Source organism: Apteryx mantelli, chromosome 26 (genome assembly GCF_036417845.1).
Source record: "Apteryx mantelli isolate bAptMan1 chromosome 26, bAptMan1.hap1, whole genome shotgun sequence".
Lineage (NCBI taxonomy): Eukaryota > Metazoa > Chordata > Aves > Apterygiformes > Apterygidae > Apteryx > Apteryx mantelli.
Window position 1 is genome coordinate 7183662 of NC_090003.1, and position 237012 is coordinate 7420673.

Genomic DNA, 237012 nt, shown 5'->3' on the forward strand with positions numbered 1-237012 from the left:
AGGGCCATGATAAGCTAGATACCAGGATGAGTTTTACTAAACAGGAAATAGATAAATTACGACAGATAGGAGCCATAGAAAAAGAAGGTAAATGGGTGCTGCCCGATGATAGAGAAATTGTATCCAAAGGCGTAGCTTGGAGAATCATGAAAGAATTCCACCGACAGACTCATTGGGGAGTGCAAGCATTAGTAGATCAGTTTGGGACCAAGTATATGTGCATTGGAATATATGACATAGCAAAAAAACTAGTAGAAGAATGTTTGACCTGTCAGAAGGTTAACAAGCAGCACCTCAGAGAAAAGGTCCCAGGGGGACGATCAATAGCCAGGAGGCCGTTTGAGAAAATACAGGTTGACTTTACAGAACTCCCGAAAGTGGGCAGGTATAAATACCTATTAGTTATAGTAGATCATTTAACTCACTTTGTAGAAGCCTTCCCCGTAGCCCGAGCAACTGCGAAATCGGTAGCCAAGATATTGTTAGAAAATATCATACCCCGGTATGGGAATGTGTTGGTCATAGACTCAGACAGGGGGCCACATTTTACATCCAAAGTCATTAAAGAAACATTAGATCCTTTAGGAATCAGGTGGGAGTATCACACTCCTTGGCATCCTCAAAGTTCGGGAAAGGTAGAAAGGATGAATGGGGAAATAAAAAAACAGTTAACGAAGCTAATGATGGAAACCCAGATGAATTGGATCAAGTGTTTACCCTTAGCTTTATTGAATATACGAACTCAGCCCAGAACTGACACAGGAGTCTCCCCTTTTGAAATGTTATATGGGATGCCATACGATTTAGAAATACCGAAAGAACATCCTAAAGTAGAAGAGAGATTATTACAGAAATATATTACAGAGCTTATGAAGAGAAGACAAGAATTGATAAAGAAAGGACTAATAGTACAGAGACCTCCACTAGATGTAGCTATTCACCGAGTTAACCCTGGAGACAAGGTTTTAATTAAAACCTGGAAAGACTCGTCCTTGACTCCCCGCTGGGAGGGACCTTTCCTTGTTTTGCTTACCACAGACACTGCTATTCGCACCGCAGAGCGAGGATGGACACACGCTAGCAGAATTAAAGGACCGATTTCGGAATCATCGTGGGAAGCCTTTGGAAACCCGGACAATTTAAAAGTAACCTTTAAGAAGAAACCTGGAATCCTCGATAAGTGAGACCACCTTTTGTAAAACCTAACATAGTATTTGTTATAACCCCACATTGTATTTGTTATCCATTTGTGTGTTATGCATGTAGGGTTTGTGAAGGGAAGTAGTGGACTCATTGTTAGTACGGGTATCTCCCTAGCGGCATCTGCCGCCTTTGTTACGACAAAATTGACTTATTGGACATTAAAAGATCATAAGAAAAGATTGGTAGAATGGTGGGAAGCCTTTGTTAAAAGGCCAATATTAAAAACACCAATTGTAGGTGGACCGTGCCGTATGTTGGGTGTCTCTCTTGAAAAAAACTGGGAAGCCTTTCAAATCAGAAAGGCACATAAAGGAGGTTCCCCTGAAGAATACGGCTGCTGTCGAGAAGACGGTACACCCTGCTGCTCTGAGCAAAAGAGTAGGCAGAGGAGACAGAGACGTACAGAAACTGTGGGGATCGAGGCCGACAAGCCACCTCCTAAGCAGGAATACCTAAAATTATAAGACCCAGACTTTTTAAAGTCCCAGAGACACCTGGCATCACGGATCGCCCCTCCAAGGCATTAAGAGTTTGTAAAGTATCCGTTAAACCAAGCCATGGGTCCACTACTCCTCTGGAAGATGATTGTGCTGGGCTTATTAGGAAGACGAATCAAAGGGGAACATAACGTACACCAACCCTTTAAATGGTCATTAATAAGGTGGGAAGATCAAAAAGTGATCCAAGTGCGAAGTGTACCCGGGAGCCCTACATTCACACCTACCTTGTGTGAATTGGTACCCACTGAGCCATGTTTGAGTCGAAGAGAGTTCGGGAAACCGTTTTACTTTTGTCCTAGTTCTAATCCTGGGCGAGGATACTGTAACTACCCAAACTCTTATTATTGTGCTTATTGGGGATGTGAAACTATAGCCTCTGATTGGGCCCCAGGAGCAGGGTCAGATAAGTTTTTATCAGTAAAATGGGGGCCTTCTGGGTGTACCCCCCCCAAAGAGGATTTCCAGCTGGGGTATCGGGGAAATCCCCACTATACCCCCCCGGGAACTTGTAAACATTTAGTGATAAATATCACCCGTCCAGAGGATCCGGGATGGTTTTTGGGAAAGACCTGGGGAGTCCGGTTCTGGGAGTCCGGGACCGATAGAGGTGGATTAATTTTCATAAAGAAAGAAAGTGTGCGACCCACTCCTCAAGCAATAGGGCCGAATCTAGTTGTTAAAGGGGTGGAATCAAGAATCAAACCCACGAGTATGATCATGAATTCGACAAGTATTCCTATGAACCACCCCACCCTGAAAGATACTGTTGTAATCTCGGAAAGTAAAGCCACAGAGAGGGTAGACAATCCTCTGTGGAAGGTTGTGCAAGCAACCTACAAAGTATTAAATGCTACAACCCCTAGTATAACTACCCATTGCTGGTTATGCTACGATATAAGACCCCCTTTTTATGAAGCAATAGGAGTAAATATGACATATACTTTAAGCAGGGATTCCGACTCACATTGTCAATGGGAAGATAAGAAGAAGGGGTTAACCATGGAACAGGTTACGGGAATGGGAATGTGTATTGGCAAGGTACCAAAATCAAAAAGAAAGTTGTGTGGATCTATAACATTGCAAACCTACACCTCCGAAATTGGATGGATTATTCCCACCAAAGGAACTAGATGGATATGCTCAAAAACGGGCCTAACTCCCTGTGTCTCCCTAAAGGTACTCAGTGGGTCCCCAGAATATTGTATACAAGTGGAAGTAGTTCCAAGGATCTTGTACCATCCAGAAAATGTGATGTACGATCATTGGGACGCCCCTCACCCAGTCCGAGTAAAGAGGGAACCATTCACCGCAATTACTATAGCCACCTTACTGGGTCTTGGGGCAGTGGGAGCGGGAACCGGAATTTCCTCCTTAGTGATGCAACAGCAGAGCCTTAGCACTCTACGGGCAGCTGTGGATGAGGACTTAGAACGAATAGAAAAATCCATTACAGCTTTAGAAAAGTCGTTGACATCGCTATCAGAAGTAGTGTTACAGAACAGAAGAGGGATGGACCTCTTATTTTTGCAACAGGGAGGATTGTGTGCAGCCTTAGGAGAAGAATGTTGTTTTTACGCGGATCATACAGGAGTTGTCAGGGATACTATGGCAAAATTGAGAGAAGGCCTTGAAAAACGTAAAAAGGAAAGAGAAGCCCAGCAAGGGTGGTATGAATCATGGTTCAGTCGTTCTCCTTGGCTAACAACCTTATTGTCTGCAATAGCGGGTCCATTAACTTTACTAGTACTCGTGTTGACCTTTGGGCCGTGTATAGTAAATAAAATAATTAACTTAGCAAAAAGCAGACTCGAAGCTGCCCACCTACTGTTGATAAAAAGTCAATATGAACAACTCAATGAAGATGAGAGTAAGCATAACCCTATGCTCTCCCTGGCACAGGAGGCTGTTGCTCGATTTGATGAACAAATTAGAGGGGACCAAAACAAAAAGGGGGGATTGTGATATGTGCTAATTTGTTGCATCAAAGTGAGAAACAGCCTTGGGAACATCTTGTATTGTGGTATGTACTAATTCGTTACATCAGTGAGAAACAGCCTTGGGAACATCTGTGGGAACATCCTACAGCCTGTGGTGGGGGGGCATGTACTCCGCCTGAGAAAATTGAGCTGAGCTAGCGAAGTAGCAATGTTAGTTTAGATAGCCTAATATGGCACACAATGCAGAGGAAGACTCCAGCCTTCATCCCCACGACCACCAGAGGGCTGAAGAAGACCCCCTAGCAACAGCCGGCGCAACCGCAGAAGTTACAGGAGGTACCCCGTATACCCGGAACTGGAATCGCATATAAGGAGACTGTGAGGGGGGGTTGTGCGCGCCGTTGCTGGTGGAGCAGGAGACTCCCCCCCGGCCGCCCAGCGCTGTTTTGCTTACTTGTGACTTGCTCAATTATTAAATTGGAATTTATGCAACCCGGCCCGAGTGGTTGTCAATTTGTCACGTTTACCTATAACAGTTACTACTTTAAATGAAACTCATGATCCTCAAGGGTAGGAGTTAAAACGTGTGCCTTCTCATTAGCCCAGGCATTTCCCAATGTCTTTTGCCAGGCAGAAATACCACCACCACCGTCACTGCTCATGATGCAGTGCTGAATCAGGTCTCCTGGGCCTTTCAGGTGGTGTGTAGGTCCCGGCGGGGAAGCCGGTGCTGTCCTGGGGGCCTCCCGGGGGGCTCTCTGTGCGCGCGCGGCACGCGGCGCCGCTGGCACCTGCCTCACGCTCGCGCGCGGCCGTTGGCGCCTGGCGCCGCTCGCGACCGGCCGTTGGCGCCTGCCCCGCGCACGCGACAGGCCGTTGGCGCCTGCCCCGCGTTCGCGCGCGGCCGTTGGCACCTGGCGCCGCTCGCGCGCGGCCGTTAGCGCCCCGCCAGCGTACCCATGGGACGCGCGTGTCCCATGACTTCGACACCGGCGTGGGGGCTCGGGGCAGCGCCTGACTCATGGGGCAGCGCTGCCTCATCGCGTACACGCCCTGCTGGCTTGTGTCACCGCTGCGGCTCAGGCCGCCCTGCCCCGCAGCCGCTGGAGAGCGGGGCGAGGACGGAGCGCCTCGCCGCCGGCCCGGCCCGGTCCGGCTCCACCTCAAAGAGGCGGGGGAAGAGCACATCGATAGCTCGGCGCTCCCTTGCCCAGGCCTCCGTGCCCGTTTCTTCCCCCCCCATCCGCTGGTTGGCGATCGGCTGGCGACCGGCCCGTCGAGCCCGTGCGCCGTTGAGGAGGCGGCCGCGGCCGGGCGCTAAGGTAGGCAGCGGGGGGCTGGGGATGGTGGCCAGGAACCGGCGTTGAGGCATGCCGTGACGGCGGCTTTAGGCCCCGGCTGTAGTTTCCTCCTGCGTCGTTTTCCGCTCCTGCCTCGGCTTTAGCAGCGTGGCGTGGGCCCGGCCCTGAGGGGCCCCTCCCTGCCTCACGCCCCTCTCAGGGCTCCGCCCCGCCGTCTTGGTCCTGAGGGGGCGAGGGGCAGCCGTACCCTCTCTTGTCTCTGTGTTTCGGGGCCGGAGCCTTGGAGGGGAGCGGGCCCGCCCTCGCTGGGGGCCTGCCTTTTTCCTTAGCCCCCGCGGCCGGGTCGTGGCGGCGCCTCTTCACGCACCGTCCCCGCATGGCGCACGCCGTTTGCCCCCTCGCCCCTCCGTTTCTCCCTCCAGCCTCTGCCTGCCTCCTCCGGGCAAGGTGACCTTTCCTTTCGCCTCTTATACATGTTATGTGCCAACAGGTCTCTCTTGCTAAACTCCTCCTCCCCGTGGTGTGTTTGTGTGTGTGGAAAAGAGGAGAGTGTCTTGAGTGAGGACTCCTCCACGCCACCTTCTTGTGTAGCCAGGAGCTGAGCAACGTTCCCCCTCCACACACACTTTCACCCCCGGTTGCACTTAGTAAGTAATCTCACTCAGCCTTCCTTTCCTCTTCGCTGCGCTGCCTTCACACTGTCCCTTGCCACTTGACCCTGGCCCCAGTCCTTCAGGGCCTGTGCTGTGAGAGCAGTTTCATCTTTCCCAATATAAAAGAATACGTCTTTCTCCAGAGGAAGTGAGCCAGCTTTAAGTGAACTCCTGGCTTTGGACTTAGTTTCTCATCCTGTTGTTTACTGTTTTTGTTTACCATGTATGTTAAGGAAATAAAAACATTGTAATAGAAAAAAAGTGTTTTGTTTTCTTTCCAGTAGCACAGCAGTGGACTAGAAAATTACAAAAGTACATGCCTTAGAACTGTTGAAGGGTTCCTAAATAGTTACCTTTGTTCCACAACAATTTTAAGTTAAGGAGATGATTTATTTTATTTACAGTTCTTATGATGACTTCAGGCATGGAATTATTCAGGGACCTGAGATTTTTCAGTCATTGTGATGTTAACCTGTTCTGTGTTTCTGAATATTTCTTCAAGATCTTTCTTCTGATTTGGCTCCTAACAACTTGTAGATTTCTTTTTTGAGGGGTAATAACATGACATGGATTATTGCATTCACTTTTGTTTAAACTAGCTTTCTTATCAATTTTACTTGAGAATAAGCTGTAGTACAAGGTGGGGACCTCATGTATGAATGCTAAGTCTTTATTATGTCAGTAATAGTCCTGTTTTTGGAAAACCATTGAGGCATTTTACCAAGATAAATTGTTAGTTAAGCATGTGTCTAATGTAAATATATTCCTTATTTTAATGTAATTTGCTTTATTTATGCCGTTTGTGTTCCACCCTGCATGATGAGAGTAGTTTCACTTTTCAGCTTTTAGAAAAAACCTTTCATTATCTGCTTAACTCTGGTTATTTTCTTTAATTGTATTAGTTACAAATTCTCAGTGGATGTTTTTTAAAGAAATCTAGGCATCTGCATTTGAGCCTTTAATCAAGCATACCTCACTATTTATGGGAAAACCCTGCATTTTAATATAAAATCTAAATTGCAACTCTTGAATTTGTCATTTTCTTCCTATTGTCAAGCTTACTTTAATGTAAATATGTCTGACATATCTTGGTTTTCTGCTATGTAGAACTCAACCTTGTATACGCTATTTTAGAGAGATGTGTGATGGGGAGACATTCCTAAACACAGAACTAATGCAAGTACATGTAGAGCATTCTAACCACAGGATAGGGCATGCATGCTTTTTCTTACTGTAATAATGTGTTTAATCCTGCCATTGCTGAAGCTAATAGTAATTTTGCAATTCATAGATTAAAAACTTTAAAAGGGACTTAGGAGTTTTTAACATTTCAATAAACACATGAGTTGAAAAAGAAATGGCTGGAGAAGAGTATGAAGGGAAATGTTCACAAATATCACTGATGTTGCTCTTCTAATGGAGCTTTTCTTTTCTTGATGCAGAAATCTACACTATCACTTTGAAAACCTATAGTTAGAGTAACTGTTGATGAGCTGTTTGTGTGACTTGTATCTGATTACTTCCCACACATACACTCTTCCCCAAAAAAGGGGGGTTGGGGAGGATAAATGCCTGTTTAACAGATGTCATGTAAGAATGCTACAAAAATACAGTTGATGGCTCTGGGCTGCAATGTAGTTTGGATGCCAAACTGACTTCTTGCTGCTCAGTTAGAAGTGCTTACTTTCATGGTTTGTAAAGATCCTTCATGTATAATTGTAGCACTGGTATGTAACTGTTTTTCTAAACTCACATTGTTGAAGATTAATGGTAACTGTTTTCTTTCCTGCTGTATTTGGCATAATCATCAAGTGGCGTGTCTATTTTAGGAACGTGGTTGTTCACTCTTGAAAAGAAGTAAAAACAATATAAATGTTTCATAAATATTCTGGGTACCTTTTATTAGAATCAGTAAAGACTTTCATTCAGTATAAACAAAACCTGTAATTCATACAAGTGTGGTGAAAAAGTATATGCCCTCACTTAGCCTTGTGCATGAAATACACAGCAACTCTAGTTATAATCTTCCTTCTGTGAAGTTAGAAAGTCCACCTCCAGAGCATTTACAGTGTATGAGGTGGGATGAGGCATATAGTTTTACTTAGGGAATTTTCAGTATGTTTTTCATTGAGCAAGCTTGTTATCTCTTCCTAGAGTGAAAATTGCAGATGCTTGGCCCCTCACGAAAAAAGCGGACCTGTGGAGTTTCTGAGGTCTGCAGAGCCCCTGTGCACATGGGTATTTGTTCCTTTTTTCCATATCCAGTCTTTTCACAGCAACAGGTCTGCTAGTGTAAGAAACCTAAGTGCTGCCTCCAGAAAATTTTGTAAGGGAGCATTAAATAGAACAGAGGAAGAACAAATAGTATTGGTTTGATCAGCGCTAACAGAAGGGGTGAGGGAAGCATTCTGTTTCTTTGCCTATTTTGAAAACTAATAGATGTGGTATAAAAACAAGCTGAGAAAGGAGCATCCAGATGGACACCTGTTACTTTAAGCTAGACTTTCCAAAACCAGAACGCTGGCAACTTGAAGAAAATATCAGAAGCAGCTTTTAAAAAGAGATTAAGGAAACCAGTGCAAAACTGCTTCAGATCAATTTGGAATTTTAGTCTTTCCTTTTTTGGAAGAAGAGGTGTTGTAGTGCCGTGTTCATTATTGCATCAAAACACTGTGCTTTGGTAAGAAAAAGGATGTGAAGGTGAGCTTTATTTGCCAATAGGAGTGGTCTGTAAACATCAAAGCTCTGTATGAAACTTGGTGTGAATTGGAATTTAAAGGGAATGCGCATAACAATTCTTACTTTATAAAGCCATTTTTGTAGGTAGATATCAAGCTAAATATTTCTACTGCTTTTTGGATGGATTACAGTGAATATTTTTGCATAGCAGGATCACATGGCTGCTGAGAGATTATATGTTTCAGACACTCATGTTCTTACTTTTTCTTCCAGAATAAAACTGTAACTATGGAACAGAGATCCAGAAAATGACAGAAAAACCTTAGTTGCCCTCTTCTAGGACACAGTCATGTTGGAAGGATTGGTAGCCTGGGTCCTCAACACCTATTTGGGCAAATATGTCAATAACCTGAACACAGACCAACTTTCAGTAGCCCTTCTAAAGGGTGAGGATTCTTGGTATTTTATGTAGCGTTTTTATGCTGCAATTTAAAAAAGGAAAAAGAAAAAACTTGCATTTCTGTAATAAGTGGAAGATGGAATAGAAACAATAAGTACTTAGTACTGTGTTTGACTTTTATATAAGTGCTTTTAATATACAATATGTACTAACACTTTACAATGAATAGTAGATTCTCTTATGTTCCTATTTTTGTTGCTTTTTATTAACACAAACCAATTCATATGAGACTGATAAATATATGCTTAGCATATCTTATCACCTTGTTCAACTTATACAATATTTGTGTGTCATTTTTCATTAAGCTTTTCAGTAAAGTTTCTTTTGGGGGACTGAGAAAGGAAAGACTCCATACTCTTTACCTCTTACGTTTTGGTGCTAGTAGTCACTCCTTTGTAATTGAGACTTCTGTTTATGTCATGTTTTTCATGAATCCTGTGTCTTCACAGGGAACTCAAAAATCAATACTTTCTAATTTGCCTTTTGTTTCTATTGTCTGCTGTTTTTGGAGGGAATATTTTATAACACTTCAAAGCTTTTCTGTGTGTGCTTTTTGTAGTATTCAGAAAATACTTGAAGTGTCTCTTTTTGAAAAGACTAGATTAGAAAAGACTAGAAGCTTTTTTTCTTGATAAAGGCAAAGTTCAGATCTAAATCCTTGCAGAAGATTGCTTCTTGCTGATCTTATCAAATAATATAAGCACATGGCACTGGAAAATTAATGAGTATATTAAATATCCCTTGCAATTGCCATATAACTCAGAGTGTTAGGTTGTCTGTTCTTATGAAATCTTACTTGATTCTTTTCTTTGAAATATGTTTCTAGTCATCTTATGCTTTAATGTTCAAATTGGCACTCTTTAACGTAATTTTGCTCAGCTGACTTGTGAATTGTTTCTCCCCTGCTGCTTTCTATAGGTGCTGTTGAATTGGAAAACTTGCCACTAAAGAAAGATGCCTTGAAGGAACTGGAATTACCGTTTGAAGTGAAAGCAGGTATGTATATTGCCTATGTGTGTGAGACAAATATTTATAAGTAGGAAATATTGCATATGTAAGATATGTAAGAAGAACTCTTACATGATTGAGAAGCTTGAACAAGTAAGGTAACCCGATTTTCTGGTAATAGAGTTCTATTGTAGTACTGTATGGGTGTTGCACTGCTTTTTTTTTTTTTTTTTTTTTCCCCCTTAAGTCTCCTAGAGGTAGTAAAAGTATGTTTGCACAGGAATCTGATAGCATCTCTGTTTCATGTTTCTAGGTTTCATTGGCAAAATAACGCTACAGATACCTTTTTATCGCCCACATGTGGATCCATGGGTGATATCTGTCTCAAAACTGCACTTAATTGGTGCACCAGAGAAAAAAGAAGATTTTGATGAGGAAACAGAGAAGTTGCAAGAAAGGGAACACAAGAAAGCTCTTCTTCTAGCACTTGAAGAAAAATGGAAAGTGAGTTGTGAGGGCTTGTCTTTCATATTGAAGAAACTGCCATGGTAGATGGATTGCATTTAAGTCTCCTAAGAAATATATGTCTTCTGAGAACAAATGTATAGGAAACAAAGTTAGAATTTGATCTGTAGATGCTAACACAGTGCAACTTTCAGGTTTGTTTGTTTGTTTGTTTGTTTTTTCTCCATGTATATTGGAGCTGCTGACATGTTCTCTCCCCCTTCCCCCCCCCCCGGTAATTTAAGTATAAGATAGTATATTGTTTCCTCACCAACTGTTACAGTGATGGTTAATGCTCATCCCTGTTTTCTCTTTTAGAAAGAACGACAACAGAAAGGGGAATCTTACTGGTACTCAGTTACTGCGTCTGTAGTCACAAGAATTGTAGAAAACATTGAAGTAAGCCTTTACATTTTAGAGCTTTTCAATAACCTAACCCATGCCCACTGTGCTTCATATTGTGTAGTCCTTAGAGAGGAAATACATAGTCAAAGGTAGATTTCTATGTCTGGTAGAGGACGGTTCCTCTTCAGATCAAATCTTCATAATATGGGGACTTCTGGGGAGGAAGAATACATCATCCTATCTACCAAGGGGAAAACAGCAACTTTTTTTTGTAGGAATCAGTGAATAATGGATCTACATGAAAACTGATGTTTTTCACTCACATTTTAATTCTTTGTTTTAAATGTGCCAATATATGATTTATTTTTATTTTTTTTAATTTTTTTTAATGAGGGAAAACAGCATGAATTCTTTGGAGAAAGAAAAGTTGTGAAGAAATGAATCTTGGGGTTTTTACTGATCTAGAACTTCTATTATTCTGCTATGTGCTCTCTCTCAAGTTCTTTAATTATTCTTTTTTTAATAATAAAAATCTAGTGAATTTCTCCTTAGTTTCAAAATGTCTTGGAAGTCTGGCTATTATGCTCTGTTGTTTTTTTTTCTCTTTCAGAGTCCTAATGTAACTGATGACAACTTAGCATTTTGGATTTTGTTTGTTTTTTACCCTATAATGTTTTCAAATACAAATTCTTAGCAACTACATTACTAGTCATTTGTATTAAAAATTAGTTGCTTTCTACATATTAGTTGTTACAGTGTGTTTGCTAGCTTCTGTGCAAGGATTTATCAGTTTCCTCTTTGTGCAGAGGAAATAGCCTGACTCTGTATTGCTTGATTGCTCTGTAACTTGCTAGAAAGAATTCAGGAATGAGATAGCGTGAAACGATTTGCCTTTCCTGATATGTTAGGAAGGGTGTATTTGGTGCAAGAACTCAAGGCCAAAGAGTCTATGCTTGTCTCAGTCCTGGACTGTGCATTTGCTGAGAAAGTACAGTAACTCAGAGCTCTCAGAGGATTTACCGCTGTAAAATTAGTTTGGGTCATCTTGTACCATCTTGGCTCATGCCAATGTTTCTAGTACATAAAACGCTGAGTCTTTGGCAATTGTACATTTGTGTTGAAAATGAGGATAATAGTAAGAGAGCAAATAAAGTACACTGTTTTGTGAAAGTGGCTAATTGATTAGGGTGAGAGGGATGGCAGTGGTATCTGAGGAGAGGAGAAAACCAGAAAGTACAAAAACAGAAGTGAGGAACAGGACTTTCATGGCATCTAAATAACTACCAAAAATTTGTTGGAGAATTGCAGAAATTAAATATTAAATGGCTTGAGTATTAATGAATAGCACTATTAATGAATAATAATGCAAATAGTTGTCTCTAGTAATGTGAGTTTGTTTTTTGTTCCCCCCTCTCTGTCTAGTTAAAAATTCAAGATGTCCATTTGAGGTTTGAGGATGGTGTCACAAATCCTTTGCAGCCATTTGCCTTTGGCATGTGCATCAAAAACGTATCAATGCAAAATGCAGTATTTGAGCCAGTAAGTATAACTTTGTACAAGAACTCATGGCAGCTGAGATATGATGCTGTATTTTCTTTCTAATTTTTAGTGTACACTACAATGGATACTAATAAACATTTAGTACAAATATGACTTTTTAATAAGCTTCACATTAGATAGGTGTTGCTATGGGTATTGGTATAAATTGATTATGGGTATTTCATAGTGTCTATTGAACATGTAGAACTAAAGATTGCGTGGCACGTGCTGTATGAGCTTGACTATTCCAATTTTTCTGCTTCAGGTGGAGAAGCTGATGAGGAAAAAACAGTTAGATGTTGCTGACTTCAGTGTTTATTGGGATACTGATTGCACTTTATTGGGTGATCTCCCTCCTGGTCAGCTACAGGTACAAGAGAGCGATTTTGCATGTGAAAGAGCAACATAAGTTTATGTTTTCATGCTATAATGGCAGGATTCATGTGGGACCTGCAAAGGTTGTAATATAAAATCTCTATTGTTTTACCTTTGAAGAGAGAATGTATTTAAGAGTTTTTTGCAAGCTGACTGATATGCTAATAAAGTGTATTCTAATATATTAATATGTCCTAATAAATATTTTAGACTCATTTCTTATAGAATAAACTTGTTTGTAATCCACAGGAAGCTATGGACAAAAGTATGGAAAGTCGTGATCATAATTATATCATGGAACCTGTATGTACCTCTGCTCTTCTGAAGAGAAATTGTTCTAAGGAGCCTTTAAGATCACGTCACACTCCACGGCTTGAGTGTGACATTCAGCTTGAGACTATACCCTTGAAGCTTTCACAGGTAAACTCTGTGAAGTTATATATTTCTTGAATTATATGTTTCTGTGAAAAGAGTCACTGATTCAGACAGCAAAATACTTGTAGGACTGTTATAATTTGTTCAGCTTACTGGCCACAAAACTGTGATAGCGTTTGCAACACCTCAAGTGCAGTTATTGTAGTATAAGATTAATAATTTCTTAAAGACTTAGTTTTAGAGGCAACTGAAAGGGTTATACTAAAGAAGCTTTTTGGTTTAAAATCAATCATTCCAAATTATATAGTTATTTTAGTGTACTTCATTACTGTGACAAAAACTACTTTTTTCTTTTTTTGCTTACTGTAGTACGAGGAACGATATGTACGGTTTTTGTCTGTAGGATGCAGCTGACATTATGTTGTTTTTCTGGCCTGAAAAGAGATTTCATTCTATATGTTTGTAAATAAGGAAACCTGTAAGTTGAATGTCGCACACAAACTACTAGCTACTGGGAGAAGATATGCAACGTTAGAAAACCAAGTTATGGTTAACATCAACCTTAATTCTGAAGGATTATGCAGGCCATTGATGCAAATAAAGAAAGCCTGTAGGGGGGTTTTATCCCCTTTTGATTTGGAAGGCACTCCTGCATTGCCTAACTAATCTCTGTACTCTTACTAAAAGATGCAGTATCAACAGATCATGGGATTTTTAAAGGAACTGGCTAGAAAGGAACGACAGCTTAAATTCAGGAAATGGAGACCAAAGGTTACAGTAACAGAGAAGTAAGTATATCCACAGATGTGTTGTTGAATTAATGTGATATTAAAAAACTAGGCGACTAGAATTAAGACAAAGAGCAAAAAAAAAAATTACATAGTAATCATATATTAAAGTTTCATTTTTTATGTTTTGTTCCCCTACCTCATAAATCAGTTTTAAATATTTAGACATAATTCATACTTAAAGTAAAATTATTCTTATCTAAGGCTTTAAGCCTTCCTGTCATAGCTTCCAGGAATCAAAATTAAATTGTAAGTTCTTCCCACATGCACACACTGAGATGTTCTGAAATTTTTATTGTGGAAAGAGCTCTAATTAAACTTTTCCTGTGGTTTTTTTTTTTTTTTTTTTTTTTTTTTTTAAATAAAGTGTATGAAAGATGGTATCATTTCAGACTGAACATCTGTCTAACTCAATATTTTGCCTTTGGTGACTACGTCCTATACATAACAGCTCTACTAAATCCTTCTAAAGTAATGGGGACTTCACAGAGCAATATTTAATGCTACACAACTTATAGAACTAGGCCATGTATGCTGTCACTAATACTGATACCTTTTCTGACCTGAGTCAGAAAACCAACCTTTTCCGAGTTGCCCTCAGTTTTCTTGCTGAACTTTTCCTGGACCTTTAACCAATTTTGCATATATTCATTTTTTGGAAATATTGGTAATACTGTAATTTTTAAATATTTCAGCTGCCGAGAGTGGTGGATCTTTGCTTTGAATGCTAATCTTTCGGAGATCAGGGAGCAGAGACAACGTTCTACCTGGGAGTTTGCGTTACATCGAGCCCAAGATGCAGTGTCTTACACTGACATGTATTATAGCAAGTTGAAGGGGGAACAACTGTCTATTACAGAGCAGGTATTTAGATCTGAGAGAGTTTTTGTCTGTTTGTTGTGGGTTGTTTTTTTTTCTTTTTCTTTTTTTTTTTTTTTTACAGTGTTGATTAATCATCTTCTATTTGATTTGTTTGATCTCTTCAAATTTGAAATCTCTTCCATTCTAGTTTAAACACATCTTCAATTTAACTGCAGGTTATTTTCACTGAAGAAACTGTGTTTTGACCAAAACTGAGTTCTTAAACGCTTGAAACCTGGGGTTGTGGGAGGTTTGTGTGTGGCAGGGTTCTTAACTTTTTCCATAGCAAAACAAAAATATGTCTTTTTTTTGAGCTGTAACTGGTTTTCACCAAATACAGCATTAACATTCATAGAATGTTCATGTCAGTCTGCCAGATACTTTCTTAACTCTTGTTCTCTATAGACTCAAAAAATATTTAAAAATCAGAATGTTCCAGGTCACCCATATGGTACTGCAGATAACGGGGAAAAATGTGTGGCTAGTTGACCATGTTTGAGGGTGCTTCAGTTTTTCAGTTGGTTTTACGATGAAGTTTTAAAGGAAAGGTGCCCCCAATAATAAATCTGTGTTCTACTTCAAAAGGAAAAAAAATCCTGTAATTAGCTGCTTTTTATTTCTAGGTGTATTGGGACTTTCCTTAAAACAGTTCAGGGCAGCATGTATCTCACCGGTCTCAGTTACAGGGGTGATTCCAGTGATACTTTAAGTTACATAATGCAAGTAAGGATTGTATATAAACATGAACTGTAGAAGTAGGCGAATGTACTGCAAATTTTATAGTTGCTGGCAAATGGGGAATCATAATAAAGAGTATGTATGAGGCTTTTACCTTCATATGCTATGTATTGTCTTCTGCAGAGCCATGAAATTCAGCAAGGACAACACCATTGGACTAGAAAAATGTCTTTTACTTTCTTTTTTTTTTTTTTAAGTAACTTGTTTGTGAAAACTTATGATTCAACTAGCTTCTTAATAGTACAGACCATGTTAAAATACTTTATTTTACAATCCAAATAACATTTGAAATAGGGGGAAGTGTCAATATTAAGTGGCCCACATGACTTCTGTTTATTTCCTTGTGCATAGGAACTTGGTTATGGTCGTTAATGCCATGTTAGTTTTTCCATGAATTTCAATCTCATTCATTGCACAGATGTTTGGCCTGTTTGTAAATGCAATACTACGTTATTTTAGTGTGGTTACTTTACCTTTTCTGTCTTTTCAGGCAGAAATGCTTCGTATTGAGGATGAACAAACTTATGAAGAGTTGAAGATACTGTATGAGATAGTTCATGATAAATTTCATGAACTAGCTGAGGTGAGAAACATTCTGTGAACAGGTTCATATTTAGAATCTTCAAGTGAATTATTCTGAGGTATTGTGTTTTGTTCTGCTAGCGAGTGTTAGTATGTGTTTATTTTGAATTAGGAGTGTGATATCAGTGCTAAAATTGCAAACAGTGCTCAGTTCCTCCAGTTCTACTGTTGTCACTTGCACAATGAACTCTTGTTTAGTCATATGAAGGCCTTCTTCAATAGTATCCTTGCCAGAATTTCTACGGCAAGTATTCTTCATCTTTAAAACAGAGAATGAAGATAAAAACCAGAACGAGTATGACAGAGCTGGGCCTTGTGTAAATGAGTTTCTGAGCACACTTCATAAAATACTTACTGATCTCTGTTGCAGTCAGTCTGGTGTCATCTTTTTTTCAAATACAGTTACTTACTTTAAACGGCTGTGTTTGATAGCGTGTGTCAAATGACTTCTTACTGGGCTTAGTGTTTCTAAACTAAGATTTAAATTCCATAAAAATTCCATATGACTTCATTTATGAATATGCAGCAGTTAACTGATGGTATGTTTGCTATTTCTTAGCCTATTAGGATAGCAACTGTTGGAGTACAGATTGGAAATATCACTGCAGATTAACTGAACTTGAGTGCTGAATAAGTAGTAGATGAAATCATATTGTTATGGTGATGTTTCTGTACAGTTGATATATTTGTTCATTTGTTAGCACTAACGTGTGCATCTTTGTTGTTCAAATCCAGAGTGTTAAAGAGCCTTTGCCTGATTCCCCTGGAGTTTGTCCTACAGCCGAATCTGCACCTGGCAGTAGCACTGGAATGCTACAGTATCTTCAGTCTTGGTTTCCTGGTTGGGGAGGTTGGTATGGATATGCTCAGCAAACATACGAAGGTGAACCTTTTGAAGGGCTGCTGCCTGACCCACAGGAACAGTGGAATCCAGAAGACATACTGGGTATGGAAATGCACGGTTTTCTGCTCTGTTTTTTTTTTTTTTTTAATGTTGCTAAAGGCATCTGGGTAAAGATGAACCAAAACAACTCTTTGTTTCTGTATTGTTTAAAAGATTGCACATGTGTCAACTGAAGTACCTAGGTGAAAGAGCTGTCTAAACCTTGCCTTAATTGCATGTTAAAAATCTCAGTACCTGTTGTACCTGCTTATTTTTAAAGGGATACGAGAAATACATTTGCTTCCCGTACTTTAGATCTTTATGGCAAAGAGCTTTGGGACTTTCTTTTTGTTCAGGTTTTGGATGGGGGCCATGTATTATGCTGTGACTGGGTATACCAGTTAAAGTACTGGGTTGGTGGAATCTCTTTAAATTTATGCTTACACTACCTTAATTGAAATAGAGGAGTCCTACTGAATATTCTGTTTTGTTAAGGAAGAAGGTATATCTGCTTTGTTTTTTCTTTCTCTTTTTTTCCCCCTCCATAGAGATGGGGAAATCTTTATTCTTGAATTTCTGAGAAACCTTTTTGTTCTTCAGTAGTCTTCCTGAAACTTCACTTATTTAACATCAGTTGCTTTTTTGTTTTTAATTAGGTGCAGATGAATTTTTTGATCCTGCTGCAGATGCTTCTAGCATGAATACCTTTACAAAGAGAGATCATGTTTTTGCTAAATTAAATCTCCAGTTGCAAGGTGGCTCTGTCACTCTGTTGCATAAGGAGAAGAAGGTGGTGCATGCTGGGGAGAGTGCTTTTATGCAGCTGGAGTTTTCAGGTATTATGTCAATTTCTGATCATTCTTTCTCAAAAAAGACAAAATCTTTGTCCATCTTGAGTCCACCCTCAGACCTTTTTTTTTTTTTTTTTTTTTTTAATCCTTTAAACTACTATGCTGAAATGAAGTTTGGGATGAGAGCATGAAATCAGTCTGTTGAAATTGATGTATCAAGTGAAAAGATGTTTTTCTCTTCAGATGTTTGAATGATTTTTAACACAGAAATCTAATTTTAGACCTTCTTATGTGTGAAGGAAGACAACAATAGAAATACATGCATCACAATCGTATTCCAAACTTCAGCATTTAATCTTTTTTTTTCCCTAGAAACAAATATATATAAACGCTTCTAACAGACTTGTTTATTAATATTTGTCATCCATAAAATTTAAATAAAAGCTGTGTTGTGTACTAAAAGGAATAAAAACATTTTATGTCTTTATCTTTTAGGTGTAAAGATTTTAGCAGAATCCCTTCCTCGCAGAAATTCTTCCCTTCTCAAAGTTCAGCTTGGTGGTCTCTTTCTGCGGGATTTGGCAACAGAAGGGACCATATTTCCTGTTCTTGTTTTTCCTAATCCTGTAGGTGAAAAAAATTCCTCTATTTTGATAAGTTACTGTATAGAATACATCATAGAACACTTCCTTGTTTGCTGTGTATGCTCATAACTTTAATGTTACAGTTATATGTGTTGGGAAGAATAATTTGTCGAACAGTCGGCATTGCTGCTTAATCAGTAATTGTTCTTTTTTCAGAAAGCTCTTTGGTCCAAGTAAGGTTTTATTTCACCTGCATACTGTTAGACTCTAAGCAAAAACTTAGAACCCCCCCACACACCCCCCAGTGATTTGCTGAAGGTATCTTAAATGTCTCTTCCAGAGCAAACAAAGTTTTAGTCTAAATTCCATGAGAATTTCCAGTGTGCTGTTATACTTTGTAATTTGTAGAGGTGCAAATTCTGATTGAAATTTACATTTCAAACTTCAGTCTGTTTGCTAAATGTATAGATAGCAATTCTTAAATAGTTGTATTTCTTTCTTTTGTTTGACTACATAATGAAAAAGGGCATATCATAAATTATGCATATAATTCTCTTAGGAAGTGACCAGAAGACTAGTACTTTTAATTTTGTTTATATCAAATGGCTTGTTTGATTTGTCTGATGATCTTTTTTTGTTATTGTTGTTTTTTTCCTGAATTCTTCTCAGCAAAAAGAGGTTGGCTGCGTGTCTTCCTTTGGTCTCCAGAATTTGTCCTCAGAAGTGACTAATCAAAACACTGGTAAAGATTTCATTTTATGTTTGACCAGAACAAGCATATGACAATTCCTGCAAACCAGAAATTTTGATTGAATCATTGACTCCAAGTTCAAATGCCTTTTGCAAATACTAAAAGAAAGTCTTTGAAGCTTTGTTGAGATGTATGGGTGCATGCAAGTTTCTTTTTTCTTTCTTTCTTTTTTTTTTTTTTGAGAAAGTGAGTTTAAAAAAAAAAAAGGCAAAGGGAGTTATAATTGCTGTTTTGTTTGCTAAAACAAAATTACTATTTTATGAGTTCAATTGTAGGACCCCAGTTCTGAAAGTGTTTTTATGTATACAAACATGTTAATTTATGTTGATTGTAGAAGTTGATTTACTTGTTTTTCCATGTTATTTCTGTTACTGAAGAATTTTCAGACAAGAACATTTCTTCCTATAGTACCAGTTAAAAATTAGATTTTAAATACATTGGGGTTTCTCTTTTTTTTGATAATTGCTTTTTGTAACTCAGTTTTTATTTAGTTACAGATCCTGATGCACCAGTATTTGAGATGCTTTATGAAAGAAATCCAGTCCACAGCAATTTTGAGAGGCGCCTGGAAGTCAGTACCAGACCTCTAAATATTATTTACAATCCACAAGCCATTAAGAAAGTAGCCGACTTCTTCTACAAGGGAAGGGTTCATACCTCAGGTTAACCTTTAAAGTTGTTTTTTTTGTATTATTTCTTTTTTCTTTTTTCTTTCTTTTCCCCTCATTCTTAGCACTGTAAAGTGCTAATGAAAAATTTTCACTGTAAATTCAAATTAAGGAAGACTCTGAGTCTTCTCTTGATGATTTTTTGGCTTAATTGAATAAGGGCTTTCCTTCAGATGAACTCCTGAAACTTCTACTTTAAAATTGCAAGTTGCTGCTGTACCACATGGTGGATGTTTGTGCTGCCTATATTGAAACACCTAAATAAGGAGACTTGTTTCATTAAGCTCTACTGGAAGTGGGTAGGGAACAAGAGGTTTTTGCAGAGGGCCGTTCAAGGGAGTGTAGTAAGTATGGGAAACTGTCCTAACTCCTGTTGTAACTCTTCTGTTTAGATTAGGTCTGACCTTTGTTACAGCTGCCTGAGGTACCTTGTTTTTTAAATGTTGAACATGCATCTTTCCCAAGCTTCCAAACAAAGCAAGGTTTAGGAGTCTGTGACATTATAAACTGACTGCTTTTGCAGTGCAATTGTTAAAGTTTGGTTTCTGAGGAGATAAGAGATGAGAATAAGCAACGCTTAACAGTTCTTAATGCACCGTTTTCTATCTGTTGATTTCTGAAAATACCAAAAGATTTAAGTTACTGAGCATAAAAGTATGGATAAGACTTACTATAGCAGTAATTATCTCTTCATACAAGATGAGATTATTCTGTAAATATTATGGGTACAATTTTAAGAATATGGACTGACTACACATTCCACAAACTTCTAAGAAAATTTAGTGTGAATTTCCCCCCCTTTTCCCCAATATATACCCACATTTTCTGGTCTGTCTCCCCACCACCCTACCCAGATCAGGAACTCAAGCTGAAGGTTTGACAAATACTAACAACCAGAAGAAGATTTGGAAACTGTTCTGCGTGCTTAGACGCTTCCTTTTTTTTTTTCTGGGAAGCAACTGGTATGTAGGTAGAGCCAGTGGCTTTCCACTGTTATATTCTCCTGCCCTACGTTTTACAGCTAAAATTGAAATGATTTTCTGTCAACTCAAAATAAATTTTGGTGGTTTGTTTGTTTGTTTGTTTGTTTGTTTTCCCTGATTCAATATCAGATGAACAAAGTTATACCTAGTAAGTTTTGTATCCCTTATGCAGGTTTCGGATATCAATCCGAGCTAGAGGCAAGAGTGGCTGAAGCTGCCAGAAGACAGTACAACAAACTGAAAATGCAGACAAAAGCTGAAATAAGGCAAACTATTGATCGTTTACTAGTGGGAGACTTCATTGTAAGCTTTTCTTCTTTCCCCCCCCTTCCCCCCCCCCCCCCAAAAAAATGTTTGTTTAGGCTTTCTTGACACATATTTTAGGAATTGAAACCCAGAAGAGTGTTGTGCTGTGGTTTGTTTTGTTTTTTTGTTTTGTTTTTTGTTTTTTTCAAAAGTGTGATGTTTACATGTGGTAGCGTTGTTGTGATAGCCATCTTGGCCTTAAGGTAGTGATGAAACATCTCCATAGGTAAACCTGAATAGGGGGTTAGGTGTCTGAAAGCCCATTTACCTTTGTGTCTATAGTAGTTGGTCAAATAAAATATATTGCCTCCACTTATGAAGTGTAAGTTTCTGTGGAAACTGAGGAAGACTGTTTAGGCTCTCTTGAAAAGTCTCATGTCTGAAACACTGTGGTGTTTTTTTTCTCTTTACTGTGAAGAAATGACTTTTTTTTAATGCAAACCAGTTGTATTTAATGGCAGAACAGTATTTTTCTGTTCATGACACTGTTACTGAGGTGATATTATGCCAACATATTGGCTCCAGTGTGCAATGGTGCTCTGTTACCTCAAACCCGAATTGAGTGTAACTTATTTAAAAATTATTTTCTCACTCTGACTTTCTTTAGCTTGTATAAGTAACTATGCTGATGCAATAGGAGTTTGTTGAGGTTTTATTTTCAGTAAAATGAAAAATATTTATGCTGTAAAAGTAGTAGTTTAATGGTAAAACACTGTCAATGCATGTTTTATTCATGGAGAGCCTTGACAAGGATTTTTATGGTCCAGTGCTAGTCACGTAAAAGGTAGATGTCTTCTCAAAGCAATGCAGGTAGGCTCACTTTCTTCTCAGCAGAGAGAGCTGGGACCTCTCCAAAGAGGGATTTATCTCAGCAATCTTAGCATGGGATGTATCATCTATTGGAAGCATCTCTTCATTGATTGTAGTGGGAGTCTGGACAACTAGCCTAAAGAGCTACCAAGCTCTTTAAGCTAGATTAGCTCTTAAGGTGACAAAATGGCTAACTAGATTGATTTATTTGGTGTGAGTTTTTTTGTATGTGAGGGGAAGCTATTTCTTGGGGGCTACTCTCTTCTTTCTTTTTAATTTTCAGGAAAACAGCAAAAGCTGGACGGTGCGCCTTGATATTTCTGCCCCTCAGGTGATCTTTCCGGATGATTTCAAATTTGCGGATCCAGTGCTAGTTGTTGTAGATCTGGGAAGAATATTACTTACCAATTCTCAAGGTATGTTCTCAAATTATTGCTGCTTTTTTTTTATGCCTTCTCCCAGAAATTTTTTGTGCTGTTGTAGAAAGTGGAGATGTCTTATGGGTTTTTTCCTACTCTTAATATTTTTGTATACGGATAGAGTGGCAGAATTTTTAGGATTAACTTTAAAATGAAAGGATCCCCTGTGATATTTGATACTTGTTCAAGGCGGTGAACAGATGTGAAGCTAGTGTGTCAGGCAGCTAGTGTGTCATACTACAGATAGGATTTTGACTTAGGTGCAAGATTTGGATGCAGAATGTTTTTCTAGGACTGTGCTGCCAGTGAAAGGATACTTTGAGTAGGCTCTCCAAGTCTGTAGCCATACGGATCTCTCTTCTTAGCACATGTGTCTCCAGCCAGGCTAATAAAAAAGGAAGGAAAATGAGTATACCTTGTTTGTATTAGAAGTTAGAATCATTGCTGCTTAAACAAGCTGTCCTGCTAGGAAAACAATGCATGAAAATTAAAAAGATAGCCCAGTGGAACTTCTAAATAAAATTAGACCTACTTAAAAATCTAGCTAAACAGTGCTGTGTGTGAGGAGACATTAAGAACATTTGAAAGAGGGATCTTTTTTAAAGTACTGCTGCAGGATGAACTGTTTTGTAGAGCAGCAAAATCAGTCTAGATGTCAAGACCAAACTTGTCTACAGTGGGATCTGATCTTACTCTGGATGTTTTTGAATCATTAAATCTTTTCTAGCACCAGCTCATCTCTAAAAAGCTTTAATATCTTTGTTTTTAGTAACTTCTGTCTTAGGGCAAACTAGAAAAAGAAAACAAATTGTTTACAGAAGATAGATTTGGCTTTTTCTGTAAAAGTGAGGCACTGGGCTCTTTTGAATAGTTTGAGCTTTTTTTTTTTTTTTTTTTTTTTTTTTCATTAAACGAAAAGGTAGAAGAAAAATAATTCTTCTTGGTTCCAGGTTTGTAGAGTAGGAAAAATCTTCCCATGTGGTAATTAAATGTAAATTTACTATTAGACAATCAAGTTAATTGGACACAGAGTTCTGATCAGAAATATATTGCAGTTAATTAGTTCTTACTTTTTAGCTGATTTTGGGGTAGTTTAGAATCAGGTCCAAAATGCCAAAATGCTGTCAAAAGGGTTACATAGGCAAAGTAACTTTTTTTTTTTTTTTTTTAACGTTGATTAAGAATAAATATTGTAGTAACAGTCAGTGAGTGCAAAAAAAGAGACAATAGTGTCTTTTAATAGATTCTTTACTACATTATCACTGAGCATTACATGAAAGAAGTGTAATAGATTTCCTGTCTAGAAAAGAAAAAGTGACAGTGCAAGGACCATATTGGATAGACTCTATGCTAAAAAATTAGAACTTCAGACAAAATGATCTGGTAATAGTGGGAAACATCCAAGGAGGGGGGAGAATACTTTTTTTTAACTTTTTTTTTATTTTTAAATCCACAGATGACTCTAAAAGGAATGCAGATACTTTTTCATCAGAAGTCAATGAATTAAGTGATGAGGAATATAAAACACCTCTTGCAACTCCTCCCAATACTCCACCGCCAGAATCTAGCACTAACAGTGGTACCAAATTATCTGAATTTACTGGAGTGGAAATAAGTGAAGAGCAGCTACAAGCACACTTAATGAGTAAAAAAATGTATGAGAGATACACACTTTCATTTATGGATCTTCAGATCATGGTTGGCAGAGTAAAAGACAACTGGAAACATGTTCAAGATAGTGATGTGGGTCCAACTCATGTGGTGGAAAAATTCAATGTTCACCTGCAGTTGGAGCGCAGATTGATATACACATCTGACCCAAAATACCCAGGAGCTGTTTTGTCTGGTAGTTTACCAGATTTGAAAATTCATATCAATGAAGATAAAATATCAGCTCTGAAGAACTGTTGTACACAGCTGAGTACATCTGAAACTAAGTCTTCAGATGCCCTACATTTAGGGAAAGACAAGATTTTTACAGAGGTAGACCAGCTTGGCAGCTTGCATGATTCTGTAATGAATCTAACGCAGAGTGTTGTAATGCTAGAGCAGCATACTAGGGAAGTTCTTGTTGAATCTCAGCTTCTTCTGGCTGAATTCAAAGTCAACTGTATGCAGTTGGGTGTTGAAAGTAATGGACGATATATCTCTGTACTCAAGGTTTTTGGCACCAATGCCCATTTTGTGAAAAGGCCATATGATGCAGAAGTGTCCCTTACTGTTCATGGCCTGTTACTAGTTGATACTATGCAAACATATGGCACAGATTTTGATCTTTTGATGGCTTCTCATAAGAATCTTAGTTTTGATGTACCCACAGGAAGTCTTCGAGACAGCAGGGCTCAGTCCCCTGTTTATGGACCCTATGACGCACATCCCTTTGATGTATCTAGTCTGACAGAAAGATGCACTGCAGCCTCAAATGTTTCATCTTGTAACAATGGAAAAGATCAGGAGTCCCTGATAAAATTAGAGTATCAGTTTGTGAGTGCAGAATGCCCATCAATGAATTTGGATAGCAGTTTGCAGGTGATCTCTGTGCAGGTGAACAATTTGGATATCATCCTTAATCCAGAGACTATTGTTGAGTTGATTGGGTTTCTCCAGAAATCTTTCCCAAAGGAGAAAGAAGATTCTAGTCCTCTGCCTTTAATGACTGACTTGGAAAGAGATTATAGGGAACAGGAAACCTTTCAGTCTACTTATGTACAGAATACAGAGGTAGCAGTGGATATTCACTGGTTAAATATACTCCTACTCAGGACAGTCGGCATGACAAATGGAGAAAAATATGGCAGAAAAATTGCAACAGCAAGTATTGGTGGCACTAAAGTTAATGTCTCTATGTGTAGTAAGTTTGATGTAAATGGCTCTCTTGGATGTCTTCACCTTATGGATCTAACTCAAGATAGTGTTAAGAACCAGTATGTTGTCAGTATAGGCAATACAGTAAGGTATGAAAATCTCATTAGTGATATAGGTTACTTTGAATCTTTATTCTTTAGGCTTGATGATGGAAGTGGCCTTCCAGATGCTTTAAGTTTCACTTTTGCAGAAAAGTCAAAAGAAGAATGTTCTCTTAACCTCAAAATGGCCTCCTTGCACTACAACCACTCAGCTAAATTTTTGAAAGAGCTGACTTTGTCAATGGATGAATTGGAAGAGAATTTCCGCAGCATGCTAAAAAGTGCAGCATCAAAAGTTACTACAGTCTTGGCAACTAAAACTGCTGAATACAGTGAAATGGTTTCCCTGTTTGATACAACACCACGATCAAGAGATATTGCCAACCTAGAAGATAATGAAGGTTATGCATTTGGATCCCCACCTCTCAAAACTGATACTATTAAGCTTATTTTAAATGTAAACATCGAATCGCCGATTGTCTCAATACCTCGAAAGCCAGGTAGCCCTGAATTGCTAGTAGGTCATCTAGGACAAATATCTATTCAGAATTTCATACCAGGAGAAGATGACTCTACAAGTGACAGACTGCAAGTTGAAATCAAAGATATTAAAATGTATTCTTTAAATAGCAGTCAGTTTATGAGCAAGAAAGAGTCTGCAAGTGAGATATCTCATGGGCTGCATTCTTCTTCAGGTCCTGCCAGTATTAACAGTCAGGAAGAATCCCATTTTACACGCCATGATTTCTTTGAATCATTACATAAAGGCCATGGTATGTTTATCGGGACTCTTAATTATGTTAGTATGACTAATAGTACTAAAAACATGTGTTTGACTGTGTGTCCAATTATATGCTCGCTCTCCTGTCCCCCCTAAAATACACTGCTCAATTTTAATTAGATTGAGCAAATTCTCTTTTTTTATATCCATTTTAACTCTCCTAATAAAAAATAATAAATGATGCCTTTCATGCAGAAATTTAATGAAACGTAACCAGATATACATATTTCAGCATTACTAAGAAATTCTGAGTAAGTTAAATAGCTAGTATGTTACCTCTGCTGTACAGTTCCTATACAATAATCAGTTCGCAGATTATACTGTGGTAATGTTGTTTTCATTCCACTTCCTCTTAACAGCTTTCCATATTCTGAATAACACCACCATCCAGTTTAAACTGGAAAAGATACCATTAGAGAGAGATTTGGATTTGACTTTCCCTTTGAGTAATGAAGACTTTGGAATATCAAGTGTTATGAAGATTGAGGGGAAATTTGTCAACCCTCTTCAGGTATTATAAACTAGTACGTTCAGTATCAATATAAATTGTTTCTCTGCACAGAAGATAAGTATTTTTCAGGCAAATCTCCCCAAATTTAAGATGTGGGTAGTTTAGGGGTCAGGGCCTTTTACATGTGATTAGAAGTCCCAGTCTAAGTCATAACAACAATGACCAAAACTTAATACTGTTTTGAGGCATTTTAGATGTTTTTGTATATTGGTCTAATTTTTAGGTACCCTGCACACATACCACAAAAGGGAAAAGATATAAGTGTAGCTGTCCAAATGGGTGTGTGTTTGCAGTTCTATCAGAAACTAAGAATTAAAATGCTGTTCTCTTGGAAAAAATACTTACAAGTAAAGGAGCAGGGGCAGAGCTTTTAAACAGAGGAAACTGAAACATCTGCAACTATGCAGACAAGCCATGATGACTAGAATGGTTTTTTCATATAGTGCTGTCTCATATGTGTCCATATAGTGCTCAGCATGCTAAGTTAAGGCTCACATGTATGGTAAGTTATTTTAAATTAGCTCCATGTGTGGATGCTTTTTACCTAGGGAAAAAAGCTATCCTATACTGGGATGCTTTGTATGCTTCCAGAAGTATGTCATCTTGCAAAGTTAATATAGAAGAGTGGTGATCTTCAGCTTTGCATTGTAGTTTGTTCTGGATTATTTTTTGCTTGTGGACAGACTTCATTTGTGTGGCTTGAAATGCCACTGTCTTTCCACTTAACTTGTGAGGTTTTAAAAAATATTTTATTAAAATATATTTTATTTATTTAGAGAACTAACGTTATGATTATTTTTTTTCTGCATTGTAGGTGGTGTTAGCAAAACATGTATATGAGCAAGTTCTGCAAACTCTGGATAATTTAATTTACAATGAAGACTTAAATAAATTTCCAACCACTTCTGTATCTTCAACTTGTCATAGTTCTCCTTCAGCATCACTTCATAGTATAGGCACAGAATTCTCAAGTGAACGGAAGGAAAATGGCTTATTCAGCCATTCTGGTTTCTCTTCTGTTCCAAATAAGTCATTGCCTATCAGGGAAACGAAATCTTTTACTCAGATTCAAGCCAACTTTCATATCTCGGAGCTCCAGGTTCAGTTAAGCGGTGATCTAACACTTGGTGCACAAGGCCTTGTCAGCCTTAAGTTTCAGGATTTTGATGTTGAGTTTGCTAAAGATCATCCTCAGACTTTATCTATTCAGATTGCCTTGCGCTCTCTGCTAATGGAAGATCTTCTGGAAAAAAACCCAGACTCTATGCATAAGAATCTCATGGTGTCCCGTGGAGCACCGAAGCCATCCAGTTTAGCGCACAAGGAATATCTTTCTCAGTCTTGCCCCTCGGTATCCAATGTAGAATATCCAGATATGCCACGTTCTTTACCTTCCCATATGGAAGAAGCACCTAATGTCTTTCAGCTATACCAAAGACCAATTTGTGCCTCCCGTAAGAAGCAAAAAGAAGATGCTGATTCTGAGTATCCTCTGACTCCACCTCCTTCTCCAACAACAGACAGATCCAAGTTGCCTTGTGGAAAGAGTAACTTTGATGATTCATTGGTTCATATTAATATATTTCTAGTGGACAGGAAACATCCTGAGTTTTCTTCACACTATAAAAAGATTAACCGTAGTGTTGATGTTGATTTTAACTGTCTAGATGTTTTAATAACTTTGCAGACTTGGGTAGTGATACTGGATTTCTTTGGAATTGGATCCACTGCTGATAACCATGCTATGAAGCTGCAACCAGAGGATACTCAGCAGACAGTCAAATCAGAAATAAATATCTTGTCAACTTCTCAAGCCCATGAACCTATAAACACTAAACTGGATCTGAAGGTATGTTTAAGATGCAAAATATTATTGGCAGTCATTAAATTTCTGGTTCATGAAAACTTAAGGTAGCTTTTAAATCAAGTTAACGTTTTATATTATAGTGGAGAAGGCAAGTAAACAATTCAGAAACAGTATATTTAAAATGTGTCCATGTATAGTAAAGTGCAGAAGTTACAGAAGAGAGAAAAAATATGCAAAATTATTAATGAATAATGAACTTCAGTGTTTCATGTTAAGTGATAAGGAAGGGGTTAAGAGAACAGCCTTTATGTTTTAGAAGGCAGTGACTTGCATGGTCTGTGTGGATTATACATACTTTAGACTCATGCTGCAGAATAAGTAAAGAGCCCTTTTCATGCAGCCATCCTGTCCAAGCTTTGGGTTACGTGTTGAGGCTGTTTCCATTTCAGGTTAAGAGTAATTTGTTTTTACTGTTCTTCCATGTATCATACAGCAGCCAAGTCCTAATGACTCCTTGCTTGTTTTTTTTGTTTTTTTTTTTTTACTTTTTTACACCCCTTCACTAGGGGCAGATGACCCATGAGAAGGCAACTTTCATCCCCAAAGTCTTGGCTCCTTTGCTCTGTGATCTTCCTTTGATACCTATATGCCACTTAAAGGGAGGCTGAAGTAGAATGCTCCATATTCATTCAAGTAGGGCCCATATGGGTAGAGTTTGAGACTCCCCTTGCAGAGTCTGCTGTGTACGTTAGAGATTAAGGAAAGTGCCCAAGTCTTCTGGACAGTGATGATTATTTCCCTGGGAAAAAACAGGGCACAGACTAAATGTCTGTGATTCCTGAAATGATGAGGATTCTGTGAAATGGAAGACCAGACATACTAAAACTGGAACTTTGCTGTCCTAGATACTATGGAGTTTTATTAAAAAAAATTTTTTTATACATATATATGTGTGTGTGTATCTCTCTCTCTCTCTGTCTCTCTCTGTCTCTTTCTCTCTCTCTCTCTCTCTCTCTCTCTCCTTTTCCCAGAGGTCCTGCAGTCTAAGTTACAAATGACAAATCTTGAAAGAGCAGAGGACAAAGATAACGGTGTTAGGTTTTTGTTGATGACCTGAGCATTCTGTATTATTGAGAGACCCTTCAATGTGCAAACAAGGATGTGAAAAGGTTGCTTTCCTCCTCTGTCTCCCAGTCAAATCATTCTCTTTTGCCATTTGTATGTTATAGTGGAATTGTCTTGAAAAAATCTAATACATGAGATGTTACAGCTACAGAATCATAATGTATAATACCAACCTGTTCCTTTTTGTTTGACCAGGTCCATTCTCTATCTTTAGTACTGAATAAGACAACTAGTGAGCTAGCTAAAGCCAATGTGTCAAAACTTGCAGCTCACTTGGAAATGATTGGTGAGTAGATGGGAGGGCTAAGATTGTATGCGGCTTAAAATAAAAGAAAGTATGCATTGGAGTAGTGATTTGAAATTGTTTTAGTGCTCTTTTTTGTCGTCGTTGTTATTGCTGCTGTTTTCTGGGGAAGATGCACTTTCTCTTCCCACTGCTTCTCCCCCTGACCTGCTCTTTCAGTGCTGATTTTAAAACTCATTTTAATTCTGCTTTAATCCCAAGATTTCAGAGGTGGGCTATGAAAAGAAGTTCCCCAAGGATGATGGTTATTTTCAGAAAAATTTGGATATAAATCCTTGATAAATCATAAGTGGTTATTTAATAAATGGTATGTCTTGAGTTAGCTTCCTTACAGATTATCAAATGACCTGATGCTTTGATGTTGTTTGTTATTGATACATTTTATCCAAGTGTGAAGAGTTAACTCCACTAACACAAACTTGTTGAGGAGTTACTTTTGGGTTTTAGTAACTTATTTGTGTTTAAGGATACTAATTGTCTTCTTTTTGCTTTGTAGATGGAGACTTAGCCCTGCAAGGAAGTATTGGTAGTCTGTCCTTAAGTGACCTTACAGCTCATGGAGAATTTTACAGAGAACGTTTCACTACAAGTGGTGAAGAAGCACTCATTTTCCAAGTCTATAAGTATGAATTTAAACCTTCTCTTGTTACTAAATATTAACAAGACCTCATAACCCTCAACCTTTCCCCCATTTCCCCCCTCGCCCCAAAAAAAGAAGTTTCCGCTCTTCAGGCTTCTGCTTTTGGAAGCTTGTGACTTAAATGATACTTTGAACATTATGATTCATAAACTCCTGAAATATTTTTACCTCTTTTGTTGTCCTGCAACATACTTGGTTCATTAGGGAAACAGCCTTTCTTTCCCCATAAAGCTGTTATTCAAACTATTTAGTTGATAATTTCTTCCTATATAAAATAATAAGTGTTTTAAAAATTGGAAAAAGTTTTCTACTGATAAAACAGGTTTTCCATTGTTTCTATTTAAAATTTGGAGTTACAGGTTTGTTTTTGACATACCATACTCTAAAGTTCTTCTGCTTAACGTTAAAGCAATAGTTCTGATGTTTTATGGTTTTCCTCTCCTTTTCCCCACTAGAATCAGTCAGACTAGAAATTGCCCATTTAATGTTATGGAATTAATTTCCAACATTGCAGTACACTGATTCAGAGTTGAAACTATTTTTATTATCATCAAGACCAGAATATTATTATTATGCAGTAGAGTACTTACCTTGTAAGTCACTGTTCTGATGTATAAAATCACTAAAGGTGTATCCATTGGATGTTGAGATTAGAGTTGCATTCTGTGTTTAGAATTTTTCTGTTGGCATTATTAAAACTCAGTAGTGTTTAAATACCTGTAACTTAGAAATATTCCCCCTTTTTTCAGATTTGTAATTGAAATTGTTTTAATTGTATCCTGTGAACAATCAGCTAAAACCTCTGTATCACTATTTTAAATGCAAAAAGTGAATAGCAGTATTTGTGAAATGTTGATAAGGTAGATAGCAAAACTTTACTTTTGATCTTTATCATAGATATGGGCGGCCAGATCCATTGCTACAGAGGGAGTGTGATACTCGTGTCACTCTGCGGATGGCATCTGTTCAATATGTGCATACCCAGCGTTTCCAGGCAGAAGTGGTGTCTTTCATCCAACATTTTACTCAGCTTCAGGATGTCTTGGGGCGCCAAAGAGCAGCAATTGAAGGACAAACAGTATGTCTTCCTCCCACCCTGTTCTTTTACCTTACTGCATCAGATGAGGGGTTTGAAATGAAAGGTAGTTTTACAATTCTGAGGTTAGTGAAGGAAGATGATATGTACCTTGTAGTTAAAAGACTTGATTTAAGGATATTCTGTTGCTATTCAAAAGTGTAGAATACCAAATTTTCCACATTACTGAAAATTTTGTCCCCTGGATCCTGTAGTATGTGCTGGTGCAGGTGTCTTCCTGTCCTCATGATGCTGGAAGAACAGGGCTCAATGTATTATGTTGCCTGTTTCTCCACTGTGCAGCAGCTAGTTTTAATAGTAAGTCTTCTACCTGAAGAAGGAGAACCAAGTGAGAAGTCCCTGTTACACACATGTTTGTATTTTTGATTAAATGGGGTGGCTGGTGGAATGAGAAAATACAACCAGAAATCAGATGCTGGACTTGCTTGCAATACAGTAGATAATTAATCATGACCGTCATCTTAGCCTATTTTTTGTCTTAAAACCTAATGTGGGAGTGATTAATATAGTTAATTGTGATAGTCTTGTTAATAAAGTCGCTTCTCTTAATTTGAAGAAAGCCCATATATAAAAATGCTTCATAGTGCACCAGTTAAGAAATTTGAAACTGATTTTGAAACATCTGGTCCAAAGGAAGTTCTCTTTTTGTACTGTTTTAAGTGGTTGTGACGCTAATACTTCAGACTTGGAAGTATGAACTGCTAACAGTGGTATATTCTACAGTGCTACTCTTTTCTGGGATGCATGATAACTTCTTACCATTTTTTTGTCGAGATTTTCTTTTATGGCTGGAAATCATCTAATTCCAAAAATGTAAGGCAAAAATGCTGGAAAAAAGGTAGAGTGTATGGTATGTCCTGCAGGGAATGCATAAGTTCTGCAAATAAGTACCAACAGCCTGCATGAAAAGCCATCAGGAATCTATGCTAGACGTGCTCTCATTTATCTGTCAGGCTGAACTTCTAAAATGAATCTGTAGAAGATTGATCAAGTTCTTTGCTGTCTGAATTTTGAACAGTATTTCTATTTGCTGCAAAGAGTGCTTCATTCTTTCAGTTACTCATAATTCTAACTGGGAAATTTGACTGTTTTGGAGAGGAAGACTGAGAAGTGTCAGTCTCTCTCACTTATCGATTAAGTAATTGTTTAGTTTTTAAATTTCAGACTCATCTGTTTCATTAATAAAAGCCTGTTGGAAAGTGCTGACAGCTATAGTGATTTATAGTTGTGATTTACAACTTTTCTGTCCCAGAGACCTATAATGAACTCTTAGTTGCTAATCTGAAGGTTGCATCATTTCAGTTTAACTTTAGTGTACCGTAGTAGCATCAATTATACCTCTTCTATTACAGTGGAGACAGTACATTGTGTGCTTCACCCCTGATTCCTGCACCTCACGGTGTTTGCCGTTGGCACTGTAACCCTCTTAACTAGCCTTTGTTCCTCTGCCCACGGCAAGAGTTCAGTATTTTTTGTATAAAATTTAATCACCTCTTAATTTTGTAAATCAAGGAATAGTGTTCCTGAGTTCACTACTAACCAGTGTGAAATAATCACTCACTTCTGGTAAATTAATAATTTTTTTATAATGATTGTTTCTGAATGTGTACAAAGTGTATCTTGAGTGTACAAAGATGCCAGAAAAACCCAAGAGGAAACTCTTCCCTGTGAAACATAAGATTCATTAAAATGAGATCTTTTTTTCTGAAAATGTTATTATAGAGAACCACTACATAAAAATACTAAAAGATTAGCAAAAACTGCAACATGCTTGTGAATTATTCTGGTGCAACGAACTAAGTTTTCAAACAAATGTTTGATCTTTCCAGGTAAGAGATAAAGCACAGCGAGCTTCTCGAGTTCTTCTTGACATTGAGGCTGGTGCTCCTGTCCTGCTTATACCTGAAAGCTCGAAGTCTAACAGTCTTATTGTAGCTAATCTTGGGAAACTGAAAGTCAAGAACAGATTTTTGTTTGCGGGTATGCCAGGTACCTTCTCATTAAAGAACAAGGTAAAAACAGAACCTTATTTTTGAATTAGCAGCTGACAATTTTTCTAGTTCTTGTGTATTTTATTTCTATATCAAAATGGTCAATGACTCTTGAATTTTACTCCTATATATTTAATGTTATTAGTAGTGAAACCATCCATGCCAGCCTCTATATGAAAATCTGGATCTCGTCTGCTGCTGATTGTACCCAGCTGTTCTTTGGCAGCTGCACCTGGGCTTGCTTTGAGGCATTCAGGGCAGAGGGGAGGCTGTTCTGGAGAGCTTGCTGGAATTTGCCCTTGTTGGGACCCAGAAAACAACGGGTGCACACCTGAAAGGGGCAGCTTAGAAGGGCTTTCATCTAACCCTGTTTAGCACTTCTTCAGCCTTCCACAAAACAAAATCTCTGCTGAGTGAGTAGCAGAAAATGGAGGTGTGTCTTGGCTGAGAGTTGCTGGAACACGCTGGAGAACAGAATGGTGGTTAATTTTGTTGTTGTTGTTTCATTTTTTTTTTTTTTCTTCCCCCCCCACTGTTTCTCCTTTCACTTAATGAAACCAAGTGTGTGTGCTTAGGCTAGGTGCAGGAGAGGGACTAGTCTGTGTTGCTGTTGAGAGGCAGTTACAAAATTTGGGGTGTTTGGGGTGAGGAAAATCCATCTTGGAAGGCTTTCTGTACCCAGCCTCAGCAATGAAATGGATTGTTTTGTTCTGGGAATCAGCTATTTCTTTTAAAAAAAGAGAAGTGGGAAAACTTAGGCAGACTGATTTACCACAGCAATTTTGTGGCATGTCTATGCTGTTGTCTTTACAGCTTGTATTGAAACTGTTTTAAATGTGTTGGCTACCACTTGTAGCAAACTGTAAAATGCCAACTGTGGAAATGTTTGCTATTCATCTTTCATGTCTATTAGTTTCCTCTGATTTTTATATTTTTATTTATTTTTTAATCTAACAGTGTCTTTATTGCAAGGCAGCGTTGGATTGTAATGTTGAGTTGTCTTACATGCTCTAGGGTGCTGATGTATTTAAAGATTCATAAGTGGTGGATTCCCAGACTGATGTTAGGAGATTAAAGGATGTGTGCATAATAATTTTCTTTCTGTAGAAATTTGGGACTTAAAAATGTGGGGTTTCTTTTAGTTTTCATTTTTTTTCTCTGTCCTATGTTTATTTTTGAGGATCTGATTTTACAAGGAAATGCGTACAAGGATCCCATTTTATTTGAGGTATTTCACATGTTTATAGGAGTGTTCAGGTGCTCCTCATTCATTTATAAATTATTTCTAATAAAAGAAGTTCCTTGAAATATTAAAGTATGGTTTTGTTGTAAAGACTTTGCAGAATTCCCTAAGAGTTGGATTTAATTTTATTGTGTTATGCTGTTTATGCATGTCTGAGGAGCTACTGGTTTGGATGTACTGTGTAAATTCATAGATTTATAAGTGATGTGATATGATTTTTCTTTGCATGTACTTTTCACTCCTGTCTTTATAAGTTTAAAGACTAATGTTTTCAAATTTCTAAATTTATAATTCTTAATCATGGCTGTAATGAAAATTTCCAAACAATAATTATTAAAATTCATAATTGGAAACTAAAAGGAAGGCTTATGGGAAAGGATTATACTGTGATATCAGAGGTTGAGTACGAAAATAAGACAGCAAATGATTGTAGCAATACTGCAGTTATGGGAAAGGCAGCATTCACAGAGTAAGGAGGCAAGTGGGTTAGTAAACACAGATGGTTATTTGCTTGGGCAAATCAACTTGTGTAAAACTGAAATATGAGGTTCACAGATTCAAATCAGGGTAAACTAAGTGCATGTTGAAATTGGCTTTGGGGTATAAAGGTAGTGTGTAAACCTATTCCACTGGTGCAACTTCTTTGGGAGAATAAATCCCTTAACATTGACGTGACACATTTGGTCAGTATGGAGCAGATCACACACTTTTCAGTTTTTTGGTGCTAGATAGCGTTCTCTGAATGTGAAAAAGCTTGTAAGAGTTCCACTGGATATGTGGGGGAGGAGGGATAAAATATTAAAAACTGCTGTAACGAGCCTTTCTTTTTTTCACCTGTGGGTATTTGAACAATAAGGGTAAAGATTTATTCCATCTTAGACTTAACTATTGCAGAAAAAGTTTGGGACACTTTTGATATTATGACTAAAGTATCTAGAGTGCGTAAAAAGCTAACTTCAGGTATATGAGATGTGTTCATTCACTTATTTTAATAAAAATGTTAAGTTACTGACATGATCTTGCAGAAATCACTGTGCGTGTTTTCATCATTTGAAGAAAGCCCATGTTATGCTGTGAAAAAATAGCTTCTAAATATTTAGCAATCATTATTCTACAGAAATACTTGATATCTTGGTAGTCTTAGCGCGCTACTTCGCATTAATTTCTTTTAGGGTTGGGTTTTTTCTTTGGTTTTGTGCTAAAACTACTCATTTGAAATTAATTTCTCATTGAAAATGTTTCACAGCTTTTTGAAAATATTACTGAAGTAAGCTTGTTTTTTTTTTTTAAAGAAAATGTTTTAATCTGCTGCTAAGATGAAAGGAAAAGAGCTTGACTATCTTTTGGTAGTGGTAAAAGATACTGGCATTCACATAGGATGCTTAGTTTTTTGACAGTGATTGTCGCAGCTTCAGTCTTGCTGTATTGATTCCTTAGTGTTTAAGGTAAATATCCATTGTTAATTACAGAATTGCTTTCATTAGCAGGATTCAGTTCAATTTTCATCTCCTTTGGGAACCCCAAAGCACAGCATGAAGAAAATGACAAGTGCAGATGAATCAAAAGTAGTGACAGAAGGGCTGTTCATGAAAAAATCATCAGGAACAAACATTTCTAGGCTGAAGAGTGAGCCTGTGCTGAATACCTTGAGTAAACAGCAAGGGCAACAATTGAAAATACCTGCTGTGCCAAATCCTGACAGCCCAGGTATGTGATAAATGGTAGAAACCCCATTTAGCTCTTCTTTTTCTGTATAAAATGACACAGTGCAGTTTTCACACTGCAGTGTTTCACATATATCTTATGTGACACTGAAAACAGACTGAAAAAGTAAGGCTCTGGGTCTAAAGAGTCTAAAGATATAAAGAACCTAAAGATATTTGTTTGTTTAGAGTTGGCTTCAGTTTAAGATGCTTGTCTCCCACTTGTTGTAAAGACCCTTCTAGAACTCTTTAGAATATATATCTGCTTAGTAAATTGTTTTCCTTGTTACGCTTGTCAGTAATCCAGTGTGTTTTACCTCAGAAACTTAGAGCAGTAGAAATTTGTTAGAGGCTTAATTTATAATCTTACTTTATAAACTACTTAAATACATTATCTGACATGATCATAACTATAGAAATTTATATATACTTACATATATAGTTATTCATATATAGTGTACTTTTAATATGGAATGTCATTAGAAGAAAAGTTGCAATATTAACTGGGAGGACAGTTAAATATTTTTGTCTTGTAGGAGAATAGTGGGTAGATTTTGGGTTATGTGATTTGTGTCTTTGCAATTTCCTAACCAGTAATTTATGTAACGAGTGCAGAAACCTTAATTTTCAGAATTCCATTTTCTTATACTGGTTGTAGGTTTAAAAGGAAATTTAGTTTCAAGGTGGCTTTTTGCAACTTAAAGGATTAGAGATGTGTAGTTCAGATTCTGGAGGAAAAAAATCTGCAATCTGGGTGCATTTCAAATGCGTTTTGCAGGCATATAAGGAGTACTGTGGGACTCTTATTTACAAGTTAACATTTACCTGAGAATGAGCTTGGTATTTGCTTGGTATTTGCTAGTTACAGGTATTGATGAGCGTGAACAAAAATTCTTTAATAAAAAAAAAAAATCAGAATAATTTCAGAATAATGAGTAAAAACTTCTTTTTGGAGTAAGTTACATTAATTTTGTACATACTCTTTACTCTTGCTTAATGTATTATCTCCTGTGCACTTGTAGAGGATCACATCTGCCTCTTAGACTGCATTATGGTTGATCTGCAAGACATGGACATATTTGCTGCAGAGAGATGTCAGAGGGAGTACTCTAAAGCTGTGGAAGATACGAGTGCAGATTTGACCTTTCCGTCCTACTTTGTCAGGCAGACAGGAGGAAGCCTGTTAACAGAACCTTTCAGACTGAAGTTACAAGTAGAGAGAAACTTAGACAAGTGAGTTGATGGAAACAGGATTGCTTTATGCTGTTTGCCTAAATGTTTTGCAGTGTTTTACCTACCTTCTGTTGTATCTTAAAGTACTACCTGCTCTGTTATAGCACCTTGAAATACTGTGTTTTTTCCTTTTTTGTTGTAGAGAGCTAAGTCATTCAGTTGCGGACATATCGATACATGGCAATCTGTCCTCAGTCCATTGTTCTCTAGATTTGATTAAATATAAACTTATTCGTGGACTTCTGGAGAACAATCTTGGGGAACCTATTGAAGAGTTCATGCGACCTTATGATTTGCAGGATCCAAGAATTCATGTAAGAGGAATTGTGGGTTTACACAGTTGAAATTGTGTGTTGAAATGTTTTGTTTTTGTTTTGTTTTCCTATTAGACTAAACATCTCTCAAAGTTGTTGTGTTGTTTGTGAGACTGACTGGTAAATAAAAAGATTTAGGCAGAAGAACGGTGATGGTTCTGTACCTTTTTCTCTGTAGATACTGCTGGAAATTCAGGTTTGTCTTAGTATAATGACAGGTCAGGTTGTCCTTTCAGCCACGACTTGCTCTTACCACTTCATGTTTCTGAGACTTTAGAGTTTTGAGAGATATGGAAGAAACAGCAGCCATTGCTTGTATTGGTTAGTTATTGTTAGGTATGTTGAAACGTACTGGTGGGGAAAAAAGTTAATAAATCAATGAAAACTTTATCAATTGTTTTCTTGAATGTTTAAGGTGAGTTGTTATTGCTATATATTATGGGCACGTTAACAAGCTTAAGCTTTTTCCATTTGTATGGAATTTTTTGGAGGGACTTAAAGACTATCTTGTCATCATGTGCAGGCTCATGATCCCTTTCCCATGGGGTCTGTGAAATTCTTGAAGACTGACTAAAAGATTAAATGGAACATGTACTATTTTCTGTTTGTGTCAAAAGCCCTCTTTTGTCTGGCAGATCTGAGAGAAGAATTTCAGTAATAAAGGCTTCACAGCACAGCCATCCATATTTTTGAGCCTGTTCCCAAGTATCACCTGTCTCTTAGGGCTGCTGTCAAATCCTATCCTTTCAGGAAGACTTTGGGCAGCATTTCATCTGGAGTAGATCAGCATTTGTCCTTATTACTGAGAATAAGTTGTTAAATAACATGTTTTCTCCCAGTCTTGTGGGGGTTCCAAGTACTGTTTATGTTGCACGATTGTACTCTTTGCTTGAGAAGCAAATGCATGCCCATGCCAGGGGAAAAATACTGGGAAGCGTCTAGGATCCTCTTAAGATCTGAGGAAAGGATGGGTAAAGTCCTCCTAATACTAGTATGTTCTTCATGTTAGGCATCTCTCCTAAAACTCTAAATGAGATTAATTTTTGTAATAGTTTCAGAAGCTACAAATCTGATTTAATAATAAAAGGTACTTGAAACAGTTTGAAGGAAATGTTGGCTGTTTTGTGGTGGGGTTTGTTTGTATGTTGTTTGTTTTGTAAGACATTGTTCAAGTTGGAGGCTACAGTGTTTTGAAATGTGATTTTTGTCCAGCAATGGTTAATGAAACTCTTTCAAGGAGAAAGTATATTATAACTGTTTGCATTTGTCCCAAGTAAAAATTCTTAATTCAGAAATGAAAAGTTAAACAGATGTTCTTAAAAGGAATGTTGGTGTTTTTCATTTTCAGACGGTTTTGAGTGGAGAAGTATATACTTCTATGTCTTTTCTCATTGACATGGTTAATGTGAGCCTGGAACTGATGGATCCAAAAGGAAAAGATGGTTGCAGCTCCTTAGCAAGGTATGAATTTTCTTTTGTTATTGAATACATTATTCTAAATGCTACGTTCCTCTAAGATGTTAGAGGACAAGAATTAACGTAATACATGAAAATATGAATTGAAACAGCATTCCTTATTTGGAGTCCAAACTGAGAGCTTGAATTGTCTGAAAAATGGGAGGGAATGTCACTAGTCAGAAGGTACCAGCTGCATCTTTCTAGCTGTTCTTGAAATCACAGTGCACTAATCAGTTGACTCAACCAAGACAAATAGTATTCTATTTAAGAAAGTGTTGAAGGGAAATCTTGAAAAACAGAGAGGGTGTCTGCCATGCATTTTTAATCCAGAAGGTTCTATATCAGTGAAAAATATTATTAAATAGAGTAGGAATCCAATTTGTGTCTTAATAACTTGATATATCGTGATTATAGATGTCACAGAAAATACATATATGAAAGGTATTAGCTGTATGTCATGTGTACTTTAAACTAAGTGACTTCTTGGAATAAATATGTTGTAAGACTCTTAAATGCAATGTTTTGCTTTTATTCTCCTAGGTTTGATTTTAAGAAATCCAAGTTGCTTTATGAAAGCTGTTCAAATGCAACAAAGTCTGTAAATTTGGTTTCTCATTCCATGATGGCATTTGACACACGTTATGCTGGACAGAAGACTGCTGCAGGCGTGCCCAATGTATTCAATTGCATCTTTCAGTCATCAAAGAATACGAGTAGTCCAGGAGCAATCCAGATTGAATTGCACTTCAGGTTGGTAATTCTGGGATTATTTTATTTTATTTTATTTTACATTTTTCAATGACATTTTTGGGTCAGGAGTGTCTTGTCCTTAATATAGCTGTTATTCATGCAGACAAATTTCTTGCTGGCTTTATATTTTAACTTGAAAGCATTTCTTGGGGTGACAAGTGGTACTTGATAGAACGCAATCTGCAGGTCTTGATTAACTGAAAGTTGTTGGGCTTTAGGTTTTTTTTTGTTTGTTTGTTTTGTTTTGTTTTTGTTTGTTTTTACTGCAACAATGAGAAAATAATGTTAGGTTTGAATGTGTAAATGCATTGGGTTAAGTTCTGGCCTATCAAAATCAGTCAAGTTAAAGCTGAGTTTCCTTAAAAGGTCTGTCCATACTTGGTCTGTCACTTCTATATTTGCATGTAGTTGTATTATAGAATTAATTTCATTATATTCTGGCACAGAAGCCATTTTCCAGTAGGTGTCACTCTTGCCTTTTTGAGAGAATCAAATAAATACAGAAATGGCACCTCTTTTTAAAAAACATAGTCCTTATGTTCTGTTTTGTATTCTCTTATGTTGTTTTTTATCATCTAAATCTCTTGGAATGCTTAAAAGCATCAGAGTGTGGGAATCCATTTTGTTCTCATTTTAATATTGAAGACAGTGGTATAAAGTATAATGTCAACATTTAACTTTATCAGCATGTTTTTTTGTTGAGGGATATTACCTAATGAAAAGTGAAGTGAGATGACTAGTGCTATGTTGTGCTCACTTCTGACCAGCCTCACTGATCAAACTCAGCTTTCTAACTTGTTCTTTTGAGAGTAAGTATGATACCTTCTGAAACAGTTGCAGGAGCAATGTAGGTTTAAAAAAAGATGTGACTGTATTTTAGTCCAATAGAAAATTTTGAAGGTGTCTGTTCTTAGAATTTTTAAGCAATCTGTTGTATGGATTTGGAGATCGTATGAAGCTTTTAAGTGCTGATAGAATAAGTTTGCATTCAGAAAGGCTCCAGGATTTCCATTTAAATAAACCTAAACTGTGATAGGATTTTTTTAAAAAAACTTCAAAGGTTGCATGTAATGGTTGATCCGGTGTCTGCCATGATTGGAGGTTAGTTTGCACAATAAAGCCTAATCTGGTTTGAGTGATGTGGTTCCTTCCCCTTTCTTCTCTCCACAACTGCTATGCCTTTGAATTGTAGCTACATAAGCATGTGTTACATTTTTACTGGTGAGAGTATCATTGGCACTAGATATAAGCTTGTGCAGAGCACGGTGATAGTGTTATACTGGCTCATGCCTTTTGGAAATGGTCTGGAGAGCTGGGCTGGATTAAAGGATTTTCCTGTTGGAAGTAATGCAGGCAGGCTGCTTCTCACAAAGGAATTAGTTTTTTAAGAGATTCTTCTAGTTCAGAATGTGTCGGATATAAAATTGTTTCATAGTATTTAAGCATGTGGCTTATTTTCTGATTAGCATGACCAGATGTAATTGATAGTCTAGATCATGAAGTCAAACACTTTTATCTCTCTTAAAATGCGATGCTTAAAAGTTCAGTCAGGCTAGCATTTTTTCTGAATGACAAAGAAGCTTCCTGTGCTACAAAACGCTATCAGGGTGTGAAAGGAAACACGCTGTATGTCTGATCTTTCAGAGGGGCATGAAGCCAGGTTCAAATTTCACATGCTGTACATTAGATTTGATACTGAACAGATGTTTAAAAAAAAAAAAAAAGTTCAGTTTTAAGAACTGACATTTTGTGAATTACTAATCCTCATATATGAAGATGCTTTTATAAGTTAATTTTTTGTTGCATAGTGTCTTTCAATTCACCTTTTATAACATTATAGCTTAGAAGCTATCGAAGTTTCTTGGAGTTGAGATTGGTTAGGTTGCTGTGCGTACAGCAAGTTGAATTTCAATCTGTTTAAAAAAAGAAAAAGAAAAGTTAAGGTCAGACACTCTGTAAACTAAGTGTATCTCTATAAAGTTCTATGTAGTTCTTACTTGTCAGCTACTAGAAGCTTTCTGTTGAAATTAATGTAGAAAATAGATTATGCAAAATGTAAAATTCATGTTAAGTATACTCTTCTCTTAATAGGTCTACTAAGGATTCCTCCAGTTTCACAGTTGTTTTGAACAACCTTCGCGTGTTTCTAATATTTGACTGGTTGTTACTTGTTCATGACTTTTTATATACTCCTGGGGATACCAAAAAACGGGAAAATCTCCTTCCTTCCCGGCAACGCAATTATAGCAGTGAAACAACCGTAGTTCCAAAAACGGTGAAAAGTGGAGTTGTTACAAAACGTTCATCTCTACAAGTGTCTACAGAAAAACAGCTGGAAGTTAAGGTCAATGTGACAGGTAAACGCATTGTTTTCTGATGGTGCCTCTTTAAGGTACTTCACTGTTTAAAAGCCATGTGCTAGTGAAAACAGGTTCTTTAATCCTGCCAGAGATGCTTAAAATGGCTTAATGGCATTTCAAATTTCCATGTTTTATTTATGATTTTGTTTTGTTCAGGCACTGAATTTGTGGTTGTTGAAGACATGTCTTGTTTTGATACCAGTGCAATTATTTTGAAGGGGACTACTGTTCTCACTTACAAGCCAAAGTTGTTAGATCGTCCTTTCTCTGGTAGTTTGTTTGGCATTGAGGTAAGAAAAAATAATTGTTCTTTTATAACAAGTCTAAAATTAGATTAACTAGTGAAGGTACTTTACTATTAATATTTGATTTGAAAGCCATGAGTACAACCTGTTCTACTACTGGAATAATCCACAGATTTATTTTTAAAGTGAGTCAGTTCCATATCAAGCGCGCTCATTCTGCAGCAGATTTAAGAATGTTTTTGTGTTGTCTCTGTTAAGACACTGAAACACCAACTGCCAAATCAGTTGCACATTGAAAGTTGGGGACTGACCGGGTAGACAGAAGCCTGTGTGTTCAGAAAAGGGCTCACAGGCTATAATCATAACTGACTTGAGATGAACAAACAGTATCATGCCATCGCAATAAAAGCAAATGGAATATATAAGCAGGAGTCTTTTGCGAGGTTAAGTATGGAAAGTGATCCTTGCATTCTAGCCAGCAGCGGTAAGACCTCAGCCGGAATGCTGTGGCCAGCCCTGGGTGAAATACCTGAAGAAACTCTGAGTATTTCAGAGGAGAGCAACAAGAAAGTTCAGTGATGAGGCATATGTAATATGTTGGGAAAGTTTAAAAGAACTTGCTCACTCTAGGAATTTCTGTTGATTAAAGGAACTTCTTCCTTGTTAAGATCCTTGCATTAAGTAAAAGTTCATAGTAGAGCAAACAATGAAGTGGAGGAACAAACAATGAAGTGGAACAAACCAAGTCCATCACACATGGAGGAGTGGTGGACGAAAGCTCTGCTGTAAAGGAGTTATTAGCTTGGATATCTGAATCTTTTTTCCTGAATTGGAAGAGCAGCTAGGCACTGGAATACATTATCTGGAAAGCCTTTGGGGTTCTTTGCTGTCTTAAAGTTTGTAAAGAAATTGTCCACAGAGAATGGTTTGGCTATAGTTTATGCTGTTTTGTGGTAGATATTCTTTGACTTCAGGGTTCTTGCAGGCTTATTTTCTCAGATCGTAACTTTTTTTTGCACTATTTCTAATCGTTTAGGTTTTCTCATGCCGGTTAGGAAATGAGCAAGAGACTGCACTGTCAATTATTGATCCAGTACAAATTCAGATGGAACTTGTTGGGAATGCTTCCTACCCAAGTGGTTCAGGACTGTTGGATGCTTTCAACAGTGAGGATTTTCCTCCTATTTTAGAGGTAATATAAATGACTGAGCGAGACTGTGTGCAATAGAGAATACTGGATTGTGATCTTGCAGGGATATTTTTTTTAAGCCCAAGAATTCAATGGAATACTTTCAAATGTATAAGAAAAGAATAAGCTCAATTCTGCCTGAAAGGAAAAGGCAAAGAAACAAGCATGCAAAAAATGCTTTTACTGGTGAGGAGAGAGTGATTTCTGGGATATAATACAGAAATTAATAGTGAAAAAAATGTAGACTTATAATACAGGCATGTCAGATAGTAACTGATTTCTGAAGGAAAGCAAAAGATTTTATTTTCTGTATCTCATTCTTACTGTTTATTAATGGGAAAATTAGGGGCAGCTTTTATACAAAAGCAGAACAGTAACTAAAAGCATATATAATGAAAAAAAAATCTTTCTCCAGGACTCCGTTAGTAAATAGTGATGGAAGTTTGGTAATTTTACTATTGGAGCTTTAAAACAGTGTTGTCATATTTCAATATTAAATTTTGGTCTTCCTTTGGGAAATGTTTTGTTATTATCTATGATATAAAAGAAGAATGTGTAGAAAAGGGCAACTCAATCTTATTTCTTCTAAACTTTCATTTAGATTCAGTTGCAAGCACTGGATATCAGACTGTCCTACAATGATGTTCAGCTGTTCTTGGCCATTGCGAAGTCCATTCCTCAACAGACTAGTGCAGCTGTGTCTGACTCCACTGTATTGGTTGCTGATAGTACTGCTAATCTTTCTAGTTTAGTATTGGTTAATGAGACCTCCTCCTTGACATATGAAAACAAAGAGACATCCAAACGTTCGTTGGATCCTGTTCTTGGTATGTTTTTAACTGTCACAGTGAAGCCATTTTTTATGGCTAGAGGAGGCTTCTGCAGTGTGAAGTTAGACTTCATTTTTAACAAAAAAAGGTGTTGGTAGCTTCAATGAAATGAAGATTATTGCATAATGATTTGAATTATCTGATGATAGCATTAGACTGACAATATCAAAAAAGTAGAGTAATTTATCTGTTTGTAATGTGACAGTGTATTACATTAAGTTTTAATCAGTATCACTTGTCATCATACATCATCATGATGGACTAAGAGTTAGGTAGCAAATGTGTAAAGCAGTGTGCTTCAAGTTGTTTAAACTGATAATGAAGTAGCTGGAGATTATGATGGTTTCTATTTCTTCATGAACAGCAACCTTTTATTTTGCTTTGGTGAAGTTGCTTTTTGAAAGCTAAAACTTGGCTGTAATTGGAACCGCTGCCTGACAAAAATGAGGAAATGAACAAAAGTGAAAAAGGCTTTCTTTTCGGGTACTACGCTTGAGAGTCGTGGGGGGCTGAAACTAGATGAGGAATTGTGTTCTGAGTGAAGAGGTGGTATTTAAAAAATATAGTTGAAACTGAAATCAGTGAAGGACATTAACGTACTGTAAGAGAATAAAACTAGCCCATATTCTAAAATGTAAACGTTGATTGTTTTTGGTAAAAGTAATGCTGACTCAAAGCCACTTTATTGACATATAATAAATTTTAGAAATTAAAACAAGTTAAGTAGATAACTCTAAAGGATTTATGGTTGCCTAATTGTTTAATTATAGAGGTACAGCTGGCTCGCCTTCAGGAGCTGGGATTCAGTATGGAAGACTGTCGTAAAGCTCTTTTGATCTGCCAAGGTAACCTCAAATATTTTTAGCTGATCTTTCAGATTACTCATGTTATCTAACTTGTGATTAAGTAAAAATACTCAGATGTTGAGGTAGCTGATGTACAGACAGTATTCCTTCTCTATTTTACTTTGGCTTGCAACTACCGAAATTGGCTCTATGTGTGCATCTTCTTAAGCATTCTCACTTTTCTGTTCTGCTGCTCTGTCTGTGTACTTTAGTCTCTTTTGGTCACCAAACACAGAGTTTTTCTATTCATAATGCATCTCACTCTAGATTGCTATGTTAGTATCCCTTATTTGTAATGCGGTGAGCTAAGTTCTCTGCAGGAATGCTACACGGCTTGATTCCCCACACATGCACACCCCTCACCACCAAAAGATTCTTCTTCCCTTTTAAGACTAAATTCTTTTTTTCAGTGATTTACCTATTTCTTTCATCTTCCTCTTTTGAATCATGTGTTTTATTTATTTCTGCGTGCAATACATGGAAAGAAGAGGAAGCTTTCAAGCAAGAGATTCTTTTTCTTTAGTGTTGTCACGTTTCCCATCTCATTTATAGGCATTCATAGTATTAATACAGATGTACGTTATGTTGCTACTCAGTTTACAGCTTTAAAGAACGTTCCTTATTTCTAGAGAACACTGTTGTATTTATAATTTCATCATATTTATTTTATTAAATAGAACACATTTAAGTACTGTTTCTGTGCTTTACTATACTTTTTAGGTGAAACAATTAATTTGGTTTTATGGTTTTTTTTACATTAAATACATTTCACTGAGAAAGTAAGAGATGATTGCTTTGTTTTTATCTTCTAAGGTGAGCTGAAAAAAGCAGCAAGTTGGTTGTTTAAGAATGCCGAACCTTTGAAATCGCTTTCCCTTACATCTTCTGGTCGAGATAGTGGGACTGCGCCTTTTCAGTTCATCTCTGGAGTGGAAATAAAAGCAGAAAATATATGTATTTGCTTTATTGATGACTGCATGGACTGTGATGTCCCCCTTGCTGAGTTGACCTTTTCACGTGAGTATCTGTTCTGTTGAATGAGTTGCATTAAATTACTGTCTGTCAGTATGCAGTGTCAATTGTTCTTTGATTAATCAGACTTCTGCTTCCCTAAAAATAGCTTACTTTTGGGGTGAAGAAGGAGGTCATTTGAAGCATTTATGAAAAGGGGGGCTGGGGGAAAGGGTTGAGGGTGTGGGTGTGGGTGTTTTGGGTGGATTGTTTTTTGTGTGTTTCATGGTCTTTTTTTCTTCTTATTAGTGGCCTCCTAGCATTTTAAATCTGGCTGAAAGGTTGTGGAGAAGGCTGTATTCCATTAACACGTGGACAGCTGAGCTACTTGAGTGTTTTATGTACAGATAATGCAAAAGAGAGAGGACAGCATTTTCTTTGCTAAGCAACCTATAATTATTTTCTCTGAAAATTATCATGCAGGCCTCCTATTTTCTGACTGCTGGTTCAGGAAGAAGCTTTCAAAGACTTAATTGGTTCTAATGATGATTGTGCTGGTTTTCTTAAGTGTCTCTGCTACTTGATACTTAGGTTTTATACCTTTCAGTGCTTGAGAAGAAAGAGCTATAATTTAGTTGCAGTCAGTTCCTTCACTATCTGATGCAGATTGCTAAAGGTTGATATAAATGCTACCTTAATACAAGTAGGAATGCCAAGGTTCAGAATGCATGATTTATTATTAATATTTATCTCTTAATTATGCTACTAGTTGGGAAGTCAAGATAAGATGAAATGATAAACCAAGTAAAATTCAGATAGGAAGAATATTTAGGAATTTTTTTAAAAGATTGTGAACACAGCAAAGAAACTTGTTCCCGTTTTGTTGTAGTGGTACTCTGATACTACAGTTTTCTAGGGTTGCTGCTTCTGAAATGTAACTAAGCATTTTTTTTTTTCCTAGTAGAAAATGTCTGATCACATTTTAGTAGGTTTGTTCAGAGCATGATCACCAAATGAGATAATGTGGCATGTTTTCTGCTTAGTCTGGTGGTAAATAATGGTGGTTAGGGAGAAGTCATCTATTTACTATGATAATTCTTGTCATTTCTCAGTCTACGTATTAGTGTAGATGAAATATAATCAGAACCTTTGACCACAGGTCTAATTTTACTGTGTGGAGGAGGATACCATAAGCAGACTACAATCCCTGGAGCGTTAAGTTTGTGCTTACTCCTTCTTACGTCCATAGCAGAAGGAATCTGTCCTGAACAGAACCCAAGGGAGGCTCAGTGTTATAAAGCATGGTTGTTCATAAATGTTGTCATTTAAAGAGTATTATGCAGGGCTTTTTGTGCTATTTGGATTTAAAAAACGAAGCAAAAACTTTCCATTTCTTATTAACATTTCTCTAAATAGGGAAACTTGATCATACTTGTTTTACATTAGTAAAATGCTCACTTTTGTGGTAGGTTTGAATTTTCTACAACATTTGAGAGCCAACCCTGAAGGCTATGCTCATTTTATACTCTCTGGAGATTATTATAACCGTGAGCTTTCAGGTAAGATACTGGGTTTGGGTTTTTTTTTCCTTCTTTTTAAGATTAGGAAAGCAGTCTTATACTACCCTGAAGTTTTTCCAACATGAAATGCATGTAAGGGAGTGTGAAATGTTTTTGGGTAAACACATGATCCTGAGGAGAAAAAGGAAAGAAGATTTCCCAACTTAATATGTGATGGAGGGGGAGGAAAAAATATATTGCTGATATAATAGTTATACTGAAATTATTTCATGCTGACTGGCATGTCCTTGGATGGTATAGTCCTTTTATGTAATTAGCTGTCTCTATGTTAACTCATCTTTTTTTGATGTTTCATTTCTTTGCATTCAGTTCATTTATTTATTTCAGGGGGGAAAAAAAGCACATGAGGGTGGGGGATTAGGTTGAAGACAATGGATATGCATAATGAGACCATCCTAATTCATATTTTAATTAAAAAAAAGAAGTTTGGGATTTGACCTATACTCATAGGTCAGCCACTGATAAACTAAATAACTTAGTTGTGTGTTTTCTCTGAATTGAGAAACAATTAAAATTTTTTGTTACAGAATTTATAGTAACAACCTCAAGAATTATCTGTGAATTATCTTTGTATTAGCTAGTAAATTAAATCTGTAGGTTTACAAGTTCATCTTGAATGCGGATTGAAAGTAAAAGATCTCATTATTGAAGGCGCATTCTTAAATGCTTAAGTATGTAAACAGCATTCCAGCATGGCCTTCAAACATGTAATACATGTGGTGTTTTCTGTTTGTTCTCAGGCTGGGAACCATTTATTGAGCCGTGGCCATGTTCAGTTTCTTGGCAACAACAAGCTTCGAGCCGTCTCCACCCTTCCCGCCTGAAGCTGGAAGTAAAGGCTAAACACCGTTTGGATATAAACATCACATCCGTCTTCATAGGTGTGTAAGAAGATTGCCAGAGAACATCATTACAGTGTCTCATTTTTAATATACTGAAATGATAGACATTTCTAACTGAGTCCTGCTCGTGTCCCATGGATGAAGAGAAGGGAGACTTGGCACAAGCCCCTAGATTCTTAAGATGATATTGTACACAGGTGTGCATTTAGGCAACCTATATTTTATCACGCACTATGAAAGTGTAAAAGCTTGAGCTACGTATTTTGGAGTTTAGTAGGAAATCTTTTTCTTGTCATATGAATTCTGTCAAATTCATATTACTTGACATTTATTTTTGATCAGAAACAAGCTTTCTATGCTTTACAGTACTTTAAAAATGTTTTGATAAGCTCATAAATTTTCAGTATATTGACAGGCATAGGGGGGAACTGCTCATTCAGTTCTGTAATCTGTGAAAACCTGAGCTGTCAGTTCCCACCTGGGGAAATCAAAATATTTTGTTCATCGTTAACTGAAACTTCAGATATAAGCTTCTGTGTTGTTAGCGGAGAGACTATAGTTACATACGTTGCCCGGAAATATAACTTATTCTGTGTGTAAGTCTAGATAGTTGGTGCTTAAAATCAAAGGTGTAAATGGCTGAGATGATAGGAGAGCCTTCCGTGTTCCTTGATTATTTATTCATTTCTCCAGCAAGGCCTATGGGGTTGGCAGAGACGGAGGGGGTTAAGGCAGAAGGAGAAGACACTGATCAGTGGTTGCTAAGAATTCCCACGATGCTTTTTACTACTAGTGGTGCCAGCAGACTAGCATATGATGAATATTGTGCCTTTGCCAGAGGACTTCATTGGTGTCAGATATTTATGCAGGAATGTGCATGTACCTCTTAAAATTATTAGAAACTGCTTCTGGCGTAAAAATAATTAAGGTTAATTGCCCTGGGAGGGAGCTCTCCTATTACCACAGGAGTATCTTGAGAATATGGAATCTTACTGAAAAAGAAATAAAATGCCTTACTCCTAGGAATAGAAAAAGAAAGTCTTCTCGAAGATGCTGCTGTGATTTCATGAGCTATTATTTGCTTTTAGGTTATGTTTAGCTCTTAGAAAAAGCAGTGAAGTAAAACTTGAAGTGAACTACCCTTGCCATGAAAATGGAGTAATTTCAGCTTCATGAATTTAACATACTTTTCAATTACTTTATTTACTGCCACCTTGGCAAACATTTACTGTCTATGCTTATATTTCTCTAGAACAGTACACAAGTACCAAACAATCATGGATGGAAGATTACTGTAAACAGGACAAAGAAGTCAATGTGATCAGTTCAGAAGACTGGATGGGCTCTTCTGTGGATCCACCATGTTTTGGGCAGAGTATGACATTCATTATCGCACTTCTTTATTTGAAACACTCCTGACATATGCAGTCATTTGTCTAAAGTATTACAAATATAAGTATTTGGTCTTCGCTGCATATAATACATGGTTAGAGACATTTGGCAAAAAAGAAAAAAATGATAGTTTCTGTTAAATTGCATTAAATCCTTGAAAAAGAACTTTCTGGCTACTTAGCTTTGAGCATGAACTTGGCACTGCTAGTTTTGCTTCCTTTTTCATCACCCTTTCTCAGTTAATGGGTGACTATCCTGTAAAAAGACCGAATAAGAGTATTGATTTTAGAGTATGTACAATTCTGCAGAGATAGCATCTGTCAAATTTTTTAGAGATAATCTTTTTCTTTTACATGACATTAATGACTTCACAGGAAAGATTTTCCCCATCCTTCCCAACTGGGAGGTTGGTAACTTCTGACATAACATGACTGAAAGCAGTATAGGTAAGAATGCACTTCAAAGCATATAGTAAAGATGAAGACAAGAGCCCTATTAACAGCTTTGCTATGTTTCAGTCATTCATATTTGTATGAAAATGTGTTCTTTTAAAAAGTGCTCAGCTAGATAAATCTTTACCAGTTGCTCACATGCTTTCTACTGTTGTGTGTTCAAATGTGATTCTCCCCCTCACCTCATCCTCCCCCTGCCCTGCCCCCAAGCCTCAAAGACTTAAATGACTTAGTTTCTGGAAAAAATGCTATTATATTGGTGAAACAATTCTCAAAAAGCTCATGATAGGTGGCAGTTCTTTTCAGCTTTTCTTCCAGTGCTACTTCTGGAAGAAGATTTAGCAACTCACATGCTAGCTTAGTATAAGCAAGTGGATAGGCGCTCATACACTGTTTGCATGATGCTGACTGTCTCTGTCTTTCCTGATGCATGATGGTGAATAATCTACCTATATATCTGCGTTTTTTCTTACCTGCTAACTTTGTCTTTCCTGTCTGCCAGGCCTTCCTCTTGTCTACCTTAGAACTAGGAGTACAGCCAGTTTGACTAACCTAGAACATCAGATCTATGCTAGAGGTACTGTAAAGCAGAGAGAGACAAAAAGGTTTTTTCTTCCTTGTCTTGGAAAGTTCTTACACAGTAAATAGTGTTGTATGTGTGACTTGCCAGTAAACTGGCCTCTGTGAAAGTTAAGAGCTCTGCTTTTAAGTTGCTTCACTTTAGCCTTTCATCCTATCTTTCATGCTCCTCTATGGGCCCTTCAAGAAAGAAGGGAGCAATATAACTAAGCCTGTGTGAGAAAATCAGCTGTCTTTTTGAGGCAGGGGATATGAACTGTTAAATACTCAATGTCTATTTTCTAGATAGATGATACAATGTGGTAAAAACATCTCAACAAGTATTTTAAGTTTTATATTCTAAAAAAGATCTAACAATATGTTCAATATACATATTTATGCTTGAATCAGCATTCATATTTAGCTATTTAAAACATTAGGATGCCTTCAGAAGCAACTTAATCTGTTTTCAATGAGCCTTAACAAATAAGGCCGCCTTCATAAATGACCTGTTAATTTGTTTGTTTTATATTTGACACTACTGTCTTTGGGCAAAACCATCCAGTTTAAAGTTTGATTTTAAAATTTGTGGCATTGTGGAAAAGAAATCGGCACACTTGCTAAGCATGTTTCCCATGTGGAAAAGCTGACAAATAAAAGGGGGAAAAGCTTTCTATAAATCTACATTTGTAGCTGGTTTATATTGCCCTTTACAAATGTTTACTCTGAGTGGTATGCAGACAGTTCATAGATATAAAGCGAAAAAACCCCCAAACATATACGTATACATATATATATATAATGGAAAATGATAAAGCATTTATTTTTCTGGGGAATGATTCAGGAGGATGTTTTTGTAGAAAAATTAAATATTTTTTGCCTGAGTTTTAATGATATTGCAGCTAAAGAAAATGACTAAATTAACTGTGGGGAAAAAGCCTTCTTGTAATGGTGAAGTATGTATTTTCAGTTGGTAGTTGCAAGATGCAACTTTTATAGGGTGCTTTCTTTTCAAAATCAGGCCACAGTCCCCAAAATTCATTTTTAAATGTCTCTCAGAAATAAATTGGAAACTGATTAAATGCCAGAGTGAATGTTAATCCGGCTTTTAGTTTGTAATTTTGTAGAACTAGAACTAGCCAGAAAGTTGGACTGAATCAAGCTCAATGCTAAAAAGATTGTTTTATTTGCAATTGGCAAAAGTTTTCCTTTTGAAGAACTTTAATCTTCTTGCCATTTAACTGCAAAGAATTTTCTCCATAAACTGTGAAGGGATCAGATTTAAGTCTCCACTGATAATGTAAGGAATATAGTCATCTGTTGTTATTGATTTGGAAGAAAGTTGAATGTGGTCAGCAGTAACTCCTTCAAAAACTTAACTGCCCACCTTTGCCTCTCCCTCCTTGCCCCTGTACATTTCTGCTTAAGTTATTGTTAATTAAATGCATGCTGCCGTGGGATGAGTAGGTCTCAGAACGTGACATGCCTGAACTTATCAGTCAACCTTTAGAGTGACAGCAAATAAATGCTGTGGAACACATTTAATTTCTATCTTGCCTTTCCATCAAGCAGATGATTTATTGAGCGTGTCGTCTTACTCTTTCTCAGAAAGATATGTGTATTTATGGAGCAGGCTTTTATCTTCCTTTATAAGTAATTACTGGGATTTTTTTTGTTTGTTTGTTTGACAAGTCCAAACACAGTATTTTCATTGACATAAAGTACTGCAGTAGGGAAGAGGAGAGTAACACTTGTCTGCTTATTAATAATGTGTACTTGAAAGCAGTCAAATGCAGTAGGTGCGGTTCCTTGTATCAGACTTTTGCAGTCCCAGCATTTTAACAAAACCAGATTAACTTTGGTTTCATTCAGATTGTTTTTCACACCTTTCTTTAGCAGGCTTTATTCTAAGTAGGAGTATTTTCTACTTTTCAGCCTTTAAGAATCAAAATTAATTGAAGTGGGGTAACCGATAAGTCTGAATTAATCCCATGTAAAATAGAACATAAATTTTACTCAAGTTAGCAGTAAATACATGTTTAATACTTTGTGAGCATTTGGATACAGAAGGAATGTCACTGATTATGATTTGAGTTCTTAGTTGGGTTTTCTGCGTGTTAGTTATAACTGGAGGCCTCATATATTATAACTTATTGTAACTTATATTGACATGAAGGAACAAATTAACATCTCAAACCCATTTACTTTCCTGTTGTTTTTTTGTTGTTGTTGGACTAAGGCAAACAGATGATGTAGGGGAAAGCTTTCTGTTCACTCTACCATTAACGTAATAAACTACTAGTAACGTAATAAAATTATTAATGTTTTTAGTAATTTATTATCCTGTTGCTTATACCTGTTTTTCTGAAGTCGGTGCAGGCTGTGGTTCGCCACCCATTGTGTCTTCATCCTACATCAGCATTTAAGGAATGCCTCTCACATAAATGTTTAGACATGTCTTCATTCTGTTTTTATAGCTGAAATGAAGACTCCAAAACGTAGGCAGCCATTTGTGCCATTTGCTCTAAGAAATCATACTGGATGCACTCTGTGGTTTGCTACTCTAACTACAACCCCTACTCGGTAAGAAGCTGTTTTGAGATCCCTTTGACAGAATTTGTCAGGGTTCTGTGGACCAAACTCCATTGTCTTCAGTTGTTTTGTTTTTTTGCAGAGGAACATAGGCAACTCACAGTCATTCTTACTTAAGAGTGTTTTCTTTGGCAGTGAGATAGTTTTACTAGTAAGAAAGAGATTTTTCAAGAGACCAGAGGGGATTCAAAAACCAGTCAGATATGCATTCATTATGTGATGTGTTAACTGTAGGATTTCTGTGGAGTGGGGTACGCTAAAAACCACCTGTAACTTTAAGTAGTCACTTTGTCAGTTCGTAAAAACGCTGTGATTCTCTTTACAGGGCTGCACTGTCTCACAGTGGGAGTCCAGGTGTTGTTCCTGAGGAAAATGGGACTTTCCTGGATGATGCCCATAATGTCAGTGAGTGGCAAGAAGTTATCACTGGGGAAGAGATTCCATTTGAATTTGAAGCCAGAGGGAAACTCAGGCACAGGTGAAGGAACCAAGCTGTGAGATGTATTTTGACACACTGACATGGAACTCAGGATCATAATTGTGAGGACACTGGCAGATATTAAAATAAAAAGTGGATATTTAATCATCCTTTAATATTTTGTCTTTAAATATTGAAAACTCATATAGAGTGGAATTGTCAATAGACTAGTAAAAAGCTTATATTATTATAAGTGGGAGCAGTTCATAGATGTGAGCTGAGATTTGATCATTTAAAGCTTTTAGAAAGATGTAGAGCTTTCAATTGCAAATCCTATGACATTTATAGGACTATGGTTTGTGGAAGATTTTGGTTGTTTGAGCTTATGTGTTAAGAACTGATTGATAAATATTTAACATGGTTTTTATGTTTGCTTATATCACTTAGTTATACTTTTGTATGTTCATTAGGGAGGTTGAAACAGTTGAATAAAAGTCAAATTATTTCTGCCTTTATCTATGAAATAGAAGAAGTGGAGTTGTTTCACATTTAATTAGTGAAATTCTTTTTCCTTAATGTGGAGGATGTACTTGGTTTGTACTGTTTGGTGTTTACATTGTAAGACAATGGTTGATAGTAATTTAACTTCATCTAAACTGGTAGGCACACACATGATCTAAGAATTCATCAGTTGCAAGTCAGAGTAAACGGCTGGGAAGAAGTCAGTCCAGTGTCTGTAGACAAAGTTGGAACCTTCTTCCGATATGCTGCACCAGACAAGAACACATCCTCTTCTACAGTAAGTTCTGATTTTGAGTGTTAGCTTTATTGCAGCATGTAATTTGAGAGTAATGGTCTTTCCAGGACTTTGATCTTAAAGCAGCTGCTGTTTGAGATTTGTCTCCTTTCCAGTTAGCTCGGAGTGAGAGACTTTGGAGATGCTGCATTACTAACTGGCGGTTTTATACATATCAAAAATGTGAACAGAGTAATCAGCAGAGTTAGTCTGCTCTTAGTCATAGCTTCTAATGACAGAACCAATATATTAGGGACAGTGGCAGGTGAGGGTGAGGGGGAGGTTGAACTAGTGAACTTCTGATATGTTTTCAAACTTGTGGAGAAGATCAGAAAGATCAGTGAAAGTATTTAGCTTATTCTTCTGCAGTGATGTTCTGTGTTGCAACTCACAATAACAATGTAAAATGAACACTGGTAACTTTTTTGTTTATTTTTCTCCCAGGTTGGAAGCCCAATAAGTAGAACAAATATAATACATCCACAAGTCTATGTAAGTACATATTTTCACTTTTTAGAGCTACGTAAACAAGACTGGCATAATTCTACAAGTGAACTGGCTTTTCTATCCTTGAAGGAATTTTTCAATAGAATTGAAACAGAAGTCAAGCAAATGAAAGAGTTTCCAAATCAGAATGAGTATTTACCATGACTTAATATTCCTCACCAATGTAAATGATTGTTTGGAGAATGGGTCTTAAATTTTTGTATGTGAATTCCAGCATGTCAGCCCATATGTGGTTTTAGTTTGTTTCCACGTTTGGAAATGTGGTTTTCAGGACTGAAGTGGCAATGACTTGAATGTAGGAGACAAACATCACAGTAGAAGGGCAGCTAAGAGAGAAGAAAACACAAATGTTTTAAGAAAGCTCTACCATAATTTTGAGTTTTGACAGGTATGAATGATGAGTGACTGGTAATTGTATAGGCTAATGTATTTTATTATAAAATTACTTTCTTGAGCACAAACTGAGAGATGCTTTAGTACCCAGATATGTTATATCTGCTCTTCAGTTGCGGCAAGATTCCTCAACTACAGGTGGATGGGGGTTTTTTGGGGGGTGGAGGGGGGAGAGGGGGTGTTGGTTGGTTTGTTTTTTTTTAAGTCTAAGGGAGCATGGGTTCTAGGTGTATAGCCACATAATAAGACTCTCATACTGAAGCAATGATCTTCTGTGTCTGCATCTAAGAAAAGAGAAATACTGAAACCAAAGGAAAATCAATGCAGTGAGTCACCTGCTTTCTTAAGTAATTTAGGGGTGACTTTTTTAAGTACTCTGAAATAAGTGGAAAGTTTTTTGTATGTAGAGGGCACAGACACTTTTTTTTTTTTTTTATTCTGAGTTCTTGTTTGTTGGGTTTCTGGATTTTTGGCGGTCTGTTTGTTTTTTCAGTCCATAAGCAGTGTGGCTTTGTATCTTGATAGTGTTTCCAGAGGAGGAAATAAGCTGCTTTAAAGATTGTGGTTGTTACAGGTTTTATGGTTATACACTGTATATGTGGAAAAAAGTGTGTGTTAATATTGGTATATATCATTGAGGATATTGATTTTTATTTTATTTTATTTTATTTTTTGCTCTGTGTGTAGAAAGGTAGTGATGTGAAATGAAGAAACTGGGCATTGCTGAATGCATCTTTTTTTAAAGTGGAAAAGGCATTCAATACAAAGAGGGCCCACTATATTGAGGAAGTGTCCAAAGTAAAATCTGCAGACACATTCTTATCTCCTAGAGAGTTGCACCTCATTCGGAATGATAAATGTAATAGGCCAAACTTTGAATCTCCAATCCATTCCTTGGACTTTTATTTTTCCAAACCATTAGTTTGGTGAGTCCAGATGAAATGCTTGTGATTATTAAATGAGATACGGGATTATAAACTATTATTATGAAATTGTATATACCTTAGCTCTTGCACTTGGTCAGTTGACAAGTTTTTACTTCAACAGTTACTGCTGCAGAATTGAGGCATCCCTCTTCTAGGTGAAATTGTTACATGTGTTTTTTAATTCTTTTAAATATCTTCCAGTTTTCTTCATTGCCACCAGTTCGCGTGGTATTTGAAGTTACCATGGAAGGTAGTGCTCGGAAAGTGATAACTGTGCGCTCAGCCTTGATTGTAAAGAACAAGCTGGAGACACCAATGGAACTAAGACTAGACAGTCCTTCTGCTCCTGACAGTAAGTGTTATAATGTGTTCATTCCATACTACATGAAATCTTTAGTTCCCTCCTGAAGAAGCTTCATCAACTGCCTCTAATGGTTAACAACTAAGTAGTCCTCCCTGGAGGAGGAATGGCTAACGTTTAGAAGAAAGTGGTCAACAAGGTAAGCTAAAGAACCCAAGAGAATTTTTCCTTACTATACAGGTAGGTGGGGAAAGCTGAGCCTCTGTAAAGAAGGGCCTGTATTTCTTCCATATGTAGCGTGCTGTATCTTTTAGCACTAGTCTCGTAGGTGTCAAGTGCATGCAAAGGTGCAGTCTAGAAATACAGCAGTATACTGGTAAGGTACCTGAAATGTAATGAGTGAGGTCTCTTCAGAATATGCATTTTTAACTAAAGCGACCTAGGAAATAAAATTTGAACTCCAGCAAATTTTTAGTTTGTTTTCAGTTTCAGATTTACACCCCTACCAGATCTTTAATAGGACTTGAAACAATGGGTTGGTGTTTGAAACATATATAAAGTAGCTAGTGTTTTACTATAAAATTAAATTTGTTGCTTTGAAGTTTTAGGACATGTATTATCTGAAAATTTTACGCTTCTTTTCAGCAAAGGACCTGGTTTGATGTGTGTATTTTGTCTTCTGTTTGGTTGCAGAACCTGTAGTTCTTCCAGCGGTTATGCCAGGAGATTCCTTTGCTGTTCCATTACATCTTACGTCTTGGCGTTTGCAAGCCAGGCCAAAAGGAATGGGAGTCTTTTTCTGTAAGGCTCCAATTCATTGGACTAATGTTCAGAAGACAGCAGAAGTATGTAGCAGTAAGCGAGAGTGTCATTCAATGGAGTCTGAAAATAGCCGATTTTTCAGGTAATTAAGACCTAATTATTTTTCTGTAAACTGTGCTTTCCATTTCTGATATGAAAATAAATAATAGAAAATAAAATATTTAGAGATAAAAGCTTCAAAACTTTAATGGGTGCTCTGCTTGGTCACTTAAGGATAATAAGAAATCATTGAAATGTAACTGCTATATTTCTGTGGTGCTCCTTGAAGCGCATTTGACAGTACCTAATAGCAAATGTACAAGAATACAGAGTAAACATACTGCTAATATTTCATATAAAAAAGAAAATTTTAGAAAGTAGAATGTGAACTTGTGTTATCTAGGCAGTCTAACTGAGAATAATGGGTGGTTCCTCACAGCCCATTCACAGTATTCATGCTACGTCCTGAATATTCTGTGCTCTATTCTAAGCCCAAAAGTGTTGTGGCGTAATGAGGACTTAATGCAATTTTAAAGTTGTCTGATATGATGGATTTAGGGATACTACCAACTTAGGAAATATTAGTTTGGACATTACAGCAGTTGTTTCAGATATTGCTGTGTGTCAATTTTATAGTTCTTTTCATAATATGCTATTTCTGAGGGTATCACTGGGGCATATTTAACAAGTTATTTGAAATGAAGGTTTATTTCTTGAATTTTTTGCTTTCAATTATGAAAAGCTGAATTGTCTGGTGGCCAAAACCAGGATATGTGTTGGGAAGTAGGACACATTCAGTAGTTACTTCAAAGAACATGACTATAATTTACTTTGATAGTTAAAAATCTACTTTTAGCGATAGTTGATAACATGTTACTGTGAATTTGTAAAAGTAAGTTTTACGGTTGGGAATCAATAAAAGCAATTTACTGACCCTGAACAGAGTGAGAGAGAGCTTTTGAGTGACTAAATGAATTCTTGAATTAAAATCAGGATAATGCTGAAGTTTTCTTATTGTTATGCTGTTATCAGAAAGGCATTACAAATACAAAATACCTTGTAATCAAGGTCTAAACCCATTGTGTGGAGAACAGTTATAAATGCTGTTCTTATCAGTCCTCTTGAAGCTGCAGCATGGTATGAGGCTTAGTACAATACACAGAGGCAAAGTTCAGTTATTCTGTTGAGTTCATTGACGTGGGATTTTTTCATTTTTTTTTTTTAATATATCTGTCTGTCTTCACAGGTTTTGTGTGGCCATAAAGAAAGAGAATTATCCAGATTACATGCCCTCCAACATATTTTCTGACAGTGCTAAACAGATTTTCAGACAGCCTGGGCATACTATTTATCTCTTGCCAACTGTGGTAATCTGTAACTTGCTACCTTGTGAACTTGAGTTTTATGTTAAAGGGATGCCAATTAATGGGACACTAAAACCTGGCAAGGAGGCAGCATTGCACACAGCTGATACATCTCAGAACCTTGAGCTTGGTAAGGTACTTTTATAGGTATCGCTCTCTGCTCCTGCTGGAGGAGCATCTCAAAATAACTATTTTCTTATAGAGGGAAATATGATACAAGAAAGAGAAAATAAAAAATTGAAAGTGTTATATGATGACTTCATTGGGTAGCAGTGCAACCGGTTCATTTGGTTGCATAGTTAATAATGAAATGCATACATTAAAAAAAAAAAAAAAAAAAAAAAAAGTCAATATTCTCACCCTTCCCCCAGATCTGTCATCTGCCTTGCTCTGTTTCTTATTGGGCTCTCTCCCACTCTCCTGAGAGTGGGAATAGTGGAGATTGGAAAGAATAGTGATAAAGAGGAAAAAAAGAAAAAAAAGAAAAAGAAAAAGTCTCAAATGTTTGGGTACTGCTATTATTTTTTTTTTTCTGACAGAAAATGCTGGTGTTGTAGCTACGAAATTTCTTTTTTTCAACCCTGGCTGGACTTCTGAGGCCAAAGGCAATAATTACTCCTAAGTAGAGTTCCTTTACAAACCTTTTTTGCTGCTTGTGGCTTAAATTGAGGTGTTTCTTAATGATGTCAGAGATTACTCTACTGAGTAGATTTAAAAGTTAAGCCAGGCAAGCTGTATGAAATACTTCAGAAAGACCAAGCTGTATACTGATCAGAAGCCAATGTTTCTGTGTGTTCTTTTTTTTAGGGGTATTGCTAGAGAACTTTCCAATCTGCAAAGAGTTGTTGATTCCTCCTGGGACACAAAATTATATGGTACGGATGCGATTGTATGATGTCAACAAACGACTGCTAAATTTGACCATAAGGATTGTATGTCGAGCTGAAGGGTCTCTAAAAATATTCATTTCAGCACCATATTGGTTAATCAACAAAACAGGTAAATTTACAGTATTTTCTTTTATAACTGTAAGGCTGAACTTGGAAATGAAGATTTCATTTAGTATTTTGATTTGTTTTCTAGCCAAATGGAGCTTTAAAACACCACTGAAGAGGAATGAAAGTTGCAAGAAACATTTTTACAATGCCAGTAGCTATTTTTTTAATGAATGTTATAACAGATAACTTAGATATTTCAATTGCTATATTGCAGACTTTTAAACTTAAGCTAATTAATAGCCTTTATCACTTTAAATAAATCAAAATAGATTAGATAACTTAAAAATGTGGTTTTCTTTAATTTGAAGTAGCTTTTACAGTTCCCATTTTAGATTTGTGTGAAGTTTAAGTGTAGTTTGACATTTTGTTTTCTTGTGTTTGCTTAAAGGCTTACCACTTATCTTCAGACAAGATAATGCAAAAACAGATGCTGCAGGTCAGTTTGAGGAGCACGAGCTTGCTAGAAGCCTCAGCGCACTTCTGTTCTGTTATGCTGATAAAGAACAGCCAAACTTGTAAGTAACATTGACAGAAGAGCAGAGGGGGGGAACCTTACAAAGTATGAAAGTAATTGGCAGAAGATCAGGTGCTGATATTTCAGTATGAATATCATGTAGGAAAAACCTTTCCCTCTTAAGATGACCTGCTAAGTAACTAAGTTTGTAAATATTGAAATGATTGTATTGGATATTTAGACATTTGCTGCTGAAAACTGTTGGTTGGCCAATATGTTGTGTCTGCAGGCTGCTTTGATTTTATTGTACATGTTTTGAACTCCTGCTTCTTTTTCCAAAAATCCAAAGCCTCTGTGAAGAAATTTACAACATTTCATAAATCCCTTTGATTCAACTGAGATTTAAAAAAAAAAAAAAAAAAGGCAACCCCCCCCCCCCCCAAAAAAAAAACAAAAAAGGCATCGCAATCCTGAACGTTACAGGAGAGGTAGTAGCAGTCACACAGTAGAAAGTCCATGTGCAGGAGAACTCTTGTGATTCTGATGTAAAAGGAAATGCCAGGATTTTGGAAAGCAAGGTTTCAGATATGTTAACTAGCATCAAGGAGGAAACTTACTTTTTCCAATTTACCCAGACAAAGTTTAAAAAAAAAAAAAATTTAATCAAAATACATGTGGCTAAAATCTTCTGAGATTGTTGCTAAAATGGAAAATGCACCTATTAAATTTATCACAGAACTTTATTCCAAATTTTATTAAAAAAAAAAAAAAAGTCTGCAAACCACAAGTATCCAATTTTTCACTTGACACAGTCACTGAATCACCAATATGTTAAAAGGGTTCAGGAACCCCTAAGAAAAATACAGCGTAAATGCCGAATGAATAACTGAAGAGGAGATTTGTCATGGCTTTTAGTATTTTTTTTTATATTAATACACAGGTGTTCTTTTTAGATCTATGCATGTTTTTTATTATTAGCATTATGTTGATAGCCGATCCTTCATTTAAATCAGTAAATTATTGCGTTTTCTTCTTGCCCTTAGTTGTACGATGCGGGTTGGAAAAGGAATTCATCCTGAAGGCATGCCTGGCTGGTGCCAGGGATTCTCCCTGGATGGCGGTAGTGGTGTAAGAGCCCTTAAAGTGATCCAACATGGAAACAGACCAGGCCTCATTTATAACATTGGTATGTGCTGATGGGAACGTTAAAGAAATACAGTAAAACTTGTCAGTGACACTAGAAACAGAAAAATTACAGAAAGGAAACATGTTGTTTAAAGTTTTTTGAGGATCCAGAGGAAAATGTTAAACAAAGTAGAATGCTAAGTCTACTAGGTAGTATTCTAACTTTTAAGTCTTTTTTTCAAATTTCAATAGCTTAAAAATAAGTATTGAATTACTTTTTTTGCATTTCATCATTGTTTAAAATAATATATTTCTAAGTATATGCAAGGGGTATGACAGAAAGTGCATTTTAGGAACCCATTAAAAAGAAAACTGTGAAATGTATTTTGACAGATATGTTTTGCTTTCTCTTGTAAATAACAGCTTTATTTTAAACTTTCTATCACTAGGTATTGATGTTAAAAAAGGCAGAGGCCGTTATATTGATACTTGCATGGTAACATTTGCACCCCGTTACCTATTAGATAACAAATCAACGTACAAGCTTGCCTTTGTTCAGCGGGAATTTGCCAGAGGTCAGGTAAGACGATTCCTTTCTGTCAAGGAATTGTGTGTGTGTGTGCGCGCACGCTTGTGTGCATGCGCACATTTTCTTTTCAGCATACTCTCCTTGTGCAAAAGAGTAATGACATGGGGGAAGTTGATTCTGAAGTCTTCTGAACAAATATTTTGCATTTGTATTTATTTATTTATTTATTTATTTATTTTCCTTTGGCCACCTCGATGAGGTTTTTTTTTGTTTGTTTGTTTTTTAAAGGAGACTAATATCTAAAAGACATGAATGTGGAAAACCTGCTATTCTTTTTCCTGTTTTGTGATGCTTGGTTCATGTTTTTATTTCTGTCCAAGACAAGGGAGCGTTAGTGTTACTACACCACATATGGTTAGTCACAGCATTTTTCTAACCAACAAGAATACAAAGATTATACTTTAAACTATTTTTGGTTGGTTATGAGAATCTTTCTCAGTATTCTAACTACCAGTATTCACCTAACAATAATTGCTATGTTCATGTTTAACAGGTATATAGGTTAATACTGCATCTTTAACATTTAAAAGGTGTATTTATTTACCAATTTCTGTTACTAGGGGACTTCCAATCCTGATGGCTATATCTCCACACTTCCTGGTTCCAGCGTTGTATTCCACTGGCCACGTAATGATTATGATCAACTACTATGTGTGCGACTAATGGATGTTCCAAACTGCATTTGGTCTGGGGGCTTTGAAGTCAACAAAAATAACTCATTCCATATTAATATGAGGTAGTTACTGCATGTAAATTTTCTGTAACATATTTCCATTCTCTAATATAAACAGCTGTTTAACACTTAAGACTGCAGCAATTCAAATCAGAAGCCTACCTCTCTTGTACTTGTTTTTCTTGTTCAGAGACACCTCGGGAAAATGTTACTTCTTACGAGTAGAAATTACTCTTCGAGGAGCTACCTATCGCATTGCATTTAGTGACACGGATCAGTTACCGCCACCTTTCCGCATAGACAATTTTTCCAAGGTAAAGACCAAAAAAAATGAAACTCTTTTGTCCTTTTTTAAAAAAGAAAAATAGCAGTTCTGTGTTTAAGATAGAGGAGAGGAGCTGACTAGTTTGCATAGTGAAATAAAGCAAAAATTTCTGTAGCAAAAAGTATTTGTATATAATAATTGTTTTATATAATTGTATATAATTTTTTTTTAGTTTTAGTACAAATTAGTGTTATTGAACTACTTCATCTTGTTCCAATAATAGTGCTTAAATTGTGGCTTTCATCAGCGAATCAAAAGTCTTACAAGGAAGAATATCATTAGTGATGAGAAAACTGTGATGGGATGGTAGTTTGTAATGTCTTCTATGTGATGTCCAGTGTATGAATAACCTGCAAAAAGAATTTTGGCTACTACTGCCGCTTCCTTTTTGTCTGTCTTCGGGCTTATTTTCTAAAACATACATATGCCTTGCTTTCTTCCTCTCGTTTCAGACACCTTGCTTCCTTGGTGTCTAAAACAGGAGGCATTAGTGAATCAGAAATAACAAACATGAGAAATGAGAAAGCAAGTTCCATGCTAGTGATTATGAAAGTCAGAGATCTTACTTTGCATGTTTTATAGTAACTTACAGACTGGCTTGTGGTCAGAACAGGAGACTGAGTTCTTAATACTGTTTTTTCTTATTCTGGATTTTGATACTGAGTTGTTAAATGAAACCAGGCAAGTCTCCTAATCTTGATTAGGAAGGTTGGAGATGCTACCATGGGCCTGAAGACATTTTGAACGCTGGATAATGGATAAAAACAAAAGTGGTACTCCTGGTCACTCTCAGACTATTTTTAATTGGGACCTGAATGAAAGAAAGTGCTCATGAAACTATCGGGGGGAAAAAGTGAGGTGGACGCACTTTAGTCATTACCTGCTGAAAAGTGAGCAAATGATAGCAAAAAATCTTACTGATTAAGAATTTCTATATGAAATTAAATCCTCTTTCATAACTATTACAGGTGCCAATTGTTTTTAATCAGCATGGTGTTGTTGAGCCAAGGCTATATACGGAAGTGAAGCCCCTGACCTCTCTGGATTATGCGTGGGATGAACCTATTCTACCACCTTTTATAATGCTGACAGTTAAAGGGGCAGGCTCCTCAGAAATCATCTGTAGCATGAATGACTTTCAAGATAGCAAACAGCTTTATTATGAAAACTTCATTTATATTGCTGCTACATATACCTTCTCGGGGTAATTCCTTATATATTGCATTAAAATATTTTGAATGTTCATGGTGTTCTCTAGGCTATAAGTTATTACTCTCTTAACATTTGCCATTTTGCACCTTTTGTAAGTATTTCAGATGCAGCTAAACTTTTGCCAACCTGTAGCTAGCAGAAGGAATGCCAAAATTCAGAAGAAGAATCTGGGAGTCACTAAGTTGTATATCTTGTCTTGTTTGGTGGTTGTACCTTTTTAGCTTTGTAGGAGCAGCCTATCATTGTTCATTTTCTCACACAGTGAAAAAGATTTAACACATGGTGTCTGCTGTGACCCCAGTGACCTTTAGAAGAGCAAGGATACTAAGGGGCTCGTTTTGGAACTTGATTTCATTTGGTGGCTTAAGAGCCCTATCCTACAGGACAACTATTGCTTATGTGATCTACCTGTGATTTTTCAGCTTGCACTAGTTTATATGCTAGTGAAAACCAGTTGCAAAAAAGATCAATTATATGCTTTATTCTTTTCCTCAATATAAGGTAGAAAACTTTCTTCTGAATTCATATGATTTGGCCATTAAGTTTCTGCTAGCAGTGAGAAATCAAGCTCTTTTTAAAAGTGTACTTAAATGGACAGCTTACACCAGTAATTCCAGAAATAACAAGGGAAAGCACTATACATGATTGTCTGATTTGACTATAATGCAAGGATAAGCTTCCTTGGTTGGTTTTTGATACAAGTCTAATTTGGTCTACAGAAGAAGCAGCTGCTCTGAATAAACATGATGTTTTCTTGATGTTCTAGTTTACAGGAAACAACCGTAAGACCAGTTGCTTCAAATAAGGATGCTGCGTATGCAGAGCTTGTCCTTGATGTTTCTCCAAAGACACAACGAGTTGTACTGAAAAAGAAGGTACCAATCTGAATGTGCTGGAAAAAGGAAAAAGAGGGGAAAAAATTTTTTTTCATGGTAACTTTTAAGGATAGAGATTGGAGATAAGAATGCATTGAAAGGGACAAGTTATTAGCAGTTCAGGTTTCTTGAATTACAGTGGTGATTCATATAAACTTGAGCGTTCTTGCACCATTATTACTCAAGAGATCGATTCAGGGAAAGGTTTGGTTGCCTTTGACCCAGTAAAGTAGAAGATGTTACAACAACAGAACAGTGTAAGAGAAAGAATGGAGCCAACAGTAAACAAATATTTGTGAATACTAGAATGTACAGTCTGTAATGAAGTGGAAAAAGGAAATTGAGGAAAGTCAGTGAAGAATTATGTTAGGCTATCTGTATGCAATGTAGGAATGATAGTTTGCGTAGGAAGCAATTGAATATCAATAGTAAGAAAATTACAGCATTTCCTCAATGGCGTAAGGGAAAGGATGATGGTGAAAGGTCAGATTGGAAAATGAAATAGATAGCCAGATGTTTAAATTCAGGTTTTCAGATGCCTATTTTTTACTTGAAAAAAGGCTGGAGGAAAAGAGTACACTGGAAAGTCAAATAAGGAAGGGTGGAGCAAAAGAAGTGGTAGAATATCAAGGGAATGTTTAAGGGACAAAAGTAGGATTCTTCTTGTGAAGAAAAGTTGAGTACTTTTCATAAATTGCGAAGAGAAGGAGACGTGAAAGTGGCTTCCAGGGTAAGGGTGAGAGAAATGAGAATTGTAATAAAAGCAGTGGGAAACATTGTAGATACCTCTAGGACAGATAACCAAGTGTGGTAATCCATGATGGAGGTTCTAATGAAGTTACAAGTTGCGGCACGCTTCCTTTTTGGTTTCATTGTACGCTAAGTCTTTATTTCCGGAGCTGTTAAGAAATGCAAACTGTATTTAAATACTGTTGAGATTAAAAAAAAATTTTAATTCAATTCCAATATCAAATGAATACACATCTTACATATTAGTACTGTTGAATGTAGAGCTATATTAACAAGCTATTTTTATGAGCAAGCTTCCAGTTCAGTGCTATGAAGTTAAATGTATATACAAGTCATTCCAAGGATTATAATTTAAAGCATCTGATGGCAAAACAGAACAGAAATATTTGCTCTGTACTGCTTTGTAATCATTTAAATATTGAATTTTTATGCAACAGGAGCCAGGAAAACGATCCCAACTTTGGAGAATGACTGGTACAGGAATGCTTTGCCATGAAGGTTCTTCAGTTCCTCATAATCCCCATAAACCTTCTTCTCCTCGGTCTGTGGACTCTTCTATGATTTTAGATATTGCAGGTCTGGCAGCTGTCACAGATAACAGGTATGGCACACGGGGTTTATGATTAAACTAATGTAGATCCCAATCATCTGAATAAGTTGTAATATCTGTACAGTGTTCCAGTAATTAAACAGCTGTGGATATTTAAAATCCCAGTATTAGGCGAATGGGTGACTTTAGCAATACAGCTATGAAATACGACTATATCTTTAGTGTACTGGTAAATCACCTAGCAAGTTCTGAGATAATTCCTTTGGTCTCAGAACAATGACTTGTGAGCAAGTGTCAACCATCAAAAGTGTTTTGAAGCAGTGTCAGCAAATATGCCAATTACTGTATGGGTTGATAGTCCAAATGATTCCCAAATAATTTTGAAGCATCTCTGAAAGCATACTTAACACAACGTTCTCTGAATAAAGAAAGAAATTACTCCAAAGGCATGTGAAAGAGCTAGATCTTATCTATCTTCATGAGCAGATCTTCTGATCACTTTTGTGACTCAGGAATATATTTTAAAGCGTAACTAATGTATTTATTTTCAGCAGCAGGTTTTTAAAACAGCACTTCAGAATTGAGATTATGGAAACAAGATTGAACAAAATTAGAGCAGGTGTTTTTAATTAACGCTTCAGAAGAGCAGAACTGAGGGGTTAGAAGCCTCTGGTTCATGGTGTGCTTTTGTTTCAGGTATGAGCCCCTGATGCTGAGAAAGCCTGATCGACGGCGCAGTACTACCCAGACATGGAGTTTTCGTGATGGGAAGTTGACCTGTGGTATTCATGGACTTGTTGTACAGGTTATATTTTGAATTTGTTTTGACCTGTTGTTGAGATAAATGGTTGAGTCATTTGGGCTTAGTATTACAGTGAGTAATAAGCTTTGAGGCCAAAGTTCAGGATACAGAAGAGACCAGACTTGCAGAAACAGCTTAATGTGTTTTAAATTGTTGTTCAAGTGTTCTTATCAATTACAAATAATTAAACATCTTGCACTATTAATTTGAAAGTAAAGCATTAGAAAATTAATGATATATCACTGCTGAAAATAAGCAGCATAATGATAAATAGGCACTCGATATTTGCACATATACCCAAATTTGAAAATGCTGCGGAGTGCCTGCTAGTATCACTGGTGAAAGGCAGACTTGCCTATACCTAGCACTTCTCAGAATCATGGCTCTAAGATTTTAATAATGAGATATTTAAAAGTAGTTTGAACTGTTTGCTCTTTCTTTGTGTTCCAGGAAACTCTGGCATGCAAACAGCTAACATTTGCATACTACTTGATAGTTCTGCCTGCTGATACTAGAATTTGTAGGCACAGAAACCTGGATTGCTCTTGGGAATCCTAGCATTAAATGTCAAAGAATGATGTTTTTATTTTTAACGTGTTTCCACCATATTGATCTATTGTTTGCAAACAAGAGTTGATTAAGTTATCCTACACAGGTGTATTGCTTGTTGAAAGAGCAAAATGTGTTTACTATTTTTCATAATAAAACATTACAAATAATATGCAAGCTATGCAATGAAAGTCAGCCCTAATTCAGTGAAAAGAGGTACTCCCATAGTAAATACGTTAGATCCGTGATGAAAGATTGTCTGTTATGTGAACTATGACTCTGGAATAGATTTCTAAGTTACAATATAGCAATATCACTTTGCAAATTCTGTCGATAGGACAGGATCTATCAGACCTCTTTTTTTTCTTGTTCCCAAATTCCTTTTAATTTGTTGGGGTTTTTTCCAAAATGCATGCTCAGATATTTATTCATTTTAAAGCAGCAAAGCAGCAACAGAAAAGCAGCAGCTCAGTCATGTTGCTCACTGTGTAATGACTGAACAGTATGTGCATGCTCTGAAAGTGGAAATATCCTGGCGATAACAATTTTTAAGTTTCAAATATTCATTCTGATGTAACCAAAGAAGTAAAAGTATGGAAAATACCCTTAAGGTTTCATAATATCTTTTTTAAGGCTGTATTTTTAGTTATGTTCTGATTAATGAATGTGGTAGTCATAAAAGATGGTTCCAGCCTCCAGAATAGGTACAGGAAGGACAGCAGCAATGTAGTCATGCTACCTATGCCACCTTTGATGTGTTTCAATTCTGATACCAAGAAATAATTCTAGAGATGAATATTTGAGTTAGTTCCATGGTATTGTGGTTTGATCATTTTTGTGGTCAAATTACTGTTGCTTAGTAAGTCACTGCTTGTCAGTTTGAAGCAACCAAAAAGCCCTGCATCCCAGTGCTAATAAGTTGTTACTGAGAAGAGTCAGTAAGGGTTTACATTCTCATCTTATTTGCAAATCCAGAGTTCATCTTTTATGAAGCTTTCTATCGTTTTGAAGAACTTCTCAGGAAGAACTGCCAGTGTTTGATCACAATGTGATAGTCTCAGTTTCTAAACACGCAGGAGGAATAGTTAATTACTGATCTTTGCTATTTCTTCTAGCTTCCCAGCTTATTAAAGATGAGTGACCAGAAGCTTTAGTAATATCAAGTAAAACTGCTGCCATTCTTCTCTTAGTTCTGAAAAGTTGGAAATGTGTAATTACCCTCACTGGAAGACTGCTCATATCAGTTATTAACTTTCTTCTCCAACTGTGTAAGAAGGACAGAAACATAAAATACACTTTTAAATCAATGTATTTAAATATAGTTATCTGAACCCTTCACCTATCAGTTTTTTTTCTTTATTCTTATTTCTTTCTCCAGGCAAAAGGAGGAATACGAGGTCTTTATGATGGAGCAGAAGTTGTTCTTGGTCCTGATACTTCTCTTGAACTTTTGGGGCCAGTTCCACCTGAACAGCAGTTCATAAACCAGAAGATGAGGCCTGGGTCAGGGGTCCTAGCTGTTAGAGTCATTCCAGATGGACCAACTCGAGTTCTACAGGTGAAGGTCCTTCATTAACTGGAATCTAGTTTCATTATTTGGAATATCTTTCTCCATATTGTGTCTCTAAATCCTTACTAAGGTGTTAACTTTATAATGATATAAAGGGGGGAGGAATCTCATAAAACAGGGAAATAATTACAAGGAAGATTTTCACTGTATTTACTTTTAAAAAGAATAGTTTTATAAGGTAGGACAGTATAGTTGTTTGTAAACAGAAAAGTGATCATAATAGTAACTTATTTGTTTATTAGATAACAGATTTTAACCAACGTAGAAATGATCGTTTATCCTGTGAAGGAGATGAACTTCCAGTTACGGAACAAGATCTACGGAAGTTAAAAAATCCAGATACAGAGCAGGAATTAGAAGTAAGATATCACAACTAATACCTGTCTTTTTTATTATTATTGTTTTCTTTCTAGTATTTTTCCTCTCTAGCTTTTAAGAGTTATTTCATTGGGGTTTTTTTCCCCTGTCATGATCTCTTGTGATGAATTTATATCTTTTTCTGCTAAAACTTCTCATTCTTACAAGCTGAATTTAAATGTCTGAGACCTCTTTATTTGAAGACTTCATCAGCAATGAGCTGTTCAGCATCTCTGGATACGGGTTTAAAAAAATACCTTATTTGCAGAAATAGGTATTCATTATTTTTGTTTTTTTTTTCTCTCCAAATATTATTTTCTCAGGTGCTTGTGAAACTGGAAGGTGGAATAGGATTGTCTTTAGTCAACAAAGTCCCTGAAGAGCTAGTATTTGCAAGCCTCACAAAAATTAATGTCCACTACACACAGCTGTCAACAAGTCAGGTGCTAGAACTTAGTGTACAAGATGTACAGGTATTTGTCATTTTGAAACAAATTTATTTGTTCATGGATTTGGGGGGTTTTCCCTCTCATAATAGGTTTGAAAAATGTTCAGAGCTCTTACTGAGATTTCAGTTCTTAAGTTTTGCCTTTAGTTTTGTTTTCAGTTTGGTCTTTCAAATTCAGAATTCAAAAGTTTAACTAAAGACTGTAAAACCTGATTTATTTAAAAACAAAACTCTAAAATATTTGAATTCTCTTTCCAACGCGTAAGACTTCCTTGGAGGAAAAGTGTGTATACTTTTGTAGAAAAGACATATCAGTCAAATCTAGAACTAACTTAATTCTTCTGTCATTTAATATTTTTGGCTGTGATTAAAAAAAAAAAAAAAAAAAAAAAAAAGTCAACCTATTAAATTCATTGTTGTATCCATTTTATGTGTTGGTAGGTATAGCCATTTTCCTAATGAAGGGTATTTCTGAATGTTTTTTGGGATGGTTTTGTGGTGATTAATAACCAAATATATTTGGTATCTCCCTGGCTCAGGGGGCATGGATAACTCCGTATTTTTTTCAAGGTTTTAAGTCTTCAGTTAAACAGCAAAATCAAGCCTCTTTGTTGTCAGCTATTCCAGTTCTTTTGTCTGCCTTGTTCACTCTGTAGGTGGACAACCAACTTATTGGCACCACACAGCCTTTTATGCTCTTTCTGACACCTAAGATGAGTGAAAATGAGACCATTGAGACTGGTCCTGCAGTGCAAGTAAATGCAATGAAATTTCCCAGTAAAAATGCACTGACTGATATATACAAGGTAAGCCGCAATCTTTGATTGTTGCCATGCAAGTATTGTTCTGTTAAATGGCCTTATCTGTTCCTAATTTTTACTGGTAGTCTGCATGAAATCAGTTGTGTAAATGCTCTTCATGATGAGTTAATACTGAGACTTAAAGGACACTATATCCATCCTCATGTTCAGAATGTTTGAAGCTATGTTATAGTGATGAACTGGATAACAAATATGTTTAAAAAAATATAACAAATTAGGCCAGACCTCTATTTCTTCATGTCTGTGATTTATTCTTCAAGCTGACTGTTCTCGCTTCAGAACTGGTAGGTATGCTTGTAGCACAGCGAACCAGAATCTCTGTGCTATGCTTTTTCATAAGTTGCATGTGGGGTGACTACTTCTCTATGATAAACTGTCATCTTGCAGCATAAAACCTTAACTGAGGCTATTCATGTTATTTAGAATGTTATCCACCAGCTGTAACATCCATTGTGAGGGTGAAACTGAGTTGGTTATCAAGACCTAGCTTGTCACTTGGAATCTTCACACTTGTGTTGTGACACTTTTTCGAAAAAAGCTGATTTTGGTCTTGGAATCCGCTTAAAAATCAGATTCTGAAGTGTTACTGTTAGATAGCGAAGCATGATACATTCCAAAAAGGAAAAAAAAAAATCTAAACAAGCATCACAGGTTGCAGGTAACTAAGTGAAGAAAAGTGCTAAAGACATTTTGGTGGTAGAAATCTTAGTTTGAATCCATTACAATGAAAATAATCTGTTGAGGTAGAACAGAGTGTCCTTTTTAATGTCTTATTCAGATCGTATTTCCAGTATTCATATTGTAAACTGAGATTTGTTTATCTCTTGTAGCATTTGATGATCACTGCTCGGAAGTTCACAGTTCAAATTGAGGAGAAACTGCTTCTGAAGTTACTGAGTTTCTTTGGCTACGATCAGTCTGAATCAGGTATGATATAAAATTACAAAGACCATTTTTTCAATATGCAGAGTTATTGTCATCATTTTTGCATATAAAATTAAGTTCAAAACACCTTGCAAACTGTGTTAGAAGGCCTTTAGCTGCTTGGAAACTTTGACCGTTCAACAAATGAGCAAAAAAAAAATGGAAGGCTAATGCCTCAATGGCCTGTACAAAGCTGTTCACATAATATTGTGTTAGTTACAGTATTCAGGCAATGACTCATGTAACATAGCGTTGTCCTGGACACAGTGGCTGAGCAGAACCTCTACAGAAAGGAGTTCAATATTCATCTTAAGTTCCTGTATCTGGATTCATCTAAATTGGGATAAAAAATTGTGTTATTAATTTAGGAAACCACCTTATTTAGTAACGTTTGTTTATTTTAAACCCTACACTAGAAACTGGATCTCTGTTCATTTGTTTCTTGGGTGGTTCCTCTAGGTTCATTGAAGGAAAGTTTTGGCTGTCTGATCTTTTAAGCTGTGGAATCCATACCCCTGGCTTTAATTGTAATATAAGTGTTTTTTGCATTCACTGAAACAAAACAGACCTTTGAATCTTCTAATCTCATATTGTTCCAGTTCTTCAATCTTAGGGCTTATCTATTTCCTGAATAAATTTCCTGAAATGTCTATTCAGGAGTAGCAATTGCAAAAGTCACTTTTATGCAGTAAGGATATGTAGAGGTTCATCCTAAAATAACTGTTCCAGGAAAAAGTGTGTTTGGTACACTTCTGAGTGTGGGCAAGCCCACTAATGATGCTCAAAGTTGCAGTATCTGAAGATGTCACAGTATTTTCCTAGGGTTCTCTGAAAAATTACATTTCCCAGTTGCTCAGACAGAAGACTTGGAGACTTAGCTTTGTACTGACGAGGAAGAATTAAAGATTTTGAGTCTTGCTCTTACCACCCTCTTTACCAATCATCTGTCATTCCTTTTGGTTTACCATGATGCCTTTGCTATCTTTTTGTTTCCTTACTTACTATATTCTCTCTGTAGTTTATCCACTGATGCTGATGATGTCATCCAAGACTCAGCCAGAATTAATAATGGAATTTATTGTGTCATTTACATTCAACATGTTTAATCTTTTAACCTGAGTTCGTAAGGCTACAGTGTTTATATGACTTTGTCATCTTTCTTTTTTCCCCTCTGCCTCCTCCCACTACCAAGATGCTCTCAGAAATAACTTAATGAACCTGTTAGTGTCAATGAAATTTGTTGGAGAAGTCAAGGTCTCAGAGGCCGTTTCTGAATTTTTAAGCTGTTACTAGATTTTCCTCTTCTTTTCAGTCACTAACGTAGTGCCCATAATAAAGGGAAGGCTACATCGTGAGCTCAGCATTCATCCTCTTCATAAGGCCTGCTGCTGTTCAGTCAGCTTAGGCATATTTCTAAATGAAGAATGGACAGCATCATGCTGCTTTTTGTTTTTTCTCACTCAGTCAGTATTCCGATTTCTTCTTCAGTTCCCTGTGTACTGTGGGATGCCTATGATGGGAGAAGAGGGGAGGAAGTAGCAGCTGGGGAGAGTGAGTGAGATGAAACGGAATACAGGAAGGACTTAGGGTTAATGCAAATGTGGGACAAAGTATGTAGGAAGCATCCTTGTTGGGCTGTTTGAAAATGTAAGAACAACTGACTTGGATGACATGTGGAGGAAGAGAAGCATAGCTGGAAAAGCTCTCCATGTCTTACAGTGAATAGCGCTAGCGTTCTGTGAAAACATAATAGGTGTGGGAATTGTAATAGGTTCTTCTGATGATGGAATCTCATGCTCCACCTATGCATTTGGGTGTCTTTTCTTTCCTTTTTTTTTTTAACTACAAATAAATTCAGATTTTGGAGATGAAGGCAGATCTGCAAAAAAAACTTCTTGAGCCTCAAAGATGACTTTGGTGTCACTAGGCATGGGAAGTTTTGCTGGCTGCACTAGCAGTCACATATACTTCCTATTTGTACAGAAAAACTCATAACTCCTTATGAAATGTGTATTCATGTCTATTCATATACTTGTATATAATCTGTTTTGGTTCCTGTGTTATGTCTGGATGCAGAGGTTGAAAAGTATGATGAAAATCTCCATGAGAAGGTTGTTGAACAAGGTGGAAGCCAAAAGCGATACTACTTTGAAAATCTCAAAATTAGTGTGCCCCAAATTAAGTTGAGTGTCTTCACTTCCAACAAGCTACCTTTGGATCTCAAGGTAAGCCACTGCTTTCACAGAATGTACTTCCAAATAAAGATATCCTATTATAGGAGGAAAAGGGAACACAAGCTTTTTAAATTTGGTACTGTTAATTTCCATTTACACAGTATCTTGTACACCAAAATCTTCTAGCAGCTGTTTCAAAACAGGAAACTTCTCTGCCGATTGTTCATGCCATTATATGCATTTTGGTACCCCTTCATCTTCCAGGCTAGAAGAGCATGCAGTCTGCTTTTGTTTCTCTGCTTTTTGAATGGAGGTCTCCTCTGTAATAGTCTTTTATTTCTGTTATTTCAATTGAAGCACAGCCTACTGCACTTAATTACTTACTACTTTACAAAGGATCTTAGTTATGTTTGTAGTAGCCTAAAGAGGCTTAAAACATACAATAGTATGGGGGTGGTAAGGTGAGAGTGGAGTACGATAAGAAGTGACAGAACTTAGCAGAAATACAGCAAAAGTCAGTTGAGTGTTTTCATGGGAGGAATGTTTTCTCATTGAATTTGGAGAGTTTGCACAAGTACTCTCTAATTTGGTTCAATATTAATGTGAATTCACGCTAAGTGTGGACTTAGAGGTGGAAAACCTGGTCCTTTTCATGAGGTAATAAATGTTCTGGCACAGTTCTTCAGGTAAATCAGGGATTCCAAATTTAGAGATGACTGAAATGAATTGAAGTGGGTGCTTAATTATAGCAAGAAAATAATCTAGTCCAGTGTTCTCAGCTTGTGCTTTGGGACCTTCCTGGGCATGATAAGGTGGCAACAATCAGCAGTATTCCAGTTCCCTCTGAGCTAATTCAGCTAATTTCCTCTAAGGGATGGGAGCTGATTAAAAGTGTAAAAGTGTGTGTGTGTGTGTGTGTGTGTGTGTGTGTGTAAAAATATCTTATGCAGTCAGTAGTTACAGTTAGTAATCACTGTACCCCACTGTGGAGGAACTGAGCTGTCTTATTTAAGTTGTATTTTCAAAACAGTCGGGATCCTGACTAGGCTTCTTTCTGTCCATGATGTTGTGGACATTAATATGTGCATGCTTTTAAAGTTCAGTTTTATGGAATGAGAGTGTATTGTGGAGTCCTAACATGATGACCCAGAGTGTCCTCCAACCTGTACTCTTGCACAAGCATTTGTTAAAAGTATTCCAAAGGAGGACAATTTAATAACAAGCTGTAATTATTCTTAACCATTCAGCAATGCCTTGGAAGTATAGGATTTTGCATGTTAACTTCAACACAAGCATGCTCATCATCTAAATATCTTTACATACGAGAGAGAAAGAGTGTTAGTGGTGCGTAGAGAAACAGTCTATCAGTCTGATGTGCTTTGGTGGGGAAGAGAAGTTTTTCCAAAAGCATGCACTTAGACAAGGCTGGAGTTTAGCTGAGCACTTACTGCCTTTTTACAGGTTTTTACACAGGTTTTTTTGGAAGATGTTGTAGTATTTTATGCTCTTGTATGGGGAGTTTTGTCTTTAAGAAACTGGTAATGTGCACTGCCTGTTTAGATTTTCCACCACCTTTGGAAAAAGATATGTACTGGCAGCTGCCAGCATTGTTCTCAAGAGAAAACTTGGCGCATATATATTTACACACATATATATATTTACACACACACACACATTTTTTTTTTTCCTAATGATAACAGGCACTGACTGTATCCTGTATATTAACTTTCAGAGAAGGAGTTCCATTCAGTTCCTTGTAGCACAGGAGAGTTCAGGGTAGGAGGGAGAGCATAATCACAGTAGAGCCTTTGTAGCAGATTTTCTAAGCACCTCAAATGATTTTGGAAAGTTTGGACATTGCTGTCTGGTAATGTGGTACAGACACATTATTTTTATTAGGTACCAGTATCAACAAAGTTGCCTTATTTAATATCTGATAATTAAACAGGAAATTACTTCCTACCCAAGTCACTAATGAGGACTACTCTAGTTAGTCAGTCATCCATTTACTGAAAAAATAAATAGGTCCTTTCTTACTTACAAACTTAAATCAGACATGTAATTTACCCTAATTGCCTGCAGATGGCAGAAAAACTCACATTACGTACTGCCAAGCACGCTCCACTGATTAATGTAGAAAGATGCAACACAAGTGTCAGGCTTATTGCCATCTTCAGTATTTTTGATGTTAGTGACTGTGCAGATGCCATTATTATCAAGAACTGAAACAGAAGTGATCTTTTTGTTTCTTCTTAAAAAACTGATTTTCTTGATAATTTTTCCAGAGTTACTATATATATTTCCAAACAGTGTTGGGGACCAATAGTGTCTTGCAGAAAATTATCAAAGATCGCCAAGTTACAGTGCTTTTTTTGTAATCCCTGTCCACTTTTCTGTCCAGCAGGCATTAGTGTTAATAATAGTGATACTTTTGATGTAGAAAAGTTTTAAGTATGCAAGACTTACCATTGAGATTTTTTTTTTCTTTTTTGCCAAGGCTGAGGTCAGATATGTTGTGTTTGTCAGTCAAGATGGAATATATTACTTTTGAAGTTAGCGACATATTTTCAGTACACTTTGAATTGGCAAGTCATATTTGAATGTGTCAGATAGTTGTATTCTCAAAAAATTGACATCATCATTCAGTTAAATATAATAAATGGTTCAATGGAAGCACCTCATAAAGGAATTGTCTTCCTCTAGCTCTCTTGTGGACATTTGTGTGTGATGAACAATACAGCACTGAAGTAATTTTACAGGTTGTGGAAGTACCATAGTGTTTCTGATTCCTTCAGAGTCACCCTGCTGTGGCTACTCAAATTTTGCCATGAGTTCCCTTCCATTTCCTTCTTCCCTCTTCTTTTCTTCCATTATTTTCTTTGCTGAGGGAGCAACATAGCAGTGTTCTATTTGCAGTATTTATACACTGTGTGTGTGGAAGACGATGTGTATGTAAGATGTTGTGATATGACTTTAAAAATTGTAAAATATTGGAAAACTGCAAAAATCTGTTTCACAAGAATACTTTTAGAAGTTACTGCTATTTGCGCTATTTTTAAGGGAAAACGATGGTTAATTTAAAGCAGCTCACAAATAGAACATTATAGAAGGCTTGTTTCTTTCCTTCTCAACTTTGTTGTGAATGCATAGTCTATTAGATTGTGTTTTGTCTTCAAGTATTTGCTTATATATAGCTTGTCTGCCTTCAATACAGTTTTTATGTATAGACCATATGAAGTACAGATGGCCCATGTGCTTATTACTTTTTCTTCCTTGAAAAATAATTGAAAAAGCTAGTTTTAAAGAATGTCAGTACACCAAATAATATTGAGAAACAAGCCTCAGGCTTGCAGGAAATTGTGTAGGTTATCCCACCTCATCGTGACGCTTAATCCATTTGTAGTGCTCCAGCAAAGTGGAAAACATCCAATTTTGTCTTTACTACATATCAAGGAGATTTTCAGCCTCAAAATTAGGGTTCAGTTTAATGGAACATTTGAACAAGTATAACAAAGTGCTAAGCATGGAATCTTAAATGGATTTTGTTTTGAAGTATGAATGTCAACTGCAGGAGATGAAATGCATCAGGAAGTGCATTTAATTACTAAGTATTGAACAAATGGTTACCTAATAGCTTTATTATTGCTTATATGTAAAAGACTTATGGAATGATTGCCTTCTATTTCAAAGAATCCACATGGCAGAGGTAAACTATTTTAGCTGCTTCTGATAATTTTCATTTGTTACCTGTTTAGGGATAAGTTTGTTTGAGTGCTGTGAATAATAAATAGAGATAAAAATAAAAGGAGTAAAATAGTAATATCTTTTTTTTAATTAGGCATTGAAAAGCACGCTGGGATTTCCTCTAATCCGATTTGAAGATGCTGTGATTAATCTGGATCCTTTCACTAGGGTCCATCCATATGAAACACGGGAGTTTATCATTAATGACATTCTGAAACACTTTCAAGAGGTAAGTGGCATACAGATTTTACTGTGGCAAAGGCTGAACTTCTCTTGATTTGAGGCCTCCGCTGGGTATGAGGGGGAACTATTTCGTGAATACTAGCTGTTTGTGTTTGTGTTGTATTACTATTTTGGTATACTGAGAAATAGCATCACATACTTTTATTCTGAATACACTTCATTTTAAGATGAAAGTATTGCTGATCTTGCTGATATTTGTGTGTTGATTTATAGAATCTCTTCACTTCAGTAAAACTTTCCATCTGTTTTTGTGCAGGCTTTTGTTGCAGGGTGATGGTGGGGTTTTTTTGTTTGTTTGGGTTTTGATTGTTTGCTTAATCAACCTTGTTGGTGTTAACATGTGATCCAGAAGTGATATTCCACCCTTCCCTTTGATTTTACAGGAGCTGCTTAGTCAGGCAGCAAGGATTCTAGGTTCTGTGGATTTCCTTGGCAACCCTATGGGTCTATTGAATGATGTTTCAGAAGGTGTTACTGGACTTATAAAATATGGCAATGTTGGTGGCCTCATAAGAAATGTCACACACGGAGTATCAAACTCTGCTGCAAAGGTAAGAATCATGACATGAGAGTTTACTTTAGAAAAAAAGGCTAAAAATAATTAGGTAACAGGTGGAGTAGAATTATTGGCAATATTTACTTTAATTGGCGTATATTCTGTTTGTTTTGTAAAAATTGTATTTGAAGCATAGATTTTTGAAATGTTTACATACATGCTTTAGGGATGCCAAAAGCCCTGCAGGACTCCATGAAGCTACTCAAGGCCGTTACTATCTATATGCATACGTTTTGCAGATTAAATGCAGTAGTTGGCAATATTTTAGTTCTCACTGGTTAAAATGTGGCATCACCGTGTACGTGCAGAAGAACAAAGCTATATTGGTTATTGAAATTCTAGAATTGGAACTTGGAGTATTTAAAGATTGTTTAGTAAAACGTTAAATTTATCATTTTACTTTTGGAAACTAGTTAAGATGATGTAAATATGAATTATTTACATTATACTAACACTTTTCTTGAGTTTAAATTTTTTCTGTGCCACTTAGTAACAAATTCTGAAGGAGTTCTTAAATTGCTACACATGTATGTTACTTATTGCTTACTTACTATTTATGTTTATTATATATTTATTCCAAAAAGTCATTACATCAGTGCATGGTGGGGTGGGTTTTTTTGTTTTGTTTTTTTGTTTTTGGTTTTTTTGGCCTTCTGGATATTGGTTGAGAGAATCCTATTACATCAGTGTTATTAGTTGAAAATACCATCTTTGGTGCCCAAGAGACATATGGTCTGAATGCAGCACCCAAAAATAGGAAATGGTTTTGCTTGAGGTCTGTGTTGTGCTTGCTACTGAACAAATGTATGTTGACTTGAACAAAAAAAACCCCTTAAGATATTTTTCATTACATGGTGTGTCAACATATACTGTAAAAAACTTTGTGATTGTGGGTAGAATTGGAATAATGCTTTCTTCACGTGAAGACTCATTATTTAAAAGGTTTTTCCCTGATGCTGTCATTCCTAAGTGTAAGAAGTGTGTGTGCATACACATTCATGTGGAGAGAGAGAAAAGAGATGGTATCAGGAGGGAGGTGCAACAGCGATGAAGAAGCTGACCTAAATGGAACTCAGTCAGAAAGGAGCGTAGGCCATGTAAAAAGTGGTATCTTTAGTAGTGAGCTCACTTAGCAGTATAATAATAATTAGTTAATGCTCCTTTTGCATATTTGCAGGTAGGTGACATTTAGGTATGTGCTGCTTTATACAACAAAATGAAACACTGGTGGTCAAAATCGGCCTGTCCCAGGCATAGGTTTATCACGAGATGTGCTGCAGTTACTCACAGAAAAACAGGATTTTTCCAGAGTTACCCTGAGAAGTAGGCAGAATACTGGAGAGAAGACAGACTGGTTGAGAATGGTTAAATAATAACTGATACATAGGAAAATATTCTCAGTGTTAATCCCTGGCACACTGGGGGGCTTTTGGCTTGTGCAGTCTACGTTTACTGATTACACTGTAATCTTCTGAAGACATTTTAATGCAGCTCATCTTCAAGAAGCTGGGGGGTGAAATAAAATATCCTTCCAAAATTATTCCTGTGCTTTCTCAAAAAATACAGCATGTAGGTTACTGATATAAAGGAAGAGTTCCTCTTTTTCTCCCTTCATCTAAAGAATGACAAGAATAGTTGAGAAAAAATAAATAGAGATTGTATGAAAAGGGCTGTATCTTTGGATATGAATAAAACAATTCGTAGGAATGAAGCTAGCCCACAATCAATGTGCTTAATACTTAACAAACTTTATAACATTCAGGAGCTGTGAAATATAATGATTTAAAAATATGTGCCAGTTTCTTGTTTCACTTAATGTTTATCCCTTTATTCCTGAGCTTAGGATAACAGCATGCGTAAGACTATATGCGAGAGTTGATGCTTTCTTTGTGAGCATGGCTTGTTTACCAACAGATATGTTACGGGAACCAAAGAATTTTCCACTTTCCTATTATTTTCATTTTTCAGACTAGTAAGTATATACAGTCATGGTTCATCATTTCACAACCTGTTCCCTTTAATTGGATACATGAAAATCTCCTTGTTTTCCACATTAATGGGAAAAAGATCATTCAGAAGATGAGAAAGGTGAGATGTAGAGTTTGCATAATTACAGATAGCTCAAGACTAAAGTTATCAAACCTACTGAAACTCCCATAGAGATCCCTAGTTCATCACCAAGTGCATAGTTGTTTGATAAACATCTCTAATCCAAAAAGCTGAACTGTGAGGAAAGATGACATATGCTTTTTATAACATACTGAATAATCATCTTCCTCCCAGCATTAGCCCAGCTTGGACCATTATAAGGAGTTCAAACAAAATACCATGCTGTTGATATTCCTGTCTTAATCCACATGGGATCTTCTAGGTCTTCTGAGTTTTCTTATAGAGCATTTTAAACATGTGCCTAAGATCTCCTACAATATCATCATGTGTTCTTAGTATTGTCAGCACTGCAAATACGGGCTTGTCCAAGCAGTCTGGAGGATGACTTACTGAGCTTCTGTAAGGCAGTATCCTTCTGTGCAAATGAATATTTTTGTCCATATTTTCTACTCATGGTTCTGCGGTCTCTTGTGACCCATCTACTCCACCCAACAGAATGTTTCTTTAGTGTTTCCTTTCTATAAAGTGTTGTTTCCTCATTGCAATCACATCTGCAGCAACAGTCTCATAAATCTTTCTTTAAAAGGCACGAGCCTTCCTACATTTCCCACAAGGGCAAGGTCATTCTTTGAACTTTGGAGTCATTTGTTACCAACGTTTTTGTGAAGGAAGATTTTGAAAGGCAGAAGGGCAGTTGGATGCTGAACTCCCCTCGAAATTCAACAGGAGTTGAGTGCCTGTCTCCCATTTATACCTTTGAAAATCACCCCATGTAATATTTATCTGTCTTCCCAGATATTTTTTTTTCTTCTTGATGCATCCCAAATGTCTCAGGTGCAAGTCTTGCACAGTTCCCTTTTTAAAGCTTTTTTACATGAACTATATTTTTGTCCCCTCAGAACAAGGAGTGAAGTTTATCCTTTAGGAAGGCTTAACTGTACATTATAGAACTGCTTGAGTAATCCCACTTTCAAAAGGAGAACATTAACCCCACTACCTAGATGATGAGGGTAAAAAAAGGCTCAAATAATCAGGATAGATTCTTCTGTATCTCTTGCACTGCTCTTAGATGTCTAAATCTGCTAGAAAACTAAGCCAGGAATGTCGGTATAACACACAGTAGACATTTTGAGTACAATTTGTGACATGTCGTGTACATGGTACAGAGTAGGACTTGGTCTACTCCTGTTCTACCACATATATGCCTTATGGTCTCATGTAGGATCTGCTGACTTTTGGTAAAGAGTAAAATGGGGGGAAAAAAATGATCCCAAGTACTCAAGAAAAATGTGACCAAAACAACAGGTCATTTTCATCTTGTTTCCTTGGTGTTCTCTGTACTGGAAGTATTACTTTTCACTGCATACATTTTTACCTGATTCAACTTTGCTGTAGATGTCCTCATCTTTGCAGCTTATTTTGTGGAGCTGGCAACTAATGCAGCTAAAACTAGATGAACAGTCTTCTGCAAGTAAACTGGTGCAGGAAAACATACCTATTTTGTTTGTTTTGGTTACCTGACTTGGAAAGTGTCCTAAATAAAATCTATACTAGATTTTAAAATGGGTCACTATTTAAGGTGTGAATGGATAGATCACCTCTGTTCATAAAATTATGCAAATAAACTTTAATACTATAATGATCACTTTAAAAGAAATACTGCTCAGCTGAATTGAAAAGCAAGCTATTTGAGTTGTGTCTGGTTTTGTCATTTTATTGCTTTTCTATTTTATAGTTCTGTTGATTATCCCTGTAATGGCTTTTCCATGCATTTCAGAACACGCAGTGGGTAATGCCTTCTTTCAAGTGGAGAGCTTCAGTGTATTTAAGTTGGCACAAAACCTTAGGTTAAATAAAGTTCACTACAGACAGTTTTGTAGTTTTTATCCCTTGGAGACTCCACGTTCTGTATTTTAAAAAGTTCTTTGATCCTAAATATAGACACCTGAGGGAATTTCATTCTCTCTGAATGGAGACTTCTATATAGTTGCCATATGCGTAGAAATGTCTTGAATTCTTGGCATCCATCCTTTTTTTTTTTTTTTTTTTTTCCTCTCCCTTTAGGCATGATAATACTAAATCCTAAATTATTCCTGTTTCAGAGGCATTTCAGTTAAAGTGAATACTGAATGCTGAGCTAGCACCTGAACAAAAATGTTCTATTGCTTCTGTTCCCTGACTGATTAAGTATGGTTATATCTATTACTGGCAAATAGATGTTGTGCTGACATAATTTAAGTCCTGGTAGTAAAGGATTGAAGTGATTATTCAGCTTCTCAATACTGTGTTTCATTTGTCTGATACTTTCATTCCTTACAAGGAATTCTGGTGTCTTGCATATATTATGAGCACATAAGGTAATGCAGTTGTTACAACTGTACAAGTAGGCCTAGTTTCTGTACATAAATATTGGATGGAAATTTAAAAAAAATAAAACACTTTTGAAATGTATTGGGCATAGAAAAAATAGTATAAAGCTTTTTCAACCTTTGAATGGCTTTGACCCACCTTGTTCCACATTTGCAGTATCCCTGTTCTTCAAATTCTGAGTATGTCGCTTGTAATAAACTTAATGTTGATATTGAACGGACAGGAGCTGGTCTAGAATCTGTCCCTTTCCTTGAGTCAAAGGAGAGATTGCAGTCGAGTCACCAAGGATGGGAAGCTTGTAGGCTTTAGTTCGGCCAAACAAACAAAAGAGCTGCACTGACTAGGCATTATCTTGTTTATAAATCAGAAATAAAATTCTGTCACTATCTTAAGAGCCAGATTTCTTGACTTGAGTATTTCTTATGACAAAGGGAAAAATTTTTTTGTGACACGAGCCTTTTTTTTTTTTTTTCCTTACAATAACATGTTAGGGATTTTTTTCAAAGTAATAATGGAGGTCCTCAAAGTGGTAAGAATAGTCAGCTTCTAAAAGGGGAAAGTATTGCAGTAAAGGAAGAACTTTAATTTTCATATTAAACTTTGAAGTTTCCAGTGAGAGGTTTAATTTGGCATGCAAAGCTATGCCTGATGGTTTACCTTTCCTCCTCTTTGACACACTTGTATGGGACTCATAGAGTCCTAACAAGGAGCTCTGTGAGATTTGGGAGCAGTCATTTAAAAGTGAGAGTCTCAAAAGGTTTGTGACCAGACTGTGAACTTGAAAATAAAAGAAAAATTCAGTGACCAAGAGCAGGTTAGCATGATAGTGTTTCAGTGTTTGCATCTTTGATAGCAATTCTTTAAGAACTGTTTGTTGTTAGCGGTTATCTTTGTGTGGATATTAAAGATTATTTTTAAGCTACTTTCTGACCTTTGCATTATATAACATTTATAACAATTCAGGATGTTTGTTTCTAGCATATGGCACAGCCAGCAGGGCAGGAGATACATTTCTAAAAAACCTTTGAAGGTGCAGTTAAGGAGAAATTCATTTGCTCCCTAGTAGTGTGTAGCATGGTCTTCTGGGGCATGAAGGATTTTTTTTTTTTTTTCCCTGTAAAATTTTACTGGATTTTTTTTTCATGCTGAATTTGGTGATAGTTAAATTTCCCCATTATCTCTAGTTACATTTTTAAATAAACTGCTAAAAGAATCTCTAAATGCATATAATTTTTTCTAATTTTGTGACATTTTTGCTTTTTTTAATCTGCACTGCTAAAGACGGTGCCTTTTTTGTCTTTTTTTGTCTTTTTTGCAATCCATTGTTCCTTTCTGGATTTCTAGACTGGAAAAAATAAATTTGTTTCATTTTTTATATTTTCCATCTTTTTTGTGGTTGAGCAATACTGACAGCTACTTGACAACACTGTTAGTCAAGCTGGCCACTTCTGTAAGTCTTGGCTGACAGTATTGCAAAAGAACTTGCAGCACAGGCAAGCATAATCACAGTGTATAGTTTTCATCATGCTTTCCCCTTGTGCGTGTGTTAGAACTTCTTTGTTTTTTATCTGAAACATAGTTCTTTTTGAGAGCGGAAGTGCAGTGCAGTGTAACTGTACTGCTTGAGATACCTTGTTTGAGCCAGAGGTACTGCCAAAACTCCAAATTTTGTATTTAAAATGTGTTTATAGCATCATAGGTGTGCCCAGCCTTTTTAAAGGGTAGTAAATGCTACCTTAAAATATACCAACTTGTATGTAGTGTCAGAGTGTGGAGAAAGTTGGGCTTTTTTTTTTTTTTAATATAAAAAAGGGCAAATCAAGGTTTATTCCTAGGAATATCAGCTAAAAATGCAGTGCAAACAGCTGAAACAAAAATCACCTGTTGGTGATGGGAATTTCTTAGCAAAGCCTTCATAGATGAAGTCTAAGAAAGAAGCACACACTGTAGTTTTCCTCAAATGTGTGTTAAATATTCAACTGATAACGTAGAAACATCATGATTGCAGTTAGTTTCTGAGTTTCCTACAATTTTAGGCCTTCATAATTTTCTCTTGACTCCCTGTTCTCCTAATTAAGTGCCAACAGCAGAATGTATATGATTACTGGCAAAGACTCATACTAGATAAAAATGAGGAAGGCTGAAATTCTTTCTGGGCAGCTTTATGGATTTGAGTTTGGGTTCTGTGTTGTTCTTGGTTGTCCTTCACCAGAGTAGTCTGAGCAATTGAGGTTGTGGGATTCAGCAGCAATTGCTCTAAGTAGCTTTTCCTATTCCTAGAAGTTAACGTGATTTATACAGTTCAATGTAAACATAGCTTTCCATATGTTTTCTTGCTTTTTGATAATGCTGTCGTTCTTTGTTATGATGCACTTGATTAAGATTTCTCTCCTCGTGTCCCCCCCACTATTGTTTCGGGGCTATTGCGGCATGTTCAGGTAAGGCGTCCAGGTGGCACTGCAGATCATCTTCAGTTTAACTTGCCTTTCATTCAGAGACTCTAGCAGTACGCTTGCAAGGGCTGAGCAGTGAGAATTTACATGGAAATGTGTAGCTTACAGGAGTGTGTGACAGAAAGTAATCGAAATTGCTGGGCAGAAATTTTCAGTACTGGGAGGAACGTTGTAGATGAGGCCATTTACCCACTTCCTAACAGCGTAAAAGACAGCAAACCTTATGGCCAATTACAGTGACAAGCAGAAACCATGGAAGTGGCACCTCTTCTTATATACAGAACATCTGGTATCTGTGATCGGTATCTTTGAAAGAGATTTTGAGATAAGAGAAAGGTAAAGGATGATCTCTAAGAATTTTGAAGTATGATGTTTATCTTCTCCTTCCTCCTGTTAATTTGTGGCATGTGGTGAAATGGTTGAACACACTGGGGAATGAAGCGAACAAAGAAGAATTTAAAATGTGCTATGCAAAATGTTGTCAAAAGCACAAAACGTGAAATTAGAAATAAACCTTTTTTTTAACCATGTAGATGACATAAAATTTGACCTTAACCTACAGGTTTTAAATGGCTAGCTTGTCATGAAGCAAACAGGGGCATGTATCCTGTATGTTGTATTTAAAATCTGAAGTAGCAGAAATGGGGAGTGGGTTTAAGATTAGCTGATTTTAGTCTTTACACAGCAGTCTGACTGTGTCTCCCTACTGTTTATTTGAAGAGGAAGCATATATAAAACTATGTTAAATAGTGCAAATCTGAACTTGCAGTTCCTTGGCTGTGTATCCCAAGGGAGGGAAGACATCACTCGTGTGTCCGTAGGAGATGGCTAGGATATCTTCTGAAGCTGTAACAATAGGTAAAATGATTGGCAGCAGTTTCACAGGTCTGAACAAGGCATCCTTTGAAGAATTGTTAGCTGTGTATGCTGCACAAATGATGGTAGGCTGGATTAATGTTAGCACTGGGTTTCCTTCTGAAATCTAAAGCGATACAGAAAGCCTCTGGGTTCTTAAATGGACTGCACTTGTGCATCCCAAGCTTGGTCATAGCTGACAGCCAGAGACGATGAAACTGCTTAGAAGGAGCAGGTGAGACTGGCCGTGTGGGAGGAAGCACCCTAGGTAAGCAAACGACATAAACACTGAAAATTAAATTGAAGCTGCTGTATATGTATACAGTATCAACAGAGGGTAAAGATGTTGTTAAAAAGCAAACTTAATCTGACAAGGTCCAAATATGTTGTTGCTATGTGTTACCTCAAGGAACTGGACTAGATCCCTTCAATTTCTTCTCGTGTTTTCAGTATATAAAGCTGGATTATTTTTTTTTGTGGGGGGGGGGGGGCTTGTGTGTGTAACAGCACAAATAATTCCACTCCCAGAAATAAACAAACAAAAAGACCTTAAAGATTTGCAAGAGTTAAAGCTGGGGCAGGGGGTGGTGGTGCTGGTGCTGGAATTATCTGTTAAGAGTATTAGTTGTTTAATAAAGCACAGTTGTCCTCCAGATGAACCCGCCAGTGACTCTGCAATTGGGGTCATTCCAAGTTCATGCTGTGGACTTTTGACTGCCTTCTGTGTATGTGAAAACAGCCGGCAGTTCCTGCAGGGATCACTCATTCAGCCCTGTAACCCAAAACGCCTGCCAGCGGGCACCTGCTGGTGCAGCCCCGCAGGAGGTCCTTGAGGGAAGCTGCCCAAGGCAGCGGGCAGCCGTGGGGATAAAAACAGCAGGGGCTCCCCCGGGACACCCAGCTAATGGGGCATCCATAGAGGCGGCTCATCGGGGGACTTCACGGATTACGCAGCCAACATGCCGTTGTCAGCATCCATTAGGAAGCTTAGTTAACGATGGGATGCGAGCTAATTAAAGCTCCTTTACTTCGGTTATATGACATAAACGGGGTGGAGAATTGCCGCACAGCATCTCAAGAAACATATGTTTCTTCAGTGGGAAAAGTGGTTGCCTCCTCTTGGTTGTCAGTAATTTAGAGAGGTCAAAGTTTATATATCTCTTAAAATCGGAAGCTGATGATAGCATTTTTGTAGATTTAGTATTTTCTAAATTAAGGCCGCATCGGTTCCGGTCATAGTTCCATTATACATTTCTTTTTGGAGAATTATGACTTGATTGTAAATGCTTTTTGGCTTGGCCTGAAGAGTCCTCTGTGTTGAGGATGGTTTTTAACAATTAACCTGGGTATGTGTTAGCATGTGAAGGAAAATGTTAAAAGTATGTAACATAGATTAAATGAATTCAGAAACTTTTCTGCCTGAACCTCTGAGTAATTATGATTTCTTTTTAGAGGTTGACAAAAGACATGGTTAAAGTATTTTGGGGAACAACTTTAAATAGCCAAGTTTTAAATATGAGAAAGAAAAAGCTAAAACCTTTTCAAATACTTAAAACATTTCATTTTTTTAGTCTTAATATAGTGCATGGTTGACCAAACAGGGATTTAAAAGGAGGAAGCTGTGTTGCCTTTCTGGTTGCTGAGGCCTGTTTTGTAAAACTAGATGTGTACTGTTTGTACCTTCCATTTCATAGCAATGCACATGTAAAGAAAATTAAATGTGCATCTGATTAGTAAAGAAGCTGCCTGAGAAGAGATTTTTATGATAAGTCACAGAAATGCATTAACCATCAATCTTGAGACATCACAATAAAAGCACAATCGAATGAAATAAACTTGGGCTAAAGAACTTACTAGGCAGCCTTTAACTGTCCCACTGCATCTACCCAATAATACTGTTAAGATTTTTTTTTTTTCTTTTTCTTACCCTTTCAAGGGAGTAACACCAAGATTTGAGGATGGCTTGCTGCTCTGAAATAGAGTTTCTCTGCCGTAACAAATTCTGGCAGTGTGTACGTACGTCTGCTTAGCCTATAACTTGTACACAGCACGGACTTTTTTTGCCTCCACTGCAAAATAAAGGCTGCTTAGTTTTGACCTGCTGTATCTTGCTGTCAGAAGACAGTGCAAGGTCCGTATCGCAATCATACTACTGGTCTAGATGTACTGCTGAAATATATATAACGAGAGGAGTAGGAAATAAATATCATTATAATGATATTTCTAGAAAGCAAAAAAATGCAAGGGACTAAACTTAGACACATGTTAAACATTTATGCATAGTCCACTGTATTTAATCAGTACTTCCACAACTTCTATTCAAAAGGGATGGTGTGGATGAGGAGAAAATACCCTTGTTAAAAACAAAACAAACCAACACCCACCCCCCCCAAACCCCAAAACACAACTCAAAAGAAAGCACCCTCTGGTTTCTAGTGCTATTCATTTCTTTGAGTTCATTATATAATTTATAGATGTGTTTTATATAAGATAACTGTTTTATATATGTGATATGTATATTTAAAATAAAATGTCAAATAATATTTATACATTATCAGAATGAATATAGCTCCATGTTATGAAAGCAGCTTATGAGACGTAGAACTTTAAATAGTTTTCTTTGTAAAAACATGACAAATTTTGTAATATATAAGCTTAAGAATACATACTTTGTAGGTTTTTCAAAATTTACCAGCTACTATTTACTTTTTATTTATTTATTTATTTATTTATTTAGCATTGTACTGTTAGGTTCACAGTATACACTGATTTGTGAGATATTTATTCCTTTCAAACAGTCTGTGCTGTGATACAGATTGCTTCTGTCAGTAGTGCATCAGACAGGAAGTGAATGTCAAAGTAGCAGAGGAGAGAAAAATGAAGTTCCAAAATCGCTGTTCCTGCTTAGGGCTGTAAGGAAGTGTCATTTGACAGAAACTCTAGTTCGGAAATCTGATTATCGCTGTTGTTTCTCTGTCTGTTAACTACTCATACAGCTTTTGTTTCCTGTAGTAAGCAGCTCTTGTTTTTCACGTGGACACTTAAGGGTATTTAGGGGAGTTATTGTTGAAACTGAGGAATGACTTTTAATCATCATGCCTAGGGATTTTCCTGTTTTGGAAAATGTAAGAGTGTGTGTGAGAAATGGAGATTACATAATTCACAGTTTACATTAGGCTTTCCAAATTAAATAAATTTGAAATACTCCTTTCTCCACTGCTGAAATAACATGCTTATGTGCTTTGGTCCCGAGAATCAGCTTTTATTATGGAGGAAAAAGTAGGAGCCATCGCCAAGGTGTGGTGTTGAGGGCTTTCTGAAAGCTGGTGCTTGGTGGTGAGAGTTGCATGGAGTTTAACAAAGTATTTTTTTTTAAAGGAAATCTGCAAAGCAGAAGTAAAAACTGAGTAAACCTTCTGCTTTCTATTTTAAATGCAGTTGGCTGTGAGGTTTACACAAAAGTTGTAACTGACCTCTATTTAATCTAATTACTTTCTCCCTTAAAATTCCATCTTGGAATGTTCTACTTTGCTCAATCAATAATATTTAAAAATGAACAGTTCTCTGGTGCTAGAGTTACAGTGGGACGTTTGGACTAAAGTCATAATTGAGTATTTGTCCTTTTGGGATGTCCTTAGTGAACCAGGCAGTGCCAAGAGCTTAAAAAGACTTTAAAAGATTACTTAAACTCATTCCCATGCTGTGTGCTTCATGCATCTGGCTCAGAGGGAACATGCAGTACACAGTCGAGAACTAACTCAATTTTCATTTGCTTTGAATTCTTCTTGCACCACATAAGCCTTATTATTTGGCATACACTTTGATTCACAAAACACTGTATGTTTTCTTTTCTTTTCTTTCTTCTATTACTTAAAACAGCTAAGGATGCATAGTCTGTGTTACAAGTTTTTGTGGCATAACTATCTTAAGTGTTGTGCCTTTCATTTAAAAAAAATCAAGAATAGATTGGTTTTATACACAGGTATTATTTCAGTCACTTTTGCAGATCGTGGTAGGTGGTTAATATCAGTCAGTGACACTGTGTAAATGTGGAACAAGAAATGATGAACAGCCTGTTTCCTTGAGTCTCCAGAGGAAGCTCGGGTACGCCGGGTATAGCTTGGTTGCGACAGAATGGCCAGCATGCCCCTGGCGTACAGAAGTGTAATAAAAACTTCCAGTAATCGTGAAGCACTGAGAGTGGTTTACATCTTCTTCCAAAGATAATGTTCACAGTAGCATAATGTCCTGGAATGGAGTTAGAGGGAAATGTGAACATCATTTTATTACACCCTCCCCAGGAGAATCAGTTTATGGTAGACTATACGGGCTTGAGTTAACAACGTGTGGTGGGGCGTATCTTCTGCTCGCAATGTTACCAGCATAGTTCCATGACTTCCAGTTGATAGCTTCGCATCGCATATGAACTGGTGTGGGATGCAAACCAGGAATCAAGTGTCTGTAGAATGTAGACTAGGGAGAAAAGGTCAGCCCCCCTCCATAGTGGGGAAATCTGGAAAGTAGCATTTCCTGGGGGATAAAAAGAGTCAAAGAGGAAAAGAAAATGTCTATGAACGAAAGTGGAAGAATGCTAAGATCACTGGAGCTCTTCTGCAGAGGTGGTCCTTTTTCTGTCCAGGCAGAATGCATAAGGCAAAGCATGAAACAATGCATATTCTTCGTAAGTTGAAATATTTCTAGTCCCTGAAATGGCAAAACTTTTAATTAGTAGTCTGGATACTCATACTTTACTTCATTTGGAAACGCTGGGGTAAAATAAACTGCCTCCTTGCATGTACTGCTACACTCAGTGACACTTCTGATACCTGTTACTAGGAAGCAGGTACCCATCCTAGCTAACACTGACGTACCTTGTTGCAATTTTGCTTTAAGGAAAAGGATAACTAAAAGGAAGAAAAAATCAAGGTAAAAGATCAAGCTCCTAATTTGCTTTTTGATAAACAACTAGACAAGTCATTATGAAAATTAGGATAGAAAGGAAGGGACTCGCTTTCAAAGCGCTTTGATTAGTTGCATGTTTATTCCATAGATTGTTGTATTTAGTAAGGTTGGCATTTAAATGGTCTTAATTAGGCATTGAAGTTATCACTTCTCACTTTATTAACAAAAGCCAAGGGAGACAAGGGTGTGTCGCACTTTTGTTGCCACCATTTTTTTAAATCTGGATACCCTTTGGAAAACTCACATGACTGAGTTAACAGTTCAGCAACCCACCATTATATTGTAACTACTTCTTTACAACTGAAAGGTCTTAATATCTAATATTGCACTTTTCAAAGGAGGTGTGATATTTGAAAAGGGGCAAATCTGTTTTTGTGCATTAACTTGTTCCAAGTCTCCTTTCCTTTACAAGTTACTGTTTAACTGGGTGTTTAAACTGAGCTTAAGCTGCTTAGATTTCTGATGTTTATTCAAGTTTCTGATCCTGAAAAAACTTGCAACTGTTGAGTAACTTTAAAACTGTTTTTCATAATATGTTGATTTTAGTCTGCACAGATGGGGCATAGGGTGTTCTGTTATTTTAGAAACCTTCTTCTTCCTTATTTAGGTAGATACAATCCTGTTTGCTGAAACGGACTTCAAAACCCTTTCAGGGAAAGTATCTGAGGTGCATAGAAAAGGATAATTAAACATTTCTGATGCCCAGGAGTTATTTCACTCATGATGCATTACCTATATTGGATAATTGAGAAATGTAGGCTATAGTGTTTAATTATGTAGGTCTGGTTCTGATTATGAATCAGGATAATGCCTACACTATAGTCTGAACCTTTACTGCAAATTGAGTCTCTACTTCACAGCAGAAGATGGCAAGTTGTTTGCTTGTTCTGCAGACCTTAAGGTGACTTGCTAATGCCTGTAAATATCTCAATTATTTTATCTTCACTGTTGTTTTATTTCTAATTAGCAAACTTGACCACATTTCCTGCTCTGAGATGCAGAATGTAAAGTTCTGCTATGGCCTCCAGCTGGAAAATGTTCAGAAATGATGCAGTGCGCTTGTGTTCCATTGCTTCCTGTATAAATGATAGAGCTGGCTGCAAAAGTTTGGCTTTAGCCTTTGTTAAATAAGGCCAGAAAACAAACACCAATTTATTTACTTATTTTTGTCAAAAAGTAATGCAATGTGAAGTTCATGTTTTGTAATTAAACTCATGTTTAGTTTAGATTGTGTCACCTGACTCAGGGTGAAACAGAAACATTTCATGGTCCATTAGAATCTTTAAATTGTTCTATTTACAGCTGGAATTTTGGTGTTATTTTCTAAGTAACATGAACAAAAATATCCCTGTTTAACCTTGCCTTTTTTTATACTTCATGGAGACTATGAAATATACCATGTGATGACAAGATGAGCTTTTTAATTTGTGTACTTATGATTTTTTTCTTCTTTTTGTCCTTTACTAAGAAAATAATTATTTCTGTACATTAAAACAGAATTGTTATTGACTATAAGAGGTCAGGTTCTTTTTCACAGAGGAAAGAAAATCTGAGAGAAGAACTCAAGGAAAGCTGGAATAGTGGATTTGACCAATTTAGGCAAAAAAAAAAAAAAAGCTGTTAGAGTTTACCAGTTTTCATCAATAATAATAAGTTGTTTTATTCTTGCCAGCGGTGGTCTGATATGCACTGATATAATTTTCAAAAAGGGTTCTTGAAAATCATTTTCTAGGCTTGACAAATTCCTTAATGTGGTTTGAATTTTAGGGCTTGTAGAACCTTTTGATTTTTATAGCAACTCCTCTAATCCTCCTAAAGCAAACTATTTATCTCCTGTCCCTCCTTCCCCCCCAACCCCCCACCCCCCCCAAAAAAATCCAAGCCCAAACATGGTTATAAGATAGTTTCAGGTCAGTTTGTATTTCTAGGCTAATTAAAAATAACATCTACATTAAGTTCACAAAGAGGTCAGAAGTAATTCAGTCAGTGATCTGTATGCTCTGTTTTGTGTCCGTGTGATCAAGTCACAGGAAGGGTCATGGGATTTAATTTTCATTCATGTGGTTAAAGCCTACTTCTTGAGATAATTGGAGCTATTGGACTAGTTTGTCTTTCTGAGCTGGCAAGTATCTAAAACTAGGAATCATGTCAGTAGCAAAACCCCACTCCCAGCCTTGAACAGGATGACAGGAGGGAGGCTTGGTCATTGCATCAAGCACATAAAATAACTACTTGTGTGTTTCATTTTTTTAATCATATATTAGAATTGGGATTACAAACTAGATTTTAGTTGTCTTTGTGTGTGTATAACTTAATCTTTTTTTGTTGTTTTGTTGTTTGTTTTTTGTTTTTTACATATACGGATGCAGAAGAGACAGTATTTGCAACAAAGCTAAGCTGAGGGATGGAAAGGGCAATGTCCAAACACAGTTCTTAAAGAATGAAGTACTTGTCATAGGGGAGGTATGCTAGTGCACGACCATAGTGATTTCACCTGTTACTGAAGCCATCTAGATCTTTGATACTCTTGTGGTACCTGGTACGCTCCCCAACCCTAGTGTAAGACATAACAGGCCATTAAAATCTCTCTCCCTTAAAAATTAAGTACATTTATTTATTGAAAGGAGAAGACTGTAAGAATGTTGATGCTAGTTAGGGGAGGTACAGAAGATGAACACTGCACAACCAAAAATAGCTAATATTTGGAGGTGGTTATAGGAAAACACCTGCTAGGAATCCATTCCTTTAATAATATCCTGAATATGAGGTAAGATTCCATGTTTTTTTGTCACCCTTTCTTGCCTGCACTCCAGGATTTCTTTTGTATCTGATTATGTCAAAATGTAGGTCAATAGATCAGAACAGATCATTCTTATTTGGTGCCCTTTTATTGACTGATATTCAGTAATGGTTAAGAGTTCTCACAACAAATACTGCTTGGATTTATACTTTTTTTTTAATCTAATTTGTCTCAAATATTGCACTATACCGTTAAAGTTAGGCATAAAGGTTAAAAATGTGTCACACAAATTTAAGATTCTCCTTAGATCTTTGTTTTACACTGTATAGCACCTGTGGACACTGTCAGCACAACCATCCTCAGTGGTCATCCCGTGTGTTGCAACAGACATGACGTGGCTCCCCACCAGCTCTTTTCACAATAGAGCCACTTCTACATTGTGTTACTGAAATGAATATAACTTTTGCAAATGTTTTGGTCTCATGACAAGAATATTTGCCTTGAAGCTTTTCACATATCTCTGCAGAAGAAAAGCTTTGTATCTAAATAGCATTCGTTTGAGTTTTCCGAGAGGTTATAGTTGGGTCACTGGCACTTTACTTCTTTTGGTGCATTTTTCACAGACTAGTTAATTGGATTTGACAGACTTTGTATATTTTGCCTTGACCACTGTAGTTGGGCACCTAATGGGATTTCGACTGTCATCTTAGGTCTTTAAGTTGCAACAGTTGAAAGTACAGGTTACAGTAATTGTTTGGCGCTTTCTTCATGGCAAAAGAACTGGAGTGATTGTGTATGTGTGACAAAATGAGTTGTATAAATTTGTATTTCACAGCTAAAACCCAAGAATTTTCTTCAATAAACCTATATAAGAGAAACACCTTTTGTTCTTTTAATAATAGAAAAAGTTGCTCTCTTATAGTTTGCTGGGACCTTATCGGATGGTTTAGGAAAGACAATGGATAACAGACATCAAACCGAACGAGAATACATTCGATATCATGCTGCAACTAGTGGAGAACATCTTGTTGCTGGAATCCATGGACTTGCACATGGTAACCTCAACTGTAATTTTATCCCCTTTATCTCTTAGTAATGAGCAGATTAAAAAGAACAGGGCATTACATTTTGTATTATTTGAGTGCCAAATGTTAAAATGCAAATGATTGTGGTTGGACTGTAATTTTCCCATGCTTGCTTTCAGTTCCCCAAACCTGAGTTTCCTAAGAATTAGAACAGCAGTTTAGCATTTCACCATTCTTTTGTTCTGTGTTTTTTTTCTTTAAGTCTACTGAAAGTTAAGATAATGAATTTGTGTAAAAGACAGCAGACTAGTCTTAATTTGGCCAGAATTTCACATCCATTTAGTTCATGATTTATCTGCTGAAGTAAGTTGAATCAATACAAGCCAAGTTTAAATCAAATATTTACATTTTGCATCATCTTGGCTCTGTTTGTTTAAAAGTCATTCTTTTAGTGCATCTGTTGCAGCTTGTATAAAGGTTAAGTCTTAGTTTCACCAAAATGTAATCTTTTCTGTGATGAGCAGAAAGCCTATTATACCGGAGAAATGGCTCAGCTCTATCTCCAGAGTCACACTGGTATTGCTTTTGTGATGAAGATGACTCACTTCAGAGACACTGGTTCAGTCCTTTGGCCCCTTTCATATTTAATTCTAATGGTAAAGGTATAATGGAGGCATAACAGTCCTGTCATGAAGAGTCCATGGGGAGATTTAAGTGGATCATGAGAGAGGTCTCTTTAAACCAGGTCTGTCTCATACCAGTATGTTGTAAAGTCTGGTATAAATTATGTTGGTAGAAATACATGAAATCTGAAATATATCAGTGTTTACTGAAGAGTCAATTAAAAGTATTTCACTGTGCCATTATATCCATTAATTAGCAAGATTGTTCTAGTCTTAAGTCTGTGGGGGGGGTTTTCAAAGAGGCAAATAACTGTTAAAACCTGTCTGTTTAAATGCAGGCATTAACAATAAGCTATAGTTACTCAAGAGAAGCAATTTAAACACTCTGAGCCATGTGCTTCTCAAATTTGCAAGTTAGATTCTGCCTGGTCTGTACTTTAATCATAGACTTTAAGAGAGTGCCCACCTACAGGAAAGCTAAAGGATCAGATGGTGGTAAGCATTTTTAAGTGGGGCATTTAAGCCAGTTCACCACAAATCATGAAATTCTGATCATGGAGACAGGACATTTTTAAAGCACATCCTCAGGTTATTATGAACTGTTCCGAGTCTTTTGAAGCCTCAGTAGGTTCTTCATTTCATCTGAGCACTCGGATTCTCAGCGGCGCTGGTGTTCAATATAAAGGTTTGCTGACTATGTCACAGGTAAAATCACATAATGCCAGTTCAAAATAGTTTACTTTTTCTGGTGAAGAAATGCAGTTTTTCATTTTCTATCTCAAACCGTATAGGCCTTTGTGGTAATAGGATTTTGTCCCATTTTAAGTAACTGTTTCAGGAACAGATGAGAATTGTTTATATAAATAAAGCTTGGACATAAAATAGTACAGAAATATAAAATAATACATGCGTTAAATAATTGATTAAAACTTGTTCTGTGGGATGTCATTATGTGTGTGTATGCATGTAAATATTATGTAGGTAAAAATTAAAAAAATTTATAGATGCTTACACATACACAGTATAAAATTACGAGCTAATACAATCAGTTTTGAAATAGTTTTTGTATTACTTTAAATGCACAATGCACCTCGGTCAAGTTTGAAAGTAAATCATTTAGGCAGAAAGTATCAACTGTAGCAAGAGTCTGTATTTTGCTTTATTTTTAGAGGCAATACTTTTGGCCTGTTTGCTGTTCTTGTCTCTGCTAGGTATCATTGGAGGATTGACAAGTGTGATAACTTCAACAGTTGAAGGTGTGAAAACTGAAGGAGGTGTCAGTGGTTTCATTTCAGGCCTTGGGAAAGGGCTGGTTGGCACAGTAACCAAACCAGTGGCTGGAGCTTTGGATTTTGCGTCAGAAACGGCACAGGCAGTGAGAGACACTGCAAGTCTAAGTGGCCCCAGGTCAGTGAGCAGTTCATGTTTGCAATCAATAATATATTTAAAATGCATACTGCAATACCTGTTGCAATTTCCAATCTGATTATCTTTCTTGGCCCAAGGGAACTGTAATTAATTAAATTTACTGTGTACTATTAGTGATGTGTCCCATTTTATTCAATCTGCTTTTTCTTTAAAACATAGCATTTGTTGGTAAGCTAATATTGGTGAAATTGGCACAGAAAAGCTGTAAGATAGGAAATTTTAAACTACTGAATCAGATTAAAGGAAATTCTTAAAAATAAAAAGCCTATTTATAATAAGATTAAATTTCACCTTGGAATCCTCATGCAGAGTTGAAATGAAAGGGTTTTTTCCCTGTTCTACCCCCAGCATCCATTTAACTGTGTAGGAAAGCAATTCTTTGGAAGTTTGAAGAATTCTGGAGTCAATATAGTGTCATTACCTTCTAATTTTCCTTTTGTTACGGTAGTTCTCATTTACAAAAAGTGTGAATGTATGCCTTTTGTGCATGTGCTCATCTTTTTCCTCTTACGTATATGGATGCTAAGTGTCAGCACATCTGGACAGATGCTTTGGCTTCCTTCCTGTGTTCGGTAACTAGCACAATGTGGTCTCTACAAAATGATGATTGTTTAAAGTAAATGAATATTCATTAGTACTGACCGTGAATGTGGGAGAGAGAAAGAGCATAAACTCTAAGAAGGCTACTCTGAGAGAAGACTCTCCTACTCTTTGTGGCCAAGAGGAAATCACTTTATATGATGGTACTATGTGTGTCAAGAAGTCCTGCTATTGTACGCAAGATCCTGTGTGCTAAAGGAGTGGGAAAAACAATCGTAAGTATATTTTATTTCCAGAGAGCTTAAAGGAAAATGTTTGCAAAGCATTGGGGTTTCTGGTTATTTTGTCTTCCCATTTGGCTTTTCCATTTCCTGTGTTTTATTATGCCACGCTTGGAATCCTGAGACGTCTACCATCAGTGTTTTAGTAAGGAACAATAAGCTTGATGAAGTGTGAGTGAGGTGCAGGAAACTTCCAGGAATGAACCTAGATGTACTTTGCTGTGAAAATAGAAGTGTTTGCATATATATGTCTCATGTTATTTGGTACTTAGCTGATTTGCAAAACGAAGAGGTCAAGGGTTACAATTTGGTAAGTAAATATGGTTACACAAAATTATACTAGAACTGCAATAGTGCATCCCCAAGAAACAGATTTATTATTTTGCTTGCATATGTCTTAATTCTGCAACTGTGCAGATTTTTTTTTTTCCCTTAACAGGGATGGGGAGGACAGAACACCTGGCTATACTCTGTTAGTTGTTGCATGAGTTGAGCTGTGTTATTAGTGTGTTTCAAGATGCACATATACTTAAAATTCATGTTTTGAAATACTTACATTAATGAGATACAAGCCTATATGCAGCAGTGATGTTATCAACAGCTGTGAAACTAGACAGCAGCTGGGAAGGGGAGACCACAGGAACCTTATCTGTAGCTTGCGTGCCTCTGCAACACAATTCCCTTGAACTTGTTAGCTGACAATTAAGAGATGAGATTAGGACAGCTGAGCTGAACCACATTTGAGCTTCCACTGAATTCTGAAATACTATTATCATAGGACAATATTGTGAAATGATTTTCATCTTTATGCACTTTTCACAAATATAAGCATTACATAGAAGCTTTATATTATGGCCAGTGTTCTGTGAAAAGGCTCTGATCCATCAACAAGGAAAAATCGAAAAGAAAAACCCTTCTCACTTACTAATTTGGAAAACATTTGTGTGTGTTTTGAAGGGTTGAGGGCTATGTGGAGGGGAGTTATGTTGCTTTTCCAGTTTACAAAATCTGATTAAGCTTATTTTTAATCAGAAGACAAATATACTTGAGAATACTTAGATAATGTGGGGAAAAAAATCTTTAAGCAATCCTGCACCCATGTTTTGTTTTGATACTTTTTTTTTTAATATGCTTATATAATCTATCAACCAAATTATTCTTTTAGGGGCTTAAAAAAAAGAACAACAAAGCATTTGGACGTTTTTTTGACTGCTGTGTACCAATATCCCCCTGTCGCATTTGTTAACTGTTCAAATATGTGTGGTTTGGAATCAAAATAAAATAGTGTTCCAAACCGAAGTTGCTGGCTCAGGTTGAATTTTCTGTTTAAGTATGCTGGGCCATGTAGACTCTTCCAAACTAAGGATACAAAAACAGCCAAGCCTGATGAAAATAAGTTTATGGCATTAACTGATCTCAAGTGCAGTTCTGAACAACTGAACACTGCAAGTCAATAAACATGGTAACAGCCCTCTCAACCTTATTTTGAGACTGACAGTATATAAGCAAGTCTCAGATATTGGTGCAAAGTTGAGTCAACCAGTTAATTTCAGCTGCCTTTAAATGGCATGATACATAATCATAAATTATAGGCCCTTTGGAATTCTCTTATTATGTGGTTGAAGTTGACTGGGGGGGGGGGAACATGGAAATTAAGACACTTGATTTTAGCCATTGGAACGGTTTTCCAAGAGATGGGGAATTTTAATTGAAATTGTAGGTTTTCCTAAAAGACACATTCTAATTTAATTCCAGTGAATGTTAATAGGAAAATGTGGGGTAACATTGTGTAGCCTGTGTTACTCGAGTGATCATGCTACATGGACATAAGTCTCTTTTGGCTTTAAAATTTATTGATTTGTGTTGGGACTCACTGAGGTAGCACAAACTTGGTGTTCGGAACATGGAGCCTAACTAGTAGGGCTGGGAATGAAGAAATAAAAAAATGTAGAAGAAACACAAAATGTGCCTGTAAGACACAATTAATCGTGTGGTAGGCTTTCTCAACTAATATACTTCAAAGAGTATATTCTCAAGGTTTTCATGTTTTGAAGGTAAAATTAAATATTGCTCACTTAGTACTGAACCAGGACACCGCCGTGTATGTCACAAACTTTGTCCTTGGACCTGGTCCAGATCTGATTTCAAGGGTCTTCACACCAATGTCAGTGATGAGACTCTGGCAAAGCAGACATTATTCTTTTGGTAAGCCCTTTCCAAGATTTATCTAGAAGCCAGAGAATATATTTATCAGCTAGTACTCATTGCATTGCATAAATCTGGAAATGTTACTTTATCTGTCTAATCTGTAAATGACTTGGACATTCCTTCATATCCTTTTTTTCTTTCTCCCCCTTCCCCTGCGCCCCCCCCCATGGGAAAACAGACCTTTATTATGAACTACTTTCTCAAATGATGTTTTCCTTTTGTGCAAGCGTGTCCCTCTTGCTCCTGTGGCACCCTGTTAGATGGCTGTAGACACTTGCTTTTCCTCAGTGAGCCCCACCTCCCATCTTCAATCACTGTCAAGCTTGCTTTTATGGGTTTACATTTTTCTGTCATGAGTCCATCCAGATTCTCATCGCTTTTGTTGCGCTACTTTGAAATCCCCCAGTCTGTAAGTTCCCATCAGCATTGTGTGAAAAGGGACCATCATCTCCCTGTTCTGTGACAAGCTGTGCTCTTCAAGTCATCCAAAACTGTGCTGGCTGGTTTTACTGCCATATCACATTGCAAACTGATATCCAGTTTTTTGCTTATTTTCCCCTAAGACTTTTGTTGCTGTTGTTTTGTTTTACTGCTTTGCAAACAGCTTCTTGTCATTTAATATTTGTGTTCTGGATTATTTTTCCCAAGATGAACTGGGTTGCAATTTTTTAGGTTGAATCCCATTTCATTTCCTGCCATATTTCTAACCTCTGCAGGTTCTATAGTGTTTCAGTGTCCTCACTGGAGTTTTAAACACCTTGGTTGTTGTCCTCTGCAAATATAATTTTATATGCTGCTTTTAGCAGATCCTTGAAGTAAAGCAAGCCTAGCTTTGTGCCCACACATCTTGCAGCACCTCAGTAGACACTTCTCCCTGTTTAGCTGATCATTGTGTTATCAGTCTCATCTGCCTCCTATTAGGTTTTAATTTATCCTTGGTAACTTTTTATAGTTCTCTTAGAGGTTCAAATCCTCATATGTCTACTTGTGCTTGTTTGTAAATGATTGTAGATTTTTTCTTGTGGTGGAAGTCATTTATCAAACAACAGCACCTGTGCCTCTTCAGTATGGATACTTTTATCTCAAAAGCTTAAACTGAATTTTCTCAGAAAATGCACCTCTTAGCTATTCTAGTTTATTAGCTAGAAACAGACAGTAATCCAGCATCCAAGACCTAAAATTATTTCTAAACAAATGAAGACCCTCAAGAGTGACTGGAAAACAGTTCTCTATTCCATTTATCTATTCAAAGAGGATTCCTTACTGCCAAGAGACACTTAGCGCCTGTAATTATGGCTGCAGTTTTCTTTTTTTCAGCTTTCCAGAAGAATTAAGTGTTTTCTTCCCCTTACTCAGAATTATTTTCCAAAAGGATGACTCAGATCAGAAACAGTATAGACTTTTCTGGACTACACTCCCCTGAAAACAGAAGTCTCACATGCTGTACTTCAAGAAACTAATCCTTTTTTGTTAGAAAGGCGTAAAACAAAACCAAAAAAACACTTAAGGCTTAGAGGGTTTACTACAAAGAAAATGGTGTCTCTGTCCAAACTTACATGACTGGGTCAGATGTGGTACTGAAGAGCTGGGAATAAATTAGTAAATATTTCATGTCATATTTATGCTTTGTTCCTTTAAAGCTAAAAGGTGTCAATTACATGCTGTAGTCGTGCATTTTTCATAATTCTTTCTTAAAGCTCAAACTGATACTTCCATTAATGTTAAGGTTTAGATTAGATGCGTATGTAGAGGATTGACTGGTGGAACAGTAGTGCAGTTTTGAGACAGGACTCCATAGTCTGCCATGGATATGATCTCACTTCCTGAGGGGATCTCAGTTCTTGACAGTGGTAGGAATTTTCAGATGCCAGTGTAATCCTTTCAACATTTCTTTACTTCCTCGTAGAGCCCTATGCAAGGAACTTGAACAGGAGAGGCATCTTGATTGCTCTGGTTTCCAGAGTGCCTAAAGCCATGAGAACTGGAGATGGAGCGCAGCGCAGCCCCACATTTCGCTACGCTTTGGAATCTCTATTACTCACATAATGACTAATCCTTAAAAAGTCAGTCCTTAGTTGTAAGACTTGCTATTTCAAAAAAATACAAATATAGTTTGTAGAGCAATAAATAATTTCTTTTGCATTTTATTCTGTCTGAGATCCAGAAAGAGAGGACAGGAGAGTAAAGACAAATTTGCGTGTGTGAGAAATACACTGGCTGCAATACTGTAACTGGAAAGAAGCGAGGGAAAAAACAGCTTTTTCTTCTCCCCCCCCCCCCCCCCGACTGACACACTGACATCTCGCAATTTGTTCCCTTTGCCATCCCCCTCTAGGACAAAGAGCTGAAGAATAATTACTTGGGGAGCATAGCCTCTGTTTTTCACAATAAAGCAGAATTAGCTATGCATGGTTGAAGAAAATAGGCCTGATGCATGCAGTTTTCCTGATTCTGCAATCCACAGGATATAGTTTAAAAAAAGGAGAAAAAAAAAAAAAAAAGAACCTTTAAAACATTCAAGTTGCTTCATACTATTTTACTGTAGGCTCTATAATCCTAGAGCCTCATGTATAAAAATCTCACGTAATTTCCAAAACAATACATTTCATTCTATGAAAGCATTGTTCACTGCTTATCACCCAGCAGAAGTCCAGATTAATGGGAGAATCTAAACTCTGCATTAACACACCCCTCTCCCTTTCCTTTTTAGAGAGTGTAAATGGACGTAAGTTGGTTCCAGTCATATACCAAACTATAACACCTCTTTATGCATTACTACAAATACTTTGCTTTAATTCTGAATAAATTTTTTCCAGGAGAAAATTTTCTTCATTGGTAGATACCATTCATGTTTGGAATATTTGTGAAGTTAGTTGTCTTTACAGTTGACTGTCCCCCTTTTTTGAACTTGCCCTAACTACTCAGATTGACTGGGGGGAATAAAATCACAGTGTTTGGACCTATGGCAGCTACATAATACTTCATTAATATTATATAGATGCAATTACTTTAACATTTGCTGTATATGAATATTTTTAAGTAATAGGCTTTAGAAAAAATCAGCAGTTACTGGCTTGGGTTAAGGAGTATTTAATGCATAATGTAAGGCACCTTTGAGTTGATATATTATTTCTGATTAGCCTCTGGAGCTTGCTAGCTAGACTTAGGCAGCAGGATTCAAGATAGGCAAACTTGAAAACAAAGACCTTTGCTGTTTTTAAAAAGACACTCCTTCAGTCTGAAGGGTGTTCATATGGTGCAAAGGTTGTTGCTGAAGCTGTTCATTAGCACTTTCTTTTTGCATTTAATTTCCATTTTTGTGCAGTCTACAACCTAACAAAGAGGTTTTAGACCCCCTAAATTCTAATACTGAATGCTAAGGCTTTTGTTAAGACTTGTGTAACTTCTTTTTGTTTAAAACCTTTTGCTGTGCCATGCCAGAATGTATTCCTACTGTTAAAACTGAACAGTAGCTTGGTTTTCTATTGTTGCTGTGTTCACCATTGGTACATTACTGTTAACACTAAGAGATACTTTAAGAGAGACTCTGAGGGACTGAACTGTAAATCTGAGTGTCTATTTCATAGGTAAGAAAATTTTTCTACTGTAATATTAGTGTTTAATTTGACATTTGAGGGCAGAACGATACCCTGATTGAATACAGACTGCTGGGTAAGGGGCAGAAATGGCCAGGAGCACCAGAACAGAATGTTGTGAGGGGAGGACAGATGAGTGGAAAAGGGAAACATTAAATAACTGAATAATGCTGAGTAGTCAGTAGAGCATAAAATGTGCAATTACATCTTTCTTGAGATGTCCATTCATTATTATCAACAAATAGTTTTAAAAAGATGAATACAGTTCTTGCTGTGATAGTCCCTGCAAAAAATAAAATATTTACTAGTGCTTTGAGAAGCTACAGCTAGAGGCAAGTGTGTTTGGCTGAATGGTACAGCATCAAGCAAAATTTGCATAGTTTTCACATTAAACAAAAGACGGTTGCTGTAGCTGGGATCAGAACAGGAACTGGATTAAGCTTCATTGTGTACAATAACTGGTTTGGAAAAAGTTGCGCAGGGACACGAACTTGCTTTGAACTTTCTTGCGTTAAGCAGGTGATCAGAGTCTTATTCTTGCAAAACCCACTTCTAACTTGAGGTTTACTTGAGAAATTTTGTGGCAAGTACTTTGACGGCTTCAGTATGGGCAGTAAGCTAGGGTGGCATCATTTCTGACAAAATTGGATAGATCCATTCAGTGACTTAAGTTATCCAGGTCCCTTAAGCAGGTCACCTTATATTTGAAAGAACAGTTTTTAAAGGATGAAAAAGCATTTCAGTTGTGAAACTAAGTTTGTTAGGAAAAAGCATTATATTGCATTAGAGCAGCCTCATATGAAGGGAGGCAGGTGAAAACGGACATCACGGCTACACTAGCTCACTTTCAAATGCTATATACTTTTCAAGATGTGAAAGTTGACTCCTTTGGGGACAGGCAGACATTTGGATGTCTGGAAACTCATGCTTTCTAGTTGGGTTAAATCAATGCACCATCATATAGGCCTGTTATCTACCAGAAATTTCTGCAATTACAAACTCTCTTCTGAAAAGCTGAAAAGAGCTTTTAAACCCCTTGCTGGATTTACCACGGATTTATTCCACTAGTTACGCTTTACGTGGCAGTTAAGAGGAGGACTGCGTTCACCCCACAAAATAAAATTCCAATACAGTGTGCCCACTCGCAGTATTTAGCTATTAATTGCCTTATGATTTTAGTCTATCTAGATACAAACATATTTACAGAAAGGTGCACATTTAAACAGGGGAGAAAACCTCATTTTCTTGAAAATATTTCTATTTCTAGAGCCTGCATATTTTGCCTAGTTATCTCATATTTCAGCAAATGCTTTTGGACATGAAGTCCAAAAGGAAACACCTTTGCTGTATTGTATGTTTGCTGTATGTCTGGCATTCGTTTTTTAGATCCTTATTTAGAAAGCTCTCCACTAAGTGATGTTGTTGTTGCAGTGTATTCTATGTCATAGTTATCTTGGTTTTAAATTATTAGACAAAGTTATAGATTTAACTGGTCTGCAAGGATGTGAATCATTTGCAAGGATATCTCCCAGAATGGTACTGGAGAGGGTCTGAAAAACTAGATTCATCTGTTAGCATCAGCAGAACAAACTAAAAAGTCAACGAAGATCAGGCAATGAAGTATTCACAATTTCCATTCACAAATCTAGTTGCTTAGAATTAGATGGGATAAGTGAAAAACATATACACACCAGAAATGAGCAAAAGCGTTATTCAAAACAGACATCTCTGTTAAAATGTACCAGGACAAATCATCAGACTGCATTAAACCAGCCAGACTTGATCCCCATTACTGAAAACATGTAATGCATGTTTTGTGGGGGGGTGTTAAGTAACTTTTGGCCTTGTTACTAGTATTTTCAGTTTATAAAAATAATAGAAAAGATTAAACTGGTGTTAATGCAATAGCAATATAGTATTTATTTACTTAAAGCACAAAAGGCATGGACTGCTCACCAGTGCAGTGGCTTTATGACCTCATGTCCAGAAATATGTTTGTTGTACCAAAGGGGTCAAATCTGGTACAGTAGGTCTAGGGCAACTTTCTTGGAAGTAATTTTTACTAGTCTTTCCTGCACTGAAGAAGGTAAAAATAGATTATCAGTACTGAAGAACAAGTACACGCGTATCTATTATACACATAATCAGTAAGAGGACAAATGACAGACCATGATAAGGAGCAAGTGTGTACTGTGAAACAGTCCTTACAAATAGCTATCTCAATGTCATAGCACTACTCTTAGTCCTTGTGGCTTCCCTTGTACTTACTTCTGTTGCATGTGTTTGGGACACCATCTTTCAGTCGTCCTTCCATTCACTTCCACTCCAGATGATTTTTGACTTGGGATCACTTTACTGGTTTCTTTACATCCTTCATTTCATATCCTGTATCGGGAAGCGTCCTTTAATTGCTGCAGTAACTAGGCTCTGCCTAGAGAGTATCTAAAGGTGGACTTTCTCCATTCTGAACCAAACACCTTTCTGTAGGAAATGCCTCCCATATATGAAGTGAAGCCTTGTTTTCTCTTCTACATACTGCATTTCCAGTAGTACTAGTTTTGTGTAACAAGAATTACTTCATACGCCTTCCTGCTAAGCATAAAAATCATGGCATCAGGTTTTCTGAAGTTTCTCCACATCTTTAAAATAGTAGAACTATTAAAACATGCTGATGGACAGGTAATACTGTTTACACTGGTAAGATTTTATTTTCAAATTAAAAGATACAGCATTGCTTTATAACTAATGCTGCTTCTATGGAGTGTGGCAAGCCAGATTAGTTTAGGTTCATATTTATGTAGTAATTACAGGCTTACTTGAAAGCAGTTGACCTTTTGACAAGGAATGTGCTAATGTACTGCTTACCCTGTTTACCTGTTACTAGACAGATTTTTTTCCTTTGTCACTAACAGCAAGTTTTTATGTTCAGTCCTAGTCCAGAGTCTGTATGTGGGAGCCCAGGGCCTGCTGGGATAGGGTTTTACACTTGTGCTGTCCTTTTGCCCTTCCACTGAACTCTTTTCATTTCAGCCATGAGCAAACAGTCAGTGCCTGAACTAACAACCCTGCAATCCTCCAAAGCACGCCTCGCTTACAGTACCAAACAAAGGGAGGCCCGCGTGGGCCGGCCCAAGCCAAGGAATGCAGCTTCGGGGTTCTGCTCCATAAATTTAACCAGCACGACAAAAAGGAGATAATATGAGCTTTCGTGATGATCTGAAAGGGGGAGGTTTGTGTCCCATTGATTGCGGTCTGGCCTATTGCCAGGCCCCAAGCCTGACCGACAGTTGAACCATATCGTTAAGGCGTGTAATACAGCTCAAGTCTTGTACAGCAGCCAATGAGTACATATCCAGAGGGCAAAAGTTTATAAAGAGTTGAGGCTGTCCTGTTTAACCCTCTCACACTGCATGTAATATATACTGCTGCCATTCAGAAATAGTCACATTGCTATTAAAAATGTAAACCTTCAACTTTTTTTACTTGGAAAAAATACATGTGTGTCTGATTTCTAATGTGCAGCAGATTTATAAAGTGATCTGACAAAAATATGTAAAACTGATCCTTAAAAAAAAAAAGAAAAAAAAATCCAGACCCACAGCTCTTTTTAATACTATTTTATCCGTAGTTGCTTACTTTTTTGTTCAGAGATATCTTCTGGGTTGTTGTACGAGCTCTTTCATGTAGATGGAGCTATTTATTGCCTTGATGTCACCTCATTTAATATGTGGCTGGTATTTTTATGGATAATTTTTTCACCTAATGTTGCTGTTAACATGTGGAAGGCTCTTTATCAGTTTTGCATGTACAGCCAGTTGATTTAAATTGTTCTTGCAAATGTTAACTTTAAAAATCACCTTTCTCCTTCTGTTAAGTTTGTGGTCGAGGACTTTGCTGTGCTTCTTGCAGCACTACTTGCACTAACTGAAAAATACATGATGGAGTCTGTAGAAAACATGAATACAGTCAACATAGTCCATTTCACTAGCCCTTCATGCAGACCTAGCAGTTAATACTCTTGTCCTGGATAGGAGCCAGCGGTTGCTTTCGGAAAGGGGATTTGCTTTCCCAGGAAGGTAAGAGTGTAATATGGAAACACTTCTGTTAAATGATCAATTCAAATGATCATGTTCGCTGTTACTACAAATGGGCATTGCTTAGCCAGCGTTGATGGTTTTTTGATGGGACCACTATACACATGAGCATAGAAATAAGACTAATGTTCCCTCAGTAAATGGAACTGCACTGCCCTGCCTCTGCCAGTAGACTGTATTGAAAGGTTTTAAGAGGAAGATGAAATCATTCACACACTTTCTCACTTAAAAACATCATGCTACGTAGTGGAATCTCTCTTGACCTTACACTGTGCCCAGAGGCATAGTGACTTTATGGCCCTCGTAACTTTAATGTTCACTAAAGGCAAGTTCAGCTCATGTTGTTGAAATAGATGTTTGCAAGAAAGCCCTGCTAAGAACTGTATCCTTTAAGTTGAATCAGAAGGTGAATGGAGCATTTTTCAACCCATTTGTAAGACAGGAAATTCTAATGTGACAACTCTAGTAACATCGCTCTATAATCAGTACAAGAGCCTGAGAGAAACTAGAAACTGAGATGGCAGTATACATTTTTGTGTACTTCTTAAGTTTAATGATATCAAGGTACTTGAAAAAGGGTGTGTTGCAGGACTAAACAGTCAAAGGTGGAGTAAGTGGCAAAGGTTAACATTGGTTGATGCACACAGTACGACTGAGGTAAGCGGCATGCAGCTGGCCGGTATGCAAGCATGTGGAAACTTATGCAGATACCAATTTTAATATGGATGTCATAAGAACATTCAGCTGGGTGAGTACACCTGCTGCTCTCCTGTTTTTAAAGTGGTGACACGTGATGCCTTAATTTTAAGAAAGCAAAATTAAGTTCTCACTTCCTTTTGAACTTGGAGCAATGAAGAGATTTAATACAATCATAAGCGCAATGAATAGTATTCAGTTTTGGTTTGATCTTGTATACAAAAGAAACGGGGGAGGGAGGTAACTACATCTCCAGGAAGCTGGCAGGAACAGCCTACATGATGAAGTTGCTTCTTCAGCATGCTATAGTTCTCTGAAAAGTATATTGGGTCAGCTAAAGGTCTTCAGCATCTGAGCTGGTAGATCCCTCAAAAGAGGAGGGATTTGACTGTAAGTGGGAGGTTTTAGCCCTAGGCACCGCTTGTTTGCATGTTTCGGCCTGAAACTAGCATTTTGGGAGCACTCTTAACAAGTACAATGTATTCCATGCATTTGCTGGAATAAACAGTGCATATGAGCTTCCTCAGATATGCAGTCAGCAGGGAGCTGTCTGGCTCATGATTTTACACATTTTTGCAGCTAACTCAGATATTCTAATGCCAAATCCAACACTTGGACTGACTGCACTGCATGTGCATTTGTAACACACCTTAAAAGCATCTGTCTCTGAACTGGTGAATGAATTCCATGATAGAGCTGTGCCAACTCTCTGGGTTCAGGTGGCAGGGCTTCAAGAAATCATCTTCCTATACTTTCCTTGGGAACTGTACCCCCAAGGCCCAACACTGCAAAGGAGGCAACTGTACTTTTTACAACATAGCATTGCCATCTGCCAGTCGTCAGAATGCAAGTTCTGAAATACAAATTCCCATAGGTTCTCCAAAATTGGGCACAAATCACTTAATGTTCATCCTCTCAGATGCAGAAAACTAGCACACAGAAAATGATGCTACCTGTCCCCTTTTGCTCACTACAGGCAGAGAACATTCCTGCTTATCTCAACAGTTCACCATTTGAAACAAGGTAGGAAGTAACTTCAACAAGGTGAAAATAATGGAAATAGTGGATTTTTATTATTTTGCAAAAGTGTGATAGGAAATACAGGCCATATGTTTTCATTTGTTGTCCTTAAATGTTGTGATATAACTGCATCATCTGTAGTTTGTTTTGCTATGATACTTGAACTTTGAGGTTATTTTTTAAGGATGTACATTATTTATCATTCATTTGATTCTGGCACTCTTCAGTCTGCTCTACACACTGCATCCTCCCATTAAATGTCTGAAAGACAAGTAAGGACTAATTTCATTCTGCATTTTATGGAAATGAGATGCATGGGATGATGATACTTAGTGAAGGCTGCAGGTAGAATTCAGTCTTAAACAAACAACTGTGACAAGTATTTTAGTCATTGCATCTTTTATGACAGAAGATGTAACCTATTCCTCCAACTATCAGATTCAGTCTCTTCTTAATGTTTGAAATGCACTAAAACCTCCTTAGACAAAGTGCTTACTGTATTTATGAAGCAGGCTTTTTCCAAAGCCAAGTAGGCAACAAATTTAGTATTATTTCTGCAAAATACCAGCAGCAACTGAACTTCTTCTTAGGCTTATTACCTGTCAATTTTCCTTTGTTTGAACTAAGGTTGTTTTGTAATTATTTCAAGGAGGAAAAAAATTGTTTCCAGGCTGAAAGTCAGTATGCCAAGTTACAGCTTGGAGCAGGCTTTTACAGATAAACTTTATGCAAACCTGAAAAAACAGGTTTACGATGGAAACACTGACAGAATTCAAGGTCTACCAGAACTAGTAAGTTACCGCTTTAAATGGGTTAGAATGACGAGGCTATTAAACTGGAACATCTTTGTGAACACACCACGTTGATGATAGTTGCTGGAAGTTTTTGGCAGAAAGAACTGGGTCTAGTCATTACTGGAGTGTGTGGGAGAGCCCTGTGGCTAGAGAGATCTCTTTGGAGGGCTTACATGGCTAATTTGCACACCATTATTTGTCACCTAGACTGGACTTTGTGGTTTTGGTGACAGACAGTCAATACAACAGCTGAAGTAGCTATGATGAGCCTCTTTCATTAAATGATGTTTTCAGAATGTCACAACTGCTTCTTCTTGCGCTTAACAACTATTGTTTGTGCTAGATTTTGGGTGTCCTCTATTTTCTGATTATGGATCCAAATCTGTATGCAGGTTATACCATGTCTTCTGTCACACCAAAGCAGTATGTTCTGAAATTTGGAGGTCCCCAGAAGGAATATTCTAATGCAAATTGCATTGAAAGCCTGATAGGTAATGCCCAAGTAACAGTCCAGCAGAAGTTCCTAAATACTACTAAATGGGTCTTATTTCCAAACTTACCTCTTCAGGGCTGTGGGGTAAGTGGTCTGTGGAATCACTTTAAGTCCTAGTATTTTATCCTGTTCGTTGGGCTGTGCTGATAGGCTATAACAGCGTGCAAGCTAACAGAAGGTCAATCCAAAGATTTCTGACTTACACTAAAAAAGTCTTTAAAACTCTATGTGTAAAAACCATGGAAACTAGTCATATGCAATCATGCTGTCTCCATGTGCCTTTCCCATTCCAAAAACTTCAGAATGTGTTAATCAATTTTAACCAAATACAACAGCAACAAAAGATGGTAAGTTTCTACAACTTCATAAAAACAAGTGCCTGTGTAGGAAAAACTCTTTCATGAAAGTGTCCCAACTCAGGAAAAAGCTACTGCAGCTTTTCAGACTATTAGGTATCATAGAATCTACACTGGAGAGACCTTAAGAGAAACCTCAACTGGAGCCTTTATTTTCTTAGATGCTGAATATAATTGACCAAGAAATAGAAAAACCACAGGAAGCTGGATTGCACTGGTTCAGTTGCTCATGGAACGAGTGGTTGGCTTTTTTTAATTGGTTTGTAGTTGCCAGTGCTATTTTCCTACCAAGAAGGCAGATTAGGAATTCTACAGATGCAGATCTTAAATGAAAAACTGTAGTGATGGCTGTCAGTAATAGGGTTTTCTCTTGCTTCTTTGATCTTTGGAGAAGTTGTTTAAGTTTCTTATGTTGTTGTATTCTGAATAATAATTTTGGGTTTGATACTGAGGATACTGAAAGATGCAGTAGCAAAAACACAAACTTTCAATCCGTATGTAATTTGAGAAGTGACGTTTTCACAATTATTTTATTTTTTTAAGACTTCATTATAAAGCAGTCTTGGTATGCTTTAAGGAAAATTTTTAGATCCAGGGGACATTAAAAGATGAGTAACAGTTATTTTCAAAAACACTGTATACTTCTATTCACCTAGCAAGAATTACATCTACATATCTGTTAGTGCAAATGGTAAATGTGCAGTTACAGAATAATGATTAAAAAATGACTTTGTGAAACATGTGATATCTCTCGTTGTAGAGCTTTTTTCTAAGTTGGTAAGTAATTATCACCAGTACGTACCTGAACACCTTCCTTACATCATTCGGTCAGTGATCTGTTTGATTACAAAGCTTTTAACTTAAAACTGATCAACATGAATTCCATGAACTGTTAAGCAAAAGCCAGCCATTAATACTGTTATAGTAATGTAAGCATTTCAGTTTTTAATGTGCATACAGCCATCTGAAATAAGATTCTCCAGTGTTCAGCTTTTCTGAACAGTAAAGAACTGTACTGTGTGCCTCAACCTTCTGACACCGTTTCCAATCTCTTTGTGTCTCCATTCAGCAGCACTCTTCCCTGCTGTGACTAGCAGACATGAGGGCATTTCTGTCTTGTGTTGCCTTTGTGTGCTTATTAAAAAAAGAATCAGCAAATCTGTTGAGTGCATGTTTAATGTAACACAGATGTGGGCACACCACCGTTCATTCTGCTTTACAAATTTTCAGCTTTTTGCATTTCATCAGTGTTGCTTATTATTTACAGAATGTAACTTGAGACAGTAGAACAAATTTGTAGATTAAAAAAAAATCAAGTAGTGTGGAATGTTGTTAGCTGTCCAGACCAAACAGACCAGTTTGCCAAGGGCTGGTGGACTAAGAGGATCAATGCTGCAATTCATGCTAGCAAGGTGAGAATCATCTTTTATCACTAGGTTGAATGCGTTAGTACATAGGAGTGATGAGGACAGTAAGCACCATACTAACTTCTGTGTTTTTTTAAAAAAAAACAAACAAAAAACATAGTTCACAAATTGCCAGCTCTTCTGGAAATCCATTGTGGTGCCTAGTACTCTTGTTTAGTCTTTCTGACCTGCTTCTAAGCCAGACATTAGAAACCAGTCAGTGTTCTCTGATGTCCTGGTTTCTACAAAATAGGTCTGATTAAAAGCCCTATTCTTTCCTCATTTTTTTGCAGTAGTCTTGCTTGTTGTGCTTCAGATGCCTCTTCTCATGGTGCTACATATTAAATAGCACAGTTGAATGCTTATCTGAAAGATTATTAATATAAAAACCATTATGCAGTGTTGTTGCTCATTCCAGTATGAATGGCTGAATGCTCCATTATCTAACTTTCCTGAATGCATAATAAAAAAGTGTTCAAGTGAAAAACTAATGACTGGCCTGTAGCTAGTTAGAAACTGTACATTAAGCTTCAGTTGCTCTTTAAACTTGTTGATATAAGCTACAGGTGCTGTAGAGAAGTTTAACAGCCAGTGGAGGCTTCTGGGCTAAGTGAGATTTTGCAGGTATGCTACTTTTAAAAGTGAGGGAAGTAGGACAAGCAGCAAGATCTGAGTATAACACTGGCTGGAACCTTTTAATTTCTCTGGAACTTTAACACTTCACATTCCATGAAGACAAATGCTTGCTTGTTACTACTTTGTAAGAAAGGTTCATAAACGTAACAATACTGTCGTGCAGCTGTGCCAGGTAAAGCAGAACCTTGCTTGTACCTAGAAAATCTAAGGGACAGAAGAGGTGGTTTGCTCCAAAGTTTTAGTACTAGACAGTAACAAAGATGGAAGCAGAACTGAAGTTCTAATCCCTACATACAGCTGTTATTCAGTGGAATAATTTTAAATCATATATAGGTTGTGAAAGTCATCTATTCACTTAGTGTTTAGATTACTCTGATTCAGGTGAATGCTACTAATGGAAGAATACCTCTATGCAGCAAATCTGAATTTTCATAATAGCTTTCTTTTAAGCTAGGATGTGTAACACCATAACTAATTAATGTACGTCTTACCAAAACCCAAAAATGTATAGCAGGACAGTCAAAGCAAAGCTGAAAATGATTATTTGTTAAATGAGTTAAATAGTTAAATGAGGGTCTCTTGGCAGAGAGGTAATGGAGAGGAGGAGAGCAGAGGTTGACTGCAGGAGGAAAAGGAAAAAGTAACTTTGTGAACAGCTTGCTTATAGCTGTGCTGCCTAAAAACAATGGAAATAAATAATAGTCTCTTCTCTAGTGTAAGAATTAACACAGCTGCCCCCCTTTTTAAGAGGTATCCAAACACACTGGCTTGAACTACTTTGTAAAGGAAAACTGCATGGTGTTTCTGAGACCATGGTTCCATTAATACTCCTCAGCAGACATAACTGTATTTCTGTTGAAATACCCAAAATATGACATGGTCATTTTGCGGTCAGTGGGAGGCACATGATGCTTAATCTGAGAGAAGTGTTACAGTAGCACACAGACAGTTGATATAGCATAGTATTCAATAGGACAAAGTTCTGGATAAGGAATAGGTGTGGGTGTGTAAGGGGGTGTATGTGTGTATATTTTATATATGTGTATATATATATTATAATATATATATTATAAAAGCTGAAAACTAGCAAAACGAGCTTATGCCCAGCTTGGAATTTTATGTGGTCATGTATTTTTTTTTTTTGTCTCATTGTTTTGATCTTACACTAGATAATGTTAAAAGCAGTAAGAAAAGCTGCCAACAGAGGTAAAACTGAAAATTTGACTGATTATATTTTACTGGCAATATTAATGATTATGTTTGTTATGGTTTCTTACGCCCCTGCTGTCTCGCATTCTTTCATTTGGAGAATTTCCACTTTTCATTTCACCCGCCTTGCTGACAAACTGACTTTTAGTATAACCATAGTTCAGCTGAAGTGCAGTCATTGAAGTCGACAGCTGTCTGTTTCTCCTAAGTTTCTTTCCAAAAAGGATCAGTGGTAAGTGCTTCTTCTGAACCACTGTAACTTTAGTTAAACAGGTCAGTGATATAATAATCTCATGATCAAACTTATCAGATAGTCATAATATATGTTCCCTATAAATCGGTTGATGTTTTTGTCTGCTGTGCTGTAAAGCTGCTGTCTTTGGCTTTATACCTTGTTTGCAAAATACATTGTTGATACAAAACAGATCAATGATAGTCAAAACACACTGAGTTCGGTCACTCAATGAGAGCAGTGAAGACAAATTTAAGTCATGAATGACATGTAAAATACTCTCTTAGAACAATGTTTACTGCAGCCAAGAAAGGAAGGGGCAAAAAAGAGTCTGTCATGATTAGAAGGCAGGGATGTCAAAGACTCAAAGAAAAACAAATTTTAAAAGGGTACATTTTGTTGCAAGTCTCACGCAGGATTGCTGAAGGGGAAAGGTACCACAGAAACAAGGCTCCAGAGAAAACATCTGCTGAAAGCAAAGCTTAGAAGGCAAGTACTCTAGTGTGCTATTGCCAAGCAGCTTAAAAAGAAAATGCATTGTTACATTTTTTTTTTCCAACCTTTTGATCAAAAAGGTTAAAAGCAAGTTCACTGTACAGGGTCTTTACAGAGCATCAGGATAGGAAGTAGAGTGCACTAATCAGAAACGGTGCATTTGGTTTGATAATTTAACAATAGCAATAGCCTGAAAGAGATACGAAAAAGCACGCAGCAGTCCCAGAGTGATGCTATTGGGAAAGGGCAGAGAATAAAGCAGGGCTAGGCAGCCTGTAACACAATTCTTCAGGGGTAGGGCGTTCCAAAGGCTTAAAGGAATTCAGAATATTGTTTTTTAACAAAATACTGCTAAGGGAGGAACCTAGCCTGCAGTTCTTTAGCACTATGGCCAGTATCAACCTCTGATGTCTCTTAGGCCATGTGGGTGTACTGGGGTTTGGGGGGTTGTTGTTTGTTTGCTTGCTTGTTTTTATACACATTCAAGAAAGGTAAAGTACGTTAAACCTGCTATGGAGGCTCTGACTGCATTTTTCTTTTGTCTTAAATGTGACTGAGCTTTCCTATTTCAGTAGCCCCTTAATTTTCAACCTAATGACACTGTCCATCAGTGTGAGCTTTATCTAGGTCAGTGCACTCCACTTCCTGTAGAGAAGTGAGAAGAAACAGTCAAATAGACAGAACTCTACTAATGCATATATCTGAAAACCTGCAGACTACTGGGTTTAGATTGCTTTTTCATGTTTATTTACCATACTGCCTCCTAACTAGAATAAAACTGAGAAACGTTTCTCTGAAATGTAAAACTGTATGAACTGACACCATGTCTTCCTATTACAGAATCCATATGCAGTGAGTATTAACGAAGACCTTGTATTTTTAAAAGCACTGTCACACCTTGTATTTCACAATAAATTCAACTGTGTGCTGGCAGATTTAAGTGGAAGGAAAAGCACTGCTGCTGCAGTAAGTAATGTTTTTGCATCTATTTTGTATGTAGGACACAAGCTGAGAGAGTGAGAAAGCCACGCTGCTGTAGAGGACCTCAAGGACTCTTGCCCCGCTATTCAGAAAGTCAAGCAGAAGGACAAGAACAGCTGTTTAAACTGACTGACAACATTCAAGATGAGTTGTAAGTACTGACTTACACAATTACTAAGTAGCTACCGTGCTGTCTTTGGGAAAGAGAGACTGAATTATTATACACACACACACACACACACACTCACTCTTCATTTGTTTACTCTTGATGCTGATTAGCAGCACAGCATGAGCACCTGATGACTTCTACCATGGCTTGTCTGCTGCCTGTATACAACAAACACAACTGCAGGTGCCACAGGGCTCCTGTAGTTCACTTGTCTCTAACTGCAAGGCAGACTGTCTGTGGAAGAGTCAGAGCTTTGGTTTCTGACTCCTACACTTTAATGAGCCCAGCCCCCACTCTGTCTTTAGAGAAGAAGAAATCTCAGTCCATTTAACATGGTTAGTACGTCTTGCCCTCACTGAGCTTTGATAAAACAAGTACCTGTTGATAGGACTCATACTCTCTTTCTTCTTTAACACAGTAATGTACAGACACAACTAGCATCTCTTCAGTTATCTGTCTCTGCTGTCTTCTCACTATTTCTCACAGTTGAAGGCCTAAATGTTGGTAGCGAACAAGCACTGATCACTTATTTGTGCACTCTGAAGCAGCCCTGGTTTCAATGTGAGAGAAGCTAACTTGGGTGCCTGTGGTACATGCTATTCCTGAGCTAAGGTTATTCACACTTAAAGACTGAAATAACTTGCAAATATATTTAACTTTTTTGAGGGGGGGCAGGGGGAGAGCAGAAGAGTCAGTACTGAATAACTTGAATGGGTCATATGTGCAAAACTGATGGAGCATCTATGCTTGAATGCCTTGGTTAAATGTGCATGAAAGCAAGTGAAAACAGCATATAATGTAGTAAGTAATTAAGTGGTCAGTTTTAAAGAGTATGAAAAAATGTGTATGGAGTTGATGCCCAGGAAAGTATCTGTACATTTCTACAGGATATGTGAGTTTGTTGGATTAGGGTCTTAAGGTATAATTCATTACTTACACTGGTCTCTCTGCACCGCTGTTACCCTAACAGCTGTTTTCAGTGGAGAGGGTGAGATGCTGTGTTTTGGATTTGTTATCCCTCAGAGCATTTTCCAAGGCAAAGTAGTTGAAATTGTTTTCAGTGCCTAAAAAAAAAAAAAAAAAGTGAAACATGATGGTGAAGCTCTAAAGAGGGATGTACAAACGCAGCAGGCTATTTTAACTCCACCAATGGCAATAATCAGGCACTGACAGCCTTGTGCCAGTCTGGATGTTACCTTCAGCAGCCTGTTAGGAAGAGTTTGTAGTGTGCCACTTCCTTGCAGTCCCATGGTCTTATACACTTTCTACCCTATTTTCATCTCACTTGAGAGACTTCATGCTATCATGTGGATACAGTCTGGCTCTGAGTGGGGAAAACTGGAAGAGGCCAGTTTGTGACAAAAATTTTAGCATCAACTTTTCACAAGTGTACCCTGTAAGCAGATCTGTGGGCTCTTGTCATTAAGAGTCAGACTGTTCATTTACTATGACTTTCACCATTAGGAACATCATTCAACAAGAAAACAGTGTTTCTTGTCATGGAAAATAAGTACAAAATTATGCCCCTGACTTTTATCCTAGTATCATAATCAAAAACACATTTAAAGACCTGATTATTTGCATATTTTCCTTCAGAGTTAAATCCATAAAAGGGGGTTTAATACCTTGCTCTACTGTTCTAACTAAATGTTTCCACATTTTTTTCCAGTTAGGCTCACTGTTTCACTTCTGGAAAATATTGTGTAATTACTTCCTGATGTTGTTAAAAACCCACAAATTCTCCAGAGATCTGGTTGCTTCTGCTTTGTTCTACTGGATCATGTTTCGTTTAATTTTTCATTTTCTTTTATTAATTTGAGATTTTTAATAGTACAAAAGTATGGATTTGTTTAAAAAAAACTAAAGTAATATCTTGAAGTAGTATGTTAAAAGGTTAAATATGTGTTTTGAGAACTAGGCACAGAGAAATAAGAGTTGGCAAGAGAGAATGGGTAATGATGCATGACTCAAACTTAGTACAAAATGTAGAGCCTGAATTACAAATTAGCTAATATTTCTGTGCTTCACCATAAAATCGTTGTCTTCTGTTTCCATTTCTCAAAACACACACATGACACCAGTGATAGCCTTGTATGAAAAATTAGAGATACAATCTGGTCGTCTTTTTTTTTTTAAAAAAAAAAAAAAAAAACCCACCCACACCACTGTGGTCTGATTTCCCCGTTGTTTCCACTGAACTTAGAGTAGCTTTTGGTGCTTTGCATCCGTGAAGAGGAGGGCCTTAAGACTGCAATACCATACATCAGGAAAACAGCTGTTCTCCTTCTGAAGGTAGACAAAACCCCTCTAGAATTTCTTAACTTTGCTGTGACAATTGCTTAAAACAGTGATACTGTATTAGGAATTTGTGAAAAATCACCTTCTTTTAATGTTCTTTCCTTGCTGGAAAAGAAGTGAAGGTGGCCAACGTGCCAGCAGGCTCCCTCTGGTCCTGCTTCTAGTGGAAGTCTCTGACCTGAGTCAAGGCCGGAATCCACCCCATTAGTTGGCCTATCTTTGTAAAATACTGTACTTGTTTTTCATCTGTGTGCTCTAAGGAGAGGGACTAATCTGCAGGCCATAATGCTGCTGTGTTTTAAAATGAAGACTTGTATGACATCTCTTAAAAAATGCAACTCTTCATCCTAATTGATTAATTTCAAAAACCTTACCTAAATGTTGGAACTCTGAAGGAAAACTGAGAGACAATTGCTTTTTTCAATAACTGTGTTAACAATGTCTTTCACCTAGGATTTTTATCCTGAAATTTAAATTTTTGTCCGTTTCCTTTGACATAAAGGAACACGCTTCACTACCCTATTCTTCCAGTTCAATTCCACATTATGCATTTACATCCAAGATTAGAGCAGGGTAAAGTACAACATTATAGGGCTTTTTTGAATATCTGTGTTCTTCTCAGCACTTAAATGAAGTTTTAGTTGTTACCTTGAATGAGTGTGTATGCCTTTTTCAAGTTTATGGAAGCAAGAGTATTTGTAAGGTGACATCACTAGGAGGTACAGGGCAGGGAAAAGACAAGTTCAGTGCAAAATAACATCTTTCAGAAAACTGTTAACAGAAAATTACTGGAATTATTCTTTCATAAAGTTTTCATAAGAAACTATGATCTGACCTTTTGAAATGTTTTTGATTATAAAAGTTTCGTTTATTGCTAAGGGTTTATTCAGATGTAGCTTGGGGTCATTCGTGCAAAGTGTTATTTAAATGGTAGAGCTGACTGTAGTTTTGGAATTGGTAACTCAGTATTGGTAACTGGTGGAGTACTTTGCATAACACATTAGCGCAACAGTGGACAGACTTGTAAAAACAACAGTTCAGAAAAAAAATAGTAAATTTGAACCTACCTGAGAGCAGGAGAATCTTATTCTTACAGATATGTTTATACCCTTGGGGACTGTTGATAGAGCATAATTATTCCATTTAGCACTGTTTCCGAGTTATAAACCCAAATTTAATGTTCTAAATTTCAGTATTTTAAAAATCGACTAATGAGATTCATTTCAGTAGTAAATCAGAAGTGGGGAAGAAGTGTTTGTGTGTAAAATATCTAGTTCACTTTTGCATTCCTTACTGCTATTTTTACACATCAACCTTTTTGGACATCATAATTCTCAATCTTCTTAATTCACCCTTTCTACCTCCCCTATTCATCACTCAGACTAATCTCTCTGGGGAAATCTGCTTGCTGCTTAACCTTTCACCCACCATGTTAAACAGCTAATTTCTCTTTTCTAGCTACTGATCCAGGCAGCAGGTTAAACTTGTTCTTTGCTTTTAAAGGGGATGGAGGTATGTGGCAAAATGAAGCACAGTAGGTGTATAATGTATTATAGAAGGATAATGCTGTAGTCATAAATATCTGCATACCATTCACATAATCAGCAATGGAACCAAAGTTACAATTAAACTACAATATTACGGCTTGCAGTGTTCAAATGCAAGGAAATTACTCTTTCTAAGCCTTGTTAAAGGATGCTTTTATATGCCCTTTTTATGTCCAAAGCTGGAAGCCAGACATTTAGTGCTCATACTTTACAGGTTTTTTTTTTTTTTTAACTGGGTGAGGGGGTACTCATCAGCTCTCTTTTTATAACAGTTTAGAGTAAATACAAATTAACTGCACATATTAATTTTTCAGAAAAACTTCTAAAGGTCACCTGAAACAAAACAGGTTAAGACATTTGTTACAGTTTTCTATCTGCAAATGATTTTTTTTTTTTCCCCCTGTCTAGCTTCATAGCAGTGGAGAACATAGACAGCTATTGTGTTCTCATTTCATCTAAAGCTGTTTATTTCCTGAAGAGTGGTGACTACGCAGACCGCGAGGCCATCTTCCTAGAAGTCAAGTATGATGATCTCTACCACTGCCTTGTTTCTAAAGATCATGGGAAAGTTTACGTACAGTTGACGAAGAAAGCTGTTAATACAAGCAGTGGTGTAGCAATGCCCGGCCCATCACAACAAAAACCAATGGTAAGGATCTAGCACCTATAGCTTCATTCATGCAGGGTTTTTTTCCCCCCCTTAATGCAGGTACTAGTTCTAAAAGTGTTTGTAGTCATTAGTGTTTGGTTTCCTGTGCAGCATAACAATGAAAACTTTGTTCTCCCAACAGTGTAAATAGCTGCTGCTAGAAAGGTTTAGGTGACAGAAGAACTTGCTCCTTAAACTCGTAAGAAAGCTGAAGGAAAAAATCTATAATCTTCCTGAAGGCAGAAGTTAAAATAGGAAAAATATTTCTTTACCTGAAGAGGGCTTTTTAATTTTACAATACATACACTGAACTTAAGTACTCTGCCTTATCTTTATTACTTATATGCCTTATAGCTTTCCCTTCTCCTCACATACATACCATTTTTTACTGCAGAATATCTAAGACTGAAAAGACTCCTTATATCATGCATATAAAAGTTGATCAGAACTCTTGCTGCTAAACCTATCACGTTTGTTTTTTCCTTCATTACAGTAGTTGCTCAGGGGTCTACTTTACAGACAAGTTTACAAGCTCACCCCTGACCCAAGTCAGTTTACACTCCAGACAAGCCAGATGAAAGGTAGGAAGGGAAGCAAAGGAAGTAACTTCAAATATTGCAAGATGTTTCTGCTCTCTTCCTAAAATACCTAATCTATAGTTACCTGTATCACACTCACTTCTTTCCTTCTCAGTGTTGAGGCTGAAATATGGAAGAAATCACCACTAAACATTTCTGTTTGTTACAGGGGACTTCAAACATAGCCAATCCAATCCTTTCAATTAATGGAGTAATGAAAACTCTATTCTGCTTTAGACAACAGCAGTGCTACATTAACAAAATAAACATTTCTTTTTGCAGGTCCATGTGAAATCTGAAGTTCTTGCAGTAAAGCTATCTCAAGAAATAAACTATGCAAAGAGCCTTTATTATGAACAACAGCTTATGTTAAGACTCAGTGAAAATCAAGAACAATTAGAGCTGGACTCTTGAAACATCTTTCTTACTGCCTGAGTGAAGTGCAAGTACCAATCTGGAGCTGATGGTTTTCTGTAACTAGAGAAAGTACAACACTGGAAGGAAATAAAAACAATTTAAGTATTTACTAAATGGAATCATTGTGAGTGAGAAAATAAGTGTGGTGGGCTGCTGAGTTTTTTTTAAGCATTAGTTATATAACAAAAATATAGTTGAAGTGCATTTGGTTCTGGGAGAAGCCCTGTATTTTGCTAACCTGTATATATGTAAAACAGTGTTTGATGTAAATAAGGAAGTACAGACCAGGGTGTTGGTATATATAGAAGTCTGTTTACTGTGTAAAGAAATCAAAGAAGCTATACTGAGTCTTATTGCACTAACTGAAACTATCCATATTCTTTCTCTCTCTCCTTTTCACAGTACAGGAATATAGATGAAAGTTAAAAGAAAAAAAAAGAGTTAATTGCAGCTGTTTGTAGCTCTGTTCAACACTGTGATAAAGGTGCACTGTTTGGTTTTGGGTTTTTTTTTCCAAATTAGTGGTACAGTTAAATGCATGTGTACCTAGTGTTCCACTGAAATTTTCTCCTCCTTTTTAATAAAAGAATTGTATTGTTTTGTTAAATATTGCAGTGAGGGCTCACTAATTCAATTACATTTTCAAAGTATTAGAAAACAAGCTGATTCTGTTCTGATTACAGAACTCAAACTTTGCAAAGTCTGCACGTCTGGAGGCCCCTGCCTCCAAGCTGTTTTGAGAACAGTTCAAGTGAACAACCTTGGAAAGAAACTGAAGTCTTTAACTTCAGTTTTTCCCTCTGTTCTGATTCAGTAAGTGTATATAGTTGGCTGGTTACTGTGGAAAGCTGCTAGCATTGTCTTGGACTGGAAATGCCTGGAAGGGGGGAAAAAATATGTATCACTGCATTATTTGTCCTAATGAAAATCTCTTCAAAGTCAGACTTTTTGAAATAATAAAAATAATACACTTCTTCAAATGTTATATATCAAATCAGTATTTGTCTTATCAACTTTAACAAAGCTAGAGATTGAGAAATGAGTGTACTATACCTTTATTCACAAAAGCTAGGGAAACTAACGGAACTGTAAGGGTTTTATGTATATATTATATACAGGTAATGAACAGAGGGAATAGCCTGCAGATTAATTTTTTGCTCTTGTTATAATGTTTGCTCTCTGGTGATGGTTCAGCAACCGTGCTGAATGCCTGCATGCAATATGGCATCTCCCATGCAAGGCCGAAGTGTGAGCACATGATTTTCCCAAACTGTTGAATGATCTTTTGCAGATTTCAGGAGACTTTCTTGAGGTGTTATTTTGTAAACTTTTGACTCAAAATAAGAAGTCCACTACAGTTTTACTTTCAAATTAGTTTACCTTTTCATATCTTTTCATAAAGGCATATGACAATATTTTTAAACTGAAGGCAAGAGTAAATCAATTTTTAACTCCTGTAATGTGAAAGGTAGAGGCTTACTGTGTAAGGAGAAAATGTGATCATCGGTGGATGTGTGTATGGTCTGCGACTGGAAATCAAAATCCACAAAGGTCCATTATGCAAATGAAACTGATTTAATGCATCACTTTTGTATATTTCTCTGTATAATTTTTAAGTAAAATGCAGAATTCGACAAGTGTATTGACTCAACAGTGCTTTAACATGCCTGTCCTGTTGGACTCGACCATTAAGGCTTGCTGCTACTCTCTCCTGTGAAGTTTTTTTATTGACGTAAAAAGCTGGTAAGATAGGATGGGAGGGAGAAAAAGAATGGTCATATTTGTGTTGAGAAGTTAGAGGATATTGGCTTGCTTACCTAAATTCTGCAGCAGTTGAATAAGCAAGAGCTGAGCTGCGAACACCTGAAGGAAGTTTGACATTATACCCTTTGAGTTACCTGAACTTGGGGAGCCACAGTAGATCATGGCTTAATTTGCTTATTTCTTTATACCTTTTGGAAAGAGTTTAACCTGTTCTTTGGCTGGTGATAATGACTAAATAAAACATCATTTAAAACTTGAAAGACTGTAGCCCACTAGCCTAGCAGGACATCAGTGCCATGAACTGTAATTGGCTTAGGCTCTTCAGGTATGTTACTATTCTAGGACTGTTCCTTAAGTACAATTCCTTACTCACAGCAGACATGGGGAAGCTTTATTCTTATGTGCACACACACGCCACTCTTTACAGGGGGGACAGATCTACAGACCGAGCTGCAAGAAGCATATTGTCTCGTTTAGCATTCCAAAACAAATTGAGTTAGAACTTTTTTTCTTTTGCACTTCAAATGATGTTATTTGTTGCTGTAACCCAACTATTTTTATATCATTTCAGAACTCTTACTGTGGACTTCCTATTGTTATTGGCACTACTAACATTATTATTAAGTGAGTAAATACAACTTTCAGATTCCAAGAGCCATACTCAAAAATAGCTTTCAGAGGATGCGGAGAATAAGTGAAAGTCTCCAACTTTCAGGCAAATGCTTAAGAACTCAAACACGAGCTGTAAGCAGACAAGATAACCTAATAGTTCCATTTACCAAATTATGCAAAGTTCTTCAGAGTGTGAGCATTATGAAGGCAGTCACCCTCTGCCTGATTTCAGTGGAAGAGGTGGGAATACTGTAATAACAGAAGACTTAAATTTCAGAAACAGGGCAGGGGGGAGCATTCACTGATTAGACAGTAACACGCTTCTTCCCCTTTCACACTATTTTTAGAATATGGCCAATACAGTTCATGCAAGAAAATGCTATTTCATGCTCATTTGCTAAACTTTACATGAAGCTGTTGATACCATTTCTAAGTAACCATTCATCTCTACTTGTTCAGAACAACAGAATGCTATTAAAGATGGAAATAACCCATTGAGCTTTAGGTTGTATTAAAAACCCTATAACCCATGCTGCTCTATACTCTGCTGCTGACTTTGCTTTGCTTTTACCCACACAGACCTACATGTTCTCTGTCCACCCAGACCAACTTCCTTTTCTTGCTGGAGCTGCTATTGCAGAAATGTAAAATAACCACTGACCTTAGAATTGTTTCACCATGAATCTGAAGACATAAATAAAAAATTGATTCCATCCTCTCCATTCCCCCCCCCCCATTTACAAAAACAATAACTAATTAAGAGAACAACTGTCAAGGATACAGAAATCATTCCTAAGTAAGTTCCACAAACACCTTTGGGTGGCAGAACAGATACCAAGCTGCTCTCTCAGAAGTAAGAAGTCTGATGTTTGATGTATGAAATACACAAGTCCCTTGGAATTTAGGCTGTCCTGGTAGATCAAACCCAGACTTATACCGCATTTCTCTGACCCGGACACTCAGACTTCTGCGTCTGAGATAGTCTCATTTTCACAAAGTCATCTAACAGTGGAAAATCTAGATGCTAAGCTATTGAAATGTTTGAAGAAAACATTAAATAAATTTTAATTAATTATACTTAATTATACTTAATTAAAATCCAGACATCTTGCTTACAATCTGAATGAACAGCAACGCTCATAAAGAAATGCTTTTGTGCTGCAGTAACTCAACAGAATACAGGTCACCTACTCAAGTCCTACAGTGCTTTTTCTGCTGAAGTAAAACAACACACCTCCAATAAATGGTAATTTAGGCATTAATATAGTTTTTTGGGGAAAAAAAAAATTTGCAACCTAAATCTGGCACCCCTCCTTCCTCCCCCTAATATCTGACAAAGCAATCAAAAACATTCACTACTTTAGACTGCATGATCACCATGCTCTTCCATGCAGCTAGTTCAGTTTTTATTAAGGATTCTAAGTTTTGCCTTCTAGACAACAGAGGTCATCACAAGCAGCCAACAGCAAAATCAGTGTCCTATCCCTCTGCCCTATTATTTGACTGAAGGTCAGCAAATAAAACTTTTATCTGGAGAGTTCAAAGATGGAAAATAGCCCACATCATTAAAAAATAAATAAATAAACAAACTAGAACAACTCATGTTTAAGTAATAACTACTACTACTATGTTTTCATCATTAGGCCTTACTTGCTCTTTCAGGATTTTTTTAAGCTCTGTGACAGGCTTAAAATCCTCTGATAACAGGAACGTGACAAGGTCACTAGGACTGATTTTTCACTGAGGAAACAGCAGGAGAAATCTGGTAAACAAGGTGGTACTGCAAAAGCACACATGCATAATATGGACCCTGAAATAGGCAAAATCCACATCACTCACCAATTCATGCTTTGCAACCAAATGTAATTGCTGGAAGTCCTCAGCTGGTCACAGGTGCTCCAACAGTACAGGCAGGATGAGCAGATACAAGTCTGCCTGTTTGCCACCTTTGGAAGAAGAGAAATGAACAGTTTTCTGAAATGGCAGGATAAACCAGAATAAAGCCTTGCTACCTTTTTTACACTTTTTTGGCACAGACGTTGAGTTACATTCTGCATGTACTATGCTAAGATCAAGCTGAAACAGAGTTTTCATTACAGTCATCATATTGAACCCTAAACAACAATTTGTTACCTGCTTAAACAGCCATTTTCAAATTAAGTATAGGCAGTGAAACAGGAAATACAAAATGAGATATGCCTGAAATGAGGTCAACAGTACACAAGATGTGGACAACATCCTTCCTCTCCTACTCCTCTTGAACAGAATTTTCCAATAAATCAACTAGACACTATCTGAACAACTCAAGCAGTAAATTGTTTATTGAAAAAGTGTAGTGCTTATATTTTTGTGGAGAGAATGGTAAGCGGCTAGAAGTCCTGCTTCTCAAAATGGAAATCTAACCATAACATTTCCCTGTAACAATGAGATTTGGATCTATTTGCTATCCCATTTCCTCAGCTGCATTTATATATTTTCTTCCATTAATAGAAGATTATCTAGGATCCTAGGCAAGTGTGCACACTCGTTTATTCCCTCTCCCTCTCTCTCTCTCTCTATTTTTTTGGTAGCTTAATCTCACAGAAGAAAGCTGTAGGCAAAGTTCAGCACTGACCTGTTTCCTACATCGTACAAAGCATCAGATGATGACTCCTCTAGGAATAACCTTGCTTGCTCTGTTTCTCTTCCTTGTAGAACATTCCCCTATTTGCTAATAGCACAATGATTTCACTTCTGGTACCTGGGGATGAAAAGCAGGTTTCTAGGAACAAGTTCTCTTCAGGTTACAGGCAGCTGCAAAGGTGAAAGAAAAAAAAAAACAAAAACCCACAACTCCCCCCCCCCCAATTTTACTAGTGCAACAGTTGTTCCAACTCCAGTTACATAACTTGGTTTCTCACGAAGAATAATGGGGGGGGGTATGTATATGCATACACCCCTCCCCATATATATACAAAAAAAAACCACACACAAAAAAACTTGTATTGAAAAGTGATGGCTATACTCCCAGCTTCTCTATTCTTAAAAGCATAGTTATTATACAGAGGAAACACAGAGCCTTATTCTCTGGAAAAAACAGATCATGCCAAGATTCCAGTCCAGACTTATGTAAAATTCAGGCTTCACGGCAGACCCTTAATCAGTACACATTATGATACTTAGTTTTATCAACAGTGGGGCTAAGGCCAAAACACTTCCATTTCCCCACTTGTAATATCGGTCCAAATTTATTACAGCTTGGTTAGCTTCTGTCTATGGTAGTTGCCCAATACTCCGACAGTCTTAAAAAAGGAATTATGACAGTGCAAATCCATCTGCCTCAATAATACCATGGAGTTATCCAACTGAGAAAATATTTCCTTAATAGAGGATACAGACCAATTTCTCTAAGACTGAGTTGTATTCCTTTCCTAGCTCTTCCATCATCAGATTTTCTGAAGTGGGAGAACGTGAGTAAAAACAGCACCAGATGTGTCATATATAATGCTGGGTCCTTGCACTGTGACTGGCTTTGCACGTCTCATAGATACAATAGACTGCAGTGTTAGTCATATGAAAGGAAGCGTGCCAGAAAAAAAAAAAAAAAAGTTACTCATTAACCACTGACAAACATTGGGAAAAAAAGCTTTTTGCTGTTTTCCTCAGTGAAACTACAGCACATTCTAGTATAGAAATAAAAATAAACTTGGACCTAAATGCAGTTACATAAGAGACGCATGCCTACTGCATTATATCAGTTCTATTAATGGCCTGTTATACAGCTATGCTGTCTTAATACAATTGGACTCCAGTATCACAAGGGTTTTTTTGGTAACTGACAAACTATTGCCCAAGCAACGTGCCCAGCACAAACAGTTCTCTCTGGATAAGAATAACCTTGCACCTCAGGCCTATTCTGGTCTGACTCAAAAGTACTAAAAGGCCATGAGAGAAGTAAACAGCTTTCATGTGCGTTTACATTTTGGATAAATGGATGGGTCACCCAAAGGACAAGGATTGTGTATAAGAGCTACAGAACAATTGCTTCTGCACCCTGAAAGGAAAGGCAAAAAGGTCCCCTGAATACTGCAGCGCTCTAAAAATTTTACCAAATAAAAGAAAAATCTATCATATTAACCATCCATCCATTTGGGAATCATCTTCCAGTACTCTCAAGTTTGTCTAAAAGTTAGATGCTACTAGATGCCCACATATCAAGTTTGGTTTTGACTAAAATGCATTAAGCAGATAAGGGGCAGTACAATTCTCTCCAGACATGGCAGCAGCAAATACGTGTTTTGACCTCGGAGGGTGATTCACCCTATCTATGGATTGTTACTCCAAGGTCTTTGTAAGCAATCTACAGGCAGTGGTACAAACCTTTAGGTAACAGCATAATGAGGTGACAAAAATTTGTCCCTGTATATAGTTTTGATGGGAAAAAGCCCCCCACAGGTCTGCAGGACCAGACTGCCCCACCCACTCTTGTTCTGGTAAAGCCAAGCACCTGACATGTCAGCTCCAAGAACACCACCAGTGATCCCCCCTCCCCTTTCCAACTGTGTGCCACTGAGCCTCAGACCAGCTCTGAAAAACGTTACTCTATGCAGACTAAGCACAGGAGAAGATTTAGACATTTCACAGGAGCAACACAACACTCCTGTGGTACAAATGAGTAGGATTTGGCCCAAATTCAGACAGTTAAACTAAAAACTAGAGAGCAGTTCAGTATCTTGACTAAAATTGCATACTTAAGTAAAGTGCAAGGCCAGCATCAGAACCTGGGATCTTTCTCCTACTTACACATCTTCACCACAGCGTGGTTCAACCGTAGCCTTGCAGTACTCCAGAAAAGCAGTTATTACAGGAGCAGCATGGTGTGGAGATAAAGTGAAAACAGCACATGTAAAAATGGGTGACAGCAATGATATATAGGTTAGGTTGTGCTCCTTTCTGGGATCATGCGTCCACTTGCAACCTACCAGGCAAATGAGCCTTTTTCTTCTTTAGTTTTTTTTCCTATAATCCAAACCATATATCCCTTATTTTTCACACAATACTCTCTCATGAACATGATGCTCTTACTGCCATTAAAACTTTAAAGAATACAAGCAGAAAATATATATAACCAAAGAGGTTCCTGCTGTGCAAACGAGTATTGGAGTGTTAGAAACCAGGGAACACTGACACAACAATCCAGGACTGTCTGTCAGGACAAACTTGACAGAGACAGTTTTACTCCCAGCATTAATCAGAGCTCTGCCAGATTCAGATACAGGAGAGCTGTTCTCATGTTCACCCTTCTTCCCTGAAAAAGTATCCTTCAAACAGGAACTCACCAGCTCGCCTGCTCTTTCCAGCCAGAAAAATTAAAACCTTGTACCTAGATTGCTAAATTATCATTTATCCAGCCAACACTGGATCTTCAAGGCCTTGCTGGCATTACACTTGCCCTGGAAGCAGCTGAACTAAGTTCTTTAAAAGCAAACAAGCAAAACATAGAGCCAGAAAAAGGAACTGCACCTCCAAATAAAAGTGGGCTATATTAACGTGCTCACAACCTCATCATCTTTTTTTTAAATAACGAAGAACTGTATTCATTCAGAACCCATCATGATAATAACCAAGCACCTTGTGATTTTCACTAAACAGTTCTAGTCTCTTTGACCAAACCTTTGTGTGCCAAGCTTTCTTTCAGGATTTCTTTTTAATCTCTAAGTATGGAGGGAACATTATTTGAGGCAAACATTCCAGAAATTTGAAGAACATATTTAGTATCATCTTCTGTGCCACAGTACATCTTTATTTATGGTAAAACAGCAGTTGCACTATGAGTCTTTAGAGGGTTATGCAGAGATTACATTCTCACACTCCACGTTCAAAAAGGTGTATGCAGAATGGGAGAATACAAGGGCATATATAAACAGATAAATTATTCTTTCTAATCTAGCTCAGTATAAAGCCGACCTCCAAGCACGCTGTTTACTTGCTATCTGCACCTCTGATCATGCTATTTACTGCCATCTCTAATGCTTCTTAAGGTATTCTCTGATCTGTACCAGCCTCAGTATGCAATGCACCAATTTGAAATCTGGCCACCTTGTTAGTAACCTGGCAGGAGAATCTATTACGCACACTGATCAGGACTGTGTCTTGAAGCATGAAGCTAGTTACTAGTTGTATGGTTTGCTCAGCTGACACTAATTCCAATTGCTGATCCCATCCATTAAAAAAATATATTAAAAAAAAACCAAATATCCATCTGGAGAAATTAATCTCTGCTGATAAAAGGTTGTCAGCAAAAATAAAGTTACCAAGATCATAAGATCTTACAAAGATCATACCAACAGCTGACATTTATAGCTATGTTTAAGAGCTAACTTCCCAACTTTGAGCTTCCAGATTTCAAATGGTAAATCACAGAATCACAGAATCACAGAATCACAGAATCACTGAGGTTGGAAGGGACCTCTGGAGATCATCTAGTCCAACCCCCCTGCTCCACCAGGGTCACCTAGAGCACATTGCACAGGATTGCATCCAGGCGGCTTTTGAATATCTCCAGAGAAGGAGACTCCACCACCTCTCGGGGCAACCTGTTCCAGTGCTCTGTCACCCTCACAGTGAAAAAGTTTTTCCTCATGTTAAGATGGAAGTGTCTGTGTTTCAGTTTGTGCCCATTGCCTCGCGTCCTGTCGCTCGGCACCACTGAAAAGAGTCTGGCCCCATCCTCTCGACACCCTCCCTTCAGATACTTATACACATTGATAAGATCTCCTCTCAGCCTTCTCTTCTCCAAGCTAAACAGGCCAAGCTCTCTCAGCCTTTCCTCATAAGAGAGATGCTCCAGTCCCCTAATCATCTTTGTGGCCCTTCGCTGGACTTGCTCCAGTAGTGCCACATCCCTCTTGTACTGGGGAGCCCAGAACTGGACGCAGTACTCCAGATGTGGCCTCACCAGGGCTGAGTAGAGGGGGAGAATCACTTCCCTCGACCTGCTGGCAACACTCTTTCTGATGCAGCCCAGGATACCATTGGCCTTCTTGGCCACAAGGGCACATTGCTGCCTCATACTTAACTTGGTGTCCACCAGCACTCCCAGGTCCTTCTCAGCAGAGCTGCTTTCCAGCAGGTCAACCCCCAACCTGTACTGCTGCATGGGGTTATTCCTCCCCAGGTGCAGGACCCTGCACTTCCCTTTGTTGAATTTCATGAGGTTCCTCTCTGCCCACCTCTCCAGCCTGTCCAAGTCTCTTTGAATGGCAGCACAGCCCTCTGGCGTATCGGCCACTCCTCCCAGTTTTGTATCATCAGCAAATCCACATAACTCGGAGACATTCACCCACCTTTTTCTTTTCAGTAGCTACATCTTGTGTAGCTACCACACTTCAAAGGAAGTTGACCTGGAAAATATATATTTATACATCAGAAACCTGTAAGGCATCACGTGAGGCACAGAAATTCTCATAGCATCGGCAGTGTTGGATGCACTCAGAATTTCAAAAACAAGCATCCACTACAAAAGTAGAGGTTATGGGCCTATTTGAAAAGTTAATCATCCATGAGAAGCAGCTTACTACTACATGAGGACCTGAGCCTTAGCTATATATTCACTCTAAGATTATGGTACGATTGCAGGATCTGTTTGTTGTGGGATCTGGTGGAAGTGTGAAAGAACCCATGCAAAGCATAAGAATCCACTTTCTCACTTCACACACAAAAGCAAGCATTCAAGAATCACATCAGTAACTGGACTGCTACGGGGTAAAACAAGGTTTCTTTGCATTTTTCACTCACAAATGCTGAAAGACCAGCAATTTGCAATAGAAACCATGCCACTAACCAGTCAATGATCAACTCAAGCACAGCACAGTGCCTACATATTCCACAGCAACAAGCATCTACATCCTTCCCGCATCCTTGCATTCATTGACACTTCTTCCCACTACGTGTGCTGAAGAGGTAACAGTTCGGAACAGGTCTCTGCCACAAGCAAGACACACAGAAGAGTTTCAGCATTTGCTCTCACAGAGCCAAGGAGAGAGAAGGTATTTCTGGAAGTCTGGCTCCTATTCAGAGGAAAAATGTTTCCCTTGGCTTGTGAAAGTTGCTCAGACTGAGAGCGGTAACACGCTGAAGAAGCCAGCTTTCCCTTCCCTGTTCCATTACTCTTTTTGATTGGCACTTTAATGAGGGCGCTAGGGGTCGACCCCCTGCCAGGGGGCTGGTTCATGCCCCGTTTATCTCACAGACCATGTAAGACTAAAATAACACGCCAGGCTGAGTTTCACTGGCTTGTGATCCAACAGCCCACCATGATGGATTGAGTGACTGCAGCAAGTTGGCAGCTAAAGTGTGTTGTAACAGTATCTTTCTGTCAGCACAACACAATGGATTTGCTGATTCCCGGTTTTCTCAGTGTTCACTGTTACCATTGACTCAGAATTTTCTAAAGTTCATTTTCCAGGGGGCTACAAAGTGATAATAAATAACATACCAAAGGTTACACCAAGCTTTTCTTCCCCTCAGCTGTCCTCCTGCTGACAAAGTACGGGTTGCAGTGCCAGCTTTACTACATTCACAAGAACAACCATAAATTCCTATCACTTACTTTTCCAGAGTAACTCAAAGTTCAAGGAAGAAAGGGGGCAGTTATATTGCTCTTTTCGTGTGAGCTCATTCTTCTAGGCCAACACATGGCACACAGGACTTTTCACCCCTAAACAGAACAGGGGATACAATCCAACACAAGAGAAGGTTGCTATGTAAAATAGTTTTCTCCAGAACAGCTGTATGCTTATTCTGGGGCAGAGTTAACAGGGTGCAGAAACACAGCTGAAAAGCCACAGTTCTTGTGACCACCTTACTTATTTGCATGGCTTCAAACTATCAAAATAAAACAAAAGTTCTTTCTGCTGCAGTTCTGTAAGTGAATATGTAAGGCTTCTAATCCTCTGTGATACGGCCATCGATTTTTTTCCTTTCTGCCAGTAAGCACACCATCAAATTTTAACGGACAAACATTTCCGGTTAACTGAATCCTCCCTCTACAAGGAGGACTGTAAGCTACAGATATGGCCAGGAGGAAAAAAAAAAAAAAAAAAAAAAAGGAATCCTGTGCCAGAGATAGATTATATTTTAGATCTCTTTCTTTAATGTTATACCATATTCCCTCCTTCCCTCTGTAGGAAAACCCATAGCAAGAGGTTTCTTTCATTTAAAAAAATCAGGATATAAGGAAAAGGCCTGAATTTCTGTTAGTCATCTGAAGAGGTCCTCCATGTCCTATTATTAACTAGGACCTTGTCACTGTGCCCTGTTTCTTGAGTATACTTCCATTCCCCTCGCCACTGCCCGTGAAATTAACAAAGCACTTCAAATACTGAGGGGAACGCTCACATGTCCCACTGCTGCCATCCCAACCCTCTCAGCCACAGTAAGCAAATTAGTTCCGACAAAAGCGGCTCTTCAGTTCCTGCAATAAGGGGTTTTGACAGCACAAATTTCAACAAGCCAACACCCCCCCACTCTCATCCCCCAAATCAGATTTATTAATGCCCCTCCCCCAGCCTAACAAACTGGAAGGCTGAATCCCATTTTTATTACTTAGGGGAGTAAACTCTGTAAATATATATGTCTGTATGTCTACAGTTTTCCATTTCTTTCAGGCTTTGCATAAGAGAGTATAAACAGGGCTGTAAATACCTCTAAAAATTGACTTTAGGACTTCAAATGCCCTAATGTCAATATGTAGTGAAATATTTCATCACAGGCATCCTGAACTGATCGAGCTTTACACTTTTCCAACTCTGGGACGTATGAACTCTAGATCCATCTAGTTCTTGCCACGCCCAAGAAAATACTAAGAGAATGAGTGAGGAAGGTAGAAGAAATGGGAACACAGATGCATAAGGGACTTGGACAGAGAAGATCAAGGAGGAAAGCACAGGAACATGAAGAAAGAAGAACATGCCAGGTAAAAGGGGCCAGACTGAGGAGCCACTTGAAAACATGGCTGACAACAGCCATGCTCAACAGCAGCTTACTGTTTACATTGACAAAATGAATCACGACACAATACAGATTTCAATTCATGGTGTTGGAGAAACAAGCATCATGAGTTAAAGATATATACATGCTGCACAAGTACTTGCGAAAGATCATAATCACAAACTGGAACAGTTGTGGCAAGTCTTTGCTAGTACATGGCATATAATTAGCATAATTCTTTGCAGAGCTCCTCTACAGAATCTAGTTTCTTAGTCCTGTGCACCCCAACACTGTAGCCTGCAGGGACATGACTCATCCAGCTTTGAACTAGCTACCTCAGAGACTGTCAACAATACCGCCACAGCAGAGTGAAACAGAAGATGTGCTGTGAAAGCCGTCTGCAGCTTTACTGAGACCATCACTAGCCAATCTACCTAGCTACTTCAATTCCAGCTTGTATCTGCCTACACAAGCCGCTGCAGCCAAGCCCTAAATGTTACTCTGGAGAAAGCTAGACACTTACACCTTAGTACAGTAACACAGAAGAGGGTATACTGAATGTAGAGCCAGAAAGCCTGGGAATTATTAGAAAAAATGAGTGGGTGGGGAAGCTCAAGGGACCAGTGGGAGGATGCGGGAAATCAGTAACACTGATTTGAATAACTGGTAACAATTATTAGATCTTTTTTAGTATGAATCATTACTCAGAGACTCACCATTTGAATGATGTCACTCAAGTGGAAGTCGAATATACAGTAAAAGGAACAAGCCCTATCCAGACACAAGGGTTTGGAGCCACAAGGTGAATGGCCAAACAGGCCTGGTAAACTTCACCAATACTGTCTAAAAGGGAGTGACTTTTGTGGAGAATATACACTCTGGCACGTCAGACAATTGAAAATGTCTTTATGAAAATTATCATGTTACCTTACAGGTCCTCAGAACCTGCTTAAACTGACAAAAAAAGAATCATTTTGCTTCCCCAATGACCACTGAAATTGTCCCTGTCCCGTCCCATCTCCTCCCCAGTGGGGGCATATGCACTTGAGAAACTGCAGACTGCACAACTAGTCAACCAGAACCATCCTGAGGGAAAAAAAACAAAACCAGACAAAAAATCAACACCCCCAAAAGAAGCAAGCAGGGTTTTCAAACTGGGTTGAACAGAATCAGTTCTCTGACTGGGTTCACCAAATGGACAAAAATGCTCCTGTAATTGCAGGGGAAGGGGCAGCAGAGAGCAGTGCTGCCTTATGCCAGTTTCAAATATATATATATATTTTTTTTAACAGCTGCATAAAGAGAAGATAACTATATGATACCAACTAGTAGCATCAGCAATCGGGTCAGCAGACGCTGGAACTCAACTGTGCCATCTCCTAATATACCTGCCCTTCTTGACTGATAGAACTGTGGTCCTGTTCTGTCAATAGAAATAACAAGCCTCTGTATCCAACCTGTGTTTGTTTCTTACCAGGCAGGCAAAATACTGGAATGTTAAGAAAGAAAAAATTGCATTCTTGTCCTCTGGTACAACAGGCATGAGTGAACTCTGATAAAATCAAGCTCCACAACAGACATGGCCCCACACTTATAAACCACATGGCAAGATCATGCTGTAACCAAGAGCTGCACAACATACCACTTGCACTCAGGGAACCGGGGCAGATGAGGGCAATAGTTCCGCACCGTTTTACCCAACACCAGAGCTGACTGGATGCACAACTCGACAATACAGTAATGTCAGTCGGAGCTCCCCAACACCCAGGAGCCTGGGACACCAAGAGAGATACTGCCAGTACTACTTTGCAGCCAATCACCAAACGCAAAGCTGGCAGAGCAGCTGCATGGGAATCGAGTGACATTTACATGCAGTGCAAGAGAAATCCGACTGCCTTGCCAGGTCCAACCTGTGGGGTGGCAATCATCAGCTTGTGCTGAGCACAGCAGGAGGCAAAGCTGAAAATACTCACTGCTACAGGAAGCCTCACAGCTCCCTAAAGTCAGGGATTATCTCTAGGTTTATACAATGCTCTTTGCATTTTATACACAGAGCTCCTGGCATTTACCATCTGAAAGTGCACTACCAGTAAAAATCTCTTAAAGCCTCTGCAAGGATCCCTCTTGTATGGAATTTAAACACACACACAGAAATACAGGACTTTACTCCTGGAAATACTATGCACTAGCAGTTTCTATTGGTTACCAGACCTTCCTTACCTACAGTGAGTGAGAAACAAGATCAGAAGAGAACCCAAGAGTCCCAATTTCAAAACAGTAGCTTTAACCTAACGGCTACGTTAAAGTTCTCTATCAGATATTATTCTCCAAAAAACCTGTCACATACCAAAATAAAAAAGTGGTTTAAGAATGCATCTCAAAACCTTCAGGTCACTTACTCACTACTACACACTGATGTGGCTGGAGCAATTACTTAAAAACACAGTAACTTTAATTTGCTTGGGGCTTTCTTGGGAGAGGGAGACAAGGCAGTGGGTATTTGGGAAAGGGTCAGTAGAACAAATTGTGCTTTCAATTCCATACTGTACCTCTGGAGCAAAGCCCATGATTTACATAGAGGTGATCTGAGTAAGAGCCAAACTACACCGTGTATAGTTAATAATATATATTATTCACTGAGAAAAAAAATAAGCTTAATGGTTAGCATAATGCAATGTTTTTACAACATCTGTCAGCAATTATTTGTATTTATTAGCACTGCAAATGCCAAAGAAAAATCAGAAATATAAACATCAGAATTCACTGAATTCCCACCAGTCTTGCATCTTCCCGCAAAGAATCTCTAATCATTCCTGTTTAGTCACTGTCATTTGTTCCTTGTTCTCTCCAGTATGTAATTTCTTCCCAATCCTCTGTGACCAGAAATTATCGGTCCTGGTTCCACACTGGCGTGAATAACCCCCCTGCAATTAGCGGTGTTAGCTTCAGTGCTTTTAAAACAGCACTTAGACCTATAACCTTATAACATTTTCTGGGCTCAAAACAGCAAATCAAATCCCTTTCAGTCGCTGCTCTCCTCTTGGCCATGCTTTATGCTACAGCAAAAAACAAGACAGGGAGAGCAATGGTTGTGCTCTACTTGAGCTGTACTCCACCTGTGCAGAACAGGGTGAGGAACAGGTTAGCTGGGTGAAAAGTTCACTGCAAGCTGAGCTGTCTGTTTCTCTTGCTTAATTTATCCACTATTTGGCTAACCTTGCTCTGAACCCAGCCCCCAAGACCCCTTTCCTCTCATCCCTCCCCAGCAGACTCGTGACAGCCAAAGACACCACCCCCTATCCCCTTCTCCCTGACCCTGCTGAATGGAGCAGGGGCTGGACAGAGGGCCAAGCACAGAGCGAAAGCCCTTGCACTGGAGAGAGAATAATTATTTACGTGCTGAACTTTGACAAGCCCTGTCCTCAGGAGCGAAAATAAAAGTTCTACAGTCAGCAACATTTGCCTGTTATTGTGTCCAAACATATCAGTCTTCCTAAGGCTGCATGGCACCCACCCTGCACCCCCACCTCCTCTGCACCCTGTCACTCTTCCAAGAATGCATCACTCCCTGAGGATCTAGTAGCCTGTAACAGAACCCTGATCCATTTTGGCAGGCTTTGCAGGGGCACTGTCATGCAGTTCCTACTGGTTTTACCCATTTCTAAGATACCAGTTAGCCCAGTATTTCCCTATCTCCTTTCTACAGCTCAAGAGGAATCCTCCAAAGAAATACAGTGGAAATAATTAAAATATTCCAAAAGACAGAGCAGGCACTGCAGCAACACAGGCAGTAAATGGATAGACCCTACCTGGATTTCTCCCCTCAAATCCCATGAAGTCAGTAAAGGAAAGGCTGGGGGGAGTGCTGCTACTGCTGCTCTTTGGGGAAAAGGAATCCAGGCTCCATGGACTTTATACAATACATAAGCTACCCATACTATGCACTAGGTACAATGGAAAAAGTTTTGCTCATCTCTGCAGAGTGAACAGTTTCCCTTTAAATGGTAGCGTCTACAACTTTCTCACATGCCTTCCCCACCAAGTACACCCTTAAGTCACCCCCACCGTGCAGGCACTAGCAAGAAAACAGCTGTCACCTCCTAGGTAACACACTCAATGCCACCTTCTGAGCTGATACATCAGACCTCCAAGGCAGGTGGACTCCTGGAAACCCTGCCCAAGAACATGCATCTCTGACAGGCTTCATTTTCTTGCTGTGCTTCAGGCTGCTCCCAGCACTCCTTGGGGCAACACAAAGTATATTTGATAGCCTTCTTAGTGACTAGATATACCATCAGAAAACAGTGCACAAACCAAACCTGTCATGCTTTTACTGCTCTGCTGAGTAGCTAGTACTCTCCTTTATTCTTAATCTTGGATTTTAAGAATCAACACTTTTATATCCACCTGTTGGATCCACCTCTCTGCCTCTATGAGATGGTGAGCTGCTATGTAGAGCAGATTTCCAGCAGAGGTCACCATCAGCGCAGGCCTTAATGATGCCTGCTCAAGTCATGTTACTGGCCTACTGGGACTATGCATTTTTTCAAAACCTCATCACATCAGTGTTCATTCTGAAAACCTGACAGTGGATTATGGATGAATATCAAAGGCTCTGCTAACTGATGAGAATGTTTCCTGTAAACAGTAAAATATTTCCTCTCATGTTTCATGATACTCTTTGGTCTGACAAAGGACATTATAGCTATTCCACAGCTTTGATACAGCTCACCTGCTTTAGCTCCAGGAGACACTCTCTTAAGAAACTTATTAATAATCTGTATCATCACAGTGCCCCCAAAAAAACATTTTTATGGTACTATGACATACACACACAGAACAAAGTCCCTGTCCCACTGAAGCGAGGGGGAGGAAGAAAAAGACAGTCTGACAGCTTTACAGTAAGTGGAAATTCCTTGTGGTCTAAGAATAATATTTAACTGGCTTCTCAGGATCACCAAATGACCTCGCCTTGACATGGGACTTAACTTGTCTGGAAGCAATGGAGACTAGAGTAGTTCCGATGTGGTCACTAATTTAGGGACACTATGCATTTCAAACTTCACCACTCCCACAGCAAGGTAGGCAAAAGACCACTTTGCAACCAAAGAATCCTTGTTATTGAAGGAATCTTGGGCCCTTATCAAAGAACAAGATCCAGCATCCCCCACCTAACCCCTGCATATTTTCAGGGCATGAAGATTGCTAAGAGCCAAGCAAGGTTGTTCAGGAAGATGTCAAACTTCAAAAGATTGGGTAAGAAAAATCAGAAGATACACACCAAACTCTCAGGCCCCATTACATAACTCATCCAGTACCCTTATTTCTGAACAGATCGGCACGATGCTTATTCAGCACTGCATCAGGATAACCATTATAGTTCGATCTAACAGACAATTGTCATAATTTCCATACAAATAGTTCTTTGTGCAAACTTTCAAAGTGTTTGTTAGAGATGATAACACTCTTCAGAAGTGCTGAAGCCTACTTACAGACAGGTGAAAAGAAAGGGGATCCATACAGCAGGTGTCAAGGACAAGAAATACAATCAATTGCAGAGTTCAAGTGTCCCATATCCCAGTTCTGTGCTCCTTCCGTTCACCACAAAGAAAAGCAAAATTACTCCAAAAGGAACCATGCTAACTTGGGAAAATTAAAGCCAAACTGAACAGAAATACAGCTGAGTAGTTTACAACTTACGCTCTAAGAATCATCTCATTAAAACAATTGATGCAGAGATTTTAATCTTTGTAGCCTTTTCCACCAAATTCAGCATTTGTCAATTACAGAAAAGAACTTGTGAAAGTCCAGCCATGCAGAAGAGAGCACCAGCCTTCACTTTGGGAATGTCAACATACAAGATGGCAATTACCAGGTTGGGCTTTCTATGTATCCAACTTAAAGGATTCTGCTGTTTGTGAAAAAACAAACTACCCCCCCCAACCCACACCACGAGGACATCACAGGACAACAATTGGAAAGTCAGAATTTCAGCCTGACAGGTTCTCTTGTTCAAGTAGATTCCACAGATCACAGGAAACCTCCTTCCCCCGAGATCGCAGCTAGACCTTCAAAAACATAAATCCTCCACTACCAGATACTTAGAATTTGATACATTTCCACTTGATCTTTCTGTCATGAACATATATCTGGACTAACTCAGCCAATAGAGCCTTATATGTAAGGGCAGGCTGATTACCAAGGACTTTAGATGTTAAGTTCAAAACGAAAGGAAATTAAATCACCCCAACTATGGACAATGAACTTTCACCAGAAAACCTTCAGCGAAAGACACCTCTCCCTGAAGTTTTCTGAACATCCTCCTACTTTGTCTCCACCCTTTTGTCTGAAGGATATGTCACGTTTTAGGAGGGCAGGGACAGGAGAGGGGGGTAACTTGCGGGTCGCCAGCCTCACCTGCTGCTCTCACAGGCAATCACGCTGTATTGTGATACAGCTGATACTTCTTCACAAGCTGATAACGAGCGCTTAGCATGCACCACCTGAAGCACACCACCCACCCCCCCCCCGGCAACGCTGCTCCTGCGTTGCGTTCCCTCCCCGAGAGCAAAAGCTGCTTTCTACCTTCCAGCTCGATTTATTCACAGCCGTTTACACTCACTTGTGCTGGTGCCAGCGGTGCTCTTTTGCTTAAGTGCTTCGCTTCCACCCTTGGCATCTACTCCCCGATTGCAGAATACAACTGACTTTAAGTCTTCTCTCCTAGGACTCTTAGCTTCCTGATGCTATGGGTTATTCTCAGCATCTTTCTGCATCTATCCCAGTTTGAACTGTTCTTGTACATGGGTGACCGAACTGGTCACTATTTCCAGATTCAATTTCATCTATGCATTATACAATGACCAGAGCTTCGCTACTTTACAGTAAGTAAAGGGGGAGGGGCCTGATAAGCCCCAGGACTGCACTTACGTTTTGCATGACTGCAACACACTGGAGACACTCGGACACTGTCTACTCAGACAGTGCATACAACTCCGGTCCAAATTACCCTTTAATTTACAGCCCCGCGCCTCACCCTCTCGCTGCACAGCCTTGCGTTTTGCATGGCTGCGTTTCTTCTCTTCCACTCACCACGGTGAACCCGTCCTCCGCACTCCTCTCTCTATTTTTTCTGCTAAGTTCACGAGCAAAAACCCCACACGAAGCGGTCCCGCAGCCCGCCCGGGGCGCTTCGGCCGCGGCTGCCGCTCGCCGCCCGCCCCACAAAATGGCCCCCGAGGCGGCACGCGCCGCACCAGCGACGCCACCGGCGGCGAGGGCAAAGAAACGCTTTTTTTTTTTCTTTCTTTTTTGTCCAGCGTCTCCCCCGCCACCACCTCCCGAAAAAAAAAAAAAAAGTTCCTCTTCTGCTCACTCACCTCGGAGCCCGCTGTCCCGGCGCCCACCACACGCCTCGCCGCCGCCGCCGCCTCTCTGGAACGTTCTGCGAGCGCTCCCTCGCGCCAGCGGCCGTTAACGGTCGCTAACGGCCGCGTGCCCGCGCGGCGCGAGGGCCGCCCCTGGGCCCGCAGAGAAAGCTGGGGGGGGGTACACCTGTGTATGCACACGGCGTGTTCGTGGGGCAACCCACGCACAAACGTTTTAGCGCTGCCTCTGGACGGGCCACACACCATGACACTTCAGAAATACGTGTTCCCGGCGTGCTGCGTTCAAGGCAGAGGGATTTTGCTGGCAGAACAGAGTGGTGCCAAAGCGTATTTTGACAGTGATCTCAGGCATCCGTAGGAGATGGAGAGAAATACGTGAGGCGTCTGCCCAGGACAGCGCTGTTAAGTGAGACGGGGAGTTTATCCCCTGGTAAGAGAATGTCCAAGTTCTGTGGCCAAGACCAACTGTCCCACAGGCGAGTTTGCTACCTACTGAGCAACCAAAATATTAAAAATTGCTAACATGTGGAATCTATTAAGACATTTAGAAGGAATTCACATTCATTGTTTCACTTGAAATATAAAGGTTATAAAACTTAATGGCCACATGACAAGGAAACTATATGAAACACTCAGAGATTTACAGAGCAACTGTTATGCTCTTTAGGCATGTGGCCCGAAAATTGCTTTACAATAGGCAATGCAACCTGTGTTTTGAGCGCTGAGGTTTTCTGGCAGCTTTTTTTTTTTTTTTTTTGACCTTTCAGACTGGTTTTCAGTTACCGCAGCAGCTCCAAAGTAAAACAGAAACACAGCTTGTATCTTCTTTCAAGTATTTATTTCTTTTGTGCTGTTAACATCAAATAATGAAAGGAATTGTAAGGATTTGGGGGAGGGGGGGAGATAAAAAGAATGAAAGCAGGAGAAAGGAAAAAAATACCAACATAATGGCTTAATTTCTCACAGCATGTGCAGCACAAATGAACAGTAAACACATACCACAGAAAATGCAAACAAAGGCTACGTTTGCTAAAAGTTCAAGAAAAAAAAACACCGCGAGTGCCTCCAAGCAAACATTTCCGTGATTAAATCCTCAGAGCCTCTGCATTGCTAGGCCAAATTAGCACAGCAGCTATCTTCTCCCTTCCCCCAACACACACACAGTGCTACACCTCAGTAAGCTAGCAGGGAGGAGCCAAAAGGCCAGGATTTCAAGCCCTGTTTTTTTTAATTTATTTTTTTCTCTTTTTTTTTCTTTTTTAAGGCTTGGAAATGTTGCAATTATGGCATTAAGAGGAAGCTGTAATCTAATCTAAAGGGTCAAGCACAAGTCTGAATATCCGATTACGAATTTGCCACTCGGATTTGTCTGTACCGAGAAATGCAACTAAGCAACGCTTCATGGGCAAATACTGTATTTTGCTGTGCTTGTCAAACCTGGACCTTGGCAATGACAGCACATGCCTCTGAGCCATGTGCCAGGAACGTATATTCTAGCCTATTATCATACAGAGGCTTTAGGGTGACCCTAAGGTTTATACCATCAGTGCAATCACATACTGTCTCATTCTGTAACATCAGGCAAAACTATGAAGTTTTTCTGTTTCACCTTTGCCCTATGTTTGTAATAGGAACTGAAACGCTCTGGTAGGGCAAGGTTTGCAAAGCACTGTGTATGTAAAAACAGTGCTTGCAGTTTTGCTATAGGACTTCCAAATTTAGACTCAAAAATCACAGCGAAGAAGGGGAATATGAACATCAGGTGAATTGAATTATGCTCAGCGGCAAGCATAACCTTTCTGCTAATGCACTGTGTTTTCAGTGCATTTTATGTTAGCAGACCTATTTCATCCCTTCTTCAGACATTCTGCTCATTTTCTACATTTGCTTGCTTTCCAAATGTAACTGGCGGTACAACTTTATTTCATTCATGATTGTATTTTCTTAAATTAACTGGGGGTGAGTATGCAGCAAAACAAATCCCAAAGCATCATAAAGCCACTCCCCTCACATGGAAGTATGCCATGTCCTGATGTCAGGAGGTTATTTTTAGAATAATTCCCTTTTTCTAGGTTCAGAACACTGTGATTCCTCTTCTGACAAGCTGAGGCTAAGAGACAGGTGAATCCTGTGAAAAAAACAAAACCAAACTATGAACATTTGCTCCAATAAGGCAAATGCACTTTTGACTCCCAACATGTTTTCTTTTTTCTTGAAAATGTCTACAAGCACGTTTTTGATCACAAGATTGGAATATGCCATGAGAGTGCATTCAGATATGCATTTGCATTAATATTGTTGCCAGAAGCCATCTTACAGTCATCATCAGACATATTGGAGCCCCTTGAAAGCTTTCTGTGGGATTGGAAGTCATCCAACCAAGGAAAAGAAAAGCCACCATGTGATTTGGATGGCCAATTCCACAGGAAAAATACATATAAATGAATGGCAAGCACTCAAAGTGGTAGTTAGGGTGAATAGCTTGCAAGCAAATTATTGGCTGAGAACTATTAAGTATATAAAGTATTTGGTAAATGAAATTTTAAAAGAAGTCAGTTTAAAAATAATCCATAAAAAGAAAGCAAGCTAATTTTACAGCAAGAATTGCCTGTGTCAAACAGTGCAGCTAGATGCAATAAAGATCACTAGAATATGAGTTGCCCATTCTAAAGTAGATGCAACATGATATTCACTTTGTGCTGCAAAATGGCACCTTTAGATATCATTAGTTTTGTAAGAATCCTAAAGTGTTCCAGATCTGACCCTTCCTGTCACAATTTCTCTGCTACCTGGTGGAGTAATTAATATATTAAATATCAGAATATAAAATATCAGAAGAAATCAAACAGCAGTGCTGGGTACCCTGCAATTTGGAGCTTGTACTATATTTCCAGTATTCAGACAGTTAGAACGGGTTCATGTGTTTTGCTGGTTCTGCATTTTCTGCTTCACCACTACCGACTTGAAAAGGCCACGAGATCTACATTTCAAGTGATTTCAAACTTCTAAGGAAGTGGGGACATGTTGCACCTAAACCTACATTACCACTCTCAGGACTTTTCACAAATGCACTGCCTATTTCAGCAAAGTTGTCTTCCTTCATTGCTGTTACTTGACTTTTATCTTATGATTTCCCTTTTAAAAAGGAAGTGGAGTTCAGGCTAACCACTGCCTAACAGTCTTTCCCAGTTCAGATTCAAATCCCTTAAGTGTTAAAAGGAACATGCAGTTGCCAACTCGTTAGGCAGAAGTAGCACTAGCTTTTGGGGCCTGTGCTACAGTTCATGCTTTAGAGGAAGCTAATCTCAAAGGCAGCTTGCAGTGTTAATGCATGAGAAGGTGTGGACACAGGCACGCACAGGTGAGAGACTGCCTGAAGGGAAGGTGAGGAGATGAATAATCTCCATGCACAGCAACAGTCCTCCCCAACAGGAAAAAGGGGAAGAGACTGATGAAACGATGAAAAATGAAGGAATCAGCAAAAATCAAACCCAAACTAAACAAACCCAGCATGGCTCCTATGGCTCCCTGAGCCACATGGCTACCTGCCTCCTCCCTGAACTCACTTACATACAACTCAGTTCACTGAAGAAGAAACACAGAATTTAAACTCCTCTATAGTATGAGATTAGGATCTATTGTTAAATCTGACTGAAAATATGAAGAAGTTTTCTTAAAAGGAAGTACTGAGTACTGCAAGAGAGCCTAGCAGATTACATCACAGGAAGCATGACATCTCTGGCCAGAAATTGTTAATGCTCCTAAATATGGGGCTTTAAGGCTTGAAAGAATTATTTCCTTAACTGATTTGGGGACTGACAGCTGTGAGGAATACTTGTCTGAATAAAGAATAAAATTATGGTTTTTATATGAGAAAATTTATAATTCTGTAATTTGGCTGAACAGAGATGACATGTATCAGGAAACCTATTTTTAAAACTGGAGTGAATGATGCATTGATTCTATGTTTAAAATGTCATCAAAATGTGTTCAGAGGGCTCATTGCTATAACCCTGTAATGATGAAACCAAAGCAGTCATTCTACTGAACGATTAAATGTGGCTATTTGTACGCCACTTCATTTTTTTGAATATACATAGAAACTCTTGATGCAGGACATCAACACTTTTGCTTACATATTTTTCTGTGCCAGCATCAGATCTCTCCTAGAGAAATTTAAGGCTACATTTCATTTGATTAATGTGCTCGTCAAACCTCTATTATGCAAGCAGGATAACAGAGAAGCTGAATACATTTTAGGATTCATCAATATGATAATAGTTGTCTGGCTGAAGAAGGGTTTTTCGCAATAGCAGACAGTTGAGAAACATGTCAGAAGGCCCAACTGTAGAATATTCAAGAATATTAGAATATTGAAAGTTACAGACTCTTCAGCTACCAGTACATGCAAAATATTGCTTGCTGGTGTCTGCCTCCCTGTTCTCTTTTGTATCTTGTGTACTCTCCCTTGGAATATTGACAAAATATTGCCCAGCTTTACAAGTATTGTCCATGGCTTTACAGCCCTGACAGGACTCCAGAAGAGAACCAAAGAACTGCTTTGTTCTCTGATGGATGGATCTTAAAAAAAATAAATAAATCATTCTGCATTCAACAGTTGAGAGAGCAGAGACAATGAGCTTGTCACCTCTGGTATTACTTGTGATAGGCAAAGTTGCAGGGGGTATAATGACCGTGCAGGTCTCACATGAACTGACTTCACTATGGCATGAAATCAGCATTCCCAGAAGGCTCCAGGAAGAGGAACTGTGTATTCTGATATCACTTGTTTTCCATTATGACCATTTTCGTCTGCTGTTAACATTCTTCTGAGATGAGCCCTTTTTATTATAAACCCTTATTCCATATGTCAGCATTTTCAATATAGCCAAAATATTCCAGAAACCCTATCAGCCCCCTGTTTATTTCAGTCTTCTCTCTGCATAAAGACACTACTAGTTGACTTTCCAGAAGAAGATAGGAATGAATTGTCTCCTTTCTTTCAGCTAATATTAATATCATCATATGCCTGAACAGTATCTGGGAGCACTCATCAGGTCAATAACATAATGTAGGTCAAAGTCCATAATGCACTTTGTAAATAAAATATAAGGAATACTAAATAAAGGGAAGATGAAGAAGAGTTTCACTTATTCACAATGATGTCCAATGTTTGCAAATGGAGATTCAAGGGAAAGAAGCAGTGAGGGGTCAAATCTAAGGCAGGACTTCCTGGGAGTCATGCAGACCCTGGGTCAGGCCCCTGAGGGTGACTACACACCTCACTGCAGCGCTTGGTTTTGTACTGGCTGGAACTCGTCATTTCATTCTGTAATCTCTACCTTTTTCACAAGTATCTTGCAGGACCCAGAATTTTAAATCAATTTACTTGATGACTGTATGCACAACCTCAGCTTTCCATACAGTTTTCCTCTGTAGTAGTGCACTGTAATGGTGATTTAATCATTTAACCTATCTCAGTAGCAAAATTCCTCGGAGGCATGTAGAAAGCAGATTTGGGAATTTAGGGTCATTTTCATACAAAAACCAGTAGGCTTCTGAGATCTCTAGATTTAAAGCAATGAAGCTTCCAGCATTGTTCAGCCACATTAGTTCCATATTGCTGGAGAAGATGTTTGGGGAAAATGTCAAACGCTAGCTTTTCACTTTTATATTCTCTTCATTATTGTTGCATTAACATAGGGAAATTTCATGCCTGGGGATGGCTGTCTGTGCAAAGCCCATACCTTATAGAGGCCACTCTTTCAGATAAAATTAAAATAAAAAAAAAGCTTTTTTATAAGAAAAAATCAGGAAAGAGAACCACATCTACCTAATAGTACTAGGTCAGTATGACAACCCAGAGAAGCACATGTCCTCACTGTACCTAGACATGATGGATTAGCTTTGCAGCTGGCGAGGAAAAAGTGAGTGGTGAGTCAAAATGACCTTTCCTTGTTTTCACATACATGGGTTACTTTCCCTACCTCAAAAAGATGAGAGAAGGCAGATTAAATGGTAACTGGCGTATTGGGGTGTTCTGAGCCAGCAAGCTACAAAGTTAATAAGCAGCTTTTTAGGGCATGGTGACCCATGGGAATCAGCAGTGTAACATTTCTTTTATAAACATTCTATTTGGATGGAAATCACCATGCCTCTACTATAATATAAATACAGGAACATGAGGCAGAGTCTTGCCTCTGGCTTTTTGGGGCCACCACATCCCCCCTAAGCTTGCATCTATCCTCTGTTTGGTTTTCTTACATACTTACTCTTTGGTCACTCTCCAGCTGAACTTAAGAGTGCTTTCTTCACTCATTTAAGGAATAGCTGCTCTTTTCTAGGTTTATGCAGAAAAATCAGCATAGACATTTGCCATGATCTTTTCTGCATTATTATGTCATGATGCCCATAGTGCTGAGTGCATATGTAATATATCTATTTCTGTTTCCCTTGAGACAAGAGGAAGAATAGATCTGAGACTCCTTGCCACTTAAGACAGTGCTAGCACAATCTCCTTACTTTTAAGTCTTGAAAGGGGCCAACTGTTAGCATAAGGAATTAATAAGCTGGGACTCATTGGGAGGGTATGAAATTAAAAATTGTCTCCTCAGAGGTCGTCTCTTCCGTTGTATGAAGTTCACGCCGGATAAAAGAAAATGAGCAGCTTGGGACATGGTAAAGTCTTAGTTTTCTTCAAGGCTTTCTCTTAGTTAGTTGCTGCACTCTTGTGAGAGGTGCTTGCTGCTGTTCACATTTTAAGAGGCAAATCTCCTTCAGAAAAGCACTTCAGCCAAGACGATTCTGTTCACTAGCGAATGTAACTGCTGCTTGTGGCTCACAGGTTTCTCTCGAGTCTCCAAACTGCCAGCAGGCTGAGAAGTGACACCAGATCTGAGGCTCTTAGCACCAGGGAGGAGATAGCTACAAAGACGGTGCAGAACATACTGATTCTCTGTGCTTTGTTCGGTGAAAAATGCAAAAGATTACATTTGACATAATCTTGCTTTACACCAAAAACTTATGATGGGTCCAGTCAAAAAGTGGCTGTCATCCTGATTTAGTTTATTAAAGCTACGTGAAGAAATAAAAACAAAATAGATGCTCCAAGGTCACCATGTATTCTCTTCTCAGCAGTTGAATTTCCGCTAGAGGAAAACAACTAAGCCAAATTCATGCCCGGTACAAACAGATGTGTTCTCTTAGAAAGAAATGCACCTACTTACGCTGTGTCTGCATTAGGTTTGTTAGTGTGCTTTTATGAGATTTGGCAAGTGTAATGCTATCTGTTAATATCTGAAGGTGGGAGTGTTCTGGGAGTTGTCTGAAAGGCTTGCAAGACTAGATCTCATCATATCCACCCACACTAATTAACACATTACATAAAGTCCAACAAGTTTCTCTTTGCAAACACTAGAATCACTTGCCCAGGCACTTTCTGTGATTCTAGAAGAACTACAGGGATAAACTCTGTCACTTTTTAACCTCAACAGAACAATAGACAGGGAGGGCTTATTTCCCTCGTTCAAGGCTTGCGCCTTTTCTTCATCCTGCTAAAATACACCAATAGCACGGAGAGAGCTGAAAGTACCTTTTTAAGGTTCACCAGGGTGCACCAAGAAACGTGATTTTTTTAAATCAAAAACACAAAATCAAATATCAAAGATGAGAAATCAGATTTACTTACAAAGGATGCCTTCTGCTCTTCCCTTTCTCTTCCCACCCTGCCTTGCTAATTCTGAAAGTTAATTGGTACAAAACACCAGCCTCTGAAATACCTGGAATGGAAAAATCCTTCTATTTAAATATAGGGTCTCTCTCTTTATGTCAGGACAACATATGCCCCATAATAGCTAGCATTTTTTTATCATTCCAGTTTAAAGACAGGCAGCAGAAATCTCCCATAAAAACCTCTAATAAGGGGTCTTCTTCTACTCCATAGATTAGAGCAAATAAAACCTGAAGAGTTTAGCTAATTTCTTAAGAAGCTGCTGTGGGGACCTCCTCCTACAGCTTCTCCTAGATTCCTCCAGCAGGATAATAAATATATACCCCTGATTTAGATTTATTCCAGACCCCTTGTATGACATCTGGCTTCAAGATGGTGGCACTGAAAAGTGCAGTAATGACATAGGAATACAGAAGGAAAAAAAAAAGTTTAGTGCAGTGGAAAGCAGGAGGCAGTGGAGAGAGCAGGGAAAGCCAAAATTAAAATAAGTCAAAGGGCGGCGGAAATTCCTTTGAAAAAGCCTTAGGCTTCTACAGAGCTTGTCTACATTTGCAGCAGTTCCAGATTACCCAGTATCAACTGTATGTGAGAAGGGATAGTAGACCTCCGTGGGCATTCCAGAGGAACCTTTCCATTAAAAAATACCTTCAAATGGATCCAGCCGAACTTGCAAGCAGTTCACACGGGTGTAGAGCATTCTATCTCACAACACTCACAAGAGAAGAAATTCTCTTACCTAACTCTTCCTTGCTATCCAAAAAGCAAAGTCAATGTTTTCCTCATTATTTTCTGTTTGCTGCATACCTCTCCCCCACTGTGACTGCTATTTGACCTGCTGTCCGCTCAGAGACCCTGAGGGAAAGAGAGAGGGAAGTGTGTGTGTTTGTGTACGAGGGGGGTGAGACAGACCACGGAGTCTCAGCTAAGTTCTGGCTCGCCTGTATTAATTAGGAAGAAAGCAAGAGCACTTAGTATGTAAGACAACCTCTGCAGATAGGGAGCATCTTTTATGCAGTTCAGGAAAACAGCAGTCTCATCTAAGGGACAGCATATGGGGATTAGTGGGGGTTTTGTTTCACTGGGTGCATTGTTTTTTACCTCTGCATTGCCTTAGGATGTCATTAATGAATGGAATAGCAACATAAAGGTCTGATTTAAGAGGGACACCGTGGGGTGCCATCTTTCACCAATTCTGTTTGCTCTTGCATCTACCAGCCTGGCATGCCTGACTCTGGTTAATGAGAAAATAGAAAGGCTTAGAGTGCATAAGGGGAGGTAGCTATAATCATCCCTTCCCCTCCCAAGTGGCTCTTGATATTTATGGTACCTTTAGCATTCCTGGCAGTTCCTGGAAAGGCTCTCCCCTCACTGCATTGTGTTTTCAGTGAACTAGTTTTCTTCTCAAAAAACAGACAAAAAATAAAGCTGAAAGCATCTATTAGGGTGGGCGTCAAAATCACAGAGATCAAAGTTTCTTTTCATCCTCTCCAGAGAGTCTCAGACATCTAGGAATTCAAAACAAAACTCCATTGTAAGAAACCTTTTCAAAGCTGGCACAGTACTGAAGCTTATATGTTCTGCACTCAGAGGGAAAGCACTGACCCAGATAGGAGAGCTCCTCAAAACATCCACGCAGGCAGAGGGACTTGCATCAGTAGCACCCTTTGCAATATCTGCTTCGTGAACTGTCCAAGAAGAGATATCTACTGATTTGCAGCAAGGATCAGACCTTCAGATTTTAACATGCACATCATTGCATCTAAGTAGTTGGTCCCCATTCTATATGGCAGAACCAAAGAAGTATCTCAAATGTAGCTCACAGCTTTTCTCCTAGAACTCAGAGCTCTTCTAGGAAATGATATATTTTAGAATATGGAATTTTGTCTCTTCTATATTTTTGCATAAAACCTTTTGGTTTATAAACAGCTACAGTTTTTACTCTCTATGCCATGTTCCATTTGAATTTGCTGATCATTTGACAAACATTAAGGTAGTCAAGACTTACAACTTTTGAGGTAGGGAAACACTAGAAATATCTGCTTTGCAGGTCAGGGTGCACTTTGAGATTAGGTGACTTGCCCAAGATCTCACAGGCCATCTATGGAAAAGCTCAAAATTCAAGTCAGGAACTCTAACTTCACTCCTTTAACCACGTGGCTTTCCTTGAGGTGCTTCATTGGGGTGTTCTCCCATCAGACTTGCTACTTGCCTGTATTGCAATTATATTAATTCCTCTTTTAGTAGTGTTCCAATAATGTTTCAATTACATTGCTATGCCTTCTGCTGCACACTGCATCTGGCACAGGAATGCAGTGTTGCTCCTACTAGGCTGTCAAAGAGAGTATATCATTACAAAAATAAATAATGTCTAGCTGCTTCTGGCATTTCAGTCCAAGCAGTATTTATCACTTTTGGCTGATCAATGCCTGATTTGATGCCCCTAAAAAACAACGGGTATATTCCCAGTTGAATTCAATGTGCATTTAATCAGGTCTTTGCTAACTGTGCTTGCAAACTTCACATTTCATGAGTGCTAGAGTGCTGCCTCTTCTATTTTTAGAGCAGTATTCCACTTATTTCACTGTGTGGATTGATACAATGGATTTTCTTCTGTATGGATTATGTCAGTGAATGTGTGTTTATAAAAGCAGGCTCTAGATTTAGTTCATCCCCAGTCTGATGCCTACATGCGTGGCAATCTAGAGAGTAATGCTAAAATATATATATATAGTGTATATATATATATTTCATCATAAATGAACAAAAATATTCAGAAAGACAATTAAATTTCATATATGAGTTCAGTGCCAGAAGGAATCTTCCACGATTCAAACTGCCTGCTCTTCTGACTGAGCATCCCCCTCCGGCCTTCACAGGTGCAGTCAGCTTGCCGGGGCCCAGCACCATCCTTCCACACAGAAGACCTCGGTGGCCTTTATTAAAGAAAACAGCAGTTTGCTCCTTCCCTATGACATGAGCTGGGAACAGCTTCATCAGCGGATGTAAAGCACGACCAGTCAGTGAAGGAAGCTTCCACTAAACGTCCATAATTTGTAGATCTTCAAAGTAATTTTTCCCATTCAAATGAAATCAGTATCTGTTTGTAATTGCAGTTTCTCTGAAGAGATGGGTAAACTCCGGGATGTGATATGCTGCTCTCAGCTGAAACAGCCTACACACATTTTATAAACAAAAATTACATCTTAAAACTGTGAGTAGATTTAACAATGGACTCTAAAGAATTAAACATCATATAAACATTTCACACTTTTTGTTTTTCTTTCCAAGGGTCCATAGTCTAGTCATTCAGTCCTGTGCAAAGGTCATGTTACTATGGTTATGACCTGCAAGAAATGTGTTGCCTTACAGCAGCACAAGTCACATGAACAGGCTAAAAGCCAAGACGGCTGATTCACAGTCCTGACAGGATTCTCATGCTTGTGTTGGTTTCACTGAGGAACAGTCTTTGCACCATCAAGTCTATGTTCGTCCTTTAAAAGTGTTCATGCAGGTGTAGCTTCCAGAAAACTTGTGGATTTCTTCAAGTGCTGACTGAGGGAGAATGCTGTAGGAAAAGCAGAAAGAAAATAAGCAGAACGGACAAACCTTTTAGTCTATTCTAATAAGAGGACACGTAAGTATGCATGGGTGGACACACATACATATGTACGCATACTGGCGTGATCGAGTAGCTAGTGAACACACACAGACAAAACATCTGTCAGCATCTCCCAGAGCCTGCTGTGAGTAGGCCCAAAGGAAGAAAGTTGTAGCATTTCACTCTTTCCAAATAGAAACATTTATCCAAAAAGGTCTGCAAAGCCCAGAACTTGGAAGACACTATCATATTCTATGTTCTATGGTTAACTTGCCATCTATTTGTCCTAGGCATGTGGCTTCCTTACGATAACGTATGGATATAGATCTAATTTCCTGTCAGCTGCTGCAGTGGAAAATAAATGATTAATTCTCATAATTAATGAGAAGGAGAACTGCCCTTTTTTACTCTGTAGAATTTATGAGAACTTTTGAGACTATCCCAAATTTTGCATTCAGAGTTAAACTTTATTACAAATTATTTTTTGTTGTCTGACACACAGTATTGTAATTGTTCTTCAAAGAAATCTCATGGCCTTGTTTCAGTTCCTGACTGAACTAGCTTTTCCAAAGGTTTTGGTGCAGACTGTCATGAAAACACAATTTAAAATGTCCTTTCTTCAGTTGTTTCAGGATATAAAATTGTGACTTGCCTTCCTTAAGCACTTTAAAGGTCCTGATCAGAGTAATGCCCCCCTAAAGCAGAAAATAATGATGCACACAAATTATTTTGATGGTTTCATGGCTTTAAAACAAACAATGTTCTCTAAATACAGGTGTTGATGTGGATACTTTATATATAGAAAGCCTTTACAATATAAAGCCCGGAGTCCAAAGAGGGGCTTACTAAATGAAAATCAGCTAGATGCATATTTTAATAGTTAAGAAATTTCCCAGATACAAATAGAAGTTCAGACCTCATGAATCTGAATTTTGGGAGTGAATCTACTTTCATAAAGGGGGTAAACCCAGAGAAAAAAAATCTAACAAAGGGAACCTTAGAAAGTTTTCTCCCCTTTGCTCCTATGTCTGTCCTTCATGGGAGGGGATGAACCAGTCTGATCCTGGATACCAGGTAACAGTCAAACTGAAGTTCACCTTGGTGGGCAGACAGCAGGACTGTAAGTCAGTCTTGCCTGTCTAGGCTATAGCTGGCAATGGAAATATTTACCTTTTTAGGATGACGAGAACACGCATTGTCCATGGAAGGAGGAGGAAGGCTTGGTTCATCTGAACAGCTTCCACTGTCCTCCTAGCCACAGTCTCTGGCTTGAGAGGAGGAAAAAGATTAGGGAACCTGAATAAATAAAGTAAAAAAATAAAATAATTTGTTAACCAAACTCCTTGTTTAAGATGCCAGTCTAAGTCCTGATGCCCTCTAAGTTATCATTGGTTAGTGGCATTGAAACATACCCCAAAGCTGGCTGGAAGGAACAGAGAGTGAGAATGAAGCCCAGGTCCTATAACTCTGTGTTGCAGCCGGTACTACTGGACTGGCTAAACAGTTAAGGAATGCACATGTTGCAGCCTTTAGAAGGAAATGGCAGAGTGTATTCAGGACCTTGCTTCAGGGATTTTCTTAAGCAGTTTGCAAACTAACATCACAACTCTGTCTTTTCAGTATCAGTGTTGTTCTTCCTCTTGTCTGCTTTCTGCTTGATTCAAACTCTCGACAGGTGATCTTCCCTCATTGCTTTTGATACCAAGAATAAGGCTTTTCCTGGCTCCAACAATGGCACGGCATTGCATATTTTCTCTCGGCTAAAGGAGCACAAACTATATTAATGGGTCATTTTGTCCACTGTAAATGATTAATTTCAGTCTGTGGCTGTCACTCCCTTCAGTGGGAAAGAATTAAGTATTTAAATGAATAAAGAAGGAATCTGCACTGTTAATTCTCAAGTAGTTCGTAGGCTGCTCCCTTTCGAATGACCTCAATTTTCGGATTGCTTCCCCTCCCTCTCTGGTGGCTGCAAATGGCCCAAATACACTCAGTGAAAAATAGCTTTCAGTTTTCTCTGTAGAAGCAAATGCCTCAAAGATATTCTCACACGGTACAGGCAGTTTGTACGAATGTGCCAGCAAACTGAAGGAACCAGTCTGATGAGTCCCAGGCGGCCTAGGGTGACCCTCTGTTCCCAGGCAGCCAAATGAGACATCAAATTCTCTTAACTAAATGAAGCATTAATTAGGAGTGTATTCTGATGATTAATTTAAAATGAGATGTTTTATTCTAGCTCCCCTGGACTGACCTGATTCTCATGCCCTGAAACATCTCTGTGCTTGTGTGGAAGGGCAGGACTGTTGTGGCATTCACTCCAGGACAGTCTAGCAACCCCAAGGTCAGGCTCTCCATAAAGGCAAAGGAAGAGGCTTTGGAGGTGCAATAGTCAATGGCACCAGGGATGGCTGACAAGGCCAGGACAGAGTTCAAGCAAACAATGTGTCCATTCTGCAACTCCAGCATCCTTGGCAGGAATGCTTTGGTGGTCTGAAGAACAACAGAGAAAAAAAAAGTTTTGCTCAGCAGAGATACAATAAAAACAGTCGTGACTGAAAAATAAGGTGACACAGAGACAACAAGCCAAACTGGGCTGTCTGTTAAGCTAGGAAAGGAGTGGGAGAATGCTTTGTTGCCATGTCATTCGTTGAAAGCTTCTAAACAAAGTTTGTGTATAAAAAAAGCAAAATCTTTCCTAGCATATAAGTAAGCAGTGCCCACAGATAAAGGCCATAAACAGAATGCTCTGTATGTTTAAGAAGTTTTTTATAGAGGATAAAGTCTTCAGTAAAGAGATTAAATCACAAAGAACTCTTTTTTATTACTATTATTTCTATCTAATCAGAAGTGGAATGAGTTCACGTTAGCTTCCTTCCTTGAGCAATGCAGCCTCATGCTCCTCTCACGTTCCACACACATCACTGAGCAGAAAACTCTCCTCTGTGAGCTTGGCCTTTCTCAAAAGAAATCAGATGTTTTACTGAAATCACAGAATGGGGATGCAAGAGCATCAAATACTGTGCAATTACTGGAAGCTTTTAATATGATATTTTAGAAGAAGTAACTGAAGTCCATTTGAGAGAGTCTGTCAAACTTAATTTTTTTCAGACTTCTTTCCTTTGGCCTTTGCCCCTCGCACTGTTTTTCCTGTCTGTCTTTCGTGTCAGACTGATCTTACCAAGTATCATTTAGAAAGGCCTAGCAGCAGCCAAATGTTTATGGCTGTAATCTGTCACTCTCATTCCCAAGTCTGAATACACGAGCTACAAGAGCTTATCTTACCCAGAATTGTCCCAGGGTGTTTATATGTTGTGATTTGAGCAGTGCATCATCATCGCTGTCCATCAGGCTCTTACCATGGACCACAGCAGCATTGTTCACTAGGATAGTGATATCGCCCACCTGCAAAAACACAAATGACTTGTCACAACTAACACCTCTCCTCACAGACCAGGACTCACTATTAGCCTTCTAGTAGTGCCTGAATACATCATTATTTTCACAGCTTTTGGCATTTTTGCTGATGGGTTTTGTAATCCTTCTGGATCGCTTAAGCTGATAACTAGGTCTTTGTACAACATAATCTGGATTCATCTTGAACCCAGGCTTTCTCAGTTACCTCTGCTCTGCTCAAATTCATCTTTGTATTATAAGAATATAAGAATTAATACAAGAATTAAAAGTTCTCTGCTACTTTTGCCTAGTACAGATATTCACTTACTAGTATATATAGATGAAGAAATTTGATTAGTTATCATTCATATCGTCTTTGTATGGGTGAAAATGTTTACCCTGTGACAATGAACGCAATGGGACAGAACCTTTTGACTATGCCATATAGAGAAATGTGCACCTTTGTTTTTTCCCAATTTGCCAGTGGAGGTTTTTTCCCCATCAAAGATGAGTGAATTATTAAATCCTGCCTACAGTGTTTCCACAGACACCAACCTTTTCCCGCACAGCTTTGGCTTGCTGATAGACCTCCTCTCGGTTTCCTACATCACAAATGAAATAATGGCACTCTGTCCCCATCATCTTGATTTCCTCTGTGGTCTCCTTCAGGCATTTCTCAGTTCGACCCCACAGGACGATCTGCAGCAAGAAACTTTTGTTAGGGTCAAACTGCTTCTGCTTCGAATCTAAAATAATTAAAACATGCTTCTAACTTGAACAACTTGAAGAACATCTTTAATGTGCTTTCACTGCCAGCTCTCCTGCACTGTTTAAGACTAACAATGATTTTTAAACAATGATTATAAATGATGTATGGGAGATGGGACTCTAGCATGGTGGTGGTAGCTGAAGCCCACTGTCAGTATTCTCTTTGCAGGTGAAGGCCTGTTCTTTACAAGCGAAACAACAGTGAAATTGAAAAATCAAATCTTTAGCCTAACATAATGAATACACGAGGCACTTGGCAAATTTTCTATAGCATGACTTTTGCTATACACACACAGAGAAAGATAACTTTTAATTCTAAAATCACAGACCTTCCTGTATACCTGGCATTTTACCTACTTCTTGTTCTACATTTGGAGACAGTATCTGCTCTACAGTAAAGCATATTTCTTCAGCATATCAAAGGTAACAATTTGCAATGCAGATTGTTTGCAGGCCAGGGTTCTAGGTGCATTTCAAACAAGAGGTTCATCCTAATCCAAACATTTAAAGTGAGAAACTTCTAGCATTAATTTATTTTGCAACTAACACATGAAAGATTTCATATGTCACTTCCAGTTAACAAACATAGTAAAAATGATACAATACTTCTTGTACAAAGAGTAATTCTTAATATCCATGGAAACAAAACATTCAAACTATATAGCATGGATTTAATATGTAATGAAGACTTAGCCAGTGCAACCCTGTCTGTGTTTCTACACCATCATGGAAAACAAAAATAGAAATAACCCAAAATGTTACTAGGTTCATTAACTTTCACCACCACACTTTACCCAGTATTATTTTTCCTAGTGAGACAACAAGGCTAGTTTTAATTGTCTCAAGTAAGAAATGGTGCTTCCACTACAATCTTTGGAACGTTAATCCACAACTAAACAGATTTAACCAAAATAATTTCTTCCCAGTATACCTAACACTATTTTCTATCTCATTTAAAGCTACTGGAAGAGAATATAATTTTGTCTCTCCATTACCAAAGGCAACTATATTCATGAATCAATCTATTCTTTTTGCTTTTCAAGCTGCAGACAGTTGTCTCATCATTTATCATGTTATGAATGGTTGGACACTTGTCATCCTGCACAGCATAAATTAGTGAACGGAGTATGCTACGGAGATCAACTGACTGCACTGAGAGTCAAACAGCAAGAGCCAAAAGAGAAAGAACTACAGGTTGTTACTGCGCGCAACTGCAATTAAAAGCAACACATTTTTTTCCACAGCAGATGATTGCATTTATAATGTAAAATACTACTTAGGACTAAAAAATAAATGGAATTCACATAGTCAAATGCAGCTTTATCCTGATCAGGGGATTGGAGAAATAGGCCTTGGAAGCGGAAAGGCTTTGCTGCCCCCAGAATGGTACTATTTCCAAGCAGTGGCCTTATCAGCTGTGATCCAGGATTACAACTGTTTCCCATACCACTGGCTACTGAGTATGAATCTCACTGCTATTCCGATTTTTTATGGTTAGAAATAAGCACACTTAACCTCATAACCGGTGCTAAACCTCTGGCAGGGTCAAAGAGCTCTTCCAGGACAACTAAGCAAGGCTAAAACCCAGAAGTACCTGGGTCCTCAATCCATTTCCTAAATAAGTTAAATTTAAAATTAATCCCATTTATAAATCATCGGCACATCTATGAACATAAACACTCATACGCGCACACGCACACACAAATAGACTTATATTCTGAAAGACACAAGAGGGCTGCTGAACATTTTTGATTTGAGTCACAAAGAAATAAAGTGCTGGATTTCCTGTTAGCTAAAGTTACATTTCCGTGCTTATTTGTTCTAAAGGAATAACCAGAATATGCAGCAATTAAACTTCCTAAGTAACTTTATTTCAAGGCTTGTTCAAAGAAAAAAGTTTGAGCCTATCTATTGCCTTGTGATATATACAGGAAAAATATAAAAGACAGGCACATGGACAGCGCTTTGGATGAAAGGAATATAAAAAGCAGAATTTACACTGTGAAGGAGGAATGAGTTGGTTAACCAGAAATTTCAGAGCAAATAAAGTTAAGCCAGAGCCATTTTGCTGGAAATCTTATCTCAGAGGAAGTTGTTTTAAAGGAAAAAGCCATTTCCAGAATTAAGGCTATAAGAAAGTATATGGCTAAAAACCTGGTTTGTCTTTGAAAACCTCAGCATATGGCCATCCTTGGCTACCAGGCTTTGGCATCTACACAAAGCTTGAAAAACTGAAGTTTATTTACATGCTCCTGAACTCAGAGCTAGACTGGCTGATATTTCTTATGCCTACACTGCAGGCTTGAAGGGAAATCAAAAACATTTGAGAAATTTCACAAGCTTTGAAGAAATATTTACAAAATATTGTTCAAGTGCAAGTGTACACACATTTCACAACCTAAAGCTATGTGGAAAGGGGAGGAAAAAACACTGCAAGCTGCCAAGGTAAGCATCAAGCTTGATGCCCAGAGAGTCGTGAGTTTGTGCCAATGTGGACTTCAGCCTCTCAGTAGGGTTGGATCAGTCAAGTGCAAACGCTGAAAAAATAACTGACAAGTTAAAGAATGACGGGAGACAGAGGAAGAGGAGAGAAAGAGAAATAAGGCATTAGGCAAGGGTTGAGTAAATAAGGCAAGAAATTAACCTCATATACCCTGTACTCCAGGGTTTCATGCTGCTATTGCAAAATAAAAAGTCGAGCCCTCAGTCTTCGCTTCCAGCTGTTTCAAACATCCATACAGCCTCCTGTTCTCAAAAGTTGCCACTGGTGCATTGAATTGTCAGGAAATACACATGGAAGAACAGTTAAGCAACAGGCGACCTATCAAAGTTACATCTGTCTGTGATGCAACTCTTGGACATAATTTTTTTATGCCAGAACACTTACTTTGTGATCTTTAATATCCTACAGATAATCTTGCAGGACGACCCCATTAAAAACCGGGCCATCAAGGAAAGACAGAATTTGCTGATTATCCTTCTAACAGCATGAACTTTAGTACTGATTTTTTCCATGAGGAGTTTTCAAGTCCCTAATACTGTTCACAATCAGGTGAAGGCTTCAGCCTGTGTAAGAGAAAAGCAGTAAATAAAAGACCATTCTTTTGTGAGAGGTGAGAGTTCCCTAACAGCACAGTGGGAAGTCAGGTTTCCTGCTGTCATTTTTGCTACTTTTTACAGATGGATAAACTCAAAACTCAATACACCACGCTTTTGGTCCAAATTCAAGCTTGAATGCTCCTATAAGATTATATGAGGCTCTCACTTTCTCTCTTACATCTAGCCAAAAGTTTAAACTGGTACAGACTTCACTCTGACCTCCTAGGATATCAAGTCTTACAAAGAGATTAGACTTTTACTTGCTGCTTTAGACTCACATTCAAGGGCTCTGTTGCTCCTCAACAGAAGGCTTGGGCTGGTGTTACTGTGTAGGCAACAATTCTCTCTTCTCTTCTTGCTTGCAATGGTTTCATCACTGTTTTTCTAGGTCCTTATTCTACTCTGTTGCCTCCTGAGGAGACTGTCTACCAACCTACTTGTAAGTCCTCAACCCTCTTGAATTCACCTCCTGCAGAATCTGCAATTTCACAATTTGCTGTTGGGCACTCATAAGGTTGTGTTGCTCTGTAATGTTCTCACTAAAGCAGATACATCACTGAACCAGAGAGCTTAAGAGTCAGTGATAAACATGCATGTTCTGAATGCTCCTGAACAAAAGGTTTGCTCACAGCTGAACAGATGAAGGACTGTGGGGCTGGGCCTGCGTTTTTCTGATGCCCCATGAGCTCCAGCCAGCCTAAAGCTGTGCAGTTGGCACTTCACTTCCCTTTACACGTAAGGATGTAGGTAACTCTCATTGTACCCTTTGCTCAGTCAACATCAAGAAAAGTATCATCCAGCTTTATCCTGCCCTAGTTAGGATTTGAATGCTCTGCATTTGTAAGCAGTCTAGATGCGGAGCTTAGGAAATGGTCCATTTTATTAGGAGGCAGAATTTTCAATATCTAGACATGGGTCCAAGAGTCTGGTCTGTTCCCCCTTTCCCTTTTAAGTTTAATTCTGAATTGGCAGTAACTATGTCCCAACTGGAAACTTAAGTCCTGGAGAAAACGACTCTTACAGTCACAGAAATTCCTGTCTGAGACAGAAAAACGCAGAGGAAGAAGGAGAGGAGAGACAGTGTTGCTTATTACACAGCCTTTGAGGAGGCTGCACAGCCACCCGTTCACCATTATGCAATGGTGGAGGGAGGAATATTTAATCTGTGTCTTGGAGAGGTTCTTGGACAGACAGTTTTCCGTCCTGGAAAGAATCCAGGCACCATTTCATCTCCCCCTTCATCTCATCATCCTCTCCCGCCCGCCCCTCCCTACCACACTAGACACGCTCTCCTTTCAAAAAGTTACTGACCAGAAAATTGTCGAGGGCAGCAGCCCAGCGAGGCGGTTAATCCCCGCTGCGGCAGGCCTGCTCGAGAGGCTTCCTGCCCTGCTCTTACCTCCGGCTGACCCCGGCGGCTGGCAGCCACGGAGGCAGGTGGAATGTTAAAGCGATCGCCTGTGCTGCGGGCTGCTGCCGCGGGGCGAGCGGGAAGGAGCCTTCCCGCCACGGGACACGCGGAATAATGGATTTATGATGACAGAGGAACTTAGCGCGTCCTCCTCTTAATTAACTTAAAAGTAGCTAATGGCTGTGATGTCACAGTTTAGTGCAGATTTTCCCAGGATTTATCCATGAGCAGCTTTTGCAAAACAAACCTTATCTCTTTATCTTCCACCCTCTGGCAAGTCACTGAACGCCTTATCTGGCCTTAGGAAAATCATTTCAGCTGGAGTGGCAGGCTCAGGAGACACAGCATCCTCCACTCCCGGAGGACTCGTTTAACTCTGGACTTTAATCTGATAATGAGACATGCCCCAAGGTCGAAGGGGAGTCAAAAGGAAGGTTTTAGCTGCTGCTGTACTAAGGCAAGACCTTCTAATAGAGGCCTGCGCTGGCTACTTGCCAGAAGCCCAAAATCTGACTACAGTTTTAAATCCTGACTTTTCACCATAATGCAAGTCAGTAAGAGTTATGCTTCTGAGAGCCACACAATCAGATAAGGCCACTAATTTATACAAACTGGTCCAGACTGAAGCTGCTATCAACCCGAATATACACACATGACCTACACTCCCAGAGCCCTGTGTATAATACTGGTGAAGGAGATGAGGTTAGAGTTGACTTTACATCATTTACAAGGCTATTTAACTGCTTGGTCCAATTTTATTGCTAGCACAATTCAAGAAAAACAGCAAAGGAATGTTGCCCTTTTATATCTCCAATTAATTTGGCACTGTATCCTCAGCAAACCTGCTGTGCTAACCTTTGCCCCTCCGACAAACTAGACCAGTATTGGAAAGGAGTGCTGCAACAAAAGCGTTTTTGAGACAGAACACGTACCATTTCTTGACACTTCCCTTGGATTATCTGGGTTGTATTTTAGTAGAGAATTGTTCACTCCTAGTCTTTTCTAACACAACAACGTGCATTGTGATTTGCAGATATAATTTCCATTCCAAAGGTTTCTGCATTTCGTGATTCATGAAGCAATTCTCTGTATCAATTTGAAGATGCTGCAAGATGAAGGTGTTGCAGAGAGACATAAAAATGCCCTTCCTACCTGACCTCATTATTGCTGTCTCCACAAATCAGCCACAACGCCTAGCCGCAGATCAGCGGAGATAGTGGGAAGTTGGTAGGTCGACCCATTTCATTCCCTTCCAACCTCCTTCGTAGGCCAGTGAAACAAAAGTCGCTCTGTTTGAGTTGGTATCTGCAATTGCACAGACTGCTACCTTTGTTCAAACAGAGAAAGCCTTTCTGTGCCCAATGCGGAGAGCTCCTGCATAGTTTTAGGAAGTACAATGTGTACATAATCCACTGAAGTATGTCCGTCTTATCCCAGTATGTTAACAAAGCCTGGTACTAGTCACTCACAGTTGGTCCTCCCAAGACATGCATTCCAGTGTATCCCATAATCCCGGGAGAGTTTTGCGTATCATGAAAACAGGAGGCTAAATCCTACAGCCTCAAAATTGTTCATGTATTTTGTTGTCAACGGCATAAGGATTTTTTCCTCCACCCTTTCCCCTCTCTTGCCCCCAGGGTAAAGTCAGACAAGTTATTTCAGGAGTTCTTCATGGGAGAGGCATGCTAAAGACAGATTACTGGAAGAGTGAAAGGTGTGGCTGTTCAGTGTGAAAAGCCAATCTTTGCTTTAGAAAGGAAAAAAGAACCTTTTGATGCCTGAAGTAGGTCAAAATACTTAACCCAGCCCCTTAGTGACACTTGTATAAAAGTAAGCAAACAAAGAGAGCCGGTGGAAAAATTTATCAATTCCCACAGCGGAAAGCGAATATCAAAGCTGCAAGGGACTGGTATAAGAAAGATTACAGATAAGCATGGGGGACTCAAGAGAATAAGCCCATTTGCCTATTTTACACACAAGCTTTTCTAGATCAGCATTTAGAGGTTGTAAAGACATTCGTCTATATGAGTTTAATTTAAATCTGAACACTGCCAGCATACTAAGCACAAGACTTAGTCTTTATTATGAGCTGGCTTGAGTTAAAGCCAGGCGTAATAGACAGTAATGAGGATAAAAGCTCTAAAGAGACTTTCGTAAGGACAGTAAAAGAGTGAATAGCAATTCCTTTAGTCTGGCGTCAGAACTTGAAATGTATTACTTTATCTATTGATTTAGCACTCAGTGGGATTAACATTATACACCTAAACAAAGCCAGTTTCAATGGTACCCCAGCCACCCCTTTTCCTCCTCTACAGGAAAGAACAGCGTCTAAAAACTCATGGAAAAGTATGCAAACACCTGTCTCCTATTCAACAGAGGCCTTCCTTGGAAAGAGAACTTTTAAATTTCTGTTTGCATACAGCCATTTAAGACCAGCTCCCTCTGAAGAAGTGAACAAATGCCTACTGTTCTCGCAATCAGGACTATTTAAGGACAGGTGGCCCCATGCTGACTTTTTCTCCAGTGTTTTTTCCAACTGCTTTCGTCTGCAACATGAACTGCGACTCCAGACTGCCTTGGGAGCAACACTTTTCGGCTCTGCTGTACAGACTGGTTGAGGAAGGGGAAGGGTTAGGGTTGTTTGCAAGAAGAGGTCATGCAGGAGTCAGCCTTTACAATCCTATTAACGCTGGGACAGGGTCAAATGGAGTGCACGTTCCAACAAAAGCGCCAAGTGGCCACAAGCTGTCACCCTGCAAAGGTTCATGGAGGCATTTGCGGGGGGAAAAACGACGGATTTTTAATGGTGAATGTCTGCCACACCATGTGTTAGAACTCGCCTCTGCTCCAGGGAATCAAAGCGCACAAAGAAATATCCAGCAATGAAATTCACAGGCTGCAAAGCAGAAAGAAGCGGCGTATCGGGGCTGGGGAGGAGAAGGGGGGTTTCTTTTTAAGTTACATATCTGAGGTAAGACTTTGAAGATGTTTACCAACAGAAACATAATACTCCATCCTGTAAAAACAGCTAGTGTGTTGCCACCTCCATTTGTTTGGCATGTCATCCCTATAACCCAGATTCCTACAAAAGTGTCCATAGAGATCTCAGGAAATTGTAGGAAGGGTAAATACACAGGTGCAAAAAGCCCTTTTGTACCGCAAGGACAGCGGACAGGATAAAAGGACAGAAAGTCAATAAATAACATTTTAAAAGAGAAATTACTGGATCTGCTTGATGAAAAGGACACGGTCCCATATGTACAATTTCAACATAGTTGAAGGTTTGCTGTTTGCACTGTTTTTCTTCCAAAATGCTGCATTATGATGTTTATGTATTGCATATACCTCTCAGCATAGAGTTCTTAACATGTGGCAGGTTTAAGGTGCATGTAACATAGTTAAACATTCACTATGATAGAAAGTTTTATTGACACTGAAGGGTAAGAGTGTTTTTGTAAAACTAAAAACAGTGAGGAGTTTAGATTACAGGGATATTTTAGAAGTAAGGGACATCTGAAATTAAGAGCGTCACAATTCATCACAGAAGTAACCCAGTGTTATTTCCATCACTTTCTGGGTGAAAGTGACTCCTGAAATTGCTTGGTTCAATGAAAACTTAACTGAAAGGTCTGCTACTTCTTAACCAACAAACTGCAAAAAAGCAGACCTGAGAAAACACACATTTATACACAAGAATTAAAGAGCTGCAAACTCAGTGCCAACAGAACTAGATTTTTTTAAAAGATTGCTTTTATATTTATGAGACAATTTCTACAGTAAAATGCCAAATCTTGAAATGTGAGGGTTTTCAACTTCTAGAGAAGAGAGCTAGCCACTGCACCGGCTTTGGCATAGCACTCAGACTCCTATGGCTGGTCCCCTCCCTGCGTAGTTTATAAAAGTACAGATTATGTTTGATTATGAACCCCAGAGCACAACAGAAATGTAGCTTTAATTCTGAATATTTTCAGCTTTTCTTTAAACTAAATCATTGCGAGTATTTCATCAGCACTTTACTTATTTTGGGGGGGGATATATAAAATTCCTCTATGATCTCTATAACACACACAATTTTCTCAGTCAGGTGTTAGATTCACAAGGCAATTGAATTAGCCTTGTGATGCTGGCCTGGCTCTGAACTTTGGCAGTAGATCTGCACGCGCTGCTCTGCGAACCGGAGCTGGGTTTACTTCACATTGGTATGTGGTTCCATGGTGCGTCATAGTCCTACTACAGTCAAGGCAACTTCGCATTTGTTGTATTGTCATATGAGGAGAATCCAGAAAAAACAAACAAACACAAAGTGGACAAATTGGTAAATGGATTAGAAGCTCTGATGAATGAGGAAAACCACAAGGAATTTTTTCCAAGCCAGAAGACGACAAAGGGGACAGATAACCCCAGTCCTTGTAGTAATGTCAGAGAAAAAGAAGAATTGAGGAAGTATTTAAAGTTGCTAAACTTGAGGAATGGCTTGCAACAAAAACAAACACGCAAGCCTAAGGATGAACAAACTTTCTAAAGCTGTCATTAGTTACCACCTTCCAGAAGGGCCCAAAATATGTTCTGGATCATATACATGCCTATATGATGCAACCCTTTACTGAAGGAAAAAAAAGAAAAAAGAAACTCCAGTGAGGCTACTGGAGAAGCATTAGAGTTAAAAGAGCCTACATTAAATCCATATATAAACTGAATGCTATCAACAGTTCCAGACAAGCTCTTATATAAGCTTCTTCTCTTCTAAAAAAGAAAATTACTACCATTTTAAAACCATCTAAAAGCTGTCAAAATGAGCTGTCCTTGTAAGTATTTTACTCACAGGAAATAAGGGATATTGCTTAAGAAGAAAGCTTTACTATTTAAATGCTTAAATAGTTTTCCATCTTTTTATGTATGTTATTTTTTAATGGTGACTGTTGCTATACGACTGGGCAGAATTTCTGAACTCTATTTATTTGATACATGTTGTATGAATGACAGTTATCAGGACATGTTTAACTTTCTTGGCCCATGAAGTCAGAGAGGAAAGATGGGAATCCGAGGACTACAAACTCGCAGAGTACGTATTCCAGAAAGGGGTAAAGAGGGGCTAAAAAGGTCTTCCGCTGGCTATGCCACTTCTCCCAATACACTGTTAAGGAAGATGAAGGGGTAGTTACCCTGCTTGTAAAAAATGTGAGAAACAGCACAGCTCTAGCTGACCCGAGACAGCTCCGACCAGGTTCTACTGCAATGCTACTCATTTAAACCAAAGGGGCTGGTCAGGCAATCACGAATCAAGCTCTAGCACATTAAGCAGTTACTGCTCTTGGGAAGTGTCCATCCTGCAGATGCGGTAACTGATCCCATGCACGCTCTTTGGGCCACTGCAAAATGAAATTAATTCACTTCAACATGAAGGTAAAACCAATTAAACAATCACAGAACACGAGTTAAGCGCTAGTTCCCAGTAAAACAAACTAGATAAAACAGTCTTTGGAATAGTCCATAGAAGCCTAAATCTTGATACAAAGCTGCAACTGTTACACGTCATCTAAGGAAATGAAACCTTGAAAAAACTCTTTGATGGCCAAGCGTTTTGCTTTTAAGGAGGCAAACTTCGTGCTTCCATAAAGCACACATTTAAATATAAACACAACAGACAATAACCTCTAAGGTGCCTGGACTGAAATCAAAGAGCAAGCAGCACAAAGGACACTCTACAATACTGCACGATCAGCGTATCTCAAAGCCCCAAATCAAATAACTCAGTTCAGTGAGACAGGACTCCTGTGTTTCCCAAGGGTCTTGGAAATGTTCTTGCATCATTTCTGACAGCTCACTGCAGTAAGAGCCAGCTCTGTTCTATTACCGCTTTGGGAAAGAAGTATTTGGACCAGCTGGATGGCTTTAATATTCTGTTTGGAAGCACGAATTCTTCACTTTAAAACAGTAAGCTGAATTTTGTCCTCTCTGGTAATTTTTTTAGGAGGTAGGGCACAGGGAATTTGAGTTTGTAGTCAGATAGCTCCAAGTTGCTAAAACTGGATCTCAGAATTTCCCGTTCCCTCTCCAAAATGTAAGATGGATAAGTCTCTCCCAGTGAACGTGCTGATCAGAGATGGGCTGTCTCTGTTTACTATTAGCAAGGAGATTAAAATGACAGATCCAAGACAAACACTAATTTAATCTTCAAATAGAAAAGATCTGATTGTCTGCTGTTACTATTGATCCCCTCTTTTTAAGGGCAAGGAAAGGTGAACTGTGCAGTCTCTTGACAACAGGATTTTCCACTCCCATGAATTTATTCTAAGTCGTGTAATATTTGAGGCTTTTCTTAAAGTCCAGCATCCATAGTCAAATGATTATCTGAGAATTTCCGCTTTTGTTCGAAGTGCTGCAAGTTTGTTCACTCCTCAGATATGCAGAAAATCTTGAAAACTTAACTTGGTTGTACCCAAAGATTCACACAGAGAGCAAATAAAGTGAAAACCCAATTCTAATTACTTAAAATCTCATACTTCTTTTTGAGTAGTAATTCAATAGCAACTAGCAATACAGGAGACATTTGCTATACAGCGAAGCTCCTAAAAAACACTGAAATAAGGTTTTGTCAGTGTCTGAAGGTTTCACTGATACAAGTGTTCGGCACTCAGAAACTTAGCTAGCAGTTTCTGTCCAGGACTTAATGGAAAAGAGAACATATCTAAAAGACAAACACTACCTTATCAGTACAACCGGTGCAAGCTGACGTCTACGCTGACCGAGAGAATGAACACTGACCGAATGAGACATCAAGCTTGAACTCTCTCCACACCTTTTTAGAAGGTTGTTTCATTTAGATAAGGGACGACACAGATCAAACAGATCATACCAACTTAAGGCTGCCACCCCACCTCTGTATAGGCTCTTTATAACCTGCAGCTAGAAGTATGCCAGACTACAGGATAATCAGAGTTCAGAATCTTTCCGGGTATCATCTTTATACCAGCTCAAAATACGCATAATTTTAAAAGACCCACAAAGATACAACTGCCACTGATTATATACTGAGAGCAAAATTTCTCTCTTAATCACATTGGTAGGACATAACTGATTTCAGCAGAGCTGCATTTGTGCTTTCAAATACTATTTTATTGTGGTAAGCGTAGCACAGACATTTGCTTGGGCAATGTTAGACAACAGAAATCCCCATGTTAATCAAAACAAGTGAGCTCTATAACAACGTATTCAATAAATTGTAATTAATAACATGTCAATATAAGGGTGGCTGTCTGGAAAGTCCTTTCTTAATTATGCATAATTTACAGCTAAACTAATAGGATGAACAATTTAAATTAGTTACAAACTCTGCCAAGGTACCCATCTATTCTCAAGTCTATTAATTAGAATCAATTTAATCCCCGCTGGGATAAAGGTCAAACTACATGAATTTGACCCTTTTCTACTGGCGTCAGTGTTATCAGCCAATGGATCTGGCACTGCCTGGGTCTGAGTTGTTCGACTCTTCAGTGTGCTGACATGATGCTTTGAAGAAGACAGTCTGGGCCAGACTAAGAACCTCTCTCCAATAATTTCTGCTTTATATTCCTGATAATCACACAGGCTAAAAACTTTCAGAGTTCGTTCTCTCTTGGTGGTCAGCTCTGAGGCTGCTGTTCTCTGCCTTCGACAGTTTTTCCTTTTCAGGCTCCCCTCCCTACACGCTACCTTGAAACAGCAATGGTATTAGATTTGTGTCTTCAATTCAGTCCAGAAATCAAAGTGAAAATTGAAATTAATAACTAACTTGATGTTTGTTAATAGATTTTAAAACAAACACACAAAATCAATAAGCATTAGCCAACATCCCAAAGGGTCCACAAGCAAAGATGCAGATTTGCCAGGCATAAAGAGAACTGTTGTCTCCTGTTCTTCTGCCCATAGTTCCTGGTGAGTAACTGGCTACTTCTGCGAAGTCCCAGTTCTCTTCTCGGGAAAATGGTTATAATAGTTTCAAACCTCTACTGTGAAGCTAAGTTCCTGGTCATGGCTACAGCAGCACGATGTGAAATCAGCTGTTTCCAGCTGTACTAGCTTTGTGTATGCTCTCTTCAAACGTTGATCGGTTTGAGGAACAGCATTCAGAATCTATTCAGTTTTCTAAGCCCCTCCTTCATATTTGTGCTATCCATTAGCCAGTATCACCTTAAATGCTCCAATCAGGATAGGTTTCCACAACACTGGGAGTGGTACACATATATAAACAGACAAGCAAATAGTAAGAGATGGATGCTTGCCAATTTTGAAACTCCAAGTTCAAGGCAGAAGCTCTGCCTTTTTATCACAAGCAACTACAGGCGTAGAGTCAACAACTGACTAGAGGAAGCAACAGAGGAAATAAAAGTAGTATCCTTACGATGTATCACAGATAAGCTCTGCGCACAGCTCGTTCCAAACTGTTTAATGTGCTATTTCGTTTGCTAGTTGGCTGATGTTTCATAGGCATCACAAGAAAAGATCGGAAGAAAGCAAGCTTTTATCTTTTTCATGTCCTACAAGGGCAGGAGGAGAACTACAGCGGAAAGTGTAGTTGTCCAGAGCCCTGTGGGTACACATGAGAAATTTAAACTTCACAGTATTCAGAATTTGCGAAGGCTGCTCTTCTCAGTTTCGTCCTCCATAATTTAACTGTTTTCTAGATATCTCCCTTCCTTCCTTTCAACATCACGAGGCCACCAGGGCTCAGCACAAAGCACTCCTGGCACCTTCTGCTTGTCAGCAACCTACACTGAAAAGGTGGCAGGGTAAAAAAATATTAGATCTTTGATTCCTTCTAGGCTTTTCAGTCAGAATGCTTAGAAATATATGCAGGGCTTAAGGTCACTCTTAAAGCAAATTGTGGTGCCAGACTAATTAGGCATTAGCTCAACAGCATGTTTAACTCATTTTATAATGCAGTAAAAACTATCTATATATGTTAGTGCTTCAGATGGAAATAGTTCTACAAATCTGAGTCAACTTTTTCCAAGCCTGTACCAGACACATGACATAAGTGCAATAGAAATACACAGCAGCAAATTTACAAGTCATTGAAGGTGGTGGAACCACACAAATAAAATAGGGATGGCTGAATCCCTTCAGATAAGTAAAGTGAAAATCACAGATCAAACACATCTTCTTGTCAATCCTGAAAAAATTTTCAAAAAACAAGCCTTTTTCCTTTCCCTCACCAAATAAGACTAAGACTGTATGCCTGCTCTACTGCTTTGACCAGGTCACCTCTCATTTGGGATCTCACTGCCTCCTCTTCAAGCTTTCTAGATCTAAGCTCCTGTCTTCACTTTCAAGGCCATGTTATCTATCACCTTTCAATTAGCATCAGAGCTCCAATTGCGGCCTTCACCTCCCAGCATTAAATTTTCAAACAACCTTTGTGTTTTCTACCACACTGTCTGCACCTCAAGAGTAAATGTCTTAAGTGTACACGTCTGTAAAAATTCCCCCAAACACTCTATTTTTCTTCAGCTCCTACCTTAAAAACTCTGTTCCTGCAATGCCTTCCCCAAAACTTTAAAAAGGCTAAATGAGTGCTGCTGAAATCATTTTTTCCTCTACGATCCCCATCAGTACAGACTTCTATGTTGGTTTTCAGCTGCTGCCCTTTGTTTTATACTGACACTGTAACCTCTGTGGTAGGCACTGTCTTTTTCTACTGCATTCATACAGCACATTTAGCACACAAGTTTCTGGTTCATGAGTGGGTTTCTGAGGCACTACAACAACATTAAGAATGATCTAATCTCTAAAACTTACCTCAAGATTTCCTAAAGCATTGCAACAGTCCCTATACTCTGTAGGAACTGTCATTTAACTATATTGATCCCAATACTTAAGCATTTTTAAAAGTGCTGGATTTCTGTGTGACAACACAACCCTGTCTCAACAGGATAGCATATTTTCGCATGACACCACTATATACTCATGTGATAAGACAAGCCTGTTACTCCGCAAGTTCCACCTCTTGTTAACATTATTTATTCTCCTTACAACATGCTTGGTAATAAATGACAGGCATGTTCTAAATGATAAGTTCAAACAGCATCAGGGAGAATGTTGCTTCACGGGCATCAACAGACCTGATATCTGATAAGTTCTGGTTGTACTTGCCAATCAGAGACACTTATTCAGCATGTTATTCAAGCTGCCGGCCTTGGCACCAGTACACATAGCAGGCTTGATGCCATCTGAGCCTGGGACTTGATACAAGCCTTCTTCTGCCCATCCTTAAATTCACTCAACAAGAGAGTGAGCTGCTAACAGGAAGCAGTTAACTAAAACTGCTGTCAGTATATAATCTTTACAGAAAGAAAGTCTTTCCAGAGATTCTCTAAGGCAGCTCAATCAATCCTATGCTCTCATACCAAAAAGCCAAAGCACCAAAAGCTCCAAATCATTGTATTATTTTGCATGACATGGGAAAATGTTCACTCCCCAACTTTTCACATAATTCTGGTCAATGGCAAGTTAAGACAGAGTCTAACAGTTCACTGTAAGATTAAGTGTATTTACCGCCATTAAAAATATACCCCAAACTGTTCAGTTCAAATGTTTTTGTTTTTTTTCTTCCAACTGCTTATTCACACAATAGGAGAGATTAATGACCTATAACCTGGTATTTGCATGATGGGCAAATTTTCTCATTGTACTAAAATATCTAAATCGTCTGATATCATAGATGATTAGAATCTAATATCACAAAAAATAAATCCCTTCAATACAACATTTCCTTTTAGGTTATCATATCTGCTCCACTTTGAGACATGTCAAATTATCTTTCCAATATGGCTAGTTATTGGATTGCTAAACTACTACAGAGAAATGCATTAGATATATGGACTATCTGTCATTCTGGTATCTCCACAGGGCATAAGAAGGATTCAGTATGTGGACAGATACTCTGTTCTAAATATAAAGTCTATTTTACACTGAGTTTTTTTCCAAAGTATTTGTACACCAGGCCAACTAAACATCTATTTGTGCAGTACGTTTGCATACTGCCTCTGCATTGGGTAAAGTACACCAGAAGTGTGTCCATTTCTTTAAAAAAATAGCATCTTAAAGGCTTTACGATTTCATTATGTTAGATCACAGTACCTACTAAAACCAAACACATTGTGATTAATCATGTTCTTGGAAAAACAGTTCCTCTCAGTTCTGAAATTCTGTTGATTTTAAATCAACTCTTTTCCTTATATTAATCTCCTCGGGGGTGGCAAGGTCAAGTCTATTCATGTTCTGAACTCAGAGCGGATTATAAGATACATGTCAGAAGTCAGTTACTACTTGCAGAATGCAAGTGTCTTCCTGATGACTGGCCCAGCTGCAGCGGATTTAAAAATGGACAGACAACAAGCAGAAGGACTTGCTTGCTGAATTTCCTTCAGGTATGCCAGCTCATCCCTTCCCCCATTCTGCCAGCACATAAATTGTACTCCTCCGTACATGACAAATTGAATGTCTTCTGGTTTGGAACCCTACAGCCTATCTGGATGGAACTCTGCGGCAGATTAAAATTCCTGGGTGTTAAGACTTTGATGTCAGATGCTTCTTTATGTGAGATCTATCTTTCAAACACAGTTTAGCAGAGAATTCTAGAGGTTCTGGAAGGGAAATCAGAGATGAATGGTTGAGAATTAACAATATTTTAAAAGGCATTTTTGATTAAGAACTCTTACTGAAATCCATGCGAGATACTCCTAATAGCTTTTGTCCTACACCTTAAAAAAGGGCACAGCTCTGACTGACTATTTCAGGCATTCATCAGCATCAGTCTCCGTATTATGTCTTCACTTAAGGAGATGAATATTACTTTTATATCCAGCTGTTACCACAGTGAGGTTAATCTTTTAATATATTGCATTGGTCTAAAAAAGTATACACTAATACATACAAATCAGGATGATAGTATATCAATGTGATTAATATGGATCAAATTAAAATACTTGTAGAATTAGATACAGTTTATGTACACAATGGGGAAGAATGTTGCAGAAACTCATTTCACAAGTTTAAAAACCTTCCATTTCTGGGCATATCAGACTAAATTCCAAGACTTAATCACCATTTTTGTATAGTCTCTGCATACACAATACTCCCACCCAAACTAGAGTCCAGAGCCTAAAATCTCACTCAGCTGAAACTCTCCAGTTAGAAAAGGCTCTCAAGCACCTGCAATTTCTATGAGGTTTTCAGTTCTGCTGAATTTACTGGGACACGGAGGCAAACCGGCTCCAGGCTTCTCGGCAGCAGTGCCAGCTTACCAGTTCTCATCCCCTCCTCATAGCTCCTTCCTGCACTGACTTCTTATTCCTAGCCCTACACAATTCTTTTCGTTTTGCCTCACAGTTATTTGGGATGCTCAGCTGTGAATTAGTTCAGAGAATGAATCCAGCTGAAAAGACCCTTCTCGCCATGGCCTCAGAAACAGTCGTGCCAATAACAGTACAGCCTGAAAAGCACTGTAAATCAGTGCTACTAGAGGTGAAACCTTATGCAGGGAACTTCTGTTAAAACTGATCAAGGACTTGAGGAATTGTTTAGACTGAAAACAAACTGAAAGAGGACTGCAGACCCAAATGACAATATATCTTCCTAAACAAAGACATTAAGGTCTGACCTTGAAAATTTCGTGAAAGTAATGACTGAGAAAGAACAGTTGAGATCTCGTTTTTGTTTGTAGCCTGAAAAAAATTTGGAGTGACGTAAACCAAAAGAAAATCTGTAAACAGTTTTCAAAGCAAAAATTTTTAAGTAATGTCTTCACTATTCCGAAATAACCACTATATTATTATGTTTGTGGAATTGTACAGCTGCCCATCACATTGCCATCCTGTTAGAAGTATCTTGCAGACTTACAGACATGACTGCCTAGATTCCAGTGCTGACAGAGTGAGGTCATGGCTATGGAGCAGTACATTCCACGCAAGAGCGAGGTTTCCGTTTCTTGTTTTTGTTGGTGATAGTAGCTCCTTGCCATCTCGTAAGGACTCCTGTCTGTCCAGATATTCCAGACGGCTTACCTCATCCAAAGCACAAGCATGCGAATCCTTTGAGTCGCCCTGTCTCCTGTAATAGAGGAAGTGAACATCCAGAGGGCAGGACAGGAGAGAGCTTTCAGTGCTCCTACAAGGTCATTTCTCGCACAGTGACGAATGTGAAGAACTCTCGACAAGGTGAACGGGAGTATTCAACTCTGTTCTGTGGCAGACTCACCCTAACACAAGACCATGGCTGCCCATAGCCCATTTGGTATTCTGGGGACATCTCCTATGCCAAGAACACCGCTGATTCCCTGGAAGCCCAGTTGTCCATTCAACAATAGCCACAGTCACCAAAAAGGCAAACACATTACAGCGAGAGAAAGCAACTTAGAGCAAATCTAGGAGGATAAAATATACATAGGATGAAGCAAACCGAGATCACAGAAATGATCACAAAGAAACAACTGGAAAGCACTGCTCTAAGATCCCTTGTAGAGATGCTACCGAAGATCCATACTGATCATTTTTGAGACCACAGCTCTCAGCGGAAATAAAAAGCCTAATGAAAATGAGTGGTTTCTGACCAGTCTCCAACAGAAAAGGCCTAAGATACTCTTCCAAAGTCATGGTCAGATAACCTTGAATTCTAAAATACATACTAGAGTTGGGGAATGTGTTTCCATGCTATAATTACATCTTTTTCAGTTAGTTTTATTAGGTTTCTCCAACGTCTAATAATCCAGAATGTATCAGAACCAAGCAACGCTTTCTTGTTTAGTCAGAGCTCAGATTAAGTCAGTTGTGAACAAAATAAGTTAAAAATAGAAGGAAAAAATTTAGACATCAAGGAAATGCCCTAAAAGAAGACCTGACAAAGAGCAAGACATACAAATGATATAATCAAACCTTCATCATTGGAGATCATCAAAAACAGCTTTGACAGATCTCTGGCAAGGATACGGTAATAAAAAATGCTTGCAGGGAAAGGGAAAGGCCTAGAGGAACTCAGTAATATTTTCCAGCTCTAACCATCAGTGAATGAATCCATTCAGCCCTTACATTCCCCTGACCACCCATATCTGTATATGGCTGTTCTTCCAGGCAAGAAACACTGTTCAAAGGAGCCAGTCTTCCCAAAATTAACTCAGTTATGCAGTATATTCTTTGCAAGACACCATTAAGAAACATCATTAGGGTTTGGAAGCGGATTTTTATTTCACAGGCATTCAATCACAAACCGTTACAAACTCACAAAAATCTCCACTTCTCCCTTTTCAAATACCCAGATACAACTCTGCCATTTTGGCTAACTGCAGAATTTCAAAAGCCAAGTTCCTTAATAAAGCTACCAATATGTGAGATTAAAACAGAGGTGATGCACTATTGGTCAAAAATATTTCAAGTGTGATCAAAATTCTCAAGGGTTAAAGCCAACAATAGTGAAAATTTTACAAGCAAACAACTACAAACCGAAAGCAAAAAGTACATTTCTCCAGGACTTGAACAGCAGCAAAATGACTCCCCAGTTGGACACATCTCTGTGGAGCAGTGTTAAACTTGAATTACAATACTTGAGTACTTCTGGAGAAAATCCAATGCTATTCATCCCTCAGAATAACACTAACATGTCCCGTATCTTCTGTAAATCACTTTTTCTGTTACAGCACATTTACATGTTTTTGTTTTTTCCAGGAGTGCTACAAGGAACATTTAAATCCTCAGTGCCTCCCATGACCAAGTAGTTTGTGAAAACTTCTATCCCAAAGTCCAAAGCAAAGTATGGATCCTTTGACCTTAGTGTGCACCTGGCACTACCAAACAGGGATGGTCTAATGACTAAAGTCTCTTACTGCCCGAAAATCACTGGTTGTCTTAATCCAAAAACTAGAAGATATACATTTCTGAAACTGAAAACACAACTGTCACTGCTTTGTCCCCTTGCTGGCAATTTCATCAGAGATGCCAGTGAACAACCATGAGAAAAGAAACATCATTTTACAAGGAAACGGTCATAGACATTTATCTGTTCAAGTCATATTTGAGGCACAGTGGCAGAGCAATGGAATTAAAAGATAGCGTATAAGGTGAAATCCAGTCCAGTCTAATTATCAGAGGAAATTTCATATGCTAACAGTCTCAACTAACCTGTCTTGCAGAAGATTCTAATCTCAAAAATATGGTTGTATATCGCCGCCTACCTCCAAAACTCCGCCACTATGTCTGCGTGCGCAAGCGCTGTGATGACTCTTCCAAGATATTCTGCACACCCAGTATTAGAACCTGAATGTGTGTGTCACGGTTTCCATCCACCTCTATGTAACAAAGTGCACGGCCTCAGAACTTCGTGCCTTTAGTGGAAGCATTTTTCCAAACTTGGAATATCACGAATATACCATGCAACAATCAGAATTTGTAATAAATTATTAATTATAATCAAAAACTCAAGCTCTACACACAACTATAAAACTATTAATTGCAGTAGAAGACAAACAACAGAAAAATAGAATATCTAACTGTTACAGGTCTTACTGAAAGGTGACTTGCTAGTCATTTCAAATCTTTTTCAGTTCTTTTCTGTTGTCTAAGAGAAAAGTGTAAAATCAGTAGTGCTAAATAGAGGATTTGCTTTCTGTAATTAATGCAGTCTCTGTAGAATGTCAAGTTTCAGCACAGAAGGCAGGACAGCAGTGAAATCTCAGAGCAAAGGGACTGGAAACTATCACACCTAGGTACAATTTTCCATATAAAATGTTGAGGAAGGATAAGCATACTTCTGTGTTACAGGGAAAATGTGCTACTATCAAAGTACCACACAGGGCAAAAGTTGCTGAGTACCATATTTGACTCACAGGATAGCGATGATTTAACTGAAAGGAGAATCTAATTCAGTAAAGGCAAAAACTGAAACACCTTGAGCACAGGCAGGGAGAAAACATATGACAAAAAAAACCTCAATGTTGTAAACAATAACTAGCAGTCACATAGGATTTTGTAACACCATTCGAGAAAAGTACAAATCTCCCCAAGAATTTATTATTTTCTTGCTTATTCTTTCTAAGAGATGTAACGATTTGATAGATAAGACCTGCAAATGAACTACAGTCGATATCAGTTTACAATAATTTCATCCTCAGCTCTCCACACTCGTTTTAAATAGCTCCCTCTTCTTTTGGCCCATGTCAGCTGGTTCATTAGGGCTGATTACCCTTGTTCAGCATCTAGCTGAAGTGCAGCTAAGTAGCTCTTGAATTAGCTGTAGAAATGGTGGCACTTTAGTACTACAGCTTAGCATAGCAACCAGCCTCACAAAATAAATAAATAATGAAGTATGGTATTCTAACAGATAATGTAAATACACTTTCAGCAAATTGCTCGGGTGCAAAGGTCAGTCAACTTGCTTGTTCTGCCTTCAAGAATTTGTAAATCTCAACGCCATGTTTAAACACAAGCATACACAAACATCAAAGTTCAGCGCTGACATATTTTACACCTCAAAGCAGTATGCCAGGACTGCTCAATACCACCCATGGAAAACTGCACTCCCTGTGGAAGAAAGTGACAAAACACCACCCCACGTCAAACGCAAGCATTTCTTTAAATATTCTCTCATTCTGTATTTTAGTTCTCCTTTATCCTGTATTTATTCTTATTCACTCTCTCTCACATGGAGGAGTATTTATGCAGCTGTTTAATTTCACAATTCCTGCCTCTCGTTGCCCCTAAAGGGGAAGGAGATAAAAGTTGCAAGCTTAAGCCTTCTTTCAGCAGTGGGGTTGTTTTGTTTTGTTTTGTTTTTTGTATTCCTGATGAATTCACGCATCTGGATTCATCCGCACTTACCACTCCCCACGTTCTCAAGGTGCCTGGTAGCTCCCGGGGGAGCCGCAGAAGGGGAGCCTGCACCACCCCCCCAAAAAAAAAAAAAAAAAAAAAAAAAGCAAGCAAGCAAGGGAGTGAGTCCGTCCGTCCGTAAGTCCGTCCGTGCGTCCCCCCCCCCCCCCCCCGCTGCCGCGCGCCGCCCGCCGCTCACCCACCTTCCTGGCTCCGCGCGCGGCGAACTCCCGCGCCAGGTGGCGGCCGATGCCCCTGCCGCCGCCGGTGATGAGCACGCTCTCGGCCGACAGGTCGCGCCGCTTGGGCGGCAGCAGCAGGCACGCGGCGGCCTTGGCCGCCAGGCAGGCCAGCCGCACGGGGAACAGGAGCAGGGCGCCCAGCCGCTTCCAAACCATCCTCTCGTTCCGGCCGAGGCAGCAAGGCAAAACCGCTCCGCCGAACCCTTCGCAGAGCCAAACTGACAGAGAGAGAAAAGCAAGAGCCTTCATGCACCCCCAGGTGGGCGACAAGTCTTCGGCCCCCTTCCGAAACTCGGGGGCGAGAGATTCGCGGACTGGAAAAAATCCTTCTTCCCCCCTCCCCCCCCCTAAAAAAAGCGGGGCAGGAGTAAAACAGTGCAGAAAACCAAGTTGCTCCCCCGTTTCTTGATCGCTGTCCTTTGGGATTGCCACATGCAGGTAAAACGGTTTCCTTCTTAACTGGAAGGCAGTTTTTTAAATTAAAGAGAGAGGAAAAAAAGTAAAATCAAAAGTAACCGTACATCCCTCCGTTTCAAAGACCGACATAAAAATCCAGTATCCAAACTGAAGGGTTTTATAATTGGAAAAAGAAAATAAAGCAGCCTAGGACTCCAAAATTCAGCCTGCAGTGCCTTCCAGGCAGCTCATTTCTATTCTTAGACTCAGGAAATTGCTTAAATAAGACAGAATTGCCAGGACTTTCTTTTTAAGAAAGGGTCTATTCAGGGTAAGGCTGTTGTTTTTGTTTTAATTTCTATAAATATCTATAGACGTTCTGTCCTGAGCCGGTCGCAGAGGTCGAGCTGCTGACTGCCTCCGCCTGCCCCCTCTCCTGGCTCTTCCCTCGGAGTATCCGCGATCCCAGAGCAGGAATTACGCCGCGCGCTGTTTCAGCTCTGGCTCTTGCTCGTTTCTCCCTATTGCGCTCTCTGCCTATCACGGCCGCGGCGCTGGGGAGGTTTTATACCCCATTAAGCCTGATTGACAGTTAAAGTGTTGGGGAGATTTCACTACTGTTTCTGTGAGTGGCTGGCTTCGCTCTCCCCTCCCCCGGAGCTCTCCGGGAGCCGCCGCGCATCAGCTCGCCCAGGCAGGCCGCCGCCGCCCGCCGCCCGCCCCGGCCCCGGCCCCGGCCCCGCCGCCCGCCCGGCCCCGGCTCCGCAGGGGGAAGCGCGGGCGCGGCCAGGGCTCGCGAGCCGCCGGCCCACCTTAGCTCCGTGCCCGCGGGGAAAACTTATTTCGGCCCCCGATTGCTGGGCTGGATCCGGCCGAGGCTGGTGATCAGCGCGATCTCTTACCACCGGGCCAATCTTTCATGCACAACGCGGATTTATATCTTGGAATATCCTCGTGGATTTTCCCAGCTGGCAGACGCTTGCATTGCATAAAGCTGCTACTTTTAGCAGCAGCAGCAATAAAAAAGCAACCATTGAATGAAGTAGGGAGACTTATCCTCTCACATCAAGGCTATGGGGTTTTTTTCCCTCCTTTTCCAAGACTTTTGTCCAGTTACCAGGCCACCCTTGCAACACAAGAAGGTCTCCCTAGCACTTTACTGCTATGTTGTAACAGGAGAAAGGGCGAGTGTGTTGCAACTAGGTTCCCCAGCTTGGCTGTTTGCACTGTTAGGCATTAGCTAGGTCAGTTATGTATTTAGTTGCACTGTCTAAGCTCCTCTGAGGGGGATCTAACTACACATTTGAACAGAGAGCTATTCATGCGGAGTTACTAGTTGTGGTTGCCACCAAAGTAATCTAACATGCAGAGTCTTCAGGACGTCGGAAGATGCTCCGGGATGTCAAGGCTCGCACTGCTGCTCAGTCACGCGGAGGAGACCTTCGTGTTTATGACTGTATATGTTATTAGGAATGTGCCGAAATGAAACAAAATCCAAGCCCGCACGTTAATTCAGAGGTCTGAATCGTTATCGGCTATCCTGGGAAGCCATCTAGTGGTAAAAACTAGAATTACTGAAAAATGACCAATCTGAAAGGCATTCTCAAACTTCTTTACATTTCTGTAACTACTTTCTATAGCTACTAAAGGAAAACTGACAGTTTTGGAAGTGTGTGAGTCTAAGTATCTAAACATAGCCAAGTTATATTACACAAACTCACAGAAGTGGTTTAGAAAGGTAAACCCCTTGGAAAATAAGTTAGATTTTATGTTTCAGAATCAAACCAATGCTCCTGCAAACAGCCATAATTCCAAGTGGCCATATGCTAGCAGAGCATTCAGAGCTTATCTGCTTAAAAAAAATAAGAGCAACCGAGTTTCTGGTACCATCCACATTCAAAACCTGTATCACACATGGTTCTTTTAACACCAAAAATGAACAACATCTAAATCCCTTGAATTCCAGCTCTGTTAAAACTTCCAAGCAAGTCTTCAGAAAAAATAAAATAACATTCATGAGAGAGTTGCAGTGTTCTTACCTGCAAGTGCCAGGTTACCTCACACGAAATAGGCCCGATGCCTGTCACTGCGTCACCATACAAGCAACCCTGTCAAGAGATATTTTGGGGGAGAGAAAACGTTGAAGCATTCTAACTGGAAACTGTAAGTCCGTATTTATTTTCAGAATCAGGCGGTATCCCTAGCTTAGCTGTATCTGAAATAACCAGAGCTCAGAGAATTTCCATTGCTGCTTGGCAGCATTTAGCACCTCGGTGTGTTTTTACAGTAATACCTTCAGAAATGGAGCTGGGGGAGGCACCTGGCATTACAATTTTCGTCTCAGTCCAAAAACTCTGAAGGGGAGAGAGAAATTACACAGAGCGCCTAGTGTCTGGTTTAAGCAAGAATGACTCAGTGTCTGGACTGGTAACAAATATAACAACTTTCTGGTGCAGAAAGGGGTAGTGTTAAAAAATGAAGGGATATGAAGTTTGTCCAAGTAAAATTGATTTTTGATTCCTTAGTTCATTCTATTTTGATACATAAATCTCCATGGGTGCATTTAAAATAAAGCCAATAATACTACACACATTGTTTATTTGTTATTCAAATTAAAGGACAACATTAAATTATTAATTTAAAACGTGCAGGTCCTTTGATGCTAGTGGGACTAGTCTTGTGAATATTTATTTCATACAACTGTTTCTAACTTGAATAGTGTTCTAAAATGTACCAGAAGTGTTATTTTCATTCATTATGATTTTGGTTTATTGAACTATGTGAAAATTTTTTACAAAATTTCAAGTAAAAAGACAGTTCTAGATATTTAGTGTGAAGTATTTTCCTAACATGCTCTTCAAATTTCAGTGAAAGCATGAACTATATTACTTCTGTTTTAGATTTACTGTGAAGCACTTGCAACCAGAAACCACTACTTTACACAAGTGCACAAAAGCAAGAAAGAAAAGCAGACTTATAGTAGAATCGAAGTGATTGCATCTTGCCTATAAGGAATATGGTGAAAAATAAGCAAGTAAGTTACTTTTATAATTCGCCTAATTCAGCTGAAAGATCAAATAGCTTTAAATTCTAAGTGCTCTACAGAGAACACTGAGAACAGTTGAGATTTATCCCTTTCAGCTGCAGTTCACTCCAGAAAGTGGCAAAGAAGTAGTATTCTGGGATTTCATCTGATTGTTGTATAATAACCGTTATACTCTTGTTTGGCAAGAGATCTTATTCCAAACCGTCACCTTTACAAAACCGACCTGGATTTTTGTTAATGAAACCTTCTAAACTGTACCTTCATTTAAGTTTGATTACCCAAATTGCTTTCAGTAAATGCCTATAGGTGCAAATAGACACTTAGTACATCTGTTGATAACAAGGGTCTGTCTTATCATCACAGCAGTTGTTGCTAATTATGACTTAAACGTTGTCCCAAAGTGAATCCCTTCCCATTCCTACCCAGAAGTCCTTAACCAGTGCATTGGCAGTTGCTAATGCTATCGCTTAGCTGTGGAATTAATTTTGCATTTTGGATAGTTGCACAGTACTGAACTAATCATTTCCCATACATCCACTCACATCAAAGTATAGATTGTAAAAAAGCCCCTCCCCTTGATTTAAACTATTTTCACAGTGTTTTAAGCTATGTTAATTTTCAATTGGCAACAAGAGTAAGAAGGTGATCATGTAACGCATCTCAGTGGTAACTCATTCAGCTTTGTCTTCTACTTGTCTGTTTAAATTTCTGGGTTTGTACTGCTTAATAGAAGTATTAGGGAAGATGGCTTTAATACAGTTTTACTGATCTATTCTGGATTAATACCTTTAAATTTAGATCCCAATCCTGGGACCATAGCCAAAATGATGCATTTATATTTTCTGAATATTTAACCACAATAGCTGCTAACTGCAATTGTGCTAGTTCCAAACTAAATCTGTTCTTTGTATTTAGGCTAGTTAATTTAAAGGTAGGTTAGGAAGGTCTATACAAACTGAAACCCCGCTTTTGGATTGTAGCATAGATTCACTCATACTCTCAATGAAGATTTACTCATGCTTCTCTTTCCTAGTTGCTGTGGCTTGAAGGCATCAATAGCAGAAAAAGGGGATAAATTCTGAATACAAGTCACTTGGCCATTTTGGCCATTTTAACACAACAATTTTTTATGGTTCTATAAATAGGCTCAGGTAGAATGTCTGAAGGCTTCGACCTTGACCATGCATCTATATGTACAGGGAGAACTCCACATCTGTTTACAGAGCCTTTGCAGCCAAGTTCCTAGCAAACTTTGACGTCTGTTCATGCATATAAAGTTGCTAAACTGCAAGAACTTCTGAAAGGAAAAGGAGCCGGAAACTAAAAGCATGTTCAAAGCGTTTTAGCCTAAAGCCATTTGGGCTAACAATTCCGTGTTTTCAACTTCAAACAAACAAACAAAGAAAAAAACCCCCCAAATATATACAGTACATTGCTAAGGCAGATGGGAAAAATCTCTGAACAGAGAAGAGCACCATTACGCAGTGGAAAACTTGTGTTACCAGAGTGTCAAGTAGTACCAGTTTTCTACATCAGTGCGAGATGCCTGACCATAGGCAATCTATCACAGTCACAGGTTAAAACTACACCTCCTTTAAAAAAAGAAAATCTTTTGCCAAGCTGAGCTGTTTTTAATGAAATACTGCTGTCAGAGTTGGATAAATCAAGAGCTAACTTTTTGTGCTTCTTGATTTCATTCCCCCCTTGAGTTCACATTTTCCATTTGAAATGTGTCCCAGTGGTTCTATGATTTCACACTGTCCTTCTATACATTATTAAGTATTAGGAGTCTGATACTGTTGCATTTTAAGTGAAGTTTTGCCACGACTAAGCTCAATGGGACCAGGTTTCTGTTTAATGTCTAGCCTTGACAGAAAACAGTCTGTGTCCAGCCTTGTGTGAAAGGCTACATTTGGAAGTCTTACTGCTTTCTCAGGGTCTCACAACAAATCAGTGTTATGAATAAAGATGTAATGAATGTCTCACTGAGTAATTCTAAGTTCTAGATGACAACCTTCTCTAAATTCTGTATGTATAAAACCAGTTGTGTTTATAAACAGAAGTGTTTCCACAGTGCATGTGGGTGCTCTCTGGAATTCAAAGGGATGCAACATAAGAATGTGGTATTTCATTCATTCACTTAGTTATTTTATTGCATGCTAGATTTTATAATTTGTACTAACTGCATTTTTTTTCTTACCTATGTTTATTAAGAACCAAAATTCTATATGAGAGAAAAAGAGACTCTAATAAGAAATTAGAGTAAGTTTATTAATATTGAAGGAACAACCACTTTGCTAATGACATTCTGAACTTTTCAGTCTCTATTTGTGAACGCATAACTTTGTGCATATAACTGTTTGTGCAAAACAGGTATGGGTTTTGCATGTAAAGGGCCAGATTCAAAGCCAACTACAGTTAGTAGTAATATTCCCACTGACTTCAGGAAACTTTGGAACAGATTTTTTTTTTTTCCAGGTAGCTAACATTCAGACAATGATATTATTAGATTCCAGTAAATGGAAACCATATTTAGAAAATGGATTACGCTTTAGTCATTTCAGTCATCACATCATCTCCCTTGTTTCATTTGAAGAGACAGGGGTAGACTCAGTTTATAGGTAGAACCCTCAAAACCAGGTTTAATATATCTAGCCTTGAACATATTCATATTCACAATTCTTTGCTAGCCAGTCAAGGTGAAGCAAAGACTTGTGAGGATGTTGCATTACAATGATATCCGCAATCTGTTAGCCTGCTTCTTCACATTGGAAGGCCAAGCAAAAGAGACAACAGTGAGAAGTGTACTCAACTGAACAGGAATGGAGCGACTACACTGTGTTAAACTGATTGAATCATGTTACATTCTCTTTAGTATACTTACTCCACTTTTACAACACTCAATATTTGCCTTTTCTTTCTGTCTGCCTCCCTCAGTCCTGTCAAAGCCTCAAAGATACACAAGGAGCAAGGGAGGCAGAAGAATTAAGTCCACAAGAGCCTCATAATTACAAGAAGTTTATTGTTTCATGAGTCTGAACTGAAATCCTACTAAATCAACATAATATGGATTTGACAAAAACAGAACAGTAGGCTAATTCTTGTAATAATTTTGTACCAGAAGCTTAAAAAAAAAACTCTGGACAGAATATTTCCTGAATCCTTTCTAACAATGTCCTCTTTAAAAGAATTTATTACCTGCAATTATAATTGGTTTTCAGACGTAGTGGTTTGCTAGTGCATGCCAGAAGAGAAATAATCCAAGTCCTCTAACTCTCCTAAGCTCTTTAAACTTGACAAGATGATTCAGAAAGGAAGCCAAAAAGAGGAGGAATGTTAGCAAGAGAAAGCTGTGCCAAAGGCAAACTTTTCCAGCTGGAAGGGCTACAAGGACCAGCTTTAGATTTTTAGCAGCCACTGATTAAAAAAAAAAAAAGAAGAAGAAATTAAGGAGTTAGGGAATTCTGAGAATGACATTCTCTCCCCTTTACCATATAGTAGCTAAGAACAGAGAGTAATTCTTTAGCCAGATTTACTACACTCAAAACACTTTGGAGAACACATTAGTCCCTTTCTCCATACTAGAAGACTGACCAAAGCGCTCAGAAGCCCAGGCTATATTCAGAACGATCTTAACATTGTAAAGTATATTTCAGGGTGTTTAAGAGATAAATACAGTTTACACCAATTATGTCAGTGTGAGCTGATTTTTTTTGTTATTTGCTTTTAGGCAAACAAGTTTTGTCCAGTCATGTGGTGGACAAAACCACACAGAGTTGTCCCTGGTCATTTACTCTTTCCCTGCCATCGCCTCAACACTGCATTCTATCAGCACAAGTGTTTGGCTAGCCATACAGTCAAATCTCACCCTACATTAGCTATTCAGTCTAATCACAGCTTAAATTACAACAAAAGACAGGGTAGAGTTGTCTTGGCAAAAAATAGCAAGCTATGAAGTTGTAAAGACATCAAAATCCTTCCTTTAGAATGAAGCAGAATAGAGGGTTAGAGCTGAAGTTCTCTAAGATAAGTGGAATTTTTCTTCTGACTTCACTGGACCTTTGATGAGCCCTCAGATGCTCACTGCACACTCAGGTAGGGGGCTTCCAAATAACTGATAGCCCTATACTCATCTCTAATAGCAAAATACCGTTAGATCTGCTTTAGAACGTCTGGTCTAACTGTTGCGACCAGCTGCCTGCCTCAGCAATACAGCACGAAGAAAGGATCTGCCCTAAGAGGCGGCAGAAAGCCTTAGAACCGTTCTTCAGACCTATTCCAAGAGCAGAACTGACCACTACTGTTCCTGAATGCAAAGGCTGGAGTTCAACATTGCTGATCTTCCATGGCTAAATAAATAAAGGTATTATTTTTCATTACCCTAACTAGTACACTTGGAAAAAATCTCACATAGCTCTTCAGGCCTATAAAACAGAAAACAGTTACACCAGATAGAAAATAAAGTTCATTTAAAACTTCTATTAATTTTGAGATAGACAAAATAATGACGTATCCTGGGTGTGAACCTTGTAAATACTAATTCTGACCGCACTAAAGGAAGCTGTAATAGCTGGCCTTGCCGGATGTTTGTATGTTTTTAGCATCTGGCAGCCTTATCTGTAGGAGGAGGGCGGTGCAATTTTGGTATGCAAATTAGGTCTCTGTGGAGTCAGGCTGGAGGATATAAGTATTGACAGAATCATGTCAAACAGTTCTCTAACAAATCAGCCTCACCAAAGAAAAATGGATTTTTTTAATGTTCTGACATTTATAGCAGGAATTCTAGTTGCTTTCATGTTACTGGTTGTAGTAGCAACTTACTATGATTACTTCAAGGCAGAAATTCCTCCTGAAGTTGACCAGCCTTTAAAGCTGCTCTTATATCATTGCTTATATGTTCTGATGGAAATTATGGTAAGTTTATCCTTACCTGTGATAGCTTGGTTTTCAGGAAAGGAGAAATGTGGATAGAACTATGAGGGTATGCATTTAAATACTGCAGCTATGTGTAATGGGAGCCACACAGTAACAAACACAGATTGAAAGGTAAAGGTCAAAGTTTGATGCGATATTTATCGCTGTATATAAAAACAGCCTTTGGGAGGTGAGTTTTGCTCACTGTTAAAATTTTTTTGCTGAGTGTTGCCATGTTTACACTGCAGTTATAACTTGATTGCTTTCTATAATGAAATGACTGTCCTGTGGATGAGAGGAGGGCATTGGATATCATTTAGCTTGATTGTAGGGTACTCCATTGTAGTAACTGAAGCCTTCTGCATCTCAGTGCGCTTTAACCTTTTTGAGGTAATTTTCTAAATTTTGATCTACCTATAGGAATTTTCTTACCCTCCCCGCCCCTGCCATGGTTTCTGTTTCTGCAGTAACTGGATCACTGCATCTTAGTGAAATACCACAGAATCATGTAGGTTGGAAGGGACCTCCAGAGGTCATCTAGTCCAACTTCACAGTCAAAGCAGGTTCAGCTAAAGCTATTATCGCTTATTATTATTTCACTTATTATTTATGCCAGATTCACTCTGCTGTGTGCTTTGCAACCAGAGTAAGAAACAGCTCTTGCTCAAAAAGTTTTCAATACAAGACAATAGGAGTACACAAGAGCAGCCTAACCCTTACCATGAGTTTGGCAGACAGCACATTAAAGGGAGTTTGCAGGAAAACCACAGAGTGGTTTCAGCAATGTTTGCAGGGAATTCATCTCAGGTAGAAGTGTTCTCTAATTCCCAGCTTATATACGATGAACGCAATAACACAGGTCCACACCCTGAAAGGTGATTTGGGGCCCTATAATCCATTAAAAACTTAGGTGGGTTGCTTAAACTCACACCGCAATATGCACCAAATCAGGTAATTGACTCTGGTTCTCTCGTGGCCAAGGTCTGATTTATTTACTCTAAATCAAGCCAATCTGCCATTACCTTTCTATACCATCTGGCATGAAGAAGAGTCTGCCATCCTGAACATATCTCAGACTGCCCTTCATATTAAGCTATATATAAACTTAATATGATAATATGAGTTTATGTTATTTAATCCCACATATTTCTATACTCGGTTTGACAAAAAGATTCTTTCAGATGGTTCTTTTAACCTGCTTTTACAGCTTCTAAGTGGCTGTTCTACAACAGTATGTATTCTATCTTCAATTACAATATGTTCCAGAATTTTCAGCTTCCATTTGTGAATAATTGTAAAGATAAATTCATTTCAGCATTTGTTATACATCCATTTACTACCTTATTTTCTTGAGCCCTTTGCTTTGAAAACCTTTAGACCAGTACTTCTGGTGAATATCTAGCTTTTACATGTATATTCACAGAAATCACAGTGAGGACTTTATAGCTTTATTATAAAGCACATGATGCCTTGTGCATTGCACACATGCAATGAGCACACCCTGCTCATTCTGGTGAGTGATGCTGCTGTTGTGCCAGTGACATATCTGTTTGAATCCACTGTCATGTATGTTGCAGTAAAGGCATGTAAAGTGACACACCTATGAGTTCAAGGCCTGATCTCAGAGTGTTTAAGTTTGTCATCCTATTTGCTTCTATCTTTCTGAATATCTCTCTCTTTTTTTTTTCTTCAACACAAGACCTTTTTTTGCTCTTTTCTTGCACTTTACTTGAGATAGCTCTTAGAAGAGCTGCATCAACAGTTAAACTTATATCTTCTAGAGCACGGGTGTCATACATATGATGCTCCTGTTATATCTATCCACATATTCTGTCATTAAGAAATCAGTGACAATCCCAAATAAAAGAGATGAGAGAAAGCCTACCAGCTCACATCTTAGCCTTTGTTTTACTCCATTTATATGGATCTGCATTTACACTAACTGTACATATTACACTATGATATAAAGCTTTGATGATAATTATTTTGGATGGCAAAGCATAACACTTCAAGGGGATTGAGAAAGAGGCTGCCAAATGTAGTCTTAAAGTCCATAAAGCTCAAATTGAATAGTTTCTGCTATTTGGTATGTGATTTGATAATTATTTTTAAAACAGAAGTCTGGTCACCATATGATCTTCCATGTAAAAAAAACAGTTTGTGACATAAGTTAGGCATTCCAGCTAATAGTTTTTCACAGACCTTATTTTACAAGAAAAGGTATGCTGACATGCTAATTTGGGTCCTTTCTCACATATAACACATTTTAGAACCTGGCTTATATGATATGTTTCACCTACTAGCACTGATCACACCTGGTTTGGAATAGTCATACTTTTTGTTTTTGAGAGTATTGCTATTCATTCTGAAATACTTTGTAACTATTGATCAAGATGAAGTTTTTCAACAGAATACATACCAATTTCCTCATTCTCCTCTGTGGCAGTGTTTTCCCAGAATATGAAGATGCCTCTGGGACATCAGGAGCTCCTAAAATTGGAAAAGGAAGGATGATATTTAGAGAGAATGTTTTGATACCAAGTTTATCATATATGTGTGATCAGCAAGCTCAATAAAAACCAGGGATGTTAAAAGTACAGATGAGATGTAATAAATATACTTAAAACACGATATTGCAGTTCTGCTAACTTCAACCATTCCAAAATCATCACTCTGACAAAAATACTGACCTAAGAGTCATGACAGTTTTTGGTTTCACATGTACAAGACAGCTGGGATCCTGCAGCTGAGAAAGTTCTGCCTCTTTGTCCTATTATGGCATTCCTGTGCAGCAAAATTACTACCTAAGGCCAATATTTGTATTGTCTCTGAGATAAAGAGAACAGATCTAAATTAAAGGCCAGATACAAAAGGTTGTAAAGATCAATTTACAAAAGCATAGCTGGCTATTTTATGAGTTTATGAGGCACTGACATAGCATGCACATGGAGACTTTTGTTATCAGAAGAGGTGTGAACAATACAATTTGCAAATAGCTTGTGATGATTATCATCATTCCAAAAGAATGAATTGTAACAAACCTAAGGGCAATTAAGTTACCATTTAATAGGAAGGGAAATGTTGTCCCTAGCTGGAAATGCATTGGTTACGACCTGTGTTCAGGATCAGTGAGGATTCCAGTGTGATCTTGAGGCTACTTCAATTATTACTAGATGACTGGCCTCAAAGAAGAAAGAAAAAATGTTTTGACAAATTTGACAAATCTCCCCTGTCTTCAGAATATCTTTTTTTTCCCTGATTAGCTGTGAGAAACTGGCTGCTGAGCCATTTCATGAATACTTGTAGGATCTTGATACTGGCAAAGGTTTCACTGATGGAGGAGATAAGATTCAGAATCATTCTCATCAGGTTCTTCATTTAGGCCAGCAACACTTCACTGGAGATTATAAGTACCACTGATATTTTCTTAAAGCATGCTGTCATTGACCCTGTGGCATGGAGATGACCAAAGACCAGTAAGTTAAAAACCTTGCACACAAACTGGCATGAGTCTTTTTCTCCTGGTATACTGAATGCTATCATGCTAGGCACTTTCATCCCACCTAATCCTAAATACTTTAACTGAGGCACCTAAAGTAGACAGTCATCTTTTATAATCAATGGAGATGAACAGGTATCTCCAGAGTATGATTTAGCATAGCTGAAGCTGGAATCAACCTCAAGAAATGCTGCTTTCTCTTCATGGACTACAGAGGGAGCCTCAGGCCTCATGACTCCTAACTTACGGACCTAAGCAAAAGCCTGATATTGTGTGTGATAAATCCAGATCACAGAGATTTAAAAAAGTATTTATATAATACATTTGATGGATCAAGTATTTTTCCAGAAATAACTGTATCTCAAATCATGGAGATGTACGTTTTTACTTTCACAAGTGAAATCACAAAGTCACTAGAGTTATTTATGGTAATCCTATAGAGTAGCAAATGACCAATACAGTTCTAAATATAGAGGAAGGTGGTCTTTATAAGGGTGAGAAGATGTGGGTTTCCTATACTAATTTCTCATTTCTCCTATTATATCTAGGCAAAGAACTTAGAAAATCTGGGTATCTTGGAGGAGCATATACTTATACGGTTCATTTCTAATGGACTGCCAGCATGCAAGGATTCAAAGCTCTTCATAAAGGATCTACATTTTGATGAGGTACCAGTGAGGATTTACCTCCCAAGATTGCCATCTGCAAGCAAACGGAGAGGACTCATCTTCTTCCATGGAGGATGTGGGATGTTTGGAAGCATCAGTAAGAAACTGAAAAGGAAAATATGATCATTATGACATTATAACATTATACATTATTACATTATACATTATAACAATCATTTATGATTGTTAATTATATTTTAAAAAACTCTCCTGAATCTAAGAGGTACTTGAGGCTTAGTTTAGGAGAATGAGAGATGGAAAGCACTTTATTCTTATTTTTAACTGCTTAATCTGCCCTTATTTAGTATTTAAATTATCCTTTATAGGAAAGAGCATTCTTTATAGCATATCTATAGTAGGTGGCACTGCTGAATAAATAAATAACTTTTTATTTAAGAAACTTGACAGAAGTGATTAACTCCTGAATTCCTCTCTTTGATCTGTAACTACAGCATGCTTATTGGCACTTCTATGAACAGCGTTCATGGTAATTCAAGTGGCCTATAGCAGCTACTTTTAAATGTGTGGCAATGATGCATGTGTGTTAGCTAGGTTGTCTTTATTCAGTTTAATTTATTAGAGAAAACAGATAATCACAAATATGTAATTTAAAAAGTTCTAAAAGATGCTGTTTCCACAGGCACTAGACATGTGCACATATTAAAATTTAGAAATCTGTAATTTAAGGTAGAATACTGAGCACAGAACACTGAGCAAATACCTGTAAACCAAATCTTCTAAAGGTAGGAAATTCATAATTAAGGTTGAAGAAAAACCCAATATATTTTTAAATATATCAATACAGGCTTATTTCCACTCATAACCTCACTATGAAAAAATTATATAATTTGACATTTTAATATAACATAATTTGGATGCCTTGGCTTTCTTCTGTCTAACTAGACACAGAGAAATATGCTGCTTTCTCAGGAGGCATACCTGCCATACCTTTTGTTCTCCAGCAAACAGTCAAATCTCTGCTTCAAATATAAAATTCATTTAGACTTAGCTATAGTATCAGAATTAGCATTTTCACAGCAAAATGATATGACATCCCTAAGTAAGTCTCAGGCTCTCTTACAATTATTTAAAATAATGCAATAAGCTTTTGTAAGGGTCTAAGGCTTACAGTCACTCCAAGCAATTGTGCACAATAATAAAAAATATCCTTATTTTCCTTACAGATTGACAATCTCCCTAAAAGCATGGGCTTTACTGTGTGTCCTTATGTTCAAAAATCTGGACTAATTTGATCCTAGGGGAAATTTGGGGAGCTCACTAAAAAGGCAAGAGGCCCACACTGAGGATGCAGTACCAAATGTCCACTCTCTTTAATACAGAAGTTATTCAGTTATCTCTGTGGATCTCAATCATGGCAATAGGTCAAAAGAAAAGGAGGGGGGATATTGCTTCAAGTATTCTAAGATATTGATACTCTTGACAACATTTGTTCTCCAGGAAGCTATGAAAGAACATGCCGGTACATAGCCAGCAAATCTGATTCAGTGGTTGTGTCTGTTGGGTAAGTGAGCTCCACCCAGTGTTGGAAATGAGAATGAGAAATACTTGATATGGCTTTATAAAAGTACAGAAGTAATATGTATGCCAACTATTTTCAGTAGAACAGACAGATTTGTATGTTTTATATTGTTATCACTATGAAAATGATTGCCTTCGTTCTTTAATAACACATTATAAGCCGTTTTTCTGATTTTAGGTTTTTATATTTTAGGAGACTGTGAGGATAAAGCGTAAATAATAAATCTAAAATGTAATAATATTTTCCTTAAACCACACAGACCACTGGTTCCTTTTAAAGATGTTTTGCTTATGGAAAATGGCTGAATGCATGAAGAAACTTTAGTTTCCAACGAATTCTTCTGTGCAAAAATTCATTAGTAATGCAATTTACTTGTTCCAATTAATAAAGTAAGTGACATATTGTCTTCAGGAAGCTATTTTGCCACTACAGTAAATGAATAATCAGTGTCCCCAGTGCAAAAACTTCAGGAGCCAGAACTCAGTTGGATGTTGTGGGTAAGCGGGACTGACTTACAGCCATACACACACGCAAGGTCCGTGCAAGCGGGAGAAGCGCAGACTTCCCGGCTGGCAAACGCCCTGGCTCAGAGGGCGCCTGCACTCAGCCAGCCTGGAAGCGAGCAGAGGCGTGACTTTGTGTAACGTGCACGACGGGACTGCACTACTCAAGCCCCCGTGTTCTGGTAAACTACGCTAGAATAAAACTCCATGGTCAACCGTCTCGGAATTCTAACAGACATGGAAGAGGAAGCTCTTCTGTTCTGCTTCAGCACGCAAAATTCTAAATTAAATACATAAAACTGCCTGTGATTAATTTTTGCAAATATATAGTACATGGATGCCTTTAAGATGTCACATTTAAGCACTTCACAAACGTAGGTATTTGTAGTAATTGCTGCCTTTTGTACATTCCAGGTATCGTTTATCTCCTGAGCATAAGTATCCAGGCCAAGTATTGGACTGCCTCACTGCTACTGTACGCTTTCTGCAGACTGCAGAAAACTACGGCGTGGATTCTGCCCGTATTATCGTCTGCGGGGATAGCGCAGGGGGCACTTTTACTGCTAGTGTTTGCCAGCAACTGGTAAATAGAACAGATATCCCAAAGATACGTGCCCAGGTGATGATCTATCCATTTCTCCAAGCACTGAAATTGAATCTGCCCTCTCACCAGAAAAATGCTTTCGTTCCCTTATTGCCCCGGAATCGTATGGTCCATTTTATCCTGAAGTACTTGAATAAGGATTCCTCTTTGGAAGAAGCTGTTTTGGCAGGTTCTCATGTACCCCAGAGTATGAATTTGAAATATGGGAAATGGATAAATCCAGACCTTATCCCAAATAAATTTAAACAGGGCTACAAACCACCATTGCCCACTTCATGTGTAGCTCAAGTCTACGAAGAAATAAAAGAAATGTTTGAGACAACATTTTCCCCGCTGTTAGCGGACGATTCTGTTGTTTGCCGCCTACCTGATACCTGTATAGTTACCTGTGAGCATGATGTACTCAGGGATGATGGACTGTTGTACAAGAAACGGTTAGAGGACAACAACGTAAAAGTCACCTGGTACCACCTTGAAGAAGGCTTCCATTGTGCCCTGGGGTTTTTCGGTTACAGTATTTTCTCTTTTCCATCATCAAATAAGATAGTGGACCATATTGTAAACTTCATAAAAGGCTATTAAAATGCCTTCTAGAATACAGTGAAGTATATTATGTGGACTGCATATAGTTCAATGATATTTATCATTATTTGCTATCTATCTGTATATTAGAATCTAGGCAAGAAATACTAAGTTATGATAGCATGGTCTACTGAATTCTGATTTTCAATTGATATTAAATGGAAACATGATCTACTTCTCTTCTTCCTTTTTTTTCCCCCTAACCCATAAATTGGTATCTTCGTTTTGTTGTTTAGATAATTTTGTTTTCTTCTTCTCTTAGTAAGGTATGTCCAAGAAAAAAACCTCATTATTAATATAGCAAAATGCTTTTTAAAGCATGCAACATATGAATAATCAGCAACGTGCACACACATATTCACATAATGCATACAAAATCAGTATGCTAATATGAGCATCTGAGACTGGCAATGCAGGAGGAGTGAGGGAGAACATAAACAAATGGAGCAAACCTAACTGAATGTTCTCTAAACTACCTATACAGTTCTTTCCTGAAAAGCACTGGGCTGTATTCTGGGAGGAGAGAGACATAGTGCTTTTTAACTTTTTGTAACCAGTTAAATATTCGGCTTGTTTCCTTTGCTCAGAATTTCAGGAGAAAATACAGAAATAACACTGAAGCTGCTAAAATAATTTTTGCTAACGTCCAAAACATGAAGGAAAAAACCCATCAGGTCAGTTGTTAACTTGCTCATTAGGACAGATCCACATTTGTTAAACACTGATGCCAGGGTAAGTGCCATGGGATGTCAAAATAGCTGGCCATGCAATACCTAAGAGTTGTTAAATATTTTGTCATGTCACGCAATCATCTGGCCTTTGTGATATCTATGCATGTGCAAGTGTGGGAAGAGGTTAGTATATATCTTCACTCTCTGCCAGCCCAACTGTGAGTAGGAAGAAAACAGTGGGTTAAATTCTCAGCATTGTCACCATATTAATTAAATGTGGTGACAAGTTAGCAGTTACAAATCACTGGAGCAACAAGCAACTACTTGTGAATTCTTGTTTTCCCATCCCTCTCAGCAAAATGAAATGATGTTTCTTCGTGCTCTGTTGACTGTTGTTTCATTTTTCCTATTGCAGCTATTAGTCATTTACTCTTTGAGTAAAATAAATAAATAAATAAATAAAATAATAATAATACTTCCAAGAGTAAATAACATGATAAAGCTTAAGATGTTCCACTGCTTAAGGATTACAGGATTTGCTTTGGTAATATAACCTGATGGGAAATTGGGAATTCATTTTGGTTTCAGTCGTCAAGGTGAGGGTTGGCAAATGAACTTACATGTTTGTAGCAGAAACTAGAGCACCAGTGAGTGAGTCAGTATCTGCTAGAAAAATCTATGCAAAAAGCTGCTTCGCATTTGAGCAGTTAATTCACGTCTGTTCTGCTACAGCTGTACTATTATTTGTACGTGAGCAAGCTGGCTCAAAGTTAGTTGTGGTATGCCTTCATGAACTTCAGTCAAGCCCATGACAGTGATTAGGCATATCTTTATTCTGGATCAATTTATTACATGTATGGCTCTTCTTTGCCTCTTCTGCGCCAGGCTTTTTCTTGTGTTGATATCCAATTTTTTTTTTTCCTAGTTTCCTGAATGGAAGCCCCTCCTCCTGTCTGAAGCAAGGGAATTTGTAACCAAACTGAAATGACACAAAAATTTAAAGGCCTTGACATACCGTACTGCCAGTGACAGGGCTTTCCACAAAAATAAGAAAATAAATGTAAACCTTCATAAAATAACATAACTTAGATTCTCCACACAAACCTTCTTTTAGTGTATGTTTCTCAAATCAGGCCTTTTCAGACCTCAAAAAAGATAGCTGAATCATCTGATTAGAGGCTGTAATCATCTCCTCTAAGAATTAACAATCCTCAGGTTATCTGGTATTACTTACCAGATAGAAACAAACCTCCCATCCTCCATGCTAATTTGTTCATGTAACTTCCCCATTAAATACCACTTATGCTTTGTTTTTCATCAAAAAGCTTGAGATTCTTCTTATCATCACCACCAAACTAGTAAAATTTTTATCTTTTTTCACATGCCATTTTTGTACTGTCTTCCTTTCTCCTCTACTTGCTTAGCATGCTGTTCCAGCCAGCATTTCTCTTTCTCTAGCAGCCAGATAACATTTTTATGCACGAAAATCCTGCACATGCTGATCCCTTCCTGTGCAATTCCCCAAAGACATTATCCACTGCCCACTTCACTTCATTTTCAAGACTCTTTGATGGAGCTACGTGATGCTATACGCTTTACCAAGCATATGTAGGAAATGAAACAAAAAGGCAGCAGCAAAAGAAATATCGTTCCTTCATTTTCCACACCATTCTTGAATCAAATACTCTTGACCTGTGCCCCTAATTCAGCCTTACTAAGTTTCCTAAGATGTTTGAAAAGAGCTCACAGGCTTGGCGGAGCAGGCTTCATATCTCGTGATTCACTTGGGAAGCTCCTGTCCTAGTTTTGTACCCTACCTAAGAAAACAGTATCAACAAAATTATGGAATTATGGTATTGACTAACAACAACTGCAGCCTATTGCATTACACTGTAACATTCTTAATCCTCTACATCCTTTCACCATTTTGAAACTACAGCGCAACTAATAATTAACTTTTGCAATAGCCTTTTGCCATTGGCAAATATCGTGCAAACATCTTGTTGGCGCCGGCAACCTCTCAGATACCCTGATACAGAGCACTCTAAGATTACTTCTCTGTCTCTTCCCCACTTGCCAGGCACCGACTGTACTGAGCAAAAACATCTGGGAGATGCTTCACCTTTCTTGGCCCTAAATGATGGGCTCCCCGCAAAGCAGTCTCTTCCCCCGTGCCGTACTGGTGATCAACAGGGATGTTAAGAGACAGAAGACTGAAAGGTATTCCTTGTGTAGGCCCCTCCGTTTCGAAGTCCATTTCACTGCTTGGTCATCACAGTAGTTTCTGCTGTCCTCCTAAATGTTTTGCAGAACTTCTCCTTTTTCATCTCAGGTATTCAGTGATGGAGGTGGGTATAATTCTTTGCTCAACCAGATGAAATCTATGTTGAGACGTATGCTTGCAGCAGTGAAAAACTAACGTTACTGGGAAGTTCAGTATTTAAAATGATTTCTTATGATGGATTGTGCTAAGTTATGCATTTCTTTGTGAAGCACCCACGATTTTTAGAAAACAGACTGTTTTGTTAGTTAACAAATGCAAACTAAATTACCTAACATTACAAAAATTATAAAACCCTACCTAATATAAATATATAGCTGCATAAACCAACCAAATAAATAGTAAGATTTTGCATTTAGGTCCTGAGATGGTTGGAAGTGCCAGAATTAAGGATGTTCCATAAAATTCCACTGTTTATTATATGTTATGAAATGATCACACGTGATCACAAACTATTTTACACGTATCTCATTCAATGTAACTCCCTGCCAGTTTAGCAATCCAATACCTCTTTTCTCTTCAACATTCAAGGTCTGGATCTATTCTTCATTTATGGGCCAAACTCTACAGTGATCGTTGAATTAATTTCTTCCTGAGATTATACCATGGCCCTTTATCTGTATTCCTTAAATCAATAACAAGTATTAATCAATTTATCTTTATAATACTTCTGCAGTCTTATTATCGATATGTCTTGTTCATATGCATTTTAATGTATATTTAGATTGACGGTTATAAATAAGGTAGTGTAGATAGGTAAGCAGAGAACAGTAAGTACTGAAAAAATGTATTCCTTTTTAATTTTATAGTAGTGACTCTAATATTTCCTAAAATTAGAAAGTAGCAAAGTTAAATCATCTCCATGGAATTTCCAGTCTCCTAATATATTTTTGATTAATTACAGATCTGCCATGTGTCTTCTGTTCCTACGATAGAATGTTTGCTCATATAAAGGCATTTTATATTTTCCCAAGTGTGGAATTAAACTTTCAAAATTATCACTCGTTTAAATATTATTTTTCCTATTTTCTAGGGAAAGATATAGAACTTTTTTTAGCTTCTTTACCCAGACACTTCCTGACAGCACATCCCTCTCACTACCTGCACATTCAATGAGTTAAAGTCAAGTACTTGAACACAACCGCACACAAACTTGTAATCTGCCTACAGAATTAGGCACACAAATGTCTGCACAAGCAAAACCATGCATGCACAAGCAATTATGCATACAAAGAGATACACATAAATGCAAGCGTACACAGAAAAGTTGCTGCATATTTGCCTTCAGTAGGCTAGTTCAATCAGATTTCAGGCACCAGATGGCTCTCACACTCCACATAACTCAGAAGAAGCTACTCGGGTCAAGCAGCACCCTGCCTCAGGAACACCGAACCTTCCGTCACCCGAGTCCAGGCATCTATTCTTACGTAGTGTGTCTGAGTCTAGGCAGAGAAGAACCTAGCTGCCCCCTAAACAGCGCCGTGATTCAGAGGCAGGCAGAGTTATTGTGACCGACTGAAGGCTCCATTGGGGAACGTTTCATGTCTGTTGCAGCCGCCTCCGTCTCTCTCTCCTTTATCATGTGCCATCTCCACCAACAGCGTAAAAGCTTACAGATGCCACACCAGGGCTGACAAAAAAGACTTCTGCACCGACATTTAGCTCGTCACTGGAAATAAATAAGAAAGGGAGTTCCTGGGACAGGAGACACCAGGGTTTTGGCCGCAGGGACCAACTCCTCTGGTCTCTTCTAGGAGGGTAAGAGAGTAAATAAAAAAAAGTTAGAAGTGCGAGAGAGAGAGAGAGCATGCCTGTGAAAGGCTGTTTAGGGCCTGCGTCCCCAGGCCGTGACTCAAACAGGCTTGTAAACTGCTGAGTCTACGCTTGCAAAACCTAAGAGCTACTCCTAGTACCTGCAATGCCCCAATAAAACCAATCCACTTCCTCAGAAACCAACTAGCTTGTTTCTTTTACTGCTGATGTCCACATCCCTGTACAGAGAAAGTCTGAGTGGAAGCTCTGCGAGTGACGACAGGGTGCTGGTGGGGTGCTGTAACATCTGGACCTAGCTAACGTGCCCAGAAGAGCCCAGGTCTTAGCAGCTCTTGGTAGACTGGCTACCAGAAGAACTGGCACCAAAAAGATTTGGAAGGCAAATAAGCAGTAAGGTAGCAAGAACCTTAGAACAAAGGAATCCGTCACAAGCGTCAGAACACTGCTTAAATTACCAGAGGGGCCGAATCTGATAGGCACACTTGGACCACACCTAACCCATTGGGACAGCATGAAGTTTAGCACAAAGCTGATTAACTACTTTCACTGTTAAATGCTAAAGAAGGCAGCTGCAACTATGTTTTGTGTAACAGTATTTCCTAATGTTCTTGTCCGAGCTGTGAGAAAGCTGAATTCTGTATGTACCTCAGTCTTGATGGGTTTGAACGTACTCCTTCCATTTCCCGAGTGTCCCAATCACAGGCAGCAGGCAACATGCCTTTCACCAATATTCCTTATCGAGCTGGGACATCGTGTCAAGCCTCACAAGAAAGAATAAACAAAAAGGAACCTGATTTTTCACTCAGCATGGGAACAACCTTCTGACAAGGGAAAGGGGCTGCTGGGAAAGAATAGTTCCTGAAAGGTTGTTAGATAAAATGAATGAACAGTTTGGGCAGAGGGAGCAGAACATCAGATCAGCTTCTTCTGGACAGCATACTACCAGGCTCTAAAATGAAGTTCCTTCTTGTTTATTCTATATAATTAAACAATGGTTTTTTAGAGTCAGGAGTCAAGTCTGAGGTCTTCTTTCCAATGCAGGTCATGAGTTGTGCATCCTAGAGCTTTCACATTCTCCGAGCTTAAGTTTTATTTTAAGATATATCCCTAGTTCAGCACATCCCTTGTACTCTTTTTTTTGATGAAACAATTTTATACAATCATTTTACCCACACTGATACTTTTAAGAGTGAGAATAGTGAGAATCTGCTGCCTACAGACAGTCTGGGTAGACAAGTAAAAAGGAAAAAAAAAAAAATCACTGTTCCCAAAGGTAACATCTTATGAGCCGGAAAAGCTTTGGTTTAGGGATTTTTTTTTCATGTCAAATCTTGGCACTAATGATTTGTTTACTGAAGAATGTGAGTACGTTAGTTCCAGAGGTAAGGCAGAGATGGTAAAGCTCACCATTAGGTGGACTGCTAATGTCTAGTCGTTGTTACTAGATGTGAAAATATCAAGTCCAGGTTTTGTTTTTATCATCTGGAATCATATTTGTTCTTGGAACGACACCTGTAAGTAATGCATTCGTGAGAAGACAGATGCTGCAGTATCCTGAGACTCAACCAAGAAAGGGAAGCAAACATTTTCATGTTTTCACCTGCTGGAGAGAAATCGTGAAGGAGCAACAAGCAAGATGCAAAGACACTTCAGATTGAATCTGGCAGAACCAAGCAGTTGCAAAGATGTAACTGCATAACAGCATGCAAGATCAGTAAGTCAATCAAGTTGCATCCCCAAGGGCAATTCTGGTGTGAGCTGGAGGTTAGAAGCCAAGATAATCACAAAGAAGGGAGCCATTGGGAACGGGCTGCTTGCGTTTGCTTCCAGCTTTACAGACTCTAACACTAAATTACTCTGTGAAATTCACCCCTGCAAAAAGCACCGAGACTAGTCACCACTTAAAACCCCTTGAGTGCTTTGGTCAAACCTGGGTACTGGATAAATATTACACTAGCCCTCTGTGAGGAGAAATACAATTAGGATCAAACCTGACTTGAAAGCTGAGCGTTCTCAACAATGGTTGTAATGGCCTGGACACGACTTTCATTTTACTAGGCTTCGTCTTTAACCCTTATCAGAAATTCATTTTCTATGCGCTACATATAATAAGCATTACATATAATATATCTCTTAATACATAACTGTTGTATACTATTGAGATCGATCTCTAACATAAGACTCCAATCCAAAGCTAATAAAAACCAGCCTAACTCTGTTGACTTCAGTGGAACAAATCCACATCTGATAATACTCTTATGTAGTATTATATAGCCACAGCTATACCCTTCAGAAATGATGCTGTTAGAAATTGACTTAGTTAAATTTTAGCAACTGAGATACCTGTGAATTCTTCTCCTCTGGGCTTGTTGTCAGCTGTTCCATTATTATTATTTTAGCAATAGTGCAGTAATGTTTGAAGGCTCTCAGTAACAAATCATAGTGGTGCTATACAAAAAACAACTGAAAATACCATCCTTGCCTTGAAAAGACTCCGTTCTAAAACTAGAAGATCAGGAAATCTGAAAAATTTCCCTATTTTCACACAGGGAAAATACATATATTTTCAACTGAGGTGTGTATGTATACATACATATGTATTTTTAATATGTTCAGGCTGATATTTATATAAATAAATATATATACACACACACACATATATACACATTTAGGATCCACAAAGTTAATGTGAGATACCCAAAATATCCTATTAAATGCCTTCTTATTGGTACCATTGCTAATAACAGAGGGAGGTAGCGCATTATCCAACACCATTTCATATGGCTGAATAAAAGGTTAAGAGATGTTTCTGTGAGATGAAAAACTTGATTTCACCAGAAGTCTGGAGAAGTAAGGTGCAGGGGCAAAATAAATCAAGAAACTGAGCAGCTCTGAAGGCGATTACTAAGAAATCCTGTTCCACAAGAACTAAGAAATAATAGAGACTTGACTGTACTCAAGAAATCGAGGGAGACATAACAGGTTTTTGTCTCTCTTAACACTGATATTACAGATACTATGTCAAGCACTGGATGTATGGTGACAGGCACAGAATCAAAACACATTAGATGTAAATATGAAAAACTGCTTATGCAAGCCTCTCCTACGACTATTTGTTAGTCTATTTAATTGCATGGTTTGATTGCCACATGTTTTCATCCTCCTATCGGCATTTTTAAAAGCTAGATGAAAGGATAAGAAGAGAATTGCTAATCCTGTGCCTTTATCTTCAGAAATATTTCAAAAGTCAGAGGTATAAGGTGGTCACAGCCAGTTCCTCCATTTCACTCTTAACAGCACAGTGAGATGGAACTTCTCTTAGCAATTTTTCTTCTTGCTTTGACTGTCTTTATGGCAGGGGCAATCTACCATGAACACCCCAAGGCAGAAATCCCTCCTGGATTTAGTCAGCGCAAAAAGCTTTACTTTTTCCATTATTTGCTGAATTTTGGTTTTGGTCTGGTAAGTAAACCTTGCTTGAAGCTGGACTTTTAACTTAATTGCTGATAGAGGGTTTTTTTTAGAATTATTATTTAAATATACTGCATATATTGAGCTTGATTTATTTGGTGGTGTGAGCTCCACTACATGTACCTTCAGCTCAGCTGGGTAGCTGGACTCTACTGCTTGCTATAGAGCATTAAAGGTAACAGTACTGAAAAACAAAATTCTGCAGACAGTATAATACCCTGTTTTTTTCTGATGGCTTAAGTTTTAGCTTTTTAATCCTGTTGCCTCAGTGCTGGAAGGCTTAAGAAACAATTGCACTGCAATACGTGGAACCTATCTGCATGATAGTGTGCTTATTTAGAGAAGGAGCAACTAAATGATGTGTGCATGTCATCTCATTTCTCTTTTACAACTATATCACTCTACTTCTAAAAGACAGCTGCCACACTGATGGTCTTTTGCTTTTCAACGCGTCTATATGACTTCCCTTTTTGAGTTAGTACACGTTATTAAAACTTTCTTTCTCTATTGCTGTGCCTTGTCATATTCCTGATGCTTTGTTTTTCATCCTTGTTTTTCTTTAAAACTAAAACTTGACTACCAGTTGCCTTTTCTGTTTCATCAATCATCCTCTCCTGAATTCAATGTCACCTCTGTCATTTTATAAACATTTTTTTCTGTGACAGCTAAATTAAACTTTTTTCTTTTAGCCTTTTAAATGAAATGAAAAAAAATCTTTAGTTTCTTTGGGCTGTGTATTATGTTTCACTGCAATTTGGTGTTCTTTGGTGTTGCTTATTAAGTTTTGTTCGCAGTCAGCCAGTAAGCTCCCAAGGACATGACTCATCCTGTCTCTTGAAAAGTGCTTCACCCAGATCTGAGCACTGCTACGACAGTAAAGTAATGCAATAAATTAGGATAGTGATAGAAGTTAAATTAAGTTTTCTTACTATCTACTATAGTACGTGTGCACTTTCACATTTTCAAAACGCTGTATGAATCTCCTTTAATAGCTTCACTACGCCCATCAGACAAAGTTTATTTCTGTGTAATTCATACACAGAAGGCTGAACTGCAGAATTTAGAAACTCACCAGTGACTAATGTAGTTCTCAACTTCTGATCTTATCATTTTGTATCCTTTCTGCTGGCTAGTGAGAGGCCAAGGAAAAGCACTGTACCACATCAGCTCAAAGGAACAGGAAAATAAGAGTAGTAATGTATAGTTATAAAAAAGTATAAACGCAAGTAAAGTCTGAGTCATTTAGCATTTCTGGACATTGCTGTCAGGCCAATTACTTATGTCAAAGTAGCTGGATCCTTTCAAGGGATGACAACCCATAACGTCAAAATTGCAGGGAAAATTACATAAATCCAGTGTTCAGATGAGACAAAAGATGCATCTTAAGTCACTGGAGACAAACCAATTTCAAGTAGCTTAGAATCTGTGCCCAACCTAATAAATTCTATCAAGAACGGTCTGCATCCACCTATGAGGACATATCTACATAAAAACAGCCATGTCTTAATGTTATGAAAATTTCTTCATTGAAAAATCTGCCTATCCTTTATTTTTTCGTCTAATACTTGCTTTATAAGAAGAAAAACCCCATCAACAGATCAGTAAAGCTGAACAATAGCCAGGGGAATTGCGACTGAACCTGTCTGTGAAATAGAGCTGTGAACACTGATGGGCTGAGGAAATTATATTACCTACTGTGTTAAGAACTCTGCAAACTTCCTGTAGCCAGTGTTTTCCAGGGATGATTTAGATAGAAGGGCGGGCACAAAGTGCAACACAGATGAGTTCTGGGGTGTACATGGTAGGCCTCTGCACCTTTACCTGCAGAAAGAGGACAGAGGACCCTAACACCGTGGTTAGCACAGCTCTATCACATCCCTCCCACAGATACTATGACATCTATGTTGCTGCAGGCCCTGACCATGCCTGAACATGCACCTGGATTCCCACCTCTAATCTAACTCAGGTTCCTCTCTGCTTCTCACAAGACTTTTCTCCTGGCGGCTGGAAATCATCAACATCAGTCAGTTGTTCCCAGTGGGATCAGTTTTTCAGTACTTTACTTAGGATGACAACAGTTGAATAGAAACTGTTGCATCTATATTGATCGCAGAGGCTGAGCTAGGCAACTCTTCAGCTGGAGTCACAGTTTTCCAGTCCTGTTCTTTAACCTTCTTACACCACCAGTAATTCTTTAGTAGTATCAATTTTCTTGGCAACCTTATGCTGTTGTGTCAGCTATAGTGTTAAATGATCCTTAATCATATAACCAAACTGACCAATTACTGATTTACAAATTATATGATTAAGCAGTTGTATTTATTTGCAAATGTCAAAATGTAGGTCGTGTTTGATTAACTTGGTTAATCACCTATGAGGGAGAAAGCTTTATGAAGACCCTCAAAGCTGGATTGCTAGTAACAAAGAAATCAGTGATGCAACGTCTAGATATGTTCTAAGTGTAACTTTATCTACACATATTCCAGTCTTGCAGCAGAGAGGCAAGTGACCACTTTTTTTCCAGGAATTTTAGGCCCCAAACTACCTCATTCTGAGGGAGCATATCCGCTTAAAAAATGGACTCAAATCAGAAAACAAAGCAAAAGTACAGACTTTCTTGATTTTTGTAAAAGTTCTACTTACAGGAACTGCATAATTTAAAACAGCAACACAAGATTAACAGAGTTTACTAGGAAGATTGCGTGTGATAACACTAACTACTGATGTCTGCCGTAACTGTCCTTTGTTGCAGGTAGTCCATAGCATACAGTCACTTCACTGCTAGCTGTGAACAAGAACAATATAAGCAAATGCTAGTCTCTGTGAAAGTTGGCTAGTAAAACTATTGCAAGTTTAACAAAAATGAGACATCAGTTGTACTGCCAACAGTAAGCACAGCTGTTGATAAGGACTCCTATTTTTTCAGTATTTATGAGACAAAGATGGTCTCTATATAGTATATAAACAATATATTATCAAGTACAGCTAATTACAGGAGTAACCTTTACTGTTACAAAAGTATTAGCACGAGGAAAGAAAACACCAGAGGAAAGTGGAGGATTAAAGAAACAAAATTATTTTCCTACAGACATCATACAGGATTTCTGCAGAAGGAACCAGTCTGAGTCTAAACCTTGGCCACAAGATGATCCCGCTCGCGCTTGGGGTCAGCCCTGCAAATGGTATAAAATGGGGTACCTACAACAAATTTACTAGAACCGCATTATTTAGCTATATCAGGATTGTGAAACATGAAGAGAAAGCCACAAGACTCTTACTGGGGTATTTTAAGATATATGCAGTATATATCTTTGCATATATATTCATGCATACCTATTTCAGAAAGAATTAATGGCAACACAACAAATTACTCATGATCACTAGAAGCTGATCAAGGTTGAACCACATAATCTACCACTAGAGAAGTCAAATACTGAAGAAAAAAAAGTACAAAATTTAATCCAAATAGAGTGGAAATATAATGACACTGCCTAGGTATTTTTCATCTGGAGCAGGAATAGACTAGAACAGATTAGATCTGAAATAGCTTAAAGCTGTCCACATGTAACAAAGTAGACCAGCTTAGACTGACATGAGAGTTTTTTGGCCCAAATGTTTAAATATTAATTGCAGAGTTGTGAGAAGATCACAGTAAGGTTCAAAATAATACTTGTTCAGGAGGCCAGCTGTAATTAATATTAAGGACAATTTTTTTCTGCAAGCCAAAAAACAGGTTCACTTTGGGCAACCAATGGATTAGTCATATTTCTTCAGGCAAGGCAATGTTCAAAATGCTTTAACTACTCTCCCCTTATTTTGTTCAGGCACAGGGCCACTTAAATTCCTGAGAGTTGGAAGAATTTCACACTTTCTTTTATCTATTATAAATAGTTTGAGCATTTTCCTACTGATATAAACAGAGCCAGGATTTTGCCACTGCTGTTTTGAGGCTCTTAAGAAAATCATTTGACAAATGCCATGATCTGATCTAATATTTCTAATATAACCTAGAAATTACTACCAAGGAAGTTAGCCCCATGTTTTTCTAGATAGTATTAACACTATGGTCACAAGATTTTTGCCAGAGACATCTGCATTCAGACTTTTAAAGTAATTTTAGTATGGCAGAGACCAACCGGCTCAAGACACTGTCACTGGAATACGTTCTGGCCTCGCTCTGTAGTTATGATCCAAATCCAGCCTATAAGCAATGACTGCGATGATCTGAAGACTAACTGCTACAATATCCAGAATAAGTTGATTACCTACATCCAGTCTCTACATCTGCCAACTTTACCACTTCTGGTTTAGAACACTCCTTTAGCTGTCATCTACTACCCTATTTTCTCCAGTTTTCTGCTGATTTTGCAATAGATTGGGCTCTTGCTGAAGCAAGATAATATTAAGGAGCCAATTACCGGGATTCTACCTCTGCAAGAGACTGTCAGCCAGGCTCTCAGCTCTCGCTTTCAGAGAAGTGTGGAGGCAGGGCAGGAGGTTCTTCTCAGGCAGCTACAGAAGATAAGTTCAACCATTCCTGTCAAATCCACTCTTTGAATTTCGAACATTGGTAGGTATGACATTACAATGAAGATGTATCTGTATCACCATCGTAACTGTCCACTTCGTTGTCAGAACCAGCAGGAGACAAAGTTGGAACTGACCGAGGAAATGTAAGCTTTCCACAATCGTTCTCCAGGTACGATGGAAATTTGCACTAATTTGTGGTTTCTTTCCCTTTATTAACAGGCAAAATTTTTAGACAAATTAGGTCTCATCTCAGAAATCCAGATCCTCAGGACTGCAATGGACGGAATACCACCATTAAAAGATAATCACCTTTTCATCAAGGACTTAAGGTTTGAAAAGATTGAAGTAAGAATTTACCAGCCAAAAATACCAACCACTGGCCAAAGAAGAGGAATCCTTTATTTTCATGGAGGAGTTGGACTGTTTGGAAGCATTCGTAAGAAATTTAAACAACAAGAGCTATAATTACAAATATGATATAGTTGCTGACCTGACATGGTATTTCTTAAATGACCAGAAAAATTAACAGGTTAAATGTTATAAATAACAAAATTTACCTCAGAATGGCAGAATAATTTTATTTTCATGTAGTAGGCACCATGTTAAATATATGTAATCTAGGACTTTATCCTCTGATCATTCAAAATACCATTTTTTTTCCCTTTCGCTCCCTGCTGCTTAAGCAAGTGTTGAAAATATCTCATTGTAATTTTATTTCTTAAAGAACCCAGTTTGCGTTCGTGTGTGTGTAAGCTTGCATGTACATGTGAACACTATTGTGTGTCTTTATAGGGGCAAAACAAGAAGAAAAGTTTGAAATGGAAAGGGGTGAGAGATTAGGTGGTATCTCATGCATGAGAAAAATCATTGTGCCAGATGTTGGACAGTTCTTTTTAATAACTTCTCAGCTTTGATGTTACTTTACTCATGGCAGCAACGGTGCTGTTAGCTTTTCACAGAGCTGATCAAAAAAGGCAGTGGTATAAATTCCGGGTTTCTTACTGACAAGAAGATTCCCACAGACATTAATGAAACTGTGAGCCATATCTAGCTTACACCATGCCAACAACAGGAGAATTACAGTGTAGCTTTATTCACAGAACTGAGATAAGAATTTCAGAATATTATAATTTGAATTATTTTCAGAGCAAATTATAATTCCATTGAAATATTTTGTTTTACAGGGGCCTATGAAAGAACATGCCGCTCTTTCGCTAAAACCAGCAATTCAGTGGTTGTCTCTGTTGGGTAAGTGGGCTCAGTCCAGCCACACAATGATAGCCATTTGTGTCTCCTTCTAGGTTTGTAAGTCTTTAATGCCTAGTCTGGGCAAGCCAGGTTCACTGCAAACACTGAACAGAGCACTTAACATTTAATGATCACATGTGTTTCCCCAGCACTAATTATTTAGAAAGAATTACTCAGCTAATCCTCACTTGCTTATTTCCAAATAAAATCCATTATAATAATTTTATAATTTGTAGCAACTGTTAGGAGATGAGAATGTTTGTTTCCTAAAGCCATACCCAACCACTTCAAGCAGAAAGCAAACATTGTGTTTGAAGTATAACCATCTCTGTTAAAACAAAGTTGCCCAAGCTACCAAATACTCATTTTGGTGGTAGTTCTGAAAAACTGGGGGGGGGGTGGAAGGGGGGGGAGGGCAGAGGGCAGGAAACAGGTTGGGATGGGACACAGGTGACAAAAACACCAAAACCAAACAAACTCCACAATTCGCTTGCAATCAACATGAGATAAACATTTCAAAACTTATTCTGATGAGCTCTAATGGACTTCTAAAAGAACCAATTTTTAAGAGTTCAGGAAAAAGAAGAGTTCAGTCTTGGAGTTTGATTAAAATTGTGCTAATTACTACCTAGATCCTAAAATTCCTTAAGAGTCATTGGCTCTTACTGATTGTGTTCATAAAAAAATTCAGCCTATAAAAAAAAGTCTTTCATGTTTTCATTATAATTTTTCTAAGCTCTTATTCTCTAATATTTTGTAGGGAATTTTTTGTTTTGATTTCTAACTAGAACAGCTGATGACTGATTCATACATCCATGCCTTGCCAACTAATGCCAGAATAACTCAGTGCGTACCTTCAGTCACCTAAAAGACAAGTAATTAAAGAATGTATTCTACAATTATAGAATAATGTACCAAAACTCCTCTAAACAATATCAATAGCAGCAACTAGGTCATCATAGGCAATTATAATTTCAGTAACAAAATTATATTAATGTCAGAATATTTCCTATCTTCAGGAAAGTGTGTGAATGAAAAGATGACAACAGGACTATTCATTAGATACGACTATGTTAAAAGACTTTCACTCATATTTAGGTATCGCTTAGCTCCTGAGTACCCACATCCAGTCCAGTTTGAGGACTGTCTTGCTGCCACAATACACTTTATGAGGACTGCAGAAGATTATGGAGTAGACCCTACTCGTGTTATTGTCTGTGGAGACAGTAGTGGAGGTACACTCGCTGCTGCTGTTGCCCAAGCAATGGTGAACAGAAAAGACCTCCCAAAGCTGAGAGCACAAATACTGATATATCCTTATCTCCAGGGTATGAACTTTAATTTGCCTTCTTACCAGCAGAACAAGGGAGTCCCTGCCTTGTTAAAGGAACGAACCCTCAGTCTTGGTTTGAAGTATCTCAATAAAGACGTATCAATCATGAATGATATGTTTAAAGGTGTTCATATTCCAGAAGATTTCCAACTGAAGTATCAGAAATGGCTGAGTTCTGACAACATCCCTGCAGAGTTTAAAACAAGAGGCTACAAACCAGAAAAAATACATCCATTCTCAGAAGAAATCCATGCATTAACCAAGACTGTTTTTGACCCAGTTTGTTCACCCCTAATAGCTGAAGATACTGTTATTGCTCAGCTTCCTGAGGCTTTCATTTTGACTTGTGAATTCGATGTGCTTAGAGATGATGGACTGCTGTACAAGAAGCGATTAGAGGATCATGGCATAAAAGTGACCTGGTGTCATCTGGAAGAGGGATTCCATGGCACAATATACTTAGCTCATCTTAGTAGGATGACATCATTTCAGTCTGGAAATAAAGGCCTACAAAGGATAGCAGATTTTCTAGAATCAATATAAAACTTCACTTCATGCTTTCCTTTCTTACTCATTGCAAAAATTTCAAGAAACCCTCAATTTTCCCTTTTCTTAAATCACCTTTGAAATTTCTGTATTAGACCTGTCTTCTTTTTACCTAAGAACCTGATTAGGTGATGGCTTTTGTTTCATTCTTACTTAGGATAAACACAATCAGATGAACTTACTTTTCTTCCTTCTATCACCTTGTCAGAGTATTCTGCTGTACCCATAAATGATCTGGTCCTCCAAGACAAGTTTTTGCAGTGCAGTTTGGCTTAATAAAGTTCTGATACTATTAATGCACAAACTGTGATTTAAGGACAACTTGGGGCTTAGAGTAACAGGGCAAGGACTGACAGGCTAAACATATACTGAACATGGTCAATGATTTATAAAAGCCTAAATCTGATGGAAGCTGAATGTGAGGCACGCCTGAAGTGCAGAGAGGACCTAGTATAGATGGAAAGACTTGAGCACACACATAAAAGAAAGACAGCAGAAGAAAAAAAAAGGATATTGGGAAAAGGGTTAGACCTGGAACTACAGATGTTGCAAAACTATACTGATTGAGGAATATAGCATCTGTATTAAAAATAGATCATGCATATATATTTTATATATAGATGCAGATATACATGAATATAAATTAATATCAGTCACTATACAAAGAACCTCTACTAACTCTAGGCCTGCACTGTCTGAAGCAGACAGCAGGATATAGCGATGGATGATACACTGATATCAGGTGATGAGCATTAAGGTTCTTAGGTGTGATTAATATTCATGATATCATTCTTGTGTCCTTCTCTGTGACATCCTGCATGGCCTGGGCTAGTCACTCTATGCACCACTCATAGCACTTCTCTGCCTCCTCTAAGCCTTGATCATTCGTTTCCCAAGACCTAGAATGACTGTGAGGCTTCCTCTTCCCAGTGACGGAAAATGGGAAAGACAGCAGGAAAGCCACATTCCCCCATTCTCTTCTCCCAATTATTAGTGCTCTTTCCTTGTCCCTCCAAGTGCCAGAGCAGACCTGTCACCCGCATGTGGCTGGAGGAAGGGCCAGGCTAAGAAAGGGGATCCCAGCAAACAGGAAATGCAGAAGCGGCTCAGTGATCCTTGTACTATTTTGTGCTGCAGGGGTAGAGGGAAGAGTCTCCAGGGACAGGTCCTGGACCTCCAGTGACATCGGACTGTCTTGAGAATGAGCAGCCTGATCCTCACTCACAACTCTCTGAAGCCCCACTGATCCCTTGCCCAAAAGATTGAAATAGTATTGTAGTACTTGCTGATATTCTGGTGTATTTAAGCTATAATCAAAAGTGTGCTGCAGACAATTGTGTAAAGAGGTCTACAGATGCAAGACAACACCCAGCTATCAACAGAAAAATTTCCTGCAATACTCTGCATGATTAGATTATCTACATTCAGTATAAGAGGAAAATAAACCCTCCCAGAAATATGTGAATGACAGTTACACTCAAAGTATAACCTCTTTGATGAGGAAAACAAAGAAATTTTATATGGCTCTTCCACATGGCTTTTCTGAATGAATACGATTTGAATAAGCACAAATGCAAAAAACCTCCTACAAATTTTTCCTGATTTCTAGGCACACATCAGTCAACACTGAATATTTTTCGTAAGGGCAACCTACCCGCCAATTTCGAAGTTTACTTCCTCCATTGAGATCAGCAGCAGTTTGTCCACAGAAAGGTACATTCCTAACACTAGACTAGAGAAGAGGTCAGAAAGAGGCAAAAATATCCCCCACTGACAACTGTCAAATATCTCCTGAGTAATCAAGCCTAAACAAGACATTCTGAAGATATTTCAGATCTTTTCTTTCTTTTATGACTCGAGTGAAATAACTGATAATTTTGAATTTTTAGTACTCAATAAAATCTCAGAGAAAATACTCCTTTTACAATGAAACCTTTTTCTTGAGCAAAATGTCTTATATATGAGCATTCACACTGTTCAACCAATGCTTCATGCTCATTTTGGGTACAGATAAAATTAAAATAGTGAACCTAAATTTCATTTCCCTTAGCACTCTGAAGATCTTCATTTCACACATGATATAGATACATGATATAGATATGTGTTTATTATTCCCTGTAAAAGCACATTCCGGAGGAGAAACGTTTATATGCTTTGTAGCCTGCCATTAACATTAGTTGAAAAAATACAAAACATCAAGTTTTGTTCCCTTTTGATATGGCTGTGCAGACACATACTGAGTGAGGAACATTGTGTATACTGTATGAAACACTGTGGTGACTTCAAGTAAATTAGAAGCTGTTAACTAGGAGGCGTGAGTATGACTGAGGCGGTAATTTACTCCCAAGTTTGCATCCTAAGGATAGTGAAGAGGCTGACTATGCCATGATGCTTTCCAACCAGTAATATAGCATGGACAAGGCTGGTCCGCTCCAGAGGCGTTAACCTTAAATAATGTGGACGTGACCCACATTTGTTTAGCTGGCCTCCAGACCTTGGCCCAAAGGCAGCGTATCCCAAATAAAAGGAGTCAACAACAGACCAGAACATTGCCAAGACCCCAAAACTAGCGAAATGCTGGAAAGTTCAGTACAGCTGAAAGGTTTTGATACCGTTTGAACAATTAGGTATGATAGAAAGACTAAAGTAAAAATAAAAATAAAGAGGCAAGCACATCTGTTGTACATTCCTATCACCAGATGTCAGTACACAACTGAGTTTTAAATGCCACCAGAGTAACCTGGCAAACTTCTCTAGGCACAGAGTATGAACACCTGAAAGACATTACAAAAGGCCAATCAGTATTTTAGATTCAAATATTTTTACTGAACCTGTTGTTACACCTTCATACGCACTAAAGCTGTACATTTAATAATAGAACATATTTCAAGCCATCACAATTTTTAAAAGCTACATTACCTGTCCTAAACCAGTCAAGTCACAGTGGTGTGTTACAGAAGTCTACAACTTCAACTCTTAAAGACAGCTTTGCTGTCTTTACAATGGCTCTGTACCATCCCAGTTAATAGTCAATATACAACAAGTATTTTGGAAAATAAGCAGACAATGAGAAAAAACTCCAAATAAACACTTACTATTTATAATAGAACATTCAATACTATTGCCTGTTTTTGCTATCCATTCTCTGCAGGATACTGGTGCTGAAATAAATAAGCAGAATCCTGCAAACATCGGCTGCTTTTGTTCCTGTCAGTCCTCTTCCGCTGACTGTCCATCACCCCAACGATTCACTGGGTTTTGTGTCTCTCCTTTGGATAATGAGGAAACTGCTACACTGAGTCAGTATTTGGAGTAATGATTCTCAAACGATCTGGCCACAGCAAATTCACGCTGGCTGCAGTTTCAATATTTGTATTCAAAAAAATCTGTGATTTAATGAGAATATATTTTGGTGTTGTGACCCATCATGAAATTCCCGGTAGATGTTCTAGAGTAGCTTATTTAGATTCCATGTTGGTGAAATGGAGTTCATCAATGCTGAGGAACAGAACTGCACAGCCACAGAGATAAACATATATCCAAGAACTCATCCACATTTCAAAATGCTATGTAACAGAAACCTTGGGTAGTAGAGTAGTTATTATTTCAAAAATATACCTACTCTGAACTGGACAATGCACTAAGACGTGAATCTCCATCACTGAATGTTAATACGTAACATTCATCATCATTTTTATTTGAAAGTTTTTGACACAGTACAGCTTTTTAATGCATTTTTTTTTTAGCAGATGTTTAACCTGGGAGTCTTTTGAAAGGAGTATACTTCAACGAAGGACTTAGAGGAAGAAAGGAAAAGTTAAAATAAAGACTCACAGGAGACTAAATGGAAGATGGCTTTCAGTCATGAGTAAGAGCAAAATGCGTAAGGAGGGGCTACTAATTTGGGTGGGGAGATGGAGATAACAGAAAGGGAGGACACCGCAGGGTAGGTCGGAGGCAGGCTGAGTGAAGAAGGAGATAAATCAAGCAAATGCATAGCACCTTTAACAGAGTAGCACAGCGCACTTACTAAGCTGTAATTTCTTAAAGCTCCTTACTGTCCCTGCACAGGAGATATTGAGTCCATGTCACAGACCAGAAGTCTGAGGCGTACAGCTATGAAGGGGTCTGAGATGCTTTTAGCCGTTTGCTTATGTAAATGCAGAAACGTCAAGGGCAGGATGGGAAGTTTCATACATGCTCTATCTGGTAAAACTGGAATCTGGTTAAATTGCACTACAGAGTCTAGTTGTCCTATTGTGTTACCTGGAGTATATTAAAAACAAAACAAAGACAAGCTGTATAGGAGTGTTTGGTTTTGAAATGTACCTATTAAAAAAAATGAAAACAGAAAAAAAAAAGGAAAAGAAAAAAAGAAAGTATCAATCAGTTATTATTTCTGCTCTTAATTCTTCCTCTTTGGATTACATTATTTTTTCCTGTTTTCTTAGCTTTCTGACTTCCAGTTAGCCATTAAACCTGGCTATACTTGACTGAATCAATACTTCAGTCATTACACCTGGCTACTTTACCATGCTTTAGGTAATCCTTGTAGTATTTCCTGTATTACGCACTGGACCTCCCTAAGAGTCAATTGTTTCCTAACACAGCGTATAATCAGAAGTGAAATGTTTTGCAATATTTAGAGAAAGACATTACAGCAAAAACAGTAGCACCTGACATTCATATAGCTCACTAGCACCAACCATCCTGACACTTCTGCTTTTATCAGTATTTGATTTGAAAGCCACCTACCACTTAAACTGATAAGCAGAGAAGTTGATGCGAGGTTGATGAGTTTTAGGCATTCTCAATCTACAGAAAGAGGCTGACGATTCCACCTCTGTGTAGGCTCTACAAAAAACAGCAGTTAAAGCCTGTAGAGGGGGGAAAAAAAACCCGAAACAAAAAACCTACAAATGACAAAATATCAGCAAAGTTCATGTTTCTCTGAATAGGTATTGTTATAACACCTAACCTTCCTGTACGAAGCTTTCACAATCTGAACTAATCCATTCCAAATATAATTTTATTTAATTCTATTATTATTGGTTATTTTTAAAAGTTTCATTTACTGTCCTCACAGTAATAACTGGTTTAGGTAGTTTAGTACTCTTTTTGATTGCAGGTTCTTTTGAAAGTACAGAATACTGTTTCTCTGAGGATTCGAGCATAAAAAATTGGTAGAAACACCTGACTACCATATTCAAGGCCGATCTCTCTGTTTTAACTTATTTCAGGATATTTTGATTGATGGTACGGACACCAGACATAAGCACTTAGTAAGAACTATATTGGTCTACTGTTTTGCTGGCATTATATGGCAAAACAAATAGCCAGTAAAAAACACAGGCTGTGCTACAATGTCACACTATATAGAAACTATTCAAGAGAACTAATTCCCTAAAACATGGGTAGGATGACACCACGCTGCTGTATTACAGAAAGTCCTATGTATGGTCAGAATGACCACTCACCCTGGATATCTGGGTATGGTTTCAACAGTCTACAATCCGACGCTTATAAGACCAGCTATATCACTGGATTTGTGATCCATGCAAGGGAGAAAAGGCTGCTATAGTAAAAATTAGAGAATGGCTGGGGTAGGGAGGTTTTGGGGGGGACCCCCCCACACACACAAAATGCAAGCCCTGTCCCTTTTTCTTTCTTCTCTGGTACCTCGCCATTTTGATACTATAAAAGGAAAACAAAGGAAACTGAGAAAATATGAAAAACAGAATTTTTTTCAAAACCAAAAGTATTTTTCATAAGAATAATTTTTTTTCCAAAATTTTTTTATTACAGTATCATGCAAATGTTCTAAATAACTAAACCTCAGCAAAGAAAAAGCCCTTGCTGTGACCAGCTGTGGGTTTGCCTATTTCACAAACAGTAGTGCAGCTTTACATCGCTTTATCCCACGCATTCTTATCTGTGCAAGCTGAAATTGTGCAAGTCACCTGTCATGATTATTTTGTTTTTAACACTGAACTAATGAAGCTAAGGACTAATTCAGTTTTCAGGCTGGAATTTTATTCTGAAAGCCAATACAGGAAAAAAAGTTTAGGAACTGTAACTTTAAAATTGTGTGGAAAATGAAATTCTGATATGAAGTGTACAAAACAGAATAATTATAAACAACTGTCACCAATGTTAATCATCCCCCACTAATATACATGCATTCCTAACTCCTCCAAATTAAATCATAAAAAAGAATTATGGTGAATATAAAATTCTTAGGGTTTAATTAGTGAAAAGCTTTTACCAGAAACAATAGCGGCTTGAATCTAGAAAGACACCACCATGCAGCTGGAGAGATTTTAACATAAATTAAGACTTGCACTGTCTAGCACAGGTTTTACAGGGACTTTCTGTACTCCTATTTCAGTATAAAGCACAGTATCTGTGCACAAAATCTCTTTGCTGCCTAATGTAATGCAGACATACATCACACGAGATAACTGAGCAAATCTTTCGGCAAAAGCATATCACAAGTTATACACTAAGCAGCTGCGCTCTTACTTAAACCACATTTAAAATCTCCACAACAGGAATGTCCATCCATAATAAGTTTATAATAAGCCATAGACAATCGTGAGATTTAAAGGGCCCCTCTGAATATTCATTTCGCATTGTTAGTGAAGAACTCACTATATCAATCAAGTACATATACATTGAAACTTTTTGTAAATGGTAAATGCTCCCCCCTACTTTTTTTAGTATAAGGAAGTGTTGCCAATAGGATCAATTACAAAAGAAAAGAAGGGTGGAGAAAATTAGAGTATTGCAACATTAACCTTTCTATTTCTGCTTATGAACTGAGTATTTAGAGACCTCAGAAACACTGGAGAAACAAGGCCTGACAGCACACAATTTTTTTTTTTTTTAATTAAAGAGTTCACCACTTTCAGAGACGTGAAATGGCATTTGTTTATACAACTTTAGCAATAATAGGAATAGTTGTCTTTTCTCCTGTTATATTACCAGTACTTTTTTTGGGGGCGTTATTTTATGACATTGCCAAGTCAGAACTGCCACCTGGGATTGACCAACCTCTAAAGCTTCGTTTTTTCCATTCATTGTTCATTTCAACCATGGCCGCGGTAAGTTATCTTTCTTAAAATTGGGAATTTCACTTTTATTTTGGTAGAATATTTGGGAGCTGGAAGGTATCGGCTTAAGAAAAAAAAAGAAAAGAAGAAATAATGCACTCCCCTGAAGCCTGTACTCATCGTTATATGAACTGAATCATGTTAAATTAATTTATATGACCAAGGATATGACTAATCTTAAAAGCTTATTTAGATTTTTCCATGCAACTGTCAATCTGCAGCCCCTTTACATCTGGAAAAAATTTCACATGAAAATTTTTTTAAAATATTATACTGTACCTACTGAATTGGACATACGTATAGAAAGGCTATCTATTCAGACAAAAGCCTACATAATTCCTCTTTATATTTGCTTTGTGCTGTATTTATTATCCACACTCATACATATATAATCATAGATTTATATGTACAATGCGTTAAGAACAATAAAAAAAAATAAAAATGGATAGGAATTCTTTGGGCTTTCTCCATGTGTAGCTTGTTCAGCAAGTATGATATAGGAGTATTTATCGACAACACATTTAGGTGTCTCTCATTATTTAAAAATGTATGTGTGTCTGTGTGTGGTTTACTCACACAATTGTGAACCTAACATATTTCCAATATATCCATTCTCATTAACTCCATTATATGGAGGCAAAATTTACAAATCTTTCAAATGGAAAACTGAAATGAATCATTCTGGAAAATAGTCAAAATGCAATATTTTCCACAGTTTCATTTTTTTTTCTATGTTTTTTCAGACCAAGATAATAACTGAAACTTACTCCTTTCCACCACTAATTTTGGGACTGACACGTCATTTCTTGAATGCAAACGTTAAAGAAGTAAAAAACTATCACACTGGAACTTGTTCCTTCTACTTCCAAAGTCACATGACATTGTCAGTGTCATAGAAACTTAATACAGATTTTTAGAGGGGAAAAGAAAATATTTAATATAAAAGAAGCTCTTAGTGAGTGAGTTAAACTATCTTCTAGATCTGTGTATGTTAGTCTTAAGACACGACTTTCCTTGGGCCAAACACGGCCACTCAATCCCTTCAAAGTGTGGACATTTTCCCTTAGAAACAGCACAGTATTTTGATATTGGACTTTTAAACATTTGTTTTTAAAGTTAAGACATTATGAGGCAGCTTGAATACAGTAAGCCTTTTCTTCCCCATCAAACCTCAAAAAATTCTTCCTAAGTCAATGAATTTTCTTTGTACTTTTTAATGCAAAATATATAATATCTTTAATACAGGAGATACTAAAACCCCACTTTTGAAATGTTGCCCTGTTTTCCCCACATCTGTAAGAAATAGAAGCAACCAGTGTGATATCGCTGCCGTTTGTATTCCTGACCATGTTGCATGCAAGAGCCTACCACTCCCCAAATTTTTTGCAGAGCCTACTTTTATAAATTAGCATTTTAATCTTTCTTCACCCTTACACCCATAGCTATCTCCTATTTATTTCTAAATCAAAGATTATTTTTCTGTTTTCCCCCCATATTTTCAGCTCAAATACATTTGTGATTATTTTTTATATTCACCAAAAGAAACGTTCAAAAAATGAATAATGAGCAAGAAGACAACTGCCTATGCGGAACAGGATTGCCAAAAGGCTGCAGGTTAAACAGTCTTCAGTAACTCTCAAGTCAATCAAACAGTTTAATGATTTTTCAAGTCACCATAACTCCACTGAAGTACTGTCTGTACTATTTCCTGAAATACAACACTCCCCCCCGCCTTTTTTTTTTCCTAAATTATAGAGAGTTGGAACCTTTTATACTAATCATTTGCTGACTTCTTTCTTTTTAACAGGGAAAGATTTTGGAGAAGCTAGGAATCTGCAGTGACTTGAGCTTACTGCGATTTGTGTCAGATGGAATACCACCATGGAGAGATTCAAAGCTCCTTATCAAAGATCTCAAAGTAGATGAGGTACCATTGAGGATTTATCAGCCGAAACAGCCACCCACTGGCAAAAGAAGAGGAATACTGTATTTCCATGGAGGCGCTGGCACATTTGGGAGTATTAGTAAGAAATCAGCAAGTTTTATCATTTTAACAATCAAATCCAAACCTTTGAATTTTTACCTCCAGACATATATCAGTCAATTTCTCATCTGTCCTTCCTAACGACAGTAGTCACGGCAATATCAATAGTAACTGCAAAGCACCTTACAGAGTTAATAGGGTGGTGCACAGTTAAGCATATTCACATAAGGAATATAAGGAAAAACTTCTTTAGTATAAGGGTAAACACTGGAACAGGTTGCCCTGAGAACTTGTGGGGTATCCATCCTTGGAGATGCTCAAAACCAGACTGGTTAACAGGAAAGAGGGTGAAAGGTGAGATGACAGTAAGCCCTTCAGGATAGTAAAAGGATGACTGGAAAACTGCAGAAGGTCTTTATGATATCAAAGCATTAGACACTAAAGTGATATGTGAAATGGAGTGTAAAGAAGCAAAACTGATGGACAGAACAACCTGATTTTTCAAATAAAACTATGGACTCTAAGATGACCACAGCTGTGCAGGAAGAAGATCTTGGGGTTATGGTAGAAAGTTTCATGAAAACTTTGACTCAGGGAAGAGTAACAGTCAAAAAAGTATATAAAACATTAGGAATTACTATTGGGAAAGGAGGACAGGACAAAACAGGAAACTTCTTTATACCACTGTAATAAATCCATGGTGCACCTAAACGTTGAATACTGCTTGAAGTTCTAGTTTCCATATGTCAAAAAGGATATAGCAGTACTAGAAAAAAATCAGAGAGGGACTGCACGGATGATAAAAGTGTTTCCATATTGAGAATAAGCGATTAGACTAAGACTCTTCAGGCTCAAGAAGATGAGTAAAGGGAGATATGATAGAGGTCAACAAAATCATGAGAAGCCAGGAAGTTAAAGAAGTTAAAGAGGGAATGATTTTTCACTGCCTCTTACAGTACATGAACTAATGCCATTAATGGTTCTTTACACCTTTGTAAGCAAGCTATGGAACTTTGTGTTGCACAAAGTTGTTAATGTTAAAATCTTCCATGGGTTCAAGAAGCAATCAGAAAAATTTGGGGAGAAAAAATTGATCAGGGGCATTAAATACAAAGACACAGCTTCTGTCTCAAAGAGTCCCCTGGGCCTCAACTTTTGTACGCTTCTGTATGAAGTATCACTATATGCTTGTCCTCAGCTTATGCTTCTCCATAGACATCTTCTGTTGACAGCTAGCAGAGATAGCAGCCTAGGTAGACTTTTGTTTTTTCCTAGTATTATCATTCTTACATGCTCATATTATGCACTGAAATCAGCCATTGACCAATATACAAAAAATATGTTAAAGACTGCATTGCATAGGAGAAATAACTCATCAGTCTCAGACTGCAGTGGCTTCCATAGAGCATATGGTCAGCTCCTTAGAATCTAAAGAATCTAAGTTTTAATTTCTAAGGATACTTGCTTTTTAAAACATCATTTCTGATAAACTTTGTCTTCAGGAGCTTTTGAAAGAGTATGCCGCTACATTGCCAGAGAATGCAACTCAGTGGTTGTGTCTGTTGGGTAAGTGCGTGCTACTTTTATGTAGAAATATATGTTGTATTATAGTTCACAGTTGAAAAATTTCTGAAATACGTGCTGAAATTCTTTAGTATTTTAGATTATGCTCCCTATTTCTGGCTTTAGCTTTTCATTTAAATTAGAAGTGTGCTTATAGGCAAAGTATTCTAAAATACCTGTGTACTATCAGTTTGTCCTTCCAATCTACATCAAGTTAAAAGACAGATTAATTAAAATATACATTTTAAGATTTAGAAAAACCGGCCTATGTAACTACCATACCAATTAAACATGAACAATGCAAGTTACATTTTTACAGTTACTTTGAAAATAAGCACAGAATCACAGAATGGTTGAGGCTGGAAGAGACCTCTGGAGACCATCTAGTCCAACCCCCCTGCTCAAGCAGGGTCAGCTAGAGCACATTGCACAGGATCGCATCCAGGTGGGTTTTGAATATCTCCAGAGAAGGAGACTCCACACAACACAATGTCTTTGACATTTCAGTTATCGTCTGGCTCCTGAGCACCCATATCCAGGGCAATATTTTGATTGTCTCAACGCTACCTTATACTTTATGAGGAATTTAGAAGAGTATCATGTGGATCCTACCCTCATCATCATTGGCGGTGACAGCTGTGGAGCTAATTTTGCTACAGTTATTTGCCAAATACTACTGAATAAGAGAGATCTTCCAAAAGTACGTGCTCAGGTCTTAATTTATCCAGGACTCCAGGGGCTAGATTTTCATTTGCCTTCGTATCAGCAGAATGCTTCAGTCCCCATACTAGTCCCGAAGCTAGTCATCTACCTTGGTCTTCGTTATCTTAATAAAAACACATCATTTTTGGATGACATCCTACAGAATTGCTATGTCCCTGACAGTATGAAACTGAAGTATAAGAAGTGGGTAAGTGCAGACAATATTCCTGACAAATTTAAGATCAGAGGCTACAAACCACAGAAATCCACATCATATAAACCTGAAGTTCATGAAGCAGTCAAGGAACTGTTAACAACAACATTTTCCCCACTTCTAGCTGAAGACTCCATTATTTGCCAGCTCCCTGAATCTTATATTGTGACCTGTGAGTTTGATGTGCTTAGGGATGATGGACTGTTATACAAGAAGCGATTAGAGGACAATGGTGTCCAAGTAAGCTGGTATCACTCTGAGAGTGGTTTCCATGGAGTTTTAGGCTTTTTTGGCTATGGGATTTTTTCATTTTTATCTGGAAAAAAAATTATGGATAATATTGTGAATTATATAAACAGTTTATAAAAATATATATAAAAAGAATGATGCAAGTCTTGCACGATCCTTGGCAAATTTACACTTGGCAAAAAAAGTAAGCACTTAATTTAGGTTTTGGATTTTGACTGCATGAGGAAGTGCATTTTATACTTTGATTTCTCTTTCCGCAATGACTCTCAAACAAACACTAACATTATTTAAAGCATCACCATCCTAAAGAACTTTATTATGAGAACACATCAGTAACATCTAAAAGCAAAAGGAAAGCACCTACACACATGTTCTTTCACCTCTAGCAGTTCTGACAGCCTTTGCATCACTGGCACACATTCAAGGCAAGCAACAAGAACATCTCTTCCTGAAGCTTCCTCCACTGCATAGAAACACTGAAGACAACAACGGGGGACTACTTTGGACCTCGTAAGATTATATGAGATGTTTAAGGTACCAGATGGAAAGGACAACATTTTAGGTTCTGTGATGTCTTATTTTCCAGGGTTAGTTTCCACAAAGACTATACTTTTCTGAATACACAGGTTTCTGCCTGGAACAGAAGTTCTAAAGTGGAACTATGATGGGTTTGATTTTATTTGAAATCCAAGAAATTGTTTTTTTGGAACTTGTTTCTTAAACAGGAATATCTAAGCTTCAGTGAGTGTGCACATGTTAGGGGAGTGCAGAGGTGAGAAGTCTTTTCTTTTTTATACCTTTTCTTTTAAGATTATCTTATGCTCTTACCTATTATGCTACCTGTTATCTTATGCTATGTTTATTAAAAATAATCTGAAGATCTCAGATATAAGAAGGTAGAGAAGCACAACATTATATTATCTTATTAAGAAGCTGTAAAGCATTGGCAATTTTGCCACTTTTAAAATAATAATAGTGATAATAACCCTAACACTGCAAAAATTTCTGTTATAAGATCAAGTAAAATTTGCTAAACACATACTCACTGATAAACATCAATGAACACCTCTTCGTGGAAGCAGCAAGGCAACACTGGCAGATAGAAACCACAGTCTTACTAACTCTACCTAGTCAAATCTGTGCCCAGCATCTTATAAAAGAATTAGGACTATCCAGGACCATTCTGTATGGGTGCATGACTGTGGAAACAAGTAATACAAACTGAAGCGCAGGAACAGCACATGGTGGGCTACAGTTTTTAATCCAGACTTTTTTTTTTTTAAATAGGACAAATTAATTTTTTTCTACTTCAGAATATTTTATGAAGAATATCTGCTCTACTAAAAGCACTCAACTTCTCAATGAAAAAAATTCATTTTTGTTAAAGAGTTCAAGTTTTCTAACTAAAAATGACATGATATTTTCCCCCATCACTTAAACTAAAAATAAGAGTACCATTTTGTAACACATTTAGTTAATAAAGTTAGATCTTTACCTCTTTCATTTCCCTGGTAAGTTGTAATTTCAATAATGTTGTAACATGCTAATTATTTGTTTGAAGAAATTCAGACTCAGATTCACAGTTTTCTCATGCATTATTTAAACTACAGCAGCTCTACATTAGCACAATCCTATTCTGCAGCAATACCTACAGCAAGATAAAGCAGCTTAACTTGAAACCCCTTAGTGGCTGACTACCCTAGGTCATTTTATGCTGTATCTGTTGATCATTATGGGAAAGCACTGAGTGTTACTGAAGCTCACCTGATATGAAGTAACCTGATAACGAATCTAAACTCAGCCTGCTGTGTTGCTTTTCTAACATGTTCTGCTTGCTTTGCCTAGCCCATTCAAAGCTAAAAGTCTGGTCACTGACCTTTCCAGCGATCAACTGAACTCTACAATTCATATTTTCAATTCATATTTTGTCAACTTTTATTAACTATTAATTCCAATAAATGCAGTTATTATGTGTTGTGACAACCAGCTCCTTGCTCGAGGAAAGAAATTAATTGGAGTAACAAAACAAAAATGGAGAAACTAAGTCATAAACATTTCTAGAAACTAAAATTTCCACCCTCTCTGAAGGGAAAAATAAAGCACTACTGCTAATAATGAAAATATGTACTTTTTCAGCTAAGTTTTTAACCACAAAAATATTAATCAGGAAAAGCTGGTCAAACCATCATAAAGCTATAAAATGTTCCTGTATTAACAATGACAAAGAAAGGCATGAAAGTAGAAAGAAGACACTGAAAAAGAGTAGAAAGAAGAAGAGAAAGAGGAACAAGGGACCAAATTCATAAGATAGGCTGTGATAATTCCACAGAGGTTAGAGAAGTTTAAAGAGAATTGTAATTATGTGTTAGGTAATGGAGGATGGGGTTAATTGCAAAACAATCTTTTCAGCTGATGTCAGTAGAAAGAATTCTTCATACTGCAGACTGGAGAGCTAAGCTTGAGGAAAGGCAAGTAAAAGGAGTTGAAAGAACCAATACAGGTGTAGAGGAAAGATGGAAGTTATTCCCTGTTAGACAGAAAAAGATACATACAGCTTTCTGGAAATGCTAACAGAATATTGAAGTTAGTGTGAAGTTGAAAGATATAAACCTCATTTTATTTCCCCTTCTCTCACTTAAACTAGCTCTTTCTAAAGAGAAAGAGCTAGTTTCTCATCTAGCCTGTATAGACTGAAGTATCTCTGAATTCAACAAAGCTGTATCAATTTATGGCAAAAATCTGACCCATCTAACAATCTGGAGATATTCCACAGCTCATTTAACATTCTCCCACCCTTAGATGATGAAACAGCTTGTTCCTTCTTTACTGTTTGATTTGCTATGATCGCCTTATGGAAGACAGTAATTTTCTGCTAGCTAAAGGCTGACATGGACAGTAACTCCTGAGAACACCCTGAAACGTACAGAGATACTCTTACAGATCTGAACATCAGAACTTTTGAAATTTGGTCTAGATCAAACTTCTGCAGTATTCAAGACACAGTCACTTTCCCTAGTAAAATGCTTAGCAAATGCACTAGAAATGATCACCAGCTTCCAAAAGTACGTGCATAACAGCTGTAGTCATTTGTAATGGAAAAGTTAAGATCCTTCCCCTTTGAGCCACAGAGATAACCCCCATAACTTTGGGGTTATCTTTCTGGACAAACGATGTATGTAATTTTGTTCTGTGTGATAACAGAATTGATGCCCAAGTGCAGCAGGAAGGATGGAACTGTTTAATTTCTTAGCAAGAACTAGTCTGTATTCTCTTCCGGAAATTCCCAGGGGATTCTAATTTCAAGGTAAAATACTCTACAAGGATTCTGTACCTCTTTCCTGTCAGGAACTGAAGAAATTGTTGTACTCAGACTTTCAAGGACTGGTAGAATCAAACAACACATTATGTAGCAAAGAATCTATGTTTACTGTTTTAATAGAGCGGCCTCCTACCAAACAACCACTCGAGGCCTGCAATTTATTCATCTGTTAAATTTAAAGGGTGAGCTCAGAGACACGCTGGGAAAAAATTCTTAGAAGAAAAGAACCCTAATGAGAAAAGTAGAATGCAATGCATTAGGATGTATGTTATGGTATCAATTAAATAAAGTAACTGCTGCCAAGAAATTCTGAATTTCTTCTGTATTCTGTATTTTTTATTCCATAGCTTATTTTGGTTAGAGCCAAAATAGACGCTTAGCCTTGGATTATTTAAAATGCACCCAGTCTGTTTAAAGATGTCAGAGAAATATTCTCTGTGTCTATGGTAAGTGTGCAAGTTACCCACTTAAAACCAAAAATCAGAAATTTTAACAGTAATGTCTTTGAAATTGGACATTAATGTCTGAACTCTGACATACATTGATTACATTTCTTAATTTCTTTGAAATTGTTAATTAAAACATATTTTTAAAAGAATCCACAAAAATAAAAAAATGAGATTCTCAGGCAATGACATATTTTTATAAGTGCATCTTTCAAAAAAAAAATTGGTGACATTCTATTTAGCCCTTTGGAGTGATATTCATCATATGCAGGCTCCTGTCTCTGCATAACCATAGATAAACTCTTCTTCAGAGAATAGTCTCTTATAGTGTCACAAACTCAATGCACACAAATGCCCTGTGTCCTTTTTCCACCTCTAATTAACATTAAATGCAGTTTATTAATAACATTCTTCTCCCAGCTGAGGATTGGTTTCTTGCAAAAATTCTGAAGCATTACTGGCATAGATCTTGCAACAAAGCTCAAAACTTTGAACAATTTGTGAACAATGTGAAATAAAGGAGCGAGAGATACATACTACACCACTGTTTGTAAAATGGGAGGAGAAACTTTTTTACTAGAGCAACCTTATGACGAGCAAAGGCATTTAAGAATCAGGAAGTAACGAGTCAAAGATATCTGGGAAAGTCAAATCAAAGACATTTCAGATCACTTTGTCCACTGCTCAGAAAAATGGCAGTAGCTTATACATTGCTGGTGTTATTCCCGGCAGTTTTCGTTGCTGCATTTATATTTTTGGTTATGGGGGTAATTAATTTTGATCTCTCCAACTCAGAAATTCCTCCTGGAGTGAATCAACCTGCAAAGCTCCGAATCATTCATATTATTTTAATAAGCACAGCTGTGGTGGTAAGTTAACCTGGTATGATTTCTGGGGGAAGACAGATGAACCTGTAAATTTTAAACCCAGTGCAATGCTTGAACCTTGCCTGGAATTAATTTTCAGAGAGGAAAGCAGGATATTGCTATTACGCTGCATGTTGTATTTAAGAAGCTCAGATTTGCTAAAGAAACCCTTACCATATTCTTTACACTGCACTGCATTATTACAGTCAGATGCTGCCCAGCTCTCTTACATCAGGTAGTATGCAAGCACTGCCTAACGCAAGGGTTTGAAAGTCTGAACTGAGCCTCTAAAATGAATTGTGCTAACCTAGCAATAACTTGATTAACAATATATATAAATACTGGATTATGTTTCCATTACGAGTTTAGAATATATCAGATGTCTTTGGGACATGCTTTCAAGATTCACCTCGGTTTGGGGGCGGGGGTGAGAAGTTACGTATTTATTTTAAAGATAAAAATGGAAATTGGAAATTTTAAAATTGTTTTGGGAAGGGGAGGATCTTTTCGTGATGACATGTGATAAAATTAGGTAACATTGCCCAAGAAGAGCTGAAGGAATTCCATTTCCTTTGACCACGTGTTTGTAACTCCTGCCGCAACTAAGCAGAATAGCAGGCTCGCTTGGGGGGATTGAGGAGTTCCGGACAGTCCAACTTCTTCAGGTGAACTGGCCTGTAAAAGAGTGGGCAGCAAGACTTCTAGCTCTTCCACTAACAGTTTTACCAGCATCCAACTTCTGGGGATCTTTGCCAACAAAGGATCTTACTGAATCAGGAATTTCATGTTAATGATAGATGCATAGATACTATGATGATGGCAGGTATTAGAAATATATGAGACAGTGGTAGTTGTGCATGTATTTAATGCATTACTTCAACTCCTCCAACAGGGACAAACTATTTAAAATGAAATATATATATACATATATACACACACACACACACACATACATACATACATACACACTTCTTAGTCATGGAATATTGTAGATTATAATGGATCATACTAAAGAACTCTAGCATATATATTCTCATGCTTTGGCTGCACACAAGTTGTAATTAGAAAATGATCACTTCACCTAAGCAGCTGGAAAATCCAGTTCTCCTTTTTATCACTGCCCATTAATACCATAAACCAGATTTGTATGCTGCAGTGTAGATAATAAGGAATGAAATAAACAAATTAAACGATAAGATGAGAATATTCCTTGTAGCTGTTCCGTTTCTGTTTGGAAACTAGAAAATACACCAGAATAAATAAATTCATCATGTTTCTATATAATCAAAAACACTAAGACTAGTTCCTATAATGAATTTAAATCTGTATGTGGCTTGGTTAGTTTCCTCAGCCTCAAAATCAGGCTCAAAATCAGAGAACATCTGTGGATTGTTGGAGTAACTGATTAATAAAAGGCCTTTCATTGGTAAATATATTGAGAGTGATAACACTGTACTGACAATCCATACAAATGCAGCAGTCTGTTTATTGTGAGAAATATTCATAACAATATTGAATATTAAGAGCTTGACCCAAATCTCTGTGAGGACAGTAGTACTGCTTTGGAATGAGTAAATCATGTATTTCAAAACAGGTTAAGCTTTTTCCACCAAGTTAAATTGGAGCTGTAGCTCTCCTTTGTATTCTTTCCACCCTCTGACGCCTAGCATGAATATCACTACAGCATACAGAAGGAAGAGAAGCTTAGTCCTATTAAATACCTCAGGATCTTCCCATCAGTGCATTGCAAACATCAATTAAGATTTCTGAGATGAATCAAAAGGCAAGTATCAAATATATTCTCATCTTAGTCAACTCTATTTTGGGCAAGTGTCCACATCATGAAAATCAGCACCAGAACTCTTACCTTTCTCCACACTTTCACATTTTCTCAGGGGACAGAATAATCAATGAAAACCAAGCTCTTTCTCTATATTCAGTAAAGAAAAGGACCTCCTGAGAAAGCAAAGGAATATACTTAACCAATCTTTGTTAATGCTGCATTCCTCTGGGATTAGGGTCTTCAGCCAGCACTGTGGTTCCTATGACCTCTCATGATGCTGTTTATTCAGTGGCATTGCACCTATATAACTATTCAAATATTTTATGATTCTCCTAAACCACACAACTTAGACCTCCCATATGTACTGCCCATGCAGCTCCTTTACTTTGGAAAATACAGAATCTCCTGAGCAAATTTCCTTTTCTCTTTGCATTTGAACAGGGGAAGATTTTGGAAAATATTGGCATGTGCAGTCAGGTTAGCTTTGTCCGGTATATGCAAGGTAGAAAGACTCTGGGAGCAGACCAAAACCTCTTCATCAAGGACCTGTGGTTTGAAAAGGTGCCTGTGAGGATTTATCAGCCCAAGGCTCCATCTGCCAGCCAAAGGAGAGGAGTTATGTTCTTCCATGGAGGAGGATGGGTATTTGGAAGTCTTGGTAAGATATTTAACAGAAAAAAATATTATAATTTAGTAAAAGAAACATTACTTCATAAATGGTGAAGTTGATAGCGGCTTGATCTCCAGCAGTTAGGAAGTTTGAGTATAATGATAGATGCACTCTTCTAACTCGTCTTCTAACTCGTCAGAAAAAAAGCATTTACTGTGCATTATCTGATTTCTCTTAAAGACAATGACATTAAGCGAATAATGAAAAAGGAAGGGGTACTAAGATCTGCAGAGCAATGTAAGAAAGGGTAGGAAAGAGGAAAGAATATTCTTTTCTTACAATTCCCTTTCTTATGCAATGGGTAACATCAGTACTTGGGCAAAAAAACAATGAAAATGTTTCTTTCAGAGACCCATGAAAAGCTGTGCCGCTCTATTGCCAGAGAAAGTGAATCATTGGTTGTATCTGTTGGGTAAGTCCTTCTTCAGGCTGTTTTTTAGAGATTATTTTCTATACTGTGGATATCAACTTATAACTTCCTTGACCATAGCAATAACTATTCTCAGAAAAGTGTTTCTGTGGGACTCATCAAGCATGTGATTTGACAAATTCACTCTGCTCTTGTTTGGAGCCACTGAAGACTGACTCAGACTCAGTTTTAACTATCTGACTACACTGCACATAATGCTTACAGACATTTAACTGGAAAATAAAGTACACGCTTTCAATTCCAAACTCAAAATTGATAGTAAACAGGCAGTAAGTCAAATATTCTGCTACTTAATCCTCATTCAAGCAAACTCTATTTGATGCTTACAAGAGCACTACAAGAATGACAAAGTAATATAACCCCCAACATACTGACACAGCTGTTTGCATGATGAGGATAAGTTCTACTATAATGAAGACATAAAAAGGAAGTATTATCATTCCTATCCGACATGGAAACAACATGGAAAGCTAAAGCACGAACTGATTAAATGACTGTCCATAAAACCTGGACGTAGTTACAAGCTGAGTACTCCTCTCTTTCAGGCTCTGAACAATGTCCTAAATAGATGATGATCCCAACAACTTAATCTTCACAACTGTTCCTATTAGACACAGTTTATTTATGATAACTTGGGGAGAAAGGGAGGATTCTGAGGTAATGATGGTATCGCTGGTTGCAGGAAGAACTGGGGCTAAACTTTCTGTATTTACAGCAATACAATTAATAACATTTCCTTCTCTTGCTGTTGTCGTCCCTGTCTGCGTATTAGGTACCGTTTAGCTCCTGAGCACAAATACCCGGCTGCATATGAAGACTGTCTTAATGCTACCGTACACTTCATGAAGAATATAGAGCACTATGGGGTGGATCCTGCCCGTATAATTGTCAGCGGGGACAGTGCTGGCGGCAATCTAGCAGCTGCCGTTAGCCAGACCCTTGCAAGCAGACCAGACCTCCCAAAACTACGGGCTCAGATCTTGATCTACCCAGGCCTTCAGGCGCTGGACTTCAATTTACCGTCCTATCAGCAAAATCGGGGAGTCCCTCTCCTATTTCGAGAACGTGCTGCTTTCTATGTGTTACAGTACCTAAATGGCGATGCATCAAACCTGGAAGAGGTCTTGGAGGGTTCCCATATTCCTTCAGATATTATATTAAATTATAGGAAATGGGTGAGTCCAGATTATATTCCTGAAAGATTTAAGGCCAGAGGCTACAAACCACATGTGCTACTTGAATGTGCAACTGAAGTTTATGAGGCAGGGAAAAGATTCTGTGAGCCCAACCTGTGTCCGCTGTTAGCTGAAGATGCTGTTGTTCAGCAGCTGCCTGAGACTTTCATCTTGACGTGTGAGTATGACGTGCTGAGAGACGATGGTTTGCTGTACAAGAAGAGATTAGAGGACAGTGGTGTTCCAGTGACCTGGTACCACCTTGAGGATGGGTTCCATGGAATCATAAACTCATTTAATAGTGACTGGTTGTCATTTTCAGCTGGAAAAAGGGGTCTTGATAATATTGTGAACTTTCTAAAAAGTTTATAGAAACAATTTTCTTTCAGCCATAAGTATATAAGTATTGCCAATTTTCTGTGGTTTTGTTTCATGCTCCTAAATTTCAGAGAAGAGGTTTAGATAGGACAATTTATGTTAATGAGCAACCATGACAGTATGACCACTGAAAATGTTTAAAGAAAGCTGGGAAAGTTTCTTTTAGTGATGTCTCAAGTATTCTGTGCACAGTCTGTCTATTTTAATGATCTGTTGCTACTCACTCAATAAATATTAAAGAATATTACCTTAAATCAACATCTGGTCTGACCCACTTTATTCAGTTCTGAACTACAGTTTTATTCTTCCAAGAAGGCTAAGTGTGTTTAGGTAAAGGAGAAAGGTACTTATATTACAACACCATAATGCAGTGCCTGTGCTATATACTATGTGTAGCATCCATGTCTAAGATTCCCAGTCGCTAACTTGCATAAAATTACCATGGACTAGGTAATTGATATTTTAGACTTGAAATTTGATGTCAAAACTGCAGCTGTCCCTGATAGAACTACTCTGTTAACAGCTTTGTGTAAACTACAACAGAGACTCTTTGAAATGCTATAAATGTGTTCCTATGTTTACCAAACATACGAACATGTTGAAGAACTTGTTTCTACATTTAAATACTCTACCAATAAAATAAAGTCCATACATTTATTTTTGTAAAGCACACATGATATTTAGCTTTTTCTTTTCTAAATGTCCTTGTTAAAATATATATTCCAAACTGATTAAAGAATGTCTGTAACACAGGAAGCAATACACTGTGGCTGCAAATCATACGCAACAGCCAATTTAGCCTCCATATATTAATTTGCTCTCTCTTCTTGTAAATAGCAAAACATATCACAAACTGGAACTTCATTTGATATGTAGCTGCCATCTCTGAACAGTCATCCATACCATCCGCAATCAAGAATACCACACTGAATACCACGCCCTGTATCATTATCACAATTAACGTGAAGCTAAACAGTAAATTAAATGCATCCTCCTCTGCCTCTTCTCTAATGTCATGCGTGCTGTCACACATTTCCTAGGATTTTAAAGTGTGTGACACCTAACTGGGAGAACTGTACAAACTTGGACTGCTCCAGGATTTACTGGTATCTGAGAAAGCTAAATCAAAGACAGATAGGTGTGGAGTCACCTCACCTTTGGCTAAGTGAAATGGCATTTTTTTATATATTGCTAGTGATACTGCTGGTGACTTTTATTGTTTCATTTATACTAGCAGTTATCAGAACAATTCAATTTGACTACTCCAATCCTAGTATCCCTCCTGGAGTGAATCATGAGGGAAAGCTTCGCATTATCCTGGCTTCTGTGATTAGTATATCTGCTATGGTGAGTTAATCTGCCGTGATTTCTGCCAGAAATGGGGTTTAGCTGATTTTTTTTTCTAAGGTTATACATGCAAATACTGGAATCATGCTGGCTGTATTAACACAGAGATGAAGGTATAAGGTCACTTATATGCTTTTTTTGTTGACTTTAGGGGGCAATCTTTGTAAAGCAAATCCTATTAGACCTCGAGATAGCTTCAGGTTTTCCCTACCTATTCTTGTAGCGATGAAGCCAAAGGTAACAGCCCAAATAATATAAGCTGCCCTTCCATAATTCAGTTTAAGCTAATTATTTATATTATTTAAGTTAATTATTTATTTTTATGACACTGTTTTGATTTCTACTTCAGTGAAGCCCAGGTGTTTTTAGGCCATTTTGGGGGCTTTCCGGTAACCGTTGAGGAAGGCCAGGTAGTTTTACGGGACATTAAAACGGCAACTCTTTGGAAAACTTGGAAGAACGATAGCTGAGTGGTGAGGTGATAAAAAGAAGCGGTGAGAGGCTGGTAAAGGCAGTGTAAGGCTTGACAGCCCTGAGAGGGAGGATGCTTTTCTCACCTTGCAGACGTTTTGCTGACAGCGCGTTAGCAGGAGACACGGGCTCACCTGCCGCTGGAACGGACCGGGGCCGCCGCAGATGGCGAGGCCGGTGGTGGCCGCTGGTTTCCCCCACCTCGGTGCGGCGCAGTGCAGCTTCTCCTCCTTCCCTTTCAACAGGGGAGGCTCCTGGAGATGATGGGGGTGTGCAGCCAAATCGCCTTCACCCGCTACGTGTGCGCCGGGCAGCGGCTGCCGCCGGACCCGCGGCTCCGCGTGAGCGAGGTGGCGTTTGCGCGGGTGCCCGTGAGGCTCTACCGGCCCCGCGTGCCGCCTGCCGGCCTCAGGGCCGGCACCATCTTCTTCCATGGCGGCGGCTGGCTGTACGGCAGCGTCGGTAGGGCGTTTCGGGGCTCTTCCCCCCGGGCGTGCAGCTAAGGGTGGCTGCTTTGGTCCTCAAAGGGGGAAGGGGGGGTAATTCTGCCCTGGGACTCGGGAGGAGGCCCAAAATCGGGCTTGGATTTCCCGTTATGCTCACCTTGGAGGCAAGGCTGCCGGGGAAGAGGGTTTCAGGGACAAAAAAGAGAGACGTGAGGAATTCATGTGGTCTGCGAGGGCCGGGGAATGGTAGGACAGGTCGGAAAGAGCACACCTCTGCTCTCCTTAACCATCGCATATGGAAACGGAACGAGTAACTTACAAAAAACCCCAATTTTTTGCAGATTCCCATGAAAAGATATGCCGCTACCTTGCCAGGGAAACCGACTCTGTGGTGGTATCCGTTGGGTGAGTTACGTCAGTGCTACTACGCCGAAGTCTTTTTATTGACTGGATTTTGGCACTCCGCCCAGGCAGTGCGAGCACAGGCAGACCCAAATTTAGGTTCATGTATCCGAACGCAATGCAGAACTATGCTGGTGCCATACAAAAAGAAGGAATATTTTTTACAAGGGTTTTCTAATGAAAATTGCGTTGAGAACTGCATAATTAACAAACTTGGAAGGCAGTGATTCAGCGATCACTTTAGTTAGATGTAATCACCCTGTAAATGCCAAGTTTTATTTTCTAACAAGACAGATTAAATTCTAATATACATAATACTAATAATGTAGAAAAATATAACCTCTGACCCAGATAGTTAATCTAAATAAACAAAGAAAAATCAAGTATAATTCTCAAGGGAAATATTCTAAGTAAAGGTGAGGTGCAAACTGATTAAATTACTTCAACCACAAGCCAGATGCAGTCTACACCAGTAATGTAAAATGAACTTGGATCCCCTCAGTTCTGATCAGCGCTCTTCTCAGAAGATCCAACTCATGTTATGTCCTTGCACCTTCATCCTGCTGGCTATTATTTATCTGTGATAACTTGCTGGCAAAAATACCTGTTCAGCAGCTAATGATACTGATTTTTGCTGAAGAAAAACATACTACAAACAAGACACTGGAAGTCAAGGTGCTGTAGGAAATAATTTCCATTTACAGTTATGACATTTCCTTCTCTTGCTGTTGTCGTCCCTGTCTGCGTATTAGGTACCGTTTAGCTCCTGAGCACAAATACCCGGCTGCATATGAAGACTGTCTTAATGCTACCGTACACTTCATGAAGAATATAGAGCACTATGGGGTGGATCCTGCCCGTATAATTGTCAGCGGGGACAGTGCTGGCGGCAATCTAGCAGCTGCCGTTAGCCAGACCCTTGCAAGCAGACCAGACCTCCCAAAACTACGGGCTCAGATCTTGATCTACCCAGGCCTTCAGGCGCTGGACTTCAATTTACCGTCCTATCAGCAAAATCGGGGAGTCCCTCTCCTATTTCGAGAACGTGCTGCTTTCTATGTGTTACAGTACCTAAATGGCGATGCATCAAACCTGGAAGAGGTCTTGGAGGGTTCCCATATTCCTTCAGATATTATATTAAATTATAGGAAATGGGTGAGTCCAGATTATATTCCTGAAAGATTTAAGGCCAGAGGCTACAAACCACATGTGCTACTTGAATGTGCAACTGAAGTTTATGAGGCAGGGAAAAGATTCTGTGAGCCCAACCTGTGTCCGCTGTTAGCTGAAGATGCTGTTGTTCACCAGCAGCCCGAGTCTTTCATCTTGACATGCGAGTACGACGTGCTGAGAGACGATGGTTTGCTGTACAAGAAGAGATTAGAGGACAATGGTGTTCCAGTCACTTGGTACCACCTTGAGGATGGGTTCCATGGAATCATAAGCCTACATGATTACAGCGTTTTTTCATTTCCAGCTGGGAAAAGGGGACTGGACAGCATTGTTAACTTCATAAGAGGCCTGTAGAAACAACCTTCTTTTGTTACGCTTAATTTCTCTGCTTAGGCTCTCAAACTTCAGGTGTCAATTGTCAATAAAATTTTCATGTCCTTTGATACACAAAATGATGTATCAGCTATGACTCTTGGTGAACTTTGAAGACCCCTGTGAACACTGGTGCTTGTGCTTGTGAGACTACTGACAGTTTAGCCTTTACATTTTTAATATTTTCCACATGGTGTGCTTCAAGTCTCTTTCCTTCAAATCAGCATCTGATCTACTCCTTATATTTAATTAAAGGCTGATTTCCTTCTGTTTAGCTATTGTGCGTGGACTAATTTGGATGAACTAACTCATGTGGAATTACAGTTAGGATCCTTGTTCATGTTCGTTTGATAAGCTCCAAAGCATGCTGTGATTTTTATTTAGATGAAATGTGGAAAGTTATGTATATAATGAGATGGAGGCCAGAGTTAGAGAAAGCTACAGGAAAATAAGAGGAGATCAAGACCCCAATGAGGAAATTCAATATAGACTGCAAGCATGGAAGAACCACATGTGCAAGAAGAGTACCAGTACAAGGTCTGAGTTAATACGGGACAGCTTGCTGGAGAAAAGCAAGGGCTGCCATGATTTGGAATTGTTTAGGCTCTATAAACTCCTATTTTATTCTGGGATGTCTCCATCATGCCCACTGAGCCTTAGGGCCACAGGTACTTGAGAGAGAACACTTTATGTCAGGTTTTGGAAAGGCAATAAGGATCAGTGAATTGTTCTTTTAATCTACGTGTATTAGAAGATTCAGTTTAGAGTTAGAAAATATGAACGAAAACAGTTAGAAAATATGAACGAAAACATTCTCATGTTCTTTCAGAGAACGATTCCCCAATAATTTTTTTAGAATTTGTGCTCTGTCTTTTCTCCATGTTTTGCATTTTCCTTAGAGGACCAGATAGTATATCTTCTGATTTTATGTTTTATTGTACTCTGCTGATGAAAGGTGGTGAAACAATAGTGAACACAAAGATCCTCAAAAACTGTAACACTGTGGAAATCAGCAATTAAAAAATACCAAAAAACAGAAATGCTGTGTTTTCTTTAGATTTCCTCGGGGGTTACACTGAGGTGATGTTTAAAGCTTCTGCCTGAAATTCACCAGAATAGGATTTTTTTAATAGCAGTTGAGACTGCCAGGGAGGGAGTTAGGTCTGCCTATGCTGCAGAACATTCGTCAGCGGTATCCGTGATAAAAACAAATGCCTGAAATACAATTTAGAGAAGAGGTAAATGAAACGCTAGCAGAGCCCAGCACAGAAGGGTCATTCTTCGCGAAATCTGACCTGTTTGAACTCCCTC

At 38.2% G+C, this 237012-nt stretch overlaps 7 protein-coding genes and 1 long non-coding RNA gene across 18 annotated transcripts; 6 read left to right on the top strand and 2 right to left on the bottom strand.

Annotated features, from left to right (window-relative positions):
- Window positions 1-4721: 4721 nt before the first annotated feature.
- VPS13D (vacuolar protein sorting 13 homolog D) lies at window positions 4722-124226 on the top strand. Of its 7 annotated transcripts, none has more exons than XM_067310891.1 (70): window positions 4722-4962; window positions 5432-5588; window positions 8547-8719; window positions 9652-9729; window positions 9995-10185; window positions 10504-10584; window positions 11953-12069; window positions 12335-12439; window positions 12694-12864; window positions 13507-13607; window positions 14303-14471; window positions 15697-15789; window positions 16524-16734; window positions 17328-17507; window positions 17958-18088; window positions 18716-18788; window positions 19289-19459; window positions 20621-20751; window positions 21848-21980; window positions 23440-25662; window positions 26030-26181; window positions 26996-28030; window positions 29309-29399; window positions 29914-30040; window positions 30955-31135; window positions 32983-33165; window positions 35872-36094; window positions 37113-37323; window positions 37466-37637; window positions 38986-39098; window positions 39636-39845; window positions 41937-42202; window positions 42362-42495; window positions 43487-43642; window positions 44241-44466; window positions 45240-45314; window positions 46128-46331; window positions 47735-47824; window positions 48586-48726; window positions 49940-50062; window positions 53567-53672; window positions 54007-54159; window positions 54763-54898; window positions 55340-55387; window positions 56923-57073; window positions 57716-57926; window positions 59070-59317; window positions 59995-60186; window positions 60574-60700; window positions 61683-61825; window positions 62214-62344; window positions 62914-63089; window positions 63217-63340; window positions 64320-64555; window positions 65330-65438; window positions 66626-66789; window positions 67435-67543; window positions 69468-69647; window positions 69902-70018; window positions 70340-70489; window positions 71121-71270; window positions 72116-72212; window positions 74286-74434; window positions 78222-78356; window positions 78754-78921; window positions 95338-95470; window positions 97275-97470; window positions 116548-116679; window positions 120951-121191; window positions 122052-124226. In XM_067310891.1, exons 3-70 carry the CDS (start codon window positions 8623-8625, stop codon window positions 122181-122183), a joined length of 13113 nt encoding a protein of 4370 aa, XP_067166992.1. In that variant the 5' UTR covers window positions 4722-4962; window positions 5432-5588; window positions 8547-8622; the 3' UTR covers window positions 122184-124226. The 7 variants fall into 7 exon arrangements, with proteins under 7 accessions (XP_067166992.1, XP_067166991.1, XP_067166993.1 ...); XM_067310890.1 differs by lacking the exon at window positions 5432-5588 and adding an exon at window positions 7749-7832; XM_067310892.1 differs by lacking the exon at window positions 5432-5588.
- On the bottom strand, window positions 91320-128041 carry LOC136994226 (uncharacterized). Of its 5 annotated transcripts, none has more exons than XR_010886359.1 (6): window positions 127941-128041; window positions 127177-127302; window positions 126402-126508; window positions 120063-120112; window positions 117635-117761; window positions 91320-91417 (listed from the first exon to the last, which is right to left on the bottom strand). It is a non-coding gene; the product is annotated as an uncharacterized lncRNA (long non-coding RNA). The 5 variants fall into 5 exon arrangements; XR_010886361.1 differs by lacking the exon at window positions 91320-91417 and adding an exon at window positions 106557-106705; XR_010886362.1 differs by lacking the exon at window positions 91320-91417 and adding an exon at window positions 109943-110187.
- Window positions 128042-142735: 14694 nt separating this feature from the next.
- On the bottom strand, window positions 142736-179914 carry DHRS3 (dehydrogenase/reductase 3). The gene is made up of 7 exons (XM_067310842.1): window positions 179516-179914; window positions 178956-179212; window positions 157195-157338; window positions 156529-156648; window positions 155498-155736; window positions 154417-154542; window positions 142736-153213 (listed from the first exon to the last, which is right to left on the bottom strand). The coding sequence occupies exons 1-7, from the start codon at window positions 179538-179540 to the stop codon at window positions 153129-153131; spliced, it is 996 nt and encodes a 331-aa protein (XP_067166943.1). The 5' UTR covers window positions 179541-179914; the 3' UTR covers window positions 142736-153128.
- Window positions 179915-187179: 7265 nt separating this feature from the next.
- On the top strand, window positions 187180-194783 carry LOC106482455 (arylacetamide deacetylase-like 4). Its single transcript, XM_013940042.2, has 4 exons — window positions 187180-187350; window positions 191398-191614; window positions 192976-193039; window positions 193975-194783. Exons 1-4 carry the CDS (start codon window positions 187180-187182, stop codon window positions 194744-194746), a joined length of 1224 nt encoding a protein of 407 aa, XP_013795496.2. The 3' UTR covers window positions 194747-194783.
- Window positions 194784-202777: 7994 nt separating this feature from the next.
- LOC106482475 (arylacetamide deacetylase-like 4) lies at window positions 202778-210596 on the top strand. The gene is made up of 4 exons (XM_013940061.2): window positions 202778-202933; window positions 207692-207908; window positions 208657-208720; window positions 209819-210596. The coding sequence occupies exons 1-4, from the start codon at window positions 202778-202780 to the stop codon at window positions 210594-210596; spliced, it is 1215 nt and encodes a 404-aa protein (XP_013795515.2).
- Window positions 210597-217519: 6923 nt separating this feature from the next.
- LOC106482428 (arylacetamide deacetylase-like 4) lies at window positions 217520-222540 on the top strand. Its single transcript, XM_013939999.1, has 4 exons — window positions 217520-217702; window positions 219519-219735; window positions 221198-221261; window positions 221766-222540. The coding sequence occupies exons 1-4, from the start codon at window positions 217520-217522 to the stop codon at window positions 222538-222540; spliced, it is 1239 nt and encodes a 412-aa protein (XP_013795453.1).
- A 4340-nt stretch (window positions 222541-226880) lies between these two features.
- Window positions 226881-231484, top strand: LOC106482429 (arylacetamide deacetylase-like 4). Its single transcript, XM_013940000.2, has 4 exons — window positions 226881-227057; window positions 229279-229495; window positions 229856-229919; window positions 230710-231484. Exons 1-4 carry the CDS (start codon window positions 226881-226883, stop codon window positions 231482-231484), a joined length of 1233 nt encoding a protein of 410 aa, XP_013795454.2.
- A 1176-nt stretch (window positions 231485-232660) lies between these two features.
- LOC106482454 (arylacetamide deacetylase-like 4) lies at window positions 232661-235683 on the top strand. The gene is made up of 4 exons (XM_067311011.1): window positions 232661-232837; window positions 233554-233770; window positions 234096-234159; window positions 234909-235683. The coding sequence occupies exons 1-4, from the start codon at window positions 232661-232663 to the stop codon at window positions 235681-235683; spliced, it is 1233 nt and encodes a 410-aa protein (XP_067167112.1).
- Window positions 235684-237012: the final 1329 nt, after the last annotated feature.

Excerpts from the sequence above, each read along its gene's own strand:
- LOC106482429 (XM_013940000.2), top strand. The coding sequence starts at position 226,881 with ATGGCAGTAGCTTATACATTGCTGGTGTTATTCCCGGCAGTTTTCGTT. Across the intron at positions 227,058-229,278 it reads TAATAAGCACAGCTGTGGTG|GGGAAGATTTTGGAAAATAT; the intron begins GTAAGTTAACCT and ends GCATTTGAACAG. Across the intron at positions 229,920-230,709 it reads TCATTGGTTGTATCTGTTGG|GTACCGTTTAGCTCCTGAGC; the intron begins GTAAGTCCTTCT and ends TCTGCGTATTAG.
- LOC106482454 (XM_067311011.1), top strand. The coding sequence starts at position 232,661 with ATGGCATTTTTTTATATATTGCTAGTGATACTGCTGGTGACTTTTATT. Across the intron at positions 232,838-233,553 it reads TGATTAGTATATCTGCTATG|GGGAGGCTCCTGGAGATGAT; the intron begins GTGAGTTAATCT and ends CCCTTTCAACAG. Across the intron at positions 234,160-234,908 it reads TCTGTGGTGGTATCCGTTGG|GTACCGTTTAGCTCCTGAGC; the intron begins GTGAGTTACGTC and ends TCTGCGTATTAG.
- LOC106482455 (XM_013940042.2), top strand. The coding sequence starts at position 187,180 with ATGGATTTTTTTAATGTTCTGACATTTATAGCAGGAATTCTAGTTGCT. Across the intron at positions 187,351-191,397 it reads ATGTTCTGATGGAAATTATG|GCAAAGAACTTAGAAAATCT; the intron begins GTAAGTTTATCC and ends TATTATATCTAG. Across the intron at positions 193,040-193,974 it reads TCAGTGGTTGTGTCTGTTGG|GTATCGTTTATCTCCTGAGC; the intron begins GTAAGTGAGCTC and ends TGTACATTCCAG.
- LOC106482428 (XM_013939999.1), top strand. The coding sequence starts at position 217,520 with ATGGCATTTGTTTATACAACTTTAGCAATAATAGGAATAGTTGTCTTT. Across the intron at positions 219,736-221,197 it reads TGGCACATTTGGGAGTATTA|GAGCTTTTGAAAGAGTATGC; the intron begins GTAAGAAATCAG and ends CTTTGTCTTCAG. Across the intron at positions 221,262-221,765 it reads TCAGTGGTTGTGTCTGTTGG|TTATCGTCTGGCTCCTGAGC; the intron begins GTAAGTGCGTGC and ends TTGACATTTCAG.
- LOC106482475 (XM_013940061.2), top strand. The coding sequence starts at position 202,778 with ATGGAACTTCTCTTAGCAATTTTTCTTCTTGCTTTGACTGTCTTTATG. Across the intron at positions 207,909-208,656 it reads TGGACTGTTTGGAAGCATTC|GGGCCTATGAAAGAACATGC; the intron begins GTAAGAAATTTA and ends TTTGTTTTACAG. Across the intron at positions 208,721-209,818 it reads TCAGTGGTTGTCTCTGTTGG|GTATCGCTTAGCTCCTGAGT; the intron begins GTAAGTGGGCTC and ends ACTCATATTTAG.
- DHRS3 (XM_067310842.1), bottom strand. The coding sequence starts at position 179,540 with ATGTCGGTCTTTGAAACGGAGGGAT. Across the intron at positions 179,213-179,515 it reads GGTCTTTGAAACGGAGGGAT|TTTGGCTCTGCGAAGGGTTC; the intron begins GTACGGTTACTT and ends TCTCTCTGTCAG. Across the intron at positions 157,339-178,955 it reads CCGCGCGCGGAGCCAGGAAG|ATCGTCCTGTGGGGTCGAAC; the intron begins GTGGGTGAGCGG and ends TTCTTGCTGCAG.
- VPS13D (XM_067310891.1), top strand. The coding sequence starts at position 8,623 with ATGTTGGAAGGATTGGTAGCCTGGGTCCTCAACACCTATTTGGGCAAA. Across the intron at positions 18,789-19,288 it reads AGTGACTAATCAAAACACTG|TTACAGATCCTGATGCACCA; the intron begins GTAAAGATTTCA and ends GTTTTTATTTAG. Across the intron at positions 55,388-56,922 it reads TAATACATCCACAAGTCTAT|TTTTCTTCATTGCCACCAGT; the intron begins GTAAGTACATAT and ends AATATCTTCCAG.